This window comes from Ctenopharyngodon idella, chromosome 11, assembly GCF_019924925.1.
Source record: "Ctenopharyngodon idella isolate HZGC_01 chromosome 11, HZGC01, whole genome shotgun sequence".
Lineage (NCBI taxonomy): Eukaryota > Metazoa > Chordata > Actinopteri > Cypriniformes > Xenocyprididae > Ctenopharyngodon > Ctenopharyngodon idella.
The window spans coordinates 5,547,400-5,835,757 of NC_067230.1; the positions used below are offsets into that span (position 1 = coordinate 5,547,400).

The 288,358-nt window shown below is 37.1% G+C and overlaps 8 protein-coding genes across 19 annotated transcripts; 5 read left to right on the plus strand and 3 right to left on the minus strand.

Annotated features, from left to right (window-relative positions):
* The first annotated feature begins 18,160 nt into the window (after positions 1-18,160).
* Positions 18,161-49,806, plus strand: si:ch211-247n2.1 (calcium-activated potassium channel subunit beta-2). 8 transcript variants are annotated; one of them, XM_051911648.1, is made up of 6 exons: positions 18,161-18,408; positions 38,011-38,121; positions 39,243-39,416; positions 44,123-44,318; positions 47,678-47,958; positions 48,044-49,806. In XM_051911648.1, the coding sequence occupies exons 1-6, from the start codon at positions 18,383-18,385 to the stop codon at positions 48,126-48,128; spliced, it is 873 nt and encodes a 290-aa protein (XP_051767608.1). In that variant the 5' UTR covers positions 18,161-18,382; the 3' UTR covers positions 48,129-49,806. The 8 variants fall into 8 exon arrangements, with proteins under 8 accessions (XP_051767608.1, XP_051767609.1, XP_051767612.1 ...); XM_051911649.1 differs by having other exon boundaries at positions 39,246-39,416; XM_051911652.1 differs by lacking the exon at positions 18,161-18,408 and adding an exon at positions 19,489-20,419.
* Positions 49,807-62,420: 12,614 nt separating this feature from the next.
* On the minus strand, positions 62,421-64,934 carry arpc4l (actin related protein 2/3 complex, subunit 4, like). The gene is made up of 6 exons (XM_051911657.1): positions 64,835-64,934; positions 63,861-63,979; positions 63,658-63,769; positions 63,475-63,570; positions 63,128-63,298; positions 62,421-63,036 (listed from the first exon to the last, which is right to left on the minus strand). Exons 1-6 carry the CDS (start codon positions 64,835-64,837, stop codon positions 63,031-63,033), a joined length of 507 nt encoding a protein of 168 aa, XP_051767617.1. The 5' UTR covers positions 64,838-64,934; the 3' UTR covers positions 62,421-63,030.
* Positions 64,935-65,189: 255 nt separating this feature from the next.
* On the plus strand, positions 65,190-71,685 carry tada3l (transcriptional adaptor 3 (NGG1 homolog, yeast)-like). Of its 2 annotated transcripts, none has more exons than XM_051911641.1 (9): positions 65,190-65,586; positions 66,082-66,315; positions 66,398-66,648; positions 67,441-67,546; positions 67,681-67,813; positions 67,909-68,012; positions 68,135-68,235; positions 70,135-70,326; positions 70,665-71,685. In XM_051911641.1, exons 2-9 carry the CDS (start codon positions 66,106-66,108, stop codon positions 70,855-70,857), a joined length of 1,290 nt encoding a protein of 429 aa, XP_051767601.1. In that variant the 5' UTR covers positions 65,190-65,586; positions 66,082-66,105; the 3' UTR covers positions 70,858-71,685. The 2 variants fall into 2 exon arrangements, with proteins under 2 accessions (XP_051767601.1, XP_051767602.1); XM_051911642.1 differs by lacking the exon at positions 65,190-65,586 and adding an exon at positions 65,619-65,821.
* A 74-nt stretch (positions 71,686-71,759) lies between these two features.
* Positions 71,760-76,718, plus strand: hmces (5-hydroxymethylcytosine binding, ES cell specific). 2 transcript variants are annotated; one of them, XM_051911643.1, is made up of 7 exons: positions 71,760-71,896; positions 72,832-73,037; positions 73,107-73,250; positions 74,451-74,630; positions 74,717-74,871; positions 74,971-75,163; positions 76,330-76,718. In XM_051911643.1, exons 2-7 carry the CDS (start codon positions 72,849-72,851, stop codon positions 76,528-76,530), a joined length of 1,062 nt encoding a protein of 353 aa, XP_051767603.1. In that variant the 5' UTR covers positions 71,760-71,896; positions 72,832-72,848; the 3' UTR covers positions 76,531-76,718. The 2 variants fall into 2 exon arrangements, with proteins under 2 accessions (XP_051767603.1, XP_051767604.1); XM_051911644.1 differs by lacking the exon at positions 71,760-71,896 and adding an exon at positions 72,412-72,568.
* An 84-nt stretch (positions 76,719-76,802) lies between these two features.
* rab7a (RAB7a, member RAS oncogene family) lies at positions 76,803-91,373 on the minus strand. Of its 3 annotated transcripts, none has more exons than XM_051911656.1 (6): positions 91,311-91,373; positions 84,291-84,353; positions 81,776-81,902; positions 80,250-80,468; positions 78,950-79,078; positions 76,803-78,042 (listed from the first exon to the last, which is right to left on the minus strand). In XM_051911656.1, the coding sequence occupies exons 2-6, from the start codon at positions 84,341-84,343 to the stop codon at positions 77,947-77,949; spliced, it is 624 nt and encodes a 207-aa protein (XP_051767616.1). In that variant the 5' UTR covers positions 84,344-84,353; positions 91,311-91,373; the 3' UTR covers positions 76,803-77,946. The 3 variants fall into 3 exon arrangements, with proteins under 3 accessions (XP_051767616.1, XP_051767615.1, XP_051767614.1); XM_051911655.1 differs by having other exon boundaries at positions 91,072-91,370; XM_051911654.1 differs by lacking the exon at positions 91,311-91,373 and adding an exon at positions 87,048-87,175.
* A 1,314-nt stretch (positions 91,374-92,687) lies between these two features.
* slc25a26 (solute carrier family 25 member 26) lies at positions 92,688-159,188 on the plus strand. The gene is made up of 10 exons (XM_051912105.1): positions 92,688-92,862; positions 93,901-94,057; positions 96,882-96,991; positions 105,494-105,598; positions 105,788-105,835; positions 133,799-133,843; positions 141,415-141,484; positions 145,908-145,972; positions 149,581-149,654; positions 156,630-159,188. The coding sequence occupies exons 1-10, from the start codon at positions 92,830-92,832 to the stop codon at positions 156,724-156,726; spliced, it is 804 nt and encodes a 267-aa protein (XP_051768065.1). The 5' UTR covers positions 92,688-92,829; the 3' UTR covers positions 156,727-159,188.
* Positions 159,189-160,453: 1,265 nt separating this feature from the next.
* On the minus strand, positions 160,454-203,294 carry lrig1 (leucine-rich repeats and immunoglobulin-like domains 1). Its single transcript, XM_051912104.1, has 18 exons — positions 202,143-203,294; positions 190,768-190,839; positions 188,770-188,844; positions 181,278-181,415; positions 181,021-181,164; positions 179,650-179,793; positions 179,336-179,479; positions 177,723-177,866; positions 173,112-173,192; positions 170,380-170,451; positions 169,924-169,995; positions 168,558-168,721; positions 168,139-168,459; positions 166,986-167,267; positions 165,615-166,046; positions 165,354-165,485; positions 163,866-164,141; positions 160,454-163,586 (listed from the first exon to the last, which is right to left on the minus strand). The coding sequence occupies exons 1-18, from the start codon at positions 202,331-202,333 to the stop codon at positions 163,399-163,401; spliced, it is 3,072 nt and encodes a 1,023-aa protein (XP_051768064.1). The 5' UTR covers positions 202,334-203,294; the 3' UTR covers positions 160,454-163,398.
* Positions 203,295-276,955: 73,661 nt separating this feature from the next.
* On the plus strand, positions 276,956-287,879 carry kbtbd8 (kelch repeat and BTB (POZ) domain containing 8). Its single transcript, XM_051913117.1, has 4 exons — positions 276,956-277,008; positions 278,037-278,244; positions 281,776-282,893; positions 284,776-287,879. The coding sequence occupies exons 1-4, from the start codon at positions 276,993-276,995 to the stop codon at positions 285,237-285,239; spliced, it is 1,806 nt and encodes a 601-aa protein (XP_051769077.1). The 5' UTR covers positions 276,956-276,992; the 3' UTR covers positions 285,240-287,879.
* Positions 287,880-288,358: the final 479 nt, after the last annotated feature.

The window sequence follows — 288,358 nt, forward strand, 5'->3', positions numbered from 1 at the left end:
AATAAAAAAAAATCCATATTTAACAAGTTCTGAAGTAAAATATCTAGCTTCCGCCAGACTGCCTTCCGTATTCTACTTATGAAGAAAGTGTAAAACTCTAGCAATTCAAAAAGCTTATGCTACGTCCTACGCCTTCCCTATTCAACTTACGGAAAAAGTGTAACTGACGTGATGCCAGTTTACACTTTCTTCGTAACTTGAATACAGAAGGTGGTCTGGCGGAAGCTAGATATTTTACTTCATAACTTGTTAAATATCGATTTTTTTTTTTTATTTTTTTTTTTTTATACACAAAGGCATCGTTTCGCTTCAGAAGGCCTTTATTAACCCCCCAGAGCCGTGTGGAATATGTTTATGATGGATGGATGTGGATGGAGACACTTTCTTCAGCTCATACTCATTTGGTAACGCTTACTGACATTATAAAGCTCGAATGCGTCAGGATATTTATAAATATTTCTCCGGTTGTGTTCATCAGAAAGAATAAAGTCATATACACCTAGGATGGCTTGAGGGTGAGTAAAGCTTGGGGTAATTTTCATTTGAAAGTGAACTAATCCTTTAACTTTCCTAACTTATCTTAGCTCTCAAATATCATTGAATGAGAGAGTTGTGGGAAATGGTTTAGTAATCAATCCTGTGGTGATTCTGGATGGTGTCAGTGAACTTTTAGCAGGTCAGAACAACAGAGGCAATTTAACCAACAGCAAAGGTGCCCACAATGTGACACTGCAGGACAGCGAGCCGCACATCAGCCCCCTGGTGCAGTTACGGCTCACACCACTGCTGTTTGTCTCCTGCATGTTGATTTACTGCTCTCTTTTTTCCCCCTCTCTCTTTAATTTGTTTAGCCCTGCCACCAGTGTGCGTCATAAAATGGAGCTGCCTCTAAAAACATTATCAGTAATTATAGACTAAATGAGACAGCCAGGAAAAGTGCGCTCTCACTGGAACGTTGTGTTCTAGGGCCGTTAATAGAGGAGAACAGGCAACAAGAGTGGTCTGTTAGAGCTGCTATTGTGACAGACTTAGTAAGCTGAGAGATGAGAGGGTGTTTTATACAGTATGTGCTCGAATATTATTTTAAACTTCATGAGTTACTCATGGGATTTGTGATTGTGTGTGAGAGATACAGTAGCTCAGACAGAATGGTTTGTCGAGCTGTGGGTTTTCTGTTGTAGTTTGAATGGGTGCCATGCTTCCTACACTTCATCCTAATCAGATACAATTTGATAAAGTGGCGAGAGGTTTTCTCTTCCATGTAAATCATCTTGTACTAACCAACCGCAACAGGACATTTGTACTGCTTGGTTTCTTTTCTATGTGGGTTCAGGCTAGGTAGGTAAACACAAAGGTACTGTAAATGTGTGTCTGTTACTTTACTGTAACTTTGTGTGTGTGTGTGTGTGTGTGTGTGTGTGTGTGTTCTTGTATACATGGTTTATAAGGACACAAATGTGTATAATGGCATGGGTATTCGAACGTAAATATGGTTTATGAGGACACTTCCTGTGTCCTCGTAAACCAAATGGCTTAAAAAAAACATACTAAAATTCAAAATTCAAAAAAATGCAGACAGTTTTCTGTGATGGGTAGGTCTAGGGGTAGGGGTAGTGTAGGGGGATAGAATGTACAGTTTGTACAGTATAAAAACCATTACGCCTACGGAGTCCCCGTAAACCACATATACAAGTATGTGTGTGTGTGTGCGTGTGTGTGTGTGTGTGTGTGTGTGTGTGTGTGTGTAACAAATTATAGTTATACAATAAAAAAAAAATATTTTAAAATGTAATGTAATGTAATATATATATATATATATATATATATATATATATATATATATAATATTACATTACATTTTAAAATAATTTTTATATATATATATATATTAGAAAGAGAGAGAGAGAGAGAGAGCAGGAGAAATGCCAAGTGAGTGTCTCAAAAGATATGAAAAAGAGTGACTGTTTATCTCACAGAATAAGATGTAGCCTGCAGAAGTGACATGTATGGTTGTTGTCCACACTGGAACTACCCACTGTAGCCAAAGCACAATAAAATCCGTTAGCCTTTTCCAAGGCCCATATTTACAAAATATAGACTTCTGGGAATCCATACTCTGGTCTCCTGAGACCAAATCAATCATTTTGGATCTAACAGCATCTGAAATGTTATGGTGTCGCTAGAGAAGGAGTACAGCAAGAAGTGTTTGGTTCCCTCAGTGAAGCTCAGTGTTAGTAAAGCTCTTATATAGGGATGTATGAGTGCTAAAGGTGTGAGGGAGTTGTGCTTTATCAATGCTGTCATGAATTTACACACCACTGTGTGATATAATACAAAAACTTGAAACAGAAGATGCTACCCTCTCCTCATTCCCTGCATTGTTGGGCATTTTTTTTCAACATGACAATGACGGTATGCATTCTACCAAGGTGAAAAACCTTCTGTGGACATATATTTCACCCAATCTTAACACTCTTGAGCGCCTGTGGGGCATTCTGTAGAGACGAGTTGAGCAACACTCCCCATTAAAGATCAGGGCATTTAAGGAGCTCATCATCCAGGAGTTAAACAGGACAGACGTGACAATTTGTCACAAACTTGTACACTCTGTGCCAAAAAGAGTTAGAGCAGTATACTTAAAATTATGGAGGGCATACTAAGTACTAGAATTCTATACATTTGTTGAATTAAATCTAGGGTGTACTCATTTCTGCAATCCTTCATTTAAACAAAATTGGCTAATTTACTTTGCCATCTTTCCATGAACTGTATTACATCTTGTATTACATCTGTATTACTAACTGTTGTACATACATCTTTTTTATTTGTCCAGAGGGGGTGTACTCATTTATGCTATGCACTGTATACACACACACACACACACACACACACACACACACACACACACACAGCGACCAGATGGTAATGTAATGTAATATCGTCGATATGATTTTCGTAACATGGTGCCTACTCAGCCAGCTATCAATCACCTTCGACCTGCTAATGATCAGCTTAGAAAACTAGAAACTATAGCTAAAAGTTGTGCAAAATACAGGTACAGGTTGTACAGCAATGCACACCAATATGTACAGTATTTACAGCAATGCACACCAATCTGGTGTGTGTTTGCCAAAAGCAACTATGGGCACAAGTTCTGTCGGTACCAACAGAGTTCAATGGAACTTGCGATCGTAGTTGGCTAAAGATGCTTTTGGAAAAACACACCTCTGAACTATCTCAGAATGAACAATGAAAAGAAAAAGTCAAGATCAGACAGACTCTGCCCTCAAATCAGCTTTCTATGCATCGAGCTGTAGCCTGAGGAACAGTGAGCATTATACCAACAGCAATTCAGCATTAGAAATATTAAATGTGTTATATGGGTCTGCTGTGCCAAAGAGCTCAACTTTAGATTCATAACACTGCAATATTCCTGCAGAACTTTCGTTTTGTTACATAACCTCTACAAAACTCTTTTAGTGTTGGTCTTTCACACACACACAAAAAAAGAGGCTGAATCTGTTAACCGCTCAAGAAATCGCCGATGTCTAGACAGTCTGTCCTCTTGGTCAATTCTCTGATAATTGCAGTTTGGTAGAATGGCCTGGTCTAAGTTTTTGTTTTATTTTATCAATTCTGTTACAATGGATTTCACTCCCCCCCACAAATGTATAACCTTCTCCAGCATTTCTCATCTTGAATGAAAGCAGAACTGACCTACTCTACTGTATTAGTCTTTAACATCTACAATGAAATCAAGAAAATGAACACAAAGGTTAAGGAAATTAACATAAGTCATTTTATATACACTGAAAAAACCATATGTAAAATTTACTTAATTTTTCTTTTGCAAGTTTTTGCACACATTTTTTAAGTAAATTTCAAATATGGAATTAAGTAACTCTACTTAACTAAGTTAAGTAAAATTAACAAAGAAAGTAAGTAATTTTAACTTGGCCAGTAAAATGTTGAATAATTTCTACTTAGTTGAAATTTCTTTTGCAATACATTTTACTCATACAATATAACTGAATTAAACCATGCTTTTAAAGTGTAAGTTTTACTTAGAAACATCTAAGTACATAATACAATAGATATTGTGTAGACACCATATCTACATATTAGAAGTAACACGGCACCTGAACACAGAGACCTCAATACTTGGTACACAATTCACAATGACGGTAACATTCGATGGCCATTTTGAGTAGAAAGTGAACTCCAAATGTCACAAAATGGCAAGTTACTAAACATAACCACAAAAGCAATGATAAAACAGTGTAAATACAGCTGGAAAACAGCGAAAAATCTATCTCATTAATTATTCAAGGCACAGTGCATGATGGGATCACCAGTATCAGAAAAGTTGAGTAGTTTTACTTAATTTTATAATGTTGATATTTACATTTTAAAGGTGGGATAAGTAAATTTTGAAAAACGCTGTTGGACATTGTTAATATTAGAAATCAACCCAAACAAACCCACCCCTCTCTTCATTGCTCCGCCTCCAAAACTCACACTCCAATCCTAACCATCCTGCTCCGAGTCAGTCTTGAACCCCGGCCTGTCCGCTGCTGGCAGGCGAGGTGAGTGCACTAACAACGTAAATACAGCCGGAAACACCGCATTCTCTAACAGTCGTCAGTGTGCAGTAGTTTAACTGCAAAACTCTAACTATCTGGCCACTGTTACACATGCAATACGAGAGTGATAAATAAAGCGCAGATGATGAACGAACAACAAGGAAGCACAAAAAATGAACATACAGTACACAGGAGTAAATACAAACAAGAGTTTGTTGTTAGTCGCCAACAGCACTGCAGCTCCAGACAATCAAAACCCAGTGTAGTCACATGTGAAGCAGAATCAAAGCAGCTCTCTCCAGCGCTGGAAAGCTTTTCTAATGTTAACGCTGGTCCTAAAGCACTTGCCCAGTCATAAACCTTCATTCCATTCTCTCTCCTCGACTGTTACAGCTACGCCCCCTAATGCTGATTAAATGTTTGTTGTTGATGTTGGCCCGACTAACTTCCAAACAGTGTTTTTCAAAATCTATTTACCCAACCTTTAATTTCTACAAGCTTAAATTGAGTACTAATATAGAATTTACTTAGTTTTTTTTTTTTTTAATTCTTGCCTGAACTAACTTTTTCATGTAAAAATGTTGTTTTTTCTGTAGTATTTACTTCACCAAAAAAATCACTTTTATCAGTGTATATATTCATATTTTCAAATGTTTTAAGAACCCAAATTGAAAGTAAACTCATTAAAGGGGTAATGAACTGCATTTTTTTAATTGTATAATGTTCTCTAAGGTCCACTTATAATATTACAAAGATTTTTACATCAAAATAAATCATAATTTTAAAGTAATAGGCTATTTTCCATCATGTTTTTGACCCTCTCTTTGAAACACTCTGTTTTGACAGGCGTGCCACATTCAAGACTTGGAAGTAAACGCCCACTGCTATGATTGGGTAACAGTTTTGCATATTAAAATAATTTTCAACATCCTCGCCATTACAGGTGTGGAATTGTTTTGAAAACTTCCCGATGCTGAAAAATGGCAACCGGTAAAATTCAGCCATACATGTTTGAGCCAGAGTCTGATCCTGAATCAGAAGACAACGAACCTACATCTCAAATACCACGGATATACGCCTGTCTGCAACAGCGTGGTAAATAATAATTTTTTATTTATATTATTCCTTATATAGTCATTGTTTATCATTTCAGCAAAGTGAGTACATATCAATCGATCTGTAACAGACAATGCTGTCAGTCTCTGACAAGCCTGCGTCAAACTGTGCCTTGTTTAAAAATTAATCCGCATTAAAATTAAGCAAACACGAACCATGTCTTACTGATGTGATTTGGACCTTCATTAAAAATAAAGGTCATCCACGCTTTCTTAATGTTCGGATCTCAAGGAAAGCAATGCAAAGACTGTGTTTATCCAGAACTTGGCACTGCAAAATGTATTGTAATCTTTGGAAGTATCTCTATCGTTTTGTTGCTCGAGTAATCCTGTGTTTGCCTATCTCTCTCTCATATTTACTCACCTCCTACTAGGTGCGTGAATCGGTGGGAGGGGCTAAAGGGGCAATGATGTAGAAGTAGGCATTGATCTTCTGCAGGGGCGGTCTTTCATCACACTATGACATCATACTTAGACAAAATGCGAAATGAGTCATTTTGGCAGCTTGGTTTCAATAAAAGCTGTTCTTGAACTAATGAGGATTTTTTAAGTTCTGAAACTTTCAGGATGTTTTTATAGTACAAAAGACTGAGGAAAATTTGAATTCTCAATCCATGACCCCTTTAAAGTCAAGCACACACTACAAGCCTCGAAACTGAATATTTTCTGATATTATATTCTCATCCTTAACTTTATGTTTTTGTTTGCAATATCCACTATTTGCCAGTTTCTGCACCAACATAACTGTAATCCTTCATGGTCATGCCAATAAAGCTTAGTAGATTTTGTGTCTGATAAACAAAGGCAGAGGGAGAGAGAGTGTACGGAACGATACACAGATTGTAGTGAGAGAGGTTACTTAGCAACCACAAGTTAAAACAAACCATAACACCACTCTGAGATGGTGTGATTGAATTCAGAGATAATCCGCCACAACAGATCTTCACCCAACAGAACATGTTGTACGTGAACAGAAATGCAATTTGATATTAAAGGTAAATACTCCAAGGTCTTTCAGTCAGATGTTTGCAGCACCAGGAGATAGAGTAAAAGCTGCATCTCATTTTGGCTCCCTCATAGGTGAGAAATTAATAATTAATTTGATGTTTGCACCTACAATCTGGAGGCAACAAAGAGTGTTGTGTTGTGAAAGTCACAAACTAATAAAATTAATCTTACTGAAAAAAAAAAAAAAAAAAAAAAAAATCAAAACAAAACACAAATTAGAAAACAGGTTACCTCTGATGAAACTACATTTAAAAAAATATTTTTCCAATGTACACAGTGTGCTTACAATGATTAGGTACAACAATGCCTGCATTAAATGGATGGAAAAGTTTTTTGAGACAACTTAATAAATTTAAGATATTGTGTCATACTAATCAACATGTCTTACATCATACTAATATGCACTATTGTTAATGACATTACACTTAAATTCACATTTTTTCCCCCCCACTTTTTTTTAGTGCAGTTAAGTAGAAACTGGTATCACTACAGACATTAATATAGTTATTACTCAGAGTGAAGCAACTAAACGCACACCTAACAATGGTCCAACATAACTGAACATCAAACATTAACATGTTTACTTTCATAAGACAGTATGTATTTCATAATGCTTTCATTGAATTTTCTTCATTGGGGGGCTTTCATCAGCAATCAGTAGTTTATGTGATTATTAATTATTTGAATAATTAATCCTGTCACGCATAGAGGCCACTACAGTGGACAGCTATTCAAAAAGCCATTTCTTGCATAAGCATGGGTTTTGATTGCACAGCTGCACATCAACCACAGTGGACACTAGTGCGTCATCCTATACACTGCCTCCAAGTGGCAAGCGGATGTATGTGGAATTTTCTTTTCTCCAAACCAAGATGGCCGATGGCCAGTCAGAAATGCCAAGTTGCTCCTGAATATCCTTCTATCCTACGAGACTCTTGCAGGAAAAAAAACAAAACAAAACAAAAAGTAACATTGACACAGGCGCAACTTGTTACATGTAATCTGACAAACACATACACGTATATATAGAGGCCAACATAGCTTGGCAAACAATATGTTCGGATAACGTCTTCCTCTGGCATTCCAAAGAAATTAATACGAGTGGAAAATATTTTCTCCCTTCTACCACAAGCTCTCTGTTCTCTGCGGTCTCAACAGCAACAACTACAGCCATGTGGCAAAATGGGTTAACACATGCTTTTTGAGGGCCTTAAATAATGGCACAAATACCAGTAAATTGACTAGCACAAACATTAGTAAATCGCGTTGCGTGATTCATTTAAATACTCTCCTTCCTTAATTTTTGTGTCTGCAGGGAAACTCCTACAAATGTATATGCAATAAGGTCAGCTGCAAAAACAACTCAGTCTATGCCTTTTCAGTGCTAATTTTGCACTGCGTGTCTTCAGTAAATCCCGACAGCAGTTTTTTAACGCCAAAGTAGGGTTTGTGCTGATGCAAGCTGTTAGTAAATCTGGCCCATAGAGTCATATCATTGTTACATTTTCCAAGTATTGATTTTAGTTTGGGGGGAAATTCTGATTAATCACCTGTCCACTTTATTGGACATCATGAATCACCAGCTATAATTCATACTATTTCTTGAAATACTTCATCTGCAGTAACATTTTTGGCTGTAAATAAATGTATTTGTGTTATTTCAATGTAATTTGCAGTTACGTCAAAAAAAAGTAATCTGATTACGTAATGTATGTTACTTGTAACATGTTACTTTATTCAAAAAGTAATGTGTTATCACTGTATATCTTCAGTTAAAACCAAAGATGCATACTGTCCGCTCAAGTGGACATCTTAAAATCTGTTTGAAAATGTTTAAAAAACAAAACAAAACAAAACAAACAAAACAAACCAGATCTTGGTTTTCATGCCCTAAGAGCAATAAAAACACATAGGTAATAAATAATTCATAATTTGAAGGGTTAATCAGTAAAACGTTTTGATTGATAGTCCTAAAAATAAATACAAATAGATAAGTAGCTGCTGGTTGTTGCAATGTGGACCTGTGTGTGTGTGTGTGTATATGTGTGTGTGGTAGATCAGGAGAAGTAGGTCACCCCACAGCCGGAAAATTATGCAATGCAGTAAGAATGTGCCTTTAGCTGAAAGGGAGCTGTGAGAGAGAAATAGTAGCTCTCACATTAATAACAGAGGGAAGGGTAACAACTGATCCGGCAAGCTAATAGATGACAAAGACAAGCCGGGCTGCTCTATTCATATATCACACAATCGACCAAATCTGCCTGTGCCATTAAAATACTATCAGCACAAATGTGAGAAGTCGTGTAAATGGACATGCAGGTTTCAAAGACCAAGGTGAGGTGTTGACATTAAATACGGGGGCAGTATTTTGTAGGTGACTCTAGTTCTCCAGCCAAGAATGTGAAAGCACAAAGGCAGCTGAAGTGGGTCTCTGCACCATTCCCATGGCAACTGATCACATGGCTTCTGGGAAAAACCAACGAGGACTGTGTTGTTTCATTATGATATGAGTGTACTGTTTTTCTTTCTCTCCTCGTCTCATGCATGCTCAGTGTGCATGGACGAAAGACCCCCATCCCTGCCCACCCGCAGTAATTGAGTATGTCATGGGCTTTTACTGGAATAGGGGAATAAAGATGTAGTATTGCTGATTAAAGTTGCATGTAATAATGAGTAAGTGGATGGTTAGAACAGTGCTGACTGTTTCGAAGTAAGAACAACAGATTAGAGTTTAATTGAGAGAGGCCCCTCGAGAGTAAAAAAATAAACAGCTGTCTATTTATTTTTAAATAGACAGCTATTTAGTCACTCTCTAACCTAGCGTTTGTGATTGTGAACAGGTTATTTCAGGGCAATTACGTAATATGTAGGGCTGCACTCAACGAAAGATTTTTCTAGTCGATTAGTTGTCGTTTATTTAGGTGATTAGCCGACTAATCGCATGTTTTTATTAATAAACCAAATAAATCAAAATAATGAGCCTTAATTGCCTACATAGCCTAATCAGCGCTCAAGTGCACGCATAAAGCTTGCCACAGCACACCGGCAAAAGTAACGATTATGAATATGTCATGAAAAAACAGCAAGGAGACAGTCTGAACATTTTAATAATTTATTGATAAACTAGTATTCTGTGTTTTTGGCTGCAGTGATGAAGTTTATGATGCTGACTCATCATAATCTAAGAATATTTGTTTTCCATTTGAATCAGTTCATTTAAAAATGGACATTTCAAGCTTTCAATAGATGTATTTCTTATGTCTGTAAGGGAAGTTCACTGAGTTTTGGTTTATTTTTTGACGCGCTCAAGTTCACAGAGACCGAGACAGCAGAAAGCGCGTCCTGTTGTTTTCTTTATTTTACAAAAACACAACGTTTGGTTGCTATTGTGAGTTTACCCAAATAAAATTAATCAGTTTCGAATGATGTTCGAAACTGAAACACTTGCATTAAGTTAAACGCAAGTGATCGCACCGGCACCTCCATGTCATGCAGTAAGCATGCTACTTCAGCTTCCACACTCAACACAAACACTTGGATATGCGCTTAATAATACCGCACATTTATCTACGTTAACGTTAGAGTGAGCAGCAATGTAAAGTTACTGGTACTTACATGTTTCATGTGATAAGCCATATTTGAGGTCGGTGAATGATAGGCGAATGTTTGGATTTCCTGCCCGACATAATGTAATTACCACAAGGATCCGCCGTTAACGATCTGTTCCTCTCGGACTGCGCCACTTCCTGAGGATTTTGTTTTTCTGTGACCAACCGACTAATAATCACGTTGGAAAGGTCATGCGTGACGTAGGCGGAAGTACCGATCCAGTGTCTATTAAAGGGTTAGTTCACCCAAAAATGAAAATTCTGTCATTAATTACTCACCCTCATGCCGTTTTACACCCGTAAGACCTTCGTTGATCTTCGGAACACAAATTAAGATATTTTTGTTTAAATCCGATGGCTCCGTGAGGCCTGCATAGGGAGCAATGACATTTCCTCTCTCAAGATCAATAAAGGTACTAAAAACATATTTAAATCAGTTCATGTGAGTACAGTGGTTCAATATTAATATTATAAAGTATATTATAAAATATTATCACGTGACTTTGGCGCTCCGAACAGCTGATTCGGAGACAGCTGATGCATAAAATAAAGGAATTATGCAAATTTCCTAACGGTGTAAACAACCCCAACAATTGTGGTCAGATTAATTATTGTGGAATTCTCAAAGCAGCAGCAGATTGCTGCAATTTGGCATACTTTACTGGGGCTGTGCCGTAAAGGTGAAGGCACATTTACTGTTGCTCAGTGAAAATTTGCAGGTGAAATTGTTCTGCATCCAGATTCCGTTGGTCACACAAATTCAACTCCTTGACCAACAGAAAGCTGCTTGGTTTAAAAATGACTTCTGTGTGAACTGTGCTTTATACATTTCAACGTTACTGACATTTTTTTTTTTTTTTTTTTTTTTTTCACCTTTTCGCACCTTTACACTTGTGATCCAGACACCTGAAGTGGGTATTTAAAATAAGTTTAAATTACGCAAGCATAAAATACCGAAAATGCGCTTGACTGCATTATATGCACACAGCGTTTGTATATATGCCTAGTCTACATTGCTGTACATCATATGATAAGTGACTGCTGCCATGATTGCTAAAAATGTAACAAATATCTTAATAGCGCAACTTAATTAAATAGCATGAATTTTGTGAAGACGTAATCTACAATAAGTCAAATTTACATAGAAAGGAGACATGTTTGTACTGAAAAGAATGACGATGGCTATGAAACTCTTAATTGTGAAGCACTATTTCAGTGCAGTTTTGTTAAACTTGATTAAGAGTTTTGGTAAATAAATGAAATGCATGTTTTTGCGAAAAAATATGGTGTAATCTGAGTACTCCTTAAATGCACCCTAGAATGTTTCACAGTAATTTTGTTGTCATTATCTTGCTGGATGTCCTTTAGATAAACCTCAGATAAACGAATTGCATTACTGTCATTTTGAAATCAAAACAATGAATCGTGTCTGAAATGTAAGTGTTTGCATACTTACGTATTAACTGTAATTCTGTTGAACTGCAAAACATATGGCATTGATGATTCAGTTGTGCAGAAAATTGTGTAAAGGGTAACATCTGTCTGTAACTGAGTGTTTGGCTTTATTTCTTGCAGTTTCTACCATAGAAGACCACCAGGAAGTGTCCCAAAAAAGGTACATTTATAACTATTGCTGTAAGCTTACTAGAAAAGAGACTAATCACTTTGTATATTCTTTATCGTGTGCAGTTTTATAATTGATTAATAGTTGTTTGATAAGACCCATAAGAGAAATTAAAATTCTGCAACAATAGAGTCATTTCCCAAACACTCACATGTCTGCCATTGGCTGAACAAATAGGCCCAAATTCAAACCATTGGTTGAGCCAATAGTGGCATTTCAGGCTGGTCGGGATGTTAAAACATAGCAAAATCCACCGTGCTACAGGATTTAACCTATGTTTGGCTTACTTATACTATAGTTTTAATACAATATCAGAGAATATACACTTGAGCTTTATTAGACAGAGCCACTTTGGGTCTATACTTAAAGCTATACTCTCTTCTTCTCCAAGTTCTCCTTGAATCTGTGTCATGTAGTACAGCAGATACATTTGGTATACATAGCAGCATCATCTTTATGCCACAGAGCTCCAAACTGCAGTTTTCATTACCGCAGGATACTACACACACACACACACACACACACACACACACACACACACACACACACACACACACATATACGCTGACACACTGTGCCCCAGTAGGTTTGCTTTGATAACAGCAAGGGCTTGACTTAGTTGCCATGCCAACAGGACAGAACAAAGACAGTAGCCATAATGATAGCAGCAATAGGAGATATGAGAATCACAGCTTCTTACATTAATATTCACTGCCGTGATACAAATTACACACATAAAACCTAATTTTCTGGGTTATATAAAGGGTCTTTTTTTGGCATTAGTAATAATGAATAAATAACATGCATATTCAATCATTCATTGCATTTGCCGTCAACAACCTGAAATGCTGTGTGCATTTAATAAATGTTTAATAAATGCTTTTTTTTTTTTTTCCTCTCTCAAAGAATTTGATCACCTATTTGCATTCCTCTCTGATGTGTGGTTATTAGTGATGTACTATTACTACTGCACATACTTATATGGAATTGAACAAACCATTAAGTATTAAACATCAGTGAGGATGTGGATTGATAAGGAGAGGCATGCTTTTATTTTTATAAATGATCACTGATCAGAAGATGATAAAATCCCATAGATTTACACTGAGGGAAGGACCTGAGCCTTTTCTAGGCACCACAATATAACAGAGACATGGTTCAGGGTTTTTTGCATCAGTTGGCAACAACTACCATGCAGAACATCCACAAAACAGCTCAGGACGTTTGGAAACATCTGCATTTATTTCTAGAAAAGTAGAATTTAGATAGGAAATTGGCAGTGAGAGAATTACTTCAAAACATTTTACAATCTAGTTCACTTTAACATTTCTTAAGCTTTATTATTATTCTCTTTCTATTTATTGAGAAGAATTTATTAGTGACCCTAGCCAAGCCCAAACCCAACCAACCAACAGCGAATGTTCTTAGATCTTTGGCAAAGATTCTGGAAAGGTTCTCTCAAAGTTATGAACAAATGTTCTTCCAGTAACACTATTAGAACATTCGTTCAGAGTTATCGCCTTAGCTATACCGTAGAAACCATAATATCTTAACAGTGGCCTAGCGACCACCCAGAACACCCTAGCAACCAACTAAATGCCCTAGCAACCACCTAAACATCATATCAGAGACCTGCCAGAACACCCTAGCAACACCCTAGAGACCATAATGTCTTAATGCCATAGCTACCACCCAGTACACCCTAGAAACTGCCTAACGTATCAGAATGCCCTAGCAACCACTCAACCAACCAACATCATATCCAACCAATATCATGTGGCCACCCATCTTAAAAATGCCCTAGAACACCCTAGCAAACAACTAAATGCCCTAGCAACCAACTAAACATCATATCAGAGACCTGCCAGAACACCCTAGCAACACCTTAGAGACCATAATATCTTAACACTGTCCTAGCTACCACCAAGAACACACTAGCAACACCCTAGAGACCATATCTTAACAGTGCCCTTACTACAACCCAGAACACCCTAGCAACCATCTAGCAACCAACCTGACTGCCCTAGCAACCACCCAAACATCTTAATAGCAACCGCTCAGAACACCCTAGCAACACCCTAGACACCACATTATCCTAACAATGCCCTAGCTACCCATCAGAACACCATAACAACTGCCTAGCAACTAACCAGAATGACCTAGCAACACCTTAGTGACATAATATCTTAACAATGCCCTAGCTGCCCCCCAGAACACCCTAGCAACTAACTAGAATGTCCTAGCAACACCTTAGTGACATAACATCTTAACAATGCCCTAGCTGCCCCCCAGAACACCCTAGCAACTAACTAGAATGTCCTAGCAAAACTTTAGTGACATAATATCTTAACAATGCCCTAGCTACCACCAGAACACCCTAGAAACCACATAGCAACTAATTAGAATGCCCTAGCAACAACTTAGTGACATAATATCTTAACAGTGCCCTAGCTACCACCCAGAACACCCTGGAAACCGCCTAGCAACTAATTAGAATGCCCCAGCAACAACTTAGTGACATAATATCTTAACAATGTCCTAGCTGCCACCCAGAACACCCTGGCAATCAACCAGAATGCCTTAGCAATTACCCAAACATCCTATCAGTGATTTTGCACAGACAAGCAGTTCATATCTAGTTGTTATTGTTACTGTATGTTGCAACTACATATCTAGAGGTTGCTATTCTCTCCTTGGACTATTGCCACTTTAATTCAATGTGTGTCTCTACTCTAAGACCCCTTTCTTGATGACACATTAGCACAGTCCCATCCTCCTCTCCACATGATCCAGCTTTATATTCACCAGCCTGTGATCAGCACAGTTACACTCTGATAGTTCATTAATGCTAACATGTTTGGGCACACGGCTGCGGGACGCAATTGGATCTCTTAGGTGTGACAGGATGAGATCATATCCATATCGGATCATATGGACTGAGCTCAGATTGCGCTATAAAGCCTTTGCATGTGTCAAATCAGCGGGCTATTTTTAGCTACTCTATGTGGTTGGGAGTCTGGTGGGATTTGTAGATAGTGGCTCTCTCCTGCTCTAGGCTGAAAGACTGCAGGCAGGATGAGTAAAGACAGGACTAAACGGATTGATCCTATCTTCCCCACCCCCACTCCATCTCTTCCTACAACATACTCCCCTGTTCCTTTCAGTCTGGAACGATTGATTAATCCCTTCGATTAAAGACCCCCGCGGAGCTCCATTATCTGTAGCAGGTACGATTTCAGCACTTCATGAGAATTTCGTAGATTGCACCAATTAAGCAACACACCCTAGAGATTTATCGCACGTTCTCTTGGGTACACCATGCAGCCAATACAATGTAATTTATTCTAAGTGAATGTGTAATATAAGGTTAGCAAGGCTCCCCCTCCTGATGCAGCAAGGCAGACAACTGGACCTGATTGAGTCAGTCATATAGATTGAGACAGACTCCCCTTGAGAAACACAGTGGCCGCCCCATATATACTAAATTCAATAGATACTGTACAATTTCCAGCACAACTTTAGTGTAGTTCATTCTTCAAACCACAAAGCTAGAAAAAAGGCAGGCTACAGATGGTTGAAGACATGATTAAATTAGTGTGATGTTGGCATGTAAAGGGATTCTACTTGAATGATGTTTTTGTTATTATCTTTGATGACTGTATAACTACAGTGCTTTCAAATGGCCCATTTTTCAAAAGCTTTGCTCCCTTTCAATGTTATAACTAGCTGTATCAATCTTAAATTTGTAGCTTTTAAAAATTGGAAGGCCAATGCCAAGGGAACGTGGAGATAAATAAAGACAGACAGAAGAAAGAGAATGTAAACATGAACTTCAATAGGTTTCTGTGTGAACAGAGCCACCTAATGGCTGAATGTATATGTACATCCTGTACACATTCAGTGACCAAACCGAGCCACAGTACCAATACTTCAGGAAAATCAGCCTATTGATGGCTTATTAATAGTTGTGTTAGAAAAAAAAAATCTCAAATAATACATAATTACATAAGGCAAGCAATATTTAAATATTAAAATGTATATTTTAGTTCATTTAGTTCATTATAAAGGCCAATGTGTAAATACTGGTCTGTGCATATCATTCACCAAGCAAAGACACAATGAAATGCACATAAAAAGAAGTCACTTAAAGGGATAGTTTACCCAAAAATTAAAGTTATGTCAGTATTTACTCACCTTCATGTTTTCCAAATCTGTAGGGCATTTTCTGTGGAACACAAAAGAAGATATAAAAAATATGGCAAGGAAAATTATCAGAATGTCTTAGCCTCTACCCAATCATGCTTTTAGTGATTTTCCACAGGCACATTAGTACATTTTTAATATATGTTGTTGTGTTGATATTTCTCAGGAAAAATGACCAAAACTAGCCCTCTTCTTTTTATTTGAACTTCACTTGGATTGGATTTCATGGAAAAAAAAACCGTATGCTCACATAGACATATGATTGACATAAACAGACTTCATCCACAAACACTCCAGTTTATTATACAGTGGGTACGGAAAGTATTCAGACCCCCTTAAATTTTTTACTCTTTGTTATATTGCAGCCATTTGCTAAAATCATTTAAGTTCATTTTTTTTTCTCATTAATGTACACACAGCACCCCATATTGACAGAAAAACACAGAATTGTTGACATTTTTGCAGATTTATTAAAAAAAGAAAAACTGAAATATCACATGGTCCTAAGTATTCAGACCCTTTGCTCAGTATTTAGTAGAAGCACCCTTTTGATCTAATACAGCCTTGAGTCTTTTTGGGAAAGATGCAACAAGTTTTTCACACCTGGATTTGGGGATCCTCTGCCATTCCTCCTTGCAGATCCTCTCCAGTTCTGTCAGGTTGGATGGTAAACGTTGGTGGACAGCCATTTTTAGGTCTCTCCAGAGATGCTCAATTGGGTTTAAGTCAGGGCTCTGGCTGGGCCATTCAAGAACAGTCACGGAGTTGTTGTGAAGCCACTCCTTTGTTATTTTAGCTGTGTGCTTAGGGTCATTGTCTTGTTGGAAGGTAAACCTTCGGCCCAGTCTGAGGTCCTGAGCACTCTGGAGAAGGTTTTCGTCCAGGATATCCCTGTACTTGGCCACATTCATCTTTCCCTCGATTGCAACCAGTCGTCCTGTCCCTGCAGCTGAAAAACACCCCCACAGCATGATGCTGCCACCACCATGCTTCACTGTTGGGACTGTATTGGACAGGTGATGAGCAGTGCCTGGTTTTCTCCACACATACCGCTTAGAATTAAGGCCAGAAAGTTCTATCTTGGTCTCATCAGACCAGAGAATCTTATTTCTCACCATCTTGGAGTCCTCCATGCGGGCTTTCATGTGTCTTGCACTGAGGAGAGGCTTCCGTCGGGCCACTCTGCCATAAAGCCCCGACTGGTGGAGGGCTGCAGTGATGGTTGACTTTCTACAACTTTCTCCCATCTCCCGACTGCATCTCTGGAGCTCAGCCACAGTGATCTTTGGGTTCTTCTTTACCTCTCTCACCAAGGCTCTTCTCCCCCGATAGCTCAGTTTGGCCGGACGGCCAGCTCTAGGAAGGGTTCTGGTCGTCCTAAACGTCTTCCATTTAAGGATTATGGAGGCCACTGTGCTCTTAGGAACCTTAAGTGCAGCAGAATTTTTTTTGTAACCTTGGCCAGATCTGTGCCTTGCCACAATTCTGTCTCTGAGCTCTTCAGGCAGTTCCTTTGACCTCATGATTCTCATTTGCTCTGACATGCACTGTGAGCTGTAAGGTCTTATATAGACAGGTGTGTGGCTTTCCTAATCAAGTACAATCAGTGTAATCAAACACAGCTGGACTCAAATGAAGGTGTAGAACCATCTCAAGGATGATCAGAAGAAAAGGACAGCACCTGAGTTAAATATATGAGTGTCACAGCAAAGGGTCTGAATACTTAGGACCATATGATATTTCAGTTTTTCTTTTTTAATAAATCTGCAAAAATGTCAACAATTCTGTGTTTTTCTGTCAATATGGTGTGCTGTGTGTACATTAATGAGGAAAAAAAAAGAACTTAAATGATTTTAGCAAATGGCTGCAATATAACAAAGAGTGAAAAATTTAAGGGGGTCTGAATACTTTCCGTACCCACTGTAATTCATCTCATTCCTATGTTCATTCATTTTTGGAAACATGTGACTGTCCTTGGAAATGGGGGTAAAAAAAAAAAACACAAAAACACACCTCTCCAGACATCAAGGCCAAATGTAAGGATTTGATGAAGTCCCCGTGCAGACGTGTATTTTTGTTGTTGTAGACTATTGTTCAGAAGTGAAGTCTGTGGCTCCCAGAGCTGCCGCTTTCAGTCTATCAGAACTGACGGAAGTGTTACATACTTCCTTCAATTCTTTCCTCCTGGGACCAACACAAAGTGCTCCGTCAGAGAACAACACCACACTGCAAGAAAGATACATGAAAAGACCTATGAGAGAACAGGGGTAAGGTGATTTTTCCTATTCAGTCTTTTTCCTCTTTCACTCACTGTCTCTAAAATCTTAAAAAACTCGCTTTGTGCACTGTTTTTCAATATTTGAGTTTCACCTTTTTGATGCTTTGAACTTTCAAGTCCATCCAGAGGATATTGCACGTTGATTAATCATTTCACGAGCTCACCCTTACATATGATCGGATATAGTAAAAGCATGCAAATTTGGCATGCTGTCCGAGGGGAGGGCTCCAAGCTCGGAATCTGGCATGAACCCAGAGTACTCTCCCCATCCCTGGTTGGGATAGGAAATAGTTAAGAGTGAGGAGTTGGGGTGGTGGAGGGATACTGGAACACTGTTGTGGAATAGAGGTAGGTTGGCGATATATATATATATATATACCTCCTCTCGTGCTAATTAGGTTGATTATTATTCGAATGTGCTTCTCCCAAACTTTGTTAATAAAACATAATTTATATTTAAGTTTATTTTGCTGTTTATTTTTTTTGTTTATTTTGGTGTTGAGTAAAAAACAAATACAAAAAAAAAAAAAAAAAAAGTTTAAGGCTGTTTAAATCACTACAGCCCATCACGCCACTTTCAAAGGTTCATGAGAGATGTTTGTGAGAGTATGTGCAACTCAAGGTCTCTAACACTAGATGGCAGCCTAGTTCAGCAATCCTGACGACATATTCAGTGTATGGGTGAAAAACATGATCATTCTGCCTATACGATCTCCATAAATAGTTTACCAAAAAATATACCATTAAAAAAAAAAAAAAAAAACACATTAGCCAGAAAATTGTATATACATATATATATATATATATATATATATATATATATATATATATTATATATATATATATATATACACACACACACACACACACACATATATACATACACACAAAATAATTTATTTTAATCTCTCATCTCCATAACCTTTTAGTGACTTAGTTACAGCATTTTATTATTTTCCTTCTATAGGTCAAATGTCTAAAAATCAATTATAATTCTAGTTTTATATAGTTACAGTTTTATATATATATATATTTTTTTTATGTAAAAAGTGATGTAAAAGTCATCATGACCTAGAAGACAAATTAATAAAACAAACATAAATTCAGCATACTTAAGTACAGGTATATTGACAAGCATTTTACGTTTTAAAATAACTGTTTTCTATTTTTATCTATTTTAAAATGTAATTTATAGTGGTTAACGCAAAGCTGAATTACTCCATGATCCTTCAGAAATCATTCTAATACGCTGATCTTCTTCTTAAGAAGCATTTCTTATTATTATCAATGTTGATAACATTAATGTGCTTTCTGGAAACCGTGACACTTTTTTCAGGATTCTTTGATGAATAAAAACTTCAAAAGAATAGCATTTATTTGAAATAGACTGTCTTTTTTGGTCACTTTTGATCAATTTCACAAGTTCTTATACTGTATGAAAGTATTAATTTGGTTATTACACTGTAATTATACATTTAAGTACTGAGTAATAATAATTAACTACATGAACTTACTATAGGGTTGGGTTGAGGGAGGAAAAAAAAAAAAAAATCTTACTGACCCCAAATTTGAATGGTGTTTTTCTTTGATATACCTTTAAGTATCATGTCAATATTATAATATTTGAATATGGCAATCATTCAGTACCATGGTGTTATATATCAGAGAATCATAGTCTTACCATCTAATACCATGGAATCTTGGCTATCAGTGGGTCTATGTTCACATACAGACATTAGTTGACTAATTTTAAGCATGAGAGAGCAAGTGAGTCTATTGTGCCTGTCACTCTTGTTGCACCAGCAGTTATCTGAAACATTTTGAGCACACAGGCTTACACTCAGAGTTAGCACGTCTCTCTCACTAATAGTGCTCCTCACAAACCGGCTTAACCAATAGAACATCTGCAGAAAAGTTTAAACTGCCACCAACAGACACAATCGCCTGCTGGGAATGGGATTATCGGCCAGGTAATCCAGAAGAAACAAAGACACCTGAGGGTAGGCACGATTTATGTTTGTCAAACACAATTTGGTTCAATTCATGATATCAATGCTTTTTCTAGGATAAGTTGTTAGTTAGACTTTCTTTTAACATCTATAAATGGATTTGCTTTAGTGGGTGGCAGTTTGTTTGAGGGGCAATAACGGTTAGCCGGTAACAGAAAAGGAAAAAAGAGAGAGAGACAGAGAGAGAGAGAGAGAGAAATAATGCACTTGAGTAAACATCCACAGAAATTGAACTTCTAGCCTCGAGACACTGAAGCGTTATCCTTTTCATTTTTAAGTCGTGTCTTGTTTGTTGATCATGCTTTATCGAGGTTTTTGAAAACAGCTGTGATTGCTTGACTATTACAGCAGACCCTTTGAGCAATCCATGTCTTCACTTTATTTAATAAAATTACCACCAAAAAATCCAAACATACTAGTTTATCATATAAAACAGATGACTCTTTGCTGTTACATTGATGTATTTGTGTGTAGTTGATCGTTTATCATCCAGCTGTAGCAGCAGGGTATGTGAATTCCTACCCTGACCTCGTGACCTGTATTTGGTGAAGGCCCACTGACTGACCTTCAGCAAGAGCCTGTAGCCTCTCTGGTGCCGCTGTTTTCAGCTACCATATCAGATCCCAAGCCAGCAGGCAGCAAAGCCACGTCCCATTAGCACGTCGCACACATGGGAGACAGAGACGCACAATGAGGGTTGTGTCAGGGCTAAGTCATGCTTTCTAACTGGCTGGGAATCAATGTAACTTTAAAGACAACAGATGCACCATGGGAGCAGATTTGGATGACCCTGGCAAAGTTAAGGGATTACTGAATAATACCAATATACGATTGTAGTTATATGTACTGATGAAATAGTCAGACAGATAGATAGATAGATAGATAGATAGATAGATAGATAGATAGATAGATAGATAGATAGATAGGCAGATAGAATGGCAGATAGAACAATGGATAGAATAGAAAAAAGACCAATTTGAACAATAGATAGAATAGAAAAAAATGACAGAATGATAGACAGAAAATTAGAACAGACAGAACATTAGAACAAAAGACAGACTGACAGAACAGTAAAACAACAGACAACATCAGAACAGACAAAACATTAGATTGACAGACCGAACATTAGAATGACAGACAGAACATTAGAACAGACAAAACATTAGAACGAAAGATAGACAGAACATTAGAACAGAGAGAGCATTAGAATGACAAACAGAGAGACATAAAATTAGAACATCAGACAGACAGAAAATTAGAGCGACAGACAGAACATTAGAACAGACAAAACATTAGAACGAAAAACAGACAGAACATGAGAATAACAGACAAACAGACAGACAGAAAATTAGAGTGACAGACAGAACATTAGAATGACAGATAGAACATTAGAACAGAAAGAACATTAGAACGAAAGACAGAACATTAGAATGATAGACAGAAAATTAGAATGTCAGACAGAACATTAGAACGAAAGACAGACAGACAGACAGACAGACAAAAAAATAGAATGACAGACAGAATATTAGAACAGACAGAACATTACAAAAGACAGAACATTAGAACAGACAGAACATTAGAATGGCAGACAGAACATTAGAACAGACAAAACATTAGAACGAAAGACAGACAGAACATGAGAACAACATACAGACAGACAGAAAATCAGAACGTCAGACAGACAGAAAATCAGAACGTCAGACAGACAGAAAATTAGAACGACAGATAGAACATTAGAACAGACAGAACATTAGAATGACAGACAGAACATTAGAGCGACGGACAAAACATTAGAATGGTAGACAGAACATTAGAGCGACAGACAGAACATTAGAATGGTAGACAGAACATTAGAGCGACAGACAGAACATTAGAGCGACAGACAGAACATTAGAGCGACAGACAGAACATTAGAGCGACAGACAGAACATTAGAATGACAGACAGAACATTAAAACAAAAGACATACCGACAGACAGACAGATAGATAACAAAACAATGGCTAGAGCAACAGACAGACAGAACAAAGAAAAAAAAAACATTGTGCACTTGTATAGTTTGATATTAAAATGTCCCTCATTCCATCATGGAACAGGCTCACAGTGTGCTGCATCTTCAAGTGGTGCAAACCCCCAATATTGTGACCTTACCGTCCTCATCATAATAAAAAGTCATGCTGTGATCAGCTAAGCAAATTTAAATAAGCAGAGCCTTTTATTACAGCCAATGCTTTGTCTGGATGGGCATGGGCAGCTTTGAAGTGCCAGCTGATGCCAAACATCTCTCCTCACACAAAACGGCAGCTCATTCCCACACTTTGCTGCTTTATGTGGTTTGCGAAACATTTGGGGATAAAGTCCATCTGTAAACATCTGAACAAGGTTAAACAAGAACAAATAACCCTCGACTTGTTGACTCAAAGTTATTTTCTACAGTCACAGCAATGTCAAGGATCTTTGACAAATGACATTGTTTGACCATGCAACATGGGGCTTTCAACATCACAAGCTCAACTGAAATTGTTTTGCTTGAAGCTGGCACTGTTATTGAGTTTTAAGCCGTGTAATTTTCCATACCCCAGTGCATTTGCGAGCTCAAACGGAGACCCATTGATCAACAGAATGCTATAATTATTTTGACCTTGGGCCAAAATGTTGGAACATAAAAAGCTAAGTGTGTACTCAGTCAGAAATTTCCACCTGACTCAGCCAGGATTTGTCAGTAGAGGTCCTCCAGGCATTGACACGCTTCTCTTTGCAGTATGTATATAGCTAGTTATGGAAGTTTCCAGATTCTGACAGCACCAGAAAGCCCAGCATGACACCTAACATACTATGACTTCCCAGAAATGCTCTGGGTTCTTATGAGACAACAAGTGCACAGGCTCATTTATGCATCTTAGGTTACATGATCTGCGGGGGACGGGCATTTCTGCCCCCCTAGAGAAACACCCTACAACCTGCACAAAGCAGATGAGCATTCTTCACAACATATGCACTTCTCGCCTGCCGTTGTTTGTCCAGATATGAGGAGAATTTTTTTTAATAACACACAGATGGCTACAGGGTTACCTTCACCCGATGCGATGAAGTGACCTTTACTGGGGTTGAAATGTTTTTGAATGAAGAGTGACTGCTAAAATAAACAGGGTCGTTACATAACTTGATTCAGTCCGCTTGGCTGATGTGAAACACAATGGTTTGGTGATGTTATGAATTGTTTTTTGTTCATACGTGTGGCTGCAACAATGATTCAGAAGGGGTTATGAACCTTTTGTGTGTTTGACATGTCAGCTGTAAGCTCATAGATATGTTTACACAAGGATTTTACACTTTGGCATCTCTCTTATGGCTGTTATGCAGACATATTGAACAGTACATTGAAACAGAGTAACAAACATATTGTGTTGATGTTAGCATGGTCCATGAATGTAAAATATACCTGGCAATAAAGGGATGCTTTTTGTGTGTCATTTTCAGTAAGTAAATATTTCTATATCAGTCTGTTCTTTATCGTATTGCTTTGGAAGATTTGGAATACTGCGCCCAAGTCACATGGATGGCTTTTATGGTGGTTTTGTGTCCTTTCTGGACAGTAACAGCCCCAAAAAGAGCAGCTCAGTCATTCTTCAAAACATCTTCTTTTGTTTTCTACAGAAGAACTAACATCATTCAAGTTTGGAACAAAGTGAGGGATATGACAGAATTTTAAATTTTAGGGTGAACTCTCTCTTTTTCTGTTTTACACTGTCAGTTAATGGCTGATCAAAAGGATTGGTCTCACTAAACCAGCTTTTACATTATAAAAACTCTCTAAAGTCCAAATAGGGCCAGAGGACAAACAGGACATCCACTACAGCAGAGAAAAGTTATAGCCTCATTTTAAGATAACATTGGGATTTTGGCAGCTACATGTACAAAAGTTCTGTACACACAATGTTTCTGTAACTGTAAAGACTTTGAAACTGCTGGTGACAGTTAAATGTGATGATTTCTATTTTAGACTTTAGCTTGATTGTTCAGAAAAAGAACAACTAATGGAGGGAATGTGTTTTTTGACTGTAGGCGAACTCTGATTACATTAATCAGCATGTTCTGACACGTATCGAATCAGACAATCAAATCTCTGAAATCTGTTAAGTGAAAGGTGTACTTATTATTAAAAATCCATATTACTTTTAGATAAAAAAGTTTTATGTTACATGGTGCAGGCCGCTTCATAGATGCTGACAAGTATAGATCAAATGACCAAATTTCTGACCAGAATTCTTGACCAAATGACCAAAAATTTGGGTTGCCAATTTAACATTTTCATTTAGTATTAATTAGCCTATAAATAGAGATGCACTGATCAGTCGGCCAGGGATCGAGCGGCCTGTTTTGTTGCCAGCAGCACAGGCAATAACGTCAGCCGCGCGTTCTCGCTCTCTTCTCTCCGATGGCAAAGTCACACCCGCCTCTCACTCGTTTCATTCGCTCCAGTTAAATAGGGCTTGCATTGCGCGCACACTGATCTATAAAAGTGTTGCGCACATAAGCCGCCTCTGAGTTTCAAGCAGCTTGTGAGTCGCAAGTAGGGTTGCAAAGGGGCGGAAAGTTTCCGGTAAATTTCCGGAAACTTTCCACGGGAACTTAACCTGGGGAACTTTGGAAATATTCCAATTTGGAAACTTAACAGGAATTTACGGGAATTTATGAGAATTTATGGGAATTAATTGTAAATTTTGGGAAATTTATATAAATGTATAATATTTATATATTTATATATGTGTCATATACAGACATAAATATAAACATTTTGTTTGGTCATAACATGAAATTTCTTTTTCGCATTCAATTAATTCTAGTAAATATGTAAAATAAATATTTTTATTGCAGCAATTGTTATGTATTATTTATTTCAGAGTCACATGATCCTTCAGCAATCATTCTAATATGCTGATTTGATACTCAGTTATTATCAATGTTGAAAACAGTTGTGTTGCTTAATATTTTTTTTTGGAACTTGTGATACTTTTTTCAGAATTCATTGATGAATAAAAGGTTAAAAAGAACAGCATTTATTCAAAATAGAAATCTTTTCTAACAATATCACTTTTTTTATCAATTTCACACATCCTTGCTGAATAAAAGTATTATTTTTTACTACATCCAAAATAATCGATATCAAATCGAAATCGAATCGAATTGTGAAAATTGTGTCAATACCCAGCCCTTGTCGTTATGGTTACTAGTAAGAGAATACAGGCTTGACTCTCGCTGCACGTTCATACAGACAGTGTTCCAGATGCTACTGTAAGTTGCTGTGTGAACGGGAAATTTCGAGACTTACACCTGTAAGTAAATGCGACTGTCAATCCCAAAAACTCACAGTGTGAACGTACCCAAAGAAAGTCACTCTGCTCTTGACTGAATAACTTTTGTAACTATTAGTAAGCATTAATTTGTATTTAAGTGAAGACTATGAAAACTATTCAATGTTATTTGATTACTTTAATTTCTGTTGTATTTCTTAACTGAATATACTGTATACCCACCTGAAAAACTTAAATAAATTAAATAAATGTTTATTTCATATCTCTCTTTGTTATATTGCATTTATTTGTGTTGTTGTTTGAAACTCTGCAACTGCAAAAAATATAATGCATAAAATAATACATTTAGATCAATGCTTTCTGGACTATACAAAAATTCTCTAATATTTTTGTTAACGCTCAAAAGTTTGGGGCCAGTAAGACATAACAAATATATATTAATATTTGTTTTAAAATGCCTCAAAAATGACACATTTGAAGACAATATTGTGGCAGATGATATATATATATATATATATATATATATATATATATATATATATATAAGAAATCATTATTCAGCAAGGATGCATTACTTTTATTGTCAACTTTTGATCAATTCAATGCTTTACTCATCTGCCACAATATTGTCTTCAAATGTGTCATTTTTGAGGCATTTTAAAACAAATATTTATATGCAATTAATTATGATTAAATTAATTACTTAATCAGTATCAATTAATTCACAGTCCTAGTAAAAATGTTTGCATATATGTTACAACCACATCTGAGTGTAACACTGTAATCAAGTGCAAAACAGATGTCCTATCTGTTCCTGGTTTTGTTCAAATTTAGCAGCATGACTTGTTTCCTGTGCTCGTGTCGAGAGCCCTGCTCTGTGATTTATCCCTGTTGTTTAGGTGTCATTACCCTGCGGCTGTGGCTGTCTCACTGGGCCTGACTGAGTGTGATTAACAGTCTGCTGACTGGATCTCTGACCAGTGGCAGAGCAGGAGGAAAACAGCAAGTTTTACATTCACCAATTGATGGCTGCTGTCGAGAGCACTCCGCTTTCTCACTCGAAACGGTATTGACAAACGGACGGGCTGCGCTCTCCCTGAGAGTGGCATGTCAATCTCTCACGGCCAGTCAGTCTGCTTTGTTAAATAATCTACTGGCACTTGCCCGGCCTCATGTCATGGCTGATGCTGAATGCGACGGTTGCCATACCTGGCGGGGAAGCCTTTGTGATTTCAGGTATTTCTAAACGCAGCACAACAGCTTGAAATACAGACGAAGGATTTATAGTCTTAATGTGGAAAAAGGAAATTAGCTTTGCTGCCCACTCTCTCAATGCTGAGCAAATATTTGCAACCTGACCTGAAGCTGATGTCTTTGGTGGTAGGTAGAGTGTGGTGTAATCATCTATGATGAATTTTATTTGCTAAGCAAGCAGGGAGAACAGAATAAACACAGAATGTACAACATGGGCACTTGATGTACGATTCTGTGTGAAGACCATTGATTCATCTATTAACACACTTGGTGTGAGAGATGATGTGAGAACTTTGTGCATTTAAGAACTTGGAAAAAAATTAGATAGTATTTCTTGACCTGATAGCATAATTACTCATAGGAAAGAGCTTTGGTGTTTCTACAAAAAATGACAAAGCCTTTTTAAGAAATGGCAAAGATTTAAAATCTATAGCAAGACTGAGCAATCATATAGACTCTCTGATCTTTGCAAAATTCTTTTGGTTGGTAAGTTTTTTTTGTTTGTTTTTTTGTTTCTATTTTTATTTCTGATGGCAAAGCTGAATTTTCAGCAGCCATTACTCCAGTCTTCATAGCATTTTCAGAGCATTTATTTGAAAAAAGAGCACTTTTTTATATTTTGAAACATTGTTTATGATCACTTTTGATCTATTTAATGCATCCTTTCTGAAAAAAAAGTATTCATTTCTTTAAAAAAAAAAAGAAAAGAAAAAAAAAATCCTGCTGACCCCAAACATTTGAAAGTGTCAGGTTAATGTTCAGTATGTTTGTGTTTTAGGGTATGTTTACATGACAACGATGTACTAAAAATGGAAAAGTTTTTCCTTTTTTTTTTTTTCCTTCGCATTCAGACGACAGTTTTGTCAAAACGATCCCCATTCACACAGATCCGCGAAAACGACTAAAAACGCTGTGTTATGCATGCCAGGACAGTAGATGACAATGTCACTTTGTGAGGAAACACTATAGACTGAACACGTAATACTTATTACCGTTTTCACAAATTTGCATTTTTGTAGTTTACACTGAGACGATAACGTTATCTTTTCAAAAACTTTGTTAAACGTATAAAAAGTTTCTGTTTTTAGTTGAAAATGGAGTGGTGTAAATGCCCCTTAGATTTGCTTTTCCCTGTCTGTTTACCTGTCTGTGTTCCCTTGTTAGTTCCCTAGGTTACTGATTAAGGTATGCACCTGTTTCAGTTTCTGTTGATTAGCTTCCCTTGTGTATTTAAAGTTCTGAGTTTGGTTCTGTTCTTTGTCCGGTATTGTCTTGTATTGTTTATATAGAAGTTGTTACGCTATCACTCCCTGGATTGTGTTGTTTATTTGGATTAAAATACTGCTGCTAATCCCTTCTTCTGTTCATCATTGCCTTGAATGTGACAGAACGATAGTGTTTGTTAAAATATAAAATAACCAAGTAACAATCTAATTATAGAATAATAGGAGAGTGCGGGGCACAAACTAACGCGGGGTTAGTTGTAACACTTGTGGTTTAAATACTTCCACACACGCTAGCATGAAGAAACTTAACGTATTTACTAGTTGCCATATTGACAATATATAGAGATAAAATTGCGCCAAAATTCAAAAATCTTTGGAAGATATCACTGAACATTTAACAATAGAAAAAGTAAATTTCTTAAGCTAATTTTTCATCTATATTTTTTGTTTTTATTTAAAATTAGACAAATCTGACATTATTTTAATCTCCAATCTGTTGTTTAGCAGTTTGGGTAGTTCTTTAATGCTTTACTAACTATCAGAAGAAACTAACTAGGTTTAAATTCCAGTTGTGCAGATAGGGTTCATTGTAACACTGCGTTACAATGTGTCCCGCTATTAGAACTATACTATTCTATACAGTTATGATATAACTGTCATAATTAACTTTTATGAATTTTCTGTTGATAAACTATGGAAAAAAAGGTGAATAAAGACTGAGAGGAAGAATCTGAACATCCAGAAAAAATTATTTCAAGAAATGTTCAGCATTTGTACTGTCTTGTCTATTTATCTCGTTTTCTGCGAGAGCTGTGAGTGGAGGCCCTGACAGCAACATAGTGTCGGCCCAGATCTGGCCCACATCTGGTCCATGTGTAATCCACATGTACCAGATGTGGTACACTATGTTGCTGTCTGGGGGGAGGAGAGTGTTTTTGTTCAGCTCTGTGTTTTTCTGAATGTCTGGATATGTTTCTTCATCTGTTTGGGTGTATTGTTTTGACCAGTGCTGTATAGCTGTGTTTTGCAGAGTGGCATTGTCAAACTACAAAATTATTTAAATTTGAATTTATAAAAAAATGCTATTATTTTTTATGATAAAAATAATTAGTCTTTTATTGACAAAATATTTTAGTTTGTCATGTATTTTTTTTTTTTAATTAAGTCAAATAACATTTTTTGCTGTCATGTGGTCGTGTTACAACATGCCCCACATTTCACTTCCCTTCTTTCGGGGTAAATAAAGAAAAAAGTATACACTGTATTAATGAAACAAAGCCACATATTTGTAGCAGACGTGTGAAATTAATGTGGAACAAAAGAAATTCCCTGAACCCTAAGTAGATTTACACAATCTGAGAAAGTCCAAAAGCGTTAGGTTGTGTCCCACTCTCCCCTATCATTTGATTTAAAAAGTGAATGTAAAAAAATAAAATTAAAATCTTAAGCGTTAATAACTTAGAAAAATGTCAATAATTAGGATTCAGTAATTCATTAAATTAAAAACGTACAGTATGAACAATAGATAATCATTTAAAAAAAAAAAAAAAAAGAAATATCCAATATTGACCGATAAATCTCTAAAATTGCTTGATAGTTCATCTACAATCGAGTTTTGGCCAACAATAGAAATTGTAGCATATTTAATTCTGGGCCCATCTTGGTAAAATTACTTAAGTATCTGTAAATATCTTTAAGGACCTCCTTAATAAAAGGCACATTCAAATAATTACACTTATCACAGTGTTCATCTAAATTCTGCTCTTCTTGAATCAAGATCCTAAAATAGCATCCAGCTGGTGTCACACTTGAAATACCACGTTCCTAAAGTGAGTAAGGCAGTTACTTGGATGTGTTTACTGGGGTAATAAATGTTATCATCTAGACACCATCTTTTCAACACGCAGCTCTACAAATGACCCGTTTGCCCTGTCGTGACACACAATAACAATGAAGCCAAGTGAAGACACAGTTTCTATTTTGTTCTTTCAACCTCAACCACACTTCTCAACCAATATTTACAACCCAACAGATAGTTCAGCAGAAGTCGCTCGTCAAACACGCCCACCGGCACCGGATTCCAGACCCCCTCCTTCTTCGCACTCATACTTTTAAAGCTAATCGTGGCGGCGATGGCTGTAAATTTCACACTGTAAAATGTGAAGCATGTCTCTGTATTGCTGTTTTGATGTCAGACTCCAGCTGCCATGGAGCCTTGAAAGAGACTCTGACCTTCCAACACCAAAGTCTTCAGGATACACACCCCGTTCACACACAAGGCAGGAATATCCTGTTGCTCAGACTTAAAATTTCAATGCTAACACACCTAATACTGAAAAGTGCATTGAACTGACATTTGTTCCCTATCAATGGAGAAATATGGAACTGTGTGAGCCTTACATTCATCATGTACTGTTGGCCATTTAATTAAAGTGGCACCTCCTATCTAGACTGTGCATTGCATTTTCATTCATTAAACTGACCATTTTCACAGACTGTGACGAAGCATTTCCATAGTTATTAATCTAGCAATCCTTATATTTTAACTTTTAAAAAAAAATGTAATCAACACTTTTGTATAACAAATTTGGCATCTTTCTCTCCTTTCTTACAATATAATCAATCTCTCGATATTTATTTACTCTTTTGTAAAGCCATAGAAATGCTTTATTAATTGTGGTCAATAAATGTTATAATTAATTTAATGTTAAATGTTTTTAATACATTTAAAATATTAAAAAATTACAATATATTAATTTTAATTGTATAAAATTCAGCACATTTCTGGCAAACCCAATATTCCCAGTCTTTTAGTGAAACAATGATTTAATTTTTTTGTTAGCTTAATGAAGAAAACTTAAAAAAAAAAAAGTAATTTATATCAGCGAGAGTCAAACTACCTTTGTTAAAAGTTATTGGGCCAGAAGAGGTGGGCCAGAACACAGTTCAGTTGGGCTTGAGTATGGTACGCATATAGTGTGAGCACTAACCATGGCAGAGCACGGAACAGCTACTACTTTTGTGTGCGCTACTGTCATTATGACAGCAAACATCTTCTGTTACTACTTGGATAGTACATAGTACACTTTTTAATGAATTTAATTAAATCGAGTATATTTGGGTTTATAATGGGTGTGGTTCTTACCTTATTGATGAACAGGAATTATAGTTTGCGAGTAAAGCTGCAAATTCCCCCATCAACGTCAGCTGCCTTTTGTAATAATCTTCTGATACATGCAGCACAATCAAGTGAAAACCGCTGCGTGGCATAAATGATAAATCTATTAGGCAGTCTATTACCGAAAGTGCTTTCCATCCTGTTTTCATCAAAACAAAAAGTTGCATCGTAAATCATACAAGTGTGTGAGGACAATAGTGCCAGGGCACGGTACAAGGCAACCGTGCCTAGTGTGGGTACACCTTAAGAGTTGAGGACTCTTTTGGAGTCGACTCCCAAACACTAGTCATTCCTTTAAAGTTACCAGCCAACCCTGCTGAAAAATCCAGCTAAAACCAGCCTAAGCTGATCAGGCTGGTTTTAGCTGGTCTCCCAGCCTGGTCATAGCTGGTTAGAGGGGTTTTGGTTAGCTAGGAGACTGAGAGGCTGGGAGACCAGCTTAAACCAGCTAAACACCAGCTAACCCAGGCTGGGAGACCAGCTAAAACCAGTTACTTCCAGCTAAGACCAGCCAACCAGCTTAGGCTGGTTTTAGCTGGATTTTTCAGCAGGGAACTAGCTGATAATAGATTTATTTACTTGCCACACCAACTTTAACTCACGTTGGCATTGATGGGTGTTAATTTTGGATGCTTAATACAGCAATCAATTATACAGCAGAGATATCCAAATCATATTCGCTGTCTCCAAGAAAATCAGCATTAACATCTACAACGTCAATTTCTGGAACTCCTTTTGGACTTGGAAGCACTGGGGTTTCTCTGATGATCTATGATGAGGGTTGAACGTACAATTAAAACTACAACAACTGTGGCCGCTATCCAATACAGTACAATTATGTGATGTGTCATGCCAGAAGATCCAATAGTAATTTCCGAGAAAGGCACTCTCCAAATAAACCTTATTTACCTCTGAACAGTTTTATTGACCCCATATAAAACATCTTTATATCCCTGGTAGTTCTTAATGTAAATGGTGAGGGAATTTCCTCAGGAGCCATTTGTATGTAGTAAATTATTCATTCAGCTTTATAAATAGACTAGGGTGCTTTGGATACTCACCAAATCTTGTTTTAGCAAACACTTGTTATCATGAAGTCTAGGTTTCTTATTGCAGCATTTTTGGATTCAGTTCACATATTTATGTCATAAACTTACACAGTTTGAGGAGTAGCGTGATGTTGTTCATTTTTTAGTTGGCTTCATCAATCACTCTTGTCACTATCTGTGACTATCTCTCCAGTTTGTCTGTATGCATTTGCATCTGCTGTGCAAAATAAAGCATATTTATATTCCAACGTTCGAATTCTGGCCAGCAGCATTGAAAGATTCCAAAATAAAAATCTCATTAGAGTAATAGACCTGAAAATGCTCCATTAAAAGGTAATTATGTTTGCTTGATGAAAGCAGTAAATTAGCACAAAAAGAAACAGCTGTCAAGATTTGAAACTGAATAAAGTTTTCAGCACAAAAAGTGATCTATCCGACCCTGTAAATGGCCAGTGATTAACCAGCCATGAGTTTTTGGCATGTTTGGGTGACAATCTTTCTAACTAATTAAGTTTCTAAACATCAACACAGATAGGAGTGTGATTGATTTGCTAACTTTAAAATGTGTTTGATCCCTCCCAAAATGCACCATTAAAAGACATTTGATGTTTCATAGGCCAATAAGTCATTATCGCAAAAAAATAAACACAAAAAACACGATCAGAACCCTGTACAAATCTACCTAGCAACAAGAACATTGCAGTAATATTACAATAATATAATATTAATACTGAAGTCCAACAATCAATAACTGAAACGTAAAAAGACACTAGCTGCATTTATATGAAACAAATCGGCAGTCGGCAGTGTGATACAAGAGAAATACTCCAGTTTCAGTTGCCTGTATGAACAGACATAAATGATATACTGCGTTGCCATGGACGAAGGTGAATATTTGATAAGTTCATTTGCAGAAAATGATAAACGGCACTAAAAAAAAAAGACTGCAGTGCGTTATTCTCCACATATAGCATGTTCTGAACCCTAAATACGTTTTGTCAGAAAAGCCGGTATTGTCCACTATCAAGGCATCGCGATTTCACGTTTACAGCAGAAACCGACAAGGTCCCTTGTTGTTTGTGTACAGAAACCGATAAGTCCGTTTTAGCGAATCAGCGCACAGTATTCAGGTCAGGTTGACAAGGCTGTGACAAGGTTATTATTACTTAATCAAAACAGCCCAACTGCAGTTTCATTGATATTACTTGGAATGCATGATAAAAAAAAACATGATTTGTGAGAATTAATAAAAACAGAGTTATCTGTTTTTGCGAATGAACTCTTCATTTGGAAATATTAGACTGTTGAATGTCACAATCAGAACAGTACTCCAGAGAGGTGTGTAATAGGAATTTAGACGATCCTGTCACACCACATATATATAAATATACATTTAGCTTGATATTATTTCACACCTTGTTACCCAGGTGAAAATACTCGATATTAGCTTAGGTTATTATTGTCTTTCCGATCTTAGTTTAACAATTGATGGCATATCTAAAGTATCTACATGGCTTGGTGACTGACACATTGTTTCAGTCAGCTCTGAACATTTCATTTAGCTTGTCTTTAACCTTATCAATGATGTCGTCCTTTGGAGTTTACCTCAGTTTTTATCATTAGCCCCATAATTTCATGCAACATTAGGTGTGTAATTGTGTGTTAAATAACAAGGGTGAACAGAGATCATATTGCTAATGAATGCAACATGGTTAATGATAGACAATAAACCCAAAAGCAACTCGGACAGTAACGCTCATTCTCTTAATGCTAATGAAGGAAGTTACATCCTATATCCTGATGCAAATCAAACATCTTAAAGATTTAGAAATAACTGTCTGAAATATGTTTTGTGTAAGGTGTGTAATGCTTAGATGTTTGCTATAAATAGAGGAAAGTAATTGAATGAAGTGGATTAAACTCTGTTTTTAGTTCTCAGGTTGTTTAGCACTGAGACACCTGGGAATCATCCATACAGTTGTGATAATTATTTATCATTTTCATGTGTCAGGCCTCCAGAAGGCAGCATTAGCATGTCATTAAGCTAAAGACAGAGGAGCAGCCCACCCTGGAACAGCACATTCCCATATTACTCTACCATTGCTAAATGGCTTGAAAATATATTCAAATTTCAAAATATCTCCTAAACATAAAACACAAAAAAGAGAAATCCTAAAATGTGTTGCACGGACTTGAATCACTGATTCTAATTTAAACTAATTCATTAGCAAACCAATTAATAAATAAATACTAAAAAATTGAATAATATATGTAAACTAAATCTAATTGAGATAAAAACAGTAATAAATAGCAGTGTTTAACTAAATATTTTGCTATAAAATATAAATGCTATTAAGGCACCTGAATCAGTGAATCGTTTTCTGAACAAACTGATTCATTAGTGAACCAATTAATAAATAACTATTAAAAAAACTGAAATAATTCTTGTAAACTAAATTTAATTGAGATTAAAACCGTAAAATAGTAACTTTTAACTAAATATTTTGCTATAAAAGACCTAAATGCTGCAAAAGCATCTGAATTATTGTTTTATATTCTAAAACTGATTCATTAGTGAACCAATTAATAAATAACTAAAAAAAAATTATATATATATATATATATATATATATATGTAAACTAAATAATGTATATTTTTCTATAAATATTAGCACTAAAATGCTTGATTCAGTGAATCATTTCCTGAACAAATTCCCCATACCTATAAATACAACTAAAATACAATGAAATAGTTGAAAAGTGTCATAAATAGCAGCGTTTGACTAAATATTGAAAAAAGAGAAATAATGCAACAGGGATTTCAGGAAATCAGTGAATCGTTTTATGAACAGATTCACTAGCATGAGGATCTGTTAGATTATTTCTTTAGCTTGTTTGTCTGTAAAACGCCACATGCAATAAACAATGCTACATTGCTAGTTTTTGGAAGTAACTTGTTACTAGAAAAACTTCTGTTTTGAAAACAGATAAACTATTGTCACACTGCTGAAAAATAAAATAGGTACTTCTGCTCTCCAACACTGCTTGAGCCAGCCATGATTTTACTAATGCGGAGTATCAACAATGCCTCATAAATCACTGCAGTGACAATATGGGTTTAGTAAATCCCATCATGCGTAGCCACATTGGATGAACATTCCAGCTGTTTTGGGTGAATGCCAGATGTCTGTGTTTTTTCGCAACAAAAAAGGCCCCTGTAAGGCGTTATGTACCCAGCTAAGGTGATCGGAAGGGCAAATACCAACAACTGTCCAGGACATACCAAGCTTTTTAAAGACAGCAATTCTATATTAAAAACACTAAATGTGGTTCTCCTGGTGCCATTTTGCCCTGGCATTTCTTGGCAGGTGTTTTATTGGGTGCAGTGGGGACAATGGGTTTCCTTGGGTCAGTGTTTCCTGTCTGCCTCAGCCTCATATCTAGTTCATCACTCCCCACCCTGCCCCACTCAGCATAGGAAAGAGTCAACATGCCCAAATATGATATGTGGCATATTCCCATCATTGACGTTTACAGCTCTCCACTGCAGGGCAGAGATTTGCTCACTGTTGCCTTTCAGACCTTCATTTGAGATAAAATGTTGCTGTGCACCTTTGTGGGCAGGGCAGACAGAGAGTGGAAATTGCTCACTCAGTCAAGCTGAGAGCTCATAAAAACATACCAACATTTACCATAGTGCTGCAATTTGTTTTGACATGGTACATTGGTAATATGTATGTTGTACAATGGCATTCTTTGAAGTACCCTGTAAATACATTGGTACATGAATTTAGTAATGATGGTCACACTTTATATTAGGTGTCTTTAACTACTCACACACACACACAAAAATAAAATAAAATTGTTCTGTTATTGAGCTGGGATACTGTTAAGGTTAAGGGTTTAATGGTATGGTTTGGTTTAGGGGTGGGTTAAGGTATAAGGGAAGGGTCAACAGTGTAATTATAGACATAATTACAGAAATTAATTACAGCTGATAAAGATATTTAATATAAAGTGGGACCATAATGATTGTATGCTACAACTAGTACAAGTAAATATTAAATAGTTCTAAGGGTAAACACAAAGCTGCTCCAGGTCACACTGGAAACAAAACTATTGTGGATAAATAGTTTACACTTGCGCAAGTGATGATATGAAAGAGTAAGCTGGAGCTAAGAAACTGAGAACAGAAACTAAGTTCCTGAAGAATTGTCAAGCAGCCACACTCATATATAATGCTCTCCAAGTCTGCATTTGATCAAAAATCCACCATATTTATCTTCTCACCAGAGCAGCATTCAAATAAGAAATTTATTCTCATTGAAGCTACCAAGTTATTCAATTAAGAGCAGTGAGTGATTTTCTGTTTTTATTTTGTTGTTTGATTCATATTAAAAGCATATATAGCAGTAGGTACTATATATTATGCTGTTTTCATTTTAATACACATATACATACATGCGATTTCTTAACTTGCTGTTTACGTTCACAGATATAACCGACTATGTTTATGTGAACTTTGTGTGTTTTTGACATAACCTTGTGTGTATTTGACAGTTTAAATGCAGTAACACGTGAAAGAGAACTTAGTTTGATACTCACAGGACGCGCCGTCTGACATCCAACTTTCATGATGATGAAGTATTGCAATGTCACGAGTGTGACCGCAATAGTAAACGCAATAGTTTTGTTAGTAAACGAGGCACAAGCTGTAGGCTCCGCCCTCTTCTGGAAAGTGGGGTGGGGAGCAGCAGCTCATTTGCATTTAAAGATGCATGCATGAAAACAGCATCTGTCAGGTATTTTGAGTACTATAACATCAGCTCTTCACAAGCTCAGTTCTTCAAATCACATTTATATTTCCAGTTAAACGCTTGGTAGATCTCGCCACATTCGTCGACACACATGAGCCTGGACTGGATAGCATATGAGGGCAGGAGTGTGCAGTCAGTCAGTCACAAACGTGTGGCCCAAAACACCTGTGTCACCTTGATACTACAGGACTCTCCATCAACACCAATCAGCAATAGGGTGCAGGGGAGGAGGCGGCTTTAAACAGCGCTGCCTCTCTCTTTCCTCTCTCTCACTCACTCTCTCCGACATGGCAGGACGAAGGGATCAATGCCTTGAATGGTCCTCCTCTCCTTGCTCACTACTCTCATTATTATAGCCCATGAATAGTCAATAACAATCCAACAGCAGGAAACGAAGGATCAGATGCTTAGTTCTATGCCTGGTGCAAGTTATGTTTATGGAGAACTGGTTCTAACCATGTGAGATGGACTTCTTTTGCTGCTGAGGATTATAGAAACTTTTCCTCTATTTGGATTCTCTTTTTGGACTTACTATGTTTATCACCAACAATGGAGCCATTTTTTTTAATATTGCAGTTGTCAAATTTCACCAACTTGTGAGGAGGTGAAACTCAGTAGGGAACCCAGAACATTCTCTGAAGGCTGTTATAAAAATAAGACCCAGCTTTTCGTATCAGGAACAGTGTGCAGACGAAGCAGTGTGGATTGAAGCACATGGTCGACTAAGAGTGTGTTTTTTTGTCAGTTTGTCCCAGCAGTCTTTTGTGAGTGCTTCAGAGAGAGCTGCGCACAGTGGAATAGCTGGGAGAATGTTTCTCTGGGCTGGAAGCAAAGGAGCTCAAGGAAGTGAGAGAAGGTAAAGTACAATGACTCAACTAACTAACTAGCTAGCTAAACCACTTGTGACAGCATTATATTAGCCTATAAATGTCTCTATGAAGAGGCTGCATGTTTGATTTTATTTTGATTAAGTGCAGAGTGAAAAATATTATAAAAATAATTACAAAAACAGCTAAATTTTAATTATAAAAATATATTATATACATACAATTTATAATAAATTATAAATAAATAAATAATTTTATTTACATAAAAATGTGTTAATGCTAAATAATATTAAATGCTTTCATGTTATGGCCGATAACCGATAATTGGCTGATCTAAAAATTTATGTAAAAAAATAAAAATAAAACAAAAACATAAATACTAAAATGCTACAGGTGTTAATAAAGTTTAATTAAATATTAACTACAAGTGAACGTTGGCTGTCATGTCACAAAAGCAATATAAATGTAAAAGATGAAAAATGAACATGCACAATTAAATATCCAATAGTGACTGATACATTTACAACAACAATTATTATTATAATTTTAAAATGTTGGCTGCATCCCTAGAAAACATCCAACTTCTGAATAAAAATTACTCTCATCATTTATAACCAATGCATCATTGTTTACTTAATGCACAGAAATTCACCCACCATTATTAGCAGTATTTTTATTACATTTAACTTCTGTTTTGCACTAATTTAGCAGTTTGATTTAGTGTCAGAAAACATACATTTAAATAATCAAACTAATCATGGATTCTGACAAACTAATGACAGGAAGTGGGTTATGAGTTTGTGATGCTTTTGACCACTGTACTCACAGCAATTATCAAAAGGTCACTGATAAAGATAGGCAGGTTAGACAGCTTGCCTTCACACCCATGCATAATCTTCAAAAGCAATATGACCTGATTAAAGAATCATGAGCTAAATATTTGGAAAGGAACTATGCATAGGTAATAGGACAGTAGCACGTATCTGTGTGTCATGGGCCAAGTTTTTGAACCAAACCTAAATCAACCTAAAAATGATAAGGACTGTTAAAATGATTCTTGAAGCAATATTGTTATATTAGGTTTGGCATGCACCATGTCTTCATTAATCCATGTGTATTTGTGTGTCTTGTGACTCTTATGTCACTCAAGCAGGACCATTTATCAGAAGATTCGTGAGTATGATATTTTGGAGAAGAGGAGGACGGTCACGGCGCTGAAGGCTGGAGAGGACAGAGCCATTCTCTTAGGCCTCAGCATGATCCTTTTCTCTGCCATGATGTACTTTGTGTTGGGCATCACAATGGTGCGCTCTTACTCAGACAGGTAAAAATGCCCAGACACCCTCACAGGAACAAAACTGTACAAAAATACACTAAAACCACAGAAATAAAGGTGCACTCAGTAATTTCTCCCCATTCCAAAGCTGTATTGAAATGAATAGTAATTTTGAGAAATACGTTTAAAATCATAATTTCTGCAATGGTAACAGTAACTACACTCTAAGGAAAGATGGTTCTTTGAAGTTAGAACTAGTCTAGCCCTGAAGAACCCTTTACATGCTGAAATGGTTCTTTGTGTTAAAGTTTAGGGTCCTTTTTTCCTGCCTTTTTGTTTTTTTAAATCTGTAACTGTCAAAGCCATTTCATTACTGGGTTTTCTGGAGCTTAGCCATTCAATTACATAGACTGTCAACACATTCTCAACAGGTAAATGATTTGTTTCTTAAAATGTCTACACATTTTAACTTTCAAATTGTAACTGGTTTCTTACCAATCACCTTTAATCACACTATTGAGGTCCTATAGCACTTTCAAAGCATGGTTCTTTATGGAACATTATAAAAAGGGTTCTGTTTAGCACCAAAAAGGGTTCTGCTATTGTTATAAGCCAAAGAACCCTAATCTGCTACTGTTTAGAACCATTTTTCTTTAGAGTGCGAACTTTTGGGGAAAAAAATATTGAGTACACCTTTAAATAATCTCTAAATTAAAGATTAAATATGCTACACTCTTAAAAATAAAGGTTTTTTATTAGCATTGATGGTTCCATGGAACCTTTCCATTGCACAGTTTTTATAGTGGAAAACTATTCTCATTTCAAATGTTATTCACACTAAGAACTAGAACTAGAAAGGTTCTTTAGGGAGATCAAAATGGTTCTTCAATGTCATTGCTTTAAAACAACAACGAAAAACTTTTATGTATTCCTTAAAGCCTTTGATTACATGTTTCTCATACTGTATTCTATTCCATTCTTTTTCTGAAAGTTTTTAATTTCAGGTGGTTCAAGTTTTCTACTATATTCTATTTTTAATTGTATTGTTTTCTACTCTATTCTTTTTTCTAAATGCTTGTGATTGCAGTTATTTCTCATCTCCTTTTCTACTCTATTTATTTTGTGTTCTGTTATATTCTGCTTATGACAAACATCTAATCAATAGCATTCACATCTTTATTTTATATTAATATCTCTTCTATTTTGTTGTGTTACATGCTATTCTATTCTGCTCGTGAATGCTTTTCATTTCTTCTATAGAACCTTTTCACTTTTCTGAGATTGGAGCACAGAAGTGAACTACAGCAGGGTAAAATTCTATACAGTATATATTATTATTGCATTATAATTGGCTCAACCAGCAAAATAATATTATTTAAAAAAATAAATAAATAAATTAACTAACTCTATCAGTAACTGCATTAGAAAGACCCTCGTAGGTGTTCACTAGTTTGTTTTTGTTTTTTTTTGTAATTTAATGTCAGGATAATATGACAATGTTATAATATGACAAAGTTTTTGATAGATTTGTTAATTGCTGTGTCGTGTCAGCAGCACAGTCTGCGAAAGGGTCCATTCTAGTCGGAACATTTTTCAGCACAATTCATTTCGTTCTCCTCAGCTGGCTATTAAATGTACACTAATTATACTGTCCATAATGTACCACACATTTACTGATTACATCCCTTTTTGATCGTAACTTGCAGATCGGCTAAGAGTACTAGGAGCTTAAACTTCCAAATACCACTGACCTACAATAGATTGCACACAGATAAGAGCTGGCATATACTGCAGTCAAATGCAATTAGAGGCAGCTGAGCCTTTGGAATAGCCAAAGAACACGAGGCCCGTTATTCATAGAGTAGGAGACAGGAGGCCTGGCACAAGGACAACCACTAACATCAAATCGGCCGCCACAACAGAGGGCCAAATCCAGCCAAATCACCAATATGTACCCTAGTGACCTAGGTAATGTTCAAATATTGTGCTTAATGTGAAACAGCTAAATATAAAAGCAGCTTTAATTACAGAACTTGTGGCAAAAGGCAGTTTCTTTAAAAGTAAAAAGTTACCTGTTTGTAACAAAAAAATTGCATGAGAAATAAAATACTTAAAGAAATAATTTGTTTGCCTGACGAAGACCTTGTGGTCGAAACGTTGCAAGTTAATAAATGTCTTTGTGAGCATGCCAGTTCTTTTGTATTTTAGCTATAGAAATCATTTAAACAACAAATCTAGCTCTGGGTTTTACAAAAAGTTCAGAGTCGACCTCCAGTTAAGGGGAAAATATGTCTTTTGTGTCATTATAATATATGTATACTGTATATATATTTACAGCGCTTCACTTTTTCCACATTTTAAGTTACAGCCTTATTCCAAAAGGGATTAAATTCATTCCCTGTATGTTAGAATGGCCAGACAGAAACCACCCCTCAAATAAAAGGCACATGGACTCTCAGACCATGAGAAACAAAATTCTCTGGTCTGATGAAACAAAAATTGAACTCTTTGGCCCGAATAGCAAGCGTCATGTCTGGAGGAAACCAGGCACCGCTCATCACCTGGCCAATACCATCCCTACAGTGAAGCATGGTGGTGGCAGCATCACGCTGTGGGGATGTTTTTCAGCGGCGGGAACTGGGAGACTAGTCAGGATCGCAAGAAAGATGAATGCAGCAATGTACAGAGACTTCTTTGATGAAAACCTGCTCCAGAGCGCTCTGGATCTCAGACTGGGGGGGGAAGGTTCATCTTCCAACAAGACAACGACCCTAAGCACACAGCCAAGATAACAAAAGAGTGGCTATGGGACAACTCTGTGAATGTCCTTGAGTGGCCCAGCCAGAGCCCAGACTTGAACCCAATTGAACATCTCTGGAGAGATCTGAAAATGGCTGTGCGCCGACGCTCCCCATCCAACCTGATGGAGCTTGAGAGGTCCTGCAAAGAATGGGAGAAACTGCCCAAAAATAGGTGTGTCAAGCTTGTAGCATCATACGCAAAAAGACTTCAGGATGTAACTGGTGCCAAAGGTGCTTCAACAAAGTATTGAGCAAAGGCTGTGAATACTTATGTACATGTGATTTAATTTCATTTTTTTATTTTTTATAAATTTATAAAGACTTCAAACAAACTTCTTTCACATTGTCATTATGGGGTATTGTTTGCAAAATTTTGAGGAAAAAAAAAAAGAATTTAATCCTTTTTGGAATAAGGCTGTAATATAACAAAATGTGGAAAAAGTGAAGCGCTGTAAATACTTTCTGGATGCACTTTGTGTGTGGTCATATATATATATTATTATATATATATATATATATATATATATATATATATATATATATATATATATATATATATATATATATATATATACACATATATACACACATATACACACACACACACACACACACAATCAGGCATAACATTATGACCACTGATCGGTGAAGTGAATAACACTGATTATCTTTTTGTCACGGCACCCGTTACTGGGTGGGATATATTAGGCAGCAAGTCAACATTTTGTCCTCAAAGTTGATGTGTTAGAAGCAGGAAAAATGGGCAAGCGTATGGATATGAGCGAGTTTGACAAGGGCCAAATTGTGATGGCTAGATGACTGGGTCAGAGCATCTCCAAAACTGCAGATCTTGTGAGGTGTTCCCAGTCTGCAGTGGTCAGTATCTATCAAAATTGGTCCAAGGAAGGAGCAGTGGTGAACCAGCAACAGGGTCATGGGCGGCCAAGGCTCATTGATGAACATGGGGAGCGAAGGTGGGGATGCTTACCTGGGGAACACATGGCACCAGGATGCACTATGGGAAGAAGGCAAGCCGGCGGAGGCAGTTTGATGTTTTGGGCAATGTTCTGCTGGGAAACCTTGGGTCCTGCCATCCATGTGGATGTTACTTTAACACGTACCACCTACCTAAGCATTGTTGCAGACCATGTACACCCTTTTATGGAAACAGTATTCCAATATTCCCTGGTGTTTGTGGCCTCTTTCAGCAGGATAATGCGCCCTGCCACAAAGCAAAAAGTGTTCAGGAATGGTTTGAGGAGCACAACAACGAGTTTGTCTTGGCCTCCAAATTCCCCAGATCTCAATTCAATCGAGCATCTGTGAGATGTGCTGAACAAACAAGTCCGATCCATGGAGGCCCCACCTCGCAACTTACGGGAATTAAAGGATCTGCTGCTAACATTTTGGTCCAGATACCACAGCACAAATTCAGGGGTCTAGAGGGGTCCATGCCTCAACGGGTCAGGGCTGTTTTGGCAGTAAAAGGGGAACCAACACAATATTAGGAAGGTGGTCATAATGTTATGCCTGATCAGTGTATGTATGACAAGATATCCATTAGGAACCGTTAGGATCATAAAAAGTAGTCTGTATATGACAGGTGGCTGGAGGGGAGGAGTAAAAAAAGTTTTATTTTTTCTTTAGAATAACATGCATTTAAAAGTAAATATTGCCTGCTTTGATTTCATGGTGACTTTAACTTAGATGCCCTTCAACAACACACTTTTCACTGGTCACAACTCTCCACTGGTTAAGGTTCACATTAAGTCAGGTGTGCTTCATCCTGCTCCTGGAAATCTACCTCGCTTTTTATTTCAACTCAAACATACTTTGAGTTAACCATTTAACCCACAATCAGCCATCTTGGCATATCCTGTATGCATTTAATGCAATTTTAAGCGATTTCTTAACTTTATTATTCTACTTCTGTCCCCATTTCTTTTCTCTAAGTGTTTGGACAGAGGAGTCAAACTGCACAGTGCTGAACTCTGGTATAGTTGCTGAGATTAACTGCAGCTACAGTTGTGGCTCAGAGTGCCGGAAGAGCTCCAGGTATCCCTGTCTTCAGGTTTACGTCAGTCTGAACTCCACCGGGAAAGTTCTGCGACTGTCATACAACGAGGAGGCCCATGAGGCCAACCCTGAGGTACACCACACCTAGCCATATGCATTAACTATAGGGATATATCACATTACATGCATGGGCAGTTCTTCTGTGACACTATGCTGTAAAAACGCACATTTGTCTTAAGGATCCATTTACCTGATTTGAATGAATTTCTTTTGTATTGGCGTAACCCGATGAGGTCAGGCTGATTCTGTTAAACAGTTATGTCCCTGAATAAAACCAGTTTATTTACCATATAATTTTTTTTTAAGTTACTCAACAAAACATTGTGTACAAACCTCACTGTCCAAAAAAATAAAATACTGTTAGGTGTACAGCACATTGTCACTTATCCTCAAAAGGTAAACCAGTCAGTAAGAGTTCCAAGTTCTAGAAATTCTTTGCATGTTTCAAAATATGTGTAAAAATCTGGGCCCGTATTTATCAAGCCTGAGAATTACTCACAAGAACACTGCTAAGAATTGACTTAAGAGTAAAAAAATTCTTGGCTCAAAGCTGCGCTTAAAAGTTAGTTATCAAGCATCTCAGTCGTAATTTAAGTGAAGTGTAGGATTAAATCTTAAGTGTCAATCTTAGAGATGATTCACGACACTTTGCTGTGCCACAAACAGGATTTTGGATGACGACATAGGCATGGACCAATCACTGAATATATTTCCTTATTTATGAATATTCTCAGATAAATTCACATTGAATGGTGAAATTCCTAAGAGGAGTTTACATTCAACACACATTTGGCAATAAAGAATTTTCAAGAGAATATATTATATACACATTGGAAATGAAAGATAAATATAAAAATCTAGCCTATATAGCCTAGATTTTATGATATAATCAGTCACCATGGATTCCAAAAGAAAACCGAACTGGTGCGAGGAAGAAGCGCTACTGCTTGCTGAATGGGGTCGTTCACATATCGTGCCTAAAAACACGTGGAAAGCACGGCCGCGCTGCTTTCTCCTCCTTTCCACAAGCGCTTGTGCTCCCATTGTGTCTGTCGTTGCTGTGCAACCATGAACTGCGCTCTCCACAATGACGAGGAAGTATCAGCAAAAGATTAATTGATTTCAAGCTCTTGCATTAGCTTTACTACTAGATATATTTATGGAGATTAAATAAAAATCCGCCCTGTACAGCTACGATCAGCTGTTCGGCTGAGTTTTCGATGTTGTTACGAAAAGGCAGAAGCTGATCGGTTGGTTCTTGTCACATGACCTACATTTGCCACACCCCTACATTTGAAATAACGAATTTGTGTGCGCAAAAGCGATATGTGAATGGCCCCTTAGTCAAACAATTCAGCCCAACATTAATCAGCGCTGACAAAGATGATGCCTGCTCTGTCCAAACAATACCATTCGATTAACTGCTCGTCATCAAACATTTCAAAAACATTCTTACTCCCCTGAAAGATTTGCACACGTCTCTGTCTCCTCAGTGCCATCACAAGCCCCTACTAGCAACTCCTAACCACTTGAGAGACCTCTCGAGCGGTCTTAAATAACTGGGAGAGTAAGAGTGATTCTTAGCTTTAAGAAATTTGATAACTTGCTTTTATGCTTAAGTTTGAAAGTAGGAGTAAATTTCATAAATTCTCAGCACTTAAGACTAAAATGGCACTTTGAGAAGCTTGAAAAATACGGGCCCTGATGTGACCATCAAGAACCATCAACCAAAATATTGTCCTTACACACTATGAAATGTGAGTGTACACATCTCTATTATTTAGAAAAATAAATAAATAAAGATTTTGCCCAACTACTTAATACAACAATATAATATATTTTTTTAATAATAATCACTCTTTTTTTCTTCATTATAAACTGCATCACCCTGATATTTTTTAACTTTGTCCCCCTAAAATATCATAAAAATATAATGAATTTAAATTCATAAATTAAAAACACATGCTGAGAGGTGTATCCAAGTCAATTTATGTACGAATTGAATGTTTTTTTTTGTTTGTTTGTTTTTGTTTTTTGAATAATAGATCTGGGACAAAATATTAAAAGTAAGCAAGTTAATAAATAACTGAACACAAATATATATATCTTTTTTATTCTGACAGCTAGATGGATTGTTACTATAATTAGTTTGCAAAAACACACACAATTAATGTTCATATCAATTTCATTAGTTTTCAAAAGTCCTTGTGAACTCTATAAATAAAAATTTACCCAAGAAAAGCAAATAAATAAATAAAATAAAATAAAAAACTGATTAGCTTTTTTTAGATATTAGCCATGTTTACATGTACACTTTTTTGTCATTCCGATTAAAATCACTCTGACTGAAATATTCGGTGGACTGTTTACATGAGACATTATCTTATCCAATATGGTGTTTACATGTGCCGGCACTTTCAATCGGAATGACTTTGTGACATGCGCACATTAGCCTATGTCCTGTTTGCCGCTTTGTATTCCAGTCAACATGGAGTTGCATTATTTCTTATCCGCACTATTTTTATGTAAAGTGCTTTTAATCAAGCAACAGCATGAATTTGTAGCATATTACTGCTGGAAGGTATGAGGAAAAGACGGGCGCAGGAAGCTGACCTTTTTGGTGGCTGTGCATCTCTAAGGAGCATCTCCATACTACCCCTCCCTCTGACGAAAAGCAGAAGCGTGTGGATGAAGGTCCGTAGTAATGATACACTGAGTTCCTTCAGTGTATTTAATAAATGTTTTGTTTCAGTTTTACTCTAGTTTGATTTTGCCGCCGTCATTTTGCATTCTGACGACCCCTGGCCTCTTGACGGGATGACGTAGACGCAAAGTAATCGGTTTAACGTGTTTACATGGCAGAATTTTTATTTTGTTCGGTTTATGGAAAGGTTTATTCCACCCCTCTCAAACCGTTCGGTTTCATTCGGTTTGGGCATTTTTATTCCGATTGAGGTGTTTATATGGAGCATTTTCATTCGGATTGGACTTTTAAACCAATTACAATGTTCCATGTAAATGCACCTACTGATTATTAATAACTCAAACCCCTTTCAGGGCATTTATACTTAACCGTTGGTCTCACACACATCCGGCATGTTTGTAGTTCTTTTTATTCGTGTTTGTAGTTCCTTCACCAGAACATAATGTGGGGAATATTAGCTGTTTAAAGTGTGCACGGAACCACACTTCGAAAATCTACCGGAAATAGTAGACCATCCTTTGTTTTTTTGAGACATACTTATTCTAATCTCAAATAATATTTAGGATGCAGGGTAAAATTATCAATTCACAATTTGTCCCCAAGAAGATATGACAGTGTACTTTCTGAGAATTTAAAATGACCACTATACAGTGTAGTACACTTTGAACAAGTTGAACTGGGCTGAACTGAATTGTTTCAAGCAAATGCATTTCCTTCTTTCCCATCAGTGTTTTTACATCCCGAAGTGCCGCAAGGATCATACGCTGATGCACACTATCGTGATGAACATCTCCGAGCGATTGAAGACGCACCAACAGGTTTTGTGTTACTACGACCCCTCAGAGCAGCAGGACAGCGTCCTCCTGACACGTCTCTATGGCCGCGGGGCTATCATTAGCTCCCTCCTCTGGCCCACGTGCACGCTGGTGGGGGGCACGCTCATCATCGCAATGGTCAAGCTCACTCAGTACTTGTCCTTCCTGTGCGAGCAGATAAGCCGCATTAAAAGGTGAGACTGACGGTGTGCAGACGGATACCTCAGACCAGAGAGACCGGTGCTTTTGAGAGAGATTTAATCGCTGTGTTCCTTACAGGATGGGGCTCTACCCCTTAACGGGAGCTTCTCGCACCAAGGTCTGCACTCGGAAGTTTAATGGTGGCATCCAGCAAAGGGTTTGAATGTGAATGGAGAAGGCCATGTGTGAATTGGTCAACGGACCTGTTTTCTACCCTTCTGTATACAGCAACAAAGTGTTTTTGCTCTCATGTGGTGTTCCTCTGATGCTCCATCAGCCTTGTTAACCTGTCCGGGTTGTGTTGACAAGGCCGAAGTAATGTTGTTATTGAGAACTTCCTGTAACATTGAGATCAGGCTCAATAGAGTCCCTAGTGGTCGAAGTCGGAACTTCCTACAATCAGATTGGGACAAGTCTAATCCTGAAGCTCAAGGGTCAAAATACACAGTCATGTTGTGGGGTCTCGATTACACTTCCTGACCACTGGATCGCAGAGACTCCATTCCAAGAAGCTACTGTGTAGTGATATGTCTTGACCATCTGACACCAATGTAATTACAGAAATTAGAAGTAGTAGGTAAGCACACACTACTTTCTTCAGCAGTGACTGCTGTCATTCGTGACTCTTTGACAAACACTTGTCGAGCGACTCAAAGCCAAAGGTCATTTGTTGATTGTTACTACACTGTATCTCATAAAGGGATAGTTCACCCAAAAATGAAAATTCTGTCATCATTTACTCACCTTCACGTTAAACCCGTATGAATTTCTTTCTTCTTTGGAACACAAAAGATATTTTGATGAACGTTGGGGTCCAAAAAACACTGGACCCCACTGTCTTTCATTGTACACACAAAAAACAGATATTTTTCAAAATATTCTCTTTTGTGCTGCACAGAAGAAGGTACTTGTACTATTCTGAATGATGTCTGAAACTTTGAATTACTAGCACTTTTCATGTTTATTGCCTCTTTAATAGATGAATCCCTTGTTGTATTTCTCATTTTTATATCACTTTGGATAAAAGCATCTGCTAAATGAATAAATGTCAAGAAAGTCATGCAGGTTTGGAATGACATGAAGGTGAGCAAATGATGATAAAACTTTCATTTTGGGTGAACTATCCCTTTAACTGTTGAGTTTTTTTTTCAGATGAAATCCAGTCTAGTCCTAGTAGTACACCATTTTAGCAGACCCAAAAGCTGTGTAACAAAATCTAGTGTGCTGTCTAGCTAGTCAGCATTTTAAGGCATTATATACACAAAATAAAGGCTGTTCTAAAAGGTAGGTGACAAATGCCAAATTCTAATGGGTTGTTCACACAGGAAGTGTTCTAAACCAGCTAGACAAGAGAGTGGCATTGAACAGAATCCAACATGTATTTAAAACTTGAACTCTTAAGAAAAAACACAATGTTCATGGTGTGAGGAGCTGAAAAAACATGACAACTATTCAAGCCATCCACCTCTTTACATTCATATAGACAAATAATTATCGAAAATAAATAAATAAACACATCCTGTGTGAATGGCATCAAAGACAGCATTTCAGGAACATAGAGTGTTTCTATTCAATCAATAATACTGTAACTTCAGTTAAGCTCTGCATTCTGTATTTGTGGTTACATTATTTGTTTGCTTTTCAGAGTGAGATCATTTTTTTTTTTGACCATTAACCAGAAATGTATTGTCAGTTGCAGATGTATGGATGTAATTTCTCACTTGCACTGAATGATGGTGGACTGAATGATTTGTAGGGTTTTGCACAGAAAGAGAAACAACAGTGCCTCATTTTTAGAGGTAATCTACAGTGAATTAATAAATTCAGTAGCAGCCCTCCAACATATGCGTCATCTGACATTATTCTTTGAACAGGGGACACTGGGGCTAGTTGTCACAAGGGTTATATTCCCTCTAAAAAATGCTGGGTTAAAAAGAACCCAAGTTGGGTTGTTTTAACACAGCGAATGGATTGTTTTAACCCAGAGGTTGGGTTAACTGTCTGCCCAACCTGCTGGGTAGTTTTATTTAACTCAGCTATTGTTTAAAAATTACTGTATTGCTTGTTTAAAATGAACCCAAAATATGTTGGAAATTAACATTTATTAATGTTTAATAACTGAACATTTATTTATAGGTTTAATGAACAATAATTAAACAAACACTTATTAAATTCCTTATTAATAAATGTTCATCTTTTGATTATTATTGTTGCCTCTAGTAATTGTGTGTCTGATTTTTAATTTCTAATCTATTTTGGGTTTATTTTAAGCCAGCCATACAGTAATTTGTAAACAATAGTTGGGTTAAATAAAACTGCCCAGCATTGCAGTTGTTTTTAACCCAGCATTTTTTAGAGTGTTCAGTTACACAGATGCTTGTATTCTGTAGCAGTGGTTTTGTATGATGGTTTCAAACATCTTGATTAAAACTCTCCAAAAATAGATTAACTAATTTTTCTTCTACAAAAATGCAATATTACTTAGTTATTGGGTAAACAACTAAACAATAAAAACACTATTAAAATATTTTAGGGCAAGATATAATATGGTAACAAAAAGATTAACCGATAATGTCTGATTGGGGCAAGATGTCATGTTCTAAAAGTTTTAAAACCAAATAATACAATTTAATTAATTTATTTCTTTATAATTTTATTTATTTATTCATTTTATCTATTGAATTCTTCTTTTCTTTTTTTTGTAAAAACAGCAGTTTTACCTTTTACAATTTTGCGGCTTCATAATTTGTGGTTTTGTTAGTTTCATAATTGTTATATTATTATTATTATTATTATTATTATTATTATTATTATTGAAAAGCCTTAAGCTGTGGCAGGTTCCAATGTGACAACATACCCCATAGAATGAAGAAAAAATAACTTATTCCCTATAGGAAAAAATGAAAAAATCTTTTAACATGCATTGGCCTTTTGTGACAACATGCCCCAATAGGAGAGCATGTTAAAACAATGAACCTGTTTTACTGGGCATCAACAATGAATAGCTTTTTTTGTAGCCAATATTTTCAGTATTTAGGTAAATATTTACTGGAGTAAATATTTACTGGAATAAATAGTGTGACAACTAGCTGTGCCAATCATAAACATCAATGTTGTTTTTAGAAGCAATAAATATGTTGAAAGGTTTTAACATAACACATGTCATACTGATCGATACACAGGCTGATTTATTACACCTTCAGTAACAAATGATTCTTTTTATGCTTATTGTTGTCTAACTTAATTCATGTCGATAAGTACAACTTTGTTATGGCCTTTTTGTCAAGACAATCTCAGTTATTTGCATATTGAGATTTTACAAAGAAAACAGCAGAAACTGTCATTATCCTTGGACTTTGCTGAATTATTAGCATACAGTCTCCAGGTCATCTTGTGTGAGTTTATAACCAGCACATGGAGCAGCGGAGGAACTGATTTGACTGTCCTTGGGAGATGGATTTGGCCTGGATGGCTTCTTGAGAGGAGTACCTTTTTAAAGTGCAATCAGGTGACTGGCTGTGATGAATCAGACTCAGTCTGAAATTAATCAGTCCACAGCCCTCCTCAACCCCCCTACCCGCACACACATCTTCCAACCCTCACTGACGACATCCTCATAAATAGACCCTTCTAATGTCATTTACCCACCAAAGGAGGGGCTTTTCCTTTTAAATAGATTTAATTGTTAGGAAGAGATCAAAGGCGCGACTGAACATCATTCATGACGTCTATTATTTGTGTCCTATATGCTGTTTTCTATGAGAATGAATGATCCATTAGAGACAAATAAGCCAGTGTGGGTAGACCCAGAGGATTGTGTATTTTTTTTTTTTTTTTTTTGCTTTGTCTGATTTGGTTTGCAGTGACACACTATTAGTTCTCGGCCCAAGCTGATGGGATGTGTCTGGTGGAGAGTTTTATTGGTAATATGAAATGAGGTATTGCTCATAACTCCAGAGAAACTGCCAGTCAAAATGATGGGATATGGAGATGAAATTCACTGGGTCATTGGCTGCTTTGAAGATGACACATAGTTTTAAAGCCTCCTGTCAAACATTTCCACATTATACACCATCGATTGAAAATTCGCTGTCATTTTAAAATCGGCATGAAATGAAAGTTGCAATAGTCTTTTCTTACCTAGTGTGACATAAATTTGAGTGAAACAGCTTCTTGAACAAGAAAAACAAATGTAGGGTGGGACTAATGTCTAATAATAAAATTACATAATATCTTGCCTAAATAAATTAAATATCAAACAAACACTAAAAATTTTTTTTTATAAATGCTATAAGTGAATTTAGGCATCACAACATTATAATGTACAGTATGAAAAAGTTATATTATTATAAGGCTGGCTAAATATTACATTTCCGTGTTTTTTTTTTTTTTTTTTTTTTTAATTATCTTTATCTTTAAGTGAGTATTAGATGATGGCAAAAGGTAATCTTAAAGGGGACATATTATGGTAATCTGACTTTCTCAGTGTTTAAGTGCTATAATCGGGTCCCTGGTGCATCTACCAACCCAGAAAACATGAAAAAGAACCCAGTAACTTTATTTTGGTAAGCCTTTCTCTACAAGCATGCGAAAAAACGAGCCGCTCAGATTTCTCTCCCCTAGTGACGTAGGAAGGGGATCTTGTTATAATATTACCGCCCCACGTTTCCACCGTGCCCTTTCCTTTAGCCTCCATGCACTCTATTACTTTAAGCTAGCACAAACAGAAGTTGTGTTTGACAGAAATGTATCGGTATTACTTATGACTCACCCACAAAACAGCTTAGACCACTAATGCGATGTCATTTTATGCTGGTCTGCTTCACAAATGAGTGTCAATTCAATGCTGGATTTGCACAAAAGATTAACATGATGGCACATGCTAGTCGATGAGCTGAATCAACTCAACAGCAACTACATAAATTTATCGACTAACCATTTGGAAATGTCCAGCTGCATTCCAAAAGTTGTAACTTCTTCCTGAGTCTCTCCATCAGTGTTCGACTCTGGTTTGAACAATGTAAGGCTGAACACCGCTACTGACAATCGTCATTTTGGCTGAGTGAGATTCTCTAGCTTTGTTGTTGTTGAGCAACTGAAGCGCAAGCTGTTAAAGCTCCACCCTCTTTTGGAAAGTGGGCCAGTAGCAGCAGCAGCTCATTTGCATTTAAAGGGACACACAAAAAAGGCGTGTTTTTGCTCACACCAAAATATGGGCAAATTTGATGAGCTATAATAAATGATCTGTGGGGTATTTTGAGCTGAATCTTCACAGACACATTCTGGGGACACCAGAGACTTATATTACATCTTGTGAAAAGGGGCATTATAGGTCCCCTTTAATGTAAAAATAGGGGAAATGAGCACAATTAAATCATAAGATATTAATAAATGAAAAATAAATCTGCAATGTCGGTAATATCCAATATATCATGCGTCCCTAGTCATAATTATTTCCATTTCTGTTCCAGCAATCAGTTTACGGTTAGTGATTTGAATGCATCTCACATCTGTGCTACAGACATAAATTATACCTCAAATCATGTGGCTTGTGGAAGATTGTGGTTGGAAGATGTATTATTGCTTCTCAAAGTGATCAGACTATTTTTGCTTGGCTGACCATAAAAGAGGTGGGGAAAAAATCCCTAATCAATATAATGGCATAAAAGGCCCCTACATCAGCTCACCAGTAGATCGATAGCATCCAGGTATGATGGATGGGTTATCTAATGTAATATGTGATTTAGAGAAGCCATTCAAACAACAAAGAGCAAATGAGCCTGTTCTTAGTGTTCCAACTGCCCTCTTTTACCTCAGCACACAACAAAACGTGTCTCTCTTTCTCTCTCCCCTCTCTGGGAACAGGAAATCCCACTTCCAACTGTTCCCCTGGCAACAGAACATAGTCATGAACTGATGGACACTTCCTCACAAATATGGTCCTTCCTGAGCTCAGGCCAGACAGCTGTGGTTTTTGTTAAATAGGACATCTGTGGGTCTTCTCATGAAGGGCTGAAGACACAAAAGGAGGAAGCAGTAGAAGAAGCAGCTGGTAATTACTAATTATTACTGCTCATACTTAAGGTTAAGGATCAAAACTCTATCCCTATGTATAAAACTGTGGCACACCGCAAATTGTGACTTGTTGAGAAAATGTATGCAATACTTTTCTAAGGGATTGAACTCAGAATTTTCAATAAAACGGGTCAGATTTACATTGAAGGAGTATGCTGACCCTCAAAGCCCTCAAAGTTCTTTAGAGAGAAGTATTATTTCTCCTATTTTTACCCAGAATAAGATGGAGTGAGCATTACTAAACACGTCTGTTTCATACTAGACGCCGGAGAACGCCCTTGAGCGAATATTCTATATATGCCTAGGAGAAGTCATATAACGCAAGTTGTTCCAGGAAATCCCCTAGTGGGCATCATACTATTGCTGTAACTGAATTAAAAGGAGAGCAAAGAAACGCTTTAATTGATTAAACATGAATATAACAAACACACAACTACGACAATATATGTGTTCTTCAAACCTTCTCAGGTATTTCCATAATAATATATTTATAATGCAATTCTAATCAAACTTATCTAATCAATGCCAATCAAAATGCTATTTTATATATGCAGCCCTTTTTGGGATTGGATCTTTTAATTGGGCCAGTCTCAAGCAACACCCTAGTAACGGCATATTAACACACTCACACAAATACGGAGCCCCGCACATGACATGCGAACAAATATATACATATTGTGACCACAAATTAAGAATTCAGTCTCTTGTTTAGTAAGTCGTGGCCACGATTTACTAATTCGTTTCCCTGTTTTAGTTAAATTATGGCCACAAATTAAGAATTCGTTCACACAACTTATAAATTTGTTCCCTTTTTGGGGATTGGGAATTACAATGTGGCCACGATTTACTAATACAAGGTGACAGTTGAAGTGAATAACGCTGATTATTTCTTTATCACGGCACCTGAGAGTGGGTAGGATATATTAGGCAGCAAGTGAAAATTTTGTTCTCAAAGCTGATGCGTTAGAAGCAGGAAAAATGGGAAAGCGTATGGATTTGAGTAAGTTCGACAAGGGCCAAATTGTGATGGGTAGACGACTGGGTCAGAGCATCTCCAAAACTGCAGATCTTGTGGGGTGTTCCTAGTCTGCAGTGATCAGTATCTATCAAAAGTGGTCCAAGGAAAGAACAGTGGTGAACCGGCGACAGGGTCATGGGCGGCCAAGGCTCATTGATGCACGTGCTGAGCGAAGGCTGGTCCGTGTGGTCCGATCCAACAGATGAGCTACTGTAGCTTAAATTGCTCAAGAAGTTAATGCTGGTTCTGATAGAAAGGTGTCAGAATACACAGTGCATCACAGTTTGTTGCGTACGGGGCTGCATAGCTGCAGACCAGTCAGGGTGCCCATGCTGACCCCTGTCCACCGCCGATCGCGCCAACAGTGGATACGTGAGCATCAGAACTGGACCACAGAGCAACGGAAGAAGGTGGCCTGGTCTAATGAATCATGTTTTCTTTTACATCATGTGGATGGCCAGGTGCATGTGCGTCACTTACCTGGGGAACACATGGCACCAGGATGCACTATGGGAAGAAGGCAAGCCGGCGGAGGCAGTGTGATGTTTTGGGCAATGTTCTGCTGGGAAACCTTGGGTCCTGCCATCCATGTAGCTGTTACTTTGACATGTACCACCTGCCTAAGCATTGTTGCAGACCATGTACACCCTTTCATGGAAACGGTATTCCCTGGTGTCTATGGCCTCTTTCAGCAGGATAATGCACCCTGCCACATAGCAACATTCAGGAATGGTTTGAGGTGCATAACAATGAGTTTGAGGTGTTGACTTGGCCTCCAAATTCCCCAGATCGAGCATCTGTGGGATGTGCTGAACAAACAAGTCCGATCCATGGAGGCCCACATCGCAACTTACGGGACTTAAAGGATCTGCTGCTAACATCTTGGTTATCACAGCACACCTTCAGGGGTCTAGTGGAGTCCATGCCTCGACGGGTCAGGGCTGTTTTGGCAGCAAAAGGGGGACCAACACAATATTAGGAAGGTGGTTATAATGTTATGCCTGATCGGTGTATATCGTGTATGTCACGCTTCTCAGATACTTTAGGCATGTAAATAGTGCCCTGCTCTTTAATATGTTGGCTTATTTGATGGGACCACTTAGCCTGTGGTTTCTGCTCCTCAGTGACTTGATCATTCAAGCAGCACAAGAATCACTGAGCATGATGGCAATATCCGGTATGGTGGTGACAGCACACATGCGTCTGGGGTCCTGCTGGTAATATGAGCTCATCATTAAACAACCTCACAAATGAGCTGCAGATCTTATAAACAAAGTGTTTTCAGTGATTAAATGCCATTTAAAAAAAAAAAAAAATACGACCCTAAAGTAAAATCAAAAACAAAAGTATGTATTACACACACAAACACACTGTATATATATATTACCACTGACCATGGTTTTATGGTAATCAGTACAGGCCGGCCACGGCTCGTCTGTAAGTGCAAAATATTCATCCCAAACACAGACCTCTATATAAACTCAATGCTAAATTGTAAATGTATTCAGCATTCTGTAACAAACAATTTCAAGTCTATTTTAAGTCATAAAGTGAGCAGATATACTGTATTAACATTTAGCGAATGGCTTCGCCAGGCATGTATCATGATACTAAGCAGGGAAGAGGGTGCTTGAACCCTCCCCAGCTCTACAGCGCTCCACACAGCCATTGGGCAGATTTCAGTCTGCCCGGCTTATTTTCAGGTTACCTTACGTAAACCTCGCTCCAGACCAAGGCAATATGAATCCACTTCAGCTATGTTTATATTAATCTGCATCAGGTCAGTAACTAGTTTGCATGTCTGTTCTTCGTATCAAATTAATAAAAGTTTAAACGTGCTAATGTGAATAGCCTTTATATAGTTCTGATGTGTTTGTTTTATGTTTGTTCTGAGAATAGAAATGACTTTCCTTTCCTCACCGGAATTCCTCCACAACTCGTAATACTCTAAAACAACATTCTGAGGCAATAAATACCACATTAAGGGAATACTAAAATAGCATTCTATGCATGTGCAGTGTGTACTTGAAGCCTGTCAATAAAAATTGGACACTAGACCACTGCCATAAGTGTGTCTGCATGTGTTCAGCGATTAGAATATAAAGCTTACAAAATGTTTATCAAGACCCAGAATCTGCCCTACCTAAATTTACGGTCAGCTACTGGTATAGGCAATGATTCATCAAAATGTCTTGCAGTTGTGCTTTGCTTTTCTAATAATTTTTTATGTTAAAGGGTTAGTTCACCCAAAAATGACAATAATGTCATTTATTACTCACCCTCATGCCGTTCCACACCCATAAAACCTTTGTTCATCTTCGGAACGCAAATTAAGATACTTTTGTTGAAATCCGATGGCTCAGTGAGGTCTGCATAGCCAGCAATGACATTTCCTCTCTCAAGATCCATTAATGTACTAAAAACATATTTAAATCAGTTCATGTGAGTACAGTGGTTCAATATTAATATTATAAAGCGATAAGAACATTTTTGGTGCACCAAAAAAACAAAATAATAACTTATATAGTAATGGCCGATTTCAAAACACTGCTTCATTAAGCTTCGGAGCATTATGAATCTTTTGTGTCGAATCATGATTCGGATTGCGTGTCAAATCGAACCACTGATTCGACACAAAAGATTCATAACGCTCCGAAGCTTCATGAAGCAGCGTTTTGAAATCTATATAAGTCGTTATTTTGTTTTTTTTGGTGCACGAAAAATATTCCTGTCGCTTTATAATATTAATATTGAACCACTGTATTCACATAAACTGATTTAGATATGTTTTTAGTACATTTATGGATCTTGAGAGAGGAATTGTCATTGGATTTCAACAAAAATATCTTAATTTGCGTTCCATAGATTAACGAAGGTCTTACGGGTGTGGAATGGCATGAGGGTGAGTAATAAATGACATTATTTTCATTTTTGGGTGAACTAACCCTTTAAATAAAAAAAGTAACTTCCAGCTGGATAGACTCTCAATAACAGATTATATGATTGCAGTAAAGTGTACACATGAGCTTTTGGTAAGTAATATGATTGTGCTACTGATTTTAGTATTGTATTCTCAATCCCACAATGCATCACCACTGTCCTCTGTGGTTGTTTAGCGCCCTCTGCTGTCTGAGGTTTGTACTTCAGCTGAAGTATTGAGTACATATGTATGGACACTTGCTTTTCTTTCACTTTCCGGTTCAACTCACCCATTACAATAAATAACTCTAATTTTAGTTGTTGTTGTTTTTTTTAAATACATATATGAAGCCACATTTTAAGCATGAACCTTTAGATTTTTAAAAAGTAAACAAAATATGTTTTAAAAAAAGATCAGAAACAGAAATTAGTAATGTGTATTTTGACTGGTTGTGTGAATGCATATTTATAGAACTTAGTCAGGGTAGCTTCATATTTAAATTTTTGACAGGAATAAAAATGAGGATGTGATGGATAGAATTACAATGAGTTCAATGGATTGCTTTTACTTCGTTATCGTTGCATTCCCTTCTATTGTTTTCATATACAGCTTGTTATAAATACTGTAACCTAACCCTAACAGAAACGTTCTGCATTTTTACAATAATGCCGGTAACATATATACTCTTTATTTATTAATTTTTGTCAGGTTAAGCTCACAATATGGTTAGTACATAAACTTTTAACAATAGGTGGCTCATGATTTTGGGAGCAGATGACCCTGGCAATAAGGGGAAATCAGCCTTCTCTAAACCACAGCACTTGGATGATATTTCAACAGTTGCTGGAAAAGAAAACAATTTATGAACTGCAAAAGATAACTGAAGAATAGATGTACGTGATGGCATCTGTAATGAAGGTATGCGAGTGAGATGTGAGTGACGTTCAAAAGCCTGAGATGGAGTATTGACTTACAAACACCAAAGCCCTGACCAGAGTCATGCATTTAGAAAAACTATCACAATGCGTTACATTATCACAAGCTCGCAGCCCAACACATACTCGCCAACCACTGAAACACAAATAAACTTTGCACATAATAATACCACATCAGATAACACAGCCAGTAAACATAAGATGAAAACCAGATACAAATATTTAGTAAGTACTCACATGAGTAATCTTAATTTTTTTTTTTTATATATACAATATTATTTTATATTATTCATTTAAAAAATTCAATATTTAAGTTAATAAATAAATATAAAATAATATAAAAATGAATGAATGAATGTTTTAAGAGGAGAGTGTTTTTTTGTTTTTTTTTTTGTTTTTTACATATGTGGTCTTCAAGATAAGGCAAAATGAGACAGAAGTACAATGAATGTATCTAAAGTAAGCTAGCTTACTAATTCAGGCTAATATTTAGCTAAATTATTTGCATGGATTTATACGTTGCTTTATCACCAATATGCATCATAAATATTTTTAGACCTGGACAAATTTGCTTTGATGTAACAGCCATTACATCTGTCATTCTAAAATTTTACTTTGACAAGCCAAAAACATTCCTCCCAAGTGCTTCTCCTTTTCAGTCTGGCAGAAATGATGGGTGGTTTTAAAATATATGGTCACATGACAATAAAGTTGTCAAGATACAGGGGGTGGGTCAACTTACCCCACTCTCCCCTATGCGTGTATGTATGCGTGAATGTTTGTATTTCATTTGAATATAATGAAGAATTCTTTCATTTTTTGGTTTGTTTTCATTTCCAGAGATCTGAAATATATTTTAACTCTCTCAAAAGTACACAAGCAAGCTGTTCACCAAAACCACTTCATGTAAAGTGTCTCACTAGGCCTACATTAATCCTCCGTGTAAATTGCTGTGGGGTCAGCTGGCATCCCTTTGCACTATGATAGCAGATTTACCCATCCCTTGACCTTCATAAGTGCAAAACATATTTGAACAGTATAATAATAATGCATTGTCAACCAACATGAAATGATATTCTGTGTTTGTGCGTGACAGACTCACAAGGACGTGGTATCCTGCTGTGGCTGTCGCAGTCTCTTGGCAGGCTTCTTTCTCTTGTGACACTGTGCCACAGAAGAGGAAAGAAGTGTCACACAACTCAAAGCCCTGTCACAACAAACGCAAATATTTGGCACAAAAATTTTAAATAGAAACTATGGATTCATGTGGAGCTACTCACGTCCGACGTTAACAATCTCCCGCCTAGAAAGCGAAGCATTCTTTTTTCCTCGTCGAGTGTGTCGATGTTTTTTTTTTCGTTCGGCGATTAAATGAGCGCCGACCAATAAGAGTTTAGCTGTGGGTCACATGACCTGAGCTGCAGCAGAAACTTTCGTTTGGTGTCGCTAACGCAATGTTTTACAGTTGCGTTAATAAAAACTAGGGATATCAAAAGACAAAAAGTTGATGAATGACAAAAAAAAAAAAAAAAAAAATTATTATCATTAATTCATGTTTTTATTGCATACTGTTAATGCATAGTACATTTTAAAAGTAAAAAGAACATACAAAAGAAAATATCTGTTGGAAAACTGGATTTGACAATGCATTTAAAGTCACCATGAAATCAAAATAGACAATTCTTATTTTTATATGGAATACTGTGATATTTATTATAAATGACTTATCCATGCAATTTTTTTTTTTTTTTTAATTCATATTCCCAAGTAATCTTTAATCAAAATAGGTGTGTTTGACTTGAAGCAGCATTGCCCAGACTTATAGGCGTATGAGAGCAATTCGAAAGCATGCAGAGCCGTCTGCTCTCCATAATCACTCTCGCAATACTTTATTTGGTCTGTGCAGCACCACATCAAGTCAAACACACCTATTGGCCCTGTCCCAAATAGCACCCTAATCCCTCACGGTCTTCCTCTGAGTCCGCACTTTCACGACGTAATGCCGCTTTGACTGCCGGGTAAAGTCCTCTGCGTAGCTCACAGTCTTGCAGGGCTCAGCAGAAGTGCGCATCGAGGGAGCATAGCAGCCACAAAGGGGGTGCTCACGAGCACCCTTTTTTAAGCTTAAATGACGAATGGGACACCCTACGGTCTTGTGGACTTAACGGACACGCGCACGCAGCGGCCATTGTAAGTCCACAAGACCAAATGTGCACAAGAAGTGTGCCATTTGGGACAGGGCCATTAACCCCCTCCCTGTTGCAGCAACAACTCTTCTCTTCCTGATGACGTGTTTACTGGCGTGAGGGCGGGACAACCTGTCACTCACATGACATCACAGCAATAGCAAGCCACAGTGATCCAATCAATTACAAATTGACAAAATCAAGTCCTGCCCTACAGACTTTAAAGTGTAAACATAATTTACGTGAAAATACACAGAGATGACGCAGGTAAATTTAGGAGAAAAATATAATATATATACTTCACTACCTGTCCCCATGGAGAACAAAGGGCTGATGGCAGGTGTAGTAAATACACGACTGAAGGTTTTGCAAGGTGCCATCACACAATCACAATGCATTTAAAGCCTTGGCCTTGGATATTCCCCTGACAATCCATGAAAAATGCATCGCTTAAAGGGATAGTTCACCCAAAAATGAAAATTCTGTCATCATTTACTCACCCTCAAGTTGTTCCAAACCTGAATAAATTACTTTGTTCTGCTGTACACAAAGGAAGATATTAGGAAGAATGTTTGTAACCAAGCAGATCTCAACCCCCATTGACTACTTCAGTATTATTATTATTAGTATAGTATATATATATACATAGTATACATTTTCTCCCCCCTACTATGGTAGTCAAAGTGGGGCGAGATCTGCTTGGTTACAAACATTCTTCAGAATATCTTCTTTTGTGCACAGCAGAACAAAGAAACAGTATAGTTTTGGAACAACTTAAGGGGGAGTAAATAATGACAATTTTTATTTTTGGGTGAACTATCCCTTTAACAATTTACTTGAGATGAACTGATTGTGTTGTTATTGTGTCCTCACTAGAGCAATTAACTTAATAACAAATCATGATCAGTCAGATTACAATTAATTGACTGCACTGGGTATCCATTGTTACCAATCTTTTAAAGTCATCATGGTCAAAATGATAGATCACAAAAGGAGTTCTCTATTGATTACTAAGCATTTGAGGATCAATATCCACTTCCATACTCAGTCTAGCTTTATGATTCTCATCAAATTTTATGCACAAAATGCATGAGGAACACAACTGATCTGGCAATGTAACATCTTGGCTCAATACTAGTTTCAGATGGCATTGTATAAGAAAAAATCTGATAAGAACTAACAAAAACTGCAGAAAGATCAATTAATTATAGTGGATTGAAAGCAGTAGTATAACAACTACACAATAAAGTGCAATTTGGGAGAAAAAAAAAAAAAAGCAAGAAAAAGAAGTGAATGCAGTTTAGAAATAAATCCAAAGAGGTACAGAAAGCACAATATATGTTTTTATTGAAATTCTGGTATTGTGTTTTACACAATTTTTTTGTATAGTTATCTTATTGGAGTTTAGCTCTGCCAATATTTTTTTATTATTTTTTTTCCCTCTCGTGATCTCTTTAACATTGAATTGATTTTCTTTATAACAAAAATTAAGCACATGAGTACATGTATATAAAAGACAACAGAAGAAAAAAAAAAAAAAAAAAAAAAAAAAAAAAAAAAACTACAGTCCAACAACAAGATTCCTGTGCCCATCAATATTAATATTACAGGTAATACTTTTAAGGACCTGCCTTGACCATGTGTTTTCTTTTTTTCCTAACAAACGAAAATGAGAGTTATAAATTCTTGACTAAATGTACAATTGTTAATATCCATGGGCACAAGGAGCACCTTGAACAGAAGGCAAAGGGGACTGCATATAGTGCTGCAGGACTGGCCAGTTGTTCCTGTAGATCTTCTTGCTTGGTTGCTAACTAATAAACTATTTCCCCTTTGCTCTGTGGAGAATTTAAAACCTTTGAATGTTTTTGTCCGCAAGAACCAAAGCAACACCAATCTCTGATGGGTATTAGGAATGTAGACAAGCATCCTCAGAACTAGAACAGAAAAATATATATTAAAAGAGTTGACATTTCCCATTCTTCTAAACATGTCTGTAAAAAGATATACATGAAATAGTAAACATACATTCTTGAGGAATTCCTCTGCGACAATTCGGGCCCGAGCGTTGACTGACAGCTTCATCTCGCTGATCTCCTTGTCGATCTCCTCCATGAAATGGATGACAAAGTCCACCAGCTTGTGTTTATACATCTGCTCTGTGTGGAAGTTGGTGATGAGGAAGCTGATGTCATAGCCCTGAAAAGCCCAAAAGAGGAAATAAGAAAACAGGGGTTAGTTTATGTGTGTCACATACACATTATTTAGCATTTCAGAAATGATTCCATAATCTACATAAATGGCCTGAAATGAAGCTATATTATGCAGCATTTGTTCCAAAGTCCTACATGACTCCACCACACATCAGATCTCACCTCAACAGGTTTCCTCCGCAGGATGAAGAAGTTCTCAGCTCGCATCATCATGAACCTCATAAATTTATGGCACAGGATCTTCTCAATCTCATCGGCCTAAGAAGACCATGAATATCTTTAGAAGATGATGGCTAGAAAAGGACTGGCATCACTACATCTGTCTTCAGCGGTTCATATTCGTACCTGTTTGACAGCAATGCTGACTCTCACTGAGTTTATAGACCCCTCAATCAGGACCTTTTCTTTGTCATTGCGGCTTATGACCACCGGCTGCAACAGAAGCTCTTTGCTGCTCCTGTATTGAAAGACATACATTTCACACATTAATCAGTGTGAAAACACATCATATATAGAGGGAGGACGTGGTTTATGAGTGATTTCCTCACCTAACTTCTACCTCAGGCTTGTTGTGTCGCTCCACCACCTGAGAGGAGAAGTTCTCCAGACACAGGGCTGCTTGAAGAGTGGCGCGCACTGCATTCAGGTAGGGTCGCAATGTTGCCGTCTACATATAAAAAATAGAATATTTAATTAAAGTCGGCATGAAATCGTCTTTTCTTCGCTACTGTAACGAAATTCTGAGTGAAACTGCTTCACAAACAAGAAAAAAGTAGTGCAGGACTTAATTTTGCCCATCAGGAAAAGATTGGATTGTTGTGATTTAAGATTGCTATTGCTGTGATGTCATGTCATGTGACAGGTTGTCCCGCCCTCACACCAGTAAACATGTCACCAGAGTGGGAGGGGAAGTTATTTTGATTGAAGATTATGAAGGCACATGAATAAAAAAAAAATAATAATAATGATGTGCATGGATAAATCATTTAAAATAAATACTGAAATATTACTTAAATTGAATTTAAGATTTCATGGTAACACTTTTTATAACCACACCGACTTTAAAGTCGTGTTATATTAATTATTAACACATAGAAACGTGAATGTCGGTGGGTGGAAAAGCTGGTTTGTGCTTGGCCATTCCATTGAGCTCGAGTCAGTCATTTAGGTACTGAAGTGTCAATCATCTACCTGAACATCACTTAACAACTATTGGTTGTTCTAAATAAATTAAACACGTGTCATTAATTGAATATTTTATCTATGCCGTGTAACGTGCATTTCAAAAAGTGCATTTATTGTTTTGATTCTGCCAAAAGCGGCTTTGCCTGCAAAATCACTGACGTTAGCCAGCTAGCACAAATCAACACAGACTAACATCACTCGATCAAATAAACCAAAAAAATCACTGCTGTGATTAAATGCAAATGTTTTACGGAAAGGCTGTTTATTTGGTAATTTGACTGCTAGTGTTATAACAAAAAACAATCATAGCAACTTTCTAGAAATGTAAATCTCTTACCATTTTATTTGAGGTCTGTGGAGGAAGACGGAAGTCCGCACGCCACGCCTAGAGACTCTCAAACACGCCTCCATTGCGTTCTCAAACTCCCGTAATATACCTATTAGACGTGCAAATCAGTTTAATTATAGTACGCTCATGATTTAAATGCATTCACAAACGAGTGAATGGTGGATGATTAAAGGCATTTTCATACATATACACGTTCTTACGTTTCTATTTTAAAAAACGCTGAAATTGAGAGAAAACTATAAAAACACCAAAACGCCCATGCACATTTCACATCTATTCTTGTACTTACGGTCAAGCCCAGCAGCAATCTTACCTTGATTCGCTTTTTCTTCCTTATATGGCAAATAACACGACAGGTCAAATACATTACAGTCAAAGAAGCGGTTGTCTAAAATATTACTGTGCTGAAATAAACATGATCTCTTTTGTGGTTTAAAACCGCGCGTGAGTCTCTAAAAAGAAATTTTTATTTATACTGCTTGGACAGCGCTTCATTCAGGAATGTACCATTCCATGCGCCGCGCTATTATGTTGTGGACGAGTGGAAATATTTATCTGACCTTGAATAATGATTTTGCAGATAGTACATAAAAATAGGTCTAGATGTGTTAATAAAACACACGTTGATCATAGTAAAGTACCTGTAATACACATTATTGTTATTAAAATTGAATCGGCGAACGTTCTCCCACCGTGCTGAGATAATGGTTTAGTCAGTAATGGATGCCCCTTTATCGAAGGTAAACAATGATATTTTATGAATAAATGCTTTGTACGAGTTCAGGTTATCCGCCTGTTTTGACTTTTAACATATTTTTAAATTGTCGTTATAAGCTTTTTTATTGCAACCAATGTGCATATTTATTGATAAATGTTATAGCTGGTTCCCTTTGGTTTAAACAGCATGCAGCTGAATTAGCATGTAGCCGTTAGCTTACAGTGGCTGCTCATGATCTCACACTGCTCTCATATATGGTACATAACAGAGTGAGAGAGAATACAGGGGTGTAATACATGCGAGATTGGCATTGTCACAGATAAAACCTTATGAATAACATCTACAGAAGTCCATCTCTAGCATTAACTCTCTGTGTAGATGTTTACTAGCAATCATGCCTTTACCACCCAAACAAAATCATTTACAGTCTGTGTTGTTCATTTATAGTAAGGAATTAATCAAACCCATTTTGGATACCTCACACAACCCTGACTTTATTTATACTGGTTATTTTCAGATATAGGTTCTTGTTAATGAGAAGATGAGTGAACTGAAGGACTGCCCCCCTCTGAAATACTATGATTTCAAACCTGTGGACCATGTGAAAGTGTGTCCACGCTATACTGCAGTACTCAGCCGCTCAGAAGATGATGGCATTGGAATTGAAGAGCTGGACACTCTTCAGCTGGAGCTGGAAACACTCCTGTCCTCTGCGAGTCGACGTCTCAGAGCGCTGGAGGAACAGAGACAGGTGAAAAGTAATGTTTTTCTATTTGTCTTTGTCCCACCTACTGCCCATGTATAAAGTTATTTATGTTTTCTCTCTGAAACAGATTCTTACAGACTGGCAGGACAAAAAAGGGGACAAAAGGTTTCTGAAATTAGGGAAGGATCCAGATCTTGCAGCATCTTCTCGTCATTCCAAGCCCAAAAAACAGAAGCTTGATGGAAAAGGAAGTCATGGTCCCGGACCTGGGCCAGGTAGACCGAAGTCTAAGAACATACAGACCAAGGTTCAGGACTTTGAATTTGAAGTGGACCCCCAAGATATACCCCGCAATCCTAAAAATGATGCTCCCAACAGGTTTGTGGAAACTGAATGTTTTGTCTGTGATGCACATAATGTAAATTTATATTAATTTAAACCAGATTTAGGATACAGATCAGATTTTTGCCTACAGAAACACTCGGTATTAAATTAAATCAAATATCAATTCTTTCTCATTTAATGTTTTATTGTTTTCAGAGGAGAAATATTAAGTTATCAGTATCCAGTTAAAGATATTTATCTAGTTATTTAAACACAAATTCAGGCCTGAACTTGAATTCAGGAGGAAGGGTGCATTAAATTGATCAAAAGTGAGAGTAAAAACATTTATGATGTTGCAAAGATTTCTCTCCTGAATAAATGCTGTTCTTTTGAACTTTCTATTTATTAAAGAACCCTGAAAAAATCATGGTTTCTACAAAAATATTAATTATAGATATATAAAATATATTAATATTAAAAACATTAATATTATTAAGCAGCACATAATAATAATAATAATAATAATAATAATAAATGTTTCTTGAGCAGCAAATCAGCATATTAGAATGATTTCTGAAGGATCACATGACACTGAAAACTGCAGTAATGATGCTGAAAATTCAGCTTTGTCATCGCATGAATAAATTACATTTTAAAATATATTGAAATAGAAACAGTTATTTTAAATTTTAATAACGTGTCGCAATATTACTGATTTTACTGTATCTTTGATCAAATAAATTCAGCCTTGGTGAGCAAAAAAGATCTTTCAAAAGCATTTTTTAAAAATCGTAGCAATCCCAAACTTTTGAAAGGTTGTGTATATTCTTTATGTGTGTAAAACAGATTTTGGGCCTCGGTGGAGCCTTACTGTGCAGACATCACAAATGAAGAGATCAGAGTTCTGGAAGAGCTGCTCAAACCCCCTGAAGATGAAGCTGAGTACTACAAGGTAAAGGTCTTTTAAAGTTCAGTTCCTGCTCTGCATTATTGCAGCTTTCTCTTTCCCTTCCTTTAGCTCATGCCTGTTAAATGGATTTTGTGTTGATTATTCACTTCTGAGCCCTTATGGGGTTTTCCTTGCAGATCCCAGCTCTCGGAAAGCACTATTCCCAACGCTGGGCTCAAGAGGATCTGTTGGAGGAGCAAAGAGAGGGAGCCAGAGCCAATGACAAGAAGAAAAGCATGATGGGTCCTCTTTCTGAACTGGATGCTAAAGGTAACTGTGACATTAAAAATGTATCTTGATTCCGGTTGCAGCACTGAATTTTTTGCATCTGTTTCTTTTATCCTCTACTATTCTGGTTTGGTTAGATGTAGACGCCCTACTGAAGAAATCAGAGTCTCAGCATGAACCTCCTGATGACGGCTGTCCCTTTGGACCTCTTACTCAGCGTCTTCTACAAGCGCTTGTTGAGGTCAGTGACTCATCATTTGCTAAAATAAGTCATTATATTTTGCAACATTTAGTCAACTTTGTTGCAGCTCAGTTTATTTCAGTGGCTAAATGTTTCATTCAAATCCTTTTTCGTGCATGTAGGAGAACATCATATCTCCTATGGAGGATTCCCCTATTCCAGACATTCCAGGGAAGGATGATGGGGCCGGTACGTCACCTCGTAGTCAGGGTAAAGCCTTCAGGTAAAAACAAAAATAACATTAAAAAACTTTTAAAAACAGTTGTTTTAACACTTCTTAACACTCTAAACTATTTTGTTGTGCTCTGTCTAACTGTTTTTGAATACAAGAACACACCTTATGCAAACAGAAACGTGTCCAATCGGGGTCAGGTGAACCAGTATAATTATATAGGGCCAGTTAAAGGGATAGTTCACCCAAAAATGAAAATTATCCCATGATTTACTCACCCTCAAGCCATCCTAGGTGTATTTGACTATCTTCTTTGAGACGAACACAATCGGAGTTGTATTTAAAAATATACTGGCTCTTCCAAGTTTTATAATGGGAGTGAAAGGCGCTCGAGATTTTGAAGCCCAGAAAAGTGTATCCATCCATCATAAAAGTAATCCATATGGCTCCAGGGGGTTAATAAAGGCCTTCTGAAGCGAAGTGATTGGTTTTTGCAAGAAAAATATCCATATTTAAAACTTTATAAACTATAATAACTGGCCATATGAGAGTCTACATCCGGTGGAAGAGTGACCTCTGGCCCGACGCATGACGTATTGATGAACGCAGAAGCACAGAATTTCAATATAAGAGGAGCTTGAGTTTGTTGCCCAGCCCTATTTGTTTGAACCGCGAGAAGTGTTTACTCTTACCTAAGCTTACGTTACTCCTACATCCTATGTCATACGTCAGCTCCTCCGCCAGAACTCGACTTGCATACGGCCGTTGCCGGAAGCCAGTTATTATAGTTTATAAAGTTTTAAATATGGATATTTTTCTTACAAAAACCCATCACTTTGCTTCAGAAGGCCTTTATTAACCCCCTGGAGACATGTGGATTACTTTTATGATGGATGGATGCACTTTTTTGGGCTTCAAAATCTCAAGTGTCATTGACTACCATTATAAAGCTTGGAAGATCCAGGATATTTTTTAATATTTCTCTGATTGTGTTCGTCTGAAAGAAGATAGTCACATATACTTAGGATGGCTTGAGGGTGAGTAAATCATGGGATAATTTTCATTTTTGGGTGAACTATCCCTTTAAGATTGAGTAGTTAACTAGTTGTTCAGCCAACCAACCAACCAACTAGTTTTAAAAATTGTATTCTTTCATTGACTTTGACATTGTAACTGGACATTCGTTGACGGAAAAAACTGTAGATTTGGGAACTGACCAGATAATAAAAAGTGGACATGAATGGGATAACAACATATTTAGCTACTGGTTAAAGGGTTAGTTCACCCAAAAATGAAAATTCTGTCAATAATTACTCACCCTTGTGCCGTTTTACACCCGTAAGAACTTCGTTGATCTTCGGAACACAAATTAAGATATTTTTGTTTAAATCCGATGGCTCCGTGAGGCCTACATAGGGAGCAATGACATTTCCTCTCTCAAGATCCACAAAGGTACTAAAAACATATTTAAATCAGTTCATGTGAGTACAGTGGTTCAATATTAATATTATAAAGCGACAAGAATATTTTTGGTGCGCTGATTCATTATGCTCCGCAGCTTCCTGAAGCAGTGTTTTGAAATCGGCCATCACTAAATAGTTCGTTATTTTGTTTTTTTTTGGCGCACCAAAAATATTCTCGTCGCTTTATAATATTAATATTGAACCACTGTACTCACATGAACTGATTTAAATATGTTTTTAGTACATTTATAGATCTTGAGAGAGGAATTTTTGGGTGAACTAACCCTTTAAGATTATCCAGTAGCCTCCATGGCCTGGGTGACATTATCCAAAATTGGAAGTTGTTTCAGAGGCAGAGAAAGCAGTTAATTTTGATGAAAGATTGTGAAAACAAAAAATGTTTTCTTTGGAATAATAAAGATGACTCGTGCACAATATTTAAGCACACAGAATTTCATCTTGTATTTTCTCATTCTGTTTTCCCCAGTGTGCCGCACACACGCTCTCTGGAGGCTCGTATAAGAGAGGAGCTGGTGTCTCAGGGGTTGCTGGACTCTGATGAGAGGCAAGGTGTCGGAGGAGAATCTGAAGACGAGGTGCTGGCTGAGCTGCAGAAAAGACAAGCTGAACTCAAAGCTCTGACTGCCCACAACCGCTCGCGCAAGCAGGAGCTGCTCAAGTGAGTTTCACCAAAAGAGCCTCAGATCCAGATCAAGACTGTCGTCAGCACAAGATGAAGTCTGGCTCGTGAAAATAAGCCTGTAATCTTTCAAAGAGTTAGAGGGAACAATCTGATGTGACAAGTTATGATTTTCCTTTCCATAGTTTTAGTCCGATGATAACTGTATTGTATTGAAGCAGTATTAAAGCAGCCAGCTGTGTATTTTTAGATGCACCCATATTGTGAATGAGAATTAGTAGAAATATCTTTTGGTATGTTTTTTTTTTTTTTTCTTCCCATATGCATTATGAAATAAATACAAGGCTTATATTTCTCTTTTCAACCCGTTGATGCAGGTTGGCACGGGAAGAGATGAGAAAACAGGAGCTTCGTCAGCGGGTTCGCGTGGCTGATAACGAGGTCATGGAGGCCTTCCGTCGCATCATGGCAGCCAGGCAAAAGAAACGCACTCCAACAAAAAAAGAGAAAGATCAGGCATGGAAAGCTTTAAAAGAGAGAGAAAGTATTCTCAAACTCTTAGATGGATAAATATGACCGGCAGCTATAATGTTTTCTTTCATATGTTTGTTGGCTATGGACACTTCATTCACACAACTTGAAGAACATGTAAATGAATATTGAATATAATTGTACATATGTTATGACTACTCTCTATCCAAAATAAAACCTGACATGGCTAGGTGTGATAAATAAAGGTGTTTGACACTATGGATTTCAAGTGCCACTGATTTGACATTGCCAGAAGTATGGCAATACTACAGAAGTACAGTTCCAAATGCAACTGATTACCAGAATGCTTTGATATTGTGAAATCAAAAGTTCTCCCAAAAATGAAAATTCTGTTGTCATTTACTCACCCTCATGACGTTCTAAACCTGTACAAATTTCTTTCTTCTTTGGAACATAAAGGAAGATATTTTTGACAATAGACTTTCATCGTATGGACACGAACACTGAGACATTTCTCAAAGTATATTCTTTTGCGTTCCACAGAAGAAATAAAGTCATACAGGTTTGGAACGACATGAGGGTGAGTAAATGATGATGGAATTGTCATTTTTGGTTGAACTATCTCTTTAAATCTGTTGTCATGTTGTTGATAGTATTTTGTTACTACACGGGATAGAGAAAGAACACGTTATTTTTGAGTTTTTATATGAGTAAAAGGAAATAAAGCTTGTATAAAGGTATTGTAAGTGGACATATCAGCGTTTGTAAATTCATGGTTTTGTCATTTATTTCAGTTCATGTTGAATTTAGTTGTATGTATCAGACATTTTGTAAGCTACTTTTGAACATTGCTGTTGCATGTATGTGTGTTTTTGAAAATAAAAACGAAATTTTGATTAATTATTAGACCAGTGTTTGTATCGGGTTTGTATAACTGATTCTCTATTCTGTATGCAAAGCATTGATTTGAAGAGTTATGACCGGTTGTCCTGACAGAGGGCGCTATTTCGTGTTTACGCACAGTAAAACACACTTGTTCATGTTTAGTGAACCTCAACATCGTTGCTCTTTCTGCTTTTACATCCTTTACTTCAAAATAAGGACTTGTTATTGACTGGTGAGAATGTACTTTGCCATCTGACCTTGTGTTAGTAGTGTCTATTATTTGTAAATGCATCTGTATCGTGTTTGCCAGTTTATGAAGGCGGTAAAACTCAGGGTTGTGCAGAAACCGTTGCATGCAACTAGCCGTCTAGCCGAAACATTTGTAAAAAAATAAGCTTTCAGGTGAAGTCTTGAGGTAAAATTAAACGGCGTTCATCCTTTTAAGAAGTTAAAGTACGTATTTTTAGAGTAAAGTGAGGTAACGGTGATTCTGCAGTTTGAACGGCCTGACAGCTAACGTACTGCTTCACGAACGAATCGTTATCGTGAGTCGGATCTTCTCAGTGAAATTGGAGTGAAATATGTCCGAGCGGTTGTCGAGTCAACAAATCATTAAATCATTGAAACATTGAACCGCCCGGTTCGTAGAAGGGAAGTAAGGAACTTTCATAGCCAAGACAAGAGACGATTCCCTGGGACCAGAGCCAACGGCTCTGCCTGGGACGTCAGAAACCGCGCAACGACGTTTTACGTAATGACGTAAAAGGAACAGTGAATGTTTTACTTTTACTAACAGTTCTTTGAAACGAAACGAACCAAACCAAACGAATCAAATGAAATACTGAGATAAACACGAGTAAGAATAAGAGAATAAGTTATACAAATAGGCTATATCAACATTTTGGTAAGCTAACTGCATATGTTGTGCATTGTAAAACAGTATTGTATCAGGTACTTTAAAAATAGTAAAAGTAGGTTTTCTGTGATGCCCATTTACATTTGTGGATAAAGAATTTTTAAATATATATTGAAAAATATAAAACATTTTTTATATGAGTTGCATTTAGTTTGTATTCTTTTTAACAAAGAAATGCCAAATCACACCATAGATATTTTGTTAAAGGCATTAAGTAAATGTACCGTCTAATATGTTGTGACGTCACACAGGTTTGGCATGTGCCAGGATGTGCGGGAGAACAGCTTGCACTCTTGCGCCGCATGAGCTCAGTCGTGCGTCTCAGTATCGAGACCGAACAGGACAACGACACAGGCCCCGGTGGAAGGATGGAGACGCCGACAAATACCGGCCCTCATACAACAAGAGTCCTCAGTCCTTCAGTCCTGTGCTGCTGTCCAACAGACACTTCAACAAGGCATGTCAAAACATATACACACAAATTTTGTCACTGAAGAACAGCTCTTAAATAAACCACTTTCCATAGGATGCCCCTGTAGATGAGTGTGTGTTGGCAGCGATGCGCTGGGGTCTCGTCCCGGCATGGTTCAAAGAGAACGACCCCAATAAGATGCAGTACAACACCTCTAACTGTCGCAGTGAGAGCCTGCTAGAAAAGAAGTCTTACAAGGTAGATAAGACATCCTCATTTATTCTACATTAGCAGTGAGCCCTCGTCCACAGTAAAATGTCACTGGCCGAGTGCCTGCCTACTTTTTCAGCTGTGCTGGTTACAGAAGCATTTTTTTCCATTCATTTTCCCCATAAACCAAGACAACCAGCTACTGTAATGTTATGAGATGAATCATAACGTTACAAACTTTGTTTTGAAGCAAAAAAGTATTTGAAAATCGGACAAAAAATGAATGTATAAGACTGTACTTAACAGCTTTAGTGAGGGAAAGAACTAATATACCATGAATCATTGTGAACTGCACGATCTAATTAAAAACGATGGAGAAATATAAAACTGCTCATTTAAATATGTGGATTATATACTTAAATATTTGTAAATATGTGCATATTTTGCAATAAATAATTAATTAACTTAAAATGTATTGTTTTTTATAAAACAATATATTTTAAGTTAATTAATTATTTATTGCAAATTATGCACATATTTACAAATATTTAAGTGTTTTGAGACTATAGGGAGAACGTCTCGATTACGTCACTTGTGGTGCTTCATGGGAGAAGGCAGAGCTAAAGAGCTCTGTTGGCGCGCTTTGGTTTTTCAGCTCTCTGATTGGTGTAATTTTTTTTGTACAGCATCATGGGTAATGTAGTTTTTCATCATGAATTCCACTGTTCAACAATTGTTTAAAAAAATTACGTGGGCTGACAGCTTCAACAGAAGGAAATATAATCGATTAACAACCTCGTAGCTCATAGTAGGTCTGTCTTTAAAGGTTTATAAGTTATTGTTAAAAATTTCAGTAAGATTTTTCTTTTTTTTTTTTTTTTAAAGAAATTATTTTTTATTGAACATGGATGCATTAAATTGATCAAATGGGACAGTAAATACTTTTATAATGTTACAAGTTTGCATCTCAAGAATAAATTACATTTTATGATATATTACAAATGAAAAGTTGTTTTAAATTGTAATAATATTTCACAATAATAATGTTTTACTGTATTTTTGATCAAATAAACGCGGTCTTAGTGGGCATAAGAAAAATGGGAAAAAATAAATGGAAAATACTTCTAGAACCAAGGTTGCTGAAAAAGTGAGAGGGCACTGTTACACCCTTTTATTTATTAAACATCAAATATCTACTAATATGCTGTGGACAGACACATGACTTGTTGCTGGAAACTTATTGTACAGGATCCTCTTCTGAAAGGCCAGCGCTGTGTCATTCTAGCTGACGGCTTCTACGAATGGCGGAGACTGGAGAAAGAGAAACAGCCTTTCTTCATATATTTCCCACAAAGCCAAGGAGGACAAGTGCCCAGTCAACAAAGTCCACAGCAGCCGAAATGCGACCAAACTTTGGACCAGGGCGAGGTTAGCCCAAGTTTAACAGACATAAGAACTGCATTGTTCACTTATGCCAGTTTTACTCATTTGTTTATTCCTCCACTTGTCTACAGAGCGATCAAGACGACAGTGACTGGGCTGGGTGGCGACTGCTGACAATAGCAGGTCTCTTTGACTCCTGGACTCCTCCTTGTGGTGGAGAGGCGTTGTACACTTACACTGTTATTACTGTGGATGCCGCTCCAAATCTTCAAAGCATCCATGACAGGTTGAGCACATAAATATGATGACATCACATCAAAACAGTCCCATACACTTTATTGTAATGAGTTTAAAATTAACCTAGAGTTAATGTGTTTTGTAACAGGATGCCGGCTGTGCTGGACGGAGAGGATGAGGTAAGACGGTGGTTGGACTTTGGAGAAGTTAAGTCACTGGAAGCCATGAAATTACTTCAACCGAAGTCCTCTCTGACGTTTCACCCTGTCTCGTCACTGGTTAACAATTCCCGCAACAACTCCCCAGAGTGTCTGCAGCCTGTAGACCCCACGATTAAGAAGGTGAAACTTTTGGCCAATTTAATAAAAAAAAAAAAAAAAAAAAATGTATTTTTTTATTTGTATATACATACATCATTGAAGATTTTTTTTTTTGAAAGTCATAAGAATTTCCACCACATCTCAAATGATGGTTACTAGCATTCTGTGATGGAAATTATTTGTTTTACATTTTTTGGAATGAAATCAAAATAATTTGTCTTTATGTACACAAATTAAATATTTTCACCATTTTTTTGCTTAATTTGACAGAAATTAGTTGTAATTTTTGAAAAACTGAAAGAAATCATTTTCACATATTAAGTATTGAAATGTTTTATTTATTCAGCTTTATTTAGATTAACATACACATACAATACTGTTCAAAAGTTTGTTGTCTGTAAGATTTTTAATATTTTTACAAAAAGGCTTTTCTGCTTACCAAGGCTGCATTTATTTGAAATACAGTAAAAGTAGTAATGTTGTGAAACATTACAATTTAAAATAAGTTTTCTATTTGAATATATTTTAAATGTAATTTATTTGTGTTATGGCAAAGCTGAATTTTCAGCAGCCATTACTCCAGTCTTGATACTTTGATAAAAAGAAAGTTCAAAGGAACATCATTTATTTAAAATAGAAATGTTTTGCAACATTATAAATGACTTTACTGTCACTTTTTATAAATTTAATGTGTCCTTGCTAAATAAAAGTATTAATTTCTTAAAAAAAAAAAAAAAAAATCTTACTGACCCAAACCTTTGAACAGTAATGTACAGTAGTTCATATTTTTAGGATGGATTTTAATAGTTTAAGGTTTATTGTCTGGGTCTCAGAGAAGGGTAAAACAAAATCTATACATTATACATCTATACATTTAAAAAGTGGCAAAAATAAATAAAGGCATAGTAAAAACAATATGATCTTCATTATGAAGTTGAAATCTATTAGATGGGACCAATGGGACATAAAAGTGCCTAAAGTTCAAAAAACACCCTTGTGATATTGCTCAGTAACTGTTAATGATAATGACAGTATTTGAGAAAAATAGGATGCCCTAAACAGAACAATCAAAATCTTTGATATGGGAATGCAATCTGCTACATATAGAGTAGTACATGTAGAGATTCATATGTATCATATCTTAGATATTCCTATTGATTCAAATACTCGCCTTCGGCCCTGTCCAGACTGTTCAACCTACAGCTAGCAGTAAAATGATGATGAGCTGGCTGAAAACTGCCTCGCCCACTAAGAGGAAGAATCCTGATGAAGATACATCAGCTAAAGGGCCTGAAGAAAAGCTTGAAGCAGAGAAGCAGACCAAGCCGGCTGGGACTCTCCAGCAATGGCTGCTGGGAACTGGTTCCAACAAGAAACCAAGGACTTGAAAACAGAACTACAGTGTACTTCCTTACATACTGTAGACATCCCATCTTTTCAGAATGACCAAACTGACTAGTTTAAAGATTTAAAATGCCTTAAAATGATAAGTATTAATTTTGCCAAGTATTCGTTGTGTAGATGTGTTCCTATTTCATGACTTTATATGACAGAAATAAACATTTCACATTTAGTAGTTGATTTGTGGACACATTTCATTTGTTCATTTCAAATAGTTCCAGTTGATATCACTTCTCCAAAACACTCGGTGCACAACCCGTTTACTCAACAACTTAATTTTATTTCCATTATTACTTTGAAATACATTTATCTTGAACAATGTATATGCTGTGCATTTTATTTCATTAAATGTCATGAACAATTCAGTTTTCCCCCAATGTTATCTAGTTATGTTTATTCGTATATAATGCAACAAAGATAATAATAATTACAATAATAATGAACAGACAGGAAAATATCTGAGTGATACTGAGCACTTAAATTCTCTACCATCCTGAGCTACTGGTAGAGTCCAGGCAAGAAATGAATGAAAAAAACAACAACAACAAGAGATGGCCTACGCCACTACTTGTTCATGGCAGACTCGCGGTGATTCGGTCATGCTGACATGAGGATTGATGATTAAAAAAAAAAATACAGAGAAATACTAATTGTCATAATATGAATTGTAGATAATTTAGATGTAATATCTAAATTTCCCATCACTTGGTTGGGAATTCATGTTTTCGTTTTCCATTTCGAGGACAGCGATTGGGCGTACACTGGATTGCAGTTCTCAGATGTAACAGTGGGGGCAGTGTTAGACCTCCAGTGCTTCGGGACCTCACAAACCGAGGAGCGTTTTCGGGTTCACGACTTCAAGAGGCAAATGTAGCATGCTTTATGCCAGGCCGCCATTTTATTTCAAGCAGAACAATGAAGAACATGACGGATAGTTCTGGTGCCAACATACGGCTTTAATGCTCTAATACACCCCCCATCTTTCAGCGTTCACGTCACACGTATTTCAACTGCACTGCGGGATGGGATCATATAAAATGTCTCAAGAGCCATTCAAGTGTTGTGAAGACTTTTTACGTGGGCGAAGCGATGATTCTGCAGAACTGGTGCGCAGTGTCAGAATTCGTGTACGGAAATTGAGCCTCTGGAGCATATGTGGTTGTGTGTGTTGTGTCTAAGGCTGTGAATGCGAACTTTGTAGGATACTGAATGAGAGGAAGTCTGTTCGTCTACAAAGGCCAGTGATTATATCGAGTAAAGGGAGGAAAGGAGATAAAGAACTGGGGGGGAGAGGGAAGGGGATGGGGAGGCAGGAGGAAAGAAAGAACGCAAGAGCGAGAGGGAGTGAGGCAGAGACGAGGCCAGAGAGGCTAAGAGTGAAACGTTGCGCCCCCTGGAGGTCCTCAGCAGCTACAAGTCTCTGCTGATGGCTTGGCTCTATCGTTCCGGTCCAGTTTAATTGGCTCAGGAAACTCGTTGTACAACTCAACCTCGGTTTCCTACAAAATAAAAAAGGGGTACAGTTAATGACAAAGTATACTAGATTTGATGTGAATGCTTAAAGGGATAGTTCACCCAAAAATGAAAATTCTGTCATCATTTACTCCCCCTCAAATTGTTCCAAACCTGTGTGAATTTCTTTGTTCTGCTGAACACAAAGGACGATATTTGGAAGAATGTTTGTAAGCAGATCTCTTCCGTGTCAAGGCAATTTCACGATTTCAATCATCATACAGTAACCCCACAGACATTTTTTTTCTCAAATAATTTACACAAATAATGTAGGTCATACTTTTCAGGTCTGCAAAATAAACTGAAATCCATGCAGATGCAGTGCACATCCCCGGCACTGCATCTGCTACTTTAAAGTCTGCATGAACCAGAAGTTGCGATCGACTTTACTTCAGTATTGTGGCGTATTTTAGAGTGAAACAGAATGATTGAATGAAAAAATTGGAGGGAGCGGCTTTTTTTTTCTGCTGCTAATTGATTGGATCTAGAAAAGTAGGTGTTCCATTCAACTTGCTGTCAAAGCTCGCAACAGACTGACGCTGCATCCCAAATCGAATACTTCCCTACAATATAGTATGTGAAAAACAATATGCCAAAAGAGTAGCGTGTCTGAATACGTGCGTATTCGATGGACACTTTACTATCCTATCCCAAGCTTGTTGTTGTTCTATCTCATCAATTTCTTTTTCGGCAGTGAAACAACAGACCTGGGCAGTGTTGCCACTTTGTGGACAAACTAATTATTGACACGTGTGAGCTGAACATACATTGTATGTGCAGTCACAAAAATCGGACTCTGTGTGTACTATGTTGATGATGAAATTTGCGTAAAATTTGTAAGCATATCCTGGCTAACGTACATGTTAAACCTTAAGTACGTACGTACACACGTACCTGTTTGAGTGCATTGCGTGCGATGGTCTGGAAAGCCTGCTCTACATTGATGGCCTCCTTTGCACTGGTCTCAAAGTATGGGATGTTGTTCTTACTCTGACACCAAGCTTGTGCCCGCTTGGTTGTTACCTGAGGGTGAACGTGAAACAAAGAAGGAAAAAAAATCAAAATGCGAACTTCACAAAGGTACTGAGACTCTGAATAAGGTTGTAGGTGACTGTCAATACACGATAATATTCAAAATGAGAAAGCCAGTGGAGTTTGCCCATGCGAAAGTCTCCACCATGATACTAGGCAATATCTCTCAGGTCCTTTAATGTACATTACAATTCAAAAGTTTGGGATCAGTAAGGATTGATCAAAAGTGACAGTAAAGACAGTCATAAGTTCAATCATGACAACTCTATGAATAGTTTTAGCATGCTATCGAATATGGCAACTTTAATGTATTTGGTCTTGACAGACTAGATCTGGTACGCTGCTGTTTCTGCATAAATAGACACATAAATCCCGTAGCAGATCTAGGCAGGTGGAGCTGGGGGAGGTGGAGGGTTTTCAGAGGAACTGCAGGACTAGCTTACAGCAAACACTGAACCAGACTATTTAAATGTTGAGCAAGCAATTTTATTGGCTGCAGGATTAGCAAAGGCCAATCAGCTTGTGCCATGCAGTAATGATGCAATTACTTGCAGACTGCATGTAAAGGACTTATCAGCCTGCGCCCTCTAGAATTTCATGACTGAACTAGTTATTTACAGTATCATTCACTGGAAGTTCAGGGACTTCAAACTTCTCCAAGACACTTTGCATGTATATGGAGAGGGTGCAGCTGGTCCTAAATTAGCTCCCTTGGCCTCTTAGAATGTGACATGATCTTGAAATATACTCCGTACTCACTTCTATATGTACAAGGGTCAATTACATGGTTATTTATTTGTACAGACCTATCAATTTATTCTAAAATGCATCACAAATGCAATTCATAGGTACAATGACATGAATACACATCTGAGCATGTTTTTAATTTAATTCATTTTCAAAAATGTTAGGGTGATACACCTGTCCTGATATAATAATGAAGACAAAAAGCCTCAAGAAACACGTTGAAAGAAAAACTTAAGTAGTTGTCATTATCTTTTATTTACATTATAGAAAACTAAAAAATTAAAAAAATTCTTAAGCTTATCCACCAAATTAAACTCATGTGATGTGACCAACATCCAAACAAACAAAAAAAAAAGCCATAGAGACCCTTTGCAGACAGACCCTCATGAAAGAATCACTGCACCACAGCACCCACCTGCCTATTCTCCAGATCAATTTTGTTGCCCAGCACTACGAAGGGGAAGTTCTCTGGGTCGCGTGGGCTGGCCTGGATCAGAAACTCGTCCCTCCAGCTGTCCAGTGTCTTGAAGGTGTTGGGGGCAGTGACGTCAAACACCAACACACAGCAGTCAGCGCCGCGGTAGAAAGCCACACCCAAAGACTGGAACCGCTCTTGACCTGCTGTATCCCATATCTGAATGAAAGAAAAGATACAGAATATTCACACAAATTCATTCAAATATGAATTTTCTATCAAGCTCTTTTTGTGTCTCACAATAACTATATTTCCATCTTAAGTTGCGAATTTAACTTATGCACAAAACAGAAATAATCACATAAAACGGCTGCGAAAAGGGCACCGTTTCCATTCCACGTGTTCAAGAAAACAAAATCATCACTTCCTGGGAAATTGGCACAAAAAAAGAAAAAAATGGAAGTTGCTGCAATCCGGAAAGCCACTGTGGCTCTTTTCCTACATAATAAATGACTTGTGTCTCAGAGCACACAGACGAAGTGCAATAAACACTGTCATGTTATCTTGCGTTAGGATGCCAGGTGTTTCGGAAAGTAATAGTGTGAGACTGTTCTGGGAGGGAATTAAACCAAATCATTTTGATGACAGACTTTGACTCAGGCATTTCAGAATGACCAAGCCTACAATTGAGATGCTGTGCAATGAAACTGGACTAACCAGCGGACCACTTATCCAATCACATCCTCTGTCGGGGCCAATCACGCGAGTTTAGGGCAGTCGTGGGCTAATAGTTAGAGAGCCAAACTGGTAACCCGAAGGTTGTGGGTTTGAGTCTCAATACCAGCAGGAAACCACTGAGGTGCCCTTGAGCAAGGCACCTAACCCCCAATCACTCCCTGGCCACCACAGCAAAAATGGCTGCCCACTGCTCCGGGTGAGTGCGTCCACAGTTTGCAGTGTGTGTGTGTGTGTGTGTGTGTGTTCACAACTCACTACTCCTAATGTGTGTGCACCAACTGGATGGGTTAATTGCAGAGGACAAATTCCAAGTATGCGTAACCATACTTGGCATTTATTCGGTAAAGGTGTTTCCATCATAGTTTATGCTCATGTCCTCTTATTGGATAAACAAAATTATCCACCTCAATCAAGCGCATTTTTAGAATTTAGAAGTGTATTTTTTTTTATTATTTTTTTTTTTTATGCGATATCCTGAAATTCAAATAAAAATAGGTGGATGGAAACATAGCTAGTGAAATCTGTTATTATTTTTATGCTCTATGGAACAGGTTTAAAATGATGTGAAGGTGAGTAAATGACAGAAATCAATTTTTAGCTGTTTAAGTATTTTCTTTAAAGCCTGCTCTCAGTTTATAAGAGATTAAAATAAAAAATTCCAAAACAAAAATGTAAAGCTAGCTGAAGTAATGAGATGACACTCTCTGGAATGGGGAAAAGAAAAATGCTTTAGATGCTTTCATTTTTGGCATCATGTGCTTTCAGTAAAAATAACCCATCATCTCTACCTGCATTGTGACAAGTCGGTCATCAACCATCACTTCTTTTGTCAGGAAATCTGCTCCTATAGTAGCTTTATACTGATTACTGAACTTCTTATTCACATACTGGTTCATCAGAGATGTCTTCCCAACCCTGTTGAGACAAAAAAAGAACATTTAAACCAGCAATTGGCAAGGAGAAAGTAGAACTAACATTATTTGTAATTTTGTATGACTCATAGTTCTGCACAAAGAAACACTACTGGAAAATGAACAATCTAGGCCATAACAAAATTTACTCCTCATGAAACTGAAACTATTTTCTTGAGAATTTATATCCCACCCACAAGCTTTCCCATCTGGAAAGCTCATAAGACACTACGAAGAAATAAAAGATTGAATTTTTGGGCATTTTGTGTTTGGGTGGTTGACATGACACAACATTTATATGCCTGGTGTGTCATGAACATATGTTTATATTGTCAAACAGTGCACTGGTAGGGTGCCATAGGGTGTAACTGAATGTTTTTTTTAAGAGTGTATTTATAGCATTCTTTGCACTTTTTTATCCAAGATTTTCAGCTGAACATCTAAATGTTCATGTGGCATGACTCTGTGGGACATGACTCTGTGGGACACGGTTCATTTTGCACTCAATGGCAATTGGTCACACTTCTGCCTTAAAGCTTATTGGTGCAGTTTTATTAATCTTACAACAAACCAGTTTAATTTTAAAATAATAATAGTGTCCCTAGAAATTTGAGCATGGCAGGTACAGTACAAAAATTTGGGGTCAATGAGATTATTATTGCTTTCAGATTTTTTTTCTTAAATTACACATTCATCAAGGACAAAAGTAACAGTAAAGACACTGGGCGTGTTTACACCTGGTCACTTCATAGCTCTCAAATCGGGAAAAGACCAGGTATAAATGCCCTCCGAAATGCATTCGAGATGGATTTAAATCCTATCGCTCAAACCACTTCAGGAGGTGGTCTGGGAATCATTCCAGTCAAAACTGAACAAGTCCAAATGCATTTGTTTGTTGAAACCACATACGTAAATTTTACTTCTCCTAAAAATGCTAAAAAAAATAAACATGTGATAGTGTGTAATAGGCTAAATAACATGTTACTGCCAGATATGACAGCACTACTGCATCACGCATCGCCGCAGATGAAAGTATCTCTTCAGCAAGCCAACGAGCAAACTACCGCAAATGAAACTGGAAGTCGCAGATGCTCAAAACACATTATGTGACAATGAAGACTGAATTAATGATGCTGAAAATTCAGCTTTGCCATCACAGTAATACATTACATTTTAAAATATATGAAAATAGAAAACACTTCATTTAAAGTGTAATATTTCACATTCTTTTTGTTTTTACTGGATTTTTTATTAAATAAATGCAGCGTTGGTGAGCATAAGACAGTTATGTGAACCCAAACTTTTGTACTTTTCATTTTTTTTTTTAGTTAAAATTACATTACAATAACATTTTGTGAATGCATCTTTTTTATATAATGTCATATAAACATTATATTATTGAATGAGTCAGATGTTTGTTCAGATTCAGAGAGCTGATTCAAACAGACTATGTTTGACTGAGTTATTAGAAGAACTGGCTTTATGTTTGTTATTCAACAAAAACAACAACAGAAAGACATATTGTCTATTTTCTATTATTTTGCAGTATCTTTATAAAGGACATAATTTAGGCAATACAAGTACAAAACAAGTTGAATTCTAATGTATTGGAATCTTTAAAATTGCCATGAAATGGAAGTTGCAGTCATTTTTTATTCCCTATAGTGACGTATATCTGAGTTAGGGTTGTGACGTGAGGAAATTTTCCCACCGGTTAAATACCTTGGGCACCTCGCTTTAAAATCACTAATTCGAAAGCGAAAGTAAAATGCGCACACGGCCGCATTCCTAGGGAAGTTGAGTTTCCACAGGAATGAACTGAAAACGCTCTGTGCCAGAAAACACGCACCATTATGAATGCCCGTGCGGCCGTCCAATCCTTTGCAGGTTCCCTATTAGTGTAACGGACGTAGGTCGGTAAGAACTGTGTGTGTAAACCTCACTCCCCTGATCTCAAGAGGCGCTCTAGCAACTGTGATCTTTAGCCTCCTTGTTGGAGCGCCCGACTCCCATGCCGGCGGACCTGGGTTCAAGTCCCGCATAGAGCAGGCGGTTTGAACAGGAAGGTTACACTAGCACTGGGTTTAAATCCAAAATATTGCCAAATAGGCGCTTTTACATTCCGCTTTAGTTTGAGACCAAATCTTCCGCCATCATCTTGTCAGTCAGCTCCTCACTCTCGTGATGAATGAAATGATGTGCACAGATAAATCATTTATATTTAATACTGCAATATTCTATAAAAAAAATACATATATAAATACCTACTTTGATGTTATGGCAACTTTAATCTATTCATACTACTACTATTATTTAACAGAATGCTCTATAATTTCATCCTTTAAAACTAAATGAAATTGGCAGTAGCTCTTTGTTGAATGTGGAAACTCACCCGGAGTCTCCAAGGATGATCACCTTCAGAAGAACTTTCTTCCTTGATGTCATAGTGTCACAGCTGGGGGAAGAGAAAGCACAAAGCATGAAGCAAAGATTTCAACAGCATGGCTCATATGAATAAAAAGGGAAGTGAAAGCAAAAACTGTTTGCACTCAAATAGGCCAATTTTCTAGGATGTGGAGACAGCAGGAGCGTTGTAGTATGTGGCAAGCTACAACTACTACATGCTAGAACCACAATCACCCATTTGATTGAACTCACACATTATAAGGGGCTATAAAAGCCTTTTTTGTTTCAATGACAAAACCCATGATTCTGCTTGCACTCTTAAATTAGTCATGTGCACTCTAACTACGAAAGTCACGAGAAACTCACTCTCAGAGATGACTTGTACCGTCGACTGCCTACTATAAAACACACAGACTTCCCTTTTTAAGAGGGGGGCTTGAACATGTCGTTCACTAAACACTTTTCCATCTTTCAATCAATACAGGTCCATCTGCTGAGGTACTGCTGTTTATCCAGACCACGTAAGAGAACACAGGGCATGGATCAATGCTAAACACTTCAAGAAATAAATCAAAATGACAGTGTTACTCAGAAACAGTGCGTCCTGCAACAACAACAACTACCACCAAAAACCTAGCTGGCATTAACAGGGTGTGTTGAAACTGGCATTGTATGGTTTGTTAGGACAATATTTAGTCGAGATACAACTATTTGAAAATCTGGAATCTGAGGGTGCAAAAACAAAAAACAAAAAAAACACCAAGGTTCTGAGAAAATCGCCAAATGAAGTCCTTAGCAATGCATATCCATTCACAAAAATATATTTACTGTAGGAAATTTACAAAATATCTTCATGGAACATGATCTTTACTTAATATCCTAATGATTTTTGGCATAAAAGAAAAAAGGATAATTTTTATCCATACAATGTATTGTTGGCTATTGCTACAAATACACCCGTGCGACTTATGACTGGTTTTGTGGTCCAGAGTCACATTTCAATATTGGCTGATATAAATTAAAAAAAATAAATAAATAAATAAAAAAAATCTCCAATATCAAACCATATTAAACCAATATATACTTGTATACGTAATGGTAACATCAGAAATATGACATTAAAATGGAAAGAATGGTAGACTGTCACTGCTAAAACACTAATATTATACAAGGGTTGGGTGTATTATTGACATAGTATGATATCATAATTTAAGTCATGACATAGTTTGATCAAGTTGGATGTTTCTTTTCAGCAATTATCTCAAAAATGTAAAGAAAGTTATCAGCTTCAAAGACATCAAGCTTCAAAGATCATATCAAGACCACCTCTTATTCAATCATTGTGTCTTTACCTGAACTTTGAAGGTCACAAATGTAACAAAGATATATATTTTATACAAATATACCACTACTACAATACTACTATAGTATGTTCATACTAAACTACTAAAGGAAAAAAGTTCATTTGACTTTTCTGATCCAAACCAGTCTCCAGACATATGCAAAAGCATGCAAAATTTCAAACTGGTGACAGAATCCGGATGCAAATGGAAAAATATCTCTGGAAAAACAGCTTATAAGTAAACAATAATATATTATGTCCAGACAATGAAAACCTGCCCATCCTACCGCTATACTGAAGGGATACAGTGTGCAGTTTAAAAATAAGCTTTAACATTAAACACTTTGTAAACCCCCTAACACGGTGCGATTGGTTCAAGTGGTTTTAAATCAGGCCATTTGAAACTTCGAGACCCATTAGTACCTATTATCTGCACATTTTCATATTACATAACAGCATAATCCAACAACTGGGCTAGAATTAGGCAGATAAAATCAAACGTGGGATGAATTATGTAATTAGTCCTTCATTTAGTAGTGAAAAACAGCATCCGACTGTAGGGTTGGTCACATAGGTCTGATATAGACTTTGAAAAACAACTTTTCAGCATATCTTGGTGAATCAAGGCTTCCCATGTCATATACATTAATATTCCATGGTAGAGAATGATCTACTTGATCTGACTGGAAAATGTAACTATGTTACGAGGAGGTCGTGATTTCATATGAATTTGTAGAATGTAAATTGTACAAGAACATATGATTATTAGAAAAATACAAGCATAAAGATCCACCCCTAAACATAACCGTCACTGGGGCGTAAGCAGATCGTACAAAAATGTATGAATGAGATTGTACGAATTAGCCACCAATGTGTCAAAACATAAAATAGATGCCATAAGATTGTGCTGGAAATAAATGATTCATTTTTCATAGTATTTATAATGTTCTTCAAAGAATGTCACGTATTACCATAGTATATTTGTAAATACAGCAGATTTTGTTAGCTTTAAACAATCTGAGGTGTAATTTTTACACTTAAAATCCAAACAGGGAAAAATAAATAAATAAATAAAACGTTTCCTACATATCCAACTTAAACCTGGCAAAACGCTTCTTTCTACACCAAAATTAGCATGAATATCAAAAGCCACCATATTATGCCCCCAAAGAGCTCCTGATTCTACATGAAAGCTTAGCTTATGTTCATTGACAATATCTTCAGGCTCCTAATAAGCAAAGCATCATGAACAAAAATGCTTGATTAGTTTTTAAAATGGTTTGTTTTAAATTAGAGTTACTAAAAAAAATACCAAAGCCAGCAGAGCTTTAAACAAAGAATGAATGTGGTACTGAACTACAAGAATCAGAAAATACTAAAGTTTACGAGAAAAACCCTCACCACGCTTCAGTAGGATCCACAAGCGGACTGAAGAGCTCCTCCATACAAACATCAACTTAAAGTCACCAACCTGGAACACTTAGGGTCTCTTAAAATTCACTGTAGTATATCACATTGTTCCAACAAATACTACAGAAGAGAAGCAATCACCAATACATACATGGAAAGATAAGAAAACCCCTGAAAATAACAAGGATATTGTAAAATGTGCTGATATCTTTCCTCTGATTGTCCCATGTTGCATCAATCAATACAAGAAGAAAATACCAAAATGTTTCAAAAAGCTCATCTCAATTTCAGATGCTAGCAGATGAGCCTGGATTGGAGCAGAGCTGAAATTTCACATGTACCCTGGCCAACCCATATGACACATTCTCGTTTAACAGCACATAAAATCACTATACAAGCTTCTTTATGTTCCATTTTCATGACAGTATAGCTCTGTCAAAACCTAACAAGCTGCCTACATACCTAGATTGCAATTTGGAGCATCAAAGGCATGTGCAGCCTTTTTTTAAACAAGGGACACGCCACCTTTGATTCCCAAAATTAATTCTAGCTTACAGAAAGTTGTTCTGCCATACTATTTAAAAAACGTACATGACAGATTGCATTATGCAACAAGAAATGTTTCAAATACTAGTATGCTACATAGTTGTCACAAGACTTTATCACATTGCATGTTCAATTTAATTCCCAAAAATGAAAATTCTGTCATCATTTACTCTCCCTCAAGTTGTTTCAAACCTGTATAAATGTCTTTGTTCTGATGTACACAAAGGAAGATATTTGGAAGAATGTTTGTAACCAAGCAGATTGACTACCATAGTCATTTTTTTTTCCCTACTATGGTAGTCAACGGAAATATCATCTGAAATTGATATCTTCTTTTGTGTTCATCAGAACAAAGAAATTTATACAGGTTTGGAACAACTTGAGGGTGAGTATATGATGACAAAATTTTCATTTTTGGGTGAACCATCCCTTTAAGGGTGCTTTCACACTTGGTTCGACTGCCTAGAGTTCGATTGCGCCACCCGTCCCCCTGCCCCCGCCCCCACTGGATTGCATTCACTTTATACTATATGGGTCCGAACCGCAGTACGCTGTTATCATCAAAGCAGCAGCCGTTTAGCCCTGTTGCTTGGTAACGACGATGCAGCAGAAGGCGGCAAAATGCATTGTTGCTCACTTTTGAACCTTTTTGAACCTTTGGTTTTGTTTTCAAAGTGTCAACACATAACCGCACTTGCATCTATCTGCTGCATATAAATGTTCTAAAGAACACAGTAATCCAGCAGAAACGAGATATACATTCTCTCTGCTTGCAGTGCATTAGGGCTGGGAGAATAAATCGCTTCATCTTGATTCGCGGATCGATTCTGAGATTTTCCGAATGCATCGCGATTCTCTCTCGAATCAATTCTGAGCTAAGTTTTTAACAGCAGATGGCACTCTAGGCTAGTTTTTAACCGAACGCTCAAATGCTGACGAAGAAGAGCGCTCGTGCATTCGGCTATGTACTTTACTTGCACCTCAGAATGCTTTTATGTCGCAAGATTAATGTAAACAGCCCACTGCAAACACCCTTGTAATTCACTTCAACTTTTTAAAACTTTATGATTATTTTATAGAAGGCTCAAATGGTGTGTGTAAGGAATTGGAAGCAAGCAGAGTACGGCTGTTTCTTAAGCACGCAGCGCCATCTGCTGTTAAAAACTAAGCTCTGAATCGATTCGAGAGAGAATCGCGACGGATTCGGAAAATCTCAGAATCGATCCATAATCATTTCTCGATTCGCCATTCAACGATTTATTGCCCCAGCCCTACAGCGCATCAGTCATGCTTGTCAGAAATGTGAGTGAGAACACATAAACACAGTTTTATCGAATCATACGTCATCAATAGCAGTTCACTTCCGTAATTTAATACGATTGCATTCATATCAAGCAGTGAAACGTACCGGAGTTCACATGAACCATACCCCTATGCGGGCTTGGGTACGGTTCGCAGGTGCGCACCCGAGTTCAGAAAACAGCGTTCACACATCATCCAATCAAACCAAAAGTGCTAGTGTGGAAGCACCCTAAAATGGATATTTTGTCTTTTAATCCAATTTTGTATAAAATGTCTTCTGACAGTCTTATCAAATAAATAACCAAAATAGAGTTAATCCATCACAAACCAAAATGCGTGGTCAATTTCACGGGCAAAAAAAAGTCTATTGTCTGTTGTCAATGGTGCATCGATGTATGAAGAACAGCTTACACAGAAGTCAAATTTCTGTTGGCCAACCCATTGTGAAATCTGCGTAGAGAAATCTCTTTGGTCAAAATTTCTGGTTTGCGCGGATTGAAATGATTTGATTTTGTCCCTTAAAATTTGGTAAATGTGGCCACGTCTTTACCCTGTAGTAGAAATACATTCCCGGATGCATTACGGTACATCTGTCATGTCGGCATTGTCCTTTGACCCACATGTTACTATGACGTATTTAAAAAATTGTGTTAAACAAGTACAAAAGAACTATGATACAACGTTCATGCTTGAGCATTTACACTTTAAAAGGTGCAGTCACATTTACCATTTTTTAGCGAGTTTTTGAGGATGAAATCCATTCATTTCAAAAGGAATTCAAGTGATTGAAAAATTTCGAGTGAGGACAAAAGATTTTTCCAAGCAGGTAATGCGAATTTCGTGCGTTGAACAACAAAAAGCTGCTTGGTTTTAAAAGTGACTTCTGTGTGAGCTGTGCTTTGACTATAGACAATGGACCTTATTTCGCCATAAAAATTTCACAGAAATTTTGCTGTGACCCCATCTTAAAAGTGCCACCAGACTCTTACGCCCTTATGGGATATCAAAGTGTCCACTGGTTCCATACTTATAACAGCATCAACCGAGAACGGTTCACCTACTGCTAACTTTGTCATACTACACATTAAATGCAGAGATTTCTATATTGCATACTATATTGTAAGGAATTGCACATATTCAGACGTAGGGAGTGTTATCTGGTTGTAAACTGCACATTTTTCCAAAAATGATAAGCCACTGGTGTATTACGCTATAGTTAATGAAAACATATGCATGCTGTGCACACTATGTAGTTCAGATGTATGCAATTCCAGATAGACGCTGTCTCGTAGGCAGCTCGCTAGATTTTAAAAGACAGCTCATGAGTGCAAACAGTTTTACGACTCCATATTTAATCTGGAACCCATGACACTCGGTAAAGTCGGATCACATGGTAGAGCACTTTCCTTTAGCATGCGTAAGAATAGCAGAATGCCATCCATTTCAACAGCACATCGCAACAAATATGCAAATGCATACTCATCATACATACGCGTCTCTTATACGTTTACTATACTTCCTGAACAATAAAAGGCACTCTGGTTATACTGTAATGGAGACTTTAGCCTTATAGTAAATGCTTCTTTATTTAAAATGGCTTGTTTCGCAATACTTCACACCTGTTCCAGTGTGCTGTAAACATACAAGCAGAAAGTGAATGTGTTGGTTGAGCAATCAGATGATTTCAAATGAAAGCAATACAGCGTTTCATATGAAAGCAAGACATAGCTGTAAAAACCATATATTCTCGATTGTTATTATGTTAGTGAGATTAAATAAAAATCTCTTCTTATGTATATTCATTATTTTTTTTTTAAATAGTCGTTTTAAAATAAATAAAATGTAAAACGACACAATCCAGCACGACTGTCAGGCCTGTCAGGGTAACTAGAAACACCTGATCATTCAAGGGCCTGAATACAGATCAACATCATAGAGTGTAAACGACTGATTTTAAGCAGAAAGGAAGCGCATACACAGAGAAAAAAACCGTACAGAAGGTGATTGAATTATCACAGTGTCCTTTAACAGCATAACAAATGAGCTCGTTTGCTAACGTCAGTTAGCTTACATGTCAATTACACCATCTCTCTGTCTTGACAAATCCACGACCAGTTTCTGTCTGGTTTTAACATGTACAAGCATATATCTTGATTTTATGACTCACCTGGTTTATAAAACAGGAGTTCTAGCGAATATCAGTCTGTATTTGCGCTGTGGTGTAGCCTGTGAGCTAAACCGCTACCGTGTCCTTACACAAGCCTGATGTTTATGAGAAAAACAAACAATAACTCCAGGCTCTGTCGCCAGCGGAAGACTGGATCGCTTAAGCTAGTGTATGAGTGAACTAATCCTGAATCGGGGATACCGATACGGGTGCTGTTACCGTTATTGCCCCACTGTTACCTGACGGGTCTTTTTCTGTTTCGGGATCTGCTTTAACTTCCTCCAAAACAACCCTGTGATAGCCAGCGATGTCATCACGCAGGTGGCGTCATCGCGCAGTCCCCACAAGACACGCCCTAAAAGCGGAATGGATTGTTTATCAGAGAGTTTCTTCTTGTATTTTTATTGACTACAAAAGTATTGAATGCAGAATATGGAAGCACATTTCTACCACATATTTAAAGTGTAAAGTCATTATTATGACATAAAAGGTCTATTATAAATTTTATTTACCAAAGCATGTTTTTTTTGTTTTTTTTTCTTATGTGGTGGAAATGGGTTTCCACAATAATGTGAAAGGTAACGTACAAAAATATCAAATTATTGTTTGGCCAACAAATATTGTAAATTTAATACCCCAACCAGACATTATATATTTTGTTAATATATGTACATTAACAATTGACTTTATTTAACTCATTTTGCATTTTCATTCATTGTACACAGATAAGCTAAAATGTTTTTATATTTAAAAAAAAATACAATGAATTTAACTGAAATTGAACTAAAAATGAAAAATTGAAACGATCTGAGAAGAGTCTTATATAATAGGAACAAGTTAACACAAAATGTTTTATTTTCACTTAATCGTGATTATAAAGTATTGTCATGTAAAAAAAAATAGTTTTATTCTCTATATTCGTACTGTATATAAATCTTTTTTCTTCTTCTTTTTTTCTCCGTGTGCTGGGATCATAGACTGTAAAAGATTGGGACCTTAGATGGTTCCCCCTGCTGGACCTATTGTTATACCATACTGGATTTTATTTTGAGCATTTAAAAGGATAGTTCACCCAAAAATGAAAACTCTGTCATCATTTACTCACCCTCAAGTTGCTCCAAACCTGTATGAATTTCTTTGTTCTGCTGAACACAAAGGAAGATATTTGGAAGAATAACCAAACAGATCTCGTCCCCCATTGACTACCATAGTATTTATTTTGTTTGGTTAGAAACATTCTTCCAAATATCTTCCTTTGTGTTCTGCAAAACAAAGACATTCATACGAGTTTGGAACTACTGAGGGTGAGTAAACGATGACAGAATTTTCATTTGTGGGTGAACTATCCCTTTAATGCTAAATTAAAGTATTCTAAATTCAAAACCAGAATCCAATTCCCAGAGCAGGGAGAATAAAATTTCTAAGAGCAATCAACATAAAATTGCTGTAATTTGCCTTTTTAAAAAAATGAAATAAATGGAAACAACTAAAATAAACCGATTTAGATCGTTGTATTGAACGTTATTGACAATTTATTGAACAAAATATATTCTACGTCAATAACGTAGATAATATAATGAAATTCCTTTTTTGCTGAAAATCAAGAGCGATGTTGTTGTCGTCACATGACGTCATCTGAAACGCCCGCCTTAAACATGGCAGCGCCCTTGATGAACGTGTAGTATTTGTTGCATACAGTGTCAAAGATGAACTGCTTCACAAAGTCATCTGCTGAGAGCTGAAATCCTCGCGTGCAGTATGGACAGACGAGAGTTCACAGCCTCCCTTGTGGTAATGCATATTTTATGTCTATTACACGTGCTAAATCAGAAGCATCATTCCTCATGACATTAACTCTGTATGTGAAATAAATACAGTGTGTACTGTGTGAGTAACACTTTATCTAGAGGCTTTCTTATTTCATTTATCTCAGGCTAGTCCATTTGAAAGTAATTTTTTCATCATTGTTATGATGACAGAGCGACTATGATAACGAAAGTAATGAAGAAAATATAAGTCGTTATAAAATTGATATAGTCTGTTTTTTTTTCTAAGTAGATAAATCAGTAAATAAACTTTGGCCATTTCTAGTATTTGTGTTTTCTTAGTATATACTTTTTTGCCTTATTTACTTATTTATTTATTATTTTAGCTTTTATGTTTCTCAACCCTTTTAGGGATTTAAAAAAAAAAAAGTTTTAAGGGAAATAAGACACTCTTCTTTCACCTTGTTTCTATAGCATAATCATAAATTAGTTTATGAATCATAAATTAGTTTATGAATATAGCGCTTTATAATAATAATAATAATAATACAGTTAAGAATTCTTTATGTAACTGACAGCTTCAACTTGACCTGTACCAAAACAGGACCTGGACTAAAACTTTTTTTAGAGTAAAAATAAATCAAAGTGTTTTCATTTTTCTAGCATTGAAATGGGAAAAGTTACATTTGTTTTTTGTTTACAGATCCATATGCACACTCAGTATTGCATTTGTTAGTCAGAAATGTTCTAAAAACAGTGGATGGAAAATGTGGTTAATAAAGATGAATAATTATTTAGATGAAAAGTGTTCTGTGTCTCTGATTTATGTTTTACTATCTATATTAAGCACAAACTTGACACTTCTTCTTAAAACTTTGAGTCATTTGCCTTTTACTGCATACAGTATGAGCATATTCGCATTATTATGTGGTAAAATATATGTATATGGTATTACAGTGACTAATTACATTGCACCAGAATTTGTTTAAAGCACCTTATTATACTGTAATGATACATTGGATAATGATTTATTACTACTTTATCCCTGCTCTCTGTCCCTTAGGCAGGCGGCTGTGCAGGAATGTGTGTAGATCTCACTCTCTTCCCTCTGGACACCATAAAGACAAGGCTGCAGAGCCAGCAGGGCTTCTACAAAGCGGGAGGTTTCCGTGGGATCTATGCAGGGGTCCCGTCTGCTGCTATAGGCTCCTTTCCCAATGGTAAGTTTATATATCTTATTATACTGAACATGAAAAATGGCTGCGTGTTTAAAAGTTCAATTTAAACTCTTTAGAAGAGTAATATAAGTGCATACTGCAAAAACTCCTGATTGTGATAAATAGCACATTTAAACCAGAAATACTGGGATCTCTAGCTCTTAGGATACGCCTACAAATCAAATGCATACGTAAATGTCAGAGAGTGGATGCAGTTTAACGTTGCCATGCCATTTTATGGAATATTGTAGTATTTATTCAGAATAATTTATCAATGCACATCATAATGCATGTGCTCTTGTAATCTTAAATCAAAGTAACTTCAACTCCCACTTGGAATGACATCTCTTTTTTTCTCTGATGTCGTGTTTTGCGCCACAAGGGCGGGACAACCTGTCACTCACGTTACATCACAGCAATAGCAAACCACAACGATCCAATCAATTCCAGATGAACAAAATCGAGTCCCGTCCTACATTTTTTTTTTTCTTTTTTTTCCCCTCTTGTTCTGCACTGTGGGATGACAACAAGCCAGTGGAGGGAGGTGATGGGCATTCATGTGGACATTTGACACATGCTACCTACCTAAACATTGGGCCTCATTTGTTAAACTTTCGTAAATATAGGAGTAAATTCTGAGCAATTTGTGCGTAAAATGGATCTTCCCGAAAACTCTCCTCCAGATTCACAAATGCTTCATAAACATCTTACGGACTCCCTTCTCTGGTTTGGCTCCAGTATTGTATAAATGCAAAAGAGACTAATAGGCCATATGCCTAACAATAAATGTTCAGTTAAAGGGATAGTTCACCCAAAAATGAAAACTCTGTCATCATTTACTCACCCTCAAGTTGTTCCAAACCTGTATGAATTTCTTTGTTCTGCTGTACACAAAGGAAGATATTTGGAAGAATGTTTGTAATCAAGCAGATCTCGCCCCCCCATTGACTACCATAGTATTTTTTTTTTCCTACTATGGTAGTCAATGGGGGGCGAGATGTGCTTGGTTACAAACATTCTTCCAAATATCTTTCTTTGTGTATTTTTGGGTGAACTATCCCTTTAACACCAAAGCGTTTTTAGAAAGCTGAAAAAATGCCTGGTGCTCTTCTGAAAACGGCCAGCTGGTGGCGCTTGAGAGCTAGTATCTCATATTACTCAATATAAAAATGCAGTAAGCAGCAATATTAACTTCTCCATTGTTGTTCAGCCAAAGTACAAGTAGGATGGTTGGTCGGTATAGTATTTGTCCCACATCTCCTCCATTGAGATTGGACAGCTGGGTAAAAAGTTACACAAAATAACACAGAACATTTGAATGTTTTATGCACTATTTACACGTGGTAGGGAGCAGGAGTAAATTTCTTACTAACTAACATTTTGAAAATACAAAAATTTATGTCAGAGTGGCTTTAAGAACAATTTACACACAAATTCGTTCTGCATGAATGAGGCCCATTCTTGCAGGCCAGGTACACCCCTTCCCAAAACATCACTTACAGAAATAATTAAACTCATCAGTGAATATTCTACCATAACAGACTACACCATAAACCGGACCAAATCAACAATCTTACTATTGAATATGAAGCCACACGACATTAGCATACAGGACACACAATTCACAATAAATAATATTACATACTTAGGAATAAATATATCCCAGAACCTCTCCGACTTATTTAACCTAAACTTTATTACACTTTTAAAAACAATAGAAGATGATCTAACTCGCTGGATGAACCTACCACTTTCCATAAAGCTCTACCAAAACTAGTATGAAAATTCCTTTATTATTCACCATGACTTCTGTACAACCAACTAAGAAATTGTTTACATAATTAAATCAAACAATAAGCAAGTTTTACTAGAAAAAAAGAATTCTAAAATAAGTTTACAAACACTACAAAAAATAAAGCTTAAGGCAATCTAGCAGCACCAAATTTTCAGCTATTACTTACATCTCATCTACAATATTTTTGCAAATGGATCAAATGTGCTAGAGTTAGAACAGGCAGAATGTAAAGAAATAACCATATCTTATCTTCTATCAATTACAAAAAAAAAAAAAAAAAAAAAAAAAAAATCAAACAGCAAAATCTTTTTAGGAATATAATGATCAAAACAGCTCTCACTGCCTGGTGGCAAATCAATACATTGACAAGCCATGAATTTACACCACATCAACTCACCAATATGGCATAACCCTGATTTCACTATCAACCAATCACCACTTGACAATACTAAATGAAAAGAGAAAGGTATCACTCATTTATATCATTTGTTTCCTGATAACACCTTCATTATATTTACAGAAGAACTCTGTAAATTGTGTATTTCCTACAAATTAGAAATTCTGTTAAAGCCACAATTGGAAATAAAGATATATATATATGAGACAATATCTCAATATCAATACAGATGAGGAATTCTGGAAAACAGTCTGCATAAATACTTAAATCTTAAGTACAATCACAAATATCCAGTTAATTCAGTATACAATTCTTTATAGAATGGGATTACACCCCTACACACCGTTACACCCCTAGTGTATATATGTATCATTGGTTCCTTCCTTTGTATAAGCTACTATGTCATATTGTTATATTGTGTGCGTTTTTCAGTAAAAAAAAAAAAAAAGTAGTCCATGCCTCTACACTTTTTTTTTGGCAGCACTCGGAGGACCAACAGCGTATTAGGCAGGTGGTCATAATGTTTTGGCTCATTGGTGTACATCAAAATATGGAAGAAAAGACCATTGTAACTTCCGTTTCATGCCGACTTTAAATAGTTTGCCACAAACAAAGTGTTTTTTTCTTGGTTCCAGCTGCTGCGTTCTTTGTCACCTATGAAAGCACTAAGTCGTTCTTTGCTGGCTTCACTGCTTCAAGCTTGGCCCCCATCACTCACATGCTGGCTGCTTCACTAGGAGAAATCGTAAGTTTCCTGTCATTCTTCTTCTTTCTTTCCTGTTGTTTTGTCCTTTGTATTTATCATAATTTACCCATTGCATTCCAAATGAACAGTATGTCTATTTCAGAGACAAATATGCAGAAGGCTTAGAATGGGGATTTGTTGGATGTTTTTTGCTCTGGGTTAGATCCGGGCCACAGACGACCCTTTATTTTCCCACCAGCTGGCCAAATAGGATCTTGTTGTTGTCTGTTGACATAACTGTTTTTATACAGACGAGTCTTGCAGTTTTGTCAAAGGAGATTTAGGTGTTGTAGCTGTAAGGAGCACCTTCATTTCCTCTGCTTGTGAAATTCTGTACGCTCAGATCAATGCATTCCAGAACGAACCAACACATAAGCAAAAAGACTGCCATTTAATCTTTCCTTAGTGCATACTCCACTTTAAAAAATGTAATGCAATCTAATGCATACACTACTATTCAAAAGTTTGGAATCAGTTTGACATTTTTATGTTTCTTTTATGTATTCAAAGATGCATTTAATTGATTAAAAACTTCACTTAAAAGAACATGAGACTAATATATTTTTCTTTTTTTTCCTTTTTGGCAGTTTGTAATTAAATAAGCGTACAATGACTGGCATGAAATGTGAGTGTACACTATCGTTTAGCAATTTGGGGACCGTAAGGTTGTTGTTGTTTTTCAAAAGAAATTACCACTTTTATTGAGCAAGAATGCTTTTAAACAATCAAAAGTTTCAGTAAAGATATTTACAACTGTTCTCAATATTGATAATAATAAAAAAATAAATCTTGAGCAGCAAATCAGCATATTAGAATGATTTTCTGAAGGATCATGTGACACTGAAGATTGGAATAATGATGCTGAGAATTTAGCTTTGCCATCACAGAAATAAATTAAATTTTAAAATATATTAAAATTGAAAACCGTTATTTTAAATTGTAATAATATTCTACAATATTACTGTTTTGTAAATGCAGCCTTTGTGAGCTGTAGTGTACATACATTTGGTCAGTTAAAGATACCACTGTCAGTTTCTTTCAAAGAAAAGAAAAGGTAAGAAGTGTGCCGACCTCTTCTTCTATTTGTTTGTTTTTTTGTAGAGCAAGCTTTTTTGTTGGACATGCTTTCTTGTCCTTTTGGAATCAGCATGAAATGTTGAAATCTCAAGATTGAAATCTCAGTCCTCTCAGCTCTGTTTAAAGGTGGTTAGTTCACCCAAAAATGAAAATTCTGTCATTAATTACTCACCCTCATGTCGTTCCACACCCGTAAGACCTTCGTTCATCTTCGGAACACAAATGAAGATATTTTTGATGAAATTCGAGAGGTATATGACTTGTTAATAGACAGCAATTTAATTACCACTTTCAGGGCCCAGAAAGGTACTAAAGACATTGTTAAAATAGTCCATGTGACTACAGTGGTTCAACCTTAATTTTAATAAGTGACGAGAATACTTTTTGTGTTCAAAAAAAAAAAAAAAAATTTACTTTACAACATTACAACAACTTCTCTTCCCTGTCAGTCTCCTACGCTGTTGACATAGTAAACACTTCCGGGTTCTATGTCAGAACGCAGACTCAGTAATGGCCGAAGCTGTTCACATGAGCAGCACGACGCATGCGTGTGATGCTGACGCAGGAGCCGGCCAATAATGAGTCGGTGTTCTGATGTAGAACCACCATAGTCACATGGACTATTTTAACAATGTCTTTAGTACCTTTCTGGGCCTTGAAATTAAATTGCTATCCATGGAGGGGTCAGAGAGCTCTCGGATTTCATCAAAAATATCTTAATTTTTGTGTTCTGAAGATGAATGAAGGTCTTACAGGTTTGGAATGACGTTGGTGCAGCCAGGGTGAGTACTTAAAGACAGAAATTTCATTTTTGGGTGAACTAACCCTTTAACATATTTGACCATATTTGAATCTACTCAGCAGAATTCAGAAGCAGATTTTCCTCATTACCATCGTATTCATCTCAATACACAATTTATTAACACAGTGACAGTATATAACTGTTGTAATTAGGTTGATCATTTAAGTTTATTACCCATTAAATTAACTGGTTGTTTTTCCATCTAATCTCTATACTAAAATGACACTCTAGGGGAAAGCTTTTTGCTTGGAAAATTAGAGCAACTATCATTATGTGCTAATCATGGCCATTAAACATGACTCAAAAAATAAGTCAAGTGAAAAGGTCAGCCTTCACCAATACTCAAGATATTTAAATATGAGGTGAAAAAGTCAGGTCTGTTGATAACCCTTTGCCTGGTGCAGCAGGATTTGCACACTTCAAAAAGGGGATTTTTAACAGCAGAGCCCCAGCTGAATCCCAGTGTGTTGTGGGTACACGTTGCCCCATTCAAAGCCCGTAATCCCGCAGCTTAGCCATAAAAGTCTTCCCCTCAGGCCGTCTGGAGAAGAAGACAAAGTCATCTTACTTATGTAACTACTGCCATTATACAAGTTCACGCTAATGGGTTTCCCGACTGGATATGATTAATGACTCATTAGTTTATAATTTGTTAGATTTAGAGTTTTCTGGCCCAGTTTTGCATCAAACCATTTTGTTACTTATTTGTGCGGTAGTTGCTTTGAGTATTTACTTTGTACTTTTCCCCATTACAGAAATAAGATTCTACGCCGCTGCTGTACTGTCATAGTTACCCAGCTGACCCTATAAGGTTAGCGCTAACACACTAATCAAACGCAATGTGGATCCAGGACTTTAAGCATAGGGATTCAGACTTTTCCTTTGTAGCATTGGATCTGCAAACAGCAAGATTTAAATTGTCTGGAAATTTTATCCTCACTTTATTCACCTTTACCAGTATCTCTTAAGTCAAGCTTCTTTTTTAATACAGTCATATGAAAGGTTTCTATATTATTGTTGTGTAATAACAGCAGCAGTAATTTCTGCCTCTTCTTTCTCAGTCTGTGTCTGTGTATGTGCTATAAAGAATGCAATAGCTGATGGTGTCTGTCAGGGCCAGAGTAGGCTGTTATCTAGCCATTATATCAGATTTATCTTCATTCCCATTTGCCCAACGCGCTCTCCGAAAGCTCATTTGTCAAGCTGATCTTTTCCTACATTTATAAACCTTGTCTCTCCCTATGGCTGTGGGGTGAAAACAGGGTGTAGCATGACTAGAGGAGGGCGACTGGCACCCCGCTAAGCTTGGCACAGCAAATAATCCATGCATTGCCCGCGAGAATTCGGTTGCCTGTGATTTATTGTACAAATCAAGCCAGAGCGTTGTACTGTGGCTCATTTTCAAACTTTTCCCACCCATTCTTCTTGTTCTCACCTGGCAGGTCTTTGAAATATCTAAAAAAAAAAAAAAAAAAAAAAATAGGCAATCCAAAATTGAAGTGTTGGGTTAACAATGTTTTCTCTGCACATGCATTGGTATTATTAAAGGAAGAGATAGGGGACGTGTCAGGCAGATATTGGCCTGTGCAGATAGATTTTGGGAGGCATCGCTCCATAAGGACCCGAGGGGGACACTGTTGTTGTTGTTGTTTTTTACGGCACCTGTAGGACGATCTGTGGAAGATTGTTCCAGATGCCTGTTGTAATTCCAACTTCCTGAAACACTGCTGGGAGACGTGTGTTCCGAGTTCACGGACTGGTTGGAATGTTCCAGCTGTGTCTATTGATGTCTGGAGTCACAGCTGTGAGAGTGACCTTGGTTTAGTTTATGCTAATGGAAATGTGTTTTGTTGGGATTTAAAAAGTGGCTTCAGGTTTGTGGGTAAAATGGCAGAAATGTTTAGAATTACTGTATACATTTACATACTATACAAAGTTTGGGGTCAGTAAGATCGTTTTTAAATGTTTTTGAAGTTTCTTATGCTCACCAAGGCTGCATTTATTTGATCAAAAATACAGTAAAATTGTAAAATGTTATTACAAATGAATAAAAATGTCTGTTTATTATTTTAATATATTTTTAAAATGTAATGGTAACACTTAACAATAAGGTTCATTAATTAAACATTGGTTAATGTATTAACTAACATGAACCATGAGCAATACATTTGTTGCTGTATTTACTAATCTTCGTTAAAGTTAGTTAATGAAAATACAGTTGTTCATTGTTTGTTCATGTTAGTTCACAGTGCATTAACTAATGTTAACAAGATTTTAATAATGTATTAGTAAATGTTGAAATTAACATTAACTAAGATTAATAAATGCTGTAGAAGTGCAGTTCATTATTAGTTCATGTTAGCTAATGTCATTAATTAATGTTAACTAATGAACCTTATTGTAAAGTGTTACCAATGTAATTTATTCCTGTGATGGCTGAATTTTCAGCATCATTATTCTTTAGTGTCACATGGTCCTTCAGAAATCATTCTAATATGCTGATTTGCTGCTCAAGAAACATTTCTTATTATTGTCAATGTTAAAAATAGTTGTGCTGCTTCATATTTTTGTGGAAACTATGATATATATATATATATATTTTTTTTTTTTTTTTTTCCAGGATACAAAGTTCAAAAGAACAGTATTTATTTGAAATAGAAATCTTTTGTAACATTATAAATGTCTTTATTTTCACTTTTGATCAATTCAGTGCATCCTTGCTGAAGGAAAGTAGACTATCAATTTATTTAAAATAATAATAATAATAATAATAATAATAATAATAAAAATAAAAAAATAAAATAAATAAATAAATATCTTACTGATACCAAATTTTACACGTCTGGTAACACTTTACTTGAAGCTGTATAGATAATTTAAATCATAAAATTATTAAAATGAATTACAAATGCCTTATAATATGCATTCTAAAGTGTTATATCTTTTCATTTTATCCACAGTTATGACAAATTACAATCTATTCTCAGTTAAACCTTTAATAATGCAATTTTTAACACATGATGTAACACACTAGCATGTTTTTTTTTTTTTTTAATTCATTACAGCCTTTAAAGGCATAACCCTGAATAGACAAGTTTCATAATTTATTATGTATTATAATGTAAAATCATTTTAACTATACTGTAAAAAATGAATCATCAGTCTTGTAATTTTCATTAAAACAATGAAGGTGATAATTAAAATAGTGTGTATATTTTATTAATAAAATTGTGGTTCAGTGTTGTATAGAAAATATTGAGAACATTTCACTAATAAAACCAAGAGATACATTTTCTTAATTTTTTAAGGACACTTTTGAGGCTTGAATTGAGGAACCAACTAAGCTAATAAAATAAGGAAAGAAGGCTACCTATTTATTTTATGAGAATTAGTTCAATTATGCGGTTTTAATTAGAGACACCATTGTTAGTTCCCAGCACGCTTTGCATATGGCTGGAAATAGAGAGTAAATACTGAAATTAAGTTATATTTTATGTGTTTTTATGTGTGTTGAAATATGTTAATGTTTAATGTTCAGTTATGTTTGACATTTGAAAGAGTTTCTGTTATGTTGAAGTTTTGATCGTTACCATTGTGCAGAAGAGTAGAGCTAATGGTTATGAGAATAACTTCATGTACTAATAATTTGAAGCATGTTGCTTTGTTTAGTGAACAATAACTTTGCTTTTGCCAGTGCAATAACAAGTTTTTCTTACTTGTGCTGTGCTAGCAGCATACAGTCTTTTAATTGTACAACATAATTCAAAGTCAAATATAAACGGGTCATTTCCATTCACTCTAAATCACACACTTTTGAGTTAACTTAAAAAAGAACATTTCACTAAAAATATTAAATTAATTGTGTCATAGACTAAATAATTTAGGAAATTTTACATGATTTATTCAAGTAGATTCCATTAAAGAAATCCAACCTTAAAAACTTCTATGTGTGATATTGTTACCATAATTTAAGTAAACAGCACCTAACATTTTTTTTTTTACAGTGTAAATTATTCATTAAAATATATGACTTTACCATCTATTTTTATGGCAGGCTATTAGAATCATAATTGTTACACGTAAACAACTGATTATGTGATGTTATCGCATAATGCATGTTTTATAGTGATTTCTATGAACCTTAAAAATTGTTCGTAAATAATAGAACTAAAACTATTTTTTTTTCAGTCTGTTTAAAGTGTCCTAGGCAAATGGTCAGTGTGTATTCATTCGTCCCTTTAGGTGTGTGTGTGTGTGTGTGTGTGTGTGTGTGTGTGTTGTAAAGAACAGCGTGAGGACAAGACAAACGGCCCTGAACTGATTCACCCAGTGCTAAAATAAGCTATGTGCCTCGCTTTAATTGCCCCTGCTTCTTCACCGACCTTCCTGTCGTGGCTGACTGCTGGCCTGTTCGTCGTGTTGCCGTGGAATTGAGACTTTCGTCCTCAGAGGGGTTTGTTTTTCCACCTCAGAAGCGCAAAGCGGGAATGGGAAGCGCGCGCTTGGATCGGAGGCAGCGACTAATTAATGCCACACCCTCCAAATTACTCGCAAATAAAGATAAATGGTGATGGGAATACAAAAACACACATACAAAATGTATCTCACAACTCTTTCCAACAAGGAAACCAGACGTTAATTAGTACAAAACTGCCTTTAAATCAGTGGCAGTGCCTCGATAATCGCCTGACTGGTCACATACAGGTACTTCCATAAACACCGCGAAACTGTAAAGACTTCGACATCCACTTATTTTAAAATGTCCTCAGCCTAGTTTTCCTCCTCACTGCGCTCTGTAAATTGCCCAGAAATACACAATGTCGGTAATTGATCTGATATAATCTCTCGCCAGTCCTCCATCAGCTCCCCTGCGAGATGATACTAAATTGCGCGGCGCGTACTCGCGCCCACCAATTCAATTACTGCACGAATTACTTGTCATATCCACTTCCCTCTCTATTTAGTGCAGTAATTTTGATCCTTTTGAGAATTACACGAGGGGACGTGATGTTTAGTGTTTCATAAATGTTAGCCCAGCAAAAAGAGAATGTAATGAGCTTAGTAAAATGGGCCCTGTCAGTTTCACTAAGAGACCGATGGTCGCAGGTCGCGGATTTCACCGCTGGATGGCACTCTTGGTACACGTTTTTGGCTTGTTTAAAATTCGAAGCCTACCCACTTATCTTATTTTTCTCAATGGAAATAACAATTACAGATTCCCTCAGCTGGATCTAGCACAATTGTGTCATGCCATACCGCAAAGTCTTGCATGCTGTTTTCTGTAAGCCAAGTGGCCATTCATTCGGCAACTTCAGTGTGATGCTCTGCCGCCTGCCAGACTCATCTAGAGCGCAAACTACCGTAGCTTGTTCACACACACTGTGCCTGTACGCTGTCAGCTGGGCTCACAGTAGTCCTAACCTCTCTCATAGTAGCACCCCACGCCCGCTCTGTCATTCAGAAGAGATTACTTCTAGCACCACAGATCCAGTGTGAGCCTGGAGGTCTCGTGGGGGGCCCGGTGAAACTCCCCGTGGTTGCGGAGATTGCTTTCCATCCTCGGTTCGCCCTGGTATTTCCGCCCCCAGCATGGAGAGGATCAGAAGTAATGCACCACAAGTGTAGTTTAGAGGTGGATGCGGCCGTGAAGAATGAGCTTGAATAATGCCACACTTCAGCTATCGACAAAGCATGTTTGCTGGAATTGACTGGGTCGCCATTTCAGCTGTTGTGTGTGCGCGCGCGCGCGTTTGAGAAAAACGGCGTTTTTGTGACTTTTATGATACGTGGACATTTATTAGTCATTGGTAATGGGTTGTTTATTAAGTCACATGAACATATTAAATAATGAATGGTTAGTCAATTTTCGTGTAACTGTGTTAATGGTGAGCTGTGTTATTCTAATAAGTGCAAATGACCAGTAGCCACATTTGACAGTTAGTTGTTATATTTTCTGAAATCATATTCTTAATAAGGATTTTTGTCTTACTGGGGGGTAAACATTAGAAAAAAGTCTGTAAAAGAAAATAGAGTCTCTCTCTCTCTAAACAAGAGAGAACCAATGAAATATTAATAACTGATTAAGTTGTAGACAATGTATGCTATGCATTTTATTTTTATTTTTTTTATTTTTTCAATAAAACCTGTAGCTGTGGTTTGCAATTAGCCAAGTTTAGTGTTTTGTTCTTCCCTCATATTTTAAATATTTAAAAAAATATAAAACATTTTCCCCATATTTTTATGGTTTAATCAAGCTTGTATGGTCATTAAAAACAAATATCCTTTCAGGACATCACCTTTGGTGCTTTAACTAAAGTCTCCCATTTTTAATTTAAAACTTAATTCTTAAACAAATGTTATAATAATTTTATATATATTTTTATCTTTTTTTTTATTCAAGTGCTTGGTTTGGAAATCTTACCTTTTAAAAAAAAATAAATAAATAAATAAATCTGTTTTTGTTGTTTTAAATATAAATCTTCTCTTAAACTATGAATTTGTTATTTTATTTCCTGTTTTCAAACAGCTATATTGTGCAGTGTTCTTGAGTATTTTTTTTTTTATCTTTTTGTGTGAACAGTACTATTTGACGTGTTGATGAGTGTTCTCTTCCTCTTACACAGGTCGCCTGTCTGATTCGGGTGCCGACTGAAGTGGTAAAGCAGAGAACACAGGCCAATCCCTCCCTCAATACCTACCGGGTGCTGCTGAATACACTACAAGAAGAGGTGCGCGTATATCGTCAGCTTGACTTACAGTGAACAATGCACTTGAGTTCACTTGAGCTGTCATGTTAAACACAGATGAACGGGTGGATTGACTGTTAAATAAGTTGTTTTGTAAAGCAATCAGTCATGAAAATGCCATGTCTTTTTGTTTGCACAGAGATGACAACCCTTTTTGATTTGTCATTGCAGGGTTTCAGAGGGTTATACAGAGGTTATGGCAGCACAGTACTTAGGGAGGTAGGCTGGTTTTCTGTATACACAATAAAGTACTCAATTATTTTACATAATTATAGAAATGCTATTGTATTGGCATTTGATTTGAATATCTCTTAAAGGGACAGGTCCCACTTTACATTAAGTGTCTTTAACTATGTGCTAACATTTAAAAGTGCATTGTATTTTTTATGTACAGTAAGTACATAGTAGGTACACCTTATATACAGTGACCAAAAGTCCTAAAAAAAATTGTCATCATTTACTTACCCTCATGTAATTTCGGTAACACTTTACAAAACGGTTTCAATAGATAACAACATTAGTTAACTAATTTAGTTATTATGAAATGAGAATGAACAATACTTTTACAGCATTTATTAAAGGATCATTTAACCCAAAAATATGGCTGCCCCCTAACAGTCGACTAACTGTTAGTCGACGAGAAGAGTCGCTTAGTCACATGGGGGAAAAAATCCACCGGCAGTGGCAAAGTCACGCAGTCTGTGACAGTTAACAGCTGTTCTATGTGGTAAATACAGTACATCGGGCAGGACATCCAAATGCTTGCCTATCATTTATCAACCTCAAATATGGCTTATCATCTGAAACATGTAAGTAGTAGCAACTTTATATGGCCACTCGCTTTAACGTTAACGTAGATAGATGTGGCCTATTCAAGTGCAGAGTGTGAAAGCTAAATAGTAGCACTCTTACTGCATGACGGCTAACATGGAGGTGGTGGCACGATCACTTGCACTCCGTCATTTTTGGTCATACAGATAAGAGTAATACATCTTTTGAATCTGTGAAGAGTCTACTTTTATTTGTGTGCACTCACAATAACAAAATGTTGTGCTTTTGTAAAATATTGAAAGCAAACAAGGTGAGCTTTCTGCCATCTCTCTGTGTGAACTTGTGTGCCAAAAAAGAAAAAAAAAAGAACTGAAACTCCATGTAAACTTGCCTCACAGACACGAAATATATATATATATATATATATCTCTATGTATATATATATCTCTATATATATAGATATAGATATATAGATACATATTTATATAGATTAGAATCTATAGAATACGTTTCATACGGATTATGCCTATAGGCGTGCATATAGAATGACTACTAGTCGACCAGAAAAATCTTTAGTCGAGGGGAGCCCTACTCAAAAATGAAAATTATAATCGGAGATATATTTAAAAATATCCTCGTCCAAGCTTTTTATTGGTAGTGAACGGGGGCTGTTTTGAAGCCCAAAAAAAGTGCACCCATCCATCATAAATTTAATCCATATGGCTCCAGCTTTATGCTTAATAAAGGCCTTCTGAAGCGAAACGATGCATTTTGGAAGAAAAATATACATATTTAAAACTTTATAAACTAAAATAACTAGCTTCCGCCAGACGATCAAACGCTGTATTAGTTAACATTGATTTAATGCACTGTGAACAAACAATGAATGATTGTATTTTTATTAACTAACATTAACAAAGATTAATAAAAACTGTAACAAATATATTGCTTATTGTTATCTCATTTAAGTTAATGCATTATCTAATGTTAACAAATGAGACCTTATTGTAAAGTGTTACTGTAATTTCTAACCTCAGTCTTTTCTTTTCTTTTCTTTTTTTGTCCATACAATGAAAGTTAAAGAATCCAGTGTTGTTTTTAACCTCACTTACTTTCATCATACGGAAGTTTTGTGTGTGTTCCACTGAAGAAAGTACGGTTTGGAACGACATGGTGATATCCCTTTAAGCAAGATTTTGACCCCTTTCTTTTTTGTTGTGAATTTCTGTTTGCTCATTAAAGTATCTTTTTTTTGTATTAACAATTTATTTAGCTTATTAAACTAATTAGCAATGGAACAAGCAGCAGGCAGAGGAACCACAAGGTGAAACACACCGTAGCCCTCCGACTCAAGAGAAGATGCTTTAAAAAAAAAAAAATGGATCTCTTACTCTCTTTGATTAATCATCTGCTTCCTCGCACACCTGCATTGCATGATAATGCTTATTGAGTTCAGGCAAAGCTCATATTTTTTCATTTGTTTTCCAAATTTATTTTCTCCTCCATGTCACGAAGACGAAGATAAAAGGAGGGAAATATTCGAAATCAAAGAAAACTTGTCTGCATGAAGGTGACACTCATTTTTTCGTGAGGTGATATCGTCTTTCACTGCCGGGCGATCTTGTACTTATTTTCCGCCTCACTTAACTCCCGTTATTCACGCAAACTCCATCTGGACATAAAGAAAAAAGAACAACAAGCTTTTTCTGATTTCTCCAAGGGCTTCTGAATAAATGAATACATTTTGGATGCAAGCGGGCGGCTCAGGCGGAATACCAAGGGCCAGATAAAATAGAGGTGCCGAGAGGTGCCCCGCTTCTTTCTTGGGATTGGCTTTGACGTGTGTCAGGAAGCTAATTCATTTTCTCGGCCCGCTATCTTATCCAGCGCTGCAACCCTGTCAGGGTAAGTTTGTTTACCCTGGATGCCGAGTCCTCCTTGCGCAAGGATTTAATTGGGGTCTTCTCCATTATGCAGATTCATTAAAGAACCCCGGACAAGAGGTTGTGATGAGATACAGCCCGATATGCGCAAGTTGATCATGTAGAAGAGAGAGAGAGAGGATGGCAAGCAGTTAAATGAAAAACAAAAAGGCTGGTGTAAAAAGGAATCCTGCATGCATGACATGATGTAAATATAAATAAACAGTAGGTTTTAATCTGATTATTACTTTTGTGACTAAAAAAATATAGATTGGGGTTGGTAAGAGGTAAGTTTTATAAAAATGAAGTCTCTTATGTTCACCAAGTGTTCATTTATTTGATCAAAAATACAGTATAAATTGTAATATTGTAAAATATTACTACAATTTAAAATAAATGTTTTCTATTTGAGTATATTTTAGAATTCAACTTTGGAAACATAGAAATAAACTGCATTTTTAGCAGCCATTACTCCAGTCTTCAGCCACAAGAACCTTCAGAAATCATTCTAAAATACTTAATTTTTAAATTTTTCAGGATTCTTTGATAAATAGAACATTTAAAAAGAACAGCGTTTATTTGAGATTAGGGCTGTCACAATATCAGATTTTTCACACCACGGTTATTGTGGCCAAAAGAATTCACAATATCGATATATCGCGATATCTATAGAAACCTTTAAGAAAAAAAAACAATGTTATCAGTCAAATTAATTTTACTTTATTTTGTCTTTTTAATATTTTTTTTTTTTTTTTTTTTTTTTTTAAGCCAATGAATCGCACCATTGCATACAACTACACTTAAGGGTAATCAGATACTGATAAACAACTGATAAACACAAGGCACAATTATTTTTATTTTTTGCATACTGTCTTTAGCAAATTTTTATGAAGGAAGACAAGCATTTAGTTTATCTGATTTCAAGCTGGAGTAAAAAACACTGCCTGAATGTATCCCAAAGAACTGAAAAGACTTTCTGATGTACATTTTAAAGACCATGCTATGTGATTTTATTTAGAGGCAGGAATTATATTATTTTTATAGTATTCTATACAGTGATAAAGGCCATGTAGATTAGCATAGCATTATAAATATACATTATCCTTACGAAAATAACCAAGATGGCTTAAACACAGACAAACCATATACTGTCAAAATGGTGTCTTAAATCATTCAAAATGTCTCTATCTGCATTTTAAATGCACATTTCAAACGGATTACGTATGTAACCTGTTTCTTTTCATTTCGAATTGTTTCGTTTAAAAGTAGGCCTAGACGTTTCAATCTTTCTATAGATATATTTCTCATGTCTATGAGGCAAGTAGCCTATACACTGAGTTTTGGTTCATTTATCACGTGCAAGTGATCGCGCCGGCGCCTCCATTATATTGTCTGCTATATTTGCTTCTTATTTATTAAATCCAGGCAATTGGTTGATGAAACACTGATTAAAATTAAGATACAATTTATAAAAAAAACGAAAATCACTTTAACGAAAGGCTTTCTACAAAACAAAACTTAATAAAGTGGTCAAAATCATGTCTGACCCACTCCATGTCTCCCGATATATTGCGCATCTTATGATGTAGCTATCCTATGTTACTCGTGCTGTTCACTTTTCATAATCAACATAGATGAAATTAAAAAATAACATTATAATATTTAAAGATAAATATGAGACTAAAAATGTTTTCGCTCACGTGCTCTGCTGTATAGAGAATCTCCTCCGTCTTATCAGAAGACATGATTTTGCACGGCAGTAGCAGCTGTGCGCGCTGCATCTTCTTCTGTTTTATGTCACATTGCAGCGTTAAGGTGCAATACCGCCACCTATTGTTCTTTGGGATGTCAACCAGGTATTGGCGCTGGATTATTTATGTGTCTTATTATCATGTGTATTATTCATTTTAAATATTACGGTTATCGCGGTATATCGTCACACCCTTAATTAACACGATATCGGTTTTTCGGTTTTTTATATATATAAAATACACACACACACACACACACACATATTATTGTAAATGTCCTTACTTTCACTTTTGATCAATTTAATGCTTCCTTGCTGAACAAAAATATTCATTTTTAAAAAAAAATCTTACTGACAGAAAACTTTTGAGTGGTAGTATATTTTAGCCATTATTCTTAAAATTTGTAGTTTCCTCAACTTGAGCCTACCAAAAATGAAAATTCTGTCATTATTTACCCACCATCATGTTGTAATATGATTTACTTTCTTCTGTGAACATGAACTCCCTGACTATTGGCCACTGTTTTCAATATTAGAAGGACTGTGGCTGTCATAAAAATATCGTAAAATTGGTTCATAAGACTCATTCAATATATTACAAGTCTTCTGAAGCCATTCAATAGCTTTGTGTGGGGAACAAGCCAAAATAAAAATCATTATTCAATAAATATCTGACCGATTGCAGCTCTCTGTAGCTTTGGTAAGTTCTTGAATGTTTGAGAAAAGTCCAATTCGTGAATGAATTATTTTCAGGCGGCTCATCTTAAATAATTCTGAATTATCCGGTTCTGAAGTTGTCCAGTTAAAAATTGTTAACAGGAAAGGATTTTCAGTAAAAAAAAATAACACCAGTCATAAGTTTAATCTTATCTTATAGAGTGTATCATGGTTTCATCCACTAGAGGGCATAACAGGATTTGGACAAATCTGATAACCATCTGCATGAAAGCTGAAAAAAGACCACAGCCCTCAGATTACTAGGAACATCAAAGAGCACAACTTTAACTTTATAAAAGCTGATTTGAAGATAAAACCATTTTCTCTGGCTGACACTTTTGTAACCTGTCCTTATGTATCTTGGTCTATTTGCTGCAGTGAAACAGTAGTATTAAAAATGAATAATATGGAATTTGTTAAAAATGTTTCTGTCATGTTGACGGAGGGATCTGATCATAGCACTTTCTCATGGTCCGTGACACACGCCCGAGAGAGAGCGTGAGAATGAGAGAGGCAGACAGACAGAAGAAGAGTGCTATTGGAGATACAGCTCACAGTACTGTTGGTTACCATCTGACAGTACTCTTTGTATATCAGCACAGATGTGAGAGTGGAGAGAAGGGGAGGAGAGGAGAACTGGCAACCTTGTAAGAATGTAGTTATGAAACACCTACGCCTTGAGCCGCGCTCTTGTCAGTTTCTGCATTAGTTTTTGCCGAGATATCCAAAAATGTTTTTTCCCTCAGCATTTGCTCAGATTCAGACACTGATCTTAAGTAGGGCAGGATGATAAAAAAGGGCCAAAAAAGTTATTGTGATTTAAAATTTTTCATGTCAGTCGATATCGATAATTATCACGATAAACATCAAATCTTTATTTCTTTCAAGTTTAAAGGCAGATTTTTGCTCCTGAGTAAAAGTTGGTGAAACCAGACAGTTAATCATCCGTAGTATCGTACATTTAGATTGTGATAACCATAGGTAAAACCACACATATAGCATGTCACTACCATTGTTAAATGTAACTATATGGTTTCTGTAGTATTTGTTATGAAAAACAGTAGCCTAAATACATTTAGTATAAATACAAATGCACAAATGCTATAGCTTAATAATAACGAAAATACTTTCTTCACAGTACCATCATGCAGTTAGTGTTACTACAGTAAATCCATGGTAAATGTTGGTGATTTGTAGATTGAAAAGCATTCTAACTGGAATGTTCATGGCACAATGCTTCTCCTGTTATCCTCGTCAGTGCTGTGTAGAATGTCAGCGCTGTTTCATATGTCTTTAAACTAGTTAAAATCACAGAGACATTTGATTTCTTCACAGAATTCAAGTGCTTTTTGATCTCACAGCACTGTTTAGTGGTCGCGCGATTAAGACAATGAGTAAATACATCGCTGTGCTTGAGCTGAGCTGATAAATGGTCCGTGTGGCGCTGTTAAAGCTTTTTCATTCCCCTTTTGCCACATAAACATTGTATCGAACATTTAGCAATCTTTTGTTAGAATTTTGTCATGGAATATTATATTGCGATAATTATCGTTTTATCGTCCAGCCCTAATCTTAAGTGATTTCTGAGAAACACTTTTGATATTTGAAATGAACCCAAACAAACAAACCCCTTCCTTCATTGCTCCACCCCCAAAATACTTGAACACACAATGCAGGAGTGGATGTCTCTTTATCATAGCTGAAGCAATGCAAAAATATAGCAGCGTTGATGAACCAACATGAAGGAAGAATAAAAACTGAACAAGAGTACTGTACAAGCCAGAATTTGTTGTTAGCCACCAGCTAGGGCTGGGCAATATGACCACAATCTTATATCACGATATGAGTACTTTTATATCACAATAACGATATATATCACGATAAAGTTATTCTTGCTTTAAATAAGATTTTTATGATATCAACATTTTCCATATCATTAAAAATTTCATAATTATCATCAATTTCAATATAATTAAAAAAATTAATACTAACCTAAAAAACTCTCAAGCTTACTGAAGACAAATAAACTGTGATAAAGAAAGAGCAAAGAAAACAAACTACAATAGATAAAAGACAGACAAAATAGAACTACATGAAAAAACTTCAAGCACTAGAAAATGTATAAAGTAATCAAAGGTATAAAAAACAATGCATAGTCTTTACTGTGTAAATTAAATATACATTTATTCTTATTAAAGTTACAAAAGCAAGCAAGTTCTCTCTTTTTTTTGTTGTTTAAATATAGCATTAATAATGACAGCAGGTAAATTTGGATGCTGTCTCTTTAAGACTGACTGCACCGATCCATTAACTTGAGCCTTGTCTTTCTCATCTGTACCTTCACTTAAGACATAAATGGCTCTGTTTACTTGCAAATACGTGGTCACTTTGGCACATAGGTATGTGTATTTAACTGTTCAAGCCCAATTAGGTGTCAAAAAGCACTCAGTTCAGTCCTCACGCGCTCTATGAGCAGCGGCTTTATGTCGTGCGTCTCTCAGACGGCGCTGAGAAAGAGTCTCTAAGAGAGCGCATGCATATGCTGAAATGAGTTGTCTTTCGCTGCTAATTGCACTTAAACGGTTTAAAACCACTTGTTTTTAAACCGCAATGCTTAAAAACTCATGCAAATTATAATGTTTCGTGACCGTGCAGCATAGCAACCTCACATGAGCGTAAACTTGACAGAGTCGATTGTCCAGTTTATCCCCCACCCCTACTTATTGTGCTTAATACACTTTAACATCGAGGACGTCTCTAATTCACGATCGCCTTCTGAGAGAGGCAGGTTTCATGCGTGCACTTTGGCAGTGTGCCAGTCAGCATGAGCGCTGCACCGAGTTCCTTTTCAGGATATATTGTGCTTATAACTCTTTTAACATCAAGCACGTCCCGCTCTTTATATTCTCATTCATGCATTTCATCACTCTGAAGTGTCAATAGTGCAATATGTTTGCATACTACGATATATATATACGGTATAGCAAAATCTCTAACGATAGACATTTTATTTCGTAGTTCTTTCCTCCCCCATCATGAGCGTTTACGCCCCCTACTGCTGATTGGCTACAAGTGTGTTGTAGTGCTCAGTCCCGATCCACTTTCAACAGTGTTAAAATAATATTAATATGACTAAATTTAATTCATTTTAAGTCTTTCTGTGGCCCCATTAGAACTTTGCTGAGACCTGATTGAAAACCAGTGGCATAGATAGAAGATAACAGGATTCTGGAAGAATACTAGCTGAAGTGAAGTTTTGAAACTGTTTAGTTAAAGTAAATGCATTTTCCAGAATATTGTTATGCTGAAGTGGATTTGTCAGAGTGTATTTACCTTCATTCTTTTTTATTGCATTGTGTCAGTGTTTGACAGAAAGCTAAACACATTTCTTATCAAATTAAATCAAATTCTTCTCAGTTTCTTTCCTCTCATTCTCGCTCCACCTTCTTCTGATCTCTAGTTGACACTGAAGCCAAAGAGCCCCAGAGGTCTTGGACCTGCCCGAGATCAATTTGTCTGACTTATCCCTGTGTTTATGTTGCTGTTGTTCATTGGTCACAGTGGACTGTGTAGCTAACAGGTGGACGGGTGTATGTTTGACCTTCTGTTCAGTGTGGATTCGCTTCTCTCTGCTTTATAACGCAAGCAAAGAGAGGATAAGAGGCAGAGGTGTGCGGTTTCTTTATTCTTGTCTGGTGGATTTATTCTTCAATCAATTTCCTGTTAATTTTTCACAGTACTTTGGTCTCTTCATTTAACTTTTAACTGTCATTTCCAATCTTTTATAAACTGAGAATGACAATGTTATTTTGACCCTTTCAACAAAGTCCCTTTAAACGGGGGCTGTAAATTATTCAACCCTCAGAAATCCAGCAATAATATTGCAGGTCACGAAGAGGCTTTTAAATATTTTGGACATTTTGGATATGTTAATGTCAGAACAGCTCTATTACACTGCCTAAAGGTCAAGTTCTGTTGAAACTCATTTGTAATTAGTCTATGATTTATGAATGACTGTTGACTCAATATTACAGCAGCATAACCATTTTCAAATTTTATAATATTAAGAAATGTTTCTAAAGCACCAAATCAGCATATTAGAATGATTTCTGAAGGATCATGTGACACTGATGAATGGAGTAATGGCTGCTGCTTAATTTGGTGAAAAATAGTTATCTAATTGCTTTAGGCAACTTTAGCTATACTGCAGTGGGTCTCTCAGGGTTAAACTTTATTCATCAGGGCTGGATTTAATATAACTTCAATCAGATATTTTCAGAGTTCAGCCATCCAGTTCGTTAGCCCTGCCTCATTACTCTGTGATCCTTTTTATTGTCTTTATTTGATCTGATTAGCAGACATTAAACATGCTTGCCATGCACATTCCTCAGCATATTTCACAATGATGTGTGTGGACGTGCGTGTGTGAGCACATTATGTATATATGTGTGTTAGCGTTGATCCATACTGGTTTGTATTTATTGTCTCTCAGCTAGTTGGCTGGTTGGCAGAGTTTCTGTTTATTTTACCTGTGGCACATACTGTATGAGTGAATGATTTATAGCACACGTGTGAAGGCACGAAGGCTTCGTTTCTATCCTCCACCTGAGCACATCGTGCCTCCAGCTGAAATGTGAGAGTTTTGAAGAATGTGGTGTCAGGATAAAAGTGCTGTTCCCATATACTGGCTGTGTATTAACGAGGGCTGGTGCTGGCATGGTGGGTTGCATGTCAACCGTGACGCGGCAGACCAGCTGTTGCTGAGGCTGTTGGTGAGAAAAAAGTTCCAGCTCTCTCCAAACCTCAAACTAAACTGCTAATCCAGCTCCCACTGCGGCAATGAACCTCATGTTCCATATCTACACCACTGATGACACTCTCACACATTCAGCTGACTTAATGACAGCTGCCAGGTTTCAGCACCATTCACAACTGAATAGAAAATGCCTTTTCAATTAAACTTATTTACACAATTTGAACTGAGGTAGCAAACAGGATGTGGAATTAGAATTTGAATTGAAATTACAGGAAGTTGAATTAAAACAAAAAAACACAAATAGTTTTACCCATTAATATTATCCAGAAAACAGTACTTCCAGAAATATTAGGTGATATTAAAGGTACACTATGTAACTTCCTTTGACTCGTGTATGGTGTGGGAGTGGCATAAGTTAGCTGTCACAATGAGCAAGAAAGGTTGACATGGAGCAAGCTAAATCTTGAATCTCGGGGAATCATCCGTTTTAAACAAACACCAAACAGAGGAGAGTCTGCTAGCAAAACGAGATAATAAAACAAGAATCAACATTGACTTGGCTTTTCGGACATGGAGAGAACTGAGGGATTTGAAATGTTGTAAAAGCAACGTGGAGATGGTGGCTTTATTACTCAACAAGTGAGTAAGGTATTTTATTGAACAGATAAATTCCCATACACTATGAAGCTCTCTAACAGAGTTCATTATAAAGCGTCATCTATTGTGAAGGGTCATATTCATCCACATAGTCACAGAGCCGAAACACAACCAAAACTATGTTCTTCCGCAAAATGCATGTTTTTTTTGTTTTTGTTTTGTTTTTATCTGCTAGAGGGCCAAAAGTTACAAAGCGTACCTTTAATAATGTTAATAACCTAAATTATAAAGTAATTTAAACACTGTATTAGTAGTGTTTGAAATGCTGCAATTAAATTTAAGCATAGCTATAAGAATTTTTAACAAAATATTTTTCATAATAATTTTCCATTAATTTCCCAGAATATTCAAATTTACCCAAAATTTTTCAAAATGGAGCCAAACATGCATATATATTGAGTAAAATTATTTAAATAGTCAGTATTTATTTTTATAAAGTTAACCGAAAACAATGTGGAGGACATGGTATTGTTTGACAAACTTAAAATGGTTTTGATTACTGTATTTGTTTGACATTATTTAACTTATATTAAAATATATAAAACTTAACTCTCTCCCCGGCAAACATGGAATTTTCTTTTATTTGTGAGATAACGCTTCCCCGGCAAACAGCTATACGTGTGTTTTCACTGTTATACGCTAGGGGGTGATATGACACATCTTCTGAAAGAGTACTGAATCTCCTGATCAAAGCTCATGCGAAGAAGACGCAGAAACAAGCAATCTCATATGTAATCATATGCATATGTAAAATAACTCGACCATCAACATTAAACAGCATATAAATCAAAACTGCCTTATGTTACAAAATGAAATGTCGACCCAGGACGAGCTATAGGACTGTGAAGCTTTAAGGGTGTTGGTGGACTCAATCTACTCCATCTGTGTTCTGATCATCGTTCTGAATCCGATCTGGATGTAGTCTTTGACAAAAACACAATTTTCTCAGCTTTTTGCCCAAAATGTTGTTTTTTTTTTATGAAACTTACCCATCTTCACATGTTGATTAAAAAAAAGAATGCATGAAACTAGAATAAAACGGGTTTTTAGTTTAAAAGCATGATCAAAAACACTGGTGGTCGCTGGCAAATTTTTAAAAAAACGCTGGCGGGGAAAGAGGTCATTAATAAGTAGGCAAAATCTGTAAAAATGAATGATATAATTTAATTATATTTTGTTTCGTAAGTGTTTGGTACGGTGTTAGACGGATGTAATTCCTATGTTTTGTTACATTGTTTTGTTGTTGTTGTTTTTGTTTTTTCTTTTTCAGTTGCAATTCAGTAAATTCCACTTCTGTTATTCCAATTAAAATTACATCCAGTGGTACAAGCTCAAATGGCAAGCTCAAGTCTGATTGGCTGGCTTTATATGAGTTGGCATGCACAGGTTTTATCTAAAGAGCTAGTGATGAAGTTTACAAAGTTTGTGGCATTGAATAGTTTGAATCTTAGTAGCAGGAAAATCACACCTTTAAATGTTGTTGTACATTTATATATGTTTTGTTCTCTAACTTGTGGCCAATTATAGGCTCTTAAACATAATTTTGCATGTTTTTTACATGTTAGTCAGACATCTTCTCTAAGTGGGCGGCTCAGTGTGGACCAGACTTTATGTCGACAGTCAGAAGTCTGGTTACGTGAGACTATTTGCAGATTAAACAAAATGACCCAAGGAGAATTCTGTCTGGTTTGCAGATGGTGCTGATGTAGTGTAGAGATGTTTGGGCCAAGGTGTAGAGAGGTTTTGGGTGTGTGTGATGAGTAGACTCTGTATGAGTCTTGTCCACTATTTCCTCTCTCCGAGGGACTGTTTTTGGCGGGTCTTCTCACAAGGCTGTTGATCAGCATTAGAGGAATCCTCTTATGTGAGAGCGCTGAACAGGACACTTCATTTGTCTAGGTTTTCCTGAGGATTTGAATTGGATACAGACCTTTCCATGTGTAGAAAAGTCCTGGTTCACACACACACACTCATGAACACTTCAGGTAGCAGCGCATATACAGAGATTGATTTATTGTTCATGTTGTTGGTGTGCAGTTCAGACTCCCATTCCTGCTAGACTTCAATCTGTCATTTTTTAGCATCATATCTCATGCTGGGACTCCTGCCTAGCACTACTGTTAAATTATCCTTTTACCCACAATCCACTGCAGTGCATGTTACTCTCACTGATAGCGTAACAAACGCAAGACACAAGACTCTAGGCAAGCTTTCTGGAATGGGACCCTATGGGACCCAACATTTCAATCAACGGATTGAAATGTTGATATTTCTGTCCAGTGTCATACCGATCAACCAAGTCAGCTCAAGTGCATAATAGTTTTGTCGATAGATATTTAGACTGCTTTACTCAGATGATTACTATCCATCTGATACTCAGCAAGATTTCAAACATCCACATGTGCTGAATTTCGTGAGTTACGGACAGCTGTGACGCTTCAGTCAGAAATAATCACTCAATCTTAGCTTTTTATATCGCATGGATACAGTCATCTGATCACTGATTTTGAGTGCGTTTAAAGTAAGTCTAAGTATCACTTAGCCTCATGATATGTGATTTTTATTTTTTTCAAAATTCCATTTTTTTCCGTTTTAATTTTTTTTGGTATTCATTTTAATGGTTAAATTAAATTTTAGTAATCAAAAGCATGTCTAATTAATTGAAATCATGAAACTCGTACAATTTAACAATTTATTAAAAGTTTAACAAAAATTGCATGTTTTTAGGGCCCTATGAAATATGTTTTATTTTTTTCTCAAAATTATTATTTATTTAATTTTTTTTACCAAATTCTATTTTCTGGATTCCATTTTAACGGTTTAATTAAATTGTAATAATCAAAAAAGCATGTGTAATTAATTTAATTAATAAAAACAACAACATTTATAACAAAAAAAAAAAAAAAGTTAATATCTATGAAATGTTTTGTTTTTTCAGAAATTCTGTGTTGTGTATTTTAATTTTTCATCAATTGAATAGTGTAAGATAATTAATTTATCTTTTAATCATATGACATTAAACAAACTTGTCAAACAAAGTGCTGCATAACAGAGCTTTACTTTTAAAATATGGAAGACAAATTGTGATTATTCCTTAAAAATAGTTTAATTAATAATTTATCATTATTAATTTTAGTATTTTTACATTGATATGTAGCTAAATTCTACTGTACAACAGTAATATATTTCTATCACAATTTAAGTTAATCCAAACTTTTATTTTGACGTGTTGCCATGAAGACTTGTGTTTATGATATGACGATATTTTTTTTTCAAATGAAACGGTAAAATGCTCATGAAGTGACTCTCAGAGTGGCTTGGGAGATGAATTCATGCATTCATGTCCTCATATAGTGAGGCAACAGAGACTGAAAACACCACGAGCGTCACGCGTTCCTCAGTGTATGTGTGGTAAATGAAACCGCACGTCTGTGCCATTCATTCACACAGAGACACACAGAACATGAATTTATATTTAAATAGTCTTTTTGCAGTTTAATATTCACAGACATTAGTGTATATCGCGATTTGATTTAAGTGTACTTTTCTACTTTTTACTTATTCATCAAAAATGTGACAAATTCCGTGACATTTCGTGTTATATAGTAAATTCCATTTTTATGACTGGATTTTGCGATTCCGTCCACGCTTTCTGCATCGCGGAAATCATAGGGCCCTAATATTGCGATACAAGTCAATAGGATTGCTTTTGAAATGGCAGAAAATGCACAACGATGAATCTAGTGATGCGTTTTGAAATGCATAAATCATTTTGTTTGTTTGTAAAGTCCCATATATGCTGAGTGATGTAGGACTTTGCATATAAATGTTGTCATATATTGTCAGTGGACAAAAGCCTAAATAATTTTATAAAATATTATCTGGCAAATACTTTTAAGTTGACGTGTTTTTTTCCCACCTGCTATTATAACCCTGAAGAGAAACATTTTTAAATCAATTCAGATATATAATTCAAATACCTTCAATTTATTTATTTATTTTTTAAAATTCCATACTGTCTGTCAGTAGAATAAATAGATTTTTTTATTGTGTAATATCTTAAGACATTTCTAATAAATACATTTTATTTATAAGTATTGTTCTGGAAAGAAGTTAATATTCTTATTCAGCAAGGACGCAATAACTTGATCAAAATTGACATTGTTACAAAAGTTTTTTGTTCCAAATAAATACTGTTCTTTTGAACTTTCTATTCCGCAAAATGATTTATACAAAAATATTAGGTGGCACAACTGATTTCAACATTTATATTAAGAAGAAATGTCTTGAGCACCAAATCAGCATATTAGAATGATTTCTGAAGGATCATGTGATACTAAAGGCTGGAATGGCTGCTGAAAATTCAGTTTTGCCAGGAATAAATTGCATTTTTAAAGTAGATTAAATTAGAAACAGCTATTTAAATTGTAATAATATTTTCACAATAGTTCTTTTTTTACACTATTTTTTCTCTCAAATTTTCTGATGACCCCTTTGTGTCTGCCCTGAGGATCCCTGGACACCAATTCAAAACCCCTGATACTGTATGTAAATGATTGTATGAAGTAAGTCAAATGAGACTTTTTTTTTTCTTCCTAGGGGACTTTTGATGTTCAGAGAAGCAAGTTTTTACTGTATTTATTTATTTTAACAGTAACTCTGTCGCTGTGGGTTTGTGTGCACGTTCTGATTGCTGGTTAGGTTATTTTAATTAGTATATCTCGCTAGGTCTTGGGGTTATGTTTGCTTCCCACAATTTTCTGCATGTTTGCCTCAATCCGAGCAGAAAACCATCTCAGCCCCTCACATGTGGTTTCAATAAGGGCCGCCGGTCTGGCTGGGGACCCAGAGAGAAAGAAGGGCTGGGATGGGGGTGGGGAGGGGGTCTTGTCCCTCTGCTGGCCCACAGACCTGTGACCTGAGCTTGAATATGCCTCTGAGCAAAAACGAACTAAAACGTTCACACTCACCCGAACAGTTTTTTTCTTTTTTTTTTTCTTTTTGAGTGCTTTGATCCTCTTTACAGTGTGTGATTACACTAAAAAGCAACACTAAATAAAACTGATTCGCAAAAACTAATATAATGATAATCTAATAAAACTTGCATCAGAAGGCAATAAGGGAAGGGAGTAAGTCATCCCTCCTAGAGGGTGATATGCATTGCCCTTTTCATGAAAGAGCGGTGCCCTTGTAAAACAAGTGTGAGGTTAACCTCTAATTGCAGGGTGAGTTTAGCTGTCTCATGCTGTGATTTATTTCCTTTGCGCCATCTCTCCCTCCGTCCTTCTCCAAACTCATTTTCATCTTTTTTCTTCCTCAATATTATTTTCAAACCAATATCTGCTTTTAATTCTGAAGACATCTTTTCCTTTTCAGGCTCTCCCCCGCTCTCAGTAGTTTATCTCAGGGGCAGCGATGCTTATGTGTCCTGGAGTTGTATACTTAACCCCAGTCGTCTCTGGAGAAAAATGGAGTCTGAGCACCGAGCTGCATGATAATGGGAGGTTGAAGGTGAACGGCTTTACGGGACAGTTAATGTTATTATTACAGCTTGAGAGAGGTTCAGACCGGGAGCTTGTTCCGATCGATAATTATTCCAGATTTGGTTGTTGCATTTGAGGTTTTAACCAATTATCATGTCTCAGATGTGAAACATTAAATAGCTCGCTGATTATCTTCCACATGTTTGACCCAACTATCAGCATTGACTTCAGTTTCAGCATTTCCTGTGTCCAAATTTAAGGTCAACAGATGTTGAAGTAACACATGTCTCATGCCAGATTTTATCTGGCAGGACAATATGAATGAACTCCCATTGTTTTAGCACATAATATAAATCACAGAACACACAATGTCGTCTATTAGCGAACAAGTAATCATGGCCAATTCTACTACACTATTGCTCTCCTGAGGGATAGTATTGGACTAAATTGAATGAAATCATGGTGATGTCATTTCAAACTGCATGCTGGGAAGGCCATAAATGCAGCTGTGATTAGTTTGCTAGGTAGAATTTTTTTTTTCTTATATAAGTGTAAGATTCATCACAATTTCTAACCGCAGCATAACTAATATCAGATAAAAAGCAAAAACCGATATCTGTGCAATGTAAAAGGGCTGTGTAGATGTTTGGTGGGTTGGGAGGACGCACCTGCTGAAGCACTGACTGCTGAAAGCTGAAGACTGACTGTAATGTTTAGTTAAGCTCATATAACAGCAGCCCACGGCTGGAAACATCTGTAGGGAGCCGTCAGGTTTGGGGGTGAGAGGATGATGTCACTGCTTCATGTCAAATACTGCACTTATTTAACCCTCAGAGTGGAGGGAAAGTCTTTCTTGAAGCCCTTGACATCTCCTGTTTCCATTGTCTATAATTTGGTTGTTTTGCTCATGCTTGGAAGAGGGTATGGACATGAATGAAGTCTCAAATTTTGTGGCTTGTTGTGCAATTTGACTGGCTTTGTTTCTTGTTTTGGGTGTGCTACTATTTTAAGTGATTAGACTTAAGATTTTCACCAGGTGGACAATAAAATATGTAGGCCCAGTTTCACAGACAGGGCTTAGATTAAAGGGATAGTTCACCCAAAAATGAAAATTATCCCATGATTTACTCACCCTCAAGCCATCCTAGGTGTATCTTATTTCAGATGAACACAATCGCGTTTTGAAGTCAAAAATAATGCATCCATTCATAAAAAAAAAATCCATATGACTCCAGTGGGTTAACAAAGGCTTTTTTTAGGAAAAATATCTATATTTAAAACTTTTTAAATTCAAATAACTGGTTTCCAGCAGACAACCGAATGCAGGACGGGCAATTCGACTATCGTTTATGATTTGTTTAGCTCTATCCGCTGCGCTTCCGCGTTCGTCATTACGTTGTGCGTCAGGTCAAAGGATACTCTTCCGCTGCAAATTGACTTGCGCATTCTGAGTATGGTCGTCCGCCTGAAGCTAGTTATTTGAATTTATAAAGTTTATATAGGGATATTTTTCTTACAAAAACGCATTGCTTCACTTCAGAAGGCCTTTATTAACCCACTGGAGTCATATGGATTACTTTTTTTTTTTTTTATGGATGGATGCATTATTTTTGTCTTCAAAACGTGGGCCCCCATTCACAACCATTATAAACCTTGGAGGACTAAGGATATTTTTTAAATATATCTCTGATTGTGTTCGTCTGAAAGAAGATATACACCTAGGATGGCTTGAAAGTGAGTAAATCATGGGATAATTTTCATTTTTGGGTGAACTATCCCTTGATTACATAGCCATGATTATGCCTTAGTTAAATTTGGACATTTAACTAGCTTTTATAATCATGCCTTAGAAAAACACATTACTGGTGTGCATCTTGAGACCAAACATTGTCACTGATATATTTTAAGATATGTTAGTGGAAGATGTTTTCAGTTCAGCTCAATAGTGCAGTTAAGTCTGGGACTAGACTTAAGCCTTGTCTCTAAAACCAGGGGATAGACTTACATTGAAGGAGGGACTTGGGCCAGAAAGCAATGAACTAGTAAACACTCATACAACTAAATAACAACCAATCATTATAAAAAAAAAAAAACATTGCTAGCCTTGCTTCTGTAAAGTCACCCTCATCGAATGTATTTTTAATGCAATGCCACATGTAGTAAAACAGTTCGGCTAGTGTGCTTTTATTCTTTCAGGAGAATGTTTGGCTTTGTATAGTTTACCAGTGCCGTTATCATTCTGCATGATGGCAAGTTGTTGATCTGTTTTTTATCTTGCAGTAATTATTAGCCCAATATCAAATATGCTTCAAGTCTTCGGCTGTCTCCTTTCTTCTGATATGAAGAAGGCTTTGTAGAACAAGAACACTTTTACCAAACCTGGAGAAGTTTCATACACACCTTCTGCACAGTGTCTTCCAGATAAAGTTTCCAAACATCTTTATCAGACTGAGGTCATTGAGTTTATACACAGCATTTGTGCTTGTTGGTTAATGTCGGTGCAGTTTAACAAGTGCGAATGCACCTCTCAAGCCTGGTTCACATGCCAGATTTTGTTGCCTGAAGATATTATATTATATTATATTATATTAATCAGATTAGATTAATTTAGAGTTGTCAAACGAATAATCGCGATTAATCACATCCAAAATAAAAGTTTGTGTTTACATAATATATGTGTGTACTGTGTGTGTGTGTGTGTGTGTGTGTGTATATATATATATATATACACACACACACACACACACACACACACAGTATATATATATATATATATATATATATATATATATATATATATATATACACACACATACACACGTATACATATAAATATTTCTTACATATATACATGTATGTGTATTATATTATTTTATATTATATATAAATATAATAAATATGTTTTTGTTAAATATATACATGAATGTGTGTGTGTATTTATATATACATAATAAATATACAGTACACATTATATAAACACAAACTTTTATTTTGGATGCAATTAATCACGATTAATCGTTTGACAACACTAATTATATTATTTACACTAAAGCAAATTGTTAAAATGTTATATGGACAATAATTCATGTTTCACAAAACTATATGCAGATTATTTTTTTCTTACTGTAAAAAATGCTGTAAATAGAATAAAATAATCACAATTGACTTCTGATCTTTAGAAAGCAAAATGAAGTAGTCATTGGACCTCAGTGAAAACCAATAGGAAAGCTCTGAATTTGAAAACCTTCTGTATCTCTCTCTTTTCCGGCCCATCTTTTATTTTCTTTCATTCTCTCTCTGTCTTGCTCAGACTTTCCGTGTTCCCCCAAGGACCGCTATCCATCTCGCCGCTGCTGTCAGCACCTAATTGGACCGGCCAGGGGGCATCCGATGTCACATACACACAGATTATAAATTGCCTCACTTAAAGATTTCCTCTGACATCATGGCCTGCGTGTGAGGCCCCGCTCCACACTTTGGTGCCTCGCGTGAGAGGGCCTCCTTGCCAGTCGGACAAGTTTCTGTGTTTATTCGTGTGCACGCAGGCACCTGTAGCTTACACTGGTCACTGTCGGACTTGAATTTCCTATTTTGTTGTCAAGGCATTCACCTGTTCGAATGCGAACAAAGGAAACAAACGGTTCGGCCGTAGACCCGGTAGCTTGTTGATAGGGGTGCGGTCTATGTTTTCACTGTTCTTTTGTTCACTTGTTGCATCAGCCTGGCACACTTGCTGCGACGGCACAATGCAACTCTGGCCAGAAAATCCCCCCACAATGTAAATATTATGTGACGGTTCTGGGAAGCGTTTTTGCTCATGTCAATGGAATTGCACTCTTGAATATTTGCCAGCTCACTGATTCCAAACAGTCCTTAACCACATAACCCCTCCCTCGCCTCTTCATTTTTTTCTCCATCTTCCCCCCTCCAGCCTTGAACAAGTCTTAATTTGTTTAGAATACCCAAAACTTTAACTTGCTTGTCCCTGGTGCTAATGGAAACCAGGGAGCTTCTGAAATCTGATTGGCTGGCTGCATCATTCCACACCTTCTGATTGGCCGATCGGAGCATTCTAGTGCTCCAGGCTTGTCCATGCACAGTCAGTGAAAGTGTTCATGTGAAGCATTCAGCCTGTCAGAATTCCACAGCAAGTGGATTCACATATCCAAACACAAAAGGGTATTGAACTCTTTAGCACTGCTGAGCTGATTCATGCTTTCTCCATACTTATGAGCCAGAAATGTGCAAATACTGCCCCATACAGCTTAGATTTACATTCAAAATTTTGAGCCTCCCTTAACAGATTTGACTTTGCATGTGTGTGTTTTCTGTATGAGGGTGCAGGCCTCTCTCTTCTCAGCCAAGATTATATGACCATAGGGATGCGTGAAACATAACACAGCTTCTCGCTCACTCTCTCTCTCCTCTGATAAAGTGTTTGGGGCATCCCACCGGCTTGCTTTCAACTCATTGATTTTTCCATTATTTATGTGTTTATTTATTTTCTAAACTGGTTCCCAGAGGAGTTTTTATAGCACCGGGGTTTAAATCACATTGTCAAGCCTCACAAAAGATCAGTGATACTGATCCTGCTCCATTAATATCAACCACAAAAAGTTGTGTAATGTCCCTAATTGAATTAGGGGTGCAAACTAGGTTTTTAAAATTATGCAGTTTTTATATTATGTGGTCCAAGACCACATTTATTATATAAATTGAATTCAAATATTCCCTCCTAATTAGGTCATACCATTGACATTAGTACCTGAGAAGTTAAAGTGCCCATAATATGCTATTTTAAAGGTTCCTAATTTTGTTTTGGAGGTCTCCTACAAAAGATTTACATGCATCAAAAGTAAAAAAAAAAAAAAAAAGCTTTAAAGGGATAGTTCACCCAAAAATGAAAATTCTTTCATCATTTACTCTCCCTCAAGTTGTTCCAAACCTGAATAAATTTCTTTGTTCTGCTGAACACAAAAGAAGATATTTGGAAGAATTTCAGTAACCAAACAGATCTCGCCCCCAATTGACTACCATAGTTTTTATTTTTCCTACTATGGTAGTAAATGGGGGGCGAAATCATTTTGGTTACAAACATTCTTCCAAATATCTTCTTTTGTGTTTAGCAGAACAAAGAAATTTATTCAGGTTTGGAACTACTTGAGGATGAGTAAATGATGACATAATAGTTCAGAATGGGTTCTTTCTGGAGACTAACTGTGTTTAATGTGCACTTTGATCTTTGAAACTTTGCAGACCTTTTACATTTACAAACAGCTATATTACACACATGATATAATATTACACATATTACACATGAAGTTAATATTTGAAAGAGCATAATAGGGAAACTTTAAAGGAAATGCGCTAGAAGAGTCCTGCTCATTAAAGGACATCCATTTATTGCATAGACAAAGCAAAAACATAACGTAAAGTGAACATAAAGTAAAGTAAACATAAAGTGTTTAAAATGCACATGCACAGTTAAATTAATTGATGTTAAACTGAATATATAAAGCAAACTGTAAAATTAACAACACTGAAATAAGAGCGTGCATGAAAGTTGCGTTCATTATTAGACTTTCAACGTGTTTTCTTTCTTTGAATGATTGTGTATATATTTATTTTTCTTTCAAATGTATTAATATGATTTTTTTTATTTATTTTTTTTTATATTAGCTATTTTGTGTTTCTATTTATATCATGTAATTTGTAATGGGTAACAATGTATTAAATTATAGACACATTTTACCAAGTCTATATGTTTATTTATGTATATGTGCTCTAATGGTGAGTGAGAGAGTGGTTGAGTTATCTGTTTCAAATTTGTGTATTTTAGAGCTAGAGAGATTTTTCTGGATCATTTCCATAATATGAAAGTACTGTAAAGATAATAGATCTTATGAGGGGGCTCTGCACTTCTGTCAGGTGTTGAATACATATTCTCACACACACACACACACACACACACACACACACACACACACACACACACACACACACACACATACACAGAGTATCGTGACAGTGGTGAGCAAACATGCCTGAACAAACACAAATGTGTCACCCAAACGTGCACACACACACACACACACACACACACACAGACACAGACAGACACCTGTGAAGAGGCTCATAAATCACTCAAAACATAAACAGGTTTAGCGACATGTTTGACTTTGGCAGATGGCTTTGCATAATAAAACTGTCTTTCTCTCAAGTTTTCACCCCTCCTGCCCTCCTCCTCCAATTTGTTCCTGTTTGTTCCTCATAACAAGCTGTCAGTTAAAAGCTTTGATAAATATGCTTATGTTTTATGTTACTGCGTCAATGTTTGATGTGTGTACTCTCACAGAAAATCACAGGTTTCTGTTTGTACTTACAGATGCTTTCAGCATGCATTGCTACAATATGTATTAGGTGTGTGTGTGTGTGTGTGTGTGTGTGTGTGTGTGCGGCCTTATGTCTCACACGGGACGAAGAGGATTAAGTAAATAGTAAATGTGTGTGTGTTAGGAAGGACCTGTAAGAGTGAGTGTTTTCCACAGCTCTCAGTAATAAATGAGGGTTAGTCTGTGGGTTCCTCCAGCTCGTCTGCTGTTTTCATACCCAGCGCTGCTGAATCACGGCTCAGCTGATGACATATCCATCTGGCCCTCATCTACTTCCTGTCACTCTGTCTCACTCTCTTTTCTTCTTTCGCTGAGTGTCTCTGGAGTGGTCAGTATGTCGTCCCTCTAGAGTTGAGAAATATCCGCTTTCCACTGTGCTTTAATAATTCTTCTTTTTATTTCAGTACTGTACAGATGTCGTCTTCTCTCACATTGTAGACAAAACTGCAATATCAAAACCATTCTTCTGTTTTTCCAATATAACTCTTTCCATTAGACATTACTTTAATTTCAGTTTTTATTATCTTTAATTTGATGCTTCCGTACTTATTTTTTTTTTTTTTCATTTTAACAGCTTCATTTTACAATGACTATTTCAACTTTTACAATGAGTATTTTTTTTTTCATCATTTATTTTACCTGTCTGTATCTCACTCTCCTTCATTTTCAATTGAATATTTATATTTTTTCTCTTAGTAAGCTGTTAGATTACTGTCTTAGTATGTTGCTACTTACAAAATATATACATAAATGGATGCACTGTAAAAAAAAAAAAAAAAAAAAATCCCTGTAAAATTTATGAAGAAACGGCAGCTGTGGTTGCCAGAACTTTACTGTAAAAATACAGTAGCAACATTTTAGGTTTTAAGGGACAGCACTTAGTTTACTATCTATTTTACAGTTCAAAACAGTATAATTTTAAGGTTTATATTGTAATAATTACGGTTCATAACTGTAACTGTAAAAAGAATTCAGTTAAATTTACGGTAAAAAAAACAAAATACATATTTCATTAACTGATATAATGTTAATTTACCATTAATTTACAACAAAACACATCAAATGTAAAGTGTCACACAGGGAATTGTCAATTTACGTTTTTTCACTGTAAATTATACAATGACTTGATATTTTTTACTTCCAAAAACTGTAAATTTGAGGGTATTTTACTGTAAAATTACATTAAATGTAAAATCTATTATTGGTTAAATCTATTACAGTTATTCACCGTATATAGTACAGAAACTTTCTGTAAACCAATTAACTGTTTTTTCACCGTAGCATTTTTACAGTCTTTTACCATTAAAATCACAATTATTTTTTACAGTGTGGAATAAAAAAGTTTATTATTAACATTTATTATTAACAAAATTTCTTATTATTAATACTATTATTATTTATTAATATATATATATATATATATTATATTATTATATATAAACAAGCTTTTGTTTTCTTGTGAAATATATATATTTTTAAAGTGTACCTCTGTCCTTCTTTTACATACATTACGTTTGATATTAATTTAATGCAAGTACATTTACACATTTAGTGTAGTTGAAATGTCCAAACACTTTGTTTTAATATTTACTGTTAGTTATTTATATTTGATTTTTTTCAAACAAACTCCTGTTGTTTGTGCCTTTGCTGTCTTTTTTTTTAAAGGCCACACGGTTTGATACTAATTTAATGCAAAGACATTTATAGTGTCTTAATATTTATATAATACTTAATGTAGTGTTTTAATATTTATTATTATTTATTAATATTTTATTTATTTTATCACATTGTTTTATTTGGTTTTTGTGAAATGTTTTTTTTTTTTTTGTACATTTTCTTTAATGCTTCATAAAAAGTTCATAAAAAGATGACAGACAACGCTACCCGACATGCTTTCATGCAAATTATAGATAAAGTCCAATATTGAATTAGCATATTTAATTTAGATTGAAATGAAGTAAAACACATTGCATCGCATTTTAATCAAGGCAAATTAAAAATGAATGTGATTTGAATGAATCTAATCGAACTGAATGAGATTTCAGATTGATCTCCATCCCTTTCTCCTCTCATTAGTATTCATCCAGTACTGTCTGACCTATTAAAGCCATTTGTCAAATAGCATGCAAAGCACCACCCTTCCAGTCAAGCCTCATTTAAATGCATTTTGACATCTGTTTTCCCAGATATCACACTGGCGGCCAGGAGCCTGACAGTGAAGAGCTCTATAGAATACTAATATTCCCATGGGTAACCCATCACAAACACACAGCCAGCCCTATCTCTCAATGATAACGTACCTGACAGTTACACACTGACAGCAGAGAGAGTGTTTGATTCACATCGGTGTGTTTTTGTTTGCCTATCGTCACTAGATTGACAATACCACACAACACACAATCTACCTTGAGCAGTTATGGCTTGGTTTTTGATGCTGGAAACCTTAACTAACATTATAAATGTACTTCAGGGAAAAAGTGTGATGCTAATGTGCTTAAACTGATATCGATACAGCTGGTCAGCAGTCAGACCACACATGCTAAATGTGCTGTCATCCAGTGGACCGACTCGTCCTTGTAAAGAAGCTTTCTGGCCTTTGGTCAAAAACCTGCTTTCCATCCTTCTGTCTTTCCATATCCGTCATCCACTCTCTCTCCTCATCCATTTTGGCCTTATCAATATAAATCTGACCATCTGTGTTGCTCAGGCGCCCCGTCTCTGCCAGAAGTGTTAAACTTATGCATAAATCAGCTGTGCCTTGTTTCTGTTTGCAGATTCCTCTAAGCGTTACGCTCCTCCTGAGCACGGAGAAGTTGAATTTATCACGTTGGTAATAAAAGACAGGTGGCTGATTTAGTTTTTGGAAAAAAACGCACAAAGACACACACATTCCCCAGCATTGGGTCACATTGGACCAATCTGTTCTTTGTTTTGAAATCAGAGATGCAATATTTTGGCAGTGTGCATGATGCCCACGCAGCGTTTACAGTGCTGCTTCATTGTGTTCGTTATGTTAATTTTTGTCAAAACTTTGGAAGCTTTTCCAACTAAAGCCAATGAGGGCTTTGTTTTCACAATCAGCCATTTTTATTGTATTAGATTACACTCTGCTTGTCCAACGACATGTTTCCAATAAAGAGTTTTGTAAGAGCTCAGAGGTTTTTAAACTGACCTTAGTGTGTTCAGTATGAAGGCCTTAGTGAGAAAAAAGAGTCCAAATTAGGGAATTTGTCATTTATCAATTATGGGGGCATGCTATACTAAGCATCAGTATTATTATTATTATTTATCATCAGTGGCGTAACTTTGTTTTAAAAAGTGAGTGGGACAGGAATGTGTGTGGTGGGGGTGGGGGTGTATTGTGTTTGTATCATTACAATATCAAATGCACAAAATTTATTGACATAGACCTCATGATTAATATGATAGTTTCATCCTTACATTTCGCATAATACAACATATGTATAATACAATACAATATATATGTATACAATATATACACATTAGCCAATAAATACATGGATCTGCATCTGCTATTAGATTGTCTTGATGGACTAGCGGTAGAATTTCTGTTCAGCATGCCAGAGGTTCTGGGTTCTAATCCGCCCTCATGTAATTTTATTTTATTTTTTTCTCATTAAAACCAAAGATGTTCATCAGTATATCAAGAGCAGGAACACGTGTATGTGTATTTTGTTTTGTGATTTCACCAGAACGAATAGAGTCTCCGGCCGCAACAGCGTTAAGTGATTGAAGCGCTCGTCCGTGTGAAGACTGCGCAGTGTGCACGAGTGCCAAGGGAACACTGTTGCGCCACTGATAACAGCTGCAACGAGCACACAACATGATTTCAAAATCAACACATCCCAGCGCCAGAACACCTATTATTTTACACAAACGAATGAATTGCTAATCAACTAGAGATGTTTCTTTTGTATTAGTATTCATCAGTGTCGCGAAAAAAGTGGTGGGGACAGTATCGACCCTGGCAAAAAGTGGTGGGGACATGTCCCACCCGTCCCACCCACAAATTACGCCTATGTTTATCATACTTGGTATTTTTCATCCAGAACATCAGCACATAACTTGTCCCTCACCTTTTGTGCTATGAACACTAAGCAAAGCACTAAAGACAGCCAATGTTGTTGTAAACTGACTTTTTCTGCCATCTTTAGTTAGTCTAGTCTTTACTTAGACTAGTTGTGAGAAGCAGTCTTAAGTTAATGCAAGTTTATGCACCTGCCTTAGAATATCATATACACTTGAGGAACTGCCTAGTAATGCCCTAGCAACCACTCAGAACACCTTAGTAACTGTCAAGCAACACATTAGTACTACTCTAGCAACACCATAGCAACCATTCTGAAAACCTTAGCAACTGCCTAGCAATGCCTTGGACTCCATTCAGAACAGTTTAGCTACTGTCTGACAACACCCTAGCAACCACTCAGAATACCATAATAACTGCCTAGCAATGCCCTAGACTAACTAGCATTCCCTAGCAACACCTCACACAACCTTAGCATCTGCTTGGAAACACCCTAGCAACCACTCTAAACACCTTATTAAATGCTTGGCGAACCCCCTAACAATCACTTTTAAAATCTTTAGCAACTGCCCTAAAAAACACCAGCACCACCCAGAATTTTCTACCTACACCTTATCAACCACTCACACCGCCTTAGTGACTGCCTGGCAAAACCCCAGCAACTACAAAGTATTTGTTGCATCACTTCTGTCGCTCATATTGCCTCAAATCAACAAGTCTCATTGGAAATAAATGACTCTATTTTTTCTCTTTCTTTCTTTCTTTCTCTCTCTCTCTCTCTCTCTCTCTCTCTCTCTCTCTCTCTCTCTCTCTCTCTCTCTCTCTCTTTCTCTTTCTAGTGCATGACAGCCAGCCGCATGATTTTGGGATTTTGTCAACCCACTTTTCAGCAGTGCCATCGATTTCCTCTCTTTTTGTTCTGTTGTGCCTGATTGGTTGAAGAGGAAGATTTCTGCCACCTCTCTCTCTTTTGTGCTCTATCTTTTTTCTCTCTCTGACCACAGACTCTTCATTTATTTATCGTCTCGCTCTGTCTTTCACACACACTCTTTCTCTCTCATATACCTCACTCTGTCAGACGTACAGACATCAGTATTAAAACAGTTTGACACATGAGATAAATGGCCAATGCTTGTGGTTTAACATGTTGCCACAAGTCATCCATTTTCTTTTACAGAAGACGAATGCGCAAAGATATTTATTTATTTATTACTTTTTTTTTTTTTTTTTTGAACATCATAATGGTATTATTTTGGTTGTTCTGAAGGCAGAACCTTTGTTTTCCCCAAAAAAACTATGTAATCTGTCATTGTACGACAGTCCTTGTATAGAGACTTGAGAGTTGTTTTAGTTCACCCAAAAAATGAAATTTATTTCATTATTTATTTACCCTCATGTCGTTCCAAGCTGTATGTCTTTTTTTTCTTCTGTGGAATACAAAAGGAAAAATGTTTACAAATGATGATGATACTTTTATGGTACTTTTTGTCATTTTGGAGCTTGACAGTCTGGATCTCCATTCACTTTCATAGTGCAGTAAAGTGCAGCTAGTGTATTCTTCAACATTTCTCCTTTTGTGTTCCACTGAAGAAAGAAAGCCATTCAGATTGTATATATGTTAAAGGTTAACTATACCTTTAACTCTGTTCTTGCCTATATTATAAAAATTATTTCTTTTAATTTCAGATTCCATTCTCTCTGGTGCAGTTTCCACTCTGGGAGTACCTAAAGGTATGAATCCACTTTTTTTCTTTCACTTGCTCTCATTTCGCTCTAATTTGGCCTCATAATTTCCCTCAAATGAAGGAATAATGGCCTGGTAATGGTCTGACACATTTACAACTCAAACTACACACACTTTGCCTCCATATCGGTTAATAACTCTCTCTTTTTAGGTGCTCTCAAAATGACGATGCATTTTATTGGTCGCCCTCACCGGTGGTTAAGCGGAATCGTAATTTCTCACAAACCTTGAGTCTTAGCCAAATGTCCGTTTCCTTCTTCATTGTCTGGTCTGGGCCACATAAAAGTCATTTTTCTTCAAAAAAAGGCCCAGTTTGTGAGGATGACATCATGTCTCCAGGGCGAGAGCAGAAAATTCCATTAGCGCTCTTGGCCTAGCGACCAGAGCGAAGCAGAGAAGGAGAGGCATCAGAGGACAATAGCACGTGCAGCTGTGGGCGAGCGTTAACCGCGATTCTCCACCATAATAAGGAGTGTCATTCATGGCCGCCTCTTTGTGACACGTTCAAAGGCATTTTCTCACTCCTTCATTCTTCCATGTTTTCAGCCTCTCCGGCCATCTGTGTGGAGCTGCTGGAATGTGAGTGTCTTTGCTAAACTCTCTTTCAAAAGAGCATGGCTTTGAAAAGCAAGAAAGCGTAGATGAGACAATGGCATTGGATGCCAGTGTTGGTTTTAAACGGCTTCTTTCGCTTCATTGATTATTTCCAAGAATACCACATTCTTTCAGTTGCATTCAGTTTTAAATGACCCAGGAAACTAATTTTTGTGACAAAAAAAGTGTAGGGTTAATTCAGCTCATGTTTTTTTATTCAAGACAGATTTTTTTACATTGGACATTGAAGGGCGACCAGGCACAGTACCAGTGGTTTAGAATTAAATTTCAGTGGATTTATATTCTTGGCTATGGATGAGTAGGATTGTCAATTAAAATAGTAATGTATTGAAGGGATGCTTCATCAAAAAATGAAAATTATCTTATCATTTACATGTATACTCATGTTGTTCCAAACATGTGTTTGGACATTTTTTTTTTCTTCTATGGAACATAAAAGAAGATATTTTGAGAAATGTCTCAATGTTTTGACCACATAATGGAAGTCAATGGTCACCAATACTGTTTGGTTACCAACATTCTTCAAAATATCTTCTTTTATGTTCCACAGAAGAGAATAAGTCATACAGGCTTGGAATGACATGAGGGTGAGCAAATGATTACTGATTTTTTATTTTTTATTTTATTTTTATTTTGGGTGAACAATAGAATAAAAAAAAAATAAAAAAAAATCCCTTTTTTTTTTAAATTGACATGAAAATGACATAAATAACACATTATTTAAATTATTTAATTAGTGTTTAAAATGTACTTAATGTAGCTATAAATAATAAATTGATACTTTAATTTAAAACATTTTTATAAAGCATTTACAAATTTTGTTTCTTTATCCTTTTGCTAAATGCTTTTCTTTATTAATTTGAAGGCACGTTAAAAAATGCAGTTCACTGGTAGGACCAATCAATGAGCTTACATTAAAACATTTTAAGCATTACAATGAATAATTAAACAGTTTTAAGTATGCCTATTTATTTGAAAAGTAATTTAAGTAATTTACACATTATTTTGTCACATTTATCTACCTTATTGAACATGAATTTAATGAACATTTAAATATGTGTATTTATTATGTCTATTATATAAAAAGTGATTTCTATTTTTATTTCTAAATTAATACATAGATAATTATTTTATTTGTAAAGGCCCTTTACTGCAAGAATAACTGCAATGAAAACTATTTATGGCCAACGTATGATAACATTCTGTTTATTACTAGTGTGTGCTGCCGTTATGTTGGGTGGATTCTGATTGGCTTTTATTGTTCATCAGCTGGAAAAAAATCATTCTGAAAGTGGTTCCAACAATATCATTCCTCTGTGTTGTTATTGTTATAGCTGTTGTGTGGACTTCCCTGTTCAATTAGAGTGAATTTTCAAACTTTAGAGGTAACATTATAGTTATCGTCACTGGTGTGAGCAGGCCTTAAGTTGATTTCCTAATCAACAATAAATAGTACAAAGTATTTTCCAAACTGAGAAATATGAACCATTACACCTCTGTTTTATACAGCCATCCTTGCGTCTACATGTGTGTATATTTTCTGCTTGTCACATTCAAAGATCTTTGAGCAGCTGAATCCTTTGTAATAATAGATTGTAAAGCAGTGAAAAAATCCTTCAAGGGACCATATCAGGATTTTCTTTTCTTTTTTAAATGAAAAGATTTGATGTACTATGTTTGTGTACTATGTGCATGTTTTTGTTTTTCAGCACATTGAGTGCAATAAAGTGCAGTGGGCTGCACAGAATCCAAAAAATGCCGCAATCTACAAGCTTGGCAAGCACTTCATGTTGAGAAATCAAACCCCAAGTATCACCAAACCAGTTCTCAAGTCATTCACACCAAAAACAACTTAAGCCCCAGCATCCGAGTGGCAGGCCGCAGTAAACCATCTGTTCTCTCCAGCGTATCCCACAATTCCCAAAGTTTATCTACCAACAATCCCCTAAACTCAGTGCTGCTCTGTTACAAAACCACTGAGCAGCTGTGCCATTACATCAGCCGGCCATTTATTTCCCACTGTGCCCACTCAACTCGACGTTTATGTGTCAGTGGATCAAACTTTTTCCCATGATTAAGTGCAAGTGTGTCATGAGTAAGTCTTAGTTTGCTTTGAGTAATTGAAGCTGAAGCGCACATTTGGAGTAATGCCTGGACAAGGTGGTGTGTTCCGGAAAAGACTATAGTAAATAAATCTTACATTTAGTGTTTAGCATGATTAGAAAAAGGTCTATTTGTCCGCATAAATGTTTTTAAATTGATCTCAGGCATGTCTGAGGTTAAACAAAAGAGTTAGATGAGTCAGTCTTTATTATACTTATCAAATGAAAAGTTCAAGCTATGGCATTGCCCATTTAGGCCCAAAATATTTCACAACTACCTGCAACTCGCTCCTCATCCACTGCCTATGCTCTGAGCATGTTTAACCTCTAGAAATCCTCTCTCACTACACCTTTACTCGCATATCTTCCGTAGCTGCCAGAATCATATTAAACACACTGTTCCTGTCACAAAAGGCTGCCAGTGCCTGGCTCGCTGCTTCTCACAGTCCTTTATTAAACCATACAACCCATCCTGACCATGTCAGTTTATCAAACTCCCCATCTTTCCACATGAAAGGAGCCCACCTGCTCGGGTCTACAAATGTCTCCATCCACGACCTTTCAGTGGTGAAACAAACTTCAAGTCATTCATATGAAGACCCATGCATTTCAATTTTTGTTCATTTTGATTTGAATGTGACTAAATGTGGTGTTGTTCACAACAAGGATAGTTTTTACATGCTGAATTTTTTAAATCAGCATGAAATGAATGTTTTTGTTTTTTTTAATGCATGTTATTGGTCTTATTTTGAACAAATTATGTGCTTTTTTACCTCACCTCAATTCTTAATCAAAATATCTTAATCTTGCGATGATATGACAGACTTCTCTGGTGATGTATGCCAAACTTTTGCCCATTTAAACTCCACCCATGCAAGCTCGCGTTTATCTTCCTCTGTTTTTGAGTGCAATGGCCACACTTCAAAATCCAAAAAACCAATGTATAGGACGAAATCCCTCTCTTACTTTATTTTTATTTTTCGCTAATGCATTACGTCACAATATGGAGGAAAATCTGCCACTACTTCCATTTCATTGTGAGGGCCCTAACCCGGCGCAATGCAGCACCAGGCGCAAGTGTTTTTTGCTAGTCAAAAACAAACTCAGCCCAACACAGTTATCATTTTCATGTCCTGTGCCACGTTGTTTAAGTAGCAAATGCATTTGCACCCATCTGTTCTCTCATGGGCGTGCTGGTTTGAAAACGAGGTGTGTTCAGGCGCATTGTTGGCGTGTTGCTATTTTGAGGCAACTGAAATAGACTGCACTGTTGACCAACTGAAACCTGGTCTAAAGTCAATGGCGCAATATTTTTTTTGTTATTTAAAGAGTGTGTTAGTAATATGCGCCTATAGGTGGGTGTACACTCTGCTTATTACACACACAGGGACGCACAGCAGCAACATTTTTAAATATTAATAAATATCCCTCACTAGAGAAGCGTTCAGCTTTTTCGCTTGCAAATTCCGCTATGTAAATAGCGAATCCACCATGGCGCAAGCACAACTGGCTTTTAAAGGGAATGGTTTACTGCACGTTACACCCAAAATACTCCCATTACTCATTAAGAGAGTAGGGACAACCCTTTTAGACCATGCGCCAAGCACGCCGACCATTTTTCCCATTGTTAAACTAGCAAAAGTGGATTCAGACATGCCCCTATACCATGTGCTTAAATTGTTAAAATAGGGCCCTAAATGTTGAATTTTAAATTAATAACTAAAATGCTTTGTATTTTTTAGTTTTTCATTTTACTCTTTCTCATCAACAAAATTTTTTTCTTTGAAAACTTAGCCCACTTTAACTACTCCGATACCACAGCAGAAACTACTAGCCTAATACATTATTAAAGGCAAGTGAACAGACTGTAAAAAGAACAAATACTGTACACCAATTACAAGCATAAATAAATAGCTACAACAAAGTTACAAATAAAGTATAAGGTCTAAGTAACTGTAGTATTAATTTCAGTGTACAGAAATGTAATAATTAAATGTAAAATGACACCTTTCACTGTATAAATTTAATATAGATTAATCTTTGTTAAAGCTGTGTTTTGTTGTTTGATTTACATGACAGACAACAGCATGTATTTATAGGTTGCTGTCACTTTAAGAGTAAGACCCCATGCACGCACACATCCGATAGATGCACATCCGAATTCTCACCTCGTTCACTTAAGACATAACCGAATGTGTTTACGAGAATACTTGCCGAGAGGGGTATTTTGACTGACATAATGCGTGTATGTGTCCATCCAAGTGCATTGAGGACGCGAAAGAGAAATCAACTTGGAGTTCGCGAGATATCTGAAACGCGCCTCTCTCTCTCTCTCGCTCTCTCTCTCTCTCTCTCTCTCGGTGTGTGCGCGAGCCTTGTATGTATGTGCCGTCTGTGCGCACCGATAACAGTGACATTGATTAATTCAAGCGAATTAATCCTCTTTTTTCCTTTTCTAGCGCTGGAAAGGATTTATATCGACTTAATGTGTAAACTAGCAAGACAATCACGTGCCAAAACATAACCTTTCACTCTATTGCGGTTAAACTTGCAATTGATCCGTGAATCACATGCGTGCCGAACCGTGGGGCTTGGTCCGTACGGATCACGGATCAACAATGATCCGTTTAACCACTACTATATTTGCATCAATATAGACTCATCAAGCTGTTTCTCTTCCATGAAAGTAGTTGACATGAAAGAGAAAACTGACCATAGAAGAAGACAGTAGACATGCTAAGAAGCATGTAGTATTTAAGTGCCCACATGTAGCACCATTGAGAAGGCAACACATACTTGCATTGCATTATGAAGGCATTCTGACATATTTTGAAAGGCAACAACATGTTTTTGATGTCATTTTAATGATAAAATATAATCGCAGTTGAATGTAATAACTGTCTTAGTGCCAAATGAAGTTCATGTCAGGTACATCCTGGCATGTAGAGCAGTGGTCAATCCGTTTGTTTTGAGGAGAACTTGCTTCCAGTTTGTTTTCAGTGAGTGTGATGAGGAAGAATGGATGTTCTCCAGCACAAGCTCTTTGAACTTGAAAACAAAGACTCTTCCTTAATCTGACAGCTAATGAAACACACATGATGTACTGACGAAGAGAGCATTTATGTGTGTGTGTTCTTGTGCACAGAGTTGGAGTGGATCATTCATAATTACTTCATGCTGTGCTTCAATTGTTTTCCTTTCTTAACCATCAGATGCTCCTGGTCTGAGGCTGTAGGAAAACTCCAGCAATTATTTGCAGCCTGGCTGCATAATAACTACCACCAAACACAACATTAAACCAACAAACACGTGAAACTCCCTCCTCCTTTCTACAGTCCTCACACACACATTTCTCTTTAACTTACCACATTCCTTCCCTCCTACTTCACCTCTTTAAATACTAAGTTCAAACAACAATTAGCCATCCTAAAATTAGTACAAATTGTGCAAATGACTGAGATCCTGTCAAACCTGTCTTACCTGTCTCAGCAACACAGTAGCTCTGTTCCAAAACATAGTGAGCCACCTGACAGCTTTGCAAATACTCTTCTAAAAGGCAGCAACATTGTTTTATAATGTTGGCTATAACGAGACATATTATGTATATCTCATTATAGCCAAACATGAAGGCAGCATTACATGTATGATTTCCAGAGAAGACAATCCCAGAATGCATTGCAACTAAAACATGCAAAATACAGTATCATTAAAAAGTTTGAAGTCTTCTTTTTCTTTCCTTTTTTTTTTTTTTTAACAGTCCAATACTTTTATTTAGCATTAGATGCATTAAATTGTTCAAAAGTCACAAAGACATTTATGTTAAAAAAATAAAAATAAAAAATCAATTTTGAAGTTTCTATTTATCAAAGTATCACAGTTTCCACAAAAAGGATCTGAAGGATCATGTGACACTGAAGACTAGAGTAAAAAACACATTTTAAAATATATTCAAATAGAAAACAGTTTTCTAATGTTCTAATATTTCCACAATATTACAGTTTTTTTTTTTACTGTATTTTTGATCAAACAAATGCAGCTTTAGTCAGAATTAGATACTTCTTTCAAAAACATTAAAATATGTTTATTTACCCCAAACTTTTAAATGGTTGCATAGAAAGAAACGTTGATTATACAAATGCTTAGTTTAATACCAAAAATAATACAAATACTCATAATAAAACTAAATAAAAATTGCTGTGTACTTTTATGCTAGAGTTTAATAGTTTTTGTTAGCTTAGCAACATGCTAACATCAAAGTTAACTGCATGCCACATGAGCAGCATTCGAAAATAAACAGTTACCTTTGAGCTGCACTTCAATGATTTTCCTTATATTTTATTTCAGTTAGGACATTTCTTTAGTAGATAGAACAAAGATAGATAGATACAACAAATAAGCAGAACACTAGGATTTGGAACAGATCTAATATCTTAGCCAGCACTAGTATTTCCCCTTTTCACCATAATCTTCCATCTGTGACACTCATCAAAGCTCAATATCGTTTTCCCCTCATTTTTTGGAAAACTCTGAACCAGCATGAAAGACGATGTGTTTTCCGGGGATTGATAGAGTTAGCATGTGTGTACAATAGCACTGAGCTGTGGAAGTCAGGGAAGATTTCTGTCACCATTTTGTCACCGTTCCTTGTGGGGAAAATGAGACTCTTGACATCATACTGGAGATGTGGACATTAGGATAGCTGTTCTGTTGAGTTCCCATACATGCAAACCCAAGGGATTTGGGTGTTTTTTTTTTTTTTTTTTTCATTTATTTATTTTTTTTTTTTATGTGACTGATAAATGTAATAATCCCCAATTCTCTCTCTCTCTTTCCCTCTGTAGGCCGTGTGGTGGAGGAGGCAGGGGGGACGGCTGGACTCTTGGCAGGCAGCAGTGTGCGGAGCTCTCGCAGGTGTGTGGGATTAGCCTCGGCACAGAGGTCTGGGAAAGAGAGCGAAGGAGAACGAGAGATAGGGAGTTGGGATGGGGTCCAACTCCAGGAATATCCAAACTTTACCCAGCCGCATTCCTGTTTAATTCCACACAGGTCAAGATGGTCACATCAGGTGTTCATCAGCTGGTGTGCACCAACAGAGAGGCACAGAAACAGATAATTGTAGGTGGAGAGTCAGTAGAGGAAGTGTGCAACATTGACCTTTTATTGCCCCTGTGTCATGCTCTGTAACTTTCGTAGCTGTGGTCAGCAGTCATTGCGTCAGAGTTTACTCTAAAGGAGCTCAAGTCTGGCCCAGGGGCCCTTGCAGCTGTCTAATTCCCCAGTCACTATTCTGGAAAACATATTTGTCCAAAGTGATAATTCATCAGGTACTGTGACACAATGGAGGGATGAGGATGCTTCACCTAAAGGGGAAAGATCATGGCTGCCAGCCACGCCACCTGGAGAGTGATGTTGGATTCGGATTGTGTGTGCACATGTGCTGCTTTGGCACAGATATATCACTTTAGGTGGATTGCGTTTGTTAGCGTCATTGTGAAATCACCCAAACAAATGTGAATTGTGATGCTTTGTATGGTTGCGTATGCTTGCCATCACTGCCACAGCTGCAAGCCTCAAGAGAACAAGAAACGCTTTATTTTCCAAATCAATTATTGTGTCCTTCTTTTACTTTTTTAAAGAGTGTTGTTCTGGGTTCAGTACAATATTGGGCGTACAATACAATGTCACATGTGTGACTTGCTGTTGATTACCGCTGAAGACAATTTCATCTCGTCCCTCAGGAAACAAGCAAAAGCTGCCTCTACAGTAATTTGTTTACAGTGAAAAGCATTGCTTTTTTGAAAGAATAGCCATGAAACTTAAAGGGTTAGTTCACCCAAAAATAAAACTTCTGTCATTCATTACTCACCCTCATGTCGTTCCACACCCGCAAGACCTTCGTTCATCTTCAGAACACAAATTAAAATATTTTTTAAGAAATCCAAGAGGTATATGACTCCTCCATAGACAGCAATTTAATCAACACTTTCAAGGTCCAGAAAGGTACTAAAGACATTGTTAAAATAGTTGACGTGACTGCAGTGGTTCAACCTTAATTTTATAAAGCGACGAGAATACTTTTTGCGCGCAAAAACAAAACAAAAATAACAACTTTATTCAACAATATCTTCTCTTCCCTGTCATTATTTTTACGCAGGTGAATCAGTAAGCACAGTGAAGGCTTCCGTGTTTACGTCCGAATGCAGGCTCAGTATTGGCCAAAGCTGATCACGTGAGCAACACGACGCATGCGTGTGATGCTAACGCAGGAGCCGGCCAATAATGAGTCTGCGTTTGGACGTAGAACCTGGAAGCGCCGGACATAAGCAATGTATGAGAATGACACCGAAGAGAAGATATTGTTGAATAAAGTCGTTATTTTAGTTTTGTTTTTGCGCACAAAAAGTATTCTCATCACTTCATAACATTAAGGTTGAACCACTGCAGTCACGGCGACTGTTTTAACCATGTCTTTACCTATCTGGACCTTGAAAGTGTTCATTACATTGCTGTCTATGGAGGAGTCCTATACCTCTCGGATTTCATCAAAAATATCTTAATTTGTGTTCCGAAGATGAACGAAGGTCTTACGGGTGTGGAACGACATGAGGGTGAGTAATTAATGACAAAATTTTCATTTTTGGGTGAACTAACCATTTAAACATTATGCGGGTTAGCATGAATCTAATGAAGTAGAATTGCATGCTAACCTTGTCTGTCCAGAGTTATTTCCTATTATAGATCTTCCTTCCATTACGATGCTCATGTAAAGCTGGTAAATCTGGTAACTTCTGCCTTATATGCACAAGAAAACTTCATTTATTTATGTAGCAGATGCTTTTGAATTGAGTTTGTTCAGGGGGAAATGAGCTAGAATAGTCATGAAAGAAAGAATATTTAAGAGAAGTATTTTTTTTTTTTCCTTTTTATTTATTATTTTTTCATTTTATGTATTATTTTAAATATTTTTATTTATTTATAAATTTGATATATTACATTTAAATTGTATTTATTTATTTATTTATTTGTTTATATAGAGGATTCAGTCAAGTGCCCAAGAAATTGCAAAAGAAAATGGCGAGATACTCGGCTGTTTGGGTAGGACTGAGAAGATCATTCAGCCAGCAAGGAACAAAAGAAGAGACCTTAGTCAGGGAAGCTCCATATTTAATTTTTGACAGGAATGAAATGCACTATATTGCCAGAAGTATTGGGACACCCCTCCAAATCATTGAATTCAGGTGTTCCAATCACTTCCATGGCCACAGGTATATCAAATCAAGCACCTAGGCATGCAGACTGCTTCTACAAACATTTGTTAAAGAATGGGTCACTCTCAGGAGCTCAGTGAATTCAAGCATGGTACCGTGATAGGTTGCCACCTGTGCAATAAGTCCATTTGTGAAATGTCCTCACTACTAAATATTAGTGGTATTATAACAAAGTGGAAGCAGCAGTAACTCAGCCACGAAGTGGTAGGCCACGTAAAATCACAGAGCAGGGTCAGCACATGCTGAGGCGCACAGTGCGCAGAAGTCGCCAACTTTCTGCAGAGTCAATAGCCACAGACCTCCAAACTTCGTGTGGCCTTCAGATTAGCTCAAGAACAGTGCATGGAGAGCTTCATGGAATGGGTTTCCATGGCCGAGCAGCTGCATCCAAGCCTTACATCACCAAGTGCAATTCAAAGTGTCGGATGCAGTGGTGTAAAGCACGCCGCCACTGGACTCTAGAGCAGTGGAGACGTGTTCTCTGGAGTGACGAATCACGCTTCTATGTCTGGCAATCTGATGGACGAGTCTGGGTTTGGCGGTTGCGAGGAGAACAGTACTTGCCTGACTGCATTGTGCCAAGTGTAAAGTTTGGTGGAGGGGGGATTATGGTGTGGGGTTGTTTCTCAGGGGTTGGGCTTGGCCCCTTAGTTCCACTGAAAGGAACTCTTAATGCTTCAGCATACCAAGACATTTTGGACAATTTCATGCTCCCAACTTTGTGAGAACAGTTTGGGGATGGCTCCTTCCTGTTCCAACATGACTGCGCACCAGTGCACAAAGCAAGGTCCATAAAGACATGGATGAGCGAGTTTGGTGTGGAGGAACTTGACTGGCCTGCACAGAGTCCTGACCTCAACCCGATAGAACACCTTTGGGATGAATTAGAGCGGAGACTGCGAGCCAGGCCTTTTCGCCAACATCACTGCCTGACCTCACAAATGTGCTTCTAGAAGAATGGTCAAAAAAATCCCATAAACACACTGCTAAACCTTGTGGAAAGCCTTCCCAGTAGAGTTGAAGCTGTTTTAGCTAAAAAAGGTGGGCCAACTCCATATATTAAACCCTACGGATTAAGAATGGGATGTCATTAAAGTTCATGTGCACGTAAAGGCAGGCGTCCCAAAACTTTTGGCAATATAGTGTACAAGTGCGTTCAATGGATTGTACTGTTGTTGTTTAACAACATACCGATTGTTAAGCTGACGAAGCGTCTTTCAGAAAAAAACTTTCAGTACACAAGAACTCCATAAAACAGTTTTAAAAGTTGTGAGTTCTGAAAATGACATGTTCTAGGACCTTTATACAGTGCGTGCCATTGTAAAGACTGCACGTCTATCCGTCACAGCCTCATATACCTCTGCATTAAATTCAATATGGTGTCTAACCTGGCTAAAGGTCTATACCAGGGTGAAACTGTTTATATTTATATAGTTATGTTGGTAACACATAACTGTAATTTATGGCAAAAAAATGATCCCAACTGCTACTAAAGGTGGCAACTTTACCGCTCAAATGTTGCATTTTTTTGTATGGAAGAATTAACTTCCGTTGTATTCAAGTTTTTGCTTGTTTTTACAATCTGAGTTATGAGTCAAAATTATTTTCTTTGGTAATTGACAGCCTGTTCCTGGAACATTTCTCTAAAAACACATCATTTGAATTTGGGACACCTTTAATTGTTGGTTAGTGAAGTGAAATTAGGCATTATGGGAGAACTAGTGGTTTATTTCAGCGTTGAGAAGAGCATGTTTAAAGTTTGATGCTGTTGTTTGTCCAAACCCTTTTTAGAGACGAGAGAGAACCTCTTTCTGTTCTCATTCACGCCAAAACAAGTTTATGAATGTGCATGAATGTTTACCGGTTCATGACAGTGCCAGGCTAGTTTGAAAAATTCATCCGCATTCGCTCTTTTTCTCCAGAACGTTTCCATCGGGTGATCAGTGCTGATGTCATGCCACATATTTACATTTATGCTCGGTGGTAATTATAACATGATTAACACTGTAATTAGTGCTTATTTGTGTTTATGTGCTGATACATATGCACAATATGTCTCTTTCCAGGTGGAGTAGCAGGGTTTGTCACAACTCCACTAGATGTGGCGAAGACTTGGATAATGTTGGCTAAGGTGAGACTTTGAAACTTTTGTTTAAATCTGTCTCCTGATGCCTCCCAGATGGAGTGCAAGGTGAGCAAACAAACGGCCCTAATGTAGACAAAAGCAACAGAAGAGAGAGAGTGAAGAAAAAGCCTCAGTAGACAGCTTGATCCAATAGCAGGGTTATCCAGGGACGCTACTGACGCACAATGCACTCCCTCTTACTGTCCGCTGTCCAGTCGAGACTCAAAACAGACAGAGCTGTGTATGCGCATGTTAGATGTCAGAAGACGTTTGTATATTCAAGTGTAATTTCCAGTTGTCTATAGACTGGAACAGAACTGTACTTTAGAGCTGCAAGGCTGCAGACTTGGTATCTGGTGCAGATGCTCTGTTCCAAAATCTAGGCAGCATTAGAAGTTTGATGCAAAGGCTGTTCCAAAAGCTAAGCAACTTCAGCTTCTGACAAATTTTGGCAAAAATCTAAAGCAGCATTGTATGTAACAGAGAAGGCAATCCCAGAATGCACTGCAACAAATAAAGTAAAAAAAAAAACAACAACAATAATGTTGGTGATAAACATACTGTGTAAAAAAAAAAAAAAAAAGTCGGCACACCACAGCTCCAAAAATATAGAAATTTATTAACAGACTCAGGTGACATTCCGAGCACACAAGCACTTCATCGGACAAAGAATAATTTTTGTGGCTGAATAAATTCTCCCTGAAGGGACCCAAGCCATACCTATATAAATCTGTTAAGTGGGCTCTTTTGATTTGACCAATTACCACCCAGACCAAACCACCCAGAACACCCTAGCAACCACCTGGTAATGCCCTGCCACCACACCTTAGCAACCACATAGCAAAGTATTGGCAACGTTCTAGCATCAGGACTGGGTATCAATAGAGATTTCCTGATACATTTTGATACTGATGCACATGCTCTCAATTTGATTTAAGATTTCTATTTGACATTTTTGTGTATCTGTTATACTGTATGTATATATATGTGTATATGTGTGTATATATATATATATATATATATATATATATAAATGTATGCACCTTAAAATATAATTTATTTCTGTGATGCAAAGCTGAATTTTCAGCATCATTACTCCACTCTTCAGTGTCACATGATCCTTCAGCAATCATTCTAATATGCTGATTTGATACTCAGTTATTATCAATGTTGAAAACAGTTGTGTTGCTTAATATTTTTTTGGAACCTGTGATACTTTTTTCAGGATTCATTGATGAATAAAAGGTTAAAAAGAACAGCATTTATTCAAAATATATTTCTAACAATATAAATCTTTACTATCGTTTTTTATCAATTTAACACATCCGTGCTGAATAAAAGTATTAATTTCTTTCAAAAAAAAAAAAAATTACTGACCCCAAACTTTTGAACAATAGTGTATATTGTTACAAAAGATTTCTATTTTAAATAAATGCTGATATTTTTTAACTTTTTATTCATCAAAGAATCCTGAAAACGTATCACAGGTTATAAAATAATATTAAGCAGCACAACTGTTTCCAACATTGATAATAAATCAGCATATTACAATGATTTCTGAAGGATCATGTGACACTGGAGACTGGAGTAATGATGCTGACAATTCAGCTTTGCATCACAGAAATAAATTATATTTTAAAGTATATTAAAATAGAAAACCATAATTTTAAATTGTAATAATATTTCACAATATTATTGTTTTTTCTGTATTTATTATGAAATAAATGCAGCCTTAATGAGCATAAGAGACTTCGTTCAAAAACATTAAAAATAGTAATGTTTCCAAACTTTTGACTGGTAGTGTAGTACTCTGCAACTTGGCCCATCCTCTGTGAAAAAATAAATAAATAAATAAATCTGTGACATTTATAGTGAAAAATAAATAAAAAGCTGTGGTTGCCAGAACTTTAATACAGTACCAATATTTAAAGTTTTACAGGTTGAAATGAAATTCACAGTAAATGACTAAAAATGACAGTTTTTTTTTTTTTTTTTTTTGGATCGAGCAACTAAGTGATGAACATGCCTTTGATAAGTGCAAAATGTTGTGCAGTGCCAGGTTGAGGAAAAACATGTACAGTCGTCTTTGTCTCAAAATCGTTTATTGTTAGTAAATCAAACCAGTGACTAAACGGTCAACTTTTCATTGTTTCTCTTAGTAGGATGAAAATAATGTTATTTAAACTGTATATAGAAAGCTATCAAAGAATGCTGGAGCTGTGAGCGTGAGTTTATCAGTGACTGAGTTCTGGACTCGCGCCAGAACCCTCACTCAAAAAAAATGATTTTTTGATGCTGTTCACTTTATTTAAACAACTTATTTTGATTCAACACCATTGTATTAGGTTTCTGGTTCAAATTTAATTGCTTCATGTTAAATCAACTTAAAACGATTACTTTTTGACTTAACTTGATGTTTTTATATTAAAATAACATGTTTCAATCAAGTAAACTCAGCCAGGACTATGCAAAGATGTTAGCCAGTCACAGCAGTGGGAGTTTACACTGAAGCCTCACAGCAGACACGCCCCAAAACATGATTCCTTTTAATATAAGGAGTTGCAGTGTAATATACAAGGGTAATATACAAGTGTAATATACAAGTACAAAACACCATCATGGTAACACACGACACTACATATGGGTTGTTTACATATAGAATCTTAAAGGTACAGTAGCACAAACGGTTTAATTCTAATGGTCAGAGAGAGAGGATGGGAATGGTCAAGAAAAACTACATTTATACTTGACAAACATTATAAATGGAGTTGATTTTGCATTTGAATAAAATGTTGGCCGCTTTAAGAAGTAGAAAACTGAGTGTAGGGTCTTTTTTTGCACCTGTCTTTTTACGCCATTGGCTGACAGAGTGATGTTTCGCTGAAGGTGTCATGCTTCAGGTCATCACTTCAGGTTGCCTTGTGTTTGCCTCTCTCTCTCTCTCTCTCTCTCTCTCTCTCTCTCTCTCTCTCTCTCTCTCTCTCTCTCTCTCTCTCTCTCTCTCTCTCTCTCTCTCTCTCTCTCTCTCTCTCTCTCTCTCTCTCTCTCTCTCTCTCTCTCTCTCTCTCTCTCTCTCTCTCTCTCTCTCTCTCTCTCTCTCTCTCTCTCTCTCTCTCTCTCTCTCTCCATTTGACCAATCAAAGATATTGAGACCTCATGTTCAGGCAGGTCTGCTTTACTGTGTGTTTTGGCATACAGACACTCCAGGCTGTTTTCCAAGCCCTGTGGGGAACTGCAGTGTACTGGACTGCTCAATGTACAGTCAACTCATCAACTTAAACTCTGAAATATGAAAAACTAACCCAGTCTAAATATAGAGCCATCGAAATTAGCCACAGAAAGCCAGTGTAAAACACAGTTGTTACGTTAACTCTCCTTCACAGTTTCCTGATATAGATGGCTGTTTTGAAGAAGGTGCTGAGGGTTTGCAGAAGAGGGACTATAAATATAGATTGAGCAGAAAGGGGAGCTGTTGAACAGGTGGAGATGGGTAAAGTATACCAGGGACAGAGCAGAATCGAAAGAAAGACAAAACACAGTGTGTGTTTACATGTTTGACAGGAAGCTTAATGACAGATCATCCATCATTACTGTGTTTTGTCTCTTTTTGTCAGGCTGGAACGAGCACAGCCAGTGGAAACATCCCAATGGTTTTGTATGAAGTGTGGAGGAGTCGAGGAATACCTGGGTGAGTGACTGTGTCCTAATACTGCATTCCTCAGTCAACAATATGTTTTTTTCCCATACATTATAAGCCCATTTTAAGAAACACACAACCAGAATACTGTTTCAAAATTTGGGGTCAGTAAGATTTTTCTTTTTTTCTTTTTTGCAAAGAAATTAATACATTTATTCAGCAAGTACACATTAAATTGACAGTGCAGACATTTATAATATTCCAAAAATGTACCATAGCTTCCACAAATATATTTATCAGATGTTTTCAACATTGATATTATTAAGAAATGTATCTTGAGCACCAAATCAGCATATTAGGATGATTTCTGAAGAATTGTGTGACACTAAAGACTGGAGTAATGATGCTGAAAAGTCAACTTTGCCTTTAGGGGAATAAATTGCATTTTAAAATATATTGAAATACAAGTTATTTTAAATTGTAATAATATTACACTATATTACTGTTTTACTGTATTTTTGATCAAATAAATGCAGCCTTGGTGAGCATAAGAGACATCAAAAACATTAAAAAAAAATCTTACTGACCCTTAAAATCTTTTTTGTTAAATAATTTTGTGTTTTATTACACAATTTGCATCGCCTTATGGAACTGTAGTTCACTCATAAATATATGAATATTTCATAATTAATTTCATATCCAAACCCTCCCCCCCCCGCTTGTTTTTCCAAGATTTTTTTTCTTTGTTAAATAAAAAAAATGAATGACAAATAAACTAAAAGGTCAGTGGAAAAAGTGGGCAGTCACTATTGTTCTGTGCACAGATGCCCATTGAGTGATCCTGTGAATCTCTCTCTTTATAATAAACTTTCCTCTCTCCATCTTAAACTTTTCTGAAATTTCTTCACTTAATGATTAACTTTGGGCATCACACACAATAGACTGTACAACTTCAAGGAATTCCTAAAATCCCTTCCCAGATTGCAATATTTAAAACACTAAGAGAAGCCGGGGCTAAAAAAACAGAGAAGGCAAAGGGGCTCAGCTATGCTTGCATAAAGGGCAACAACTCTGGCAGTTTCACTACTGCATGCCTTCTACAAATTGCCTGGCTTTAAAGCTGTAATTACTGTAATGGCTCCAATTGCAGACTAGTGAAGCCAGAAAGTGCTTCCATGTGTGTCAGAGCTCTGCTGAGAGCTTCTAACCACACCAACCAAAACATCGGCAATCAATGCAGCCTTGCGCTTGTGAGCTAACCTTCCTCAAAGCTTTGAAGTGTTGCTACCCCAACCCAGACCACAGCCGCATACGGATCCCATGTCCGCAAGCAAGTAGGCCAGGGTGATGCAGCAGCCCACTGACAGAGTAATGCTAGCAATGTTTACAATGAGCATGTTGCAGTGAGCTCATAATGACCTCCAGTTGCAGTAAAATCAATTGGAGCTTTGGTTAGATATAGTGTAAGTTGCTTCCTTTAGAGTGTTGCAGTGGTGTATGACCAGCCTCTGATCAGAAATCTACTTTAGTAAGCTTCTGGTAAGCATGCAGTATTTATAGAGCCATTAATAGGGGTGTTATTAGACCCGTCCACTGCTGACTAACTGGCGATCATGGCTGGGCTAGGTGATGTTGTCACAGTGAGCTCATCTGACTGTGATTTTGATTCAAATTCCGCTTATCGATTCCGATTCTTATCAATTTTCAGTTTCGATTATAATATGGTAAAAAAAAAAAGTCAAACATTTAGATATCAATATTTATTCTGTGCAAAACATTCTGTTGCAGCTGAATACCATGAGCAAAATCAACAGCCTAAAGAACAACTTACTAATAAACTAGACTAATATAAATTTCAAACATTATTAAAGACAAGTATACAGTCAGTAATACAAGTTCAGAAATTAAAATCAAATGTAAAATAACACTGCATAGTTTTCTTTTTATAAACAAAATATAGATTAATCCTTATTAAAGTTACAAAAGTTATTCAGTCAAGATCAGTGAGTGATTTTCTTTTTCTTTTGTTCTTTGATTAACAGTAATGTCACAGACAGCAGCAGGTTTATTAGGCTGCTGTCACTTTGAGGCCGAATGCATGGATCCAATATACTGTTGTGCGTTTTCTTTCTCAAATATTAACGTTCACTTAAGACATAACCAACTGTGTTTACGAGGATATTTTAACAAAATTGTGTGTATTTGTCTGTTAAAGTGCAAGAAGATGTGAAAGAGAACTCAATTCAGTATTTGTACACTATATGAGAGGAGGCTTTTGTGCACATGCTCTGGATCTGCCTAGTGCAGAAAACGAGTACCAAATTGAGTTCTCTTTCACGTCTTCTCACGCTTGAATGGTTTAAAACCACATTAAAATATCCACACAGGAATCAATAAGCGCAATCGAAATTTTAATTTTATGACAAGTTTCCGATTCCTGGCCTTAAGTATCCGATTCCAGAATTAGAATCAATTTTTGATTCCCATCCCCACTGTGACGTAACTGTTTTTTCTAATGTTTCATTTTATTCTTGTAGCAGATTGGGATGGTTTATGGTCTGCTTGCATGATAATAGAAAATAAAATGCATGGCGTTAATGCTCTTATTATTATTGGAGTTGCAATCAGGCTTGTTTACATGCTGGATGATACAACAGAATAAAATCTCCCAGATGGCTCTGAGCCATATGTATAGATACTTGAGAGTGGACTCTTTTTATTGGACCAGTTAGAAACCACCCAGAAAACCCTAGCAACAACCTGGCAATGCCCTGGCTACACTCTGAGTAGGGCTAGGTTTTGATAAAGATTTCTTTATTCATTTTGATTCTAATTTAAAGGTGCGTTCACACTTGTAGTTCGGTTCGTTTGGTCCAGACCAAAAAAAAAAAAAAACATTTAGTCCTGATTAGTGTTCAGATTCAGGCAATTTTATCACCGAATCAAGATACAGAACCTAAAGGCGTAGCGATACGTTCACAACCTGATTGGTCGGATTTTATGACGTATTGCCTATATTGAGACTGAACTTACCGAACATCCAAAACGATGCTGTGTGCTGAGATAAATGCATAGGATGGTATTTTGGCCAGCTGGGAACTCGTGAAGAGCTTATAAATTGTGTATCTGCTGCGTGGAGACGCGCGTCGGATGCCTGTGATGTACAAACTCGCGACTATGACGAGAAAAACTGATATGCGTGAGGATTCTGTCCTTTTTTTTTAGTCTCATCTTCCTGTTTTTGGTTCGTTTAGATGTCTTTGGTCCGTGTTGTGTTCATATATCTTTCAAACCGCACCAGAGTTCGTTTGGAAGCAGACCGAGACCCATCTTTTCAGCGGTCTCGGTCCACTTGTTTGGTGCGCATCAGGGTTCGGATAGCAACGTTCACACATGTTCAAATGAACTGCACTAACAGAGCAATCGAACCAAACATGACAAGTGTGAACACACCCTTAATTTGATTCTTTTCAGATTTCCTTTCGATTTTATTCAATAGCTATTCACTTTAGTGTGTATTTTATTTATAATATCCATTTCCTGTAGGTAAAATAAATTACTCTCAATGCATAAGAGTCATTGGTTAGTGAATCAGACTACACTGGCCATGTATGTTTGTGGCTTGCTAAAAAGAAATGGTCATTTATTATTTGTGAATAATGCAGCATTCATGTTGTAATTACCATACTGTGACATCTTGGACAATGCTGAGCTTTTTTGTGTCCTCAGAATTATGCGTTTCCATTGCAACACTTGGCTACACTGACAACTATGGCAACACCAAAATGAATCTGTGTAATTTGAGTTTGAACGTATTATTCTTGCATTATTAAGACATTAACAATAGTCAATTATATGAATTATTACACTGGATATCACAAAATACTACATTTTATTATACTACTAAACCGATGCCATTTTGAGTGGTTCCCCATGACATTGCAGCAGTCAGGTGGTATACATTAGAGCTCTCAGAAAGATCCAATTACAAGCTGTATAAATGATTGAACAAAATCTTGTAATTGCAGTAATTCCAACATGGCTTGAATACACCTTTATAGTACATTGGTTGCTTTGTATGTTTTTATGCGATTCATCAGAAAATCTATATTTTTACTCAACTCTAATCGTATAAGCAACACTCACTCTTTCTTCAGAAAATCTAAAATATATTTTAGTAGTTGTACTAACTGTACAAAGTTCCTGTGATGCATATTTGTGTTTTCCGTTTGCCGAAGATAGGGTCAGAACTGACTCAAAGCACGCATGCAAGGTTTCGCATTTCTCTTTTAGTGCATAGTCTGAAATACCAACCCCATGCAGCACAGACAAACTGTCAAAATGCGTCCTTGCTAATTCGTTCCAGGATGAGTGTGTTTGCTCACAGGTCCGCACACTCTCTCTGTAAAACACATGATCCCAGCAGAAGCATGCTGAAACGTCGAGTTCTGCGAATCACTGGAATAGTCAAGAGATCCCTGACATGCTTGGCACCTTGTACAGCTTTGCAGTTGACAAAATTGATGTATTAGAGGTTACACCACTCGTGACCTTATTTCCAATTTTAGATCCAACCCACCCCCACTTTCCGACCACCATTATCCCCCACAGGTGTCACACTGAAGGACTTGAGGAGGCTGATCCCAAATCTCTCAGTTTGGATGGCTTGAGGGGTCATGAATTTGGTATGTAGGGTGAACAAGACATGGATTTCAGCGACTTTCAAGAAAGACAAAAGAAACCGTAAGACGAGTTGAGCAAGATGAAACAAAACGAGAAAGGAAGCAGAGGGAGCCGAAGCAAGAGAGTGTTGGGAGCTCGAGGGACGTGTGTGGATGTCATCTGGCCATCAGTCATGCGGAGAGGCCCCCGGGGGCCAGTGCTTATACCAAAAGCAGCTGCGTGGAAAAGAGCCTTAGGAGACTACAGTACTTTCATGGCCTGTCGCATCCTCTAACCTCTCCAACATCAACAACCCCTACACTGCACATTCCTGCTCAAACGCTCAGTAATCTGTCAAACAACACACTGTCGGCTGAGAAATACTGAATACTTGTGTTATCGAGCATGGCTAATGTTTTATTTTATGCTGCTCTGTGAAATTAATCTAAAAAAGATACATCCAAGCTGATGTAGCATCTAGTTTACAAAATGTTCTATGACTAGCTATCAATTCAAAATTAATTTACTGTATATACAACCCGAATTCCGGAAATGTTGGGACATTTTTTTTTAAATTTAAATAAAATGAAAACTAAAACACTTTCAAATCACATGAGCCAATATTTTATTCACAATAGAACGTAGATAACATAACAAATGTTTAAACTGAGAAATTGTACAATTTTATGCGCAAAAAATTTGATGCCTGCTACACAGGTCTCAAAATAGTTGGGACGGGGGCATGTTTACCATGGTGTAGCATCTCCTCTTCTTTTCAAAACAGTGTGAAGACGCCTGTGCATCGAGGTTATGAGTTTCTGGAGTTTAGGTGTTGAAATTTGGTCCCATTCTTGCCTGATATAGGTTTCCAGCTGCTGAAGAGTTTGTGGTTGTCTTTGACATATGTTTCTCTATAAGTGAAAGATCTAGACTCCAGCCAGGTCAATTCAGCACCCCCAATTCAGCACGATGGTGCTTCTGGACCATGTTCACAAATGGCTTCCTTTTTGCATGATAGAGCTTTAGTTGGCATCTGCAGATGGCACGGCGGATTGTGTTTACCGACAGTGGTTTCTGGAAGTATTCCTGGGCCCATTTAGTAATGTCATTGACACAATCATGCCGATGAGTGATGCAGTGTCATCTGAGGGCCTAAAGACCACGGGCATCCAATAAAGGTCTTCAGCCTTGTCCCTTACGCACAAAGATTTCTCCAGTTTCTCTGAATCTTTTGATGATGTTATGCACTGTAGATGATGAGATTTGTAAAGCCTTAGCAATTTGACGTTGAGGAACATTGTTTTTAAAATATTCCACAATCTTTTTACGTACTCTTTCACAGCTCTGCCCATCTTTAGTTTTGAGACTCTGCCTCTCGAAGACATCCCTTTTATAGCTAATCATGTTACAGACCTGATATCAATTAACTTAATTAGTTGCTAGATGTTCTCCTAGCTGAATCTTTTCAAAATGTCTTGCTTTTTCAGCCATTTGTTGCCCCCTTGCCAACTTTTTTGATACCTGTAGCAGGCATCAAATTTGACATGAGCTCATTTAGTGGATTATTTTAGTTATCACTGTAAAATTATTAGTTATCACTGTAAAGTTGCTTTGACACAATCTGCATTGTAAAAAGCGCTATATAAATAAAGGTGACTTGACTTCTTATATATATATATATATATAAGAAAAAATGATACATCATGAAAATATTTTACAGTGTAGTCATCCACATCATTGAACAATGGACAACATAAGTCAGTTGTTAGCATGGTTTTTTTCTTTTTTTTTATTGGCTAAAAAGAACCGCTCATAAGAGTCATTCGTTCAGTAATAATTTAGACAACACTATTCATGGACTATACTGGTTGTGCTGTATGTTTTTATTCAGTAAAAAGAAATGTCTCTTTGTTTGGGGATCGGACTATACTGGTTACACTTTGGTTATGATTCACTAAAAAGAAAAAGTTAAGAGTTCGGGAATAGTACTATACTTATCACTCCATTGGCGTCATTGGGTTTGAGTATTTTTTTTTAAAATGGAACCGGTTCTGAATAAGAGCAAGTTTACATAAACCAACAATTAAAAAATAATGCAGAAGGAATACAAAACTGTTCTCAGAATTCCAAACTGAATTGCTGTGGACTGTAGACCAATGATATATGAAAATGTATGAATGCAAATAATATCAGTGATTTACTCCTGTGCCATAATAATGTCTTGGAATTATCTTCATTCAGGGGCTTTTCTCAGCAAACATTGACATGTTTTAATCATGATTAATCAACATATTTGTAATTATTAATAGCCTGAAAAGCTATTTCTAACTCTTGCTTTTATATGTTTTGTCGTCATGTCTAAAGGCTGTTCGCCGGCAGCATCCCCAGAGTGACGTTCATCAGCATGGGAGGCTTCATTTTCCTCGGCGCATATGAGAAAGTGCGCCGTACGCTTTTATAAACTCCATCTTCATGGAACAGTGTGGGTCAGTTTGTACTGGACCGGTTTCCTCAACCCAAACCCTGACTGTACAGCCAAAACTGCAAAACGAGGTCAGAGACCAGCAAAATCAGCACTACAGTGGAGTGGAGGTTGATCAAATCTGACTGAGAAACGCACCCTCTGTCCCAGTTTGAACCGCTGGTCTTGAGGGCCATGGCTAGGACACCTGGTGCCTGGATAAAAAGATCACATAACACATGGGTTTGCATTCCTGCTCATCAGTGCACAACAGATTGAGTTTAACTGCCTGAATTCCACTTATATTGCACCACAGATCAGGTTCAAACTCAAATGTCATTTTTGCAAGCCTATGTGAATCGATTAAAAAAAGCTTTTTTACAAAAATGAATTGGCTATTTGTATTACAACATGGCCGAGCTAGTCTTTTATGTACTAAAGTCATCATATATGCACTAATTGGAAACAAGTTAAAATGCGTAACGAATATTATTCCAGTGGATTATCATTACATGTTGAGTCTAGACTTTGATCCCCAAGCTTAAGCTAGTTGCTCTACCTGCTTCACTATTATTAGCTGAAAAAACACGCACAAGAGTCGAGCAGAATGCGAAGAAAGACAGATTAGTCCACAGGTGTGAATGTTTGTCTGACCTGTCATGAAGCTTGGGGCACAAGTACAATACAGAGTGTTTGACTGAAGCAACAGTGGGCCGTTCCAGCGCTGTGGGCTCTCAGTCAACAATCACCTTACACTGGTATGTGCTTTCTGTCCTAACACACACTCCAACAGTACAGAAGAATGAGCTTAACAAATCACGAGAGACATTACTATAGCAGTAAACTGATCAATTAAAATCACAAAAGTACATCGGAATGGGTGTGCAAATTTAAGTTGAACATAAGCTACAGTACTCAGCGTAATTGAGTACACCCCCTTTGAAAAGTAAAAGTAACTCCCTTTGAAATGTTTTGAAAAAGTAAAAAAAAAATTTAAACAATATCTCAATGAACACAAAAACAATTTCCAAAATGTTGACAAGACTAAGTTTTATATATCTGTTTAACTTATATTATTAACCTTACTTTCATGTTATAACTTAGAGAACAAAATTTTCAGTTTTACTCAAATTAGGGTGTACTCAAAAATCAGTACACCCCACTAAAAGTCTCTGGAGCAAAGCTAAATTTTAGATTACAAATGTCTAATTTAACAAGAATTCAACCACAGGCGAGTCTAATTATTCATTACACAGGTGTCCAGCAGACAGTTGACTATAAAAGGGTGTTAAAACCCCTTTCCATTTCATGCTGTCAGCAATGGCACCACATGGAAGAGAAATGACACAAGACCTGAGAAAAAAAAATTATTTCTTTACACCAGAAAGGTGAAGGCTACAAGAAGATCAGCAAAGCTTTACTTATCAGTCAGAATACTGTAGCAAAAGTGGTACAAAAATTTAAAAAAGATGGAATTGCAACCATCTCACAGAGACGTCCAGGTCATCCACGGAAGTTAACACCTCGACAGGAGCGTCTTCTGATGAGAAGGGTTGAAGAAAATTGGCATGCAAGTTTACTGCAGTTATCTAAAGAAGTAGAAAGCCAAACTGGGGTGACTATTTCCCGTGACACAATATGGCGTACACTGCAGAGGAATGGCATGCATAGGTGCCGTCCACGAAAGAAGCCTCTCCTAAAGCCCAGGCACAAAAAAGCCTGCCTAGAGTTTGCCAGGGCCCAAGATGACCAAGATGAAGACTGCTGGGACTCTATACTCTGGAGTGATGAGACCAAGATAAATGTTTTTGGAACTGACGCCTTCAAAACTGTATGGCGTCGCAAAGGTGAGGAATGCAAAGAAAAATGCATGGTGCCTACAGTGAAACATGGTGGTGGCAGTGTCCTTATGTGGGGCTGCATGAGTGCTGCTGGTGTCGGGGAGCTGCATTTCATTGATGGCATCATGAATTCACAGATGTACAGCTCTATACTGAAAGAGAAGATGCTACCATCACTCGTTGTGCACTTTTCCAACATGACAATGATCCTAAACACACATCTAAGGTCACTGTTGGATTTCTGAAGAAGAACAGGGTGAAAGTGATTCAGTGGCTCCTGATCTGAACCCAATCGAGCACCTATGGGGAATTCTGAAGAGACAAGTTGAGCATCACTCTCCATCCAGCATCCAGTCTCTAAAAGAGGTCATTCTTGAAGAATGGAAAAAGATAGATGTTGCAAAATGTCGCCAACTTGTTCATTCCATGACTTGGTGCTGTCATTAAAAATCACAGAGGCCATATAAACTACTAAATGTAGTTTTTGTTGTGGGGTGTACTCATTTTTGCATCACACTAATTTGAGTAAAACTGAAAAATGTGTAATCTAAGTTAGATTATTAACCTTACTTTCATGTTATAAGTTATACAGATGTTATATTAAACTCAGTCTTGTCAACATTTTGGAAATTGTTTTTGTGTTCATTGAGATATAGTTTAAAATGTTACTTTTCAAAGGGGGTGTACTCATTTACGCTGAGCACTGTATATCTGTTTGAGGACTAGCAACTATTGGCACAATTGATTATTTTAATTGTTAACTGAGAAGGACAAAATCAGCGATATCAGGCTAAAATCAGGAGAATAAATGAAATTTGATTTAGTTAAAGCTTCACTGAAATAAAATTGGTGTAGAAACAGTTTTCACTCAGAAATTGCTAGTTAATTTCACAAACAATTACAAAGTTTTGAGAAAAATTTTATGATTTGTTTCGATTTCGATTCACAAGCCTGCAATTCAATTCAATTCGATTCAGTTTTATTGATTAATTGGGTTATGTATCAGGTACAGTACATGGCAAATTTTCTCAAGGAAAAAGAAATCTCTCAACTAATGCTGTGTAAATTATAGAGAACTCCAGTTGGTACATTACTATAATATTAAAGGTTAAAATTAAGTGAATAAAAGCCTAAATTAATCTGTTCATCATATAAAGCTATCAAGTCTCTTCAAAAAATTTGGACTAAACCACTCAATTCATATGGATTAGTTTTACCATCTCTTTATGAACTTTTTGAAGCGTCAAAGTTTCAGTTGTGAAGGCAGTCTATAGAGGGACAGAAAGCTCTCAGATTTCATCAAAAATATCTTAATTTGTGTTCCGAAGATGAACAAAAGTCTTACGGGTTTGGAATGACATGAGGGTGAATAATTAATGACAGAATTTTCATTTTTGGGTGAACTAACCCATTAAAGAGTGCCAAAATGGTATTGTTTGAATTTCATTATAAAATTGACAGAATTTGAAAGCTGAGAGTTTCATTACAAAAGAAACAAAGCATAAAGGTTATTGTGGTTTATTGGATGGGAGGCACAATGTTCTGTTCATTCATCAACTGAAAACAGCATCGACTAAAAGATAGATTCTTGGGATTTAAGAATCAATGTCTGTTCATCAGAATCCAGCTCTATTACAAAGCAATAGCAAGTAACACAAATTTTGAAGTAGAAAAACTGAAATAGTATTTTCTTAAAACATACTCCAATAAACTTTAGTTACAACTTTGAACAATCATTTGACATTAATTTTAATAGTTTATCTAAAGAAATGAAAATGGGATTCGTGCCCTTTGTTGCTTAAAAAAATGTGATGGGGCACACCCTATTCATGCAAAGTATTTGCTGTTCCAGTGCATCAAAATAAAAAGACACAAACCAGAGGGTGTAAAAGAGCAAAATGTGACTTTAATAAACACCTGCCATTTTGACACTTCAACAGTTTTAGCCATGTGGGTGAACAGCTGTGATTAGAGTTCATTTCAATAAATTAATCTGGTATGAAACATCTGTAGAGTTAACATATATGAGCTAGTGGGGTTCTTCACAGAGCTAGATTACACAATTAACCAGTTACCCACAGTATCAAAGTACTGCTATGGTCTGAACTTTTGGGGGATAAACTGGCATTTGCTGTAATCTAACTTTACAAAACATTCCCCAAGTTTAGTAGTAGAGATGTTTCACTATTTGGCCTAAAAAACAAAACAAAAAAAATCCTTGGCTGTTGACATGAACCAGTTTGACTCAGGCTAACTAACAAAGACAATATGTAGCTTAGCATTAGCTGCTTTAGTCCAAAGACTAAGAGATTAGCTGATGAGGTGTTTACTTATTCCCGCTTTTTCCCTTTACATGAAGACATTCTGTGTGGTTGATGGAAGACCCTGAAGACCAGCACACGCAGCTCGACTTTTTTAGAGAGACACTCTTTCCCTTTCGTGATTTGGCAGCATTTGGCTTTTCTGTTAGCTAAAAGTCACTGTTAGAACAAATCTCTCTAAATGTTATTTTTTGGATCATTTGTTATTTTCCCAAATGTGTTAAAAACAAAGGCGGTCAACAAATACATTTAAAAATTCAGTTCAAATACCACAGGTATCGAAGGTGAGTGAAGCAGCTTTAGGTGAAGTATACATTTGTTAACGGAAGAGCCTTGATTGCATCAGAATTTCAGGGTGTAAAAATGTTATAAGAGTACTCAAAGTGCATAAATTTTCCCTTATGCCAATATTTGTCATTTCTGTACCATAACAGACCTGAAAATTCAATGCAGAGCTTTTCCTTCATCACAGACCAGAACATAAATATATTCTGACAAAGGAATATTCCAGGTTAAACACCAGTTAGTGATGACAAATACTTGACTTTGTTGTCTGCCCATAGACTGCTATTGTAAATGCCTTTCTGTACACACGTTTTTTGCAAACTGAAACTTAATTTTGTGGTAAATGACACTAGGCCATATATGTTGTGGGGAGAGTTCCCACACGTTTTTACCAGTGAATTTCCATGATTTTTCCAGTTATAAATATTCAAATATCATTTATAGAGATGGAACTCACAAAAGAAAGAGCCAATTAAACATTTTAAGATATATATATTTTTTTCCACAAAAACAAATTTAGAAAACTTACGGCGTATGTGGTACGACTCGACTCACTTTACTTTGGCTCGGTTTGCTTTTCCACTGCAGTTTAGTACCGCTTCAAAGTGGGTGGGGTGATCGTTGCGCCACTTCTACTGCCGTGGATCCGCTCCAATGAGAGGAACGTCTGCACCTCGTCGACTGACCACGCTACAGCCATTTCAATTTTCGTGCAAACCAATGATACTGCGGCGGCTGTTGCTGACTATTTAAATTAGCTTGAGTCGCAAATCCAATGACGCTGGTAGTGACGATTCTCTCTGACCAATCACTGTGTTTACACGTCACATTTTATTTATTTTTTAGATGTAATTTTTGCCGATTTTTGCCTTTATTGTGACAGGACAGTATAGAGTAGACAGGAAGTGAGGTGGCGTGACCGGTAAAGGTCCACGAGCCGGGACTCGAACTCGGGCCACCCAAAGCGCAACAACGCTATATTTCGGCATACTGCCCACGAGGCTATCGGCGCCAACATATACGTCACGTTTTAGTATCAGTACGGCTCGCTTGGAACCTCACCGAGATGGTGCTATTTAAAACGAGCCATACCGAGCTGTAGCATGCAGTGGAAAAGCACCCTTACACTACCGTTCATAAGTTTGGGGCTCGTAAGATTTTTAAAATCTCAATGCTTACCAAGGCAAATAAATACAGTAAAAACAGTAATATTGTGAAATTATTACAATTTAACTTTTTTCTTTTAATATACATTTGAATATATTTTGAAACTGTGATACATTTTTTCAGGATCCTTTGATGAATAGAACCTAAGAACAGCATTTATTTGAAATACAAATTTTCCAACATTATGCATGTCTTTACTGTCACTTTATCAATTTAAAGCATCCTTGCTGAATAAAAATATAAAAAACAAAAATATTACTGACCCCAAAAACTTCTGAACAGTAGTGTTTGTTCAGTATAAAAAGTCTGTAACGTTTTTATGAATTTTAAAGAGTTTGTTGATGCCTAGAATAGTCATGGACATTATCAAAAAAAATTTTTTTTTTTCTTTTTAAAAGTCCCTGATATTTCCAGGTATTCCCTGAGAATGGGAACCCTGTATCTTATTTAACCTAGAATATTCCTTTAAGACTGCCTATTATGATTATTGGGCTGTTTAAACTTCAAGTGCATGACAAAATTCCCATTTGTGAAAGGGAAAGTGTACATCTTCCCAACAAAAAAAAAACATGTGAAATCTTTGATCTTGCAATAAGGCACTGCTTATAAAACCGGGAAAAGCAGGAGAGATCTGTTTAAAAAAAAAAAAAAAAGGCAAGAAATAAAAATAAAATATAACCACTCTGATCTCACCATGCACCGAATAGAGTTGAACACTCTTTTATAAAAGTTCTAGAATACATACATTCATATATTTATATATGAAAACTCTTATGTACAGCTCAAAGCCCAACGTTATAGCACTCTGTCATACATTTTGCATGCGTCAAATGCAAGTCACATTTCTGAAGTGTGAACGAAGCCTCCCTGAGGAGGATTTATATTTATATACATCATTAACGCTCGCACGGGATGCCAACATCCCACTCAAGCTTCTCCTTCAAACTCCGGACGCCCCTATTCTGCATTCAGATAGATGGGGGCAGCTTTGTCTGTGCCCCTCAGTGTGAGGTAGCAGTTCTCAGTGCAAAAGGATAAAAAAAAGTGATGGGGCGGTGTTAGTCACTGGCCCGCCCGAAGGATTCACTCTCGCTTAGGGTGGCATCAGGCATATGTGCGTGTCCGTTGGGTAATAGAGTCTGTGTAAGCTCGGACCCAATGTCACAGTCCCCAGACAGGAGCTTTACTGGCCGATGGTAGGTCTCTTCAAGTGAGGGAGATGTGTCTGACCTATTCACCAACAATCCTGAGAGAGGATGAGAAATTAGAAAATAAGTGAAGTCAAACACTAATCTAGTTGTGAAAAACAAGGAATATTATCGCTGTATTAAGTCAATGTGAAAGTGAAGATCATCAACCTGACATAAATCACTCATAACTAACATGACAGATAAACCGTGTTTTCGCCAAGCGATGGTCGTAATATTGATTTATGGGGCATGAGTGAGTCTTATTAAATTTATGGCTATCTAAAGCATAGCCATGAAGCAAAGGATTGATGAATCCGTTCCTTCATCATTCTCACCTTTTCGGTCATTGTACTGGTGCGATGAGGGTGATATTGACACCCTGTCATGGTTGGTGGGAAAGATGGGAGCTTGACTGTCTTTCCTGACCCCATTAGGTGTGCCATTGCAGTGTGGTTCACCAGTGTTGTGGCTGGTGAAAGTTGATGTCTGGTGTGTCTGCTGATACTCCAGGCCTGAAGGGGGTGCTATCCCATGAGGGAGGTAGTTGCAGTGTTTGGAGTAGCTGGTACCATTTTCCAAGCAGTCTGTACACACGACCGGCCCATCATATCCTGAAGCGAGAGAAGCTTGTTAACCTATGATTTTATGCGAAGATCATTTAAACGGACACCTTTCAAAGTTGGCATGACATGAAAATTTACCTATTTATTCACCTATTCATCTATTTTGTAAATGAATGTTATAGATCTTATTGTGAATGATTCATCCATACATTCCTTTCTTTATTTTTTCTCTTCTTTTTTAAATTTGACCACGTAATGTTTAATCAAAACTTGTTCACTGGATACAGGACTTCATTTAGTCGCTTAAACCCTGCCCCTTTAAGCTCGCATTTACTTTTGAGTGCAATCCAATCAACACCCGACTGATAGATAGATATAAAGTCTTTGGACTTGGTACTATATATATATATATATATATATATATATTAGAAAGACAGTGCACTCGTATTATTATGAATGGGAGAATGTGCAACGCGCAATATGGCGGAATAAGTCCCGCCATCTAAATAAGAACCAATCGGTAAAGTCATCGCATCACTGCAGCAGCCGTTAGAAGCTCCAGTTGAGCTTGATCCAGCCTGAAAAATGACGTTTTTTTTTGTCATGATTCAACCGTTTACAAACTAAATTTATGAGACAGTTGTTGTCAGATTTCAAAATATGAAATTTAATCGAAAGCTTGGCGAACAGCTTTGGAGAATTTGATGTTTCCCCATTCAAAGAGATAGGAGCTGCACTTGCATGGCCGAGAGGTGTTTCAAAGATGGCCGCCGAGTGAAATGACTTGTCTTAAAGGGACTTTGACCAAGTCCCCACACTACATTTTGTACACATTTTAGTAGAGAGACTATATTCACAACAAGGAATTTCTAGTCATGCATCTAGTCATTAATATTTTAGACATGAGAATCACTAGAAAAACTTGAGATTTCCAGGTTTTTAGTGACCATGGGAATCCTGTATTAAATGATTGTTCATATCTGTATGACTTTTTGAATTTCGTATGAAATAACTAAACACTTTGATTGGGATTCCAGCTTTATAGCTAAAACATGCAAACAAAATCTACAATAACAGCAATTCCGAAGAATACTCAATTCCTAAAGATCTACATATTTTTGACTGCAAGTAGAATATATTACCATTGCCGTTACTCTCCATGTAACACATTTTGCATAGTTTAAATATTCCACAATTTATTTTCTACCAAAATTAGCTTGGAAAAAGTCTGGAACTACAAGAGAAGCGTGGATACTGTACCATTGTTTTCTATGCGTCCGTTGGGTTGAGATCCGCCATTGGACTCCACTCGTATACACACATCCTGTCTCTCTGATAAAGTGCCCTGAGAGGACAAGTAACTGGGGACATCAGGAGGGACAATTGTCTCGTCTGTAAAAGGCAAGAGCAACGGTTTTAGATAAAAGTCTTGCAATGTAAAAAAACTAAATAAATTCCTCCTGCACAACATGCTGAGCCCTAAACAAAAACAAAAAACTAAATCTGTGTGAATAAACGCACCTGTGTTTACACTGCACTCCTCGCTCTTCTTCCTCGTCTGGTAGATAATACACACCCAAACTAGTGATGTCACCACAATACTGGTCACCACAGCTATGACAATGATTCCAACAGTAACAGTGCTGGGGCTTGTAAAAGGAGCACAGTCCTCGAAGCGCTGGTAAACATTCAGCTGGCAGTGAGCGCGCTCTGTGCCGAGGGTGTTAGACATGACACACGTGTAGCGTCCTGCGTCCTCTAAAGTGGTGGTGCCGATCACCAAGAGCTGATTCCCTGGAGTGAAGTGGTGACGGTCGCTGGGGTGAAGAGGCTCCTCCCCCTTTAGCCAGGTGATGCGAGGAGGTGGGCTGCCTAAAGCCTTGCACTGCAATGCAACAGTTTCTCCCACCACCACATTTCGATCCTCCATTTCCTGTGCCAGATGAGGGGTCTCTGCAGGAAGTTTACAGGGAATAGTTATTGAATTACATACGGACATTGGTAAAGTTGCCCAAGTACAAAGAATCCCTTTAGTTCATGTCACAGCTGCGAATCGTAATTGTATTGGACCAAAAATTCTCCTCAAGGACAAGATGAGTCTTTTTAGAAAAAACGTAAATTGCTTAAAGGTAACCTATTATGTTAAATCCACTTTTACAAGGTGTTTGGATATAAATGAAATAAATAAATAAACCCCACAATGATAAAAATCCACCCACTCTTTTTTTCCAAAAAAACTTGACCAGTGGAGTCTAATTCCTGAGTGAATGTTTCCTATAAACTGGTTCTTTTCAGTGAATAAAAAACCTACAGCAGAACCAGTGTAGTCCAATTCCTGAATGAATGACTCTTATAAACTGGTGCTTTTTAGTGAATCAAAAACATACATCACCAGTGTAGTTCGATTCCAGAATGAATGACTCTTCTAAGCCTGTTTGTTTTTAGTGAATCAAAAACATACGCTAGGACCAGTGTAGTCTGATTTCCAAATGAATGATTCTTATAAACAGGATTTTCTCCAGTGCAAGCAGTATGTAGTCTGATTCATGAAATGATTGACCCTCGAGTCAATTCTTTTTAGTGAATGAAAAACAAAGCCCAGTTTAGGTCCACTATACCACATAATGTTATTTGACTGTTTCTGCCTAGCAATTACTCAGTCAAGAGCTCAAAAATACCACTATGTGAGCCCTCAGCACTTCCTCTACTGCCTGTGACCTCTTTCCTGACCTTTCACCTTCAAACCAGCACATAAAGCCCAGCTGCTTCAGATGGAGGAAAAAAAAAAAAAAAACACTCTTACGTAGAACTAAGCAGCAGTTAGCAAAACTCCCAACAGCTTAATAAACAAATCTGAATTCCATGATGTAAATATTACAAAAATGACCTTACCTAGCACTGTTAGTGTGACATTGGCGGAGATCATGCCTGCCGTGTTTTTGGCCGTGCAGCTGTACACGCCCATATCCTCAGGCTTCACATCCATGATGAAGAAGACATCATCATCAGGCATCACACGCATGCGGCGCTCTCGGGCGGCAGGGAAATCTGTACCACCATCTTTCTGCCACGCCACCTGGGGAGTCGGATGTCCTTCGGCCGCGCACTCCAACCGTGCCTTCGTGCCCGTGCGGATTGTGATGTCGCGTGGGGTCTTGACGAATGAAGGCAGCACTGTGCGCATAAAAAGGCAAAGGGAAATTAGCCCTAGCAAGGATTATTCCCATAATGTTGCTGCATCAGCAACAAACAAGCCCAACATTCATAGCTGTGACTAACTCAATTGGCAATGGGAAATGGCTTGATTTGGACGGGCATGAAACCAAAATACCTCAGGACAATCAATTTGCATCTGTTGCTTGAACTGACAAGGCATGTAATCCAAGTGTACTGCTAACAGCAAAGAAGCTAAAAAGTTCCCGAAATGTTGCATGATGGGAACGGGGTGTATATATATATATATATATATATATGTAAAAAGTAATATTTAAATATTATATAAACATTATATTATATTAACATATATGATGTATGAGCATGTATATTATATAAATACAAATATATAATTATAAATATTATAAACATTATAAAATATTGTATATGTATAAGTACGTATAATATTACAATTAAATATAATATTCAGGGTTTGAAATAAATCTATTATTACGAATGAAACTGATCTAAACAAGACCCAAAAATATTTATGAATCATATGAATCATTTAAAAATATTTAAAAAATAACCATATTTAAAATATTTATTAATAAACATATATTTATATTTTATTGTTTGTTAAGTTCAAACGTTAATAAATGACTACTGTGTATTAAGCATACACTGACATTTAAAAAAAAATAATTAATAATTAATTGCAATTATTTGTTTGACAATTAAATCCTTATTTTGGAACAAAGGTTTTTTGCATGAGTATTTTGTGCAAATGGTATGACTTACACATTTTCAACTGTAGATGAACCAATCACATAACCAGCTAAAGAAGAAAACTGAAAAGTACAGCTAAGTAGTTTAGGTTTGTTAAATGTACCGTTTACAGTGACCCGGGCCTTGTTAGAGTAGGAAGAGCCAAAGTGGTTACTGATGATGCACTGGTAGCGGCCCTCATGGTTGAAGGTGACATGTCGGAGGTGGAGGATAGTGGTGTACTCCATCACCCCTCCATCACTGGCCCGCACATGGGCGAAGTTCTCCACCTCAGCTTGGCGTAGCGTCTCCTGGTCCTTGCGCCAGGTGAAGGTCATGGGTGAGCTGCTGCTGCTGGCAGCCGTGCAGGTCAGACGCACATCTTTGCCCAATACCGCTGCCGTTGTGACAGGGTGGACTGTGATCTGGGGTTTGGGAAGATCATCTGGACAGAAGTGAATGCATAGACACATTTTAACACCTTCCTTTTTTGCAACTTGTTTGTTTGTCATAGACTATGGATTTGGATATAGCACTGCTTACCACAAACAAAGCTCTGTGGTGGGGCCTGGTAGATGCTAGTGCCCTTTAAGCTTTCTGGGTGGGCACATGTGGCCTGAACGCCAGGCTGCAGCCCTCGTGTTACCAGCCACTCCGGAAACCAGTGCAGCTGGCAGTCACACAGAAAACTATCACTCTGAATATGACTGCAGAAAGAGGGATCGAAAGAGAGAGAGAGAGAGAGAGAGAGAGAGAGAGAGAGAGAGAGAGAGAGAGAGAGAGAGAGATCAGTAAAAGCCAGTTAGCATGATTTGACAGAACTGAATTACTGTGCGCTTTCAAGTTGTCACATAGAAGCGTCCAAAAAAAATACCTCATTTAATATTAGCATAAAGCATATTAGCATATATATATATATATATATAAATATAAATAATTAATAAATATGAATTGTTAATAATTAATTTATTAATTAAATAATAAATAAATTTATTAAAAATGTACACTTTCAGACTGAAATATATTTAATGTTATTTCAACAACAATAAATAATATTCTGTTCAAAAGTTTAGGGTTGGTACGATTTTTTTGTTTGTTTGTTTGTTTGTTTTTTAAATCTTATGTTCACCAAGGCTGCATTTTATTTGTTAAAAAATACATTAAATCAGTAATATTTTAAAATATTATTACAATGAAAATAAACAGTTTTCTATTTCAGTATATTTTAAAATGTAATTTATTCCTGTGGTGACAAAGCTGAATTTTCAGCCTTCAGTCACATGATCTTTCAGAAATCATTCTAATATGCTGATTTGGTGCTCAAGAAACATTTCTTATTATTATCAATGTTAAAAACAGCTGTGCTGCTTAATATTTTTGTGGAAGTTGTGATGCATTTTTTCAGTATTATTTGATGAATACAAAGAAATTGGAAATAGAAATCTTTTGTTACATTAAATATGTTTTACTGTCACCTTTGATCAATTTAATGCATCCTTACTGAAAAAAAAAAAAAAAAAGAATTTATTAAAAAAAAAAAAAAAAAAAAAAAAACTGTATCTTAAAGACCCCAAACTTTTGAACAGCAGTATATATAAAAAGAAAGTACATTTAAGTAATAGTATTATTATCAGTAAATACTCAGGCACATGGGTTTTAAAAAAATCAGTACGAATGGAAAGTTCACTTAAAATAAATATTTTATTATTTAAATTGTCATTAGTGATGGCATTATATTTCCTTTAAGCCTTAAAAGGAAGCTAAACATTTAATTCCTCAAGTATTTGTATTAATCACAATTACTTGTATGACTGTTAACTGTCAGCCAAACATTCATGATGTCGAGAAACATTATAACCACATGAGTGGTTGTGCGTGTGAAAAGGAGCACGTGTTTGATGGGACTCACAGGTAACGCAGGTTCTTCATCTTACTGAATGCCTCTGGTTGGATGGAACGGATGGCATTTTCCCCCAAGTTTCTGTTGAGAGATTAAACAGGGCCCTCAGGCGTGACAGAAAGAGGACATGGGAATGTTCACATACAGCTGCTGCACTCGCATGCAAATCCATAGCCTATTTTTATACGGGATAACTCCGAACAAGGTGGAAAGACCCAAATATCAAATGTGGAGTTACAGCATCTGCAGAAGTGCTTAAAAATTCCATTTCTTCTACGAAACTGACCATATGCTCCATAACTTTGCAAGTTAAAGCTGGCTCTAACGAGACAAGAGCAGCTGGCCTTGCAAACCACCCCGTCCTCTCCTTTTACAAAGACACTATTAAATTGCTAGCAGCCCTCTTAAGCATTTACTTTTGGCAGCCGCTGCTGTAAGTGCCGAACAGCATTGTGGGATACTCACAGGTGCTCCAGAGCCTCCAGGCCCGAGAAGGCTTTCTTGGCCACCGACTTGATCTTGTTTCCAAACAGAGTTCTGCCGTTTCCAGACACGCAGGGCGAGATAACCGAGTGGGAAGAGAGAGAGAGAGAGAGAGAGAGAAAAAGAGTGCACAATTAGTTGGGCAGAATCTGATAAGAGAGGGGGATTGTGGGATTGGAAATCCGAACTGTGTAGAGATTAGGAGGAGGGCGAGGAATCAGGGGCCCGGCGCAGCTCTTCAAAGCTTACTTTTATCTTTATTAGAATTTAATAGCGATGACAAGGTAGAGCCCAGAGCTCGAGGTCACATGAAAAGGAGCTTCAGTGGCCAGAGGACGACACGGCTTGTAAAGTAATAAAAGTAGCCTTGTCAAGGCTGTGGTTCAAACCCCTTGTAGGGGCTAATCCTGCTTGCTCTTCAAAAGCAGCCGTACACGCACCGCGGGACGGCGAAGGAGAACGGGCTCCTTCGGGGATGTAACCTCCCCCCCCCCCCTTCACCCCCCAGATGACACGATTTCCATTCTTAAGCATGTTGGACCAAAACCAGCCCCTGATCAGTGCACTTCCTGTCCAAGAGGGCTCAAGACTTCTCAGTCAGCACCGTGAAAGCCAACACCTCCTCATATAAACCAGATTTGACACCTGACAATGTTGTCGTTTCAATCAGGGGATGATCTTCCTGACCTTGGATGGGCGAATATTGGCTCACAATCTTGAGGCATGTCTGGGGCTGATGCATGCTGTGATAAACAAGACCTTCACAGCAGCAGAAAGAAATAGCGATGCACTGATATTAAAATTCTGGCTGATCTGATCTGATCCTTATTTTCACGTTATGGCTGATAAAAAAAAAAGTGAATGATCAATGTTAAAAATCTATATAAATCTATAAAAAGCTTTTTTAAAAAAAAATCTCTATTTTATCTTAAATTAAAAATAAAAAATATAAAAACTAAAATCATTTTTTAATGCTACATGGCATCACAACATAGTAATGTTAGATTTGTTAGACCAGTAGATTTTTCTAATTGATTTTGAGATTTGCTAAAGATTAGTGTTACCTTTGTTATTATATTATTAGTGATTATAAACATTAACGATGACTGCAAAGGTAATCTAAATGTAAAAATAGGGGAAATTAACATGCGGAATTTATATTGATGGATATCAATAAATAAAAAAAAATTTAAAAAATAAATCGGTAAGCACTATTTTAACTAATAATGTGCAATACATTTGTTACAATATTTATTAATCTTTGTTAATGTTAGTTAATAAAAATGCAACTGTTCACTGTTAGGTTATTTTAGCTCAGGTCCATTAAAAAAATATTAACAGATAGGCCTAAAACTTTTGATTTTTGAAAATGTATTAGCAAATGTTGAAATTAACATTAATTAAGATTAAGAAATGCTTCTTAAGTATTATTCTTTGCTAGTTCATGTTAACTAATATAGGTTATATTTATAAGCTTATTTTAAAATGTTACCAAATAATATATAAACAATTTTATAAAGTATAAAAATGTACATCCTAAAAAAGATACTATGCTAAAAAAAATATTGTATATTCAATAATGGATCTATTAAATAAAGCATTCATTTAATTGTAAAAAATAGAAAAATAAAAAAAATCTCACCACTATAGTAAAGTTGCATGACAGCTACCTAGTTTTTTCAATACATACTTTTAGGAATCACCGCAGTAAACCCAGCCCTTGCCGTGTCTGTCAGCAGACTGATGGTCTGTGTGTGTGTGACAGCATCTGTCATCTCCTGAAAGACTAAGACATCACCTCCACTCATCTCCTCAGGCCCCCCCACCATTTCTGAAGCAACCACCCATCTGCAGGTCACCCTCTGGGCAGCCTCGAGCCCTGAGCTTCCATACCAACCCCATCATTCAAAAGCTCTAGCAGTTCGTTCCAACAAAACTGAGGTTCCAAATAGAAACCACTGAAATAGATGCTAACTGGATCAGTTAACATCAAGAGAAGGTGCACACAGAATCTGTGCGTGAAGAGTTCAAATGATTCGCAAGCAAATTATCAAAAAAAAATAGACTAAAACTTAAGTCATTCTCCCATTTTAAACTATAGGAATGGCCACGTCCCCATCTTGTGGTAACAAAATAATGGAAAAGACTTTGATGATGTGCGTGTCGCTCTCTAATTCTCACTCGCATATTCCCAGGATGGGTGAATAGGCTTTCTGGCAGGGTGGCTGTCAGGATTTGGCCAGGGATGTGCATCAACAGGCGGCTTCCGAAGATTTGCGAACCTCTGCTCCCGTAACAAAAGGCGCAGAGCCGGGCGTTTGATGTGTGTGAATACACCCCCCTCCTCCGCCGGCCTCGCGGTTTATGCCCTTGCTGATTCCATCACAACAGCAAAGCCAAGAGCTCATCTCCTTTCGGTCAATGATGAAAAAAGTGTTCGCCCCTAGTAATCAAATTCAATTGACCTTCCTTTACCAAATCTGCAATGCGTGATATATGAGCCTTGTGTAAGATGCAGGTTGAGGTTACCTGTGCTTCCTATTCTTTTTAACTTAAGAAACAGGAAATTTTCTTGGAAAAGCGTGGCCTGATTTTGTACTATGCAATTTGATGTTTACTGTGAAGCAGGAGATTGGGGATGTCACTTGTCATGGTTGCAACTGGTTTAAGATTGTCCAGAATTTAAGTGCAGAGGGAAAGAGTATGATACTCACAGCTTGTTGAGGTTTTCGAGGCCAGTGAAGGCCCCATTGGTGTCCTCTATAGTGCCAGAGATGTCATTGTGATCCAACTCCCTGCAGAGAGAAAAAGAAAGAGATTAAGAGAGACAGAAAGTATGGAACAATTGACATTTGCTAAGCTCCAACCACCTTGGTTAGTTTAGATCTTCCCAGAAATAAACTGGAAATTTCCATAAATAGTGAAGGTTTTTTCTAAATATTCTTCTGTGGGCTGGAATAAAGTGTGAAGCACTTTTACTCTGCACTTAATTTTATATGTATATAAAATAAAATTAGTGTTTTAGCATTTTTTTCGATCATTTCTGTAGAAAAAAAATTAGGTACGATTGGTCAGTAATGTTTTAAAAGCGGTGTTTAATGGTGGGTCAATTTTTCGTCCTTATACTGCTGACAGATGTTCCTCAATGGCACAAGCTGCCCTGGACACCTGGTTGAAAACAAGAACGTCCAACAACACTCTCTTTCTTGCTTTCTCTCCCTCTCTTTCCCTCTGCCAACCAAGCACATTCTTTTCTTTGTGAATTGTGACATTAAGGAGCGCAGCAACGCACAGGCCAATGCATGAATAATGCATGACAGCTGAAAGCGTCTTGCACAAACACAACTCTTTCACACAGTTGCGCACATATACTCACTCTGACAGCCGTTTGAATCAGTCACCGCACCAACCATGTTGGCAGGTAAAGGCATATGGGCACATCACATAATACAACTTCAGACGAATCTCAAACAAGCCTGGACAGTGCCAGTCCCAAACTTTCTGATGCAAATCTCTAAACATGAAGGATGTGGCAGGCCTGTTCCTCTAATTTAAATAATCATGCTTTCGAACACATTTCAGTGAAACCTGTCAGTTAAAGCCCAAAGTATACTTCAGTTTTTGCATGCAACTGCTACAAACAATAGATGGCCATTTGTTTGAGGGGATAAAGAGATACTCACAACGCAGACACTAAACAAGAATGAAACTTTCTAGTGCGCACTTGTTGAGCGCCTGTGTTCGCACGCTCTCAAATAGAGTATACTTTGAAAGGCTGTGTGTTTGGCTGTGTGTTTGGCTGTATGCACACGCTAAGCATTTGCATCAAAACTCATGTATACTTTGGGTTTTAGATGGTATTAAGGCGAGGTCACATTTATAGGGCTGCAAAAACTATTCGATAAAATCGATAATGAAAATCATCAACAAATTACAGCAAAGAATAACGCATTTCTGTGGACAAAATGCATCTAAAAATAGTGAAGGGAACAGATTGAGCAGCTGCGGGAAAGGCACATGATCAAAGCTGATCAAAACATGAGAATTCTTTGTTTTAAGCTTCAAGCTAAAGCATTAGCATAATGGCTTGCCCTGTCAGGCACTTTGACAGATGCATGTGCATCCTCAGCGCAAAACATTCGTTCTACGTCTATATCCTTATTTGTAAATGTTACAAATTCACGTGAGCATTTACATTTTGCATAAAGGCTCGTCCTGACAGTCTGCGTTAAACTTCAAACTTTACTGAAGAGCGCCGGCGCGCGCACCCGTGTCAGACAGAATGCGGGAGAGAGGGAGACAATTAATATTCAGCGAAAAATACTCATTTGGCTGAAATATCTGTTGTTTAAAGTTAAATTTAGATTTAAAAATCAACATGTCATTCAAGTATTTTATGAGAGTAGTAACTGTAAAGGGATAACAACATGTAATTGAATATAAATGTAAGACATTTCTTATAGACTATTTACGGGATAAAGAAGTTTGAACAAAGTGTGTGTTTTTCTTTATTATCTTTATTCCTATCTTCATTTTTAATGTAGAGTAGAGATTTAAACTATATTCACTATATACAGTGCTAAAGTTATTAGACATCTGATGTATGGTTTGTGCCACAGGTCAGGGCAGCCTAAACTATCAGTATTGGTGCTAAAATCATTTTTCATGTTTCTGTAATGGTTAATCCACCAGTATGTGTAAGCTCTTTAGTTACAGCAGTATTTCTAAAGCTACAATATATTTATTGTTGTTATCCATGAATTTTTGATTTTACTGTTTTACAAGGCAGGAAAAAGTAAAACACTTCATAGTTGGTTTTTTTTTGTTTGTTTTTTGTTTTCCTCTCTCAGATGCCCAAATAAATTACAGTCAATAAGAACGGAGACCGTTATTATGTGTGAATATTATTTAGAAACTATTTAGTTGTTTCAGTTTGTTATTTTCCTAATAAATGGCAATACCATTTTTAGATTTAAACAAGTTTTTGATAGATTCCTAAAACATTTGTGTTCTCTCTTTATTATGACAGGTAGTCTAATAAATTAGGCACTGTATGTTTTCATAGCATTCAATTGGCACATTTGTTTGAAGTACATTGGGCAGGATGTGCAATACTGTGTTTTTTTTTTGTCAATAAAATAAAAATAAATAAAATTAGGATTTTTATCCGATTGATTAAACGAAAAAATAATCGGCCAACTAATAGCCACACATTTACCGTTGTTGTATTAATTTTCACGGGTGAAATCCAGTCATTTCAATAGGAATCCCCTCAATCTGGAATGTCATATGAGGCCGTATGATTTAACTACATAGATTTTGTATCGTAAATTTGCGAATGCGCAGAAAGTTGCTTGATTTGAAAGTGAATTCTGTGTGAGTTGTGCTTCATACATTGCTACACTTATAAAGGAAAATGAACGTTTTTGCCCTGCAATACTTAGCTGAAATTTTGAAAATGTGATCGCAACTTTACAATGTTTTGGTAGACTTTTAATGGAATTCTTTGAAGTACTATGGTATATGAATAGTAAGTGACGTGACGTGTAGCCAAGTATGGTGTCCCATACTCGAAATTTGAATTTGTGCTCTGCATTTCACCCATCCAAGTGCACACACACCCGGAGCAGTGGGCAGCCATTTTTGCTTCGGCGCCTGGGGAGTGATTGGGGGGGTTAGGTGCCTTGCTCAAGGGCACCTCAGTTGTGGGTAATGAGAGGAAAAAGAGTGCTGTTCATTCACTCCCACACCTACATTTCCTGCCAGTACTGAGACTCGAACCCGCAACCTTCGGGTTACAAGTCCAACGCTCTAACCATTAAGCCAGAACTGCCCCCCATCTCAAAATACCATGTTATCTGTTATCTGATGCCATTTTTGTAAGGGGTCCCATTGTTTCTACGCCATTAAAAAAAGATTATTGTTGCTGAAAAAGAATAAATGTCTTTTTGAGGTGAAAGAGTGGAGGGATTGTGCCCATTCCCTCCAGGCTGACAACCGCCCCTTTGGCTCTTTCTGTTACTTTCCCTCCATGCCTGGCCTCGGCTGCCAATTTCCTATTCTTTCTGGCTGGCTGCTTGTGAATGGACCCTGGCTTGTTAATGACAGTAGGGGCGGAGGCCCCCAGGCCTGACCCCCACCTTCTCGGCTCAAAGACGGTCCGGTTCTGGTCTTTCACACCCGACCAGGGCTTCTCTCGCCCGGCCAGAAGCGCGCACCAATTAAAACCTCCCCTGCTCCTTTTCAACGGGAGACCCAGCAAGGCACTAAGGCCATGATTAGATTAGAACTGGCTCAGAGGAGAGTGAGAGAGAAAGTGAGGGAGAAAGAGAGAGAACGATATAAAGGAAATCAAGCAAGTAAGACATAAAGGAAGGACGGAACAAAAGAAAACAGAGGCCCTCACAATCGCACTTCACAGGCCCCTTCCCCCCACACTCTGCCCACTGCCAGCAGCGCTGAGGGCCGTGTTGTGCCTTGGCTTGTCACCCTACTGTGAAAAAGCCTTCATCTAAGAAAGTAAAGGCAGAATTCTTCTCTCTTTTCTCTTTTGAGACACTGAAAGAGGGGGGCATGAAGTGGCGGTTGAGACTTTGTGTGTCTATAGAAGTCAGGCAGGAGAGCTGGTCTCCCATAATGCCTTTCACTGTGCGGGAAAAAAGAGGTTGCCTCTTCTAGGAGGCCTTGAGCAGGGTGCACATGTGCATCCAACTTTGGTGGGAACCAACAAGGAAACAATAAGGAAAAGAAACCAGAAAGCTTTCTCTCCAGACTTAATGGCTAACGGCTACTTTAGCAACTGCCACTAAATCAATCAACACCACAGTTTTAATTCATTTAGAAACTAAGACTGTTTTGTTTACCCATTTCAAAAAGGGAAATGCTGTCTAGAACACTGTGGAACAATTGATTTCAATGGGGATGGTGTGTTGCCTTGTGTAGGCATTCTTTTTTTTTTCATCAATTTTTGATAGGCGGGTCTCTTTAATATTTTATTTCTATGTATTATTTACTATTTGTTATTCTTTACTTTTTATCATTTTAATTTATTTTATTTTATGGATTTTTTTAACATATAGTAGAGAATTACTTTTTGGGTATTATTGGGTAGAAAGAAAAAGAAATGTAATCAGGGCAGAACGGACTTGAGCCTGCTTACCCCGTATGAACACCATGACTCAGTGTGATAGATCTGTGGCATAATGGTTGGCATGTAGACTTCCAAAACACTATGCCACAGCTTTGACACCATCAATTGTTTTTCACATGCAGGATTAGTCCCATTCTGGATCCTAGAGGCTTCTTCACAGGGTAGGAACACTTACAGTGTACGTAGGGAACTAAGGCCTCTGAATGCTCCCTCCGTGATGTGACTGATGGAATTGTGTCCCAAACGCAGCGAGATCAAATTCACCAGCTTGGCAAAACTACCCTCAGACAGCTTCGTCAGGTTATTATAAGACAAGTTCCTGCAAAAAATGGAAAACAAACAAGAAGTGCGTTCAACTTTTGCATTAGCATATTATGGTATCCTCGATTGGCATTTGCAAACTTAGGCTTTTTCACTGTTTATCACAGAAGGTTGATGTCCCATCAGGCACAGTCATGTCCAGAATGCAATAACAGCCATGTCATAAACCTATCTGCAAAATCACGGTGGACCACTCAGTTGATACCACAGTCAACATGCCCTACCAATAAAGCCTTGTTACCCCCACGACGGACAAGAGTGTTAGCTAGAGGAAGATATCGCAAAATACGCTTGACAGGACTGAGCAGTGTATACACACATTCACCCAGATAAGATCACTTTCACTCAGGTACAGATCTCTATGTAACACTTGGCAGACATATACGTGGAGGATTACGCTGTTTTCTTTAACTAGCATCAGGAGAGATGAGTGAAAATGGGGCTGAGCTCCTAAGCGCTGGCAATCCCGTGCATCATTAGGGGATAAACAGAGCTTATCTACAGCAAGACGAGGAGTGCTGTGCGTTTAGTGCAGTAGGTGATACTGCGGACAAATGCTTCCGTGTAATGTAAAGATTGGGTGCGATTACATTTTGACCAGGTGTCAAATTTGAACAATAACCAAGATTATATTTTATGTTATATACACTACCGTTCAAAAGTTTGGGGTAAGTTAGATTTTGTTTCAAGAAATTAATACATTTATTCAGCAAGGATGAATTAAACTGATCAAAAGTGACAGTAAAGACATTTACAATGTTGCAAAAGATTTCTATTTCAAATAAATGCTGTTATTTTGAATTTTCTATTCATGAAAGAATCAGGAAAAAAATGTAGGGTTTCCACAAAAATATGAAGCAGTACATATGTTTTCAGCATTGATAATAATGTTACATGAGCACCAAATCAGCATATTAGAATGATTTCTGAAGGATTATGTGACTGAAGACTGAAGTAGTGATGCTGAAAATTCAGCTTTACCATTACAGGAATAAATCACAATATATTAAAATAGAAAACCATTATTTTAAATTGAAATAATATTATACAATATTACTGTTTTAACTGGAGTTTTGATCAAATAAATGCAGCATTGTTGAGCATAAGAGACATCTTTCAAAAACATTAAAAAAAAAAAAAAAAAAAAATCATACCAACCCCAAACCTTGAATTGTTTATGTACAAACATCTGAAAATCATCTTAGAAAGAGCAGATTTACATAGATTCTAAATCATAAATGTCATTCTAACATCTTAGTGACATATGTGTGCCATCTTAAACCATAAAAAATAAATGTATGTATAAATATAATAAATCATTAAATAAAATTGTATTATTCTTTTAAACAAGAAATAAATGGGGTTTTTTTTTTTTCCCTTCATATTTATGGTTCATAAGAGATTTATTTATTTATAAATAAGAACGAGGAGGAGATGGTTGAGGAGAGGAAGAGAGGGATATCTTACAGTTCTCGCAGTCTCTCACAGAAGCCCCAGCCCTCAGGGTTAAAGTTAGAGATGGAGTTGTTGGAGAGGTAGAGCTGCAGAAGCGACTCCAGACCATACAGAGAGCCGCTGTTCACCTCCCGCAGACTGTTATAGTCCAGGTGCCTACAGATGACAAAAAAGAAAAGCAAAATGCTTCACTACATGTGGTAGATGTAGATTTTATTGCAAATCACTTTGGTAAGAAATGTCAGTTACAAATGGTCTATTGTGACAACTATTAATAATTAAATAGCAGTTGTTTAGGTTGTGGTAACATGAAGGTTTGAACTCACAGAACCCTCATCCGGGCCAGACCCCAGAACGCCCCATCCGTCAGCTTGCTGATGTTGTTTCTCTGAAGCTTGAGAACTTCTAAACTGCTCAAACCTTGGAAGGTTAGTCCCTCGATCAACCGCAACCTGTTCCTGCTTAGCTCCCTACAAAACACACAATTAAAATGTGAATAAAGTAAATTACCAAAAAGGATGAAGTACTTGAGGAAATGTAGTTCTCATATTCTGAAGACATTAAAAAAATGTTTTTTTTATGGGCATCTATGGTTTCAAAAATCCTTTCACATCCAAGGAACCTTTCCATTGCACAAAAGGTTCTTCATGGTGGAAAAAGGTTATTAAAATATACTTCACACTGAGAAAAAAAGTTCTTTGGGAACCCAAAATGGTTCATATATGGCATTGCTTTGAAAACTCTTTTTTGAAAACTTTATTTTTAAGAGTGTAGAATTGTAAACTGATAGCATGTCCAGCTGACCATCAGGTCAAATAAAGCAGCTCTGCTCCCTCTTCGATGTCATTACTAACTAACATATTGTTCTCGCTCACCAACATAGCTGTGGCTTTGTGGTTGCTGAAATGCGCTCCAGGTGTGTGTGCATGTGTGTGAAAGGTTTAATATGAGCTTATGTTGCCTCATACATACATAGATTCAGTATCACTGTGTCCACCTGAAGAACAAAGCATATTTTTGATGGAAGTCTGATATGAGCAGAAACAAAGAGCTTAGGTACAGATGGTTACGCTTGGGGCACAGAGGGATCAATGGATCTGCAATGGAGCTAAAGAATTGTCCTGCTCTGATGTTTATCAATGGCCTTCTGATCATGAATGCTGATATGTTTAATATAACATGTGGAAACAAGTGTTGGGGAAGGTATTTCAAACTGTAGTTCCAAAGCTGCTGAATAATTTAAAATATAGTTTAAACTACTCAACTACTCATAAAATAAAGTATATTAACTACCCTTTTAAAAAAGCAGTTGCACAATAACATTAATTGAACAAATGTGTCCAAAACAGTAGTAGTATAGAGATGTAGGGTTTTGTCACATTACCCTTTGGGTTCCCATTGGAAATGTTCTTATGTTTGAAAACAGCTGGACCAAGTGCAATTAAAAGGAGCAAAACTTGGGGGTTGAACTGTTGAAAACAGTTGTGTTGCTTAATGTTTCGGTGGAAACTGATACTTTTTTTGGGATTCTTCATTGAATAAAGTTCAAAATAGCAGCATTTATTTCAAATAAAAATCTTTTGTAACATTACAAATGTTTTTACTGGCACTTTCGATCAATTTAATGAGTCCTTGTCCTTTCTTTCTTTCTGAACCCAAACCTTTGAACGTGTATATGGATAGTATAGTGCACTCACAGTTGTGTGAGCTTGGGCAGCTCCAGGCCTTTAACGGGAAGGTGGGTCAGTCGGTTCCGGCTCAATCTGAGGATCTGCAGACTTCCGGCGAGGTTCTTAAATGCCCCGAACTCCAGATGAACAATCTTATTACTGCTCAGGTGCCTACAGAGATTAAATATCACACTTCAAAATTTGACAGAATACAGTGTTACATGAAAACACAGATGTTCACAGTTATATCTATTTGAAAGAGAGAGAATGAGTGTATTTCTTACAGGTCCTTGATTTGTAACCCCGGAGGGAAGCAGTTCTCTCTCAGCTCTGTGATGTCATTATTACTCAGATCTAGCGTCTCCAGAGCAGAGAAGTTCTGCAGCAGGCTCCCCTCCAGTCTGCGGATTTTATTATGGTGCCTAGAAGGGAAAAAAAGAACATATCTATTATAACTAACTCTATACACAGCTGTACAAACCTTCACAGAGTGTTTAATATGGTTTCACGTGACACTCTGGACAGATTACATATTAATCTATTGTTTAATGTCTACAGAGATCAGGCAAACAAATAGAATATCCTGACAAAAAACTAAGACTGGAGATCTGTCCTTGGTTACTCTAGACTTATAATTCTCACGTCACGTTATCGCAGTGTTTTTCGGTTTATTAGTGCATAGGCAACTATGTGAAGCCATATGTTGACCCACATATCTGCGCTGATAGGCGGCTGGCTGCTCTAACCACATGAGGCTCTTTCGGAGAGAATGTGTCAATAGGGCTTTGAAGCCCAATGGAGGCTTGTTTCCACACACGCCTTTAGAAGTGCCAAGTGACTGTGGCTTGATACGGTAACTTGATTTGTCAACACACACATGCAAACGCACAAACACATACAGGCCTGGAATCCCAAACAAAAACCCAGCAATGGTGACAAATATCAGTCAGATGATAGATTCATCTAAACCTGTGTATGTCTGTTTCTGTACATATAGCTTTGGGTGCAACAGAAGAGATTAACAACAAACTAAATATATTATGACTCAAGTAACTTTTGAATGTTAAAATACTTTCATCCTATTCCAGTTTAAAGTGAAAAGACAACTATATGCCACTTCATTTCAGCTTTAAAACAATTTTTCACACCAAAGATTTTAAACCAAAACAATGCATTTCTATGATATGCATCACATCTAGTTTTTGCACTGGACTCTGTGTTAATACTTTTGGTACAAAAAAATGTGTTATGTTTGTGAATATTTTATACTTTAGTTTTGTTTAGTCAGACAAAAGTGTAAAGGCCCGTTCAAACCTCGTTCTAAATATAAAAGAATAGCACTGTCCACACCACAGCTATAACGATAACGATATAGAGAAACAATATCGTTGGGATCACTTTTAAGAACGATTTTTTTTCCAGCTGTTGAACGATAAAACACTGACAGCCAATCAGAATTCATTCTAATTTAAGAGGTCACGCATTTAAAATGGCAGATGACATTGTGGAGAAGTTAATCGCCGAGGTCCAGAAAAAGCCACCACTGTTTGACAAGTCAAACCCCCTTTTCAAGGATACTTTAAAGAAAATGGATCTATGGAAAACAATCGGTCATACCCTCAGAATAAATAGTGAGAATATTAACAATGAGATCATTATGCCAGGCTAGCAAACAGTGTAAAATGAAATTACCTCAGGTATCCAGCGCTAGTTTCGCTAACATTGTCTTGCTTCCTTTGAAGTTGCAGTGAAAAAAGACTTGGCGTTGTTTTTATTCCACTATATTGACTTTGTCAGCTAAATTCACTGTTAGATTAGATCAATGACACTAGCTATTCACTTAAAACATAGCATGCTAAGGACATCTGCTGGTTAAAGCCATGTAAATGCAACAAGAACTGCAAAAACATGTTGGACACACTTTGAAACCGCAGCGAGTGAGCTCTACACCAGACGTGAACGGTGCGACGCAACGCGTCAATAGACAGTAGAACCCATTGTAATCAGTGATATTGTCTACACTGGATACGGCGCGATGCAACACCACAAATTCCTGACAATAAACGGATTTTCCGTTCTATTTCTGATGTAGTCCAAGTGCTTTGCAATGGTCGGTTTGTCGCATTCAGTGTAGACAGCTTTTAGCTGTTGCTGCGCGGTGCGATGTAGACACGGTGTTAGTTATCTTTATAGTTATTGTTCTTGGTGTAAACGGGCCTTAACAATCAGGTATTTAACCTTTTTTCAAATCTTAAATTATGGATTGGATTTGGATTAGATTCAGTGTGAAGTGTTAGGGTTAGTTTGTGAATATTTTGTAGTTTAGTTTTGTTTAGTCAAAGAAAAGTGTACAAATTCAGTATCCAACCTTTTTCAAATGTTAAAAATTCTGCATTGTATTTGGATTAACACTTTCATTTGATTTGCAAATTTTTCATACTCTTGTCAATTCAGTCATGCAAACTTTTTCGAAAAATAAAATAAAATAAATACAATTTCCACACAAGACTTGGTTTTAGAGTGAATATTTTGTTTTGTTTGTGAATATTTTTTTGTTTTGTTTTTGTTTAGTAGGAAGTAAAGACAAATCAATAACAGTTTTCTCTCAAGGGGGCTTTGGATTTCTGTCCTTTCCCCTTTTTTCTTTGCTTCTATTTCTCTTTAGGGTTGAGGCATGAGAAAGCAGCTGACTTAAGAATCACACTTGTTTTTGCCGGCCACGGAAGGAATGGCGAGGTCAAGCTCTCCACATCTGGAATTTGTTTTGGGGTAGTTTCAGAGTAAGCCATCCCCGGCACTGGAGGATGGGACAGTACTAAAGAAAAAAAAAAAAAGAAAAAAATCTCCCTCTATTAAATTTGCTACTAGATAACAAAAAGAAAGAGAGTGGGCTTAAGGAAATGACGTTGCATAAGATGAAAGCTTGGGGTACAAGCTATTGGGCAAATACCGTGGGATATTAATACGGTTTATTCAATACAATAATATATATCAATGAACCCTGGCATTACTATTTGTTACCATTTCTATCTGAAAGTACCGCCACAGTACTTTTTTGCAAGGATACAATGGGCTAACTGAACCTTCAATTCCAATATTCTCCATACTAAATCAGACAGATCTTCGGTCGTACCTGAAACATCCTCCACTAAGGCTGGCTAGTCATGCTCAATGCTCCAGCACCTGCACTATGATCAATGCTAGCAGGAAACCCAACAAAGTCCAGGCACACAGGCCCATACAGCAAAGACGAGTCTGTGCTAGAACAACAAAGCCTCCTTATTCGGATTCCCAATTCTGCGTAAATCTCACGGTAAACACATGGTCCGCTGAGACCAAGAGGGGATTTCTGCTCTGGTTGTCTGCTGGCAGGTGTTCTGTGGGAGCCTGACAGACCAGCAAGGCCTTTCCCAGTGAAGACGGGACCCGGCCGACACGCAGATGCTCCCTGGGTTGACCGTTTAACTGGAATTCTGGGTGGGAATTGCGAGGGGGAAAAGAAAAGAGGAATGGAAGGACAGAAGAAAGAGCGAGTGAGAACGACGGAAGGAAAGAGAAAAGGAGGGAGTACCCCCACTGTCCCACCTGAATAAACAGACAGAGGGTATGGATAAGGACGAGCGTTGTGCTTACCGCCCTACAGGATGTTCCTGTGACTAACAGAGCACTGAGACTCCACTGAGTAGCAGGTCAGCAGCTGGTGACCTTCTCCGGGCAAAAAAAAAACATGCTGACGTTAACGAGAGAAACGGTCCACTCTCATGCGCTGGCCAACCCAGGCCTGATTCCACAGAACGTTTTAATGTGGTACTGCTGGGATCTGCTCGGATCTAGGATCAGACTTACCACATCTGGGTTACAGCAGATCCTAAAACAGACCTAAGCCAAAACGATATTTTACAAATAGTTTACAAAGACTTTGCTTGTGGTTTAGTTGTTTTTTTTTTTGTTTTTTTTTTACACTTGTTTGGGTTAAACTGAAATGCTGTAGCTGGGTTCCAGACCAACGTCTGGATCAGTGTCTGAATCAGTTGTTGTGAAGAGAGAGAGAGTGTGGGAGCTGAATGTCTTAGCCAGTTAATCCAACCAAAGCAGCACCGCACAAAGGATTAGCAGGTTTGCTGCTTTAGGCAGCATTGATTGGCTTATCTGCTTGATGAACTCCAAAAATAAGGAGAGGTTTGGGAAGGTTTTTTGAAGGGTATTCTGAGCCTTCAAAGATTGTTTCAGGTAGAGATGGATTGGAATGGATGAGTAGACTAGTTAGTCAAACAACCAACTAGTTTATTTATTTATTTTGTGTTCTTTTTAAAAGGATAATTCATCCAAATCACCCATCATATCACCCATCACCCAATTATGTACCACAATAGAAAGTCATACCAGCTTGGAACAACATGAAGGTGAGTAAATAATGGCAGAATTTTAAATTAAAGGTAAACTCTCTTTAATATATATACATTTTTTTTATTCAAAGAGTATAATTCCATACCCTTAAGGCCCCGATATGCTCACGGTGAAGTTCTTTTTTTGTTTTTCGTTTATGGGTAAAACGATGTTCGAAATACATCTGCCGCCGCCCACACTGCTGAGAGCGAAGTTTAGATGAATATGTAAATATGTGTTGCGTGCTTTCCTCTCAGTAACAAAATAAACACAAAAAAAAAAAGAAAAGAAAAAGCTAGCATTTTTTTTATAGAAAGCATAAGAAAAGCATCTGATCATAAGAACAAGGTTATGTTAGCATGAGCTCTGCAAATTAGCACTCCTAGTCACGTCAAGTTTATTTATATGGCATTTTATTCAATAGATTATTTGAAAGCAAGCAGCTTTACGTTATCAAACATGAAAAACAGTGTCAGTGCCTTGTTTCATCAGAAGCACAACTTCATTTTCAACTATAAAGCGGCTATCCAGTGTGTTTATGTTTTCACCCACGGAGACCTTACCCTGACGGACTCAACAGACGAAATGAGTCAGCCGTTTCGAACTCCCAAAATGAACTTCATTTTGGCCTGATTTTGTTCGCAATGACATAAAGCAGCAATAATACAGTAGAGTTGCACGATTTATCGCGATTAAACCGCACTCGATTTGGCAAAGGCTGCGATTATTTTATGCGCAGCTTGTCAGAGCTGTACTGCTCTGTGATCAGTAGTAAATGCTTCTCCATCTGAAAGCCAGAGGGCGCTCTTGCACAGAAACTGTAAATATGCCCTGCCACAGAAGATAACATGCGTCATATCGCTGTAGCTGAATAAACGGAAGATTGAAACACTTTGATTGATTATTCTGTGTAAGAAGCCACATCATCTCACAGAAGGATGCTCAACTGTCGTTATGAAGTGAGTTTGGAGTAAAAACATGTTATTAAATGTTGTCTTTTGTTGGACAAGATGTTAATAAATGCTTCTAATGTCTGGAAAGATGTTTGACGTGTATTACTTTTTCAAATGTACATTATAAGCGTCTCAATCTCGCAGTGCTTTCAGATAGATTAGCATTTGGAGCCATACTTCATTGACAAGCTGCGCATAAAAAAAATAAATAAATAAAAAAAAAAAATAATCGCAGCCTGTGTGATTTCATAATCACACTAAGACTCGCGTTTAAGCGACAATCGCGTTTAAGTTCAATGTTATTTTCAATCGTCTAGCCAAACCAACAGAATTTAAGCACTGTCACACATTAAGACTCTGTGATACATGGAACTTTATTACTTTTTTGGCAATTTATTATTTAAGAATATTACTTTTGCCTACAAAACCAACATCGTTTATATATCAGTGATTTTATTTGGCTATTAAATTTTCTAAAAAGACTTTTTTTACTTCGTCTTAAACATCGAGTCTAATAAGTAACAATGGCTATTTTAATGATATATTGGTTTCTTTCAATATTCCATACTGAAAAATCATCAAAAGATGAAAAATATTTAGACATAAAGATAAATTTGTCAATCAAACGTTTTAACGTAAATAAATGTGGGCTCCAGATACCCCCTACCCTCAGCCCTACCATACACCTCACACAACTAGCAAGAGTAACATCTGTCAAACACTCCCCAACAGCTGACAATCACAACAAACTAAAACAGCACTATATTTCAGTGTGCATTTGTACTATATGGCTTGCATTGCTGTGGCAGTAAAACGTGAGACCGGATGTCCCACATCAAACTGTTTGAATACGACTGTCAGCAGTCAAAGGAAAAGATTAAAATCAGTAGAATGCAGACTCTGCTGTTTAAACACTTTACTAGAGAGAGAGGGAAAGAGAGAGCTACTGTTTAAATGGTGTACTCAGTTCAGATGAAACGGGGCATTGAGGAGTCTGGTGTTGGTGACAGACGAAGCAGTATTTTAGTGCTGGCTCTGTGGCCGTATCACAGGGGGCTGCTGTCCGACAGCATTCCAGCTGGTGAACTCAGAGGGAAGGAATTCTGCGGCGTTCCGAACAAGAGCCACGAGCAGGAGCAGGGTCAGGTGTTCCTCACAGGTGGAAATCGAGAACTCTCGCTCTTTCTGTTCCTACCCCTTCATCCGTCTGTATCAGTAACCATCCGATCTCGCCCCCTTTCCGACCGACCCCTCCCCCAATTTTTTACAGTAAACCATTTGATTGACAGCTACAGCTGCGCGTTCTACTGCATTCAGCTGTGCGGCTCAAAAAAGACGAGCCCTTCCCGATATGCAGCGGCCCTCCATAGCAACAGGCCTCGAACCAAGGCCAAATAAAGAAGCACCCTTCCATTTGGACCTACATTCCCTGATCATCACCCCCCATTCCAACCTTTCCCGATATCCTCCAAGCACAGCTTGGCAGTGTAATATCAAATGTTCGAATCCTGTGAAGTGAACTGAGCAGTCGTCAGTTTTTTCATCATTTCTGGGAGATGGTGATTAACTGTAAATCAATGAGGTCACACCATGACAGCACAACTGCCCGCTATAAAGACACCGATCGCTTTACCGCTCAAATGAATGACACATTTGGTAGTGGAGAGATATATTACAGATGGGAACATGATCTGTGCAGAAGACAGATTACTGCTGGGATATCAGTCTGTGTGAAGGAGATATAGGCAAACTGGTTCTCTGAAACAGGGATATACAGAATTAAGTCTATAACTAAGCATTATTTAAAGCGTGTAAAGCGTATTTTGATACTTTGATGTAAAGAATTCACTGCTTGAAAACAGCATTGTTGTTTTTTTAAATTCTTCAATCATTTTGCAGTTCTGTTTGGTGACACTTTAAAATAACGCACTTCACCTTTGATATTAGTTTAAGTGTAAAACTGATACTCTTCACTAACATTTTCATCTTGTGCAAATCTGTCAATGTTACTATAAAACTGTGAAAACTCATATTCACAAACCATAAATGTGTACCTGGATGCTGAGGAAGGAATGGGCTTAACCGCCAAGAAACAAACACAGATTCACATGATCACCCCAAATAAGGTAGTAATTCTCCAGGGTAATGCTAGTAAAGGCAGTTCCACCATTCTGAGTTTCACTACCACAGCCAGCAACACTAAACACCGTCCAGAGATGGGAATTTTTAGGCTCACACAATCCGATTTAATAACTACAAAAATATTAAACAAGTAACAAATGGAAAGGAATTACTTGAAACATGTTTTCACTAAAATTGAAAAATCCCTAATAGAAAATACGACTGCTCACACCGTGCAAACAATAATTTGTCTCATGTATAGAAAGTGCCAACTCAGCAGTAGGCATCATCACAGCACACAGTGATGTTTACTCACAAGAACAATGTAACGACTGTTGTTGCTGCGTCTCCAAATGAGGGGATGGATGTCAGCTCATTGTGGTCAAACCTCCTGTCAATCAAAAAAACAGGACAAAATCCAGGTTAAACATAGCTTAATATAATTTATTGGTAACACTTAAGTATGGGGAACACATATTATTCACTATTAACTACAACTTTTCCCACAGTAAACTCCCAATTTACTGCTTATTAATAGTTAGTAAGGTAGTTCTTAAAGGATTAGTCCACTTTCAAATAAAAATTTCCTGATAATTTACTAACCCCCATGTCATCCAAGATGTCCATGTGCTTCTTTCTTCAGTCGAAAAGAAATTAAGGTTTTTGATGAAAACATTCCAGGATTATTCTCCTTATAGTGGACTTCAATTGGCCCCAAACGGTTGAAGGTCAATTGTTATATACTTGCACTAGCATACTGTATATGACAATTTAGTTCAAACTTTGACCTGTGGAGGGCAGTAATACACTTAGCAGCATCTACACTGCCGGAATTCTAATAGAGAAGAAGAAGAGAGCTAGTTCAAGACGAGCGTCTATGGTTAAAACGTATATAATTTTTTTTTATTTTTTTTTAGAAAATGACCGATCGTTTCGCTAGATAAGACCCTTATTCCTCGTCTGGTATCGTTTAAAGCCCTTTGAAGCTGCACTAAAACTGTAATTTTGACCTTCAACCGTTTTCATCAAAAACGTTAATTTCTTTTTGACTGAAGAAAGAAGGACATGGACATCTTAGATGACATGGGGGTGAGTAAATTATCAGGAAATTTTTATTTGAAAGTGGACTAATCCTTTAAGTTTAGATATTGGGTAGGATTGAGAATGTAGAGTAAGGTCATGCAGAATAAGGCATTAATATGTGCTTAAAAATAAATAGCCATTATTCTAGAAATATGCAAGCTAATAAGCAACTAGTTAAAAGACCCTAAAATTAAGTGTTACCAATATATTTATAACATTTGTAATAACATTTCTTATAATATACCTCATAGATGTCACATTTGAAATATTGTATGTAGTGTATATTTTTGAATATGTATTTTGTGATAAATATATTCATAAATAAAATAAATTTGATATATAATATTATATAATATATGCTTTTACCATGGGAACAGGATTCAAGAAATATACAAAATCTCATATAGAAATAATATATTTAATATATATTTTTGAAAATGTTTTAATAATAAAATAAAATAGTAAAATAAAATAATAAAATAAATAAATAAATAAATAAATAAATATTATATTATTTTTATATATATTTTTTTTTTATTATTTATTAAAGATCTTACTGACAGTGACCATCCACACATCAAGAGAGAAAGTAGGCCCGTCTGGCTGAGGGCCAGACACAGTCCCTCGATGTATTAAATATTTACAGCGCAGGTTAGTGGCTGGTGTCGGGTGATGATGGAAGGCGCTTATAATAGCAAACCTCTTTATTCCCAATCTCCGCCACTTTCAGGACAATAGCCACCAGCAAAAGTACTTAAATATCCAATAGCACTGACAGCACACTTTAAAATGATTTATGACCGATTGTGGCTAATGGCTGTAATTAACATTATTACACCATTTAATGTACTTCATTCAATTGCCTCTCTCAGTGGGGTTTTAGCTGTGGGAATGTTTTCTAGCCAGGATCAGAAGTGGTTTATATGTTACACGTAAAATTACTCAGCTCTTCTACTCAGAAACAAAGAGCTGTCTTTAAATTATATGCTTAAAGATGTGAATTGAATGAAAACGAATTAAGATCAATTTAAAAAGACATCATTGTCCTGAAAACAAACGTTGGCCATAAAGTTTGTGAAGGACAACAACACCCTAGAACATTCTGTTGCAGCCCTGGAAAAGATGCTAGCATGCTAATTGATTTCATTAAACAGGGACAGATTTACAGCTGACATTGGGCAGATCTACAGGAGGTTTAGACATGATGGGGACATGGGACTGTTCTACTCACACTTCTCTCAGGTTGGGCAGATTGGAGAGGATGTCCATATCGACTGCTGTCAGCTTGTTGTGGCTCAGATTTCTGAGTGAACAAAGAGAGGGAGGGGAAGAGAGAGAGAAATTTATTAAAACACTTTAGTCAGGCACTCATAACGGTCGACAGACTCTACTCCTTCAGTAAAAAGCGGTGACGTGAAAATGATCGCATTTATCTCACGAGCAAACTCATTCAAGCGCCCTAAATCTCTCGCCTCACTATATCTACTTTGCCAGCAGCAGCTTTCAACAACACACCGAACAGTCTATCAGTTCGGTTCATCACTGAAACGTGTCATATCGACACTTATGGCCCATAAATCAGAAACATCAACAGCCTCCTTTAGCGGGACGTCATCTTCATTTCAGCGCGGTTCAGGCGAGCACTCATCCAAGGGCTTCGGATTGGGCTTGGCAGAGCACTGACCTCCTGCTCTCCCTGCTGAAATGTCAGAGATTGATGGCGCTGTGATCTATAAAGCTCCTGTCAGCTCTGTGGTTTCTTCCTTCGCTCCTCAGCTACTGCAAGCTCAGAATTTCCTTTCGGATGGGCTGCACCATTCTGCATTGTTTATAGTTGGAGTAATTGGTTTAAAAAGGGGCTCTTTAACTGAATTGATATTTAATTTTAGAAGAGTATTGAAATTTTGAAAGTACTTTTTTTCCTTTTTTATTCATTTTTAGAGAAAGAGAGAGAACCACAAATTATGAGCAAAGAAAGCAGGAATGGCATTAAGAAATGATGCAGGTGAGCTGGATTCGAAGTGGAATTTCCCAAATAAACACCAAGGCTCAACATGTATGGATCACAAAAATAATGTTTAATGTTTTTGAAAGAAGTCTCTTATGCTAACCAAGGCTGCATTTATTTGATCAAAAATACAGCAAAAACAGTATTATTTTGTGAAATTTTATTACAATGATTTTTTTTTTTTTTTTTTTTAATCCTGTGATGGCAAAGCTGAATTTTCAGCATCATTACTCCAGTCTTCAGTGTCACATGATTCTTCAGAAATCATTCTAATATGCTGATTTGGTGCTCAAGAAACATTTAATTTTATCAATGTTGAAAACAGTTGTGCTGATAAATATTTTTGTAAAAACTGTGATCATTCATTTCAGGATTCATCAAAAGAACAGCATGCATTTCAAATAGAAATCTTTTGTAACATTAAAAATGTCTTTACTGTAACTTTCGATCAATTTATTTCCTTCTTTGCTGAATAAAAGTATTAATTTCTTTTCTTTTCTTTTTTTTTTTTATAAAATCTTACTGACCCCAAAAACTGTTAAATACTAAATACTTCTCCATATATATTTTACACGAATATTCTATTTCAAATACTTATATTTTAAAGGAATAAGCTAGCTTAAATGTATCATATATTTTGTAAGCCAATATTGCCGGTTAAATATTGCACTATATTTTTGTAAAGGAATTTTCCAGGTTGAATTCAAGTTAAACAACTGACAATTATGCACTTAAACTGGAAGTCTAATGGGGCAACAATTAGTGACTGGGCTTTTGGAAGTTCAGACCAATGAAAAGTGTAATAAGAAGTATCTACCTGTAAAATCCGTTTAGAAAGCTGTTTGTTCCCGCAAACACAAACTATTGACTTTCGGATTATCTTCAACTCCCTGACTAACAGATTCAATGACGCACCCATCTAGTTCCATTTAGTAGAGTTAGCCGTTTTAATCGGCAGCTCATCTGTGCTTGTAAAGAAACAATTGGATGATTGTTTTTCCATGTGAGTCGATTGTGAGCGAGGTTTTGTGAAGCTAGCTCGTTGTAAAGAAGCGGAATTACACCTAATGTGTCTGTTTCTCACACTGTCAAACACAGACCATGAAGCTGTGCGTATGCAAACTTGAGATAGAACAGACATGGAATATAATTAACATTTAGTATGGTTGTACACCTTCTCAATTTAGCATTGTGTACCAAAAAAGGAATAAACAAATAGGAAAAATATTTTAATGACGCATTGCAGACATAATTATCTTTTTAAGTAGCTCAATCTGTCCCTATTCAAGCAGTAAAGTTAGCAAAAGCAATTTACTCTAGTAATTCATTTGGTCTGAACAGGAAAAACTGTCACAATGCTTCTGTGGTTCGGCTCATGTGTGTGTTTGTGTGGAGATAATAACACAGGGTGAGCTGCCCTGAAGGTAATCGTCTGACAGGGGTGAACACAGCAAAATTGCAGTCCTGTACCATGAGGCAATTACCTAATTATACCGAAGCAAAGTGAAAAATTACAGGCTTTCTTAAAAGAGCCTCGCCAGGGGGCACGAGAAAAATCATGTACGCGTTTGGAACGGCAGTTGCTAATCTGCTTTAGCCGTTTCCAAACTGCAAATTGCTGAAAGTGAGCGTAATGAAACAGACAATCTCGTCTTTCACGCGCCGATTACTGACTGATGTTCATATTAGTTTCCACTACAGAATCGTAAGGGCTGAAAAGGAGACCAAATACAAGGTTAAACAACTTCACAATTATCTGAGCTAAGATATGATGTGTTAACAGCTCTGTCAATCATTAGTGGGTGGAGCTAATAAAGAGATGGGAAGTATTAGAGTCATTTAAATGTTTTAATGCCCATTAGACTAGATCACCTCAGTCTTCATGGGGACCTAATGTTTGGAGAACTGACCTATTCCTAACCCGCCAAAAAGGAAATGAGAGTGATTATATAATCACAGTGTTTAATTCTCAGTCACTCCACTTTGTTTAAGCCTCTTTATCTTATCAGATAACACTAACTTTCACACCTTCAGGCTGCCCTTTGGGGCATAAATCACATGGCCGTTGTAACCGTACAGCAGGCTTAACTAACACTCCAGTTTTCCAGTGAGGGCTGATTTAAATGTAAAGTCTTTAAAAATCAAGTCTTTTGTGGCTTCTGAAGTCCAAAATGTGAGTTTGTGGCTTTCAGGCCATGTTATCTACATGAAAATTTGTTGTGTGGGGGAAAAAAAAAAAAAAAAATGTTTTAATGTTTTTGAAAGAAGCCTATTATGCTCACCAAGGCTACATTTATTTAATGAAAAATACAATACAAATTGTAATTGTAATTTATTCCTGTGATGGCAAAGTTGAATTTTCAACAGCCATTACTTCAGTATCTTCAGTCTTCAGTATCACATGATCCTTCATAAATCATTCTGATATGCTTATTTGGAGCTCAAGAAACATTTCTTATTATTATAAATGTGAAAACAGTTGTGGCTGGTTAATATTTTTGTGAAAACCAAGAAAGTAAAAAAAGAATGAGTCCTTCGATATCTCACTCCAACTTTTTGTTCGAATAACAAATATTTTAAGATGGACAAAACATCAAGTTATTGAGGTTTGACATAAAATCAACAATGATGATAAAGCTATATGAATACAGCTATAACTTTATATTATATAAAAATATATTTTCATATTTTTCTATCATTATATTTCTATCTAACATAACTATTGTGTATTTGTGATTACCCGTATATTATCAGACTAGTCAGAAAGGCCAGAAAACTCAAGAAATGAATGAATGAACAAAGTAGCACATGTAAATCAACTAATTAAAACGACTATGTGTAAATATATTTATTAACTTTCTAGTCTTAACCTATTTGCTTTAATGCCTATTATGATTCAAACTATGAACAAACCCATTGCTCTTAACTCTGAACGAAACAAAATCTCCTCTTCCTCAGAGAGTCTTGCTGGCCAACTAGACCTTTAAGTGAAAACCAGAAACACTCTTTTGGATCACTAAGAAACTAGTTAGTGAAGTTGAAGGTGAGCGCATGCTCATCTGCTTTTATGCCATCTATCCTCTATAAATTAGCAATGCTCTCTTCAAGAATCACCAAATCTTCCTTTAACTGCTCTCAGATCAGCTCAGAAACCTGTACCCACTTCAGATTCAGAACAGAGAGCTTACACACTTTTACATGCTATTCAATCATTTTATAGTCATGCAGACAATAATGACTTCCAACCTAACCGCACTAGTACAGGCTAGTAAATTCAACTTCAACTAACAGGCATTGATGTCTATTTTTTTCTCTTTTCCATTAAACCTGAAGGCAAACGGCCAACGGCTTCCTATGCCAGGAAACCAGGCTAAGAGAACATTCACACCTAACAAAGGTCAAAGTCATTTAGGAAATGACCAAAAAAAAAAAAAAAAAAAAAGCAACTAATACAAACAAATAGCCAATAACATACTGAATTGTGCAGCTTTTGATTTATGGCAGAATATTATCAATTATTATGTTTTATTTTGGTCACTTAATGACATTATTTGATCAAGAACCTGTTTAAATGTTGAAACCAAGCCGAGCTCTGATATGCTGGTTCAGATATAGAAAATAATATCAATGTTATAGTTATATAAACAATAAAAACAACTGTTATATCAGTTTTTTCCCCTCAAAAGGTCATATCATGAGTAGAACACCATAGAGACGACTTTTATCTATCTGTCTATCTTTATCACTGATAAGCAGAGTGTGAACTTCGGTCTTTGGAAGTGTGAAATGATGTCAGTGATGAAGCTTTATGATGCAGCTGGAAGACAGAAGCGTCTTTAATGCACCCTGTTTTAGAGGGCCATAAACTAGTCAAAGAATAACTCTTCTGTCACAGCACTGAACGAAGGAGAGCACGAGAGACCAGACGGACAGACACTTGCTTCTCTAAAGCCGCACAGCTTGTGCTCCTCTCTCTCTTTTTCCTGCCATAAAGACCATTTACAGCCGAGCAACACCACTGATAGTGAAGCCAGGAGCTTTTGCCGACAGTCCAAACAAAGCAGAGAAAAGGGAGCGAGAGTATCAAATCTAGAGTGAAGATCATAAGATAAAGATCATCAGGAAGTGAACGCTACAAGGTGGGAGAGAGAAATTAAATATGAGAAAAAAGGCAACAAACAAAAGAAAACGAAGTAACATGAAGCTCGAATCCAAGACAAACCAGACACATTTTAAATACGTGACAGAAATTGGGCCCAGGAGCCAGTAAGAAAACTCTCCTCTTGCCCTAGGCTGAGCCAGAACCAGATCTACAGATGGAGGGCTCGCATTTGATTATATACACATTTGTTTCAATTGATAATTTTCTATCGTTTAATGAAAACCCTGAGTTTAGACAGGGAGTGTAAATATGTCCTGCGTAGTTACAGACCAGCTCATTCCAGAAAACTTCAAAGTGAACAGAACAAGTGATTGTTAGATTACAGATTTAACCTGCATATGGTTTATTATCTTAACAGAAAGGAAAACGCTTGTGTAATTGCACTACTAGCTCAACGGAAACATCAGAGTGGTCAACATCAGCAGTATATTCATCATGTGCAGTATATAGCATATATTAAATTTAATTTTGTGGAACTGTATGACCAGCAGGGTCAAACTTGCATATGTATGAGAACATTCAAACTCACAGAAAGAGAAATATTATCAGTGATGGGGGTAACGCATTACAAGTAACTTGAGCAACGTAATCAGATTACTTTTTCAAGTAACTAGTAAAGTAACGTATTACTTTTTTAATTTACAACAAAACATCTAAGTTACTTTTTCACATTTATTGACTGACAGCTCGCTTGTCCCCATGTTAAAAGAAATAAAGTACAGAGGTGTTGTGTTCACTGTGTAAACATGAAGGTTATTGTAGTTCTAGACTAAATGTGAACATGCATTTTCTCATCTCACTTGCACAAAAACATTCATTATTCCTCAAAATGAATAAAAAAAGTGAAATGCAATCTCAGAATTTTACGCAAACCTGTAGTAATTAACTATATTAAATTACACAAATATCTTTATGTATTTTAATCTCATTTTATTAACCAATGTATTTGCTGCTGACCTTCAACGATCTAATTCAACCATACAAATAAGCAAAAATTACATTAGATTAGATTTAGAAATAAGAGTGTTGAACTTCCATCTCCTGTATCCTATTCTTTAATCCAGAATGGCAGTTTGAGCTGCACCCACTACTGTACAGTAGGGATGGGCATTTTGAATATCTGGGCTCGTAAAAAACAAATATTCGTTTATTTAAATGACGTTAAAACGACGTTTTTTTAAATTCATCAAGATTTTGTAACCATTTCTGAACAAGCTTACGATTAGGCAATATACACAACAAGCTTACGTTATATCTTAAGCTTTTCATAATAATAATACATAACGGTATGCTAAGCTAAGCTTCTAACTTTGTTTTTTCTGTTCCTAAATACGATGCTATCTTCTCGGCTCACTTGGGGTACAGCTACGCTTACCTGTCATGAATGCAGTGATGTACAACTGTCTTTCCTCATTCGACGGGTGTTTTGATTTCATGTGCTTTCTCAATATGGTGGTGATATTATGATAACTCGTTTTCATTAATTCATTTGATTAAAAGTAATTCCATTTTGTAACATTTTCATCAAAGTAATTCCAAACTTCGCGAGGCAGACAACAACATTATGTGATGATCAAATAAAATTAACTTGCACCCGGTGCATTTAGTTATAACTGCGAGTTTTAGTGCTTAGGATTTATCACGGATTCACTGCATTCACGGCCAGCAAAGCAACATAGTAAAATTCGAATAGTATTTTTATTTTTCAAATATTAATTACAGATCGAATATTCGACTATTTGTGCACACCCCTACTGTACAGGCGTAAATATGCTTTTCCTTTAGCCTGAGGGTTATTTATTTCACTTTTTATGTTGTTATTAAAAAAACAAACAAGCAAGCCCAGCCCAGGTGATAAAACGCAAAAGTAATGTAACCCATTCTTTTTCATAAAAAGTAACTAAGTAATGCAATTAGTTACTTTTTTAGAGAGTAACGCAATATTGTAATAAGTAACTTTTCCCAACACTGATTATAATTACTACAAGATAGCAGCAGGGCAGTTAAACACAGGAAAGGTGAAAAAAAAATCAGGGGGAAAAACAAAAGCACTACATTAATTCTCATGATCACAAAAATTGCTAAATCTTGGATCGACAGAGTATACATATCTACCTATATGCCTGCACATTAAGGTATAATGCCAAAAAAAACTTAAGAGAGGTTAGTGGGGTAGTTGTCAGTAACGGTTCCACAGAATGTTAAATGGTGATTTTAGTCTCCAGACCAAATGTGCAGGGGGTGCTCTATAAGGCCTGTTTCTCTCCAATTCTCTCACCCCTCCCCTTTCTTTCAGTCTTTTTTTTTATGTCTTTTCCAGATCTCCAAACTCTTACCAGATGTACAGAATTCACAGATGAGTCATCCATCACTTCGTAGACACTTAAACAAAGGAGGGGAGAGAAGGAGGTGCTCAAATGTGTCTCAACAGAAAGAGAATCTGGAATATTTGTTTGATCCCGTTGGAATTTCGATTCTGGTTCTAGTGTGGCTGCCATTCCCCTAACCGAGACATAACAAACACTCATCTTCATCTAAACTAGTCCGAATTGCAATTACGCAGTGTTTCAGAAGATATCCGCTCTGTCGGTTCACCATTAAATGGCTAGTTTTATGTTTTAAGCGCGTTAACAGACAAAAATGACTAAATAAAAGAGGCCAAGGCATAAATCAACGGATAAAAAGTCCTTGAATTCATGGAAACTCCTCATGAGCGGTGCTAACGGAAGGTGCCGTTAACCTCTGTGCCATGCAGGCCAAGCTAAACACGGCAAGGCACTCCTTTAACTCACAATCCGATAACGCAAGCAAACTCCGCTCCAGGCTACTGGACACACCTGGAGCAAACCAGCTCAGCTTTTACATATGTTTTGTGTTATGCTGTCAAAAATATAGAATGCGAGTTGCTGTTTTTGAATGCAGCCCAAGTCTACAGCAACGGGATTAATAAAGCATACTGCTCAGATAACGAAATGAACAAGCATCAAAACGAGTTCAACTGCTGATGACATACTGCTGACTGGTTTCCACACGTTGAAAGAATAAACAATGGGTCGGAGACGCAGATCAAGATCTAGAAGTTTCGTCAATGGAAAGCAATGGACCGTGACATTGAACTAACTCTTGTAGCTTGGCCAAAGACACACCGCACCCTTAACATACAGGTTTACGCAGTGGCTCCACAACAGGTGACAGGGACCATAAAGAAAAGAAACGGGGTGGTGAGAAAAATCTGGCGGGCTGTTTACCAACCCTAAAGAGGGGACCAAACTACACTCACACATGTGGCAACCCAGGTTGCACATACAAGCCAACCACGACCCCCTCCGCTTTCAAAACAATCAAGAGGGCCACCAAAGGGTCGTTGTAGTTTACTTTGAGGAATAAGACTCATATGGCACGTTATATCGAGCCAAAGTGTTTCCATCACCTCGGTCTTCACAGCACACTAAATAAACAGACAAAATCAAAAAGCTATTTAATCAGAAATGAATCTCATTTATCTTGAATGTTAAACGGTCAGTGCAAAATTGCTTAATTTTTTGCCATTTCTATACTTCAGATGGATCAGATGCAGGAAACATTTTTAATGAAAAATAATTCACAAGTTCAGACGACTTTTTCAAATTCGAGAGTTTGGAGGACTCTGTCATGCAACAGTGAAGCCAATAAGATTACTCATAACATTCATCAGTTAATTCAACCGTCTCCTCCACTCTCAGATTAAAGAGATAGTTCATCCAAAAATTAATCTTGTTGTTTTAAACCTATAAGACTTTACTTTCTTTGGAACATAAAAGAAGAGACAATGGAAGTCAATAGTCACCAAAACAGTTTGGTTACCAACATTCTTCAAAATACGTGTTCTGCAAAAGAAAGAACGACAAGTTTGGAACAACATGAGGGTCAGTAAATGATGACAGAATATTCATTTTGGGTGAACTATCCCTTTAACCCTCACCTTGAGTAACTCCATCAGCCTTTATCTTAATTAAGTCTTAAGGTCCATATTTCAAAGTTAACTTATTGAAAGGCTCGTGCGCGAGTTGGTGATGCCAACACCTCGCTGCTTCCTACTCGCCATCAAGGTCTCTGTGAGCCACGGGGGAACCATTAAATAAAAGAAAGAAAAAATGGGCAGTATGGAGAAACTATTTGGACAACTGGAAGGTATTAAAGCTTGATTTTATACTCAGGCTATGTCCACAGGGGTTTTCCAACCAAAGCTTTTTCTACTCTTGATTGATATATTGCAGATGGACAACCAAAAAATATCTCTTGCCTATAACTTTAAAATCCAGCTTCTGTTGGATCTGTCAACATGAAAGCGGATTAAGATGCTGGAACGTGCCTTTTTTGTCCATGGAAACGCTGTAACGCTGTTTGACGCTACTTGGGAGTTTGTGCCACATGGTTATGCAAGCAACAGGTTTGGATGTCACAAGCGCCTTGACTACTTGTGAATTGCCAGAGAGGCGTAACAAAAGCTCTGAACATGAATAGTGACATGTGAATAGGGATAGTTGTAGGGATTAATGAAGTAAACAATCAGCATTTATGACAGACCAGAGTTGCTCTAAGCTTTTGAGAGAAAAGCAGCCACTGGTTAACAACACAAGCCAGTTGTTTTGGCTTTTGATTATTTAAAAAAGGTTATCACCTGTAGAAATAAAAGTTTTGTTTTTCATGAAATCTAAACTGAATTTGAGACTTTACTTTCCTAAAACAAGTTACTGGTCTTATTATGATAATTCATTTGCGAAAAACATTCCTATTTCGTCGTCGTCACCAAACCCTCTTATTTTTCAACCTATTCCTTCCAACCACCTGTCAAATAGAGACCACTCTTCACCAATTTACTCGTTGAACTGCCAATTTTGCTCAGAAATATGTCACATTTGCTTCCCACCAAAAACCCTTTATGCATTTTAATGGTATATTCACGGACTAAAGCACTCAAGCAGACCGAGTCAAATTACTCAGCAGTAGGTTATACAGTCCTTGAGGCTGAACATCAACAGAGCTACCTGCCCAATCATTCCCATCTAAAGCCTGATATCATGTGTAATGAATGTTTCACAGTCCTATCAGACAAAGAACGATTATGCCAACCACCCTTTGTAGCCTTCTCATCTTCATAAAGTTAACTGTGGGTGTATTTGTCTTCAACAAAGTATCTAAAGCACCAGGCCTGACTAAAATTTGACAAATCGGATCATATACAATGCAAAACAGATAGCTTGTGACTTCAGTTGATGCTTCCGTGTTGAAACTTGTGTGCGATAACCATCTTTTAAACCTGACAAAAACAGTAAGAGAGCTGCCTTTGTCAAATTGACAGACAAAACGAGTATCTTTGCAGCATTGAAAACATGCAGTAAAGGTGTTAAAGATAATACTGGGCAGTAAAATCTTTCCCTTTGAAAATGATATGATTGTGATCTTGAACATACAAACAGATAAAACCTTTGTGACCGTCTAGGCTGTAGAGATACTTTAGACTAAAACCGAGCACCCAAAAAGACATCTTTGAAAGTGATGTCAGGTTTGTAGAAAAATGCTGAAGAAATAAGATTATTAAAATGAAGTTTTCTACATGATGTTTCCAACAAATATAATGTTTTGTTTGTTTGTTTGTTTTTTTAATAATCTTTAAAATATATCTGGGAGTTTATACTATGTCAGATAACCATAAAACAGCTACTGCCGCTGATCTACCATCTTAATATAGGGCACTTTTGAGGGGAAAAAAAACTAAATTTTAAGTTATAATCTATAAACCAGATCAAATAAAATGTGATAAATCACTAAATTGCATTATTATTGTCATATAACTAAACTGCAAAGTTTGTGAAAAGTATAACTGAAGGTAACACCTTTCAGAGATATAGACAACTAAAAAACAAGTAGATTAAGTAGATTTTAAGCCTGTTATGTCAGAAACAAACTTTCTGAGCGCAACCATGGAGAGATATTGAATTATTATAAGCTTTATCGTTTGTTTCTTAGTACACTAGTCCAAAAATATGTAAATATGACTTCAAGGGCCATAATTACATCCCAGAGCAAATGCACAACTGAATATGTTCGTTGCTTCATGACTTTGACTCATGATATCAGCAGGCCTCCCAAAACTATCTGTCAGAGTTTCCAAACTTATGACAGTAACTAGCAAGTCATAACCTGGCAGGCCACAACCAACTAATACCTTGTTATGATTTTAATGAAAAGGAAAAACCTCTGTTAGTACTTAAATACGTATGTAATATTATATATAGGACATGACACATGTCATTTGTTACTCTCTGACTTTTGAGTCAGTTTCTTCCCTGCACAACTTCAGTTAAGGGTGTTTAAGAACTTAAAGCGTGTTAATTTGAAGAGAATGTGATTTGAACTAGTTATTTCGTTCGGACCGGACAGTTTGTGTACTTACAGATGCACAGTGCTCTTAGGCAAGTCTTGAGGGACATCAGTCAAGTCCAAACGACTGCAGTCGGTCGTATCAAGCGTACACGTACAGTTTTGAGGACACGGTGCGCCATAATTGATTAACAGTTCCAGCGTCAAAAGCCAATAAAACACATGATATGAAAGTGATCCCATCTGTCCCAGCCACGCCGCCATTTTGTATCCAGTTGTCTCAGCGCTTAACGACTGATCTCTCTCTCTCTCTCTCTCATCCACAAACGGACAGCTCGAGCTTATTGAGTTTCTCACAGTTCGAGTAATTCGCCTTCATTAAGTTGTTTGTTTACCCAACGGTAATATCAAATTATACTGCGTTGTTTTGGGGCAATGCATCAGTCCTGGACTTGAAAACGGTCCCCAGTAAAATTTTATCTCCCCTGCTGCACCACGCAAGTAAATCAAAGGTGAATCACGACGAGGCAATAGTAGAAACTTGTCCAGAAGCCAAAACTAAATGCAGTTGTCCTTAAAAGGTTGAAAAGTGGGTCTGGATCGGAGATAGACAGACGCTTTGTTTTGGCAAGAGAGATCCAATGTAGTTTTAGGAGTTTAAATCGTCAATAGTGTTTCTAAAGTTCTTAAAATGGTTTGATCCCAAGTGATTCATTATTATGAAAAGTAAAAACATAGTAGATGGTGTCCATTAAGTCCATACGAGCGTGTTGAAAGAAAATCTGGGATCATCGGCGCTTTAAAAAAAACTTTTCCTCAGGGAAAACCGCACTCTTTAAAAAGTTTGAGGCTCTCGCTTCTTCACGGATTTGATATAAAGTTTCCAAACTGCGAATGCAGGACTTTGGATCACTGTAATGAATTATAATAAACCACTTTTTAAGCGTAGCAGTTCCAGTAAATCCGTCCGACTGTTGTGAACTTTGCGGCTCGCGTTCGTTCACTCTCTCTCTTCTCCAGCAGTCCTGCTCGCGGTTCAAGGAACTGGGAAGCTTTTATCTTGATCTCGTTGTACGGTCTGAAAACTCCGATAATTCACAATTTCAGTTCGCACTTCTGACTGCTTCCACCGCTTGTTTTCCCCCTCCCGGACTTTACTTTCTTTTTAGACGTTCTTTCGTCCCACGTTGGAGACATAAGAAATGATAAAGAGTCTCTCATTTTGCTTCTCGATTGGTGCTTGGAGAATGATTGACGGCCGAGCTCTGGATCTCATTGGCTGCTTTGGAGCGCTCAGGCGCCACGATTTTGGACGTGCCAGGGCCCAGCTGTCAGTCACCTCGTGTTGGCTCCGCCCATCTTTCCCACCCTGAGTGCGAAACGGCACCGCCTTCTTTCATTCTCATCTCATCTTAAAGGGACAATGTTCAGGGCGAGATGTCCGTTTTATTATAATATAATATAATATAATATAATATAATATAGAATGTGAAACAGAAGAGTGAAAATTTTGTTTTGATTTATTTATTTATTGTTTAAACACAATAGTTAACATTTATAATATTTTTTCTTATAATTTAATGAAACCTACTTTGTCACATAAAACGTCTATTTCATGTTGAATTCCTTGTCAAATAGGCATAAATTAAGTTACCTCAGCCAAAAGTTACCTTAGCTATAGTGACAAAAAGAATAGGGCTTTCTTTTAGCCTATATGTAATATGAGAATATCCTTATTTTAATACAAATTGCTGATAAATATATCTATTCAAATAAGTGATTCTACATTTTGTCCTCTTTAACCCAAATGGTATTTGACTCAGGTATTTTGGCTTTCTATTCTGAGGGAGCTCTTGACATGGTTTTACATGATTTATCTGTCAGTGTGTCGACTGTAAATCATTTGCTTTACAAATAACTTGTGACACAAGTGTCAAGAGACCATAAAGAGCCATAAAGAGACACAGGCTAGTGCTTTGACGGGTATCAGTAGCATAAGTGCACTTGGAAAAACATCAATACTGCTATATTTCAAATCTAAAAAGGAGAAAGACTGTGACAGCATGTGAAACTTTAAGGTCACATTATAGTGAGTATAGAGCTATTGTTGTTTGTTTCTACTGATTTTATGGGACATAACTATTAATTTTCTGCAATAATTTGAGTCAAATAATTAGTCCAAACTACTGTACCCTTTAATACATAACATTTCATTCAGAATTACACCTGAGAATTCCAGCAAACGCTCTCTCTGGGATCTTTTTGGATCAGCTATCGTGGTGAGAAAGTGTGCCAGTAAACTAATGTGCATATCAGATGAGAGATCCTTACTTCTCTTTCTTGTTCACAGTGCACATCCACAGCTGGAAAAAGATAAAAGACCTTGTGGTTTTGAACAGATGGTGCAACACATAAAGACGTTTGATTTGGTGCTTCTCCGAAAGAGAGAGAACTTAAGAGAGAGTGACGTGAAGTGGGCCTGAACCAGTTTTCCAACGGTAGAAACTTCAAGGTTTGAAAGGATGCCGTTCCATCTGTATGAGTTTGGTTTTTTGTGTTTTTGTCAGTGTGTCTATGTGTGTTGCAGTCCACTGCCAATTTATCACGCTGGCCGTGCAGGAATCTTCAAAGATAACGAGCCCATCTGCTCAAGCTATTCGTCAACAATAAAACAGAGAAGCGTGAAATGAAGCCAGCACGTTTTGTGCTATCTCTGGATGTTTAACAGGTGTGGAAATGCCTGGGTTAATAGGAAGCAGAGACACTTGCACGTCTCATCATATCTCTGAGTCCTGGTTAAAAAGTGAGAATCCCTAAACCCAAAGGAGAAAACACAGTCTCAGTTTCAGATGAGGCATGAAGAAAGCTTTCATACGCACTGGTCCAAATGTGCTGTAATTCACTGAGTATATTGAGCAGTACATTTTTAGACAATTATAGTTGCATCACACCTTCAGTGGCTGGGATTTTCCAGCATTGCTGGCTAAAAAAATGTTTTACATCGTCAAAGTGACCATTTTTAAAGACACTTGGTGATTTTCAGCGACTTGGGCGACAACAGGGCTCAACTTTAAGCGAATGAGTAATGTGATGCAGGAACTGGGTCAATGAGGGAATGTTCTCAGAACATTCTGGAAAGGTTCTCTCAAAGCTTTGAACAAACGCTCTTCCAGTAACGTTAAAAGAAGTTATTTAATATTTAATATAATAGAAGTCTTTAACGTTCTCAAAACATTATAGCACAAAAACATTATTTATATTGTTCATGGAATGTTTTTGCCTGAAACGTTTTAGTTGTATGTTTGCCTAAAGGCAGGAACACACCAAGCCGACGCCGACGAACTAGTGGCGACGAAAGCAGACTGCGGGGTTGGCTCACGTCGGCAGCGTCTGGGTCCACAGTTGCCCTTACTCACCAAACCGACGCTCGACAGCCGACGGTCCAGTAGCACGTCCGTTCTGCGCCTGCGTAAGATGAAATGCCTTTCCGTACCAGCAGGTGGCAGTAGCTGAACAGCCAATCAGAATGATCAGATGGCCCGACAGACCGACGAGCTCCGACGCCGATTCAATAGAATCGGCCGAAAAAAAGCCAACGAGGACCAACTTCAGCCGACGGTGTGGAACACACTGAGAAAACTTAATCGGCTGACGAACAAAAAGGTGCTGTGATGCTCTTCATCACAGCACCTGTTACTAGGTGGGATATATTAGGCAGCAAGTGAACATTTTGTCCTCAAAGTTGATGTGTTAGAAGCAGGAAAAATGGGCAAGTGTAAGGATTTGAGCGAGTTTGACAAGGGCCAAATTGTGATGGCTAGACGACTGGTTCAGAGCATCTCCAAAACTGCAGCTCTTGTGGGGTGTTCCCGATCTGCAGTGGTCAGTATCTATTAAAAGTGGTGCAAGGAAGGAACAGTGGTGAACTGGCGACAATGTCATGGGCGACCAAGGCTCACTGAGGCCCGTGTGGTCCGGTCTGGTAATGTTTTTTTCTGTGCTCCAGTTTTCTCCATATTATAAGTGAAGTTTTGTTCAATTTTTTTCTAAGAACTAATAATAAAAGATTATGCCAATATACTTAATAAGGTTTTCATTCTTTTGATCTGGCCTTTTCTTTTATGATATAGGATGAATTGAATGAGTTGTATTTTTGAATAAATTAATAAAACGAAAAATGACTATCACATCATTCTCCAACAACCAATGGGAGTCCAAATAGTACTCAGTCTAGCCACTACTAATCAACAACAGAGAGACCCTGCAACCTCCAGTGATTTAAACGTCAGTATGAACGTCCCTTCAGAAACAGACAGTCTTAACTGTGTTTTTATCTCAGGGCGAGTGACATGAGTCAAGCAGACCTTTGCACAGCCTCTCTGCAGGTGTCCAAACAAGAAGGTAGATTTTTTTATTGTGTGTGTACACTAACATTTACATTTCTCACTGTTGTTTGTTTAATAAAGTGAGTGGATCTCGCCCACTTCTGCCAAGTTCCTTTCATTTCCCAGAGCTCGACGCTTACCGGCCAAAACCGTGCGTGTTGAAAGACGTCTCCTCCTTGACCTGTTCTTGAGTGTTGCACAGGGTGCCCATCACTTGATGTCATCCCTGGAGAAGGCATACCTTGTTGCAACAGCCTTGTGTTAACAGCTTGTTTCTTTTGAAGTGTTTACCTGGGCAACGTCTCCCTGGTGTTTATACGTCCTCAATCAGCACACAAATTCAGGTGTGATGTATAGACGCTGCCTAGCATATGCTGGCAGGGTGGAGAACACAAACCCTGCACAAACGCTGTGAAGCTCTTGTTTATTTGAGCAGGAGTGTTTTAATAGGGCCAAGTACAGAATATGTGATAAAAGAAGCGATGGTCTGGAACGGGTTTTTTTGTGTGGTGCAGGGCAGGAATGCAGCATGTGAAAGGTGACTTCTGTATGGCCTAGCTTAAGAGGTGATGCATCTTTTGTTTAGTAGGATTCTTTTGTTACAGTGCTTTTTTTTAGGTTCGCTTGTAAAACCAGACAATGTGAAATTCAGTTATATTTTAAACTATAATCTTATTTGTGCAGATAATCTAATAAAATTGTCTTTTAATTTAATTTTAATTTAAATATGTTAAATATTTAAAGATAGTTTAAACATTTTAAATGATCTTTTCATTTAATTACAAAAAAAAAAAAAAAAAAAAAAATACAATATTTTAATCAATTGTTAAAATACCATGGTGAACTATAGCCTATATTTAAATGCACAGTCAGGGAAATTCAAATGTAAATTCATGCAGCATATTAGAAGAAAAATGGTCTAACATGACATATGGGTTGATGACAAAACTTTTCAGTGTAACTTCAAAACCTTACACCGTGTGTACATAATCTTATCAAGCTGGTAAATCTACAGAAATGCCAGTACGTATATTAAATTACGTCTGTTGAACATGGAATCCCAGCCGGGGAAATTCAATTTATTTAAAGTTACATGATCCTCATTCCCATCCACTACAAATGAGCGCATGGCACATGCTCAGGGCACAGATTTATGGGTAATTTATCAACGTCATTACATTATCTTAAGTGGCTGATGAGCTGTGGGGAAGTGGTCATTACGTCTTTGCAGGGGGGTTATGGTGAACAGGGGCACACTGATTTACTTAGACTAAGAGAGTCTCTTGAGAGATAAAACTGATAAAGTGGCCCGCTGGGGATTGAAATGAAGGCAAATTCAGACCTCACTTAAAGCTGCAGTCTGTAAGCTTTGCCTCTTTGTCGCCATCTCTGTTCGAAACCTGCAATTGCAGTTATCTGTGGAATTATCTTTACATGGGTTGTGCGTCGGCATGGCTCCTCAACGCGGATGAATCTTATGTTTTGAGAAGAATGTGTGGCTGTCATTCACCGTGCCGGTGGATACTGTACTTCATAATCACAGATTGTAATCTTGGAAGTATGACCAAAATAAGAATTTTCACCTGAAAATGTCATCTGAACAAATAAATCTGCCACTTTTGTTCTGGCCAAATGAGAAAAAAAAAAGCATTACAATAAATTGCGCTACCAATGGTGATTAAATCTAACGATTGCTTAGCTCATATCACATTAAAACGTGCAAATTATTATTATTGCTATACTTTGTTCTGAAATTGTTAATGTTAACATCAGCATTGCATGACTACGTGTATTTAGTGTGTATTAGCGTTACCTGTAGATTTCAATTTCTGTATAGTCTAATCGCTAACGTTAATTTGTCATATCATAATCTGCAATCAAAATGATGTTTAATTATTTCAGCTGCTGTGAGAAAAGGCTATATATGATCTGTTACCTGCAGCATCCTCACATGCGATATAGCCTAGCTGGGACTCCTTCTTTATGTAAACAGACGTGACGTAATGATGCAAAAACGAACGGCGGCATGCTCGAATTTCCCGCTGAAACCCACCAATACCTCTCAAATTATAAAACATTATTACAAGCTTACCGTTGTGAATCGGGAGATATTTTTGAACACTGGCTGGTTATGTACTTGCTCAAAAATTGATTTTGGATAATTTTTAACCAAAAAAGTTACAGACTGCAGCTTTAAAGGCTTGTTTAACTTCTCTCACAATCTGCAATTCACAGACATCAGTCCAACAGAAATCGTATTTTTAGATGTAATGTCATATACCAAGTTCTGTCATTAAACTCTAGATGGCGAAGACTGATGGGTCGTTAATGCAACCTGATGACATTTACCTCGTTTACTACGTGGCACAAGCTGATTGGTTCCTGTCGCATCTGCAGCCAATGAGCTTGCTGCTCAACATTTAATTGCTGGTAAGCGTTTACTATAGCAGTTTGCAGTGCACTTCAGATTTCCTCTGAACCCCTCACCTTCCCCAGCTCCACCTGTATAGATCTGCTACGGGTAATTTTATATATGCTATTTGTGCAGCAGCAGCATGTCTTACATTCTACAGCAGCGCATCAGTGTTTGTATCGGCAGTAGCAAGTCCCGTACGTGCTCTGCAGCAGCAGCAATAATCTACAACAGAAATAATCATCAGCTGCATTGTAGCAGATCTGTTCCCTCAAGACCAAATACATTAACATTGTCATATCCATTACCATGCTAGAAATATTTGGAGAGTTGTTATGATAGAAATAAGGGTAGCACTTTACTTTACAGTCCTGTTTCGCATGAACATATATATATATATGACTCTAACTAGGTACTAACCCTGAACCTACCCCTAAACCTTAATTTAACCCATGTAGTTACCTTACAATACTCAGTACTTTTATGGGTAAGTACACTGTAAGTACATTGAAAGTGCACGTACTATAAAATAAAGTGGGTTACACTTTATTTTAAGGTGTCTTTGTTACACTGTAATTATACATTTAAGTACTGATTAATATTAAATAACTACATGTACTTACTATAGGTTTAGGATTAGGTTTTGTTTTTGTTTTAATGTTAGTTGCATGTAATTATGCATAATTTAAGGTTATTACAATAGTAACTACATGTAACATATGTAACAATGACAAAATAATTGAAAATAAAGTGTTACCATAAAGTGCAACCGAAATAAGTACAGTATTTAATTATTACATACCATGTTCAAATGACAATGATTCATGGACAAAACATTCTTTTGAGTTGGATCTTTTCAATGAATCCCATGATTCGTTTCACAAAACCTTTCTGAATGATTCATTCACTAATCAGACTGGCTGCATCCGAAATCGCATACTTCCCTCCTATATAGTATAGATATTTGTGACAAAAGAAGTATGTCCAAAGTACTCATAAAAGAGTAGGCAAAAAGTACCCGGATGACCTACTACTTCCGTCAAGATTCTGAAGTGTACGTATGATAGACACTTTACTATCCCATGAGGCCACAGGGGAGGATTTGTGAATGGCAGTGAAGCGACACAACTGACACTGGTAGGTCACATGATAAAGACAGCATGGCGGATGTAGTACGTCCGGAACACATTCATGCTACACACGCTCATACCATGTACTTTTTTAGTGGTCGTGAAGTAGTCACTTATTCAAAATAAGTACATACTCAAGAGAGTGTGCGATTTCAGATGCAGCCACTGTTTTGGTACTTGAGTTTGGTGATCCATCCACTGGAGTGGACCATTTTGAAAGAAAAATCTCTCTCTCGTCAACCCAAAGCAATTGATTGATTTCAGAATACTTGGAATATGTCACATAAGTCTTATGGACTACTATATTACTTTTATTTTATTACACTCTCATTTTATTATACTTTTAAGCTGATTTTTAAAGCTTGAATACACCAGGCCCCATTCATTGTAACTGTGTGGAAAAGATTGGCCGGCACATTTTTCAAAATTTCTTCTTTTGTGTTCCATGAAGAAAGGAAATCATACAGGTTTGAAACAACATGAGGCTGAATAAGTAACGACCGGATTTTCTTTTTTTTTCTTTTTGTGAACTATTCCTTTAAGATAAAGTTGAACTAAGGAAACCCCTATTCAAATGACCTAGAACACCATGTTTCTTGTTTTCTTCCTCTTCCTCCTCCTCATTCTTCTCGTCCTTTATTAGGCACAATAAAGGAGGGAAGGTGAGAGAAAGAACGAAGAGGGAGATGAGAAGCCGGGGCCAAAGCCCTTTAGAGGTCTGAAACCCACGCATGCTCCGCAATCCCAAACCCTGCATTTAGCAGCTGCAGCTGTGAAACCTTTCTTTCTCTTCCTTTTTCTCCTCTCTCTCTCTTTCTTGCTGGCTCTCTTTCTTTTCCCAGACCTGAATAGAGCTGCGCTGAATAGATTGGGCCAGGTCGGCTGAATAGTCGCACCGGAGGGAGGGGTGGGAGTGGAACCCAAATGAACCGGAACCCCTACAGAGAGCTCTGCTCCTGGCGACGGCTATGATAGGGAGGAGGAGGGAGCTGCGTTTAATCGCTCATAATAGAAATTAGCATGGTGTAATGAACCCGTTTCAAAAGTCCATTATTTGCGCAGTTCAAAGAGAGGGGTGACTTTGTAGTTGGAATCCGTGAGCTCAAGCCAAATATCAAAAGGAAAGCATTTGTCAAAACTTCGTACAACTTTGTCAAAGCAAACAGCAAATTTTCTGTTTCTTTTTGCTCAGGAAAGACCGTGTGCATTAATCTTGTTCAGTTTAAGGAAAGAAATCAGATTTTTTAAGTTCTGTGTACACAAAGCAAAGTGTCACTCGGTTACACTGACTAAGGAGAACATTGCTAAAGCAATCGCATCGCTCTGGCATGTACGTCCGACATGATTCCACATATTTATTTAGCAATCAATCAAGTTGCACAAAGCATATTTCAAGTTTGAGCTGTAAGTTTTCATCCAAGCAGAACTGTCATGACGCCACATGTGTGCAAAGAAATCAATTTTGTTAGGCATGATTCTTTTAACCTTTTGACCCTGTTTACACCTGGTAATCAGATCACAAGTTGTGAGCCGAAACACATTGCTGTTTACACCTGGTATTTACATGTGACCAAATTGTGACAGCTTGTGAATGAATTTTGAGGGGAGGGTCTCTGATTTTGTGACCCCAGTGTTTTTTGGGACCCCAATAATAATGATAATTCATCACGAGGACAATTTTTCAAAATATCTTTTGTGTTTCACAGAATAAACACATTTACATGTATGCATTTGGCTGACTCTTTTATCCAGTGTGACTTACATTTCATTGAAGGTGTATAGGCCTACATTATAATTTTTGTTTGTTTGCTTGTTTAAGATCAAATCATGATTCACACAGTTTGGGAATGACATGAGCGTGAATAAATGATGATAGAACTTTCTTTTTGGGTTGAACTATCCCTTTAAATCTATGAAAAGATCCCTTTTAAAAAGCCTATTTAAAAAAAATGTTAAAAACAGACATTTTAATTTTAAAAAATTATAAAAATATATAAGAAATAAACATAAATTCACAAAGAAATATTAAAAGTAAATTAAAAGACTTAATGCAAAATGCAAATTCATTAAATAAATGAATAAACAAACAGTTATTGTATCTTTACAATGAGTCATTCTTTTCAATTGAAAAGATCTCAAGTTTTCTATGTAGGAATGAAAGATATTTCCCAGAGTGCACTGCCTGTCCAATTGCTTGACCTCTTCACCTCATAATCACTGCACTTCTGACAAGACAACAAGTTTGGCCCTCCCTTTTCTCCACACTGATCTGAAACCTGTTACCCTGTTGATACCTGTGATCTGGTAAAACACTCTCAATAGTTGTGATTTTGCCATTGATTGCTGCAGCTGCACAGCTTATGGCCGTCAACCCCTGAGGCCCCTGTTATAGATAATGGGATAATGGTTGCCACCTTCTCAACACTCGTGGCCCACAGCGGTGTGAGATCCTGCACGGATCACAAACATTTGCTGAAAATTGGTAGGGAATATGTGTAGGTGTGTTTGGAATTTATTCTGAGAATGCACATGCATGTATAAATATGTTCTTAGTAGGAAGTTTTCTTACTATCTATACTGGTTTTATCTATATTCAGACATTTTTGATATATTTTTACTAGTGGGTGCAGGACACTATAGTTCATTTATGTAAGTGAGGATAGCAAAATAAAGTAAACTGTGACATATTATACCCCAAAATGCTTCATACAGTGGACTACCAGTAAAATTTATAAAAATTTGGAACCAAAAATTATTCAGACACTTTGACCTGACCATGTTTTGCTTAAGTGTTATCTGTCATAATTAAGATTAATTTTTTTCTGACACAGTTTAACTCTGAGATTATTTGTGAAATAATGTTCAGCTTTTCTTTTTAAAAGTCAGTTTATTTTCAGCAGTCATCAAGCTTGTACACACTGGTCAGTGGTAACAGACATGAAGATGTACCTTTAATTTCACCACACTGATTGCTTACTCGGGGAGTCATCATGTTTTCAGGCCATATCAAGTTTGATTTGAAATGTCCTCTCACGTGACTTTCCCACATTCATTCTCAATTACCCCCCACCAAACCCACCGCACGCTTTAGGGGTTCTGCTTTATTTCTATATGATCAAAGGAGGCACGAGAGTCGCGGACTCCCCGCTGTAACTTCACCTGCGGGTGTCGCTGTTGGACAGTGTTTCTTTAGAAAAAACGAGTGACTTTTTCACTTTTTAATGTCAAATTTTGCAATATTTGTGTTGTTTTATTTTTGTAATATCGATTATTTTGTCATCCAGTTTTTTTAAGGAGGCACTGCCTCCCATTCCTCCTCAGAGGAAACGCCCCTGATATACTGTATATATATATATATATATATATATGTATATGTATATGCTAATAGATACACAGACATGCATGTAAGACATGCTGCTGCTGCTGCATAAAGAGAAAAAATCACGTGATAGATCTTGGCAGGTGGTGCTAGGGGAGGTGGAGGATTTCAGAGAAACTGCTACAGGACCAACTTAGAGAAAACAATAAACCAGACTATTTGAATGTTGAGCAAGCAATCTCATTGGCTGCAAGATCAGCAGAGGCCAATCAGTGCCGTGCCATGCGGTAATGATATGATTGCTTGCAGATTGCATGTAAAGGACATATCAGCCTGCGCCCTCTAGAGTTTCATGAATGAACTATATATATATATATATACATAATCAGTAGATATATTTTTTATGGAAAATATACATATAATAAAAATATAAATATAATAAAAAATTACAAACAAAAGGAGTTACAAAATGAAAATTTCCAATACAGTAAGAAAACATTTGTAATGTACTATAAATATAATAATTTTAAATGTATAAATAATATGTATAAAATGTTTATTATATCTATCAATGGCATTATTATTCTTACAAAAAGAACACACACACACACGCACATGCACACATATATACTGCATATATGTATATATATATGGAAATAAATGTATTAATTTAATGAAAGACTGAACTGTGGGAAACCAATCACAGCTAATTAATTTTTAACAATGCCAGAGAATATGACAAAGAATCAAGCAAATAACCAATTTCCAAGAACGGGATGAATGGCTTTAGTCTTTCTTCATCCAGCCATGCTCAGGTATGCATCTCAATTTGAGCTCAAACACAAGAGGTTCCAGCTCCGCGAGTAAATAAGGACAGAGGCCTATACAGCGAAGCCTATTCAGTCTCCTGACACAGCTTCAGTTCTCCAGTCTTCTAGAGCATCCAGCTGTGAGCACTTGAGACAGGCCAGGGCCTCACGCTGAATACTCAATGCACCAACTGCCAGAGGACTTTCCAGAAACTTCTATTCCTTTGGCTGACAGCACTCTGAAAGAGCCATTATCTCCAAACCCCCAATTAGGCAAGCCATTTCATCCAGAATCCATGTGAATAACCGAAATAGAAATAATCATTTTGGCTGAGAAACACTCTAATTTGTACTGATATTTTGATGCTTATCTCTCAGAATAATGGAGGTTACTTGAAATGGCATGCTTTACTGTTTGGTTTAATTTGTTTTGAATAGAATACAAAGAACATGGAAGAAAATACATTTTTTCCCCAGAAATAGGACTGCACACTTGCCAGAGAGAGAGAGACACTGTTGGGTTTTCACATTTTTTTATTTAGTGTTACATGAGCTAGTGTGTCTGTATATAAACAACAGACTGCCAAAGCATGCTTATGTGAAGCGTCCGATTTACTGGCCAAATAAAAGCTTCTGTGGATTCAGCTCTGTCAAAATATGCTAACGCTAACTCTACAAAACCACAAGGCAAATTGCCCCTCGTTTAATCAAGGGGGAAACTGAGCCATGTTCATTCATTCATGACAGAGTAAAACAAATGTATGAGAGAGAGAGTCAGGGAAAGAGAGAGTCACAGAAAAAGAAATAATTCATTCTCATCCCAAAAAACAGAATACTTGCTAAGTTTGTCTAATTATTCTAATGTTGCTCATATTTCATTTAGGGTAGACCTGTCTAGTTGTCACACTTTTTACTCCAATGAATATTCACAGTGGGTTTCTGAATAGGGACATACCTTAAAGTCTTGCAAAATGTATACATTTATTAAGACCATACATATATATATATATATATATATATATATAGTAACATATATATATACATAGTAACATGCAGTGTTGGGGAAAGTAACTTTTAAAAGTAATGCAGTAATGCATTACAATATTGCGTTACTCCCTAATAAAGTAACTAATTGCGTTACTTAGTTACTTTTTATGAAAAGGAATGTGTTACATTACTTTTGCATTACTTTTTCTCACCTGGGCTGGGCTTGCTTGTTTGTTTTTTAATAATTTTTAGCAAATGTTTAAGGCTCTTTCACACCAAAAGTGAAATGAATAAGCCTCAGGTTGAAGGAAATGCATATTTGCTGTATGCCTGTACAGTAGAGGGCGCAGCTCAAACAAACCTTTCAGCTGTGCTGCCATTCTGGATTAAAGAAGAATAGAATACACAGTGAACACAACACCTCTGCGCTTTATTTCTCTCAACATGGGGACAGGAGAGCTGTCAGTCAATAAATGTGAAAACGTGCGTTAATTATTTGAAAAAGTATCTTAGATATTTTGTTGTAAATTGAAAAAGTAATGCGTTACTTTACTAGTTACTTGAAAAAGTAATCTGATTATGTAACTCAAGTTACTTGTAATGTGTCACACCCCCACACTAGTAACTTGTTACTATATTTACTTTGTCTGCAGCTAGCTGAACATTTTATTGAATACCCAAAAAACCCTGGAAATATAAAAATAACAAGAACGAAATATGATATAGACACTGAAATGGTTTCAGAAGACATAAAACTTCTAGCTTTCCAAAAATTAACCCTAGAAACAAATATTGCATTAGTATGAGTATGAGCAATGGAGAGCACAGTCACACAGGAAACACAGTAATCAAAAAATAATGACTTGTCTTACATGCACTGTACGGTAATGCCAGGTTCTGTTCTTACTAAAAATGATTCCAGCATGATGCATCGACCGAAGCCAAAGCTGTGCTATAGCTGATTTACAAGGGCATGCTGTCAAACAAGAAATCTGGTGAATAATGGACCTTGTTCTTACTTCCAAGAGAGCGGAAACATACAGACCAATAATTCAGCCGGGGGTGTGAAGCACAAGTGTGATGTGTTATCTGGAGTCTGCGTTGGGTTTTCAGGGTGGGACAGTGGATTCGTTCAGGGTGTTCAGAGGGGGGCTGACTGACAGTACCGTGACAGGGTAGATGCACTGCAGTTCTGCATGTCTAACTCCCAACAGCTGCTGGTGTAGCAGTCAAGACTGTACCTTCATCACTGTAATCATCAATGTGTTGTAGTCATTAATATCATGCATTGCAATGTCATTCAGCACTACTGAATCCATTGTCAACATTATTGTCAGCATGGACAGAAGATCAGAATCAATCAATCAATCAATCTATCTATCTATCTATCTATCTATCTATCTATCTATCTATCTATCTATCTATCTATCTATCTATCTATCTATCTATCTATCTATCTATCTATCATCTATCTATCTATCTATCTATCTATCTATCTATCTATCTATCTGTTTGTCTGTCTGTCTGTCTGTCTATCTATCCAGACATTTGGCAATAGCACATTCATAATGTCACCAATAAAGTCAGTGGCCCAATGGTGAAAAATAAGTGGTTACAAAAGCGCAAACTGAGGTTTTGGTCTGTTTTTTTTGACACATACATATGTTTTTAAATCATAGAGTATACACAAGCTTATACAACATATTTAGTCCTGGTTCTCAAATTTGATTGGCCAAGGAGTGACTTTTCACTTTTTGAATCACTCCGCTGGTTACGTAAGTTAAATGGCGACATCTGTTTCTGAGTGAATCATTGATGATTCACTCAACTGATTTGTTCAAACACACGGATTCATTTTGAAACCAAACACCTCTATGTGTGTGTTTTTCTGCTTTGACTTTGTTTGGAAATATTTTTGTTGACGGATCAAAAACAGACCAAGAAGCTGGCCATAAGTTACTCAATATTAGCTTCTTGCTTATGAACTGTTGTATAAAAGCAATATCACACTTGCAATGGTGCTGTTTAATTGAACATGTAATATGATATTGGAAAAAAAAACTGCACTCGTTTTCATGTGATATAGTGATATTGCTGACATTCATGTGATATTGCTGACAAGTAGCTTGAATATGTGCTGCATAATACAGCATTTCCTACGAAATGTCTCTCTAAATGGTCTGTGTCACGCAGGAAGGTAAGATGGCATTGACGCGTTCTCCTGCACTCTTTTACTCTTTAAATTCACTCCATTAAAAAAGTTCAGATTTATCTATTAATCATTTTGTAAATTTCAAAAATTGATCTTTAAACATTGGAACCATGTTGCATATAAGGGCAATGCTGATCTTTTCATAGTAAATCATGATAAAAACCTCAGTCACAGGACATTGGCTTTTAATAAACTAACTTCATCTTTTAGTATTTTCAGTAGAGAGTTTCAATGTATTTTCCATATTTGTTTAGACAACTGTTAGCATGTATGAAATGTCCAGGGTCACTGCTGGCTGGAGATGGCTTGTGTTCTCTGCAGCTTTGTCCTTGGAGATGGGACATAAAGCTGAATTTAAAACTGCTGACTTGTGGCTGCCTGTTATTGTCTTGGTCTATCTTTAAAGCAGTAAAACGACAGGACAGATATGTGTATGGGGACTTTTTGAATGTTGCAAGTTCCTTACCTGTGCGATCAATTTTATCCATAAGTGATTTTTATATCAGTTCTCTTGTGTGAACAATAATGACAAATCCAGATATACTGTCCCGCATACCCTCTACGTCTTTCACTCTCCCTGCCTTTCAAAGAGACTTTAGAAATACAGTGGCTCCAAAAAATATCACTCTTAGAAATGTATGAGTTTGCACGTATGTATGAGATGTATTCTTAATCATAATTATATACCCTTACTTAATAATAATATAGGTCTACCTAAATATATAAATGATATAATTTAAGTACTAACAAATACAATAAATAAATACTAGGACATGGACAATGACATGTGAAACAGTATTTTTTACTAACTGCTTGTACCAGCTGTGCAGATGAACACACAAACCTTTGCACAGATGGGAAGTCAGCCATTATTATATATTACTGCTCGTTTATTTTCAAACTGCAGCATTTAAATGCAATTATCTCTAATGCTCACCAAGGTAAAACATCTGCAAGCAGAGATGGAAAAACCTACTTCCATGTGTCTTCATTTAAAACAGTCTTGTATAATTCATACACATGCACCTTTAATAATCAAATTGCCCTTATTATGATAACATTGAAGCTGGTTCAGACTGTTTTGAACATACATTATCATGCAAAGGTATTTTTTAAATGTTGCTGTAAGAAGTCTCTTATGCTCATCAAGGCTGCATATATTTGGTCATAGATACAGTATCAGTATCAGTAATATTGTGAAATATTATCACAATTTAAAATAGCTGTTTTCTATTTTAATATATTTTAAAAAGTAATTTATTCCTGTGATGGCAAAGCTTTTTAACTAATGTTAAAAAGACAAGGGTCAAGAACCCAACATTTACATGACAATAATGTACTAAAAACAGAAAAGATTTTTCTTTCACGCTTTTCACGTACAGACGACAACGTTGTAAAAACGGTCCCTGTTCACACAGATCTGCAAAAACGATTAAAAAGCTGTATTATTCATGCCAGGCCAGTAGTTGGCGATGTCACTTTGTAAAGAAAAACTATGCGCATATAGACTGAACTCGTAATACGCATGCGCATCCGTTTTCACAAAATTCCCGTGTTTGTAGTTTACGCAGAGACGATAACGTTATCATTTTCAAAAGCTTGCACTTTGAACCCGTTTTCAGAAGTTCATGTTTTCAGGCCCCCAAAATGCCATTGTCGTGTAAATGAATGGCCAAAATGCATAAAAAGTTTTCAGTTTTTAGTTGAAAACAATGTAGTGTAAATGGCCCCTTAAGCAAATACTGATCACCATAATGGTGACAAAAATGCTGACTCTTTCCTTTAGTGATTCTGCTTGTTGACTTCACTAATGGTCAGTCATCTGTCAATAATCCCTTAATTATCTCATTAACTTTAACACTACTTCAGTGTTAATTTTAACACTCTTGAGTGTGGACTCAAATAAACTTACTTTAACACTCAGGTTTTTGCTGTAAACTAGCCATGTTTCAAAAATACACTTGTAAAGAATCAACCTTCAAAAAATCTCATCTCAAATGAAAAACACTGAGTAACCAATGAAAAAAAAATTAGTTAGTTAGTTAAATTTATATACTTAAATGTAGTTAAATGAGCTTAAAATGCATTACATTGTAAAAGTTTCCAGGAAGTATTGATGTTTTGAAAAGAATAGCGTATGTATTACAGAACAATTCTTCACTGCAGGTGTGCTGCTCTGTGCACCCGAAAGAAATACAACACTGACAGAGAAAACAAACAAAGAAAAGAAAGAATGACAAATGTTATTTTCCTCATTCCATAGTTATGGGCAAGGCCTCACTCATTGGATGGACAAAAGCAGTCAAATGACACATGCCTATGTGGGTGCAATTGTGTTTTTGTGACAGCAGTGAATCATCAATAGTTGTTGTGATATGTGTGTGTTGAGTGACTGTGTATTTTTGGAATGGCAGACATTTTTTTCTTTTCTTTTTTTCTTTGTTTGTTGTTTTTTCTAGATGATATGCTTTCAGAAGATTTGGTGTTTCCCACCTTCACCTGTTAAGCTTTGACAACAAAACTAATCGGCTATCATTGAGGCTGCAGTTGACCTTTGACCTCAGCTGTCAGTTGCCCCCTGGAGATGTGGTTCGAGACTCTCGAGTTCAATAACACCTCTAACCAATCAGAGTACGTACCCAACACACACACACCTGTGTGACAGTCTTCAACAAGCACATCCAGATACATGCTGGGACACGAGTACACAGACACACAAGTTTACACAGCTATCTAAATGGGGACATACCATCGACTTTACTGTTTTTGAATAAAGCTGATTATAACAAAATAAGCCTAAACACTCTGTTAAATAATACTTACTGAATTTGTAGAATAAAAAGAGCTATTTATTTGTGTGTATGAATAGTTTGTACTTTTAAACATGTCAGCCCAAAATGTTTTGTCAGATTTATTTCTAATCTAATTTCCAGGGATAGATATATATCCTTTAATAATTGATTAGAATTATGCTGGTGTGATGAGAAATCGAGTCCCCCCAGGAATCGGGTCTCCTTTAGGACCCCGAGTGTTCCTATTAGTTCAACAGACTTTTAATGGGTAGTATTTTTAGAGCCTGATTACAATTCCTGCAAAATCACGTTATGATTTATATAGTTTAAAATGTATTATAGTGACCATTAATGTCTTTTAAATTACGTGGTTCATATAACTAGTATATAACTGAAGCTGTGATCTTAGTGCTGCGTTTGACACTATAGATCATAAAATACTCTTAGATCGACTACAAAATTACATTGGTATTCAGGAAATGGCATTAAGGTGGTTTAGATCATACCTATCAGACTGTTACCATTTTGTATATTTAAACGGAAAAATCTAAGATAACATCAGTAAATTATGGAGTGCCGCAAGTATCTGTGTTAGGCCCTCTGCTATTTTCAATATATATGCTGCCACTTTGTAATATTATACGAAAACATGGAATTAGTTTCCACTGCATAACATCAGTAACATCAGTAAATTATGGAGTTCTGCAAGTATCTGTGTTAGGCCCTCTGCAATTTTCAATATACAGTATTTCATAAAAGTGAGTACACCCCTCACATTTCAGCAACCATTTTAGTATATCTTCTCAAGGGACAATACTATAGAAATGAAACTTGGATATATTTTAGAGTAGTCAATGTGCTGCTTGTATAGCAGTATATATTTACTGTACCAAAATAACTTAACATACAGCCATTATTGTCAAAATAGCTGGCAACAAAACTGAGTACATCCTAAGTGATAACAGTTGTATGTTGTTTAATCATGCAAAGTCACATGTCCTATTCATCATGTTCATGTTTTTGTCTGCTTGACAGGACCATACAAATGTGTGGATCTTGTATTAGAGCAGTTAAAATTTGGTGCTTTGAGTACAATTCTCTCATACTGATCACTGGATGTTCAACATGGCACCTCATGGCAAAGAACTCTCTGAGGATTTGAGAATTAGAATTGTTGCTCTCCACAAAGATGGCCTAGGCTATAAGAAGATCGGTAACACCATGAAACTGAGTTACAGCACAGTGGTCAGGGTCATAGAGAGAGGTTTTCCAAGACAGGTTCCAATCGGAACAGGCCAAAGAAGTTGAATCAAAGAAGTTGAGTCCTTATGCTGTGCGTCAGGTGCAGAAGATGGCTTCAAAAAACAGATGCATGAGCGCTGCCAGCATTGCTTCAGAGGTTGCAGAAGTGGAAGGTCAGCTTGTCAGCGCTCAGACCATATGCCGCACACTGCAACAAGTCGGTTTGCATGGCCATTGTCCTAGAAGGAAGCCTCTTCTGAAGCTGACGCACAAGAAAGCCCGCAAACAGTTTGCCGAAGACAACCTGTCCAAGAGCATGAATTACTGGAACCATGTCATGTGGTCTGATGAGACTAAGATAAACTAGTTTGGCTCAGATGGTGTCCAGCATGTGTGGCAACGCCCTGGTGAGAAGTACCAAGAAAATTGTGTCTTGCCTACAGTCAAGCATGGTGGTGGTAGCATCATGGTCTGGGGCTGCATTATTGCTGCTGGTACTGGGGAGCTCTGCTTCATTGAGGGAAACATGGATTCCAACATGTACTGTGACATTCTGAAGCAGAACATGATGCCCAGAAACTGGGCCGAACGGCATGATAATGACCCCAAACACACCGCCATTTGTACTGCTATACAAGCTGCACATTGACTACACTATCCAGTTTTCATTTGTGTAGTATTGTCCCTTGAGAACATATAATAAAATGGTTGCTGAAATGTGAGGGGTGTACTCACTTTTGTGAGATACTGTATATGCTGCCACTTATACGAAAACATGGAATTAATTTCCACTGCTATGCCGATGATACTCAGTTATATATTTCATCACAACCAGATGAAATCTCTAAATGATCCAAATTGACAGATTGTGTTAAAGATATAAAACATTGGATGACCTGTAATTTTCTTCTATTAAATTCAGATAAGACTGAGGTATTACTTATTGGACCAAAAACCTCTACACAGAATCTCTTAGACTACAATTTGCATTTAGAAGGATGTACTGTGACTTCATCCTCTACAGTTAAAGACCTGGGTGTTATATTAGACTGCAACTTGTCCTTTGAAAATCATATTTCATATGTTACAAACGCAGCCTTCTTCCACCATTGCTAAGCTACGGAATATGTTATCAGTTTCTGACTCGATTTCTCATGACACCGTCTCTCTCTGTTTAGTTTTTGAACTAAAAATGTCATACAGTTCATTATATCATTTATGTTTATCTATAACATGAACAAGGTTAGTCTGGCTTCTGTAATAATTGCCTTAAAAAAAAAAAAAAAAAAACATTTTGAATAATTTCATGAAATGTTCCTTGGTTCAAGTGTTTGAGGAAGTTGGGTTCACATATGGCTCAAATTGATCTCTCTCTGTTTTTCACTGTGACCCAGACCCCACTTCCTTACCACTACCCAACGATCTGTGGAAGTGTAAACACATCCAGACTCAAGGTGCACGGCGTAATCAGACATGTGCTGTTCATCAGAGAGCCCCAAACGTATTGCTCTCTGAAGAGCACGGCTAACACACACAGGCACACACTCCATGTGTGAAGCCATAACGGTGAATGCCCTCACTGCTCAATACCGTGAAGTGCTTGTTTGTGTTTGAATACGCAGATTTGTAAGGTCCAAAATCTCAACGTTAAGCAAATAAACACAGCAGACACATCAGAAGCTTACAGTACAGTTTCATTTATCCCTGTTCCCCTTACCGTAGACACTAAAATACACACTTGAACTCGATCTCTAACAGCCAGTTTGTCTTACTCACCCACACATACTGTAAACAAACTAGAACTTCACAGTTTGGCATAAGGATACAAACACAGGCAGCTAAGCATTTTTCCTTAGATAAATGGTGCTTAAGAAGAGACTGTGCTCTGAAATTTGAAATAATTCTTATCTCTTTAAAGGAACAAATAAATTATTTATTTATAATTTGCATAATTTGTGTATTATTTTTTATTATTAATAATATACAATTATGTACATTTATAAAAATTATTGAATAAATTATTTAAGCAATATCTCAATAAATTAAGCAATTTATTATTACCATTACACCACTGTTAGTAAGATTTTTTTTGTTTTGTTTTTGGTAGCACTTCATAATAAGTATACAGTAATAAAGTACTTACAAATCATTTGCAAACTAATAGTTTATAGATAATTCATAGTTTATATATTGTAGTCTTTACACTGTTAAAGGGTTAGTTCACCCAAAAATGAAAATAATGTCATTTATTACTCACCCTCATGGGTATGACATAGGTATTACAAGGAGAGGGTAACATATGAGGACATTACCCCATGTCCCCATTTTTCAAAAGGCTTATAAATCATACAGAATGAGTTTTTGTGAGAAAGTAAAAATGTGGACAGTTTCCTGTGATGGGTAGGTTTAGGAGTAGGGTTGGTGTAGGGCGATAGAAAATATGGTCTGTACAGTATAAAAAAACCATTACGCCTATGGAATGTCCCCACAATTCACAAAAACAAACCTGTGCGTGTGCTTAATGTATTTGTAAACATTTTAAGGAACACTTAATACTAATGCAATTAATGTCCAATAAAGGTTGGTTTAAACCACTTAATTAATGACATTTTCTGATTTTCTGTGACCTAATGTAAAGTTTACTCCTAATAATCATTAACAACTCCTTTACTACTGGTTTAAAATACTGTACATGACTTATATGGTTAATAAGTCGTTAACAAAGCATAACAAATATATTATATAATATAATAATTTAGTTAATTACAGTGACAATATACAAAGAACTCACTATTTGTATTGCCTATTAATATATTAACAGTGTACAGACTACAATATATAAACTTTGCAAATGATTTGTAAGTACATTATTACTGTATACTTACAATAATTATAAAGTGTTACTGATTTTTAAAAAATGTTTTTGAAAGAAGTCTCTTGTGCTCACCAAGGCTGCATTTATTTGATTTGAAAAATACAGTAAAAAACCAATAAGTAATAGGGTGAAATGTTATTAGTCATTATTCCAGTCTTCAGAGTCACATGACCCTTCAGAAATCATTCTAATATGCTGTTTTGGAGCTCAAGAAACATTTCTAATTATTATCAATGTAAAAAAAAAACAGCTTAGCTGTTAATATATTTTTTGGATAAAACGTTATTAATTTTTTACAGGATTCTTTGATTGATAGAAAGTTTAAAAAACAGCATTTATTGGAAATAAATTTCTTTACATTTTTTTTTTTTTTTTGGTAACAATATAAATGTCTTTCACTTATCAGTTTGATCTGTCCTTTAAAAAAAAATAATCTTACTGACCCAAACTTTTGAATAGTAGTGTAATAAATAACTATGATTAATAATAATAATAATAATAATAATAATAATGTATTAAATTATTGGTATATGCTCACCGAAAGTTAATTAATCTGTTTGCCTTCAGTCTTCAGTGTCATCCTTCAGAAATCATTTTAATATGCTGATTTGATGCTCAAGAAACATTTATTATTATTATCAATGTTGAAAAGTTTTGCTGCTTAATCATTTTTGTGGAAATTGTGATGCATTTTCCCCAGGAAAGTAAAAAAAAAGTTATCATAATAATATAATATATAATAATAATAACAACAACAATAATAATAATGTATTCAATTATTGTTAAAGTTGCAAAATATGCTCACCTGAAGTTAACTTATCTGTTTGCCGCCCACACTGTGCACACACCCTCTGCACCTGTGTGCATGAGTAACGTGCAACTGGAAGCCAGGAAAGACATGATGCAGCAAGATGACACAGGCTCATATTGCACATACCAAGCATTAGTATGGGCAGAAAAATGTGAAACTGTTTAAAGTTTTGATACATTTCCAACTGACCTGGGAACAGTTTCTCTGTTTCCCTAATTCCTGCATACTACATTTCAGTTCTAAATCAGTGCAATTGTGCAACTTTGATCCATATAGGTCATTATGTTTAGGCTTAAAGTTTGAGGTTTAAGGGCAGTATTGGTTAGTTCTTGCAAAGCTATAGGGCCAGTAAGAAAGTTAATGTGTGTGTGTGTGAGTGTGTGTGTGTTTGTGTGTGTATTTTGAGAGTGTATGGGGAGTACACAGGGTAAATAAATATTTGATGACCGTGTCACCTCTGCTCTAAGTCCTGGGCGGCACAAGCCAGATCATCGTCTGACCTTCACACACTCAGATGAATTATTCAAAATAAAATTGTCAATCATTCTGTCCGTTCCATGTGGAATAGAGAACGGAGAACTATCTGTGTGTTTTCAAAAGGATCTAAACTCAAGAACAAGGAAAAATAGGCAGACCACTGGACCACTATTTAAAAACTGTCTGATAATAATGTGACAAGCACAATCAAGAATTTAATAGCTAGAGAAAGGTATCCATAGCCTCCATGTTCATTTCAGTGGCTACTTTTACATGGCTGCTCTCATGAACAAACTGTTCTGCCTGTTGAGCTGACTTTTCAATGTCTGATCAAACAAAAACAAACTTTGAATGAATGTTTACATATGGAGTATACGCTGAGCTAGAAGGCTAATTGCCAAGTTGTATGCTAAGCTAGTACACCGACTAAAGAAAAATTGCAACGAATGAGAAATGTTGCAATTTATTGCTTCTGGTATATATTGGTATACTGGTATTATGTAACAACTGTAAAAGACATAAAAGTTCACAATGTCTAATTGGGCACTAAATTTATGTGTGTATACTAAACTTAATATGTGTTTTTAAATGAACTTTGTGCTTTAAACACTTTTAAAATGATCATGTTAGTTGTCAAATTTTGTTTGAAGGGGTTATTTTATCCATTATTATTACCGCTTCCATAGACGTCAGTGTGTGTTAACTTTTAATATTTTTTGGTAGTACTTAAAATGTACATCAAATGTTTTTCCATTACTTTAATTCATTAAATGAATTTCAACCATTTTAAACTTAAGTTATACAAGATTCAACTCAATTTTCAGTTTCAGTCAGTTCAATATAAATTAAGTTGAAATGACTTGTACAGTCAATTTGATTATACATAAAAAATTAAGGCAGCAACTTTAGTTTCTAAGTTGAAGGTGGACATTTTTTTACAGTTCTGTTCAAAAGTTTGGGGTCAGTAAGATTTTAATTAATATAAATGAATGATTTTATTTAGCAAGGTCCTATTGTATTGATCAAAAGTGTAAGTAAAGACATTTATAATGTTACAAATTTTTTATTTGTAAATAAATGAAGTTCTTTTGATCTTTCTATTAATCAAAGAATCCCAACCTACTTTCAAATGCAGATTTCTTTCAAAAACATTTAAAAAAGCATTAAAAAAGCAGATTTTTGAACGATAGTGTTTTTAAAAGTCTGAAAAAAACATTGTGGTTTAAAACACAATAACTGAGGTGTGCACTGAGCGAGCCAAACTCCGACTCAGTTTGAGCAATTTAGCAGTTGAGCAATTTAGCACTTAATCATGTCATGCACTGAACATTCTAATCACAGTACATGACCAGGGCTGCATCCAAAATCACGTACTTCCCTACCATATAGTAGGCAAAAAACAGTATGTCACAAAAGAAGTATGTCTGAAATCACAGTACTCTACTGACGCTGGTAGGTCATGTGATAAGGGCAACATAGCGAATGTAGTACTTCCAGATTACATTCATACTATACCTAACTGGTCCTACTCGACCCGCTCAGAGCTGGATTCGAACCGGCGTCTCTGGAATGGGAGTCGGGCGTACTAACAAAGACTCTAAAGACCGCAGTCGCTAGCGTCTCTTGAGGCCAGGGGAGTGAGGTTTACACATACAGCTCTTACTAGCTTACCTGTGTTACACTCACCCCCCTAAACCTCACTCCCATCCAGGTCACGTCACCAAATGTAATCGACTAAAGACCGCAGTCTCTAGCATAAGTCACTAGCACACCTCTTGAAGCCAGGGCGATTGAGGTTTACACGCACAGCTCTTACTAGCTTGCCTCTGTTACACTCACCCCCCTAAACCTCACTCTCATCCGGGTCACAGCACCAAATGTGACTGGTCCTACTTGACCCGTTCCAGCGGGATTAGAACCAGCATCTCTGGAATGGGAGGCAGGCATGCTAACAAGGACGTTAAAGATTGCAGTCTCTATAGGCACCTCTTAAGGCCAGGGGAGTAAGGTTTACACATACAGATCTTTCTAGCTTGCCTGTGTTACATTCACCCCCCCTAAACCTCACTCCCATCTGGGTCACGGCACCAAATGTAACCGGCTAAAGACCGCAGTCTCTAGCTTCAGTCGCTAGCTCCTCTTGAGGCCAGGGGATTGAGGTTTACACGCACAGCTCTTTCTAGCTTGCCTCTGTTACACTCAACCCCCTAAACCTCACTCTCATCTGGGTCACGGCACCAGATGGGGCTGGTCCTACTTCACCCGTTCCAGTGGGATCAAACCAGCATCTCTGGAATGGGAGGCAGGCATGTTAACAAGGACGCTAAAGATTGCAGTCTCTATAGACACCTCTTAGGGCCAGGGGAGTGAGGTTTACTCATACAGCTCTTACTAGCTTGCCTGTGTTACACTCAACCCCCTAAACCTCACTCTCATCCGGGTCACGGCACCAAATGGGACCGGTCCTACTTGACCCGTTCCAGCGGGATTCGAACCGGCATCTCTGGAATGGGAGGTAGGCATGCTAACAAGAATGCTAAAGATTGCAGTCTCTATAGGCACCTGTTAAGGCCAGGGGTGTGAGGTTTACACATACAGCTCTTACTAGCTTGTCTGTGTTTACCCCCTAAACCTCACTGTCATCCGGGTCAAGGCACCAAATGGGACCGGTCCTACTTGACCCGTTCCAGTGGGATTTGAACCGGTATCTCTGTAATGGGAGGCAGGCATGCTAACAAGAATGCTAAAGATTGCAGTCTCTATAGGCACCTCTTAAGGCCAGGGGAGTGAGGTTTACACATACAGCTCTTACTAGCTTTCCTGTGTTAGACTCACCCCCCCAAACCTCACTCCCATCCAGGTCATGGCACCAAAGGTAACCGGCTAAAGACCGCAGTCTCTAACATCAGTCACTAGCGCACCTCTTGAGGCCAGGGGGACTGAGATTTACACGCACAGCTTGCCTCTGTTACATATACACATTCATACTATATAGAACGTATTTTCTTGCGGTCGCAAAGGAATTACATATACAAAATAATTACCTACTCACGAGAGTATGTGATTTCAGATTCAGCCCTAGTCTTGTAAGCTCCAGACCCACATATTGAACTGATTGATGTTCTGTAAGTTTGTTTGGGTGGACCCTTCAATTAGACCGCTGAGCTCTTATAGGCCTCCCTATCGATAGATTTAATGGCTGTTCTTGCTTGTGTGTCTGAAAGAGAGTCAGAGGAGAGAGACAGCAGTAAGGTGAAGTCCAGTAGTCAGCTCTTCCTGTGTCCTGTGTGAGTATTACATGGGCCCTTACAGTGGTCTGCCGTAACCTTCTCACATGGAGGTGTCACATACGATACTTCCTAACGCCCAGAGCCAAACATCATCTGATCGCCCTCTCGCTCCGCCATCCTCCCTCACTATGTATCTTTCTCTCTCTGCTTCAGATGAATGATGGACCATTCTCCCCCTCTCTCCCTTCTCCTCTTCCACCTGATTGGCATTTTTCTTATTAGAGCAGCTAGAACAAAGTATTCAGTGCCAGTCATGGGTCCCAAATGGCATCAGTTTGTGTTTGCTGTTCTTTTTCATAACCGTCTTGTGTAATGATACACAAAGACAAAGGCTGTGTGTCTGAAAGCTATGATATCCCACAAACCCATGCTTGCATTTTAAAGGTTAGTAGAAATAACAAAAATGGTGTCTGAAAGTGCATGTTAGAGTGGTTGAAATGAGTCTATTTATAGACAAACTTTCTTTCAACTTATGACTCAAATACTATACTGAGAAATAAGCATTGCAATATGGTGCCTGTTTGGATATTGACTCAATGAAAAAGTGAGGTTGTTGGACACAGCTGTTTTCTTTATCAGAAGTTTAGTCACGTGTTTATTTGATGCAAAGTTCTGTATTACATGCACACCATATTGTGTGTTTCCTTCTATTCTTTTGCATGCGTTGTTGTGAAATAAATAAATAAATGCTTTAATAAATGTGACTCAAAATGTTGTTCCACTAGTTTATTCATCATGAAGTTTTCTCTTCTTGCACTTGAAAAAATGCTTTGCTGGCATTTAATGCTTGGATAAATCAGACTCTTTTATTTGTAACTCTGTGATTTCTGATTATAGACTGTTCACATCCCTCTTGTGTTTAAGTGTTAAAAGTGTGACAGGGCTGGAGGAGGATCATAGATGTGCCCCCCAGAGGAAAGTCAGCTTGAGGCCATTAGCCTTTATGCTTGCTAAGCTATCTTTCCTACTATCATCTGGGGAGGTCGTTTGTTTTGGCCTCTGCATTCTTCTGCTTCTCTTAAGTAGAAAGACAGTATAGAGGGCCACAGGTCTCACAAAGTTTCATTTGGAAAATTGATTTAACAGGGAAGGGAAACTTTAAGGCTACATGAGGCTAGCTGGCTCCAAGTACAGCGCTGTAGTCTTTGTCAGGGATAAAGGACACTGTCCAAACAAGAGGGAATGAATCAAATTGTTTGTATGCTTTTGGCAGGATTCTGCCCTCCCCGGTGTCTGTTAGTTATGGGACCCATCTTTGCTGTTAGACTGTGTTGCAATATTTTCCTGTACATATTGTATATCTACAGCTATTTTCCCTATAACTAAGCAGATACATACAAAGAACTATTGTTGAAAGAATAGTGAAGGGATGGAAAGATCAAATCAAAACAAACGATTGCCAAGGTATTTCAATCTGATACAATCACTGATCATAGCACTTCCACAGTACTTAAAGGGTTAGTTCACCCAAAAATGAAAATTCTGTCATTAATTATTCACCCTCATGTCGTTCCACACACATAAGACCTTCGTTCATCTTCGGAACACAAATTAAGATATTTTTGATGAAATCCGAGAGCTCTCTGACTCCTCCATAGACAGCAATGTAATCAACACTTTCAAGGTCCAGAAATTCTGTTGAGCACTTCCAGGTTCTACGTCAGAACGCCCACTCATAATTGGCCATTTCTCCTGCGTCAGCATCACACTCATGCATCATGCTGCTCACGTGAACAGCATCGGTCGTTCGACACAGAAGGGAGGATATTGTTGAATAAAGTCATTATTTTTGTTTTGTTTTTGCGCACAAAAAGTATTCTCGTCGCTTCATAAAATTAAGGTTGAACCACTGCAGTCACATCGACTACTTTATGTCTTTAGTACATTTCTGGACATTTCTTTAGTACATTTCAGTCCGTACATTTTGCTTCTTTGTCGCCATCTCTGTTTGAAACCTGCAGTTGCAGTTATTTGCGGAATTATGTTTGGCATATACCTTATAAACCTCTCGGATTTCATCAAAAATACCTTAATTCGTGTTCTGAAGATGAACGAAAGTCTTACGGGTGTGGAACGACATGAGGGTGAGTAATTAATGACAGAATATTCATTTTTGGATGATCAACCCTTTAAGTTTATCAGATGGTCTATTGAATCCGAGTAAGAATAGGCATTTTGAAATGAGAATCATAAAGCGTTGAGTTCCACTGAAAGGGAACTTTGTATTTTCCCCTTATAGATAGTTCTTTAGCTGAATAATGAGTTATATTTGAATTATATGATTTACAGATGATAAATCAGGATATGATACAGAGGATATGATAACAGGATAAATCTAGGCAAAACAGAGACAGAGGTCACCTGGCCTCAAAGACTTTTCACACCAAAAGCGCCAAAGTCACCAAATAGTCTACTGATACCAAGAGCCAAACAAATGTTCATCATCATAAATAAACACAAGTTTACTCCAGGATAATAGGTGGCGCTGATTGACAACGAAATTTATGAAATGCACTACAAAACATTTCTTTACACAGAGTTGGCAGGAAATTGTGGAAATTGTGACTAACTTTTCTTCTCTATTGTGACTAATGACGTTCTATAAAATAATAAGAATGGTCAATTTTGATTTTATGGTGACTTTAGGCTGCTCTGTGCCTTCAATGTAAAAGTTTTATGCTAGAGGCTTGGAAAACATGACCAAAATCTCAAATCTTCACGGTTGGCATGTTTTCATAGCCATCATTGTGAAGAATTAAAATGTATTTGTAATATTGCAAATATTATATAAATAGCTCAATATGAATCCATTGTTTCAAATTTTTGTTTGTGTATAATTTTTATGTTTGGTGTGAAAGACTTTTTTCTATAAAGCCATAGTACAGTGTTTCACAGTGATTCAAACCAGCAACAGTAGAAGTGCTGTTTATTGTTAGTTCATGTTAACTAATGTTGACAAATGGAACGTGCTACCGAATTAAATGTTCATGTATGTCCATGTACAAAGACGTTTCTTGCCATAATTTCATGGTACACAGTCTATGTATTTTAAGAAACATTTTTGGTTAAGCTTTGAGTAAATAATACCAGTGCAATTGCAAAATATGCAAAACATTCCATGCAGGATTGCATAATTGCTTTCCACCTCTAAATGGCCATGTTTACTTTCTCCTTATTTTTCTCTGGTCTCCCTTCCAGCTGATATCACAAGCAATTGAAGGCCTGTAAAAACCAGCCTGCCTAACGGCTCATTCCCTCCCCCTCTCCTCTCTGATGTGAGCTTAGAAAAAAAATAGCTGACTGTATTTGCCTTTTGCGTCCTGCCAAGATCCACCTCGCTCACAGACCCGTCTGCTGCACCTTAGGGGTTTCAAATTCCTGCGAGCTCGGGATGAAACACTCATTTCACAATTAAACTGACCCATCCCTATTAGCTCAAGCCCCCCGGGGGATCACTTTCCGCAAGGTGGTGACAAATTGCTCTTTTGAACCGAAGCCTGGGCCGTTATGGATGCCACATAGACTTTGTTTATCAATCTGTGCATACTAATAGAGGTCTGAATGGAGTCGGATTGAGTTGGGAATGCAGAGCCACTAAGAGCAGCTCATAGTGTTGCTCATGTGACACTGAGAGGGGCTTTTTCTATTTATTTTAATCTGTCTTTACTATTTTTTGTATCAACTACATTTGCGAGAGTAGAATTTTTTTTCTAGATATTGTGGTTAAAATGATGACATGAAATATTCATAGTTATGTTAAAGGAATGTGCGCTAAGCACTACAGATGGTGGACTTTCCTCCATATGTGTCTCGTACAAGGACTCTTAAGCCTTGCTAGACCCTTTGGGACCTATCTGTCACTCCAACATGGCTTTGAGATCACTTTTGGTTTATCACTATGGATTTTTTGGTATGAAATCAGATCCAGGATTAACATAAACTACAGCTAGAGCTTTCATATGCTGACAATGTTTAAAAAGGCATTTTTATGGAAGCCAGCTAAGGAATTGGTCTGAAAGATAATCACTGGAATTAAAGTTTATTCAAACCTTGGGTAGCTCATGTAATCTCCCAAATAACTGTGGAGATGTTGTTACTTGCTTATCTTTTAGGACAGTCCCACTGAAGCAACCATGTGTTTATCGTCTTGCTTAGCATTACAGTGATGATACAACAGGGTAATGGCTGTAAACCTTCTGTTCTTACAACTAATCTATGGGTTAGTGTTATGTAACCCTCATCCTGAGGCTTAGGGCTGAGTACCCAAAAGTGTACACATGATCCTTAAGAAATCATTCTAATATGCTGATTTGGTTCTCAAGAAACATTTCTCATTATTATCAATGTTAAAAAACAATTGTGGAAACTGATACATTTTTTTCAGGATTCTTTGAGGAATCGAAAGTTCAAAAGAAAAGGATTGGTTTGACATCTTTTGTAACATTATATATATATATATATATACCCATCCTTACTTGATCTCCTTGGGAATGGAGGATGAAGTGGATGATAAGGCTAGCAAGGAGTTTCTGAATAAAACAGTGAAGAAAGAAAAAGGGAACAAATAAAACTGTTAGAGAGAAAGAAAAATGGAACAGTGAGGAAAAAGAAAACAGTGGAGAGAGTTGGCCTGCATTTTCAGTGGTCTCAGACTGCGCGGGGGGCAGATTTAGGGAACAGGAAGTGCAGCAGACACCTGTGATTCTCATTTCTGCTTCCATCAGCACAGCAAGGCTGGAACAAAACCCTGAATCACACACACACATACCGTTCACACATGCAGCGTCTCACCTGGTCCCTGTCTGACCTGGGGGTTTGAGCCCTTGTGCCAGCTAAACCTTTACTGACCCCTTAGAGCCCACTGTATGCTCACAGACCCAAATAATCCAAACCACAGATAGAAGCCATAAATCCCCCCACCCCACTAAAGTGTTCCCTCTGCGTGCAGTTGCGATGGCAACCTGTAGGCCTTTTCCAGATGTTTCGGAGGCCCTAACTGAGCGAACTCCCTCTGTGCTCCTTTCCTGCTGTGCACACACAAACAACTTCTAGGTTAGTGCACCCCTTTATACCCACCTGCTGCCCTCTAGAGCCACAGCGCAAAGACCTGGGAGAACCATCATCACTGTAGGTGAGGATTTGGGTTTAAGTATTGGGTTATACGCTAAGGGAAGTCTTGAATAGCCAAGGCTTCATGACAGTGAGTGGTGTACAGGGAGTTAATTGGGACAAGACTGTGGTCCGGGTTTTATGACAGAGGATATCAAGTTACTGCTGCGCACTCATTTACACACCAGGGGAATTGTAGCCAGTCTTAAACCATTAACTGTTGAACAGTTGTTAAAGGGTTAGTTCACCCAAAAATGAAAATAATGTAATTTATTACTCACCCTCATGTTGTTCTACACCTGTAAGACCTTCATCTTTGGAACACAAATGAAGATATTTTTGATAAAATCCGATGGCTCAGCGAGGCCTGCATTGCCAGCAAGATCATTTCCTTTTTCAATGCCAAGAAAGCTACTAAAGACATATTTAAAACAGTTCATGTGACTACAGTGGTTCAACCTTAGTATTATAAAGTGACGAGAATACTTTTTGTGTGCCAAAAAAACAACAATATTCAACAATTATTCAACAATATCTAGTGATGGGTGATTTCAAAACACTGCTTCATGAAGCTTCGAAGCATTATGAATCTTTTGTTTCGAATCAGTGGTTCAGAGCACCAAAGTCACGTGATTTCAGTAAACGAGCCTTCGTTACGTCATAAGTGTTTCGAAATTTTAATTTCATGTGACTTTGGCAGTTTAATACGCGATCTGAACAACTGATTCGAAACAGAAGATTCGTAAAGCTTCAAAGCTTCATGAAGCAGTGTTTTGAAATCGCTCATCACTAGATATTGTTGAATAAAGTTGCTATTTTGTTTTTTTTTGGCGCTTTATAATATTAAGGCTGAACCACTGTAGTCACATGAACTGTTTTAAATATGTTTTTAGTAGCTTTCTGGGCATTGAAAAAGGAAATGATCTTGCTGGCAATGCAGGCCTCACTGAGCCATCGGATTTTATCAAAAATATCTTCATTTGTGTTCCGAAGATGAACGAAGGTCTTACGGGTGTGGAACAACATGAGGGTGAGTAATAAATGACATAATTTTCATTTTTGGGTAAAATAACCCTTTAAGTCAGGCTTGGATAAAATTCAGAATGTAAAAATCAGCTCCCTTTTGACTAGTTATCCATCCATCCATCCATCCATCCATCCATCCATCCATCCATCCATCCACATTTTTTAAAACTTTACAATTGAATTCAGTTGAGTTTGTTGGGATCAAGTGATCAAATAAAGTCTTAGATAATACAGCATTCTTCATAGTTCTCACAGTTGACATGGCATAATATAATTACAGCACATAGATTTCCAAGCATGTGGTCTAGATTGATTTACCTTTGAGTACATAATTATCAGGATTTGTGTTACCATATCTAATCATATCTAATCTGATATACCTTGGGGCCTCTTTACACCTGGTCACTGCGTTTTTACTGATCAGATAGTTCCATTTACACTTGGCCACATAAACGTGTCTTCGCAAAAAGAATCCGATCTCAATTCCCTGCACTAATTGCACACCTATAACACGCTCTCACTTTTAGTAAAATGTAAAGTAAAATTTACATATGTGGCTTCAACAACCAGACCATTTACACTTGTCCAGATTAGTCCGGAATGCATTTCAGACCACCTCCTGAAGTGGTTTGAGTGATTGGATTTAAATCGGTCTTAAAAGCGTTTTCGAGGGCATTTACACCTGGTCTGTTCACGATCGGATAGCTATCCGATCAGAGTAAATGCATGAAGTGACCAGGTGTAAATAGGCCCTTGATAACATTATGATCTAAGAGAGGGCCCTGAAGCTTCTCCAGTGTTTATATTGTGAAGGGCAGGATAAAGTGCATTTGCTTTGTCTGGCTTTCCAGTTGTAAGAACATCCATCATGGCACCTGCCAAAGTGCCGTGCGCTGGGGCCTTGACCAAACCGTTCTAGAGGAGGGCCACGTGTCCCGGCCACCCCCTAATGGGATGACAACACCCCAGAGAGTGGAGCAGGGCAACAGGTGCGTGTTTTTAATAGTGGCATGTAAAGCACACATTTCTCCCATACTCAGTGACGCTAATGATGGACGTGATGTGACATTCTGAGGGACAGAAAGACAGAAGGAATGACTGCTGGGGTTTGCAGACTGCCTGGAGAGATCCTTTATAAATAGAAACTCAACACAGTTGTTGGAGTGCAGCATCAGAATGATCATTCTTGAAATTTAACTGCCTTGATGATTTACTCCTGTGTTTTGAATCATTATCATGTCGCGTGGTCCAACAGTTTCTTGGTTGCTAGCTGCCAAAATCAACAGCCAATGGCTAGGCCTTCTGCTATATCTAATTCTTTGTAGCGTACACTCTTCTTTGACCTTCACTACAAATGTATTTGTCTGTAACTTGTACTACATTGTCTTGAGTGATCTACAGGGCATGTGGCAGTGTGTCGCTATCAGCACTTGTAGCTGTCTTGTATCTTGACTCTGACACTGCAGTAGCATTCTTGCATTCCAGACTGCACATTGCTTAACTTTGTAGCAGTAAGTGTGGTGCAGAGTTTCCCGGTTTGTAAACTATCTGCCTGAATGTGGATTTATGCAGCCCCAGGCTTTTAGAAATACTTGCATATCTCCTTTCCAGGCTTGTAGGTTCAAGAATTGTTCATCTAGGATCTCTGGATCACACTTCTTTCAAAGCTCTATTAAATTAAAATCTTGTGATCAAGCAGGCTAAACCCACACATAAATAGTTTTTGTTACAATATATTTAATTTTTTGTATATTTTTTAAACTATTTTGTGTCCCATGGCAAACAAAGTAAATATTCAAATTAAGTAATGATGACATCATTTAACAAGATTGCCTCGTGTAAAGCAAAATGAGTGGAATATGGCACCAGAAATAGTGATAACACTGAACATAATTAACTTATTTAATTTTTTTATTCCTTAAAATCAATGTTATATAAAACAAAAAAGAATTTGTAAACATTTGAACATATCTAAAGTTGTTCAAATGTAAAATGGTTCAATTTTAGAAGCTGTCAATAGGTTAACAATGTCAATAGGTTAATTTCAGTGTCTATGCAAGAATTATGCTTTCACACGTATACCTACAATTACTAATGAGTTCATATTGAATAGTTAAGTGGGACTTATTAAAGGGTTAGTTCACACAAAAATGAAAATTCTGTCATTAATTACTCACCCTCATGTCGTTCCACACCCGTAAGACCTTCGCTCATCTTCGGAACACAAATTAAAATATTTTTGATGAAATCCGAGAGGTATATGACTTGTCCATGGACAGCAATTTAACCACCACTTTCAAGGTCCAATAAGGAACTGTAGACATTGTTAAAATAGTCGACGTGACTGCAGTGGTTCAACCTTAATTTTATTAAGCGACGAGAATACTTTTTGTGCGCAAAAACAAAACAAAAATAACAACTTTATTCAACAGTCTCTTCTCTTCTGTTATTATCCTTACGTAGGTGACGCAGTAAGCACAGTGAAGGCTTCCGTGTTTACGTCCGAATGCCGGCTCAGTATTGGCCAAAGCTGATCACGTGAGCAGCACGATGCATGCGTGTGATGCTAACGCAGGAGCCGGCCAATAATGAGTTGGCGTTCTGATGTAGAACCCGGAAGTGTTGGATGTAAACAACGTATGAGAATGACACAGAAGAGAAGATATTGTTCAATAAAATTGTTATTTTTGTTTTGCTTTTGCGCACAAAAAGTATTCTCGTCGCTTCATAAAATTAAGGTTGCGTCACTGCAGTCACGTCAACTGTTTTAACGATGTCTTTAGTACATTTCTGGACCTTGAAAGTGTTGGTTAAATTCCTGTCTATGGACAAGAATATACCTCATGGATTTCATCAAAAATACTTTGTGCTCCGAAGATGAACGAAGGTCTTACAGGTGTGGAACGACATGAGGGTGAGTAATTAATGAAATAATTTTCATTTTTTGTGAACTAACCCTTTAAGCAACCTAAGCAAACAATTTCAAAGACTTTTCCCATGAACCCAGTGCTCTTCCGTTGGGTCCAGGGAAAAGTGCAATCCAGGGCAGAGTGGTGTGTGAGAACCGGAGACACCTTTAAGCAGGGCTGACCGGTTAAAAATGCGGCCACGGGTTTTGAGGGCCAGCAGTTCCATTATCCATTATCTGAACGCGAAGCTGCGGACATGGAAAGATTTTGCACAGGGCTTATTCACTGGCTGCGGCATCTCCTAACACCTGCGCCAATGCTCTTTTGTCTTGGTACGCATATGTGCTACACGGGAGCTGGCCCTACATCTAGGCCAAGCTGTAAAAGAGTAGCTGCCTTTGTGCGTGTGAGTTCAAGTAATGGACCGATAAGATCTTGATGACCTCCTCTCCGCGCTCTTTTCTTCATTCTTCTGTCTGTTTGTCTCCCTTACTCATGTGAATAAGCGAGAACCAGTCCGATTTGGTTCCCCTGGCCTTCCGAGGACACCCCGCTCTGGCAGCCCCGCAGAGGCGCCTCACCTTGCCCCAGCGGCCTCCCCTTAGCCCGAACCCTTTATGTGCAAGGACTACCTTGTGGTGAGGAGGGGTGTGTGTATGTGTGTGTGCTTCCCGCGGGGGTAATCAGGTCTTCGGGCCGCCCCGACAGCAGACATCATCTCTACACTCTTTCAGCATGTGAGAAGATCCCTGTCCCTTCACCCTGAATGAAAGGAACCCTTTCTTTTCCCACCTCAATCATTCGAAAACCTAGTCTGGTAGGTCTACTGTAACCAGATACGTCCAGAGCCTCTGTCCCCCTCCGATAGGAACTATGGGTTCTTTTTCACCCGCCCCTCTCTCTCTCTCTCTTCTTGCTCTGGCTTTTTTCCTGAAGTCTACAGAGTGGCGATCATTTGCAGTGCAGGTGTCTGATTTTCATTAAAATTGCAAATTGAAGTGGATGCCTCATCTGATAAGAAGGGACAACCGGGACTCTCTCTTTCTGTCGCTTTCTGTTTCTCTCTCACTTTCTCTCTCTTACTCACTCTTTATCTCACCACACAACAGTGAATACTCTATCTTGACTGGAAAATGTTTAATTACTGATTAAAGGAACAGTTCAGCCTTTTACTCATCAACACAAAAGGTGGATTTTTGAAGAATATCTGGCCACTCTTTTTGATATAATGAAATAGAAAGGACCTTTGTCAGGGTATATGGCATATTTCATTTTTACATGATCGATAATGAGGCTGAGGGATAGACGTACAGGGGTGCGTTTCCCGTACAATGACGTAACTCGCTGCTTCACCACCATAGTACGATGCATCGTTGAACAAATCAACTAGCTAGTCACGACTGTTTCCCGAAACCGTATTGTCAGAAAACTGTCATTCAGCCACGTTGGTGAATGATGTCACGTAGGTGGTGGAGTAATTACTTCTTTAAATGAATCCGTTCTTACGTACCAGAGCATGTACGCACATGCGTTTCAAAAATGCTGCTTCAAATCTCTTGACAAACTAAGGCCCCATTTACACTAGTGCGTTTTTGTTTTAAGACGGCGTTTTAAAATGAAAACGATCCTCATCTACACTGGCATTTCCATAGCGTTTCAGAAACGATTTCTGTCTAGACTACACGGCCGAAAACGCATGTCACATGACTGTTCATGCACACTGGACATGTGCGTACAAGTGTAAACAGATGCCTCTTGTGCATGTAGGCAGCTGCAGTATTAAAAAAATGCAGAGTTTAACTGCACAATGGCTGCAAACAAAGCCAGCAAAGACTGCAGTTCAGACTCCATGTTATTGTTTACACGGTCGTCAAGGATACGCAGAACGAACGTGGGCAGCCACGCCACTGTTTTCAAAAGTCTCCGTTTTGGTCCATTTATACTGAAACACAACCCCGGCATTTTCAAACTAAAACGGGGTCTGCACGTTTTCGAACGTCTCTGTATTCAAGGTTCGAAAACGTCGGCGTAGTGTAAACGACAGGCGTAACCGTAGCAAAATGTATGCGTTTTAAAACAACAGTGTAAACGGGGCCTAAAATATTCTAAATAAAAGGTATACATTGTACTTGATGTCAGCTTACTTACTTTGTTCAAGATAATGATTTATTAAAGTGTTAGTTCACCCAAAAATGAAAATAATGTCATTTATTACACACCCTCATGTCGTTCTACACCCGTAAGACCTTCGTTCATCTTCGGAACACAAATTAGGATATTTTTGATTAAATCCGATGGCTCAGTGAGGCCTGCATTCAAAGCAATGACACTTCCTCTCTCAAGATCCTATTTAAAACAGTTCATGCGAGTTCAGTAGTTCTACCTTAATATTATAAAGCGACGAGAATATTTTTGTGCGCCAAAAAAACAAAATAACGACTTTTCAACAATATAGTGATGGGCCGATTTCAAAACACTGCTTCGGAGCTTTACGAATCGAATCCGTTTTCAGTATGATAAAAGTAAACCCATTAATCTGTCTGTAAATAAAAGGTGAGACGCAAGTGGGAGAGAATTGAGCTCATCCAATGTGAGATATTGCGTTGAAAATCTCAGCCAACATCTTTATCAGAATGAATGAGTGATTTTCCAAATCTCTCCTTCCAAACTACTGGAAAAGAAGAGTCTCTCCTTCAATATGTCACATAGCTGTGTGCATCAGACTGTCCCTTTTCAGTTTAGTTTTGAGGCTAAATGTGACATTTAGCAGTTTGGGGACATATTAGAAACAGGAAGAAAGAGAGGGAATCTCACAAGCTAGAATGCTGTGACTGGAAACAACAGCTGTCCGTCCCACTCTCAGCCTGCAGTGAAATGTCACACCAAAATTCTCTGTCCAAATCTCTAAATTAGCAAAGACGTTTGCTTAGCATGGAAAGCTTCTTTGTTTGGGAATACAAAAACACAGCAGCTGTGGTCCATCTTTCTCATTTTCTCCTTCATTCAGATCTCCATGTTTGACAACGGAATGAACTGGACCGTTAAGAGCTTTAAATACAGCAGACAAACCACTTTCATGTGAAATAAAATTTCTTCCCACTATCTACACTTAGCTTAGAGCGCTAGGTGTACTTGATTATGGTCAACTTGTCATCCCAGGAGCATATGAAAAAAATATAAAATAATAATTGTCTTACTAATATGGCATTGAATGTTCCTACTTTAGCCCTGATTTATGACTTCACACAGCTGGTTTCAACCCATGTGGTCTGGCTGACCCTGACCCGTGCCCTTTATAGAGGTTTCCGGTTGGTTCTGGATGGTTTAGCACATGGATTCTCCACAGATGGACCTGTCCGCAGCGTGCAGCTGGCTAAGCAGGTCCTGACAGCCTGTGAGTTCTCAGGACATCATGCTACTGCAGCGCACCTGTTAGTTACCCAGCAACACATGTGCATTCCAGCATAACGCTGCAGTGGAATGAATCACGGACAGCGAGAATGAGTTTAATGATTCAAAGTTTGCATTAACTCATATCATCCTGGCATTACTTATTCATCTTGCTGCATGTTTTTAAAAAAAGCATAGACATCTGCATGTACTAATACTACTATTTTAAAGGGTTAGTTCACCAAATATGAAAATTCTGTCATTAATTACTCACCTTCATATTGTTCCAAACCTGTAAGACTTCTGTTCATCTTTGGAACACAAATTTTTTAATTTTTTATTTAAAATCTGACTTTTTTAATAAAATCTAAGCGATTTCTGTCCCTCCATTGACAGTTCACGCAACTACCACTTATTGCTCGCAACTACCACACGCAACTACAAAAGTTCATAAAAAGATTATAAAACTAATCCATATGAATTGAGTGGTTTAGTCCAAATTTTCTGAAGAGACTTGATCACTTTATATGATGAACAGAGTTATTTTAGGCTTTTATTCACAAATAAACATTGATCACCGAACTTAAACTGAAGCTCAATTGAACCTGCTTGACGTGAGAACAAACCTCTTGCGGAAGCTCAAACGTGCTGCGTAACACGAGAATGAACCTCACTGGTTCTCGCACACGTCCAGCAAACATGTTTGAGCTTCTGTTTACCACAACAGATGTGTGTTGATGAATGTTTATATGTGAATAAAAGTCTAAATTCAATCTTTCATCATATAAAGAGATCGAGACTCTTCAGAAAATTTGGGCTAAACCATTCAATTCATATGGATTCGTTTTACGATCTCCTTATGAACTTTTTGAAGCGTCAAAGTGGTAGTTGCATTGCTGTCAATGGAGGGACAGAAATTCATTTGTGTTCCAAAGATGAACGAAAGCCTTACGGGTTTGGAACAAAATGAGGATGAGTAAATGATGACAGAATTTTCATTTTTGGTTGAACTATCCTTTTAGCTTTTGCTACCATTTAGTAGTAAGACTTGATGTAGTTTTGCAATAAAATATACCATTAAGTAAAAAGAAATAACACACTTTCCTTAAACCTTCAATACATGTGTACTCATCTTAATCATTATTTTCAAATTGATTTAGTGTTTTTTTTTTTTTTTTTTTTATTAGTAGGGGCATAGTATTTTAAAACAAAATTACTTCAGTACTAATAATAAAAATAATAATAAAAGATTATGCCAAACTACTTATTAAAGTTTTAAGGCTTGGAAAGTCATTATGATCTTAAGTTATACCACCATGGTGTATATATATATATATATATATATATATATGTATGTATGAATACATATGTATGTATACACCATATTATACAGTCAAACCCAAATTTATTCAGAGACCTTCAACATTTCACACATTATCACAGTTTATTCACTCTAGTTTAGGTCAACCAATTACCAAGCAATGCTTAATTATGTTCAGTCTGTGGTGTACATACATTAATGAACTATAGTGTCCTGCACCCACTAGTAAAAATATCAAAAATTATATCTGGTGTCTGAATACATACATATATATACAGTCAAAACAGAATTTATTCAGTTTACAGTTTATTCACTATAGTTTAAAAAAATGGCAATAAAATATGAAAAGATCTCAGAGTTAAACTGTGTCAGAAAAAAATTAATCTTAATTATGTCAGATAACACTTAAGCAAAACATGGTCAGGTCAAAGTGTCTGAATAATTTTTAGTTCCAAATTTTTTATCAGTTTTACTGGTAGTCCACTGTATGAAGAATTTTTGGGTATAATATGTCACAGTTTACTTTATTTTGCTATCCTCACTTACATAAATGAACTATGAAACTCAAAAATGTCCGAATAATTTTTGGTTTGGTCCCACTTTATATTAAGTGGCCTTAACTACTATGTACTTACGTTTAAATTAATCATTTGCTACAATGCACTTATTGTGTACATACATGTTTTTACATTGTACTTATATTTTAAAAACACCCTCATGTAATTACATCTGTAATTAATTTCTATATTGTATAATTACATGTATAATTACACTGTTGACCCATCCCTTACACCTTACCCCTACCCTTAAACCTACCCATACCACCAAAGCTTTCCCTAACCTTACCCGTATGCCACCTCAATAGGAGCAAAAGTGTTTTGCAATTAAATATGAACCCAATAAGTACATTGTACTTATTTTTTAAGTAAGTACATAGTAGTTAAGGCCACCTAATATAAAGTGGGACCAGACCAATATATCCCCCTTTCTTCTTTTTACTGAACACAGTTCTCTCTCTCTCTCTCTCTCTCTCTCTCTCTCTCTCTATATATATATATTTATATTGTTATCTTTTCATGAATCATTACCAAAGCTAAAAGTGTTTAAACTTTTCCAATTTTTTTTTTTTTTTTTTTTTTACAAAATACTTCTTTACAAAGTTTCCATACAGTTTTCCATGTAAACCTCAACTAACCTTGCCATGTCATAAAAGGTCAAATTATCTGCTATTAGTAGATTGGCCTTGACACGCAGTCATGAGGGTCTGCGGGTGTCCTCTCTGTGTTTTATGGTTTTCTTGTTACATGACAATAAAGTGATTTCCAGCATTGACTTCAAGGGGAAATGATTCGGTGCCGTTCATAATGGTTAATTCATTCATTCATTCATATACATGTATACTCGATTGACCCATATACAATGCAATTTCCTTTGATATTTAGGCTATATTTAGATAATTACCCAAAAATGTATAGGCAAAATAATGTAAAAACATTTTATTCAATGCCCAGAATTTAGATAAACATTCAGTTGCGTTGACAGAAAAGAGAAAATTAAGAAGAGAAAGTAGCTAGATAAGTGCTTTTAAAAACTATTACTGCTGAAAAGTTTTTTGAATATAATATATATTTTTTAAAGTGGAAGAATTCAACGTTTTTGCCTATTCTGAATCAAGCTCCTCTCAGTGCTGCACAGCTTCTTTGAAAACATTGATATAATTTAAACACTTCTGTGATATAATGGCGAAACTTTTCCTGAGCTGTTGACTTTTTTTTGAGAGTTTGAGGTTTCTGTGAATGGGTTTGAAATGAGGCTGGCTAACCGGTGCGACCATGGCTTGTGAAGTGATGTGTGTCCCCCATGCACAAACATAAACACAGACTCCATCTGTTTGGTGGCACGCTGTGGTCTGGGAATCAGAGTGAAGCCGAAGAGTTCACGCGCAGCACAAAGAGCCAATTATGGGAAGGCACTGGATGGAGGGATAGTGGGAGAGAGGACAGCGAGGGAGAGATAATAGAGGCTTGTCTATCCCTGATGGGACGGAGATGTTCTCCTTAAGTGTCACTCTATCCAAGACAAGCAGTCAATGTGTCCGTTAAGCAGCCTGAATGAATACATACCCACAAGCACAAGATTGCATTCAGCGGGCACATATTCGGTTAATTGAGTAAATATTATGCAATGAGTTCCAAAAATCACATCGAAAACTTGGGATTCTATTTTAAACAACAATTAACCAAGTTTTAAGATTTAATAAACAAACAAAAAAAAAAAACATTTTGAATAAAAACCATTAACCCCTTAAGTGTCACCCCCATTTTTGAGAATAGACATGAAAATGCACTATCCAAACGTGATTATAATTTAAGAATGCTGTGGAGTACAGACCTAAGTTTGGTCTTGTTTTAAAGAAGACACTCAGCAGATTATTTAAAAGTACTGAAAAGTATGAAAGTAAAGTATGAAATAGTTATGAAAGTTTAAATTTACTGTAAATCAAATGTACTATACTAAACATTTTATATTTTATATAAAATTTACATTTTATCAAATATATTTTACTCTAAAAGTGCTATCAAATGAAAGCCATATGTCTAATCAAGTTGTGTTCCAAATTTGAAGTTGATATTACAAAAATTGTAGTTCCTATGAGATTTTGTTTAGGCGCTGTACCAAAAATAGCCACCGGGTGTCAACGACATTCTATTGATTTTTTTAAAATGCATTCTCCTGTCACAAACTGATAAATTTCTGTCCAAATGTCAACTTCTATCACAAAACAGTGGCAAATATGGAACTGTGGGACTTTTTGATTATATGTGTTTTGTCAAGATTAGAAAGGGTTTGAATTTAAAAATAAATATTGTAATATGAAACCTGATACCACCCAGGGGAGGAGCTTGCTAAAAGAAATCAAAGTACTGTTTCCATGGTAAAGCAACATCGGATTTCAAAACGGTTTTCACAGACTGAATCTTGAGTTTGTAAGCTTTCGAATGATATATAATTTATGATGATTACTAAAATATGATATGAAAAAAAGGCCATAAATAAAAAGAGCGCCAAGCGGCCCACAGGGCCGGTGACACTTAAGGGGTTGATAAAAAAAAGGATTAGAAATATTGTGCAGTACATATATATATATATATATATATATATATATATATATATATATATATATATATATATATATACAGTGCACAGCATAAATGAGTACACCCCCTCTGAAACTTCTGAAAGTCAGCAATTACTCAATTACTTAGAAGACATGTTAAGGTTCTTTAGAGATATAATGTTCTAGCAAGTCCACTTAATCAATTACCAAAGAAGCATGTCAGGAAAATAAGATTTTCTTATCAAAGTGATAAAATGTTTTGTAGCAAAAATGAGTACACCCTCCTAAAAGTTACTAAATAAAACAAAATAAAAATTTTCTGGTGTAAGTTTAAGGCAATGTTTGATCAGCAGGTAAGTATGTTGAACCAAAACATTTAAAGAGAAGTAATTTCTTGACAATCAAAAGTGTTATATAGCGCACTGAATCATTCTCAGACTTAATGCTGACAAGAATGGAACCACTTGAGAGAGAACTGTCAGGAGACTTATTTCTTAGCACAAAAGAGGACAGTGGTACAAGAGGATTACCAAATCATTGTTTTAAGTGTGAAAATATAGCAAAAGTAACACAGAAATTCAAAAACAATGGACTTGTGACAAGGCCCCTGAAATAATCAGGCCTTCGTTTTAAGCTTTCATTTAGTGATGAGGGGTTTTTTTTTTTGCTAGACAAAGAGCAGGAGAAATACCAAGCGAGTGTCTCAGAGCCAGCAAAAGCTATGAAAAGAGTGACTGTTTATCTCACAGAGTAAGATGCAGCCTGCAGAAATGACATGCATGGTTGTTGTTCTCACTGGAACTACCTACTGTAGCCAAAGCACAATAAAGTTAGTTAGCCATTTCCAAAGCCCATATTTACAAAATATAGATTCCGGGAATCAATACTCTGGTCTCATGAGACCAAATCAATCATTTTGGATCTAACAGCATCCAAAATGTTATGGTGTTGCTAGAGGAGGAGTACAGTGAGAAGTGCCTGGTTCCTACAGTAAAGTTCAGTGGTAGTAAAGCTCTTATATAGGGATGTATGAGTGCTGAAGGAGTGAGGGAGTTGTACTTTATCAATGCTGTCATGAATTCCCACACCACTGTGTAATTTAATACACAAACTTGAAACAGAAGATGTTACCCCTTCCTCATTCCCTGCATTGTTGGGCATTTTTTCAACATGACAATGAGGATATGCATTCTCCCAAGGTGAAAAACCTTCTGTGGACATGTATTGCACTCAATCTTAACATTCTTGAGCACCTGTGGGGGATTCTGTAGAGACGAGTTGAGCAACACTCCCCATTAAAGATCAGGGCATTTAAGGAGCTCATCATCAAGGAGTTAAACAGGACAGATGTGACAATTTGTCATGAACTTGTTCACTCCGTGCCAAGAAGGGTCAGAGCAGTATATTCAAAATTATGGAGGGCATACTAACTACTAGAATATTATACATTTGTTGAATTAAATCTAATTTCTGAAATCCTTAATTTAAACAAAATTGGCTAATTTACTTATTTTATGGCTATTAATGACATATATTTCTCAGTTTTTATTATGTATATGTTTAATAAATTTTAGTTTTGCCATCTTTCCATGAATTGTATTAGTGATCATAAAGAAAATACATCTTTTGTATTTGTTCAGAGGGGGTGTACTCATTTATGCTGTGCACTGTATATATATATTTGCAAATAAAATAATTTATAATGAAAAAATTAATTTATTAATTTATTATTATTATTTGGTGTAGTTTGTGTATTTCTCTTGCAGCACCTTTACACCAAATATTCATGATTATTTCCCCCCCAGCTGGGCTGATAAAAGGCACGTCATTTCTCAGTTTGCAGTTTTTTTCAGATTAACCGTTTACCTTTAATCAAATTTTTGGACGAGCAGTCCTGTCAGACGGCAAAGTTGTTTTATCATCAATGATGATGGTGCTTTTAAATACAACAAGTTTCTCTTTTGGCTTTGTAAACATTTTTAAAGCTCTCGCATCCCTACCATGATAAAAGAGTTGGGCTACAATAGTGATGAACATGGTTATAGTAAGAAAGCTCTCATCATCATCATCATTTACCGTGTAATTGATGGAAAAACAAAGAGCCTGAATTCATTCAACCACAAATTCCTGTGATGTGTTCTGGCAATCAGCTCTCTGCTGGGAATTACACTTGTCTGGAATATGAGCAAACAGGTCACACTCAAAGCATTCCAAGATTCAGAACTTGGGAGAGTTTTGGAAAATGTGCAGCTGTGTCCAGACGGTCATTAGATATGGACGCCTGCAGCAATGAACAAACTTGGTAAGTTAGTTAGATACTTAGGAATCGTGTGTCTTGATGCTTGATACATAAAATATGAACATATTACAGTAACCACATACAGAAAATTAATGTGTGTGTGTGTGTGTATGTCAAAAACATGCTCCTGCATGCATTAATATTTGAATAGGATTATTTGCATATAGACTGGCATTCAGATATGATATGAATGTATGTGTGTGTCCTGGTAAACCCATAATATCTGAATATCCTTGTCCTTGTGGGGACATTTTTTGGTCCCAATGAGGACAACAGCTTATAAATCATACAGAATGATGTTTTTGAAAATATAAAAATGCAGAAAGTTTTGGGGGACAGAATATACAGTTTGTACAGTTTAAAATCATGTCTATGGAATGTCCCCATAAAACATGAAAACCCAACATGTGCGTTTGTGTGTGTGTGTCCTGTTTCTGATACTAGATCATCAGCATCTGGTGAAGTCTTCTCACACACCAGGTGCGGCTGTAGCCCTTGTGCTGCATCAGCACATAACATGGAAATATGAGAGCGTATAATATAAAACACACACACACACACACACACACACACACACACACACACACACACACACACACACACACACACACACACTTCGCTTAAATATCTTTGAGGCTGCAGCATGCCCTTTAAAAACACCTGCATATGATGGTGTCACAGGATTGCTGTATAAAACACACGACGATGGAAAATACAACAAGAATGATCTTTAATAGCAAATACGCAGGAATATACTGGGAACACAGAAATAACAACCACATCAACATAAATGCAAATGAGACCGAACCCTGAGCAAAGGAAAATAAGGGCTTATAAACACAGGGAGTAATCAAGAGAAAAACAGAACAGGTGTGAATGACTAATCAAAATCCATGGTAACTATTGAAGAGCGGGAATACGAAACAAAGGGGACAGGAAACAATGAGAAACAAACCAAAACAAGACCTAAAGGTGACAGATGGATGTAGATCTTATCGCCTATAACCAAGGATCAGCATAGTTCGGTCTTTTTTTTTTTTTGTCTGGAAAAAAGCATTAAAATCACAGTTCATACATGCGATGACACCTCATAATTGTTTTTTTTGTGGGTATAAAGGTAAAAATGTCATGGTGAAACAGTCCTGATATCATAATGAAGAAAAATTCTAATTTTGTTGCAGGCTTTGCTTTGCGTCGTGCCTAACAACGCCCTTCAGCCGTGACTTATTCACGATACAGCACTAGCCTCGAGTACCTTATTGCTTTTCTAAAATGATTACCACACAATACAAATATTAAAGCCAAAAATATGTATCAGTGCAACTTTCATGACGTAAACTTTCACTAAAAGTCTTCCTTCCGCCGGAAAAAAAAGTCCCTGACCGTGAACAGCAACAGAAGTTACATTATTATGCCATTAGATGGCGGCAAAGACTGTCTTTATGAGTGAGTCAGTCAGTAGTGAAGACTTTTATATTGAAAAGACTGAATTGTTGTGAACACGGAACAAGACACAACTGACAAATGCTTGGACTAGCGTTGTCAGTCACGGGAAAACCCCTTAACTGTTAAAAAGACAAAATAATACATTGGACATTTAAACAAGTTTTTTTATTAGGAACATAGGACTGACCTGAAGGAAAATGCTAAATCTGAATGCAGGTAATAAACTCGCTCAGTAAGCTTCAATTCAGTTTACGTTGCTAAGAGTGGTTGCTAAGGGTGTTGTGTAGTGATACACAGAACCGTTGGGTGAAGCGGTCATAGCCGTGTTTTATTGTGAATAAAACACAGCTATTGACCAATCAGAATCAAGGATAGGAACTAACCATTTTATAATTGATATTAAATATTATTTATATTATTACTAATAGTATTTAATATATTTAATTATAAATAGTATCTAATAATAAAACATAATTTTACCTTTTTATGACAAGGAAAAGTTAGTTCAGGTTGTTAAATGTCATGTGGTGTAACTCCCCAAATACATTTTACATTGATAAATATGTTTACAACATTAAAAATCTAACATTAAATTATGCATAAATACAAGTAACTAACCCTAAAACAAACTCTAACCATAACTCTATAGTAAGTACATGTAGTTAATTAATATTACTCAGTACTTATCTGAGTAAGTATACTGTAAAGTAACTACATCACCTTTAAATAAAGTGTAACCTAATTTTTTACATGAGAGTTACACCACATGATATTTTTAGAGTCATTAAATTACAACAATATGAATGAATACAGACTGTATTTCTAAAAACTTACCACATGGTTTTCTTTCTTTCTTTCTTTAAAATTAAAATTCCATCTTTTGATCTTGAAATCTCTTATGTCACTGACTCGACTTCAATAACTCATTTTGAATCTTATAATTACATCTTATTTTCTTTGTGATGCTCATAAGACACACTTTGTCTGGGGCTGAAAACATTTATAAGACTCTGATCAGTAATGAGAGGAACATATACTCAGGAAAATGACTCGAGCAATAAATCGCATTTGGCTTCCACTTGTCATGGTTGTGACCATGAATGCTCCACTGACTGTAACCACACAGCATGCTTTCCACCACAGTCCAGTCTCTGTCATTTCATCGCCTTCCCAAATAAATGGATTTGAGGTTAGAGGCATGTTTATGGTTAAGGAACTGTTTGTGGGAAGCCTGGATTTAGCCACTAACTGTACTTGGAATGTTTTACCACATATTTTTCATACACATGATAGTTGTCACATGCCACATAACAACATCAACATATATGCGAAGTACACACATGTCAGGACGAGTTATTGAAGTGGCTACTACTGTACTTGTAACTATTGTGTAGAATTTGACTTTAATATGCTTGAAAAGTCCAGCTGAGATTTTAATTAAGCAACATGCTACGTAGTTGTTTTAACTCCAGTCCACAAAGGCAATAATGAGAAACAAATGTCAAGTTAAAAATTCTGTCATCATTTAAGCACAAAGTATAGTTCACTTTTGAGGGTCAGCATACAGGGCGCGTGACGCGAATTCCATCATCAGAAGAGTATGCTCGTATTGTACGAGCACCGCCGGATTTATGTAACTGCGCGTAGGTCGCACATGAATATTAGTTGCAATAATTAGTTTATCCACAAGGAGGCAACGATTCACAAGGTCAAAGAAAAACTGCATAAACAGAACAGACCGGAATGCATGCAAGCTACAGCAACAATAGAGGCCTACATAGACGACAGATTGTGCGAAGAGGTTAGAAAGTACCCTCATTTATACAATTCTAGTATGAAAGAATACAAAGATGTTTACATGGGTTGTAACATGCGTCGAACTCCTGTGTATGCGTACGAGCCAAATGGAATATACTTTCCAAAGCTGTGCGTCCGACAGTGCACGTACACTAGCGTACGTGTAAAAAGTATACCCAGGGCTTTACTGACCCTCATGTTATTTGAACCCATATGACTTTCTTTCTCGTGTGAAACACAAAAGGAGATATTTTGAACAATCTATGCAGCTCTTTTCTACACAGTGACAGTTAATCAGGGGCAAATCGAATCATAAAAGAACCACAAAATCGCACACTGTTTGAGTTGGTGCTACATTTGAATTTGAATTTACTTCATGACAAAAAAAAAAAAAAAAAAAAGTATTTTTTAAAGTATGTCAAAAAGGTATGCTCTATATAGTATGAATATAGGTAGTATGAATGAAATTCGGACGTACTGCATCCGCCATATTGTTACTGTCACATGACCTACCAGCATCAGCTGCGTTACTTCACTGCCATTCATAAGTCCTCTCCCATGGCCTCATGGGATAGTAGAGTGACCATCGAGTGCGCACATCAGAATCTCACCAGAAGCAGTAGGTCATCCGGCTACACTCTAAAAAAGGCTGGGTTGTTTCAACCCATGTTTGGGTCAAATATGGACAAACCCAACCATTGGATTAAATTTTTTAATTACATTTTTAAGGCCGGAACACACCAAGCCGACGCCGACGAACGCAGACTGCGGGGTTGGCTCACGTCGGTAGCGTCTGTGTCCAAAGTTGGCCTGACACACCAAACCGACGCTCGACACCCGTCGGTTAAGTAGCATGTCCGTTCTGCGCCTGCACAAGATGAAATGCCTTTCCGTACCAGCAGGTGGCAGTAGCTGAACAGCCAATCAGAATGATCAGATGGCACGACGGACCGACGAGCGCCAACGCCAATTCAATATTTCGAATCGGCCGGAAAAAAGCCGACGAGGACCAACTTCAGCTGACGGTGCAGAACACACTGAGAAAACTTAGTCGGCCGACGAACAAAAACTGCGCGACGGCCGACCGTTGGCTTGGTGTGTTCCGGTCTTTAAACCCAACAGTGTTTGACCCAAACATGGTTTGAAACAACCCAGCATTTTTCAGAGGTACTTTTCGCCTACTGTTTTTCAAATATGTATTCGGACATACTACTCTTTTGGCGTACTGTTTTTTGCATACTATATAGAAGGGAAGTATTCCATTTCAGACGCACCGTGTATTATTGACTTCTGAAGTCATTATTTAGGCTAATGAAATGACGAAGTTTAATCCAGATTAAAAATGGCACATTGGCGCCAAAAATGGCATTGGTCATCATACATGTAGGAACCAAGATTGAGTCATTTAGTTTTTAGTGAATTATTCCTTTAAACGGCCAGGACAGTTTTTGAATTCTGGACTGAAGACACCTTTATCAGATGTGTGGTCAAGCACTCAGTATTATCCATTTTTCGGAGGTTCCTCTGACCTGACAGAAACACCAGAAGAGTAGACAGAAAAAGCTCATTTTCTTTTGACTAGATTATTCATTATACTTTATACAAGTAATTATTTCTTCCTGCAGTTGTTTGTATGGATGGACATATGGCAGCTCTCACAAGGGGTGAAACTTCAGCCACATGTAGATGAGATTCAAATGAAGAGCGTGATTGACTAATGTGTAGAGAAAGTTTGCCCCCTGGTGGACAGGAGTTGTGCTGACATGCACAACATCACTCCATTCTGCTCGGGAGGTCCTTTAGGAAGACACTTATAATCTTCTTGATCTGTAGTGAATCTCAGTTTGATTGAATATCAAATCTGAATTCTTATATGCCCACATCTGTACAGTATGCTGGGGCTTTACAGTAAAACAGCATCTGATTATGGGTAAAATGATAGACTGTTGTGATATTGAACGTCTTGTAATTGTTTGTGTACATCCTGATGGTATGTTGGAGTTGGAAAGGGCTTGTTTTGAAGGAAAATCAATTGCCTTGGACTTTTCTTTTGCCCTTCCCTTGAGTTCTCAGCTGCTGAAACGTGAACATTTTTGGCCTAACAGAATCACAGCCGCAGGGTGGTGCCTCAAAATGCTCACACACACACACACACACACTCAAAAACCTTTAACATACCAAAGCACTTATCTTTTTCTATCTGTCTCTAATGGTAACTGACTGCATCCATATGTACGCAAAGACTTGCCAAACAACTGCAACCCTTAAAGAACTGGCCAGGCCAACTCTGTGAACAATTTGTAGAATGGAAAATATACACTACTGTTTAAAGTTTGGGGTTGATACGATTTATACTCACCAAAATGGCATTTATTTGATCAAAATACAGTAAAACATTAATATTATGAAATATTATTCAAATTTAATACAACTGGTTTTTATTTTTGTTTTAAAATGTAATTTATTCCTGTAATGGCAAAGCTGAATTTTCAGTATTGCCAGTCTTCAGTGTCACATATTTTCAATGTTGAAAACAGTAGTTTTTGCTGCTGAATATTTTTGTACAAAACAGGACACATGGATTACTTTGATGAATAGAAAGTTCAATGAACAGCATTTATTTGAAATAGAAATCTTTTAGTAACATTATAAATGTCTTTATGTGACTTTTGATTAATTTAATGCCTCATTGCTGAATAAAAGTATTACTTAGTGTATGCACACAAAACAAACAAAAACATAATGGCCTGCTTTCACAGACAGGGCTTAGATTAAGACAGGATTAGGCCTTAGTTCAATTAGGTCATTTAAGTAGCTTTTATAAACATTACTGGTGTTCATCTTGAGACAAAACAATGGCACTAAAATATTTGAAGATATGTCAGTACAAGTTGTTTTCAGTTAAAACAGCTCAAACATGCATTTTAGTCTGGGACTACACTTAAGCCTTGTCTCTAAAACCAGGGGAATATGAATGCAGTAAAGCTGTTGGTGTACATCTCTGTTTATTCACTTTTGTTTTGGTCTTTTTGCCCCAAAACAGCACTGAACCAGTTTGATTCACCCATATTTAATGAATTTAAGTTATTACTTGCTTAAAATCTTCCCCTCATTCAAACATGTGGCCTTAAAACATTACAATCCAGGTTTGATATCAATGACCCTAAACACCACTGGATCATGTGTATCCTGTGAACAAACAAGACACAACATGATTGAAATGAACACAGATCAGTTTTTCAGCTAATCACAACTTTAGTGTTGGTCTTTGAAAAGAGCAACTTGGACATTCTGCTAAACATCTCCTTTTTGTTTTCCACAAATGAAAGAGAATCATTCTAGTTTTGAAGAATATGATGGTGAATAAAGGAACAGGATTTTCATTTTAACATCAGGTGAGATTGCAACAAAAACAGAATGTCAGCGTCCACCAGATGGCATTAGTGTTCCATGATTGATCTCTCTGTTTCCCATAATGTGAAGTTGCACATATATATTATGATTTTGTTACATTTGAGAGCAATTAAAAGATCTAACTTAGAGTTCAGCATTTTGTCATTTTACAGTGTGATCCTTCTAGCTATTAATTGTCAAAGGCCGTGTCTGGAATATGGTAACGTCACAATAATGTCCTTCACTACAGTGAGAGTGGCCACTTGAGACAGCATGAATGACCATTTGACAGCACTTTAACAAGCTTTATTAATCTGAGGCAGACACTTGTGGCAAAGTTATACAACAAAGTACTTATTACAAGCGATCTTGTCTGAATCACTGCATATAGTCAAGGACATCCACACTATAGGTCTCTTGTGAGTAGTGTAATGCTGTGTATGTCGTTGAATGTGAGACCACGGTGCTCAAGTATTAAAATATGAAGCCTTATTAAGCCACATGATGTACTTGTCACATAGTGATGAGGTTATTCCTGTTCTAGACCAGGTGCTGTTACTGTGGCAACAGGCTGCTGTGCTGGGTGTGTGTGTGTAACATCTGTTTAGGCCGAGCTGTTTAGGCCATTGTACTGGCAGCAGATCTTCTTGTCCATATGGAAAGGAGGATTAGATGATAATCAACATGTTATTTCCCTGCAATAATATTTAATTTACAGTGACACAAATTGGATCGCATTCATCTGTATGAATAAGTAAATTTGGGTGCAAGAACAGCCCTCCACCTCGACCCAGGAGGCCCTCGACTGCAAGGAAGACCAAAGAAGCGGTGGATGGATAGCGTCACCAAGGACATATAGGGCGAGAACCTCAACTCAGAGGACGTCTAGTTCTAGGCCTTAATTGACCATATGCATGGTTACTTCCTGGTTTTCTTTAAAGGGATAGTTTACCTGAAAATGAAAATTATCCCATGATTTACATACCCTCAAGCCATCCTAGGTTTATGTGACTGTCTTTTTGCAGATGAACACAATCAGAGATATATTAAAAAATATCCTTGGTCCCCCTGGTTTATAATGGTTGTGAATGGGGGGGCCATGTTTTAAAGTAAAAAATAATGTATCTATCCATAAAAAAAAAAGAAAAAGTAATTCATATGACTCCAGTTAAAACTTTATAAATTCAAATAACTAGCTTCCGGAGGCGCAGAGGATAGAGCAAAATAAATAACCGGTCATGGTTTATAAGTCTAAAACGATAATTTTTGAAGAGAAATTTAGGAGGATTTTGATATAAGAGAAGAGGAGCTTAAATTGTCACAAGTGGTGGTGTAGTATTTAAATGCATTCAAATACCCTGGAGGCTGACTAAGAGTCTCTTAGGCAAGGAAAGGAAGCCTCCAGGGCGGTACCGGTGGTACAGGGATCCAGGGAGGTGTGGGCAGTTCTGGGGCCCAGGGTGGTGCTGGTTCAGGAGGCCATGACGGCGCAGGCCGCTCAGGGGGCCATGGCAGCGCCGGAAGTTCAGGGGACCAGGGCGGAGCCAGCAGTTCAGGGGACCAGGGCAGAGACGGCAGTTCAGGGGGCCATCACTGGACTCTGGTCAGGGGCTATATGTCAACATATATATGACATCAAACAAGTAGCGGGAAACTGAGAACAAAGGAGAACATGTGACTGAAGAAAAACAAACTCATACATGAACAGAACAGGGAAACGTGACATAAATTTGTTGCACAGCCCTATTTGTTTGAACCGCGAGAGGTGTCTAAGCTTTCGATACTCCTACATCATACATCGTGTTACAGGTTTACTCATTTGCCGCAAGTCGACTTGTGCATTCTGCGTACGGTCGTCGCTGGAAGCTAGTTATTTGAATTTATAAAGTTTTAAATATGGATATATATATATATATTTTTTTTACAAAAATGCATTGCTTCGCTTTTTCCAGCACTTCAAATGTTATTTTTAATGTGATGACCAAAAACATTATTTGTTCATCCTGAGATTGTCCCCATTTGTAAAACCGAATGTTTCAAGATGTAGGCAACCCAACATTTGATAGAAAAAAAAAAACCGACATTAATTACCACTATAACCAGCAGATGGCAGCAGAGGAGCATTTATTGGCCCATATTAGCCATTTCCTGTAATAGTTTTTCAATAGTTTCACTTTTGAATAAATATTAAACATTATAAAATCACTAGGTTTAAAAATACATTTTGTCAAGGTGAACTATGAAGTACTCACAAAATCTCATGAAAAACAATAACTTTTCTTACGAATGAATTACACAGAAAGCGAGCACCGCGCTCTCCCTTTATAATCACAGAAGCTGTCAGACAGTGCAGCGCAAGCTCAATGATTTTGGCACACTTGTGAAAACTCCCATTTGATTCAATTAATCTAACTAAAGTGCACAATAAATCTTTCATTTACAGTGTGTTGATGCTTTTTTTTTATACAAAAGTGCAAAAACTGATAGTCAAATTTAATTTTGCCAAGGAGGAACACTCAGACATGGTTTTTATGTCGTCTTATATTTGAATAACTAAATTAATGCTAGGCCTGACTATTTAAGTGACTATATTCTGATTATAAACTAAGTATTATACTATTGATGCTGTTAAAGCTACCTCAGGACATTGAAGATACTGACACACCAACAAGTGACATTTCACCGGAAGTCTTATATTATTGCGGAAGTTAATGTTCTGTGCATATGGTCAATTTGGGGGTCAGACCACTCCAAACTCTCCCTCAGAGTTCAGCTCTAGTGTGAGCAAACAGCTTCTAAGTGTACTGATGAAGTATTTGCAGGCATATTTGGATAAATACATACAGTGTGAAATTACACTCACTGCAGCATTATTTCCTGTCACAGCAAGAGCATATGTCAGTCTGACTGCTCTCTGATATTTCTGTCTGTTCTTCAGAAGAACTATTCCTTTTTGAGACTGATTAAGATGTTTGTCATGCTTCGGAGGGCCATTCAGATGAAGCACACTCGCTTGACATTTCTCATCGATTGAGGCGTGTAGGAATCATTTGTTTGAATCACTGCTGGATATCAACAGATAGGATGTGTATCTTATGGCAGACTTAGGGTTCCCCTCCTCTCCCATTCTCTCTGACAGAAGTTATTAATGAGTCCTTCTCAAACTCCAGAATAAAACCATCTTAAAGGCATAGTAGTACAACCAAAAATGAAAATTCTGTCATTATTTACTCACTATCATGATGTTCCAAACCTGTAAGATGTTCTTTGTTCTGTGGAACACGCAAAAAAAGTTATTTTAAAGAATGTTTCTCCATATAATGAAAGTCACTGGGGTCCAAAACAACCCTGGACTGAATTTTCATTTCTGGGCGAACTATCCCTTTAATCAAGGGAGTGTATTTCCCTGTGACACTCTTCACTAGGTTCTCTGCGTTCTGCCAGTGTGTTCTACATTTACACAATTCCATGCATAGCTGAGTAAATGTCATTTTGTGTGGATATAAACTGTTTTTCAGCATTGAATTACAGGGCACTCTGACATGTACTGTACCTGACAGGCGAATGCTTTGTGAAAAACATGTTTTCTTTCCTCATGTCAACAACTGAAAACATGATGGAACTGTTTTATTAACCTCTGTATTGCTTTTGTCCCCTCAACTGAGTTTTTACCTGTCACGCAGCTCAGATACATAGATATATCTAGTATAAATGATAACACATGTCCAGTATAGTGTGCTTTCGGTGGAAACATAAAATCATGTTATCTGATCTGACAGGTAGTGTGACTAATAAATCAATATAGCTTGTCTTTGTGTTGTGTATGTGAGATAATATTATGAACATTAAAATTTGTGCGATAGAATATCCCTTTTATGCAGCGTATATCCACTACCGGATTTAAAGTTGACAGAAATAATACTTCAATTCAGCAAAAACACATAAAATTGATTAAAAGTGACATTAAAGACATTTATAATGTTACAAAAGATTTCTATTTCAAATAAATGCTGTTTTTTTTATCTTTTTATTCATCAAAGAATCCTGAAATTTTTTCATGGTTTCCACAAAAATATTAAAGCAGCACAAGTGTTTTCAACATTGATAATAATAACAAATCAGCCTATTAGAATGATTTCAGCTTTGCCATCATAGGAATAAATTGCATTTTAAAATATATTAAAATAGAAAACAGTTATTTTAAACTGTAATAATATTTCAAAATAGTAATGTTTATATTTGATCAATTAAATGCAGCCTTGGTGAGTGTAAGAGATTTCTTTCAAGAACATAAAAAATCTTACTGGTCCCAAACTTTTGAAAAGAAGTGTATATTGTGAATGTATATATATAACATTATACTAAAATTTATTACACAGCTCTCTGGAGCAGTGTTGCCAAGTCTGCGTTTTTCCCACGAAATTGGGCTATTTTTAAGTTGTTGCAGTGGATTAAGTTTTTTTCTGTGGGTTGATTTCCACCCCCGTATGTACGATTTCGGAGATCCAACTCCCCCAAAACACAAGAACACAAAAATTTTGTATAAGTCATGCCAAACTGTACTATTGACTTAATTCTGAGGTTAGTTTGTTTTTCTAGTTATTGACAATTAAGTGTAGACAGCTACACAAAGTACTTTTTTAAAGTCGGCATGAAATGGAAGTCGCGATAGTCTTTTCTTCACTAATGTGACGTATATCGGAATTTGAAGATTATGAGGGAACATACATTTTTTAAAAAACACTGATGAGTATGGATAAATCATTTAAAATAAATACAGCAATATTCCACAGAAAACAAGAATGGTCCATTTTGTTTTCATGGTGACTTTAAAGGATTAGTTCACTTTAAAATGAAAATTACCCCAAGATTTACTCGCCCTCAAGCCATTCTAGGTGTATGTGACTTTATTCTTTTAGATGAACACAATCGGAGTTATATTAATAAATATCCTGACGCATCCTTTATAATGGCAGTGAATGGGACCAACGAGTTTGAAGCTGAAGAAAGTGCATCCATCCATTATAAACGTAGTGAAACATACTGAAATGAAGTGAAGCTTTAGACGTGTCAGTTATGTTTTTTTTGTAATTTGAATACGGAAGGTGTAGGACGTAGCGTAAGCGTTTTTAACTGTTAGAGGCATTACACTTTCTTCGTAAGTTGAATACGGAAGGCGGTCTGGTGGAAGCTAGATATTTTACTTTATAACTTGTTAAATATGAATATTTTTCTTACATAAACGCATCACTTCGCTTCAAAAGGCCTTTATTAACCCCCCGGAGCATACTTTTATAATGGATGGAAGCACTTTTTTCAGCTTCATACTCAGTCCCGTTCACTACCATTATAAAGCCTGTATGCGTCAGGATATTTATTAATATAACTCATCTGAAAGAAGAAAGTCATATACACCTAGGATGGCTTTAGGGTGAGTAAAGCTTGGGGTAATTTTCATTTTAAAGTGAACTAATCCTTTAAGCCTTACACAAAGGTTACCCAATGCAGTTGCACACATTGAGTATTTTTTTATTTTTATTTTTTTAAAAGAAAAAAGAAACCACAAATAAGCATTATATTCATTATTCATAACATGCTGCATCTACATTTATGTCCTTAACAGCGAAGAGACATTAATAATGACAAAAATAAAACTGGTAAGAACAGGATAAATGAAAAAAAAAAAGGTTTTAAGAGTGACTATGGCAGATATTGCTCTGACACAAAGGGAGAACCTGAATGGCAAGTGTATTTTAGACAGGTGAAAGGTGTGAAAATGACATGCTCGCTTGAATAATTAAACAGCTTCTCCCTTTCAGAGATCAATCGATGACTTTACTTGACCTACAAGGTTTTCAGATCTTCTGAGTTTAAAATCAACTGTAAAATGCCTATCGCAGGCAAAGGGAGGACTGAAAGTAAAATCACATTGTGATAAATAAAACAGCTCCCTCGGTTTTCATACAAAGCAGTATTGCTGTGAGACAACGAAAGCGTTCATAATAAGCGGCGTGGACTGATCGGGCATCAGCTAGGGAGCCGGATTAAAGGTGTGCTTATTTCCTAAAAGGATTTTGACCTCTGTCTCTCTGACAGGAGGAATCATTAACCACTCGAAGCGCCGGCCGCTGCTTCAGCCCCTCTGATGCAAATTTCATGTCAAAACATCAAACACGCTTCTGATCAAAGGTCATCTCCCCTTTGTGTAGGTGTTTGATAGCAAAATTTCTATTTCATCTCCAACTGTCATAGTGCGTTAGAGTGCATGAGGAGACAAGGGAGGCTCTGTGCTCGGAGCACGTTGAGAGGAAAGAAAATGGGCTTTCTGAGGTGTTTATGAGTAGTTTATATTTTTGCTTTTCCAGATAACAGACTTTCCATATGAGGGCAGCAATTGGATGATAACTTAGAAGGCAATATCTCTGCAATTTAAGCTGGGTAAATCCGTTTTTTCCTGTTGCAATATAGTCTTTGCAATAAACTCCTCATTTAGACTTATATATGTCTGTGTGTGTGGTTCAGGTAAACCCTACGTTATGAGGACAACATGTCCCCACAAATATGGCAATATCTGAAATCCTTGTCCTTTTGGAGACATTTTTTTTTGGTCCCAATGAGAAAAACAGCTTATAAATCATACTAAGTGATGTTTTTTGAAAATGTAAAAATGCAGAAAGTTTTTTGTGATAGTTAGGGTTAGGGGACAGAATATACAGTTTGTACAGTATAAAAATCATCATCTAAGTAAGCAATAAGGTACGAGAGGCTGTGACTTATTCACGATACAGCACTACTATTGCTTTTATAAAACGGTTACCACACAATACAAATATTAAAGCCAAAAATATGTATCAATGCAACTTTCATGAAGTAAACTTTTACTAAAAGTCTTCCTTCTGCCGGAAAAAGTAGTCCCTGACTGTGAACAGCAACAGAAGTTACATTATTATGCCATTAGATGGCGACAAAGACTGTCTTTATGAGTGTGTCAGTCAGTAGTGAAGACTTTTACATGGAAAAGACTGAACTGTTGTGAACACTGAACAAGACGCAACTGACAAATGCTATAACTAGCACTGTCAGTCACGGGAAAACCCCTTAACTGTTAAAAGGACAAGATAATACATCGGGCATTTAAACAGATTTGTTTATTATGAACATAGGACTGACCTGAAGGAAAATGCTAAATCTGAATGCAGGTAATAAACTCGCTCACTCGATCTCTTTCTCACAATACTCTTCTACATAATACAGTAAGCTTCAATGAACAATATCAATTGAGAACAAACAGTTTACATTGCCAAGAGTGGTGTCTAAGGGTGTTGTGTAGTGATACACAGAACCGTTGGGTGAAGCGGACATAGCCGTGTTTTATCGTGAATAAAGCACAGCTATTGACCAATCAGAATCAAGGACAGGAACTAACCGTTTTATAAAGTCCCCATAAAACATGAAAACCCAACATGTGTGTTTGTGTGTGTTACAGCAACACCCACTATTCAAATTGTACTGGGTGTGTGTGTATATGTAGAGAAACTGCACTCGAAAAGTTTTGTGTTCTTTGAGATCAACCGCAAAGTTGCTCAGGGGAACGCAAGGGTTTTGCGAGCAAATGCAAAATTTCTCTGGGGAACACAAATCATTTGCAAGAGAACCCAAAAGCATTGACATTCATTTTTTCTTCCCATCTCATATTATTCCCTTTACTATGTCCTTTTAGGGGCTCCATACTACTGTGATAATAATAAGAAATGTTCTTGAGCACCATATTAGCATATTAGAATGATTTCTAAAGGATCATGTGACACTGAAGACTGGAGTAATGATGCTTAAGATTCAGCTTTGCCATCACATTTTAAACAACATTTAATACTAAAATTTCTTATTTTTAAAATAATTATTTTAAATTGTAATAATATTTTACAATTTTACTTTTGACTAAATTTCAGACTTCTTTCAAAAACATTAAATATATAGGCCTAATAAATATTCAAAATGGTTTTACACATTTTGGACCCCACTATATAAATATGCATATGTGTGTGAAGACTGATCTGCATAACTTCTATGACAGCCAGCATCTTTACTTCCGCACACTATCCTCAATCCCATCTCAACATACAAGAATCTCATCCCAGCAGTTCCTCAGGAATAAAGTGGTGAAATTAAACGGGCTGCACCTTTTTAGACGTCAGAGACCACTGCATTATCATTACTGCATGCCATTTTCTGTCGACCTCTTCTAGTTCCAATGCAAATGCGGTACCTGCGGATGGTGGCTGCTCAAACGTAGGCCATTGGAATAGATTTCACGGCTCATAATGCATAGACGGGGAATGCAGGTATTAAAATGTGACACTGCATGCAAATCGAGTAAGTACGAGCCACGTGATTAATAGTCAAAATTTCCTAGTCCATTTGCAGCTGGAAGCGTCCCTAAGGTGTTAATGTTGATATTTTGAGCCGGAAGACGTCCATCATTTTAACCTCACTCTCCGGACTTATCAGTGCATGTCAATCATCGGAGAACAAGTTATCTGTCAGATACGCTAATACTACGATAGCACAGACGAATCTCCGTTCAGGCGATAACAGAATGAGACGTTCGGGTGTTTATTTCACGCTTAAGTGTGGAAGAATAGAGATGGATCTGCCGAGACGCACGCCTGCTGTTCTTTTCCAAACCGATAGATGGCACTGTTGCACTTCCGCTCAAAGGAAATGACATTTGCATTCGTAGCGCATCCACATATATTCATATATCTTTGTGAATATGAGCATAGGTGTGTATTGGTTTAACACCTTCACTTTTTGAAGGTGTTGCTCTTAAATGAAGGCACCACACTGTGACTTTGTTACTAAAAGGATGTGTTAGATATTTCCGTTGCTGATTACTTGTAAAGTTCATAACAGAAATGCGGTTGAACTATTATGCAGGCTACGTACAGTCTGTGAGATAACTGAAAGTGGCTCGCTTACAATGCTGTATGGGCTAACTTTTCCCATTAAGGTTCCTGTTTGCAAATTGAATAAAAAATGGTCTTATAAACCTGCCACCTGAGTTGTTTTGCCTGTTGACCCTTTTGGACTCAAAGGGCCTTCACTGTCCAACAAAAAAATTGAAGTCCCCCTATATTCCCTAATATATTATTATCGTTGTTATCAACAGCAACTGGAAGTGTCGATTTAGGTGAATTAATTGACTACAAATCATTTTATGATTCCAGAACTGCATAAAAACAATTGTTAAACAGTAAAGAAATATGATTATTTGATATGTTGCACTTTAGCCTATTTCTTGTATGTTTTTTGGCATTGTAATGAAGTTAGATTATTTTAATATATGAATAATAGTACGAATTCTATTTAAAATAATATATTACTTTAAATTTAGTTCATCCTACGTCCCCCTTTGGAAGTTTGCTGAGGCCCTATAGTGGACCCTGGAACGACTGATCTAAATGAAACTGATTTATATGCCACGCAGGTTTTCTAATATGAGAATATGATGTCTGAAAGACCATCAGTGTTAGAGAAACACAAAACTCATCTCCGTAACAGATTGCCTTGTCGTAACATGTCCAAAGTGAGTCAATGGGAGATAGATAGATTCATTCCAATGGGCAATTTATTCTCTCCCAGCTGCATATTAAAGTCAAGCTTCAATGTCCATTGTTGGGCATAAGAGATTAAGAGTTTCACCGCAGCTCTAATAGAGAGAGAACGAGATTAGGAAAAGTTATTCAAGATTTATCCACCGATATTTTTGAAGGACCATCAAAACGCCTGGTGCAGTCCCTTTGGTGCAGTTTAGCAGGCATATTTATTTTGGTCTTTGTGTTACTGCCATTAAATTGTGCAATGTTTGCACGCTCTTTCTCTCCCCAGGTCAGAGCCTTTGCCACACAAAGACCCGTCATTAGTATTCTTTATACGACTTTGCGCCAGACAGCCAGCGCTGCTTATAAAAAGCTCCTCTTCTATCACAGAGAGACACCCCCCGTACACATAGTGATGGGCTTATTTAAGCATGAGATATAGGTATATAAATGGAAAGAGAAAGCCGAAAACCTTTATCCAACAACACAAAACCTATCCTGACTAAATCTGTTCCATTTTTTTGTTTAGGTCGGATTCAAATGGAATATGTAAAGGAAGTCAAAACATCTTCACTTTCAGAAAAGATGGATTTTCATGCCGCACACTCACGCACATATGCATATGCGCACACGCCCGCTCATAAATACGGAACAGTGGCCCCTGCTAACAGTTGTCATGTTGTCAGATGAAATGACCTTTACTTAAATCACTGCATGTCTCTTCATGCCACACTGAGTGGCTTTGCATCGGCAGACGGGCCTCTGTTGGACACCGTCACGTGTGTTTGTAGCTGCATGACAAGATACAATGAATTTGAAAAAAATTAACAAGAGTTTGCTACAACAAGGGAAATCCTGAAAATCCTCATAAAATAATCTTCAGCACCTGTTTTTAGCATTACAGTTAATATAGTCCAGATTTTCACCAGGCAAACGGATCTGTTTATGAAGTGTATGAATATTTATTGGGAATCTGAGAGGATATTACATTTTCAAAAGGGACTTTTGAATTAAAAAATAACATAGGCCCTAATTGTTGGCATTTACATCTGCTATTATTTTAGCAGATAGCATCCATGATGAAGATACCGGCATGTATTTTCTGTTCCTTCTGAAGCGTAAACTCAGTTCAGCTCTACTAGTTTCCAGTCGATTCAACTCAGTTCGCATTAACTCCAGCAGCAAACTCAGCTCAATGTTATTCAATCTGCTCAATTCTGTGCAGCCTAACTACAGTTTACCGAACTTCTCAGCTCAATTGATTTCAACCCGAATAAACTCCATTTCTGCTTGATGCAAAATGCTCAATAAGCAGTATAACATTGGAAACTGCTCTAATTCATTGCATCAAAAATTCAATAACACAACATAGTGTCTGTGCAGCATAATCTAAGATATTACCATGTTAATCAGGACATCCATATCGCTATAAAATTACAGTATAGAAGCCCCATTTAGTTCCAGTTACATTTGCATTGCATATATATTCTTAGAAGATGGTTTCTGCTTAAAATAGAGGCACTTACCCTAAGACATGACAAAATACATTACAGGGGCATCATTTAGTTCCACTTACATTTACTTTGCATGTTATTTTCTTACTAAAGTGACATGTAGGGGAAACCATGGCTGTTAAAACTTTTACTTTAGTGAATATTAATTTTGGTAAGTCAAGGAAAAGAAGTTTAACGAGCACAGGTCAACCTTCAGTGACAACATGCCCCAACAGCACATTGTTACCGGGGTAAGTTGTCACATTGACACATTGAGGTTTCATTAGTTAACATTAGTTTTAGCATTTATTACAGCATTTATTAATCTTAATGTTAATTTCAACATTTACTCATACATTATTAAAATCAAAAGTTAGATTTGTTAACATTAGTTAATGCACTGTGAACTAACATGAACAAACAATGAACAGCTGGATTTTTATTAACTAACATGAACAAAGATTAATAAATTACTGTAAAAAATGTACTGCTCAATGTTATTTCATGTTAGTTAATACATTAACTATGCTAACAAATGATTATTGTAAAGTGTTACCGAAACGATAATTAATAAACTAGAATTATAGTAAAACCTATGTGACAACTTGCCCCCACCTGTAATATATATAAAAAATACCCTTGTCTTACCGTTGCAATCCACCTTCATTATATAGAGTTATGGCCTGAATTTCCAAACATACATTTCAAAATATGATGATACTAGACTTTTAGTTTGGAGGATGCAATTAGTTATAAATAAAAAAAAAATTACTAAGAGAGTTTTACATACAAAGCTGCTGCTAGAGAAAACATACATTGATGTAATTGGATTTTTGACTCTAAATCATGTGTGTGTCACAACTTACCCCAGTCTCCTCTATAATGCTGTTTGCGTAAAGTAAGAGTGTTGCATATTTCTTCAACTGTGGCAGGTAAAAATAAATTGTGTACCAAATTCATCTGAATCACCTATAAAGCAATGCCATATTTTTCTTAGCACAATGTATGTGTCGAGTTATTGTTGAATAAAGTATTGTGTTTCTTTTCATGGCAGAGACACACTGTTGCAAGGGCAGTAAAGCTACGGTGCCCTTGTTAAAGGAATGGATGCCTGAGGCTGGTTCAGATGCATCTATATCCAGGGTGTGATCTTAAGCTGGAACATTCTCATCTGACCCGGGATCAGTCCAGCCCTCTGGAAACACAGCCAGGGAATCAATCACATAGTAATGCCGACCACCCTCTCCCTCAGAGCTTTCTAAAAAACACAGCCCTCCTTTCCCCCCCTCTCTGCTCTCTAGGTCAGAGTTTGTCTATGAATTTTTCTGTCTCACTCTCCCAAGGGCAGCTGGACACTTCAAGCCATGCTCGCTGAGACTGCGCTGTGACCATTTACTATGATGTGTTTTGGTCAAGATAATAAGGACACTTGTGTCATATTTATGAGGTCAGCTGTGGTGCTTTCAGGTATTTCATAGCAAAACTTTTTTAATTTAGCATACCATACACTGGAAAACCAATCTGATGTATCACACTGTGGAAAAGAAAGCAAAGCCGTTATTAGGAGAAGACAGGAACGTTCTACTTCAGGCTCACTATTGGCTGGCTCCTGCGTCAGCATCACATGCATGCGTCGTGCTGCTCATGTGTCGGCCAATACTGAGTCGCAGGCCCGTCGCCAAGGGGGAGCATTGGGGGGCAGTGCTCCCCTAATCACATGGTCATTCAGAAAACTTGCGATTGAAAGCAAAATCCTTATTTCTGTGGATTTGGCCATTTACATACAATAACCATAACCAAATGTCTTCAGCAGCATTTAGCTCATAGGAACACCAATCTTTACAACAGTAACTTTAAACAACACATTATCTTCAGAAATATCAGAAATAAGGTGGAGTGGCTGGGTGAGGCTTACCTTCCCCTAACCACAGACTTGAGACTAGTGTGAAATTTTCTCACTCAAACCACTGCCTACCTGCTGCTGCTTTTGATTGCTTTTAGAGGGAAAATCTGCACATAAACTACTGTTTTAGGATCAGTTTTTACCGTAATATTAGCATATTGACGAAACATATTTGTCAAATGATCTAGTGTATCTGTGTTTGCGCTCTGAAGAATGACAAGGCTTACAACGTGTTTTTGCAGCGTTGAGCAATGTAGCCAATCACAAACATATCTGTTGATTTCTTGAATGCAATGACCAATTAGAGGTGTTTAAGTTAGCACTGAACAAAAACTATGGCATTTTGAGTGGCGAGTGGATTCTGAGTTCTGCACGCTGGCAAATATCGCCTTAATATAACAAACAATTATGTAATTAAGAGATTCATTGTGCAGACAGTTTCATTTATTGTTACAGAACTTCTTGAGATTTTTTTGTGATTATAAGGGAATGCTCTTTGGGCGCTTTCTGTCATGCCAAATCCTGAGTACGTAATCTATTAAAATTAACAGTGCTTTGTGAACATAGATGTTTTATTAACAAATAATTTATGAGCAATGTCTATGTTGGGATATTTAGGTTGTGCAGTGGCAAAAAACTTGAAACTAATGTTTTTAAATGGGAAGCACATCTCCTTAGACTTTCCGTGAAGGTGGTTCACCCTCCACCTATGATCAGAAAATTCATATTTAATGCACAATTACAGAACTTGAAACATAACTAGGCTATATTTATAAATGACTAGTATCACTTGGAGACCTGCCGCCTTAAACTATTTTAATGGTGAGTACAATCAAAGTTTTTGTTACACATCAATATGCTATGTAGGCTACATATTTTTATTGCTATTTGGTATCGTTTTTATTATTGTTTTGTGCCTCATGTTTGCGAAGTATATAGGCATAATGCAAAAGGGTTTTGTTTTTGGTGTAGTTCGGTCAAATTATGGACTATCTTGTGGTTTGGTGTTAATAAAGAGCTTTGTCTATTTTAGTAGTAAATATGGGATGTTATTGTTTTGGTGAAAGTCTGTTTCTCATATCATAAAAATGTGTGCCCCCCTATGAAAACGAAATGCCCCCCCCCATTCTACATGTATATGTTCTGGCAACGGCCCTGCTGAGTCGCCTTTCTGACATAGAACCTGGAAGCGCTGCACTGTGTTTAAAATGTAAACAGCATAGGAGAATGACAGGGAAGAGAAGAAATTGTTAAAGCCATTATTTTTGTGTTGTTTTTGTGCACAAAAAGTATTCTCGTAACATTAAGGTTGAACAACTGTAGTCACATGGACTTTTTAACAATGTGGTAATTACGTTGCTTTCTATTTGGGTTTAGAAACCTCTTGGATTTCATCAAAAATATCTTAATTTGTGTTCCGAAGATTAATGAAGGTCTTACAGGTGTGGAATGACATGAGGGTGAGTAATTAATGACAGAAATTTCATTTTTGGGTGAACTAACCCTTTAAGTTACCATCAAAATAAAGTGTTAGCAGATATTAAACAGATTAGAGTTAGTTTACATGCATTTGCAAAGTAACTTAGTTAGTAGAATGTCTAAAGTGGACAATGGAAATAAAGTGTTAGTTTTTATAAAATTAGACTAATTAAATATGTTGAAATTAGATTTTATTACTGTTTCATTCTGATTTCTAAAGATGTCTGATATTCAAAAGAGTTCATAGAGTATATTAGAGTTGTTTTTGAATAAGGCATTTTTTTGCAATAAAACACAGCAACGCCAAGTGGTGTTTATGCTCTGTCATAATGTTTGTTTTGAAATGTTTTTGAAACTTTCATTTTTGCCAAGGCCGAAGTCCCTTTAATACATATAAGTAGCTAAATTATGTGATGGAAAGGTAAGTCCAGACCATATGTGTAATATGAAAGGTATTGCTTTGAGGTGGAAAATCAGATGAAGCAACATATGAGAGACGGTCTATTGGATTGAATGGCATACCATCACTGTATGGCATGAAGATCAAGTACTAAAGTGCATTTTTCTGCCTGCAGTCCCAAACTCGAGGACTATGTGATTGCCTCTTTGTGATACATTACATTGACATGATCGCTGAATATTCTCCAGAGGAATGAGATAAAAAATGAAAAAAGGCCATAGAAGTTTCTGCTGGGACCTCAGAATTCATAGCATGCAATTGGATTTGCTGAAGGATCTTTCCGTGTGGCTGCAGTGATATTGATGACAGCCAGAGCTTTCACACACGGTCGCTCACTGCTCATGCTGAGGGACTTTCTCTAATCCGATTCTGCTATTAGAGCAGGAGACCTCTCAGCCGGGGGTCCGTCGCCCTCGCTCTCTGTTCTCAGAGCAAGCAACCAAAGTGAGCTTCATGGGGCTTAATGCTGTTGAGAAGGCAAGCTGAAGAGAGAGAGAGAGAATTAGAAGGATAGTAAAAAAAAAAAAAAAAAAAAAAAAAGCATGATTGTACAAAACTGGATCCATCAGCTTGACAGGTAGGACAAATGAGTTCCCTTACAGCAGGTTCCACTGTGCCTTATTTATTTGCATTAATAACCTGAAGGACAGATGCAGTGCGGTCTCTAAACCTAATGAAGTGTTACAACAGAGAGAGAGAGAGAGAGAGAGAGAGAGAAAGAGAAACTGTGAAGAACTTTTAGTATTATAAATGCATAATGTGGTATAATGTTACATTCAGCGAGATTAGTCTAAATATATACTGTATGTATATACAGTAGTGGCCAAAAGTGATGTCCAGCCAAAGAAAATGGACATCTTCAAATATTATTAAAATTTGTTAAAGACTTTGTAAGCATATTTTATAGTTATCCTTGGAATCAATTGCTTATTTGTGATTACGTGTGAAACGTCAAATTGTGCGGACATTATTTTTGGTCAGGCTGTCATACAAAGATATTATGACAACAAAATATTGACAACTGATTGTGTATGTATGCATTTTTTCTGTTACCTAATTTTCTATGCATATTTTATATACATGGAGAATATATACACAGAGTAAATGCGGAAACTAAACGGAAACAGCTGGGCAGAGATTAGTGTAAACAGACACCATGGTAACAAATGAGGACTAATGCAGACAAGACAGAAAGTGAACTAAACAGAACATACACGTGACATTACGCCCTCCCTCGAAAAGGTGCGTCCTCGTGCTGTGACAGAAAAAGTTCATGAGGAAAGAGGGCAGAGCCTTCGGTGGAGGGCGTGGAGCTGGGGACGGACTGAATCCTGGGGGCATTGGCCACAGGCACCATGGTGGCGCTGAAGGTGGGAGGATCCAGGATGGAGCCTTTACTGATGGGCAGGGCGGCAACCAGGAGCTGATCGATGGCGGCGGAACCATGGTGAGTGGTGGAGGAACTGGCGGAAGAGAGTGGTTGACGGACCGGGGTGACATCGCAGATCTAGAAGACGGGAGCTGAGCCGCTGACTGGCGGGACTGAAGCGATGACGTGGTGATGGATGACCGGGGTGACGATGTGGTGAGGGAGGCCGACGGGGAGGTCGTGGAGGAAGGGAGGAGTCCAGTGATGCCGAAGGGGTGCAGGGTGAGAGTGCAGCCCGAAACTCGGAAGTCCGTGGCTGCAGCTGGGCGTCGACCGCCGAAGGCCGACCTGGAGTGTCGAGCGATTCCAGCGGAGCTGCCGGGCAGACAGATTATGGAGGCGATGAAGGAGTGGTGGGTCGAGGTGAGGGCAACAGGCTGACAGGTCGAGGTGGAGGTGTGGGCCCGGAGGCCCGAGGAGCAGCCGGGGACTCGGCCTCTAGCCGAGCTGGTGGTAGGGAAGTCCGAGGAGCGGAGGATGAGCTTCTGGGCAGACAGACCGTGGAGGCGATGAAGGAGTGGTGGGTCGAGGTGAGGGTGACGGGCTGACAGATGGAGGTGTGGGCCTGGAAGCCTGACGAGCAGCCGGGGACTCGGTCTCTAGCCGAGCTGGTGGTAGGGAAGCCCGAGAATGAAACGCACGGAGTGAGCGGTGGTGGCAGAGCCGAGGAGCTACACAACCCCAGTGGTGTCAACAGATCCAGGGGGTTGGCCGTGACCAGCGATGGAAACTGGACAAGGACAACAGGCAGGGATTCAGGCTGAAGATTTCCGGACGGGACCGGCAAAGAAGATGAAGATGTGAGGGTGGTGACTTGGGTGGGAAAAGGATCCGCGGACCACAGGTCTATCAGGTCCAGGTCCACTCCTGGCTCTGCAGTGGACTGACTTGCTTGCGTCAACTCCAGGGCTTTGATGTTTTCCGGCTCCGGTTCTGGAACGACCTCGGTGGGTGCCTAGGGCTCGCTGGCTGTAAGGGAGAGGCCACCATTCCGGAGCATCCAGGCCAGGTACCCCAGATACGGCCTGTTTTCTGGGAGGAGGAGAAGTCGCAGCGCTGGTGAGTCCATAATACTTATTTCTCGTATTTGAGAGGTCAGTTATTCTGTCACACTTATGATGAAGGAGACTGACGAAGTAGATTCCAAACTATAAACAAGGTTTACTGCAACAAGCAGGAGATCGCAAACGTAACAGCGTGTAAACACAGATAGGAGTAAACACGAACAATAACCGACAAGGGAATGAACTGAACAGGCACAGAGTAAATGAGGGAACTAAACGGGAACATAGATAACGAACTAAAATACCAGGTGTGATGATTAAATTAATTACCATAGTAACAAATTAAAGAGGGAAACATGAACACAGAACACAGAACACAGGAAATGATGAAATTCAAACTAAAAGTCCACGATAGTGAAACTGAACGAACAAAAGACTGAATGTCTCTGACTCAGATAGGCTAATCTTTATATCTTTCAATTTTTTAATGTTCTTAATAAAAACATTTCATCATAGACATGGCGGATAATTTAAGAAGGTCTGGCAGCTTAATTGACAAGTTCCTCTGTAACTGCGGAGACTCCCTGTGACACATTAGCCTAGCACGTTATCCTCTTATCCTTAGCATTCCCCTGCAAACAAACTGAGAAATAATTGTTCACTCACTTGAATAAGTGGCTCTCCAGCACGTATGATAACCATTGTTAAGACACACATAGCTCCAGGAAGACTGTTCTCTCCGTGAGATGGAGCTACGAGTGATGGACATGCTACTCGCAGATGCTCGCATATTCATTCCACGTATGGGGGGTAGAGAGGCACTTTTTAAACATGAGGCGGGAAGCTTGGGCAGGTATTTACCGCTGCCTCCCACCGCGCTCCTATTTGCCTCATCACGGGTGGCGAGGGAAGACGCAGGAGACTGAACGTTTTTTTCTGAGCATCTGCAGATGCTCTAACATGGGTCCCCGGAGGCATATAATAACCTATTACCTCCATCTCTGACTAAAACACACATTTAAACTACAATTACACCCCCTGCTTTCTCTTGCTTTTCATTTCATTCCCCTACAGCGTCTCTGCAATTCAGTGCTGCAGCTTCGGCAGTTGTGTTCCCTGTACACCTCTCTCTCTTTTCTCTTTCTCTCTGTTGCTTTTCCTCTCTGTCTTTCATCAGCCGGTGAAAGAAGTGAGATCGTCTCACAGCCTGAGATGTGTTTGGTGGGCCAATTTATTACCTAGTGCAGCTATTTCCTCCAGCTAACATGCACACATATGAAGAGGTTTAGTCAAAAAATAATTTTTTTTACTTCACATTGATTTTTGCACATTTATTAATGTACATCATTATATTACATGGTTCTCTTAAACAGGGGATTCAATTTTTAGATGCCAAGGACCCCCAAATATGATCAACTTCATCCAAAAAATTAAGTCATCCCCCATCCTAAAATTTAAGTCATTTAAATTATATTTTTGTCTTGTACAAAGACCCAATTACCCTTACTGTGAAAAAATAATATTATAAACATGTCTAAAATATTATTTGGACAATATTTCTATTAAGTTACATTATTATGTTTCTTTTTATTACTAATTATAGTACTGTACTGTTAGATGTATTATTTATTTATTTACTTGTTTGATTGTTTTAAACTAATTTTTACTTGTTTCATCTTTTTTTTATTATTATTAATTATTACTTTTTAAATAAACGGGTGCGAAGAGATGAGGCGGAGAGAGAATCCACATGCATGCACGTCTTTAATAGCAAAGGGCAAAAACATTCATAATCCAAACCAGAAAACCAAGAAAATAGTCCATACGAGAAGACAGGAGCATCCAGGAACACCCGACCCAAAACACAAACGCGATCCAACAACGACTAGTAAAACACAACTGAAAAGCACAAGCTTAAGTACACAGAGAAGTCAGTGATGTATGTTTTGATGTACAGTATGTGTATGTATGTTCATCAATGTTTATATGTGAATAAAAGCCTAAATTAAAACTGTTCTTCATATAAAGTGATTGTGTCTCTTCAGAAAACTTGAATTGAATCACTTGATTCATATGGACTACATTTGCAATGTATGGACATTTTGAAGCATCAAAGTTTTGGCCTAACGGACTTTCCATGGATGGAAATCTCTCAGGATTCAATAAAATATCTTCATTTGTGTTTCGAAGATGAACGAAAGTCTTAAAGGTCCATTGTTTATTATCAATAGTGTTGCATGAATTACAGCTCACACAAGTTATTTTCAAAGTAAGCAGCTTTTTGTTGGTCAGCGTGGCAAATCCATGTGACAAACTTGAACCCATTGCGGAATCTGCATAATAAAATGACTGCATGTGACAAGAGTAAATTATGACAGAGTTATCATTTTTGGGTGAACTAACCCTTTAATAATATGTAGGTAAAGTTCCATAACTCAAATCAATATTTTATGTCCATGTTTATTTTGTGAGCATCCATTAATGTAAGAAGTAGGATAATGTACAGTCAGCCATCAATATTGCAAAATGAACCCCTTCAGGGTGATACAAGGCATCTGTGCTCCTCGTGATTTTATCAGGATCCTAACCCTAATTATGCCATAAATTGCTTTACAATGAAATGCAAAGCAAACAAGGCTAGTTACCAAATTTTTTGTCACTGGTGTTGTCTGTCCCTGACAGGTGTGAATGCATATCTTAAAAAATGTGATTGGCTAACAAAGCAAATGTCTTTACTGTCAACAGCTTAAATTGAAATGCCATAAATGTCTGAAGCAATTCCAGATAAAAAGTACAGCAGCTTATCAAGTAGCATTGCTATATTGGGCAGGAGAGACTTTCCTGAGGGAATACTACAAGGTTAAAACCTTACAGTGTGACTTGCTTTCCGCAGTCCTGGGCATATTCTGATTTTTGCAAGGAATACAGCTTTTGAAGTTTGACCTGTTCGCATTTTGAATTAGTAAATCCGCTTTGCTCTGATGTTAGTACAAAGTGTGCGGTCCCAGGGATATATGATGATATGGTGCGCTGATATCAGGAAATCCAGCACTATATATAAAAGTAGCAGGCTATAGGAATGTAAACATAAGCAAAAAGATATAATACAGCCAAGGCAACAGAAAGCCTTTCATTTCAGATTGGCTGGATGCAATTTCATGGCCTGTTCTAGCTGCTGTGGAGGAAAGGAATTGGGAAAAAAAAAAAAGTGAAATCGATTGCCTGGATTGCATTTATACCATTTTGAACCACCTTTTTGTGCAGTGTTAGACAGTGTCAAAATGGATCTCTAGTCTGTGCTAGACTGGCAGGAAGAAAAGAAAATGGTTCGAGCTGTGTCAAAACATGTGCTTTTATCCTCTGGCCTGAGATAAGGGCACACAGAGCCAAGGATCTGAAAGTGTGGTAATGGAGGAATTAAACTGAAACAGTACATCTAATATATTCCAACTCCATTGTTTTATATCAGTATGTGAAACAAACATGAACCATGTGTATTATTTTGAATAAATTATTCATTTGCAGGCAGGAACCACTAGTGAATTTAGGAAATAAATTTTCTTGAAGAATTGGAATGTGTGAGACAGCGTCCCTATAAACTAGGTCTGTGTAACTGAAGATGAACCTTGAAACAATACTATGTTTCCTTGAACTGATTGACAACAGCATGGCAATTTAAAGAGGGAGGGAGAGATACAGTTAGAAATGTATGTATTTAGGATTCAAGTCGGCATGAAATTAAATTTTTTTTTTTTTTTTTTTTTTTTTTTATCCTTTGAGTAAATCTCACACAACCTGTAAAGAATATTTTCACATTTCACTGCAAAATAAGAGACACAAAAAAGTTATTAAAGGGATAGTTCACCCCAAAATGAAAATTTGATGTTTATCTGCTTACCCCCAGGGCATCCATGATGTAGGTGACTTTGTTTCTTCAGTAGAACACAAATGATAATTTTTAAATCCAACCGTTGCAGTCTGTCAGTCGTATAATGCATGGCAATGGTGAGGGAACTGCAAGGGGGTTTATGAGTTAATTTAAAAAGCTAATAAATAATTAAATAACTAAAAAAGTCACATTAAAATAAATAAGTAACCTGCATTGTTTACCTGCATGTGACCATTAACCAACATCAGTGAATCATGAGCATACAAAAGGTGTTATTAAATTATTTAAATATTCACTTGAAAACTCAGGGGGTAGTAAATATTTTAGGTTAAAGGGGTTCAGCTGAAAAAAGAAGGGTGGGAACCCATAGGTAGCATTATATACACTTGTCCTGGTCTAAAGCTACACAGTGTGGCTCTGGCATGACAGCTACAGAAATCATTGTATTTGAAGAAAATATTAGTTTCTGTTACTCATGCTTAATTCTTTCAGGCTTGGATCTGCAAGGTTCCCCCAGTACCACTGATTAGTCCCAACCTTACTCTCATGGAGTTTTTCCTGGCAACTGTGGCATTGTGCTTGCTCACTGGGGGTCTGGGCTTGAAATTATGTAAAGCTGCTTTGCAACAGTTACTATTGTTAAAAGTACTATACACATAAATCTTAAGTGAAATGAAAAGAAAAGAAAAGAAAAAAAGAGGGGGCTGCCGTATTGTTTCTGTTTACCAGGCTAGCTTCAGGCTTTAAGTTGTGGAAGTGGTAGTACTTGTAATGGCATAGATGTCAATAGAATTTCAATGGGAACAGAAGACAAATAGACAAGTGAGGAAGAAAGATAAGATAAAATAGATGTGTCACCAGTTATTACTCATGAGGGGCACAGGATGGTTTATCTTCATATAAAAATCAGTTACCCATAGTACAAACACACGCACAGGCGTTCCTACTGGAATAAACTCCCTTGATATTGCTTGGAACTATTTTACGAAAACAGACGGCCTCGAAAGCCCATTGGCTGTCACAGACGCTCGGGCGGCGCTGATTGGCTGCTGCCTGTTTCCGGGGCTCCATTCCATTAGTGACGTTTTCCCAGTCGCTGTGAGACAGATTGGGGAGAATGGCTGCCAGTGGAGGTTAGATCTTCTCTTCAAAATCCAAACTTATTTCCAAAAGTTTTCTAGCGTGTATACACGCTATTTATCTGTGATATTATTTTATTTTGATGGAATGCGATAGAGTTAGACGGTTTGACCAAATTTACGGCGAACTCCGGTGGTTGTTTGGATATAGGCAGAAAAGTACGGATAGGTAGCAGCTAGCGAGAATAGCTCAGCGAGAGACTGTAAACACTCGCTTATCGCTCGCTGGTTTACGATACAATTCATTCAACTACGTTAGCCTTCGTTTAACTGTGTACTTTCATGATATTTAATGCGTTGTCACGATTTATTTCGTGTTATGAAATGGCTCTAGTCTGGACTTGAATGGCTCGAGACCGGACTAGCCTGATGTTATGCTAACCGGTAAAACAGCACCTGGATTAGCAAAGCTAATAAGTTAAGCATCGAAACTCGCTTACTCGTAGTAACTAAACATTTCTTTGATCAGATTAACAGGAGATTAATACATGCCTGAGCATGTCAAAAGCAATACTAATTCTTTTGACCATAATGGCGTATTTTTCGGCTCTTATCTAGTCATACACTGATGCCATATTGTGGTTGGTTTGTTAGTTGATGGAAAACCTGTTTTGTCTGTTATTTTGTCACTCTGAATAGCTCTGAAACAACACTCTGAATAGCTCTGAAACAACATTAGTAAATAAACTTGAATGTCATTAACTTTTTGCACAGAGGCTGTGGGTTGAGAGCATCTGTTGATGAGCTCTTAACTGAAGTCTTTGTTTTGTGAAGTCCTTTGTTTTTTTTTTTGTTTTGTTTTTTTTTGTCTTGTTTTGGACTCTGCCTTTCGGTCTCTGCCTTTCGGTCTGACAAAAATCAAGTGTTAAATAAGTGTAAATGCCAATTTCCCATGTTCCCATGTCAGTTTAAAGGTTTGAATGTAAAACTGTCGTCATTCTTAAAGAGCCATACTTGTAATTCATAATCTTTATTGTTACTATGAAATATCATGTCAACTGTCTAACGCTTTTGTCTTGTAGACGTAGGAAAGCTGTTACAAGTACAGAATGGGACTCCAGCAAGCACAAGTTACAACGGGGTAGATGCCCTACATGCCTGTAACATCCTCCAGCAGCTTAAAGCCTTGTACGACGAAGCTCAGTTGACTGACATTGTCGTGGAAGTGGACCATGGGAAGACATTCTCTTGTCACAGAAATGTCCTTGCTGCCATCAGCCCTTACTTCAGGTAGCACCTGCACAGATCACACCTCTAAACTTTTCATTCGTTTTTGTAACATTTGTTGAGAAATTGCAAACTATAGCCTAGATTTAAACACAGACTCTTCATTCATTGCAGATATGATGTGTAAAGATTTAGTCATTAAATTATTTAGTATACACAGATGTGGAAGTTTTAAACTGATTGATTAGACAGTCAGTGTTTTCCTATCCAAATGGAAATTGCGATTGTCTTTTCTCCCCTAATGTGACGTACATCCAAGTGAAACAGCAAAAATGAACATACAGTGCACAAGAGTATATACTGTACAGTGCACAAGCAAGAGTTCACCAGTAGCACCAAACAAACAATGACACTCAAAACTGTCCTGTAACTGTGGTTAACATTACAACAAGAGCATATCTTAGTTCTTTGAAACATAGCAAAATCAATGTTACTCACATATGGAGCAGAAACAACACAACCTTGGCGTCCATTTTCTGGCCTTCTCGTTTAGGTCTTTCCAGCGCTGGAAAGCTTTTCTAATATTAATCTGTGTCCTTCAACTCTTGCCTTATCATATTCCTTCTTTTTTCAGTGATTTTTCCTCTGACCTTTTCTCTTTTTTTTTTTTTTTTTTTAATGTATCTCTGTAGTAGGCTTGGGTATCGTTTGAATTTTAGCAATTCTGATTCATTTCGATTCATAGTTTTGCTTCCAAGAGGAAAAAGCAAACAAACAAACAAAAAAACGTTTATCATTCACATTTATTTTATTTCTGGGTACACACCACAAGATAATCGTGCTTATTTTGGGCCGAATTCCCCCCTTCCGACAATCCTAGGTAATGTCCCGGTTATCTTGATGGTTCTACAGGTTATCTTATCAGATTTTTCTGTGGCGTGAGGTGTGTTAAGAGTGACTAAATCTGCTTGGAAGAATGTCGGAGGCGCCCCGATCGCGAATCAATATGACGTGAAACGAAACGATATCCAATCAGAAAGCAAGCTGACAGAAGACGGAAGCATAACAAACAGTCATGGAGCAGCACAAAGTTAAATGGATTTGGACAGCAGAGATAGAGGATCAGCTTGTCGATTTGTGGCCACAGCACGAGTGTTTATACAAAGTGTCCAGTAAAACATACCAAAATTATTCCAAACACTATCAACGCAATTTCTTCCTGCCTATCGTCCGTCATGTTTACTCTGAAGTCTTGAGAGATTTTGCGAGATTTCCCTTGTTTACAGTCGGAACACTGGTTGAAAATCTGTTAGTGTGTGGTGTGCTGTCTTTGTCACATCACGGCACACCACACACTATAGGAGCAAAATGGTTGTTTTTTTGTCCTCATGTTTGTGGTCTCTCACATTTTGAAAATCTTACAAGTTTTCAAAAATCTTTTAGTGTGTACCCAGCATTAAGGATTTTTGCAAAACATTTCGTTGCTGCTGAATACCATGAACAAAAATCAACAGGCTAAAGAACACTTACAGAAGGAACTTTTGCCTATGGTTTTAACAAAAACAACTAGCCTAAATAATATACATTTCAAGCATTATTAAAGACAAGTTAACACTCAGTAATTAAATAAGAACAAATAAACAAATTAGCAGTAGCACAAATAAATACAACTGAAAAAAGATACAAATTAAATAAACAGTGTTTTAAGATTTTCAGGTAGGTCTAGTATTCAGGTACAGAAACTGTAATCAAATGTAAAATAGCACTGCACTTTATACACAATATAAATTACAAATATAGTTTAATTTATTCAGTCAAGATCAGCAAGTAAATTTTCTCTCTTTTGTTGTTTGATTAACATCAATTACACAGACGGCAGCGGGATTATTAGGCTGCTGTCACTTTAAGACCAAATGCGCAAATTCAGTATACTGTTACATCTGCGTTTTCTTTCTCCGCTGTTTACGTTCACTTAAGGCAAAACCGACTGTGTTTACTAGGATATGTTGAAATAATTTTTTGTGTATTTGTCAGTTCCAAGTGCAAGACGCGAAAGAGAACTCAGTTCACTATTTGCGCACTATATGAGAGCCGGCTTTCTGTGCGTGCATTTTCGATGTGTGCACAGCACAGAAAACAGCATGCAAGTCGTCTTGCGCTTGAATGGTTTAAAATCACATAAAAATGCACACAAAGGAATCGAAATTTATATTTTATAACAAGCATCCAATTCCAGAACTGGAATACATTTTCAATTCCCAACCCTACTCAGTAGGGCTGTGCGATTTAATCAAAATCGTAATAAAATCACGATGTGAGCATGCGTGATTTCTAAACCACAGAAAGCACGATTCTAGAGAGACCTTTCTTAAATTTGAACTTTTTACCTTGAGCGCTGTGTAGAATGCTGTCATGCGCAAGATGCTCCAAAAGACACGGGTGCATCAGTTAAAGATGTACGTCTAATGTGTTTACATAGAAACAATGGCACATTCCTAACCAAGTGAACAAAAATCGATAATCGATAAATAAGACATTTGCAAACTGCTCAACGTATGAAAAGAGTTTGAAAAAGCATAAAGAAATAACCAAAGCCTTCACATATCATTTGTGCAAAGATATGGTGACCGGTGACTGCAAATATCGTCAATAAAGCCGGGTTCCAAAAATTGATACAGACGTGTGTGAGGAAATATTGTTTCAAAATCGTGATTAAAATTGAAAACTCAATATTGATCAAATTTGTGAAATTGTGATTCGTGAAAATGGTTGCTACTTCAAAAAGAATAATTTAAACAATTTCATAGTTCAAATACTAAACAGGTTTTCATTCAATAATTCTATAAATAATAGAATTTTGTTAACTCTAAATAGAAGTTCTTGAACCAAAATGCACTGACCTGCTGGTTTGCATCCGTAGTAAGCAATTGATTGTTTGTTTTTCCCCTTTTAAAATAAAACTTCTGAGAAACTATTTTTTTTTTTTTTTTTTTTTTAAATTGGCAATGTACAGGATATTCTTTCAATAGAGTTTAACTTGTATTGAACTGAGAACACTCCTTTAACATGTAAACTACAAATTAAATTTAAAAAAACTTTGGAGGGCCACTTATTTAGAACTTTGCACACTTCACGCTTGACTTTTTAGTGGTATGGTATTGCACATTGAAATATCACATTTAACTAAATTCATATTGTTATAAAAATGATATATTAATATAAATTTGGCCTAAACATTTAAAGGGATACTTCACCCAGAAATTAAAATTCTGTCGTAACTCACCCTCATGTTGTTTCAAACCTGTAAGATTTTCGTTCATCTTCGGAACACAAATGAACATCTAAAATGAAAAACAAATGAAAGCCTAAATTCAATCTGTTCATCATATAAAGCGATCGAGTCTCTTCAGAAAATTTGGATTAAACCACTCAATTCGTATGATAATAAATTAATCATGTTTAAGCCGCATCTATTTGATGACCCATCTAATCACCTTTGTTTTCTCTGCTAAAATTCTGAAATGCAATCGGCAACTCAGCTCCTGCTTTGTTGTGTTCACATTGTAATAGTGTTTTGTTTTTATCTTTTGTCAGATCCATGTTCACAAGTGGCCTTACAGAGAGCAGTCAGCGGGAGGTGCGGATTGTTGGCGTGGAGTCAGAGTCCATGCATTTGGTTCTGGACTATGCTTACACCTCACGGGTCACTCTCACCGAGTCTAATGTGCAGGCCCTGTTCACCGCCGCCAGCATCTTCCAGATCCCAGCCCTCCAAGACCAATGTGCCCAGTTTATGATCAGCCGTTTAGACCCTCAGAACTGCATTGGGGTCTTCATGTTCGCAGATGCCTATGGCCACCAGGAGTTGCGTGAACGCTCACAGGATTACATCCGCAAGAAGTTCCTGTGCGTGATGGGAGAGCAAGAATTTCTTCATCTGACCAAAGAACAGCTGGTCAGCATTCTTAACAGTGACGATTTGAACGTGGAAAAAGAGGAGCATGTGTACGAAAGCATCGTGCACTGGTTGGAGTACGACGGCCCACGTCGGGAGGCAGATTTACCTGAAGTTTTTGACAAATGCATACGCTTGCCCCTTTTGGACGAGGCCTTTCTGAGCCGTATACCCCCAGCCTTCTCCCTGGTCTTGTCTAGGGATTCCTCGGATAAGGGTCGGCTCAACGGCACCAACGGCTGCCCACAGCGGCTGGGAATGACTGCATCCGAGATGGTCATCTGCTTTGATGCGGCTCACAAGCACTCAGGGAAGAAGCAGACTGTGCCTTGCCTGGACATTGTTGCCGGGAAGGTGTACAAGCTGTGCAAGCCACCCAATGACCTCAGAGAGGTCGGCATTTTGGTCTCATCAGAGAACGACATCTTCATTGCTGGAGGCTATCGGCCGAGCAATAGCGAGGTGTGCATCGACCACCGCGCAGAGAGTGACTTCTGGCAGTACGAACATGCTGGCAACAGGTGGCTCCCACGATCGCCCATGCTTCGGGCACGCATCGGCTGCAAGCTAGTGCACTGCTGTGGGAAACTCTACGCTCTGGGTGGTCGAGTGTACGAAGGGGACGGACGAAATGCTTTGAAATCCGTGGAGTGCTATGATGCCAGAGACAACTGCTGGACGGCGGTCAGTCCCATGCCGGTGGCCATGGAGTTCCACAGCACAGTAGAGTATAAGGACCGCATCTATGTGCTGCAAGGTGAGTGGAGTTATTGCAGAGTCACCTGAAATCAGGGTCATCAAAGTGTACAAACACATATATCCTTGTAATTCATTGACCTGTCATGTCTTTTAGCTCTGCTTAGATGATAAGGTCAGGTGGGTTAACCTCTCTCAGCAAAATCAGCAATAACTGAGAGCACAAAAGCGCTACAGTAGCTCTTAATCTTAAGGGATGCACTGAAATTTCAGCTCCTGGGAAAAAAAAAAAAATATGCAAATGGCATAAGAAGGTGTTCTCAAAAGAGAAAATACTTATTTAGAAAGAAATGTAAAGGGCAACTGATAATTTGCTGGAAAGTTGGCCTGGGACAATAAATCGATGCATCGCGAATCGAGAAATGATTCTGGATCGATTCCTTGGATCCTTACACACACCACTTGAACCTTTTTATAAAATAGTCACTCATAAAGTTTGAAAAGGTTGAAGCGAATTACAGGGGTGTTTGCATTGGGCTGTTTACATTAATCTCACGTCATAAAAGCATTCTGAGGTGCAAGTACATTCTCAGACTCAGCTGAACCCACGAGTGCTCTTCTTCGCGAGCATTTGAGTGTGCGGTTAAAAACTAGCTTAGAGCACCATCTGCTGTTAAAGACTAAGCTCAGAATCGATTCACGAATCGTGATTCATCGATTTATTGTCCCAGCCCTACTGGAAAGAGCTTGTGTTTTCAGTGGATTAACCTGTCGTGCAGTTTCGATATCTTGACATGAATCATTTGGTTGATTATTCAATATTAAACACTGAAATATGCATGATTACAAATTTACAATGCTTTCTCTTGTTTTAAAAAGTATTGGTGTAACTCTTTTAGTGTCCTTGTTACATATGTTACATGTACTTTCTGTAATAAGAGTAAATTATACATAATTACATGCAAATAACTCTAAACCAATCCCTTTTCCTAACCCTAAGTACATGTTGTTCATTATTATTATTACTCAGTAGTTACATCTATAATACACTGTAACAAGGAAACCTTAAAATAAAGTGTAACCAAAATATTTTAAACTGGTTGCCTATGTGTAATATCACACAAATTTAATGAAAATAATATATAAAATAATCGCAATTATATATACACACACACACACACACACACACACATATTTTATTTATTTATTTTTTCCAGTTCAGTAGTTTCTTTTTACGGGGTGTCTATTTACACTAAGTGCAAATAGCATCCCTTGTTAGCAAACACTATTTACACTACCTTCAGTGGCACAGTAGTAGAGAGTAAGGCTTGCAAACCTGGCTTTTAACGCGATTGACGCAGGTTCGAATCCGCCTTTTGCCGAGCTCGCTCTTCTCCATTTTCCCATCACATATCACATCAGAAAGGCTTTTTTTTTTTTTTTTTTTTCAATAAAAATGAAAATAATGTTCTAAAAGTGGAAATAAACGAATGTTTAATAATATTAAAAGTATTTATTGGGTAGGGTTAGGGGAAGGTGTAGGGAAGGTTTTTATTCTCCCAATAAGGCAGCGTCCATTTAATAATTTTATTAAATAATATAATCATTTACACTCTGATATTATTGCATCCTTTTAATGTATAAAAATATTGAGGTGCAAATAGTATCGGCCAATATAAGGTATAGATAACATCTAACTACTATTTACTCTTATTGCAAAGAACATACTTTTACATGGTGTAAATAGAATCTATCGCTGTTTTCACCTAGTGTAAATTGCATTTATCACTAAGAAAATATGCTATTTTCACTTATTCCAAATACCCACTGCTGCCTTTTTAATGCTATGCAATGTAAAATACTAATTTGTGATATTATTTACATATTTAATAACTTTGGTGACCAGTTTGGATATTGATCATTCTTTTATGACTCTTTCTCAGGAGAGTACTTCTTCTGTTTTGACCCACGCAAAGACTACTGGGGGCATTTACCGTCCATGAACGTTCCCCGTACTCAAGGCTTGGCCGCCCTGCATAAAAACTGTATCTACTACATAGCAGGCATCTGCAGGAACCACCAGCGCACATTCAACGTTGAGGTGTACGATATCGAGCAGAACACCTGGTGCCGTAAAAGAGACCTCCCCTTTGACCAGGCGACCAGCCCCTACATCAAGGTGCTTCTGCTTCAGGGCCGATTGCATCTGTTCGTTCGAGCTACTCAAGTCATGGTAGAAGAACACGTGTTCCGTACCAGCCGCAAGAACTCTCTCTACCAGTACGATGATGAAGCCGACCATTGGACAAAGGTCTACGAGACGCCGGACCGCCTCTGGGACCTTGGCCGACATTTTGAGTGTGTGGTGGCCAAACTATACCCTCAGTGTCTTCAGAAAGTGCTGTGAGTGGCGCGAAGGCTGTTTGAGACAGCTGATCAATACATTTGGAGGAGGGGGATGGTGGTACTGCTCAATACATGGTGCTGTCTGTGTCCCCAACACCAGAACTGCAGGGGAAGTCTTAGGTTTCAATCAATAAACTTGAGGGTGCTGTTCGAAAAAGTAAAAAACAAAACAAAAAAAAAACAGTATTTTATGTTCGACTATTGTGCACAAAGCGCCCCCTCAATCGCTTGTTTTACAGTTAGAAAAGTGAATCATAAGTGCAATTATCAGTTTTTTCTTTTGCGGATATTGAGTCGTTTCTGCTCCATTGTATGTTGCTGTTTTGGCTTGGGTTGTTGGCGTGCATTGTTGGCGAACATGAGCAGTCGATGTCCTTAAGGACAAACAGTATGTCAACAGCTGAGTAAAATAAAATTAAAAAAAGAATAATAGGTGAAAAAATAAATATATAAAGCTATAAATATTCATACGGGTATGATGAGCAATTTTGCTCACTGTTAGTGTGAATACTGTTTTCTTTCAGTTTTTCAGATGTATAAATTGATCCATGCCACCTACAAAGAGACTTTCTGTGGTTTGATTTAAGAATTTAGTTAGAGAATTTTGATTATTAACGGAAATTAATTTGTTTGCCAAGACGTACACGTAGGTGGGTTTTTTTTTTTTTTTTTTTTTTTTTTTTTTAATATTTTCTTTTTCTTTTTCCTTTTTAAGTCAACCCATGTGCTACAACATCACAGCAGTTTTTAATTTTCATTAAGACTCTGCTTTTATGATGTTTCGTTGAGCCCAGCTCCCACGTCGAAATCTGTATCTTTGCAATTTCGCATCACCAGCCAGATCTTTAGTGAGGTTACCAGATTATTCTCAGTCTCCATATTGGAGAAGAAAAAAAAGGGATACCAGCTTTATGTGTAGCTGAAATCAAAAATAGGCAAATTGTTGACAGCCAAACAAACAACAGAACAGCTCAGATCAGGAGGACATCGAGGGGGTTGGAGAAGAGGTGGCCAAAATGTGGATGCTTACATTCCACTGTTATTTATCGACTCCTCGTATCTGAAACCTACAGGTGCGGTTTGAATATAAATGCCTCCAAAATGCCAAAATGTGTTCAAGGAGTCCTAGCCTGCACCCCACGGCAGCAATAACAGGTGTTCTGTCATTGTTTCTTAGATAAAGTGCATTAGAAACTTAAGCGATGACGTTTTCATGAATAATTCCAGGAAAATGGCCTTTGTTGGTTAACGTTCAGTGAGATGTGTTGCTATCCAGGGATGTTACAGTGCCTGTTCAAATGAAAAGCCCAGGCATCAGTGATGGAGTGAACAAAGCCTATGTGAAGTCTTACAGTACTTTAAAAAAAGGTCTGTTTTGCAAATGAATCCAGTCCTCCTATATATTAGCATTTCATGTACTCATACATGCCCTGTAAATGAACACTTTTATTTCTTTCCATCCCTTATCTTCCAGTCTCAAACTATGGAGAAGAATAATTGTTTTTGGTGCTGCTTTTTTGACAATCTTGTACAGAATATACAGTGATTTTACAGCCATTTGTCGTTGCTTGACGCTTCCAAAAGTTGTCAGTCTTATAAGTTATTGTCTCTCGACATTTGTTTGTTTTTCCGGCCTCATGTTTATTTTGTCATGCAGGTTCCTGATTTTGCACTACATTATTTCCTCCCTTGAAAGCGTCTCAGAATATAGCGCTCTGTTTTCAGACACAGAGACAACTGAGGACATGGTAAGCGGCGTCTTTTAATAAGACAGCTGATGTGTTCTCATGTCGGGCTCTTTGGCGCCTGCGAGGCCGAGCCTCATCTGGGGTTTTGGTGATGAGAAATGACATTGGCTTTGGTGCAGTTGGCCGCACGTTTCACATACTTACGCTCAGTAGCACGGGAACCAGAAATGGACACTTCTCAGGATTATTGTTGATACACAGTACTGTATTTAAATGGTTTGTTCTATGTGTAATATACTGTACCATGTGTTTGCTGTACTTGCACAGTTTTTTTTCACAGGATTTTTTTGTCCTTCATTTCTAACTTGAAAAGTAGAATTTTTTTTTTTTTTTTTTTGGTTTGTCTGTTTTTCCTCCTTTCTGATGGGTGTGTTTTTGTTTATCCTTTCTATTTTAATATTTACTCTCTTAGGTTTATTAGTTTATTATTTTGCTCTGTTAAATTGTGAATCACAAAACAGGACATTAACACAAGCATTTTCTTTCTCCTCAGAGTGTTTTTTTTTTTCCTTTGTGATTGCATCAGTCTTAAAGAACACAAAGCATTACAGAAAATAAGTTATGGCAGTGCTACTTTCCAAAACACCAGTCTTTCAGATGTTAAATAAAAGCTTTGAAAGAATTTATAAATTATTCTTTTGTGTTGTTGGCTGCTGCAGGTGTGAATGCTCTACAGCCACTTCTTTCTTTTTTTTTTTTTTTTCTGAGCTGTTAATTTATCCATAGAAATTAAAACAGTGTTTTCTTTTCTTTTTGCTTTTCTGCTTTGAATTTTATTTTATGTCTTTGGTTTGCTTGTATGTATGGTGTGAGAGTTTAGTAAACATTCATTGATCTCTACTGTGAAATTCACCTTGCACATGATTTAAAAAATAAAATAATAAAAAAGTAAATGACTGGTGTTATGTTTTTATGACTGAAGAATTGTTATAGGAAGTTGAAAAAAAGAATTTTACTGTTAAAACATGGAAAATGTCCCCTTTTTTTTAATGTAGGCATATCAATTAAAGGGATAGTTCACCCAAAAATTTGTTTTGCTCTATCCTCCGCGTTCGTCATTACGTTGTGCGTCAGGTCAAAGGATACTCTTCCGTCGCAAATTGATTTAAGCATTCTGCGTACGGTCGTCCGCCGGAAGCTAGTTATTTGAATTTATAAAGTTTTAAATATGGGTATTTTTCTTTGAAAACATCGCTTCACTCTAGAAGGCCTTTATTAACCCACTGGAGTCGTATGGATTACTTTTTTTTTTTTTTTTATGGATGGCTGCATTATTTTTGTCTTCAAAACATGGGCCCCCCCATTCACAACTATTATAAACCTTGGAGGACTAAGGATATTTTTAAATATATCTCCGATTGTGTCTGCCTGA

Excerpts from the sequence above, each read along its gene's own strand:
- rab7a (XM_051911654.1), bottom strand. The coding sequence starts at position 87,091 with ATGGAGGAGCTCTTCAGTCCGCTTGTGGATCCTACTGAAGCGTG. Across the intron at positions 80,469-81,775 it reads ACCGACTTGTCACAATGCAG|ATATGGGATACAGCAGGTCA; the intron begins GTAGAGATGATG and ends TCTTTCATTCAG. Across the intron at positions 78,043-78,949 it reads CACGCAATGCACTCAAACAG|GAAACCGAGGTTGAGTTGTA; the intron begins GTACGTGTGTAC and ends TTTATTTTGTAG.
- hmces (XM_051911643.1), top strand. The coding sequence starts at position 72,849 with ATGTGCGGGAGAACAGCTTGCACTCTTGCGCCGCATGAGCTCAGTCGT. Across the intron at positions 73,251-74,450 it reads TAGAAAAGAAGTCTTACAAG|GATCCTCTTCTGAAAGGCCA; the intron begins GTAGATAAGACA and ends CTTATTGTACAG. Across the intron at positions 74,872-74,970 it reads CTTCAAAGCATCCATGACAG|GATGCCGGCTGTGCTGGACG; the intron begins GTTGAGCACATA and ends GTTTTGTAACAG.
- si:ch211-247n2.1 (XM_051911645.1), top strand. The coding sequence starts at position 26,919 with ATGGCTGATGCTGAATGCGACGGTTGCCATACCTGGCGGGGAAGCCTT. Across the intron at positions 44,319-47,677 it reads CCCATGAGGCCAACCCTGAG|TGTTTTTACATCCCGAAGTG; the intron begins GTACACCACACC and ends CTTTCCCATCAG. Across the intron at positions 47,959-48,043 it reads CAGATAAGCCGCATTAAAAG|GATGGGGCTCTACCCCTTAA; the intron begins GTGAGACTGACG and ends TGTTCCTTACAG.
- kbtbd8 (XM_051913117.1), top strand. Across the intron at positions 278,245-281,775 it reads GCCATCAGCCCTTACTTCAG|ATCCATGTTCACAAGTGGCC; the intron begins GTAGCACCTGCA and ends ATCTTTTGTCAG. Across the intron at positions 282,894-284,775 it reads CCGCATCTATGTGCTGCAAG|GAGAGTACTTCTTCTGTTTT; the intron begins GTGAGTGGAGTT and ends ACTCTTTCTCAG.
- slc25a26 (XM_051912105.1), top strand. The coding sequence starts at position 92,830 with ATGGACAGACGAGAGTTCACAGCCTCCCTTGTG. Across the intron at positions 96,992-105,493 it reads CTGCTTCACTAGGAGAAATC|GTCGCCTGTCTGATTCGGGT; the intron begins GTAAGTTTCCTG and ends CCTCTTACACAG. Across the intron at positions 149,655-156,629 it reads AGGAGTCGAGGAATACCTGG|GCTGTTCGCCGGCAGCATCC; the intron begins GTGAGTGACTGT and ends TCATGTCTAAAG.
- tada3l (XM_051911641.1), top strand. The coding sequence starts at position 66,106 with ATGAGTGAACTGAAGGACTGCCCCCCTCTGAAATACTATGATTTCAAA. Across the intron at positions 66,649-67,440 it reads AAAAATGATGCTCCCAACAG|ATTTTGGGCCTCGGTGGAGC; the intron begins GTTTGTGGAAAC and ends TGTGTAAAACAG. Across the intron at positions 67,814-67,908 it reads TTCTGAACTGGATGCTAAAG|ATGTAGACGCCCTACTGAAG; the intron begins GTAACTGTGACA and ends TGGTTTGGTTAG.
- arpc4l (XM_051911657.1), bottom strand. Across the intron at positions 63,770-63,860 it reads AAGCCTGAGGTAGAAGTTAG|GAGCAGCAAAGAGCTTCTGT; the intron begins GTGAGGAAATCA and ends CTTTCAATACAG. Across the intron at positions 63,299-63,474 it reads TGCGGAGGAAACCTGTTGAG|GGCTATGACATCAGCTTCCT; the intron begins GTGAGATCTGAT and ends TGGGCTTTTCAG.
- lrig1 (XM_051912104.1), bottom strand. The coding sequence starts at position 202,333 with ATGGCGGCGTGGCTGGGACAGATGGGATCACTTTCATATCATGTGTTT. Across the intron at positions 181,416-188,769 it reads ACAGTCGTTACATTGTTCTT|GCACCATAATAAAATCCGCA; the intron begins GTGAGTAAACAT and ends TTTCCCTTCTAG. Across the intron at positions 177,867-179,335 it reads TGTGAGAGACTGCGAGAACT|GAACTTGTCTTATAATAACC; the intron begins GTAAGATATCCC and ends CATTTTTTGCAG.